The sequence below is a fragment of the Hippoglossus stenolepis genome, chromosome 6 (assembly GCF_022539355.2).
Source record: "Hippoglossus stenolepis isolate QCI-W04-F060 chromosome 6, HSTE1.2, whole genome shotgun sequence".
NCBI classification, from domain to species: Eukaryota; Metazoa; Chordata; class Actinopteri; order Pleuronectiformes; family Pleuronectidae; genus Hippoglossus; species Hippoglossus stenolepis.
Window position 1 is genome coordinate 16078257 of NC_061488.1, and position 222320 is coordinate 16300576.

At 41.7% G+C, this 222320-nt stretch overlaps 11 protein-coding genes across 23 annotated transcripts; 5 read left to right on the plus strand and 6 right to left on the minus strand.

The window, feature by feature from the left end:
* The first annotated feature begins 7845 nt into the window (after positions 1 to 7845).
* On the plus strand, positions 7846 to 86012 carry LOC118111423 (thymocyte selection-associated high mobility group box protein TOX). Of its 3 annotated transcripts, none has more exons than XM_035160001.2 (9): positions 7846 to 8514; positions 37010 to 37102; positions 45566 to 45625; positions 61539 to 61790; positions 77645 to 77875; positions 80698 to 80778; positions 82326 to 82724; positions 83266 to 83399; positions 84313 to 86012. In XM_035160001.2, exons 1-9 carry the CDS (start codon positions 8410 to 8412, stop codon positions 84350 to 84352), a joined length of 1395 nt encoding a protein of 464 aa, XP_035015892.1. In that variant the 5' UTR covers positions 7846 to 8409; the 3' UTR covers positions 84353 to 86012. The 3 variants fall into 3 exon arrangements, with proteins under 3 accessions (XP_035015892.1, XP_035015891.1, XP_035015893.1); XM_035160000.2 differs by having other exon boundaries at positions 7847 to 8514; positions 84310 to 86012; XM_035160002.2 differs by lacking the exon at positions 37010 to 37102 and having other exon boundaries at positions 7847 to 8514; positions 84310 to 86012.
* A 2364-nt stretch (positions 86013 to 88376) lies between these two features.
* Positions 88377 to 98227, minus strand: LOC118111467 (large neutral amino acids transporter small subunit 1). Of its 2 annotated transcripts, none has more exons than XM_035160098.2 (11): positions 97879 to 98227; positions 96921 to 97451; positions 96692 to 96817; positions 94773 to 94878; positions 94590 to 94634; positions 94071 to 94194; positions 93862 to 93965; positions 93451 to 93547; positions 92430 to 92579; positions 90794 to 90968; positions 88377 to 90565 (listed from the first exon to the last, which is right to left on the minus strand). In XM_035160098.2, the coding sequence occupies exons 1-11, from the start codon at positions 97952 to 97954 to the stop codon at positions 90489 to 90491; spliced, it is 1611 nt and encodes a 536-aa protein (XP_035015989.1). In that variant the 5' UTR covers positions 97955 to 98227; the 3' UTR covers positions 88377 to 90488. The 2 variants fall into 2 exon arrangements, with proteins under 2 accessions (XP_035015989.1, XP_035015988.1); XM_035160097.2 differs by having other exon boundaries at positions 96921 to 97454.
* A 7081-nt stretch (positions 98228 to 105308) lies between these two features.
* LOC118110386 (N-terminal EF-hand calcium-binding protein 1) lies at positions 105309 to 124609 on the minus strand. The gene is made up of 12 exons (XM_035158062.2): positions 124286 to 124609; positions 120549 to 120573; positions 114094 to 114202; positions 112706 to 112731; positions 112295 to 112392; positions 109252 to 109510; positions 109095 to 109174; positions 107924 to 107977; positions 107372 to 107484; positions 107122 to 107199; positions 106855 to 106946; positions 105309 to 106514 (listed from the first exon to the last, which is right to left on the minus strand). Exons 1-12 carry the CDS (start codon positions 124400 to 124402, stop codon positions 106486 to 106488), a joined length of 1080 nt encoding a protein of 359 aa, XP_035013953.1. The 5' UTR covers positions 124403 to 124609; the 3' UTR covers positions 105309 to 106485.
* Positions 124610 to 125344: 735 nt separating this feature from the next.
* Positions 125345 to 134782, plus strand: alas2 (aminolevulinate, delta-, synthase 2). 2 transcript variants are annotated; one of them, XM_035159736.2, is made up of 10 exons: positions 125345 to 125499; positions 127356 to 127676; positions 127802 to 127897; positions 128000 to 128222; positions 128853 to 129037; positions 129429 to 129608; positions 130443 to 130607; positions 132109 to 132377; positions 133668 to 133830; positions 134129 to 134782. In XM_035159736.2, exons 2-10 carry the CDS (start codon positions 127376 to 127378, stop codon positions 134290 to 134292), a joined length of 1746 nt encoding a protein of 581 aa, XP_035015627.2. In that variant the 5' UTR covers positions 125345 to 125499; positions 127356 to 127375; the 3' UTR covers positions 134293 to 134782. The 2 variants fall into 2 exon arrangements, with proteins under 2 accessions (XP_035015627.2, XP_035015626.2); XM_035159735.2 differs by having other exon boundaries at positions 125346 to 125499; positions 127356 to 127682.
* ttc34 (tetratricopeptide repeat domain 34) lies at positions 134723 to 142527 on the minus strand. Its single transcript, XM_035159734.2, has 8 exons — positions 142458 to 142527; positions 139006 to 140763; positions 138517 to 138739; positions 137782 to 137974; positions 137317 to 137483; positions 136681 to 136954; positions 136343 to 136557; positions 134723 to 135596 (listed from the first exon to the last, which is right to left on the minus strand). Exons 2-8 carry the CDS (start codon positions 140718 to 140720, stop codon positions 135054 to 135056), a joined length of 3330 nt encoding a protein of 1109 aa, XP_035015625.2. The 5' UTR covers positions 140721 to 140763; positions 142458 to 142527; the 3' UTR covers positions 134723 to 135053.
* A 735-nt stretch (positions 142528 to 143262) lies between these two features.
* On the minus strand, positions 143263 to 155814 carry si:ch211-112c15.8 (tumor necrosis factor receptor superfamily member 1A). 2 transcript variants are annotated; one of them, XM_035158919.2, is made up of 11 exons: positions 153499 to 155814; positions 153369 to 153399; positions 152584 to 152665; positions 152360 to 152485; positions 151847 to 151978; positions 151651 to 151699; positions 150690 to 150775; positions 150208 to 150351; positions 149001 to 149038; positions 148607 to 148718; positions 143263 to 144799 (listed from the first exon to the last, which is right to left on the minus strand). In XM_035158919.2, exons 1-11 carry the CDS (start codon positions 153570 to 153572, stop codon positions 144468 to 144470), a joined length of 1206 nt encoding a protein of 401 aa, XP_035014810.1. In that variant the 5' UTR covers positions 153573 to 155814; the 3' UTR covers positions 143263 to 144467. The 2 variants fall into 2 exon arrangements, with proteins under 2 accessions (XP_035014810.1, XP_035014808.1); XM_035158917.2 differs by having other exon boundaries at positions 150172 to 150351.
* A 26-nt stretch (positions 155815 to 155840) lies between these two features.
* znf362b (zinc finger protein 362b) lies at positions 155841 to 166466 on the plus strand. 2 transcript variants are annotated; one of them, XM_035158916.2, is made up of 9 exons: positions 155841 to 155984; positions 158201 to 158264; positions 158570 to 158714; positions 159326 to 159430; positions 159994 to 160312; positions 161161 to 161385; positions 162038 to 162116; positions 162272 to 162430; positions 163306 to 166466. In XM_035158916.2, the coding sequence occupies exons 2-9, from the start codon at positions 158202 to 158204 to the stop codon at positions 163420 to 163422; spliced, it is 1212 nt and encodes a 403-aa protein (XP_035014807.1). In that variant the 5' UTR covers positions 155841 to 155984; position 158201; the 3' UTR covers positions 163423 to 166466. The 2 variants fall into 2 exon arrangements, with proteins under 2 accessions (XP_035014807.1, XP_035014805.1); XM_035158914.2 differs by having other exon boundaries at positions 155842 to 155984; positions 158570 to 158825.
* A 98-nt stretch (positions 166467 to 166564) lies between these two features.
* Positions 166565 to 183321, minus strand: ccdc30 (coiled-coil domain containing 30). 4 transcript variants are annotated; one of them, XM_035158912.2, is made up of 27 exons: positions 183239 to 183321; positions 182275 to 182472; positions 180475 to 180657; positions 180135 to 180255; positions 179711 to 179901; positions 179386 to 179472; positions 179127 to 179204; positions 178508 to 178664; positions 177141 to 177256; positions 176925 to 177046; positions 176624 to 176816; positions 176436 to 176534; positions 175727 to 175855; positions 175422 to 175559; positions 174958 to 175136; positions 173457 to 173724; positions 173071 to 173193; positions 171951 to 172121; positions 171508 to 171717; positions 171051 to 171208; positions 170782 to 170947; positions 170292 to 170413; positions 169978 to 170119; positions 169717 to 169853; positions 169330 to 169447; positions 168597 to 168661; positions 166565 to 168410 (listed from the first exon to the last, which is right to left on the minus strand). In XM_035158912.2, the coding sequence occupies exons 2-27, from the start codon at positions 182287 to 182289 to the stop codon at positions 168203 to 168205; spliced, it is 3696 nt and encodes a 1231-aa protein (XP_035014803.1). In that variant the 5' UTR covers positions 182290 to 182472; positions 183239 to 183321; the 3' UTR covers positions 166565 to 168202. The 4 variants fall into 4 exon arrangements, with proteins under 4 accessions (XP_035014803.1, XP_047196237.1, XP_047196236.1 ...); XM_047340281.1 differs by lacking the exon at positions 183239 to 183321 and adding an exon at positions 183054 to 183207; XM_047340280.1 differs by lacking the exon at positions 183239 to 183321 and adding an exon at positions 182885 to 183046.
* A 1734-nt stretch (positions 183322 to 185055) lies between these two features.
* emp3b (epithelial membrane protein 3b) lies at positions 185056 to 187448 on the plus strand. Of its 2 annotated transcripts, none has more exons than XM_035158132.1 (5): positions 185056 to 185175; positions 186452 to 186540; positions 186650 to 186752; positions 186878 to 187018; positions 187209 to 187448. In XM_035158132.1, exons 2-5 carry the CDS (start codon positions 186463 to 186465, stop codon positions 187382 to 187384), a joined length of 498 nt encoding a protein of 165 aa, XP_035014023.1. In that variant the 5' UTR covers positions 185056 to 185175; positions 186452 to 186462; the 3' UTR covers positions 187385 to 187448. The 2 variants fall into 2 exon arrangements, with proteins under 2 accessions (XP_035014023.1, XP_035014024.1); XM_035158133.2 differs by having other exon boundaries at positions 185064 to 185175; positions 186449 to 186540.
* A 729-nt stretch (positions 187449 to 188177) lies between these two features.
* zmynd12 (zinc finger, MYND-type containing 12) lies at positions 188178 to 196269 on the plus strand. Its single transcript, XM_047340348.1, has 8 exons — positions 188178 to 188457; positions 190790 to 190919; positions 191808 to 191979; positions 192551 to 192720; positions 192878 to 193000; positions 193462 to 193555; positions 194186 to 194331; positions 195886 to 196269. The coding sequence occupies exons 1-8, from the start codon at positions 188330 to 188332 to the stop codon at positions 196078 to 196080; spliced, it is 1158 nt and encodes a 385-aa protein (XP_047196304.1). The 5' UTR covers positions 188178 to 188329; the 3' UTR covers positions 196081 to 196269.
* On the minus strand, positions 196267 to 214343 carry rimkla (ribosomal modification protein rimK-like family member A). 3 transcript variants are annotated; one of them, XM_035159148.2, is made up of 8 exons: positions 213531 to 213743; positions 212988 to 213054; positions 205307 to 205537; positions 203244 to 203330; positions 201770 to 201973; positions 200377 to 200893; positions 197938 to 198063; positions 196267 to 197738 (listed from the first exon to the last, which is right to left on the minus strand). In XM_035159148.2, exons 1-8 carry the CDS (start codon positions 213591 to 213593, stop codon positions 197726 to 197728), a joined length of 1308 nt encoding a protein of 435 aa, XP_035015039.1. In that variant the 5' UTR covers positions 213594 to 213743; the 3' UTR covers positions 196267 to 197725. The 3 variants fall into 3 exon arrangements, with proteins under 3 accessions (XP_035015039.1, XP_035015038.1, XP_035015040.1); XM_035159147.2 differs by lacking the exon at positions 212988 to 213054 and having other exon boundaries at positions 213531 to 214343; XM_035159149.2 differs by lacking the exons at positions 197938 to 198063; positions 212988 to 213054 and having other exon boundaries at positions 213531 to 214341.
* Positions 214344 to 222320: the final 7977 nt, after the last annotated feature.

Consider the following 222320-nt stretch of genomic DNA (forward strand, 5'->3'; position numbering starts at 1 on the left):
CTGTTTAATGCCAGGGGAGACAGAAGGTGTAACAAGAAACCAACACTGAGGGAAAATATAGATACTGGATTGGCTCCCTATCAAACATACATCAGGTCTCAGTGTGCTGCACCAGGAGAGAATGCATTGCTGCAGACCTTGGATTGTTTGATTCAACTTCATGTACAATCAGACTGATGCTCACTTGTGGGAAAATTGCAAAAATTTGTTGAGTATATTACGAGCCTGAGGTTGAGCAGTTAACTTTTCATAGGAATCTGACCATGAAACACGTTTTTCCCACGTATCTCGTAAATCACAGACGTTTCTCACCACATGAATCCGCTTGTACAGTGAGATTATTGCATGATTTGTCCCTTTTACAAAGCCCGAGTGGGAAGGCATTGGGAACGTAGCCTTGAGTTGTGAGTTCATTCAAACTAAATTCATTCTGTACTCGACTGCCTGCCGGACCAAAGATTTATATCAGTTTCTCTGATTCAAATTCCCCAAATAAATCTGAAATATTTATACTGGCCTTATTTTAGTTGTGGGTCTTTACTGGGTATTTGACAGTGTACTTACTTTTTCCCAGCACAGGGCATTGCTCATGATGTTAAATCTTTCACGCTAAAGGTTTATTTCACCCAAAAACAAAAGGCTTTGTATTGTGACATATTATCATCCAGGATATCCAGTTTGATAATTGACAACATCCCTTTATTGCCAAGTAGCTGATAGACTGTATAAAAAGATGGATGACGTGACTGCTCCCAAAAAGTGAAGCCAAAGCATCTTGATACCCACCTGGTGGCTGTCTGCGGTATAGGTCATGAATCCTGCTTCCTCCATGTTAGCAGATGGGATATGGACTAAACTAAAAAAGTCAAAATACACATAATTTTTTTTGGTAAAAGGTGGTTTCTGTAATTTTAGGTCACGCTGATGTTTGCTCAAGTGCTAATTTTCCCAGGTTGGTTTAACTAGTTATTTGACGATATGAAAACTAGGTGAAACATCATGATTGACAGCTGAGACTGACTCGAGATTGGTCAAGCGTGTAGGCGGGACCTCAATACTACGATATCCCCTGCTGTGCAGACTCCAAATTACGCCATTGCCACAAGATGACAATGTTCACATCCAAAACAATTTTGGCTTCATTTCTGGATAGCGGGAGGAAGTGTAGACACGTCCTCCATCTTCATATACAGTTGATGGTTTAATCACTGTCTCCAGATGTTTTATCTAACGTGTCACATAAATGATATTCTGCCATCACACTGACGCTTGGTGCTGATCCAACTGGAAGAAACAGAGATAGAGTGTGAAGAGTAGTTTTCTATACTTCATTAATTCAGGCTCACCCTGTCTGGAGACTTAGCTCACACACCTGGACCAGGAACACAGAAGTTTGACTTTTGCCTTCAAATTTCAGTGTGTTTCACTTTTAACACTGCAAGAGAAAAGAGCTTTAAGGATGATGACTCACCAGTGTGTTCGATGAACATTATGCTATCTTGGGTGAGTTGGCTGGGGTTGTGGAGCGCCGTCTGCGATGCCTGTTATAGTTGCTATGCTGTGAGTGGGCAATGCGGTTGATGGGAAACATTAAGTTTGAAACATTAAAACATTAAAAGCCTAGAGAACTAAATATATAACTTTGTTCCCAATAAAAGAAAACATTTGAGCGATATATTCCTTCATAGCCCAATATATTATGCTTTATCTGAGGTTAAATTTAACATTCCAGGATGATTAAGTTTAAAAAAACTTAATCGACAGATTTGAGGACATATAAACAATTTCAATGCCTCGAATAACTTTCATTGTGTTTGTCTTCTTACTTCAGAGCCTACAGGAGCGGGATAGAGGCCAATGCAGGAATCATCCTTCAACCCAGATAAAGATCAAGTATGCTTCATTTAATCAGAGGATGCAACATGAGAAGAGAAAGAATTGTTTCACCACCATGAATGATAGAGATTACAGAGAATCTGCATGTTATGATCTTGGTAGATACTGAAAATAAAAGGGCTAATTTTATATCAACTGATCTGCATAAGCAGAGTCAGGACTTTGGCATCGGTTTATTGCAAAGCTGTGAAGGTTAACAGCTCCTGAAAATAAATGTTGACTTTTGACCAAATAAATTCCCCAAAAATGTGCAGTCACTGGTAAATAAAATGTTTTTAATGGTTGTCATTGCTGTTCGGTCACATTAAAAAAAGATGCCTGCATTCAAATTAGCCTCATTTTTTTTCTTTCCTTGTTTTTTGTGCCTCACTCAGTAAAAACATCTATAATTTGAGCGACTCAAAAAGAATCCTAATTGCTCGTCTGAAAGGGACCGTGATTGGATGCTTGAATTTCTCTATGTAGGAATGACTCCAGCGCTTGAATGACAATTTTCACTGCAAATGATGCCATGTGCCTCGTTGATAAGAATAGGTCCTGTTTTCCTACATGCGCACAAAACATGCAGTCAGTCATACATGCGCGAGACAAACGTCATCCGAAATAAAACTGGTCAAAACAGAAGACGCGAGAAGTAAATGGCGCAGACATGTTTTGATCACACCTACAAAACACTAGCAATCAAACAACACACTCTTTCTCTGGTTTTTGTACAAACAATGTAAAAAACAAAACTTTAACTCACTTGACATTATCACCATGTGCAAATGTTGGCCTTTTTAATGATGTGAAAACACTGAGCGGAGCTCCTGCAGACTGCAATACATTCTTCCTCAAATGAGAGCTGAAATGCTATAGGCAATTAGAGGAGTCTCTTGAATTTCCTTGAAATGAAGTGCTAAATGAAACGTGGTCAGACTGACAAGTCTGCTCTCTTTCTCACTGAGCGTTCTCTGTCTTCCTGCAGCGCTTCGTGCAAAGGGGAAAAGGTAGACACATCTCTTTTACCAAAATCAAGAGTCAATGCATGTAAGCCCTGCGGTGATTTTCCTTAATTATGCTTCAGGGTGATTTGCTAGGTGGATGACACAATGAGGACATGATGTCAGTCACATAATAACCCAGCAGTCTAACTCCAGCTCCCATGTACAGAGATGTACTGAACTGTACTGTAGCGCGCTTCTGTTATGAAGTCAGCATTTTTCATGTATGGAATAAACCAAGAAAAAAAACCCACACATGGACATAATCTTTTAGTGGTTCAGATGTCAGAGGCTTAAAGTTGTGCGGCAGAGTATGGGAGTTGACCTCTGGGGAAACTAGGTCGTGACCTCCTTGTCTGCAGAGCTGCACCGAGGACATTATAGGATCACCACATCTCTACCAACAGGACTCTGGACGGAGGAACGGTTTGGCTTATGTTTCATACTGTATCACTGCAGCTTAAAATGACATTCACGACAGATGGAAAGTAACAACTCATTTCTCTTGTCCCGGAGTAAATTAATGATCCCAGAAACATTATCTTCCCTGCTGTTTGTGGTCTCAGGCCAGATTGTTGACACACTCAGGACACACTGCAGGTTCCCATGCCCTGCTCAAACAAGCAGGGTCAGTGCAACCTGGCACAGGGGTCAGAGGTCAGCAAGCTGGCCCAGAACACTGCTCTTGTGAGATTCAAAATGTGTTTCTTTATAACTTCCAGCTTTCACACCTCAACCTATGAATATGACGTATAATGAAATGATTTAACAAGCACATTAAAAAATAAGAAGTGGAGCTGGAGTCAACATATTGAAACATGCTGTATTTTTCAACATATGTTTAACAAGCACAAATGTGTTCACATTTGAGTAACACACTAATCATTGAGTGGGGGGGGGAAATATGTTTCGAAAACTTGTTGTTCCAGAGTAACATAGTTTAACATAACGGTATCATTTGCATGTACCTTATAACATTGCCCTTAGGCCCACAGTTTGCATGAACAGATCAAATTATGCTAAATGCCAGACAGTAAAGGTACAGCATGTCCTGTACTGCTGTGGGTGTGTTGTGTGCACATCACGGATAAAACTGGTTTGGCAGAATTTCATTAAAGAATTTTCCCTTATGTTTATCTGATGATTCACACTCTAGAATGTGTTTTTCTAAATCCTTATAGCTAAAAATGCTTCAGTTGTCTTTCTTATCTTTCTTAAGCAATTCAGATTACATTGTAAAAATAAACATATTAAATAAACCACATTTCAGAAGCTGGCAGCCGGAAACTAGTAAATATTGACAAAGTTTGACCCAACTTCATGACAGGTTTCTCAAATTAAAGAGGAATTTCTTTTCATCGTCTGTAACTCCTACAGTTTTACCCACAGAACGTTCTGCCAGTCAAAAAATAAATGTCCTGCTTTTTCTCAAGCCTGGTAAAGCAGCTGCATGATTAAGAAGTCTCAATGTTAGACAAAGTACCAAAGCTCAATGGGGTCACGTTCCAAATCTACATGTGGTTCAACAACCAGACAAAGCAAATTGCTTGAGTAATTATCCAACAACTTTACTTGAACTACTTAACTTTAACTTTATTTAATGTTCTTATTAATGCGTGTGTGTTTGTGTGTGTGTGTGAGAGAGAAAGAGAGGTTTTGTTCATGACATATGATCATTTTGACACATTTTTAACAATGCATGAAGCTAAATCGGGACAAATGATGCTCAAAAAGGTCATGATACTTTTAAAGGTTCAAAGTGCATCGAGAGGACTCTGATAATGTGAGACCGTGCTCATTGTCATCCTCTATAGGAAAGATACAACTGATCCATAGGAAGATTTTACACAAGTTTGGAGTAAACGTCACTAATGATGCAGATTTTTTTGTTTCTGACCTGACGTTATGAACTAATAGTTGTTTAAAGGTCGCTTTAGTGTTCTTGAGAATGCATTAATGTAGGTCATGGGAACATTAAACGTTCTACTATAGATGCTTTACAGTAGCTTCCACTTCCCCTGCTCCTACGGGCTCGACACAGTTCGCTCTGCGATGTGATATAAATCTCGCGTGGGCGTAAAACAATTAGTGTGTGCTTCTACAAAGTCGATGTTCTTTATTGTAATAGCTTTATAAGTCATCATTTAATGACATCACAAACTGCAGCCTCGGTTTTCTGCTGTAACTTTGGGGACGGGGTTGTTCAGCATTCACTTGTCTGTGTGTGTGTGTGTGTGTGTGTGTCTGTGTCTGTGTCTGTGTCTGTGTTTTTTGTAGCTTTCCAAGGTCACTGAAATATCATGTGCCAATTCTGTTTTGAGATAATTTTCAGTTTAAATTAGCAGAACCCTCAGCAGTTCTTTTGTCCTCCCACACTTTACACAAATCAGCCTTCGTTTCTGCAGAACAAACCGAAAGCCAAATTATCTTATCTACCTTTCATCTTCCAAATTTTTTCATCTGCATCACATTTTATTTGAGATTAAAGTAGGGCTGCATCTTTGTGCGGCACTAATTGCCATAGAGCTTCCGTAATTAAAGGACAATAAAGCCTTAGTAGTAATTAGTTTCTCTTGTTTGGTTGCTAGCCCATCAATTGTGCTTCAATAATACTGATCATTAGCATGCGCCTGGGCAGTGAGGGATGCTGGGAAAGGAGCCCTGCACACACAGCACTCCACATTCCATTCCCATGAAGCCATGGCACTGAGCCATGTGGTTAACTCTCTGTGAGCCGTGCCGGGGGAGAGTGGCAGGACGTGCCTACCGGTGTAGGGCCGCACTGTAAAGAGGCTGCACTGTAACATAATAGACCTGCTGAAACAACGACTGGCTATTGAAACTTGCGAAGGTTAGGAACATAAGAGCTGCAGCTGTGGGCAGATGCGGCTGTCACGGTTTGTGTAAAAACAATTGTGCCCTTCTCCGTGTTCTCCTTGCTCCTTTATTCACATTCAGGTTCATCTAATGAAAGCCTGTCTGCAAAAACTGTTGAGGAGTGATATAGAGAGTATATTATCACTGTTTTAATTGCAACGTATCTCCCCCAAACAACTGTTCAAATTAGCTTTCTTTAAACAGAACAGCGTCGGGAGGATAAAGAAGATTTCTGGGCAGGCAGGGTGCAAGGATGTGCTGTAAAATGTGGCAAAGTAATAACGCCAGGCAGCAGAAAATGTGCTCCATTCTGTACTTCGCCTTGACATGATTGAAAGACAATGGTCCCATGGATAGGCCATTTCAACATCAAATGTGCATGCACATCACAGGGCAAGGGTGTGCTATCCATCACATTCAGTGAGCTGTCAGAAGCAGCTCTCGCAGCCGCAGCTTCTCTCTGCACACATTTGCAACTGTATGGCAACACGGGATTAAACCCCCTTGTACATATTCCGCCCTGAACACTGCATAGACGCACTTTTACAGGTGCTCATTATAGTTCCTTGTTTGAGGGGTTATATCGCACATTTGATTTTAAACGTCCTTATATTTATGTCTTTTGATGAAAATAACAGTAAAACCTCAAATGCAAGCGCTACTGAAGAAAAAACAACTTCATGATCAATGACAATGACCTAAGTTTTCAGTAACTATCAAACACTGACCTTTACAATAAATGATATATGGGCTCTAGTCTTGTCAATAAACTGTCCTTACTGTTTTCGACAATAGACTAATATTGGGATTTGTATAATTAACTGACTAACTTTAAACAGCAGGTTCATGTGATAACATGAGAATGAAAAAATTAAATGCAGTAAAAAATAACATTGAGGAACCGCAGAGAGTCTCTGAGAAACGTGGATCTAATAATCCCAAAAGTAGTCGTAAAAACCAGAGAAAAAAAACAACTTTATGATCAATGAAAGTTCAGTTTTCCATTATTCTATAAAACACTGGACTTTATGATGAATTTAATATAACCTGTTTCCTTTTGTCTTTTATAGACATAACATTAAAATCAAAGGAGTGCAGAAGTAAAGTCACTGTTTTAGACTAGATTATAGTAGGAAGTTCGGGTAAAAACATGTAAATGAAAAAACAACATCCATCCTGGCACAATGAGCCTACCACTGACAACTAGACAAAAAGGCAACTTTAAGATGAATGCAAATATCTTCAGTTTTCAATAACTCTACATGGTTTAATTGTTTGGGCCCAGATTTGGCTCACAGTCACAGTGCCACACCGTCACACGGCCCACATACCACGTGGAATGATGGCACTTGGCCGGTCTGTTCCTGTTATCCAGATCTGGGCCACAAGTAAGCCATAGCCATACCGCATGTCAACCAAAGGTGCCAAGGGTGGTCTTTCTGTGTTATTTGGGCCATAGTCACCATTTACCACATGGGCCACTTTGGGTTCACATCCAGATTACACCCGGCCTGGAGCACCGCATGTTTGCCAAAAAAGGACCATGTTTTGTTTTGGGATATTCAGGCCACATTTGTTATTTCAAAGTGGGCCACTGTAGGCTCACAACCATTTTGTCAGGGCCATGAAAAGGCCAGAAGTTGTCACATCCGTATGCTCTCTGGGTAAATACATTGGATTTGTTTTATATATCAAATGTGTCTTTCTGTCTTTTATAGACGTAACAGTAAAAATCAAAGGAGTGCAGAAGAAACAGTTTCAGACCACAGATTAGAATGGGATGTGTGCGATTAGATGACATAAACATTTTACAGCAGTTTAATGCAGATTAAGAATAAAAATGCATGAAAAAAAACGAACATTGGTGAACTAGAGAGACCGTGTGCAACCTGCCTCCATCCTCCTTGGCACAATAAACCCAAATGGAAGCCTTTATGAAGCACTGATGGAGCAGAGTACGCTTTATAATGCACAGCCGTGCACACCACTACATTTCCAGCTAATCAGGAGCGCGCAGTTGCAGAAAGGAGAGCGGTTGCCAAGGCAGCCACCAATCTCCCCTCCCCCTTCTCCCTCCGTTCCTCTTTCCCGTTTATTATCGGCAGAGGTCGCATGGCAGAGGGAAGTCCAACCACTTCTGTACTGGAACCAATGCAAGAGTATGCGCCTCCATAACAAAGCCTGTATGGAGTCCTGAGAGCAGTGGGGGGAAAAGCAGAGGCTGCACACTCACGCGCTGCCGTCCAGCTGTAACATTCACAAAGATCTAATAAGAGAGGATCTAAGTTGGAGGTTTTTATTTGCTCTGGAACAAGAGGATAGTTTTTGCTTTTCTTGCCAACACGTGCGTATCCATGCAATTTCTACTCCTGCGTTGTGCGTAAGTGAGTGTTCCACATCCTGGTGCGGGGCTGTGCTGAGGAGTACTGCGCATCATTCACCAGAGTTGGTGCCGAAGTTCGGCCGCGAACGGATGTGAGGGAAGAGTGTACCGAGTAAAAAAAAAACTCCCCCACTTCTTTTCTTTTTCTTTTTTTTGCTCTCTCTCTTGTGTGTGTGTGTGTTTTTTTCTCCTGGCGTTGTGTTTGCTGAGACAATACTGAGTCAAAGACGCTGAAAGTGATTTCATGCCTTCAGTCTCGCACAACCTGAGATGGACGTGAGATTTTATCCTGCGCCCCCGGCAAACGTGGGTTCATGCTCCCTACCGACTGATCCAAGTTGCCTGAGCTCGTTGGACTATTACCACTCAAACAAGGTAAATAACCCGCCGCGTAGCCTCGTGCATCCAAACGCCTCATTTCTCACCTGTCTCTCTTTATGTTTGTGCCAATACACCATGTTTACGCACTGCCAACGCACGCTTTGTACGGATGCGTTTTTCCATCCGCGGGCGCTCACTTGCTTCAAAATGTCAAGTGTCAGCAAGTAAAGTGACACTGGGCTTGGATGAGATGCTGTTAATTTAAGTGTGGAACAGGGCAGAACAAAATTTACTCTATATATTACTTTACACTGAAACCTGCTATTTTCCTATTTGGCTGTTGGAAGAAAATGAATAGTCCCAACTTTCCCCCCCTCCCTTCCACCCAACGTGCTTATTATGTTATTTCCCCCGGAGAGATGGTGCAGTTGTGTTTTTGCACAAAGCTGGCATTAAATGTCCCACCCGACGTGGAATACCAGGAGCTGTATGGAATCCATACTGTCCCACTTCGCTGCTCTCATGCGCACATCAGCTCCCCCTTCGCAATGATTTCTTACGTAGCTTACGTGGTTTTCCGCCGGGAGTTCAACGATTAAATGGATGTGTGCCAGTAATGTACTGTTAATTACTTTGTAAGGAGAAACCACAGAGTCTGTGCTGCCACAAGTATCACTCTTTTCTCTCGGTCTCTGTGCGTTGACACCCCGCAGCTTTGGGCTTTTGACACTGCACTCAACACAATTGCAAGTGCGCAGGAATTTAAAACAACAATTATTTTGTTGGTTTTCCAAGAAAAAAAACAACAACAACCAATGCCTTAGTTATTCTGTTGCAGATATTAGAAGGATCGGGGATTATTAAATCTGTCGTTGTCAACCTGCCACAAGCCACAGAGACAACACAAAGTAAACTAAACCTACAAACATTCAACCTGTGGCAATACAAGGAAACCCATATCCAACGATTCAAATATCTGATTTCTATTAACAGCATCTCAACTATCTTCTAAACCCTAAGTTAGACTTTGCTGTTGTCACCTACCACGGCGACATCCACAGGCTCTGGATGTCGAGCTGCTGCTGTAGATGAACTTCTTTGCCTTGCTCTCTGGCCTTCCGGTACAGGACAGTGAAGGCACTAATACAAATCAATGTTGGGGATGTTTCTCTTTTCGCTGTGTGAGCAATGGAACATCTCTCTCACCGAATCGGAATTTTCCAGTAATTAACCGAGAAGATCATCTCCCACTTAAGGTCATAAAAACAGTGTCGTATATAGTTGTTGATCAAGGTTTGCCGGCAGAAAAACAACGTGCAGGCGGAAAATAAAATTACCAGGACACAGTGACTCCCATTCGATCACAGATGAAATGAGGTCCATATAAAACATTAACAGATAAGGCCGGTTTACACCTGTGTCACCAAATGGGCTCGTATAACTGTCTCCTCCGCACAGGCTTTCTATCTTGTAGGTCAGACGAATTAGGATCATCCTCCACGCGGATAATCCCAGGAATATGCTGATATCCACGCACCGCACGAATCCTGGAAACAAAGCCTCTAGATATTAAACGATAAAAGTGCTTTCACTAGAGAGAAAGTGACACCACGCTGCTGTCAGCCACACAACAGCGTGGCACCCCTCAAAATTACAAGTGTTCATTTTGAATTATTGAAAGGCCTCCGCTCCCTTTACCTCGGGTTCTTTCCACGAGGGGAGGTATAATTTGCCATCATCGCATGTGTAACACTAACTACCTACACTAGCAATGCAAATGAGTCCGGGACCTGGGGGCGATTCGGTGTCCTGTTAACACGCTGCTCGAGGTCAAGTTGCTCTCCTCAAACGCTCGTCAAGCTGACGGCGGCATTAAAGAGACATCTGATTTGTTATGTAGGTACTGTATCTACAGATCAGATCTGCCCGCAGCTAATCACCTCTGGCAGCACTGGTTGGCCAATTTCAAATTCAGCACAGGTCTCCTTCTTGAGATGAGTGGAGGCTAGAGGTTAATCATTTTTAGGGGCTCACTTTGCATATTCATGGGGTTGTACTTCAGTTTGGAGCAGGATTAGTTGGGGTCTAGTTTATCTTGAAAATATTCTTTCAGGGTAATATTATTGGTAAAATATTCTATTTTGGTTAAATGGTGGAAATTTGGCAATCATATTGAGATTTAGCATCATTACTGGCTGCTCCCGATCCACAATTATAATAAAAAGCAAATTGCAGCCTCAGACAACATTTCTCCTTTTATTGCTGTGAAATTGGTAGTGTTAATCTCAGTCACACACAGCCTTAATTGGATAAAATGAGCATGTGCTTGTATTTCAGCTTTACAGCCTGTTTATTTACAAACCTGTTCCGTGCGCCACCGACTAATTGTGGATGCTGCGAGCGGAAGCAAGCGTGGTTCGGGCAATTAGCAAGTTTTTGTGACTTCCAAGAAACACGCTGTCAGGCTCTCAGCCTTTGTCACACTTTTGCTCACTTGGAGCTGCGGCTCATTCCATTCATAATATTTGAATTTGCTTTCTTTGCACCTTCGTGTTGATGATTTACTGCGATTCACCAATTGACGCGAGTCGTTTCCATTACTTTGGCTGTGTTGTCCATGATCGGTCTGGGTCGATTGGTCCTTAAGCAGCGTGAACAGTTTGTGCTAAGACTATTTACTGCGATGTTCAGCATCGTTACACAAGATGGAGAAAAAAAAAGGTGAGGTACACAAAGAAAGAGATGCATAAAATGCGCAGAAGTACTTCAAGTGCAGACTGAGATGAATCAGAAAGATCCATAAATAACCCTGAAGATGTTCACTTCAATACTTTCAGTGCTCACTTTGTTTCACTGTGAGTGTGTCTCTTTTATTACTGTGGTGCTCTCCCACAGCTGAAGAGATATTACACAGTATAACAGCTTTGCTCTCTGATGGCAAAATGAAGCTGTGCCGTGTTTTAATGCTTTCGGCTGCATGATGCATGTGCTGCTGTACTTATACTGTACTTATTTGCACTTAATGTGTTGCAGAAAGCCCTGAAACCACGCGGACGCATCTTGTCTAATACAACATGCACAACTGTAATTGCACTGTGGCTGTTTGTCCGGCGCTTTCGGTTTGCTCTGTGAAATGGGAACACAGTGTCTGCTCCTTTATTTGAATACCTTAATCAAACAGTGCTGACTGCTGCTGCTGAGGTGAGTCGCTGCCTACAGTAGAGCACCAGGATGGAGGGCAGCGAGAGAGAGAGAGAGTGAGGAGAGAGAGAGAGAGAGAGAGAGAGAGAGAGAGAGAGAGAGAGAGAGCAGGCCCTGTGTTTATACACACAGGCCCCACCCAGCTCATATATCCTACCAACAACTGATATCTGCTTAGATAGGGCATGATTGAAGAGCTGGCTTTGTTAGTTGGTGGTCTCCTCTGCCTCAGATAAGCCGGGGGACAGATATGCTCCATTGGAAATGCCTTATCTCAATTTTATTTTTAATATAGTGCTGCCAGGTTGGGTCTCATTGCATTAACATATTTTAGTCATTCAGTCAGTTTCCATCAACTGATCATCCTCGAGTGAAATAAGCTCTTGAATAAACACAGACATACTTGCTGTTAGTTTTGGCTTAGTGTGTACGAGTGTTATTTTTAACTCCTCCAGCACTTAAACATGGCTGACAGCCGCTCCTTGTAATGCTGGCTGTGGTGCATGTTTATGTTGAGTGGTGTTGCTGCTATTAGCTAATGACACACTCTGTTTTATGTGACGGAGAGGCAGAGCAGGAGAGTTAAAGGATGAGTGAGAGTCAGATGGGTTGAAGGAATCAGTGGCCCAGTGTGGGGACATTGTGTGTGTGTGTGTGTGCATGCTAACTCGGGGCCATTCAAGCGTTTTGCTGACTATGGAATCACAATCACAATTGCTTTCATAGTCCTGTGCAGAGGAAGGCCATGCATACCACAGTAAGGGCCGGTGACACACAGCGAGCAGGGGCCAGGGCAAAAACAGTCTCTAAATCATGTTCTCCCTGCCCCGACACACAGGGGAGATTTTTAATGGGGATTCCGACCATTTGAAATCATTTCAGTAAAACTTAGATTGGCTGTGACATTGGATGAGTCAGATAGCCTGCGTATGGCACAGATATTTCTTGCCTTGTATATGATTTTTTTTTTACCTCATTGACTGTGTGAGACGTTTCCCAACCAACCACAAGGTGTCCACATCAGTTTTATTTGTGCGTTTGTTTTAAGGATTTTTTTAAGATTATTTTTTGATATCCGTAGACAGGTATGAATAAATATAAAATTGATGAAAGGAAATAGGACGCATAATTCTGTAAAAACACACTAACGAAAATCATTTAAACGGTCTGTGGTCTTTAAAGATATGATATGCAAGAATTCTTCATTAAAATATCAACAAAAAAAACTAGACCTATGTTATATATTTAGTTGTCTTGTGCACTTACATTATCAAAAATGGGGGTGCTCATGTGCTAATCATCGGCCCTGCTAGTGCTGAGCTACTTGCTTGTTGGTGGTACCAGTGCATTCCCCTCAGCGTCTGTTACCATAATTAAGACCAGCCGCCGCACTGTAGTGTGCTTACATTAGTCAGCCTAGTCCTTCCCATGGGGCAGTGCAGTGGCATTCTCCTTCTTACTGAAGAAGAAGAAGAAGAAGAAGAAGAAGAAGAAAAGAAGAAGAAGAAGAAGAAGAAGAAGAAGAAGAAGAAGAAGAAGAAGAAGAAGACGATGACCGAAAAAAAACCAGTGCACCCAAACACCTGGCAGAGTAGGCCCCCGGGTGTTTAGTTGAGTGTGTTTGTTAATGGTGGCAAACGCTCAGAAGGAGTGGCTCATGCAAATATTTACATATCTATGTATGTATGTATGTATGTATGTATGTATGTATGTATGTATGTATGTATGTATGTATGTATGTATGTATGTATGTATGTATGTATGTATGTATGTATGTATGTATGTATGTATCTATCTATCTATCTATCTATCTATCTATCTATCTATCTATCTATCTATCTATCTATCTATCTATCTATCTATCTATACATTTTTTGGTTTTGCAATGGAAATGAAAGAAACAAACACCACAGTGTGTTTGTGGAAGCTACAACACCCAATCTACCACAGATACAGTTAATCTAATCTCGAACAAGACCCAGCCAGGGTTTCTGGGCAGAATGTAAACATATGGTGACAAATAAGAGGAAGTGCATGAGTTCCTCTTCCTGAAGGTCATTTGTGGTCGGTGTAAGCTCTGAATTATTAGTCAATTAACAGGGTAGTTTCCTGTAGTTTGAAAATCATGGGGTGACTGACTGTGACTCGGGAGGCAGAGCGGCTCCTCCTGTCTGCACGCCCAAGTGTCCTTGGCCAAATTGCACCTGATGGTCAGGCCGGCACATTACATGATAGCTCACTGCCATGGGTGTGTGTGTGTGCTCGTTTTTGTTACCTTTTTAGGTCTTTTTTTTCAACCTAACGTTCCTGGTTCCTGTGTGTGTGTGTGTGTGTGTGTGAATGGGTGTGTGTTGGTGTGAATGGGTGAATGAGTTGCAAACTGTTAAGCATGTTGGATAGATAACTACTTAAATGCATCTATTTACTTAAAGATATCACATATGTATATTACATGTTGTAGAATGCAAAGTTTATTGATAAAGTAATCAATGTATAGTTCACTATTTAAAGGGGTGACAGCCTTGGTAAGTATGTGTAGCATACATTGACAGTATATTTATTTACTGTATGTGACACATGCATGTTGTATGTAGGCCTGCTCGGAGTCATATGCATGTATGTATGATATGAAGATATGTATTCCCTTAGAGTTTATGTTTATGAATGTACAGTATATATATATATATATATATATATATATATATACATATGTACTGTATGTATGTACTGTGCTGTATGTATGCATGGAAGAGGCTGGAAGCTGGACAAACATTCCCAGTTGTCTCAGCTTCCTGAGGTATGTCCTGTGCAAACACCATGGGCCATGGTATAAGCTCCTTGCCAGGGATTTAAGGCTCTTTCCCTCCCTTGTTTTCACTGAATATCCTTTACAAATATTATTGGCCTGGTGTCAGTGCCATGTTTGTACTGCGGTCTGAGGGGACAGTACCAATAATAAAATTGCAATTAACGGTCTCAAGCCTATAGACTAACACAAAGTTTGACAAACTGTGCCTCATCTGTGTACGTTTCATTCTTTTGGGAGGTAATATCTCAGGCAGAATGTTACGGTTTTTAATGTCGCCATTCCCCATCAGATCTGTGACTTCTGATCGGACCCCCTGTTTATTTAATTAATTCACTGACATGCATTGATTGGGACTGTGAGAGGTTTCCACTTAAAGAGGATGGAGTTAATGAATACATATGATCCCGAATTTGCTCCCTGTCCTCCTCCCTCCAGCTGTGACTGCCTCGCCTTGTCCCTTGTCTGTCAGGAGCATGTGTTTATTATGTGTGACATATTTAGCAGGCAGATATAATTGCCTGTGCAAGGCTGTAATCGTCTGCATCCAATTCAGTCAGCAAAGGCTGCGCAAGCCCACAGAGCCACCGAGGTAATCAAACCGTAGCTCATTCTTCCTCTTTGAGAGCTAATGATGAGCTTCATGATCGTTTACAAGGGGCAGAAAGAGAAGTGTGACAGAAAGTACGGTGGTTTTTTCTGTGGTTTTACTTCTTGCAATGCTATTATCTCGGGTTGAAGATGTGGGAATTACCTAAAACAGAGCAAAAAGGGAAAAGTTACGAGAAAGGAGTTACGGAAAAAGAAAAGAGCAGAGATAGATGTTCGGAAAAGAGGAGGTAGAGAGGTTAGAGGAGGCTTGTGGGTTGAGAAAAGGGAGGCAAAGCGAAAGAAAGAGGCCCTGTCTTTGTGTTGTCGACCTATTTAGTCGCAAGTTGGCCACGAGCCCTGCCGATGAGTGATGTCGCTTAGAAAAACAAACAGGGGAAAGAAAAGTAGGATTTTGGAAATTATGACATACAGTCAGTGGTGTTGTGCTGTTGAGGACTCAATCTCCCTCTTAACGAGGCTTCAGCGACCTCGTAGCAGCTCGATAGCGTTGTTAACATACAGGAAAGAGAAACTTGAGCAGATCTTTTTATAGAATTGTTAATAACACGGTAGAGAGTAGTGAAAAACCGTAGCCTAAAGCAGCACTTACTGGTACAACCCATGTGAACCGAGAAAGTGTGCATGCATATGTGTGCTTGTGTATGTGTTTGTATATATGTGTACGTGTGTGTTGCTGGCACCAGTGGTGGAAAAAGTATTCAGCTGCTTCACTTTAGTAAAAGTCTAATCACTAGAGTTTAAAAACTTTACTGAGAAACGCAACAAAATTTAAATTTTTAATTTAAATATCAAATAATGATATAATATTAATACTATACAGTATAATTAAGAATAGTGTAGTTTTAGTCTTTTTTTATTTCAATATTTAATAGGAAGTTATTCAATAACCTATAGTTTTGATTGAGATAATTTTTTTGTTGGAATGGGCAATGATACCATCAAGAGATATATTAAATATTTTTTAATTCTAACATCTTAAAATTGAATATAAATAATATAAAATTGAAATATTGGATTACTTCTTTTACTTTAGGTAAAGTATATTTTGATACGAATACTTTGATACTTTTGAATTTTGAATGCATGCTTATCACATGGTACAGAGTATTTTTACACTGTAGTGCAGGCACATTTACATAAGCGCACTGTATTTTTTAAAATATTTTAATTTAAAAATTAAAACACCTTTTAAATGAAAAATGTAATTGTAATGTAGCCGCATAGTCCCTATTAGTGTTATATTGCCATTTCATATATTATAGAGTTACATTATCTTCACTAATAAAACATGGGCAGCATTTTAAAGTTGATTTGGAGAGAAATTGATACAACTACTTAATATACTGTTTAGTTATTTGATTCTTAATAATCCACAATTTCACATTATCATCCTAATGTGAAAAGTAGCTAGCAACTATTACCATCAGATAAATTTAGTGGAGTAAAGGTGAAATATCTCCATTGTAACTGAAGTATAACAAACATGCAAATACCCAAAGTACAAGTACCTTAAAAGTGTACTTAAGTACTATACAAATGTCTCACAATGGGCTTGCTTCTGTCTCAGACTCCAATTCACCCAATCAAAGAGAGTTTCTACCGGCTGCACTTGTTGCTGCAGTTAAACAGTGACAGGTAGAGCCTCAGGTCAGTTACTCAGCAAAGGCATCGTGAATGTCATAACCAGGAACAAATGTTTGCAGTAGCACGGCAGGAAGAGGGAGTGAAACTGAGAGATGGTCATGTTTTATTAAGCCTGATAATGCAGCCTAATCTGTGGCTTGGGTTACACAGTGCTTTGTGGGTAATTAGAGATCATGTCGTATGCCTGGCCTTCTGAAAAATTGCACTCCGCCCTAATCCCCTCCTATCTGCCTTTCACCCGCCACCTCCCTTCTTCTTCTCTCCCTCACTCGCAAAAAAAAAAAAAAAGAAAAAAAACCTTCATGCTGCCAAATGAGCGAGCTTCCTGTCAGGGAAACGCACAACTAAACAAACATGGCAGCCATATTTCAGGTAGCCAGTAATCAAAAAGTTTGGACCTCGCTGTAAGATACTTGGAAATGTGCTTATGTGCTCTGAATTCAATAAGAGGAAGTCGACAGTGGAGCACTTTGTGGTTTGCTTTGTGGAGCTTGTTAGATGAATGACTAATGCCTCCTGGCAAGTGCCCCAGGTTTACTATTACCAAAACAATGGCACTCGATACAGAGCACCGTAGCCTTGGTTTTCACACACACAGGAGCTCAGGCTGCTGTTTTCTTTTGAACCCTAAATGCTGACTGCCCATTCATGCAACATCCCCCGAACACAGAGTCGCACACAAAGGAAATTCTCAACTGACACAGTGACTTGTTGAAAAAAACAACAGCGTCTTTCATCGCGCATTGTCCCCAATTTTTCCTTTGTTAAAAATCAAGAAATGTTTCCCTCTCCCTGTCTCTACATTGGGCTAAAGCAGTAGCCGAGTGTACACACGCGCGCTCTTATAATTACTGGCCTCGCTCGGATTATGAGAGCAACTCCATTAAACTGTCTACATATCAGGTGGGGAATAATGATGCAATCTGGTACAGTCAGCTGCCTCACACAGAAGCTGTGAAGGTGCAAAGACTGGATAAAAAGCAGGGTTAAACTATAACTCACCGAGTTTAATACATGTAGAGTTTCCCCTTGAATTCTTATCACGTCTGGTTTGAGCCAGAATTCCCCCCTTTACATAAAAGCAATGATAAAACCCACCATATAGAAACCTTATTATAAAACCTCCTCCTATATGATTTGTGCCGTATGGAAAAGTCATCTTCTCACTGACAAAACCACAAATAATAACCAACACTTCCATACATAGCCCCAGACTCTTAACTATCTATCTATCTATCTATCTATCTATCTATCTATCTATCTATCTATCTATCTATCTATCTATCTATCTATCTATCTATCTGTCTATCTGTCTATCTGTCTATCTATCTATATACCATCAAAAATGAGTCAAAATTAAAAAATTTGACATTTTAAGTAACATTGTGATTATTGGCAGAACCAGAAGGTTCAGTGGTTAGTTTCCTCATGCATGTTATGGTTTTTATGGTTTTGGGTAGGTTTCGGAACTCGTGGCAAAACCCCCCCCAAAAATTACTGAACTACATTAAGCAGGAAATAAATTGGTTCAATGGGGAATTTTGAGGAATCTTTTCTTGTTTCTGCCGATGTGATTGGCTGCTGTGGTTGTCAGTCAGTCCCTGTGAAATCTCCTCGTCACCAAACACAACGTGCTCCACGTTATCAAGCTCAACAGGGTTTTAAAACCTCTGCCACAGACCCAGCTGTTACACGTCGGATTGGTTCCCGCTCTCTCTCTCTCTCTCGCTCTGGATGTTGGATGAACAATGGCTTTACGGAAAAGTGTTGCTTTCATTTTTTTACACCTATATATCCTCATATCACTAAGACAGTAGAGCTCTTGTACACCTTGATTATCTAAAATGTTTCCAACAATGTTCAAAACCAGAAAGATCCCCAATTTTACTCAAGGTAACAGGACGTTTCAAAGAGGTCACCTTTTAATTGCATGGTATCCACTCTCTGCTATAACTTCCAGAGCAAACTACATATGACAAAGGAAAAGCACATAGATAGCCAGTTATTTTACAGTTTAACCTTAAACTTTACAATAAATAAATATAAATAAATAGAAAACACTAAACCAGCTTGAATGAACATATATTTATGTTGAATGTACTTAGAAATGCACATTTTTCTGCTCATATCGTCCAGTTTTTATCGACACATCCGATAAATCCATCGGGCTCTCCAAGACAGTATTATTATCATCACGTGAAGGTCAAAGTGTTGGTTTCCATGCAACAGAGTCGCTGTTTTAAATCAAACCTGGTGTTCGATATGATGCTTACTACAATGTGGGTTGCTGGTGTCAGGTTACCAGGAATTACACGGTTGTGTAATGATGTAAAAATATTTGATCAAGTTTGGTGTGTTAGTCATTTTCACTCATAGATGAGAATCTGCAAACTGTATCAACAAAGACTGGACATCTGTTTGGCCTTATAGGTGCTATGATCGCATGGAGCTGATAACAAATTAGAAACACGCAAGTATGGAACAAATATTTAACTGTGCAGGACAACACACACACACACACAAATACACACACACACACACATATCCCATATAGCTTCGAGGCATTTCATTTCCTCTCCTCCTATGACAACATCACAATATAATGGGACATGGTGTCACGTGACAGGAGCAAGTACATGGAGCGATCAAATCACTCTCTCTGTCTCTCTCTCTCGCTTGAAGGGCAGAACGGTCAGTCGTTACATAAACTACAGTTGGTTCAATTACAGAAAAATGTGCTTTGTGTCCTTGTCATGAGCAGAGTGATGAAGCAGATAAGAAATAAGTCAGTTGTCTGGGCTCATTCAGGGATTTTGATCGAATACCCTGCTTTCTGAGGCCACCCTGTCCATGGAAACCTCCTGAAACACACCGCTGTGACTTCTCTGTTGAAGTTTATCGGTTAGTTTAAAGAGAGTCTCGTCATGACACCACAGATTTACAATACATGCTTAGATTTAATTCTCATCAGGTGTATAGCCACCTCAATCCGGAGGAAGTGACTAACTGCAACTTAAGAGTCAAATTCGAAACTATGTCCTCAACCAGGAAACAAATGTTCTGTCCAGAGAAGTCTGGACTAACCCACACTTGACCTTCAGCCTCTCCCATCCTGTCTGGTATCCTTTGGTAGAAATGACCACAAACCAGCAGGGTTACACTAACAACCTTTGTATAATAAAGTTTACATTTATTAAAATTACTTTGAAGAGCTTTGAAGAACAAGCATAGTTTAGGGTTATTTCAGGGTTATTTTCCTTCTATTTCCGGTAGTTCATTCTTCAGCTATTTGAGTTTGTTGTGGCGGGCCCCAGCTCCAGGTATTGGCTGTGCGCTCCAGCACAGAACTATCACACAGTTTTCAGATGAGCCTGTAATTAAGTCATCTCGGTGCCTTGAGAGCGCGACTATAGAGCACTGAGCTGAGACCAATCTGCCACTAATTGTTGCGAGTTTTAATTTCTAATGGAATAAGGGCCAGAGGGACTGTGGCTTAATGAGATGCAGTGTGTGTGTGTGTGTGTGTGCTCTCTCTCTCTCTCTTTTTATCAGTTTACTGTAACTGCTGTGAGCAGCTAAACAAGAGTGAGCAAAGCAAGATGTTCCGTTTTGATTTTGTTACCTCATTTCCGTTTATTCTACAAAGCACTCAGGGTGTCTCTTTAATTCCAAACTGTAAATTTGCACATAATGAATGATAAACGTACCTTAAAATAAGTTACATAATCTATTGCACATTGACAGCAGAGGCAAAATTAGCCTTTTAGTGATACATATTCCCTTTCACATAAACCGAGGCGCGCCCTCTCTTAATAACTATGACGGTGGAGACCTCTCCAAAAGTGAGAAGTGCTTTTGCCCTTGGGAGTCAAGTTATTGCTCAGAGAGCGTGGTTGCAGACTGGAACTGGAAAGGTTGTTTACATAGCCTGGGGTGTGTTTGTGTCATGATGTAGATTCCAGGCATTTCAATATCCAAATAAATCAGTTTCGACTTTTCAGAACAAGTAAACCTCCAGAAGAAGAAAGGGACCAGCTGTGTTTAACATCTGTAAGGTGGTTTTTATCTCTGAAGCTCGGGGCAAATGTGTTTACAATTAAAACAGGGAACAGGAAGTTGAGGTCAAAGTTCACGGAGCATACAGTATGTGGTTTTATTACCTCCGCCAGGGAGGTTATGTTTCCGCCCCTGTCTGTTGGTCTGCTTGTTGCCCTGTTTGTTTGTTCGTCAGCAGGGTTAGACAAAAACTACTGAACGGATTTCCTTGGAACTTGGTGGATGGGACATGGGCCAAGAAAGACCCCATAAAATATTGGCAGGAATGTTTTTTCACTTACTTTAACATTGTGAGATTTAAAAAACATTTTTACCAATTTCTCAGAGAACAATTCATGGAAAAAACCAGCATATATTTGGGGTCAGATGCCTATGAGTGTGTGCAATTTGGTGCAAATCCAAATAAATATTTGAACAAGCAGATTTAAACATGGTTTGACATGGGGCAGGTTTTCTTCAACCTCTGGAAGGTAACAAATAGAGCTAGAAACCTGTAACTACCATCAATATGTCGCTGTAATGCCTTAGCTATGAAGCTTGTTTGAATTAAAAGGACTCTTGAGCCGTGATGAACGTATGTGCTCTACTAATCTACTACTGGTCACTCTACTTAGTTTTATCTTTTCTTTACTCCATACAATCAATTTAATCAATATTCCTATTGCATTTTGAGGATTCTTTCCCAAGACTTCACTCCAGTAGATCTGTAATTTTATAGACGGCCCACACAAGCAACAACCCTGTCATCATGACGACATTTGCTCCCCTGACGACACATGACTGCATGAATCTTTGGTGCCTTCACCGCAATTTTTCTACCTTATCGCTTTTGAGTGGAGTTTGCTTTTGCAACCGACTCAAGGCCTTTCCTCTTATTGTTTCAATATGTCAGAGCATTGTTTGAATGAGGTCACCCATTACCGATCTGGCCTGGGGCCAGGTCGACTTCAGCTGATTTAATTGAATCTACGACATGAGTCAAATTCAAACAAGCAGAGACTGCTTTGCCATGACAGCCTCATTACTCCACATTAAGAACTCATTTCACAATGCATTGTGACTTTGGGCTTGACAAATGGTGAAAAGGGATGAAATCAAATAAGTGAGTACATTTTGGACGACTACTCTGCCTCAAAATACTCTGGCACTGTTCATATATTACAGCCAAAAGAAGCCAAAAAATGTCTTTCTGCTGTTTTTTAATATAAGTTAATGTGAATGCCTTCTGGGTTAAAGTATTCCCATGTTTGCCGTCTGCAGTAATGGAATGACATTCAATGCCATTTTCCCTCTTTAATGGAATTTTTGTCAAAGCGTTATGAATTCAACCTGCCATGTCACTCAAGCCACAGACAGTGCTGAGAGTGGAGATAATATGCGAATGAAACCTTTCACTGCAGTTTTTACTGTTAGCTGCGAGCGGACCAAATAATGACGCCTTTATCACATCTACGGCACAACAAACAAAGAGGGGCTTTCTTGTCACATACCACAAGATGTGTTATCGGCCAGTATAATGACATACATTATGTATATCACACATGCACAACATTCATAGCATCCTTGCAGTGTCCTAGCTGCATTTCATCAGCTCAAACCACAACTAAATTTCTCAATTAAGCACGCATTCTTTGAGAGCCACTGGCAGCTTGGCCAGAGCTTGCGGGGGAGTGTTGGGCAGGTTCAACATATGCCAGGGCCTCGCTCCACGAGAGGGAAGGAAATGTTGAGTCTGCGAGGGCTGTGGAGTGGAGATATGACAGTGTTTGCTTAGGGCTAGGTATCGGGCACAAAAACAAACATGGCCGCCCTTAATGAGCCTGTTTGCCTGCCAAAGGTAAAGACAGCTGTTGTCTCTCGCCACAATGGAGCAGGCCTCGGTGCCACGGAGCAGAGGAGCGCCCCGCATCCCCATAGTAACGCTCACCTCGTGTGTACTTAAGAAAGACCTTATTAAGTCCTCTTTACAGATAACTAGTGAGTAAAAATGTAAATCGTGAGGAAATAGGGCAATTTCACAAGGTCCGACTGAGAAATGAAAAAGGTTTATTAAGTCTTGTCTGCGAAGGGCTAAAAGTGAAATTGCTTGTGGGAGTGTGAAATGGCTGCGCACTGAGGGTGGACATCTGACTTGCTCATAACATTAGCGAGTGAGAGTTGAGTAACTGTGCCTTCCTCTGTTTGATAAAGCAGAACACATGTTATTGGACTGTTTGAGAGGCTGTACTTACTTTGTGTTTTTTGCATCTGTCTTTTGGGACCGCAGAAAATCTCTCTGAAATCTCTCATGGTAAAAAAAGTGGTTTCTGAAAAGGACTCTAATGCACAGGGACGCAGGTAAAGTGAAGGGTACTGAAACCTCAAAAAGCACTTTTCTCCCGTATGAGAAAATTAATGCATTCTAGCTGTACCTGTCCAACCGAATCAGCGCTGACAGCTCACCACACTCCACGGCTAATTTTAGAGTTAAGATTATGAGTGAGATGACTGCACAAGCATTTTGTTAAGAGGAGAGTAGCCAGTAAGAAAACTATAAACATTAAAGGACCAATTGCATCAGGGTGGTTTCTGTTGAAACTAAGGCCTCCCAGCCCCCACCGCCTTCCTGGCATTGTTTACCGCACATTGTCAGCTACTGAATGTATGACTTCTTTTCTTTTTTCCATCATTATGCTGGTTTCTGACAATGTCACAGACACAGATACAAGTTGGGTTGACGCCTGCCCTGTTGTGAAATTTCCCTGACCACATGTTTGACACAAAGCGGTCTCGTATGGTGACTGTTGCTGTGACTGGTTGATTCTCGACACCACACAGAGCATCCGAGGCAGAAATCTACTTGCAACATTTGTGTTTTCTGCTCCGCAAGGCTGCATTAGGATGTAGAAAGTGTTTTTATATACTTTATCAAGTTTTGAACCTGCATGATTATAGAGTTGATCAATTATATCATACCAATACACTGTATATACAGTCCAGAAATACATGGAGGACCAGGATTACTTTAAAACTAAGGCACAGATTTTCACAAAACTCGGAGGAACCCATTACATTTTGGTGCAGATCCAGGAAGTTGTTCTTACTTTTCTTCAACTATTTCAGATTTCTCAGGAGTTTGAGAGTGTGTGAAATTTGGTGCAGTTAAATTCAAGGGGACTGTTGGGTCTCAGTGAATGTATGTGATCAGTAAAGTGCCATTCTAGCTTAATTTGGTAAAGAGATTCAAGATTTACTTTATTGTCATTCAGACAATACACAAGACAAATGCACAGTAGAACAAAACTACATTGCATCCAGCTCACCAATATAATTTGAGAATACTATGGGTTTCCTAAAGTAGTAAAAAAAGTTATTTATATATATCGGGAAAACAGAGTTTAAGAATTAATACATAACCAAATTAAAATGGATGATTAGATAAATAAGATGTAAAAAGACCTGGTATATATTTCACTTATTTGATGAAATTGCATAAATAAAACAGACACGGTGAATTGTAATGTAAAAAAGGTAAAAGATGAGCTTCATTTGATATCATGAAGCTGAGTTTAAACAGTAAAACCATTTGTACTTTTTTAAGTTTGTTGAACTACTTTGTTTTTTGCATCTATACATCCAGGTTTAACTCTGTCAGGTAACATGGAGGTTCTGCCGTAAAAGAAACACAAGTATAGCTAAACAACTGAACAAGCTGTCTAATTAATGAACCGATGTGACAAATGTGGATTTTCTCAGTTGTTTTTGTCGCTCTGTGCATGTTCAGGATCACGTTTGCTAGTTTCACTACCAATATCATCATCGTTTTGTCAGAGGCATTCGTCTTCACCGCGCGCCTCCTTTTGGATGTAATCTGTACGTACTGGCCCCTATTTGTTTGCAGCGCTGTGTTTCAATTAAACAGCAGGGCCGGTTCCTTCAAAGCTTTCGTTTGTCAAGTGACTCCCCAGAGATGGAGCGGAGGAAATGGCTGAACACATCGGACACATTCGTCTTCTCTGCTTAGTTACCTTGCAGGCGAAAGATGGTGATACCCATTTCCTCCGTCTAATGTGTTTGCTTTACACCCGATGCCAAGTGTCAACACGCAGCTTCTTGAAAGTCATTTTTCATTTGGAGCAAGCAGTCGGGTTGAATAAGCCACAACATTGCACTGTTCTTACACTTTCCCCTTCTTTTTATCAGCCGGCTGTTGTTGTTGTTGTTGTTTTCAAGGTGTCAAACGTCGAACACGTTTAAGGTTAAAAGTGCACCAGTCAGAGATTATTATTTAACAGCCTTGTGTGGTTGTTGATTGAGAATAAAAAGCCAGTTATCATAATAGGATATGGGACATAATGACAGAATTAAATGAGTGTGACAGACACACAATAGGCCTGTTCTGTCATCGCCTTAGCCCGGCTCGCTCATTAGAATTAATCTTGCCTGATTAAAAATGCAAATGGCTCAAAGTCACTGACAGAGTTTACATGTTTTTATAACATTTAACTGATTTAATTACATGGAAAATGAAATGGTGGGATGTGCGATGGATTTATTTCATTTTTGTTTTTGCCGTCATCCTCCTGCCAGTTGCCACAGAGAAATGCATATGCTCTCGTGCCAGGAAGAAAAAGGTAATGAGATTAGTGCTCTCATTCTCTCCGTTTCCCTCCATCTCTGCCGTTCAGGAGCTGATGGTTTGGTTCATCGAAGCAAGAAGAGTAGAGGAGCTGTTTTGTTGTTATCACTGGAAACATTTTATCTTGGTCAGAATGTACCTGCTCTATTGTGTGGGCTAAGAGCTTCACCAAATTTAAAGAGTTTCCTCCCACAACACATCATTACAAAAGACCACCACATTATTTAAAGCTGGGTGGAAAAACAGTATTCAGATTCTTCCTGGTGTTGTATTTCATATTCAAACAGCCATGTGGAGGAAGACGCCCCATCAGACGGATTTAATTGTCTAAGATGTAATGAAACGCTGTATAGCCGGCAGCAAGTTGTCACGACACACGCAACATGCTTTGACTTTTTTTCCGCTGCAATCGTGTCACAATACATGAGAAGACACCAAATTACACCTGTAACGGAAAACACTGTGTATTTGTGCGTCATTTTTAGTTAGCATGAAAAATACCTCTTGAATCAGTGACCCCTTGTTATACAGTCACACGGTATATTACACATAATGAGCTGCTTGAGTGAGACCAGCCAGTTCCTGTTTTCTGCCTTCATGTCAGTCTATATTCAGACTGTGTGCACCATATACTCGGAGCTTGTTAGAAGTGCATATTGCTTACTTTTGCTTACTTGTAACATGCACTGTGTTTTTGCACCTCTCAGCCGAGGTCGTAAAAACCTGCTATAGTGTGCGGTGGATATCCTGTAGGGGAGGAAATTGATTTTGCTAGGTTTTGTTTATTCTGGACGGACAGAAGACATGTTTTTCCCTGCATTTCTAACCGATTGTTTTATTGCTGTATTAACATGTTTTATGGCTGTTATGACTTTACAGCTTTTTTCAGAATTGTTTTTATTTGAGGCAGTATGTTTTTTTTTTCCTTCCTTCCAAAAGAAGGGAGTTGGAAGTGGCAGAACATTTTAAAATGTGATTCATCCCAACGGACCAGATGTTCTGTTTTGATCTTAATGTTTCCCACCCAACTCGTCTTACATCATCCCCAGCACAGCAGTTATTCAACGTATAATATAAAGATGTCAATGCCACGTTACAAAGAACTTTGAGATTGTGAGCTTTCTTCATTGAAAGACCACTTATTTTGCAGCCGGGGAAAAAAAAAGAAGACATACAGACCTAAAACTTTGTGTTGACAGTACAGGATCAATTCCGACTGTGTGTCCGCACATCAGCTCAATGTGTTGAAATGGAAAGTATGGTATCGATCTGTGTGCATTAGTGCTCTACAGTAACATAAGCAACGAGTGGCAGAACAAAAGAGGTACTGTGCATCACGCTGGAGGAGAGGTGCGGCACAAAGGGGACAGTTAACCTCATGCCGTCTATTGGCATTTCATTGTTTATCGTTTTAGGTCCAAACGTATATTTGTCTTTCATCAAAGAATTTTACCCACTAATATACATCTGGAACTGATTATGGACAGTTTGAGATGTATAGCCCTGATATAGTGCTTGGCCCACGCTGGGAGGGAGGTTATTAAAGTTTATTGTAGTAAAGTGCTACAAAAAAACATGATACGACATGGCATTAAAAAGCTGAGAGTCCCACTAAAGCCTGTTATAACTGACACGCAGTTACATCCTACAAATCAAGTTGCTCGTTTATATCTTCTCCAGCTGCCCTCACTCGCAATGAGATTGTCATACGAGGCTGGAAAGCATACATCCTGCACAGATATTTCTCAACTCCCAACTCGTACTTTCCTTCAAGGGACAAAAAACAATTACTCCATTGTGCCACACAGTACACTATATCACATTCTGCACATTTCAGCCGGAGAAAAGACGCAGTGTTTTGTTGGGACTTATGGCATCATGATAAATATGTCTGAGAAGAAGAGGGTCTGGGTTGGAGCCGGGGGTCACTCTCGGGGCACAAATTGAATAAGTGAATGGTGATTGGATTAGTGAATTGTAAACAAAGAGTTATTTCTGCAAATATCCTTATCCCATAGGTGCCTCGGAACAAAGGCCAATAAACAGAAAACAAGAAACCAAGAAACATTTGAAATACTTTTGCCCAGTATTTCCACTTTATAGAGATGAAATAATGTTTTGATTCCTGCACTATAAAGTATAAAAGACAAAATGTTAAGGAATACGCTCTACCTTGGATATGAAGACAAAGATCTGTGACCACATCTGAAAGAGAGACAGTTAGAGAGACAGTGTCGGGGCCTTTTCAGTAACTGCGCTGTTCAACCGTGCCCACACACTGATGACAGGAAACGTGGTGGTGACAAGGAAAACCCTGAGATGCCACACGGAGGGGTAAAAATAGGCCACGAGGCACGAGAGACATCAAAAGAGGGGGGGTGCAGGGAGAAGAATGAGAAAGATCGGAAAATTGGTGCACGGTGTCATCTCTTAGGGGCTTTCTTCTGCAGGCCTGAGATAAGAAACGTCACTGTTTTAATGTTGGCGAGTTGTTAAATCAATCTCATTTCCACTTCGCCTGAGAGAGAGAGAAACACACACAAAGAAATGAGTTTTTCCCCCTTGTTAAACAACAAAGGAACAATGAGCACACCACTCTTTAGATGTTACTCTCTGCACCTCCTACACCTTCACAGTTAGAAACGCTGCCCACTTTAACCCATTACAGCCTCACATGTGTTACAAATCTCACGTCTTAACAGTGTCTGGAATATTTCTTCAAAGTGTCGACTGGGGAGAAACCCACATTAGTTGTTTTAGTCGGGGTCATCACAGTTGTTTGACCCAGGTCCAAGACAGATTACAGGTTTAGATCATGATACTATTTGTGTCAAGCACTGTAGGCTCTGTTAAATGTGGCGGACTGCTATAGGGGTGGATATTGGACATGACTACGTTCGATCTATAAAAACAACATTACAACGACCACTATTAATGACCTGGAAACAAAACAGTCCTGTTAAACACATACAATGTTCAGCTGTGGGTCCCAGCCTGGGGGTCAGGACCCATGGGTGCAACAGTGAAAGATGATTATTGGCACAGGAAAGAAAAAAGAGCCTTGTTCAGTTGCGTATGGATTCTTTATTGGATTTTGCCTCTTAGCCAGGAACTAGTTTGATCATTTTATTAGTTGTTTGTGACTGATACAAAATTATTCAAGTATAGTAAGTATAAGGGAAGTCATCTCAACTTGTTTGTAAACTGACATTCAGGGTCTTTATATATTTATGTGGCTGTTTGTTGCTTATTTTCTGTTTAATTAGTTTGATTAACTTTTGCGCGAAGACATCTAAGTACGCACCTTTCCGGACTGAGTCGCCCATATTTAGTATCTTCTATCTTAAACCTGGTATATGTGTGAGAGATGGTAGTTGTAACAGAATGCTCCAAAACAGAACTTAATCTCAGGTCGAGCTGTTGAACCACCAGGGGTGATCCGTAAGGCCGAGTGAAGTGGCCCAACATTGAAACGTGTAATAAAATCCACTATCAATGGAAGACCTTTTATGTTGAGGTATGACTGAGGTTTAAATCCTGGCCCCTTTCTACCCTTACACACAAATTGTCCCATGTAATGTTCCCAAGCCAACATGTGTTTCCTTTAAAGGTTCAGTGTGTAGAATTTAGTGACATCTAGTGGTGAGGTTGCACGTTGCAGCTACCACTCACCTCACCCTCCCCTTCCAAACATGTGGTAGCCTTCAGTTGTCGTAAAAACTCAAAAGATGTTTAGTTTGTCCAGTTTGGGCTACTATAAAAAATATAGCGGCCTCCGATTTATATATAAAGTATGTAAATATTAAGGGGCAATTCTAGGGTAAAGAAAACAACAATTTGTACATTTTAGATGAAACACACTAGGGAAAACATCACTGGGATTATTTTATATTCAATTTCTGCCAATAGATCCCTTTCACCTAAATCTTACACACTGGACCTTTAATTGCTAGTCAAGCCAGCGTATCTCTAACCAGACGACCATGTCTCAGCTCAGTCATCACAGGAATATGTAATGGTCAAGCTGTAACGCCCAATCAGAGTCCACCCGTGGCCCTCGAATGAAAAAATGAAGTGTCCTCATGCCTGCCCCTTCTCTGCATATCTGCTCATTCATCTGGGCTGCTCATTAAAGGGTAATTACCTGTAATTAGTGAATCATGTCGCTTTAATGAAGATGTTGAAAGCTATTGGAGCCAGAAGGGCTGGCCTTAATTCTGAGTGATGTTCAAGATTAGCAGCAGACAGGAATTCAATAAAGGCGGAGGGATTAATGAAATATTAGCTCTTTTTTTTGTCAGTGCCATAGGTGGCTTGTATAGTGTTTATATTTCAGATTAATTTTCAATTCCAGCATCGTCAACACCTGGCTCTGGGGGGCAAGTACGTGTTACTGTATCAGAGTGGGCTAACAGGCCCAATGATGATGAAACTGTGTGTGTCTAACTACATCTGTGTGTGTCTGGTGCCTGTGTGAGTGAGTGTAGTGCCTGTTCTAATGTGTGTGTGTGTTCCCTGGCGGCGTGGTGAGTGTTTAATCTGGCCCGGTGGCGTGCCGTTGGCCCGGCTAATCACAGTGTGTCTGTAGGAGTGCGCTGAGCCAGGGGAGCACGCCGTCGCTAAAAGCGCCTGACAGACTCATTAGAGAGACCTGGCACTGAGCTAGCAAGGCACGCACACACTCACACACACCAGGCCTTGCGCACACACGCACACAGACAAAAATACACACACAGTGGGAAAGGCACTTAGGCTCAGCTGCACAGACATTGGGATAAATTCACACGCTGTTACACACTTTTTTTGGGAGCTGTTTTTACGCACACACACACACACACACTCATTCATATAATAAACCACAGATGAGAGTGTGCTTTCCCTCGCTCTCTTTCACACGCACATACAAACACAAACACGGCCAGTGCTCCACGTGTGAGAACAAGGCAGCAGGCGGTGACCCCTCGCAGTCGCAGCCCAAACACAGACAAGAGGAGAGAGAGCATCTGGGAAAAGAGGAGGGAGGGGCGAAATGGAGGATGGGAAAAAAGCACGAGGAGGTGAAGAGGAGGAGCAGAGAGGAGGGATGGGAAGGAATTGACACACCGATGCTTTTTCCAATTCAGATGTGTGTTTACACAGGAAAAAGACATTTCCATAGGCTAATTATCTGCAGGAGATAACCTGCACTAAAGGTGTGTGCATGTAGGCTGTATTTACATGTGCTGTACATGTGAGCGGGGTTGCCAAACTTACTTTGCTTTTTCCTCAAAGTGTGAAAATTAGAGTGAAAAAAATATGAATTTCACAGGATTAGGCAGAATGACATTTAGCAAAGTTCGACAGACTACTTTGACAAATTACTTAAGACTTGCTTGCCTTGCACTCGCAGCGAGGTTAATTGCAACTCAGCTGCAGCGGAGCCAAGTAGAAACATTAGGTTCGGCTGAATAACAGGTGAATGCAAAGCAGGTCAATACGTAGTCAAGTGTGGGCCTGCCAGCTGTTCACTCCCTCCGCTGTGACCGCACAATGGTGACACACACACACACAGACACACAAACAAACACATGCACACACACACACAGGTTAATGCTTTGCACACAACATACGACAGGAGCAGAGTAAACATGTAAACACAGCAATCTATTCTATTTTTATGTATTTCTCTTGTTTCAGTTCTGTTCAGTGAAGCAAATATTGCACCTAAACAGAATAATGTAAATAATCCCCACGAGCAGCAGCCACAACATTGAACTGGCAACTGGTTTTAATCGTGCGGCTGATAAAATGATGGATTTTAAATGTAGTGGTTTACAGTGCATTAACAAATGGTGAGACTGACTGAATGTGGCTGGGGAAGGAAAAGAGGAAAAGACTAAAACCAATCAATGAAATGATCCGAGTAACAAGTATCACCTCAAAGTCTGCAGCGCTAAATATTCCTTTTTGTCACAGACCTCCGGTACTGTTTAAAAACACTTAAACCAGTTCAGTCATTTATCGTCAGCACACCATCTGGAAAATGTAAATCCAGGGTTCACTCAGGTTGCGGATCTGTGCTATTCTCCAACAACTTATTCCAAAATCGATGTAGCCGCAAATTGTTCCACATTGTCCACCTGATATGTTCAAAAATGATACGAAGATAAAAATATTCCCTTGTCAACTTTCACGATAAATGTCACGTTGTTTTTCTTATGAATATTAACACAGATGTTTGCTAAAGGTTGTGGTTTTGAACTCGTCTCTATGAGCAGAGAAGGACAAACACTTGATAAACTGCTTAACATTTTATGAATCAGTCAGTTATCTGTGACAGCCCTTCACCGTGCTTGCACAATACATTCGCACGATATCGATATACATTGGTATTGATGAAAATTACATTGCGAGAATTATTGATATTGATGGTTTTATCGCTCAGCCGTACTATGGTGACCTCTTTTACAGTGAACACAGCACTTTGAGCCATAATATAAATGTATTGAATATTATGTATAATGTATAATATATATATATATGACCCTTTTAAATTGTGTAGTAATACTGAATGGGTTTGTTAACAGTTCGAATAATGTCAGCCTTAACACTGATAACGCTATAAAAAGATAAAGACAGAAAGAAAGGAAAAGTCCTTGACAAAAGAATATCTTGCTCTAAAGATATTTATTCTCCAGTCAATTCTACTAGGTCTCTCTCTCTCTCTCTCTCTCTCTCTCTCTCTCTCTCTGTCTCTCTCTCTCCATCTATCCTTCACTTTCATACAGTAACTCCTTGTCAGGTCTTTTAATCTAGCCTGGTGGCTGCGAGTGGAACAAGTTTTGCTGACAACCTTGTTCCACCGAAACGCCAAATCAAACTGTCTTTAATTTTCTCTACCATTGTAGCATGTAACAGGCCAAATCCCCCTCTCTCACTCTCTCTCTCTCTCTCTTTCTCTCTTCAGAGTACAATAGCTGTTTTGCTCTGTGCGATCCCCCATTCTCTCTCCCTCACTCTTCTCCAGCACAAGGCTATGACATTGAGGGAATGTGATGTGATGTATTGTAGTGAATAATGTATTCTACGAGGATTGTACAGAGCGCGTGGAGCAGATGGCAGCAGGTTGATCTGGATATGTGTGTGTGTGTGTGTGTTTAATGATGGCAGTGTGTGTATATGTGACATGTGTATGAGTGTGTGTCTGTGTGTGTGTGTGGGTGTGTGCTCACCCAGAATGGGGGAGGGGAAGGAGGAGAAGAAGAGAGGGAGAGTGGGGGTTTGTGTGTGCGTGTGTGTGTGTGTGTGTGTGTGTGTGTGTGTCTATGTGAGCTTCCTTTGTGAGATAAAACATGCAAATGGTGGATTATTTTAATGCAGTTTTCTAGAGCCCTGAGCCTTAATCCCTAAAGCAGTTGAAATAAAAATAGTATATGTTTTCTTTCAAACTCTTTCCCTCCCTTCCTGCGTTTTATTCCCTGATAAGAACTTACAACTACCAGCTGTCTAGGAATGGGATCCTTTGCACTTTAATTTCTCTCTGGTGTAGTTACAGCCTAAGACTGATGATTACATCCAGATAGCATGGAACAGACCAGAGCTAGTCTGGCCTTAACCGCTCCGTTACTCGATGGAAGGATCGTTCCTCACCAGAAATTCTTGTGATTGAATGGTGATAACAATGTCGATGCTATGAATAGAGCTGAGAGCTCGGTTTGTTACTTTGAGTGGCCTGCAGATATAAAATATGCGCATTTATAAACACGTGCGCATGCTCGAGTACACTGACATATAAAGCCAAAAGAGTGTCAGGGTTAAAGTGCTTGAATTACAATGAGGCATTATAGTACTGACAGTTATCCATAGTTCATCTGGGTCATCTCAAGTTTATAATATATATCTTATGATAAAGAAAAAGGCGAAAAAGGCATTAAAACTATCTGTAAGTTAGTATTAAAATGTCTGAAAAATACAAACACCTATTTCTTATGACAAGTTTTCTCATGTGAAATGATGATCCAAATACGATGATCCACATCTGATGCAGTTGTTAAGAATGTAGAGAGATAGTAGAGAGACAAAGGATGTGTGTTTAGCTTTCAGAGAGGATAAATAAAAGCATCATCATCTGTGGCTGAAGCACAATTAGTCGACTAAAGCACACAAACACGCAGATGCACACTTCTCCCCCAGTATGAAGTTGTCCCCTATAGATGAAGCTAGCAGATGGCGGAATCTATTTACATTCACTTAGGTGATGAGTTTATATAGTGAAGGTTATTCCGCAGTTCCCTGCACTTAGCCGAGACTTTGTTTAGAAGTATTTATAGGCGGCTGTGGCGTTTCGCTCACTCTTGTTTGTCTTGGGAGAAGAGATACAGGATGATCGCTTCATTACTTGCTCGGTTATGACACATTGATAGTTGGTTACTTGACCGTCGTACCTATCTCTTCCTGCCTATATATCCTTTTTCCTACCTGTTGGTTTCCCGTCTTGGGAGTTCGTAGTGTGATGCCCCGTGCTCTGCTCTCAGGCTCCCTCAGGCCTCCTGAAGGCTGATCAGCTATGTGGCAACAACAAGATATTCTAGGTGGCATGTTGGGCTTGCAAAGTGCAGACTCTGGTGGATGCCTGGCAATTGGCCTGCAAATATATAATGTTATGTTATGTTGGGTGAGACAACACCGACACAAGCGTCCTTTCACTGTAACCTCCCACGACGCAGAGGCAAAAACAGAAAACATGATTGCTTTTAAACATGTTTTTAATCAGTTAATCATTACAAAAGGGTTTCTGCACATTAGGATTTCCCTGAGCTATGGGACTGAATCTGAGCTATGTTGAAGAGAGGAAAGGGAAAACTTACTTCCTCGTCTCTCCCATATAAGGGACAGCCAGCATAATTGAGTAAATGTATTTAAGTATTTGAGCGAGCGGATTCGGCCTCTCTGGGACGGTTGATATTGTACTTAGGAAGAATATTTCCCGAGGCAATTCATTAGCGGTAAATAATTGAGAGGCTCAGATAGTGCGAAGGTGAAATGTCTGTTATTATTTCATGGAGTTTGTGTTCTTAGGGCGCTTCAGTTTAAGAATATTAAAAATGTACAAGGCTTCCCAGAAATTACTCACCCGAAAGATTCACAATGAGCACTAATGACTAACAATTCATCTTCCATTGTTTTGGAGCTCTGTGAGAGTGTTTTTCTGCACCATTATCAATTCTATTTCTGCTTTTGGTAATGTTATTGTATTTTGTAAAGGATGTTATTCTACCCTCATGGCTTTTACATTTGTACATACTTAAAAAGGCAATCAACTGCTTATGGCACCAGAAAATCAGCTATATGTCAGTGTGTTAGTGTGTGTGTTTGTTTGTGTGTGTGTGTGTGTGTGTGTGTCCTTGCCAAGGACTTTATCAGGAACACCTGGGCACCTGTCTATTCATGCAGTTATCCAATCAGTCAATCATGTGTTAATGTTCACATCAAACATCAGGATGAAATTTAAAACGTGATCTTAGTGACTTTGACCGTGGCGTGAGTGCTGTTGCCAGATGGGTTGCTTTACGTATTTTTTTGAAATTGCTGATCCCCTGGGATTTTTCACACACAACAGTTTACTAAGATTGGTGCAAAAAAAAACATCCAGTGAGAGGTATTTTTATGGGCGGAAACACCATCTACAAGTTCCTCAGGTAACCTCATGTTACAACTGTGGTGAGCAGAGGTGAGCACTGGCACACTAATACCAATTATTCATCATTTGAATGTTGCTGCCATGTCAAAAAGCAGAAGCGATCTCAAACAGTTTTCTGTAACCTGACACTGAGCTCAGTCACCAGATCTGAATCCATCTTTGGGATGTGGCAGAACAGGTCAGCATGAACGTGCAAATGCAAAGCGGGATGCTGTTTTGTCAACACGGAGCTGAATTGACTGTTTTAAGAGCAAAGGGAGGCTTTAAACCGTATTCGTTTGTTTTTTCTAATTACAGTGAGTGTACAGGGATTAAACTGAGCAACAGTCTTGGCATGTCTCACTGTCAAACAAATACATCTGCTTCATCGGTGTTGAGTGCACGCGCATATATGTTTATTTAACCTCAGATAAACTCATGCAAATGTCATTAGTTTGCATGAACTTGCATTTAGCTTGTTTCTTTTATCTGCTGAGAAGTTTTCTAAAGCCTTTTGTTCGAAACTCTCGAGCTGATGTCTGTGCATGCTGCAGCTTATCATTTCAAATTGTTACCTTAACATGTTGGTTTTCCGGTGATGCAACTGAAAGGCCATTGAGGTTTTATTTAACATCTTAAACACCCACACACCACCATGTGACAGCCAAGAAATGGGGGAGCATCTGAAGGTCTGATGGGTTATTCACAGTACTGCATGTACTATAATAGCATGATTTGTTTAGCACGTGGTCCGTGGTCTGGGCACAAGAACTGTTTGTCCTTACCAAGTCAACAATTGTGTATAGTTACATAGTGTTTGATATAATGCTGACACTTGGCTTGGGCCGTTTTTTTTCTTCACTGCAGGGACGACAATTTCACTTGGTCTCTCCGTTTGTCATCTCATTAGCATTTTTTTTGCAAAACAAGTTGGTCCAGTGTAAAATATTGAAGTGATGCGGTTAATGCGCACGTTCATGTTCCCCAGAGGATGAATCCTCACATTGTTGGCGATTCCCTGAGTTTTCATCTTGTGCTACCAGTAGCTTAAAAGTCTAAATTCTCCAATAATTTATTCGTTGAAAAAAAACCTCTTAAGCCAATGAGGAAATAATTCCACCATAGCATATTAGACGTTGCAAGTTTCCAGAGGAGCAAGCCATTTGATTTGGGGAGCAACATGTTGCCACCCTCTGATCAAATTACATTTTTGCATTCTCCTGTAACCCACCTTGTTACATTAGAAGAGTGCTATAAAAATAAAGTTCATCATTAATATAATTGGCAGACAGATTTTTCAGTTATAGAAAAAGCCTGATTTCCATTGTCTCCCTGGGCTCTAAACTTGTAGTCTTGTTTCTTTGAAGTTCATCATGTGATTACATTAGCTGATGATGTCAAATATACAATCCAAGTTGTATTGGATTACTCTCACTGTCACATGACCCACAGATCGTTGCACTGATCATGGCGAAAGAGCAAATCCACTCGTTGCTCCATGACATCCCTGTAGTCTCCAGATCCTTGGCTCAGTGCCAGCGTTCAAGCCCACCGTCTTGTAGGGGGTTTGTGTATACGCTTGTCAGTGTGTGTGAGAGCGCAGGGAGGTGGGCATGGGGAGGAGGCGTGTTCGGGGTGGAGGGGATGTCAGCTCATTAACCTCCATTCTTCCCCTAGCATGGCGCCGCGTAGAGTCACTGTGTAAGTCTCATGTCATTACTCCTCCCCCCTGCACGCGTGTGCTGGGGATGAGGGGAAGAGGGGAGCTATCGGATGAGGGGAGGAGGAGGGAAAGGTTCATGAGGGAGGTGGGGGGGCCCTTGACATGTTCTTTTACAAATGCCCTGCTTGTACCTCGCAAACTAAAGCCCCGCCATCTCGTTTCCTTCCCCACTTTTGTCTTCTCTGTCTCTTCTGTTTCTCTCCTCCCTGCTGTCTCTCTCTCTAACCACAGGCCCGGTACAGTGTGGGTGAACGAGCAGTTAGGCTCCACACTGCCCCCGCTCCAGGAATCAATCCATCTAGGAAAAGACTGCCCATTGCTGTGGTGAGATACAGTAGCCAAGGCCCTAATTTCTTAAACCTCCTACCTCTGTTCTAGGTATTTGATTTGGAAAGGTGTACCTCAAGGTACTAACCTGGGCCCAGTGGTGCTTTGGAGGCTCCAAATTGAGGATAGAGTTGAGAATAAATTGCTCATCATGGACACACATATTTACTTTAACTGCTTACACCTTGCAAGAAAACATTCAGGCACATACTGTCCATATTTCTCATATTTCATATTTGTGGACACATTAAAAAAAATATCATTCTACATATTCGTCCACACGGTGCAAATATTACATGCATTTACAGTCAAAACCAGACACACTTACTGGTAATTACAGATAATTTCAAGAATTCTTTATCGCAGCAATGTATGTGTGAAAACATATAGAGGTGTGAATTACGCCCTGTTGCTGTTATAGGCAGGTCACACTGTTTGGACATCCATGGTAACAGTTTATGTCTGAATCTGAAAGCACCTTTGACAAGAGACAATCTGTAAAGTTTTTATTTATTTTTATATACATTAATGACTGTAATAATATCTTACAGTGAGGAAACACAATGCATACAATACAATGCAGTTTCTGCAGTTTCTCAGAATCTAGATGTTAGATATTGTTGCAGTGCACTTCCCTGTTTAATAAACTGTAAAAGTGTGTTTCGTGTTAATGTCTGTGCATGCATTAGCACCTTGTATAACTCTATGTCCTGTGCATCCTGTTAAGATAAAATATATATAGCAGACACAAACCAACACATATCCAAAACCTTTTGTATTTCTCCCAACACAGAACACACCCATGGAAATATACTGATATGTGCTCGTAATGATTTATTTTAGTAGCTGCCAGTTTTCTCCCTTTGCTCTTTCATACTTTATTCTGTGTAGAGGCAAGAGAGCAGAAGATTGCAATAAGATAACCAATTATATGCTAGAGGAAACCAGACTTTTTTTTCCCTGCTGCAGTTATCTGATGCTGCGGTGAGCAGAGGCAAAGGTCTGGGGTAATGTGACATTCACTCTGCCCTTTATCTTCTCTCATTGCTGTTTACCCCCAGTCAGTTAAAAGTGGCGTATGTTCTCATCCTCTCCTGCTTCCAGAGAAACCTCACTGACATCGTCGCACGTAGAGATATGCATATACTGTACGCATACATGTTTGACACACACACACACGCACCCATTCTTACCCTAGACACTATGTGTCAGGTAGACTGGTGGGATAACTACTTTCGTCCCTGTAGCGCCCATATTGTTAAGAATAGCCCCGCTGCACCTGCTGGGGCTAGCTCCTAATTGCATGCGATGCCACTGTGCGTGATGCTAAGGAGGTGTTTCCCAGCAATGGTTAACAGACAGGCGGTTGAAAGCCACCATGGCAGGATGAGGGAGGTCGTGTGGGTGGCACATTGGTCTGACATACAGTCTTTTTTTCTGTTACACCTTTGCACGTGCACTCACACGTGGTGCACTACATGGTTTTAACCTCATTTGCACTCCGCTCTAGGTGGTGCTCAAATAGACTGATACTGATAACACACAATAAAACTTTGTGTTGACTTATTGTACCTGTGATTGACAGTGCACCTGTCACAGGCCTTACTGGCAGATTTTAAACAGAGGTTCATTTAGCTTTTGAACGTCAATATAATAAAAATCTTTGGTGTCTTGGGGAAGAAACAACCTACAAACTCAACACCAACATATTATCACATTTTAGGCTGTTTTGCAAACTTGTTCGCGAACAGTTGCTAATTTACACATCCAACAGATGCTGTATCGACAGCAGAAGAGACCTTTTGAAGTCATGTTTCTGGCCATTTGTAGAATGTTAAGTATAGTATCCCCCTATTTCACCCTGTTTAAGTCTCCACCAACTGCTGAGAGATATATTTGGCTCCTTAACTGCTAAACGCTCCACGATGTTCACCGCCAGCCGCTGTCTGTGTTCTGTCTGCTGTTTGCTTCTGAGAACAGAACTGCAAGGGGAAAGTTGAGACTGAGTGAATTAATGTGCCACAATATGTTTTTGAAACAACCACAGACTTGGCAACTTGGTAAATATGTGTCAGCTGCGAGCTGGTTACCAGTGCCATGTTACATGATTTCTGTGTTGTTCAAGCTCTAATTGTTAAAACCATTTTTCTGTTACTGCTATTTGCAGCCACAAAGACATTGTTACTTACTACTTGTTAACTTCAATTTCACACAGCAGCTATTTCATTATTTCTAATTCTGTTTGTCTTGACTTCTTTTTGTAGAGAAATTAAACAATCAATAGAAACCATTTATTTTTTAAACTGTTTTGATGGTGGATACTTTAACTAAATCAGACTGGAGAATAAAATATAAAGTTAAAAATAAAAACACTTTTTTTTTTCTTTTAAAGCCTTTGACTGTGCGTCACCCCCCACTCTTTATTTCTCCATCGTGCTGTGAATCTACTAACTAACAGTGAACCTGAGTTCACAGTGGAAACAGAACTTTATTTAGCACCACACTGCCTGGCCTCCACGCACGCATGCACACACACACACACACACACGCACGCACGCACGCACGCACGCACGCACGCACGCACGCACGCACGCACGCACGCACGCACAAACCCAGCTTTTCTCCTCAATCTCTCCTCCTTTCTCTCAACATCTCTGCTGTGACAGTTGGTTCAGTTTTGCGGTTGCTCCACTGCAACAGAAAGTGGATGAATGAGAGCTTCAGCCTGCCTTTTTTCATTTTTACACATCACACGGTGTAGGTGGAGCCGGAAGCAGTTGGAACCTGTATTGTGTCTCTTTGTGAAGAATCTTTAATTTTTGCAAGCTGTTGCTGACAGGGAAGGTCGCCATGTGTTTCTGCACAGCTCTTTTGTTTCACTACGAAATGCTTTAGACCAAATCACAACAAATGGAGCTGATGCTCATTAGATGTGAGCTGACAGATTTCACCATCACAGACTATATAACTATTTATTTAAAATCCTCAGCTGTACAGGTGATGCGGTTTGTCTTTAAACACTCCAGAAACGGCCCTTGAGGGAAATTTAACTCTCCCCTGATTATGTTTTCCAAGACCTCTGACTAAATACTTTCTAGGATGGCTTCAGGCCAGCGAATTCCCAACAGAATTCCATCAAAATCCCACTCAGCGATACAGGAAGGTGCTCCGTGTATCTTGTCGTTATCTGATCGTGCCTGACGTCTGTGTGGTCCACTGACTGGAGCGCAGTTCAAATAAACACAGACTGGGTTTTGCATATGAAAATGAAGCATGCAGTCGATATAGGTGAGGATACATAAGATGTAAGGGCGTTGGTGGATGTGACCCCAGTGCTGCTGCAGCTGAGTGTGCACATGCAGTGTGTGCCTATAGTGTGTAGTGTGTGTGTAGGATCAAACTCTCACACCCAGGAAGAGGCCCTGTTTCCCTTATCTAACGACAACAGAGCATGTGTCGCCATGGCCACAGGCTGTGCTTTTTATGGGCTTTGTGTGCGTGTGTGTATGTGTGTGTGTGCGCGCGTGTCATGTTCATTGTTTGCCCATGTTCATTGTTTGCTCGGGGCGTGGTGCAAACCCAGAATTGTTACTATAGTCTCTCTTCTCTCCCTCTTCCTCTCTCCTCCTCCCATACAACTCTGAATGTCTATCTACTCCGGCTTTCTTTCCTTCTGTCTGTCTTTCTCTCTTTGCTCTCTGTCACTCTCTTTGTCTTTCACTCCTCTGTCTGTCTGTCTGCTGTCTGTCTGTCTTTCCGTCGTATCCTCTCATCTATCTTCGAACCGGCTGTGACAAGTTAGGCAGCATCAAAATTCAGCGGCACATTGTCTCAGGTTCAGGTTTGTTGGGTCGTTCCTACGGCTTAATTGAACAGAGGACGAGGGAGAGAGTAAGAGAGAGATGTAAAAAGAGAAATAAAGAGAAGAGGGGGGAAGATGAGCAAGAAGGGTGCTCAAACAGGCATACATATTGCATGAGTCCCCCCACCCACCACCACCACCACCACACCCTTTTCTTCACAGAATGGCTGTGTACTGTTCTGGGCTTATTAATTCCGCTCGGTGAGAGAATTATTTTTAGAGACTTGTGCTGGCAAAGGCTTTTAAAGTCACAAGTATTACACGTTCTGTGTATAGATTCCCTTTTATACATTGACAACTTCTAAAAGTTTGTTGTAGTTGTTCCTCAGTGTGGTGATGTTTTCTTTATTTGTTTTGTTCGCCTCTTTGTTAAAGACTTATTACTATTACTATTACTATTATTATTACTTGTTACGATGGTGAACTTGAATGTTGATGATGAAATTTAAAATATATATTTTTTAATCTCAAACCCACCTTTTCATATATGAAATGATATGTCCCTTACTATACAGGCTATGATATGGCTTTAAAGCTCAGTGTCGGAGGATACTGTTAAAATGATGGCAATGGCCCTGTTTGTATAATATGTTATTAATATTATTATTATTATCTTATTCTATCATTATTTTAAGGCATTATCTTATAAGCATCTTTTTTTAGCTGATCAAGATGGATATTGCTCTACTTTATATATGTTTAGCATAATATATAACAATGCACCATATTTTATAAGACAATCCAATGCTTTGTATGTAAAATCTTATTTTGCAGTAAAGAAACCACAGCTGACAAATAAATATACTGAAGTAAAAAGTTCTATACATGGTACTAAAGAAAAATGTAGCTGTGCTTGAAGTAAAAGTAAACTTACTTTAGGAACAGGTACTTGAGCAACATTCCACCTCTGGTTCAAGGCAAACTTGTGATAAAACCTTCTATAAATAAAGATTTTTATAAGCTGTAGTTATTATATACATTACAATGCTTGTTGTTGATTGTTTCATTCAATCCCATCATCTATGTTATGTCAAATAATGCATAGATCATTGGTTTCTTAAATTTAAAGGTTACCTTATTTTTGTTTTTCATCAGATCATTTGTCTCTCTAATGACCGGACAGTTATGACATTACGCATACAAACAAGCAGTTTATCTCCACCCCACCCCCCTCACAAACAGATGTTGCCTCGCAGGCTTTACGAGGAGCTTATATGAATTGTCCATCAATCAAAGAAAAAGCTTCGGCGGAGTCTGTAATTTTGCCTCCGATCCTGCCATCAAGCGTCTCACCGGTGCACTCGGAGATGAAAAGATCCCAGCATTGTATTGCACCATTAGCACTGTGTAAATATTACATGTTTTCCCTGGATATGCTAGTTAGCATTACTTCCACCTTGTGGCTTCATTATTTTTGAAATGCTCTGCTTTGTCGATGATTGCGAGGCATGACCTAGTTCTGGGACTCACTCTCGCTCTGTCTCTCTCTCTTTCTCTCTCTGTCACTGTCTCTACTTCCTCACTTTTATTCCTTCATATACTCTCTCTCCGCCGCTTTTTCATTGTTTCTCCACCTCATTCTCTTCTCGCACTCAATCGGCTGATCTACGTCTTTGTCATTTATTCATTGTCTTTCTCTATTTACTACCTCAGCATCGCCTTCATCCTTTCAATCCCCCTCTTTTCCGTTACTCTCGTTCTTCTCCTCTCGTGTATGCATTCTTTTTTTTTCTCAATTTGTCTGTCTTCCACGACCTATAATTATTTTTCTGTATTCCCACTCCCCTCCCTCCGCCCCTCCTCTGTCTTCTCTCCTTCTTCTCCGCGTTTTTATTCTCCTCTCACAGCAGCCCGTGTGTCACGGAGGGAAACATCGCGAGCAGTGGTCCCTGCTGAACAATTACCATGCAAAGCAATCCAAATAGAGATGTTTGCCGAAAACAACATGTGTGTAATTACTGCTTAATGAGGCCCTTGTCTCAGGCAGAATGCCCAATTAGACTGCCGATGAGAAAGCGAAGCCAGGGCCCAGCGAAGAAAGAGAGGGAAGAGGGGGGAAAGAGGGGTAGGGAGGGAGATGGAGAGGTAGAGAGGGAGGTTGCAACATGGAGAGAGAGAGAGGTGGGGACGATGGGAACATGCATGGGAGAGGAGACGGAGGAGAGAGGAAGAGGCAAGGTGGAGATGAGAAGGAGAGCAGAAGACGAACGGTGGGAATGAGTGAGAAGAGGAGGAGGGAGAAAGTGAGGAGAAGGGGAACATCAGAGAAGGGAGAAAATGATTTCTGCAGTAAATGTGGAGTAATGGCTGAGCTGATAACATTGAGCTCAGGATAAATTGGCATTTTAAGTGGGAGAGTGAGGTAGCGCAAAAGGAGAGCTATCAAGAGACGAGCAGGGGGAAACCGCTTTACATTGCAATATATGGGCAGCCATGTTGAAGCACAAAATGGCTGACCTTTCTGGGCTGTCTTTGGCCTTTTTGGCGGTTATTATATCACAGATGTAATTGGTGAAAATAAGCATTGGCTGACCTCATTTCTCCCTTTAGAGCTGAACGAACGAACAACAAGCACTCAAGCAATAATCAAAATGAGCTGAATTATAAGATGTGGCAGTGTTTTGTGGTTATAAATGACATTATTCAGTGTTTGCACTCTCTTGTCACCCCAGAGGATCTCATCCTTAAGAAGCTCTCACAATGGCTTTACATCACACTGAAATCAAAGTGGATTTCAATGGGATGAATTTGCTCAGGCAGGAGAGGACGAGAGGCTCTCATGTGTGGAGCAAAGAGTTTATTGCAGATATGTCACCAAGGTCAACATCACTTTGGCCCCTCTCAGCGAGCTGCAGCCGCTTCTCGCTGCGGTTCAGTCAGGTGATAGATGCTGCCGTGCCTAATCAAGCACATCAGCATCTTTTCCCCCCGGCGTAGCTTTGAACAATTAGTCAGCATTCAGCTTCACTCGGAACAAACATGTATTTTTTACTGCTGGTGCGGGGCTCGGCCTAACTGTGAAAGGTGTGAACGAGGCTTAAATGCAGCGTACGTATTTGCAGCGCTGTTGTGTTTGATGTTAAATGTAAATGTAATCATTAGAATAACCAAGTGAATCCTCACAAGGGTTTCCATGATATGCATCGTTAACCAAGCGTTGCCCCAAGGCAGGCGCTCATTCCCCCGGCCTCTCTCCTGCGATAATGTACAGTAATTTCTCTTTCTCACCACTCACATGCTCATTTAGCTTCTTCGACTTTTTCCCCCGTCTACCAGTGTAGATATTAGATTTCACCCCCCCCGAGGAATTCTGCCCATTTCCGTCCATTAGTCCACCTTAAAGTTGTTGGGCATTGTTTTGAGCAGGTATATCTTGATGATCCATTTTGTGCTCACTCATATCCAGTGCAAGTTTTTCTTTCAATGCCGTCGGTTGCTTTCTCCTGCAGGCACAAAAGCAGATCACCCCGAATGAAAAGGGCCCCCTATATCTTCACATCTGAGGAATTTGACAAGGAATGCTGTCTAGTTTGATCATGTTGTGTCTGCTCGTCTGTTCCCTGGTTTTCGGTGCACTGGTATCACGAAGAATGACCTCAGTCAACAAACAAAAAGGAGGCTTAGGTTGACATGTTGAGTTTCTGTGTGTGTAAGAGAGAGAGAGAGAGAGAGAGAGAGAGAGAGAGAGAGAGTTCATGAGTGTTATTACCCAGGCCAGTCAAGGTTTGTTCCATTTGCTGCAACTATGGTGTGACGAAGCTTGATGCCTTTGGAAGCCAAGGGCATTTCATAATATAGCTTTTTTCTTAACATGGTCGCTTTTTATCAGTCACCTTGACACTGCACAGGTTTGGTTAGTGAGCTGTTCGTGGGCCAGAATCTCATTTTCTCCGGGGCTACACTTAAAACTGGATCTATGTTTTCTTTCCATTCTTTTTTTCTTAATTTGGACTCGACTCAGTGCTGAGCTCAGTGGAGAATTCCTCTGGGATTTATCTCACCAACACATTAGAAATTAGAGCTCGCACGTTGCATGTATAGTCCTCAACCGGTGACCCGGAGATGTTTCCCAGCTCCCTTGGGGGTCATGGTCATTTATTGTTACGTGATTCCTCACCCTGTGTCAAACTGTGTTTGGCACCTGCACTAAGTGACCTTTCAATGCCTGATTAGCTCAGACCTGAAGACACAGCAGACCCTTAACGTCTGGCACACACGTACACAACTACAGGGACAGGCACACACAGCCTTTACTACTGTATGCACTCACAGATTCATTCACACTTATTCTCCCCCCCTCCACACACACACACACACACACACAGAGGGAAAGAATGAGCAGAGCCCACAGGGAAGAGCCCAACTTTCGTCACTTTGCTCATGTAGCCTAATTACCAGCCCGCTGACGAACAGTAATTACCCACACTGCCATGCCACCACAAGGTTTAACCAAAGTGACAAAGTCATTAGTCTCACACTACAGGCCACCCGTAAAGAGCTTTTCTTCTTCACACCTTCCCCCCATAGTTTTTTTTTCTTTTCCCCAAACCTCATTTTGCATAAAACGTTTATATCTCCTGTCTTTCTTCTGTCCACAGTTTGATGGTGACAACATGTATATGAATGACAATAACCAAGAGTTTCGTTCACCAAACCAGGTAAGGCACTCTTTCTCCTGTCAACCCTACAGACCATATGAGTAAACTGTCATTATTATTACCATCAGTATTTCAGGTGTCTGCATTTAAGTGTGTAGCGTTGGAAATTAATAAATGTGCAAACTTGTTAGAAAAGGTTCTAATGAACTGAAGGTGTGAACTGAACTGGAATGTTTGACAACATTTAATTAATTTATTTTTCAACTATGAATCCAGCCACTGTATGATTATTTTAATCATAACATATGTTTGAAGACCTTCCACCAATATGTGGAAAAGTACACGATGAACTCACATAGCTGAAAATGTGCTTCTTCCTGATCTATCATGTTGCCCAGGTTCCACCACTCAGGGCTAGACAGGCAGGATTGATGGAAAACAGATTTGTATCCACGCCAGCAGCCTTGCTCTGGTGATGAAGTGCTGTCAGTCTGTCTGTCTGTCACTACACCACTTTGGTTAAGCCCAAATATCTCAACGGATGCCGTTCACATTCACGGTCCCCAGAGGATGGAGGCTACAGATCTTTGTGATCCCCTGGCTTTAGCTGTACGACCACTAGCAAGTTGAGAACCACCATCAGCTCAAACATTTGATTTCTCCTAAACACCAGCTCTCAACTGTACTACCAAATGTCAGCATGTTAACATGTCAAGTGACGGCGGGTAAACACCCAACATGCTAGACATCCCCAGGTTAGCATGCTGACCTTTGCCTTTAGCTGAGAGCACCACTGTGCCTAAGTAAAGCCTCACAAAGCTGTCGGCATTGCTGTCGACTCTTAGTCTTGTTTTTTAATGTATCACTGTCACAAATCCACAGATTAGAGTAAGTCACTATGTTAGAAACTGTTTATAAACAGCTGGCTTTTGCCACACAGCATCAATCCAGTTTTACAACCCACCAGGATAGAGCGTGTATGCCTGATGATTTTATGTCGGTTTCTCCAGGTGTAAGGAAATTGGCAGTTTGTCATATTTTGTTTTTTGTAGCTTTGTGTAAAGGCAAACTTTGGAAAATAACATTGCTATTGGACATGAGGCAAAATAGTCGAATAGTTTGCCAAAAATCTCAATAACTACAATAAAATCAGTGGTATGGGTAGCGTGATCCTGGCATCGATCTATAAAGCATTAATGAATGTGACCCTCTCTCACTATTTAGGGGGGAAAAATTCCTTAAATACTTTTAACCCTCAGATGCCCAAACCCCATTGGAAGGTTAGCCAGAAACTCTAAAACCAAAAAGTGAGGAAAATTCTTCTCCAGCAAGGATCCATGCATTTTTTAAATCATGTTATCATGTAGTATCTCTTAAATATCTGGAAAGTATGTCCAGCATATGAACCCCCCAACACTGGGATTTTTTTTAGCAGATTTTTTGAATTCTTGAAAGGTGTATGTTTGATGATGCACTGCACAAAATACATTTTTGAGTGCTCTCTTCATAGAGGCACAGGACTTAATATTGCAGTGAAAGATTAAACAACCATAAACTGCTTGGTGTTCAGTGGGTTAATCTCCACAAATCATGTGCTGTTTGATAAATAACTCTCTTACCAAAGCACATTAACATATCATGTATTTTTAACATCACAGGGATTAAGACGTGTCATGTCAACCCAGTGAGTTAGTTCTCTGGGGCACTGGTCTCAGACTGGAGCTGTGCGGTCCGACTCACACAGTGACTGAGTTTGACAATTGCTCTGCCGAGGGCTCCCAGCTGGTGCATTAACACATGGCCAGACATATGGCAGAATTTGGAGCTCCAGAAATTTGTCAATCCGGCAGCGAGGCCTTCATGTTCTGGCTAAACACGACAATGAGGTGTTAGTCAGGTGATAGATGCGTCAATTGGTGCCTCACCAAGTCCTGCAGCCAGACAGTCACAGGACAAGACTCGAAGGCTGAGGATGACGGGCACGCGCACACACGTATGCTCCCACACAAACAAAAATACAAACACACTCACACACACATGCTGTAATAGGAAGTGACACATTGTTTTTCTGATATAAAGTTGTTCATAAGCTATAAGCATGTGTGCCAGTAGACGTTCCTTGATTTCAGTTTGTTTCGCTGTCATTCAAACTATACATAAACCGAACCACATATTCTCTGTACATACTTTGACATAATGCCTTCTTTAGCCCTCTCTATGACCCTCAACATAACCAGTGTAACTACCTAACTCCACTCATAGCGAAAACAACAACCACACAGTTTTCTCGTTATTCTGAATAATCGACAGATGTTTTAACTATTTTTAATGGAGCAACCATCTGCAAAGATGTTTTTTCTTTTTTTATAATAGACATAAAACGACCCTTTAAAATAAACCTACTCATAACATTAACCCTGAACCACATATTAACTCTGAGCAGCCCTTTGAAGAAGTGCAGACCAGTCCAAATGTCCTCACTTTCCAAAAATGTGCCTACTCGCAGGGTGTAAAACTTAAATTGGCCCTTGCCAAAGATTGATGAACAAGAACATATGTGCACATAAATACACACACACTAATAAACCCATACACACACATGCAGACTCTCATAAACCGCAACCCCCCTACACACACACACATAGACTGTCATCCTATAGCCAAAAGGTTTTCTTTCTTTTGATGTAGGGATTGAGTGACTATAATGAGGGGTCGAGTGGGAGCTTTAGCAGCTTATTGTCTATTATAGCGCACATCACAGGCTACGAGGTCCATCCTTGTTGGCCACATTTCCCGGTGTGCCCTAATTAAGTCACTTTGCGTGCGCACATGGGCGTGTGCTAATTGGTGTAAGTGTGCATCGCTGTAGCGTCTCTGCTGCAGCGGTCATGTGTCAATCATCAACACCCACTCCAGGTCTGCAGTGTTGTGTCAACAAATACCTTCTTAGCGGATAAGGCAATTTGGGCTTTTCAAAATATGTCAGTTGCAGTTGATGCTCTGTCAGTGCTGTCAAATAGGAGCTTACACACCAGTTGTGAGAGGCCCTCTGAACACAGGGTTCACAATCCTTCCAATCCTTTAATACAGCAGATTTAATTTGGACTCTGGAAGTGGGACGATGTGCGACATCGTTCTTAAGTTGCGAGTTGCATAAAGTGTCTAACTCGCAGCTGTTTTACAAACACGTAAGACGTAAAGCACAAGAAGTCGAGCTGAGGCAATTAGGTTTCTCTTTAGTGCAATCAAATAAAATGAATCTGCTACTATTTTGATAATTGAAGATTTTTCCACATCATATTTTCAAGCAAAAGTTTTACATCTATCTAATAATTCCAGGAATCTATGTGTGTCTATTTTGGGAACCGTTTTGCCGGCTTCACACTTGACATGTGTGTTGTTAAGGGCCCAGGGAAGTGCAGTGACGAATTCAGACTCGCGATAAGTTCAATATTCATACATTTTGAAAGAATCCGACGATCAGTGACCTTGACGATCACAACAACAGCGTTTTCACCACAAGGGCTGTGATCACAACAGTGGCAATGACAACCGATTCTCCGGTTTGAGGTTCTCTGTACTGAGTTGAGCTTCACAGGAATGTTATTAGCAGGTGAACAGCACTTTGTGCAGCAGTGGTGGCTTCAGGGGTCAATTACTGCAGGTCTTTTTTTACAATTTCAGAAAGAAAGTTGCAACCATTATTACCCCAGGCCAAACAAACAGGCAGAATTAAAACGAGTTCTGCAGGTGTGATTGTAAAAGGGATATCTGTGGATTTATAGCTGTTTGTCAAACAAAACAAGAATTTAAAAAAAGGCTTCGGGCTCTAAGAACTTTTGTCATTTTATTTCCAGGATGACTAAATGATAAATAATCCTCAGATTGATAGATGTTGAAAACAATCATTAGTTACCCTCGAATGACAAAGCGAGTGGTGAACCCTGATGTTGAGATTTTGGCAGGTTTTCTTAGCATTAATGAATTCACAATGATAAACCTGCTGAAGTGGTTCACCTATAAATACCTTCAAAGCCACTACATGCAAAAGAACGTCTGCTTTTTCTTGTGCGACATGTAAAATTCATAGCTCTGCTTCTAGAGCACGAGAGTCAATCATTTCTTAATTGGTGTTTAATTGTATGCATTAGCTGTGCAGTGGTTTGTTGTGTATGGCATGCGTTTGAACTTACAGCGAATAAGACAAATTAGAGTTTTCAAGTATGGAATCATTTTCTACATCAATTTGAGATAGTGATTACTGTCTAATGAATATGACAAATACATGCTTACACTCTGCTCTGTGTAAATCTATCTCTCTCTCTCTTCTCTCTCTCCTATATATATAGATATATATCTCTATACATATATATAGATATATATATATATATATATATATTTATTTTTGTGTTCTTCATTTTTTACCCGAGCATCCCCCAGCTGTGTTTGTAAAAACAACATGCCAAAATGCAAGGCAGCAACATTTTTTTACTGATTCTCTTCTGATTATTCTGTGTGAATGGAACTGCAGTAAGAGTTTTATTCTTTGCTCCGAGAGAAGGGAGGAGGAGAAGAAGAAAGAAAAAGGATTCAGCCTTAATGCAAGTTTTTAGCACATTAATATGCCCACACAAGCCTTTATATGATGTGTGCTTGTTAAAAAAGGTGCATGCAGCCAGAACAGAGACTCCTTTGTTTGCATGTCTGGGGTCTTCTGCAGCGTACACACTGAGGTAGCAGTTTGACACTGCCAGGAGATTGCATTACACATAACATCTCTGAGCTTTTAAAAAGAGAAAACCGCTAATCAGAAACAGCTTTAAAGGGGCCGTTTACTGTATGCTTGGACACAATCTGTCCATTCAAACAAGATGTTTTCAAGGCTTTGAATACTGTATGGTTTCTGTACACGAAATGCGTACAGCCTGCACATATGGCACTCCCAGACGTTTTGATGATATTGATGTTTTCCATTTGGTTAATCTATTGAGGATTCAGCCTCTATACACAAGTGTGGGTGGGTTATTTTGTTGATCAGCGTTGTTTATCTGCCCACACGCAAACATACAGAACGGATAGTTTGTTGAATTGAAGATTATTAAAGATCGGTGTGATCCCGATAGACTGAAAAAGGTTTGCTCAGCAGCGCAAGAGTTTTGAATCACGTACATGGCCTTGTCCGGGATCCTTGAAATGCTGCCCAACTATCAGTTACAGAGACATTGTCCTTCTGTGTTGTAATTTGACTTAAAGAAACAACAGCTCTTTATAACTTAGGTTATGTCTACCAAAAATGTTAAAATCAAATTGCTATAGCAACTGTTGCTGCTGCTCCTGTGTGGCACTGATGGACAGGATGGACGTGTCAGTCACAACCATAGACCTAATATGAAGCGGGACAATATAGTAGCTTCCCAAAAGTGAAGCCAAAGTGTCTTGATCACCACCTGGCGGCTGGTTGCAGTATAGGTCATACATTCCACCTCCTCCATATTAGTGGATGGGACATGGATCAAAATAAAAAGTCCAAAAGTTTTTGGTAGTTCTTAACACACTCACATTTGATCAAGTGCTCATTCTCTCTGTAGCTTCATATCAGGATAGTGGGATGATGTAGATGCATCAGTGGTCAGGACTTAGGGAAAATAAACCATTGTCCCAAACGGAGAACACAATGATTTCAGACTGAAAATTAAAGTAGCTTTGCAGCCAAGTAATGCTGACTGTAGTGTTTATTTTTTACAGCACTGTCAGAGCTGCATGAGAGTGATCACAGCCAAACTAAAATGGCTGCCTCCAACCCCGCCCACACAAACTCTAATTTTGCATAGTGGACATTGAGTGTTCGTCCTTTACATTCGTATATCAGGCCTTAACTGTTTAAGTGGCTGTGCCGACTTGTACGTCCATGTGTATATTTTGTCTCTCTCCCGCTCGCCCCTGTAATCAGCCTTATGTGGCTGCATGAGCGTGTGTGTACATGAGTCTAGAGATGAAGGGAAACTAAACAGGAGGATTTAGAGAAATAACTGGTTGGAGATGGCGTTTCTAAGAGAAAACCAGCCAGTGGGAGGAGGAGGGAGAATTACTTTTGTGTGTTTTCTTCTTTTTCTTGTGTTGCACTCGTTGCATTGTGGCCATGTGAGGACCACTGGTCTTCAGAGAGGCAGCAAGTTTCAGCCTGTTTGTGCCTCTGTGTTTTCTGCTTCCAATTGTCTCGCGGAGCCCTGAGTCTGAGTCGATTTGGCCGGCTGCAAGAGAACAGTGGCTGATGGTCAGGATTAGAATAGAAACCTCACTTGTTGGATACAGTCTCTCTCTCTCTCTCTCTCTCTCTCTCTCTCTCTCTCTCTCTCTCTCTCTCTCTCTCTCTCTGTGTGTTTGCAGTTCCGTCTGTTTATTTTTGTGTATGTCTTAACTCTCTAACTCTCTAATTCTCTGTCTTTCTCTGTTATTTCACCCACGTTCATCCAACCAACGCCTTTCCTGGGAATGTATAAGGTTCTCACATACATCAGCTAAACTTCTTACACACAAACTCATTCATCCCCTCTCAGGCTCAGTTCACGTCAAACATTAATGGCTTATGCTTCAAACTAAACAACATGTTAAAAAGTATCAACCCGTACAAAAATAATGAAACACTGCACAGCAAATAACTGTGTTGTAAAAACAACTTTTTGTTTCGATATAAAAACATGAGTGACTTGGACTCCTTAAAATTTTTGAGTGACTATATCTTTACTTTTTGATTTACTTCTAGATACATTTGTTTTTTACTTTTAATAAATCAGTTTAAAGTCCGATCCCTTATACACCACATTATCAACTTATTGCAGCATCCATTTTTAGTTTTGGATCAGTGCTTGTCACAGACTAGAACATCTGTGGCTCTACCAAATGATCCAATCACAGTCGTGTAGAACCTGGAGTAGTATATTTCTCTGGCAGCCAAGATGGGTCAAACTCTTTTCCTCTGTAGTTGTCGGAGGTGGAGCTGTAATAGCAGAACAGCTGTTAGAGCTCGGTCCAGGACTAACTTCTCCATGAGATATAAAAGGATTCGGCTAACTAACATCAAACGCCTCACTAGTGCCTAGTTAAGACGTCTGAGATCTGACCACACATCTGAGGGCACGCCAATGATTTACACAATGGAAACACAGGTGTTACACACATATGACATAGGTGTGGCGCTGGTCGTTTTATATATTAAATGTGGCCTTCACACAAATTTACCCTGCCTGCACATAACGTACACTAAACCTAATTTAATGCAACATATGCCACAGATATCAGTACATGCAATATTGTGTGCACATCTACGCCACATCATGCATCTGTGTGATTTGATGGTTTGTGGTTAATATATGAAAATCATGATCATGACATATGTGTGTGCATCTAAGGAAGTTTCTTCCTGGCACGAGTCACAGTCAGTCTTTTCTTTAAGGCACAAGTAAGTCGATTTTCCTTTTTTTAACCAGAAAAGACATTGTTGAGTTGAGTATGAACCACAGCAGTTCATACTTCCCTGCTGTAAGCTGCAGAGCTGCTAGCATCCATGCCACATGTCGCCGTATTTCATGCGTTTAGAAAACATTTGGAATGACTTTCAAATGCTTTGGGTCAACGTCTGTCCATCTCTGGTGTTTGAGGGATTTATAAAACTTGCTGGAAAGCTTTTATTGCACTTAACAACTTGTCAACCTGTCTCTCCCCTGCACTGCTCCGTGTGTGTGGGTCGAGTCAAGTCAGATTTATTTATATAGCCCATTAAAAACAACAGGAGTTCAGCCAAAGTGCTTTAGAATCATGGCAAAGGAAAATAATGGATAAAAAGAATAAGTATAGTGCAGTGACAGAATCAAAATCAATGCAAGGGAGAAATGTGAAAATTTACAAAGTTACTAAGATACACAGGGAAAACACAGAAGAGGAGAGAACAATACAATGATTGCTTAGAAGTATATGCTTGCATTAAAGCAATACTCTACATTTTGGCACTTATTCACTTTCTTGCTGAGAGCTTGACGAGAAGATTGATACGACTGTTATGTTTGTAAATGTTGAGATAAAGCCGCTTGAAGCAATAGTCAAACTAAGCTATAACTTCGCACTCTAAGTTGATCTGACGTTAAACATAAAACTGTATATGATTTAATTGATTTAATGATAAAATATGACTTATTACAAACTAAATTATCATTCTGGGAAATAGAAATACTCTCGAGCCTCTTTCAGAGATGCACTGAACACAGGATATTGTCCTGAAATTATCTGAAGAGGCTGTATGTGATAATGCCAATGTTTTGATCCCGTGGCGTGAGATTACAGCGGGATGATATCTGTAAAATTTAGCGAGAGAGCGCGTGCCCGTTGATTGCGTTTCTAGCAAGCGACATGCAAAACGAATACAAATGTCTGAGAATGATTTGTCTTCCTGCCTGAAAATTGCTTTATTTGTTGATTTTTTGTTTCATAAGAAGATTGATATCACCCCTGACAGTTGACATGATGATGTTTTGTCAACTAACTATTGATAGAAATCCAGATGTTGTTTGGCTGGTATGCCCTCCCTCTCCCTCCCTCCCTCCCTCCCTCCCTCTCCCCCTCCTCCCCCTTGTCTCTCTGAGTCAGAGACACCTCAGTACACCCTGGCACCGCACACCCGATGTGGGCGATGCTGATGTGAAAAAGGCACCGTTACTTAATAGTGACTCACAGTGTACCATTATACCCCAACCACCACCACAACAGCAGCACTCTCCTCACTTTTGGAACAGACCCCCCCCCCTTATGCCTCAGCGAACGCGTTTCTCTTTCTATCCTTGCATCCCAGACCCTGGAAGAAAAAAAAAGTTCGGGGGGACATTTGAGACAAAGGATAAAAAATGAAAAATGAAAAATGAGGGTCTGAAAACGCCAACACACATCTCACTCCCTCTTTGAGGCTGCACAGAGCCGCTGGCAAGGTCGCGAGAATGAAGTAGAGATATATATTGCGCGGCATGTATTTAGATTTCAAGAGAGCGCACAATTTCAGTGTGAAATCTGGCTGGAAACAGGGATTTTTTTTTCTCCCAGTTCTCGACCAGCACTGGGGGCATTGGTATTTGAAAACAATGCTGGAGGAACATCAGAGGAACATCCGCTCAACATCCCCGCCCATGCTAGGAGGGATGGTAAGTTGGAGTTGTAACCAGGGATCATCATTTCTTTATGTGGGTCAGTCCATGTCAGCCAATAAGTCCAATTACCATCAGCCTCTGAAATAGAACAAGCGGTGACCTCTGTTCTGCTTTAATGGCACGGAAATGCATGTAAATCCTCACTCTGCCACAGAGCGAGGTTTTTTATAGATAAATATTATAAAGGATTTATCAAGAATAGTGAAACATTAATGATAGTAAACAGCAGGATGAAAAGTAAGAGAGGGAAATATTCAAAAGACAAGGAGCCATGGCGATGGACATGAATCTTTCTCTTGTTTGGAGAATACGGGCAGATTCATCTCTCTGTTGATGTGTGAAGCTTGTGAGGACATCAAACGACCCGTTGTCCCCACTCGTTTTTTGGCGTGCTCCCTCGGTCCCTCCTCAAATACATAGCCCGGAGAAAAGCAGCACTCCCCCTAAAAAACACTGCAACTTATTGGCAGCAAGAGTGCACTCAATGATTCATGCACTCTTTTAAAAGAACTTGAGACCTTAGCTCTATTTCAGTCCCGGCTTCTCTCTCTCTGTAAACACTGCACGATGGAGCGGAGGAATTAAGTCCGACCAAGTAGTTTTGATATTTCTATTGGTTTTCCTGCGTGTATGTTCACTCCCTCTTTCCCTCCCTCCGAGTGATCTTCCTCATCATGTGGAGACCAAGGTCATGGCTGATTGAAATATAATAGAAGTGTAGACATCTGGCCTAATACTGTGGGAAGTTAAATCTATTTTAATGGCCCCTGCCGCAGTGGATTCTCTCTGATGCACTCTTGCGCTTCACTGACAGTAAATCACAATGTTCTCTTATTACCCTGACTGGAATGAGGGCATAGAGAAAGAACAATGAGGGATCCACATCATTTGTTTTCACCCCTCCCTCACTTTTTCCTCTCCTCCCCTCTCCACTCTGTTTGCGACTCATAAAGCAAGGGGCTTAAAGAGAGTGACATCATGAAAATAAAAATAAAGGGGATTATGGGCGAGCTATTGTGCCATATGTGATTACTGGGGCTTCCATATTCCCTTGAGGGGGATGAGTGACTACGAGACAACATATTTTATTTATTTATACGATTCTCTCTAATGAATAAGAATAGGAAATGTGGCTGAGACCATAGTATTGCACCTCTTGTCAATAAAAAAAAAGCATGCCGCCTTTGGCCAGAGCATTAAAGCACTTTCTTTTATTCCTCTCAGTTTTGGTACAAAGACCAGACATATTTTTTCACCCTTCATCTTTGATCCATAACTGTGATTCTTTTTTTTAATTTTTTTTTTTACATGAACCTTTGTCCCCTCCCCCCCGCACCTTTTCAAAATCCTTCCTTTGCAGCCGTGTTTTTGGAGTTCAGCTGCGGCCCACCACAGGTCCACCCACATCTGCAATGGAGAGTCAGGTTCTTTTTTACCCGCCTAAATGAGATCCATTTTGATGTGACATTTGAGAGAATTACCAGTGCATGGGGGAGCAGCGAGGAGGTTAGCTCACTCATTCCCTATTGGTCCAAGCCCACCGCAGCCCACCTGTCCTTTAGTGACGGACGCTACCTATGACCCTGAGCTGCTATCAAACATAGTGAACCCCCCCTCCCTCTTCACTGCTGCCACCACCACCACACTTCACTTATCCCAGTTCTGTCTTGCTGTCAGTCAGCTCGCTGGATCTGCTTTTCCACTCTCCTATTGTACTACACTGTCTGCCTCTGTCTTCCTTTCTCGATACATCGCACGAATAGAGTACCTTGGCGTTTCAAAGCCAGGTCAGATGGCCTGTGTGGACTCAGATTGTCGCTGCAGTGGTCACCTGTGCAGCCTCACACGTGTCAGCAGCGTGCAACAACGCCCGCTCCTGATAAGTTTGATTTCCGTCCTTTCTCCGCTCTGCAAGGTTGATCTTTGAAGGTTAATTCTGAAATTCTCCCATAAGAGGTTTTAAAGATTTACCGTTGCCATCCGTCTATCTGGAATACGCCGAGTGGACACCAGGACCTTTATGTATGCATGGCCAGCTGTTGTTTGTCGGCAAAACCATGCTGCTCTGTCTTTTTTTTTTTACAAAGAAGCATATGGCTGGATGACTTTTCATAGGACACTGTATTCTCATTCAAAGTTATGGGTTTTTTGTGACGCAAAGGAGTTGTTTTTCTGATTATTTTTAATTCCGAAACAGCGTTTTGTATTCCCTGAATAACGTTTAAAATGAGCTGTGAGAAAAAAATGTCCATCAAAGACAGACAGTTCTTGTCTTTGGACAATTTGCCCCTCATCAGCCATGACAGGCTCTCTGGTGTGCTGTGCAACGTTTTCATTCTCCTCCCTTTGACGAACACATCATTGTTCCCAGATGAGCTGTCTCCCACTAAACACCTCATAGGCCACAAATGACTCCATCAACGAGCTAATGACTTCATCTCATCTCCCCATTCATTTGTGTCAAGAAAACTTATAGCCGAGCCGATTAATTTGTTTCCATTTGAGATAACTGCATTACTTAAGATAACTTGACAAGGTGGAGCTGTGTTTGGTCGCAGGGACTTTTCAGCTTACATGCTTAGGAGTCAAGGTGAATTTTCCGTTTGCTTCGCCGAGATAACAATTGCCACAGCGTGAACTCTGTCCTTTGTGAATTTAACATGGTCTGAGAATGTAGATGTGTAAATGCTGTGTCCGCAGACTAAGCAATAGTTCCTATAACCAGCAAGCAAGAGGACTAGAACCTGCATGACTGGGTATTTATGTCTCGTATGATATTCTGTGCATGTGCAATACATTTCTCTACACCTTGTTTTCCTGAATAAAAACACATTTCAATTAAAGTGATCAATCTTATTTATAGAATGAAACTGAAGTTTTTAAAGTTGTGTAGGTTAAGAGAAGAGTAGGTTATGAATATGTCTCTATTGGCACAGCAAGTTTGCTGCTGGGCTGATGGTTTGATCCCTGGATATACCGAAGCCGGGCTGTATCACAAAGGGCATTTGGTGTAAGAAAAAATGTATTTATGCCAAATCAAATATTGAGACAGTCACTCGCTGTGGAGAGACAACTTACAGGACTAAAGACAACAAAGGCAACAATGACAGCAACCTTTGGAACTTAATGCAAAGGGTGTGTACTGTGCAGGGATTCTTCGAACCATGTGTCCGGTGCAGCAACCATTTTCTCCTCTATTAGACAAGCAAAAGTGGATTTGGATGTGCACTAACTGCACTTACGCCGTGCACTTTAGACCATGCACTTAGATCATTAATAGACCCCTTCGAGTAGAACATCTGAAGTCATACACACTGTGTCGGCCTGGACCTTCCACATGGGAAAAACTCAACACTGCTCCCATGGAGTGAATCATCACACTCTTCTTTTTATTTTAACCAATGAGGGGCTACTTTGTGTATGATGCTCGTCAAAAAATGCCTCAGAGCAACATCTGACATCTATAAACTACGTTAAAGATTGTGAACAATATGGTGTTCTGATGTGGAATCACACACACATTACATCTGTACACCATTAGGAGAATGAGGCCTGTCTAATTCCACAGATACTCCCTTCCCTCCCAGCAGTGCCCAAGGTCAGGTTATAGATAAAGGGCCAAATAGCAGTGCATTGTAGTGTCTATACGCTTAGGGACTTTCATATCTAATTCATCTAATCCAGACAGAGAGGCACCAACTCCAACTCTTTTGTGTATTACACCAGTGGCTAGACTTAAGGACACAACGTGATTTAGGAAATGCATATCCAATAGGATGCGAACACCTACATGGAACATAGAGAGTGACAGCAATTCTAGCCATTCATGGATGTGCTGTTGGAATGGGTGACGCAAGTAGAGGATGATATATGGGGATGCTGTGGGAGACATCTTCAGACATTTATATTGTTCCACCTTCTGCCTCCTTGATGCATCAAGTCTACATTAAAATCTTCTGCATGAGGCATCAGCTGCTGCCTGAGTTCTCCTTTCACCAGTTTCTAGAAAGACTTCCATACCAATGTGCAAAAGAAGCATGGTGCCATAATGTTGATGTTAGAGAAGGTAAAGAAATGAAGAAATGAAGATAGAAGGTATGACGTATCGTCCTTGTCCAAGAAAATGATAGATTTACTTAAATTTCACCTCCAGAGGGGGTGGGAGTGTGTATAGGGTGGGGGTGGGGGGTGGTGGGGGGGTGAAGGTTACAGAAAGAGAAGGCTGAATCAACGTTTGGCGTTTTTCTTTCTGACCCCTCTCTCTTTTATCCACTCTCCTCCATGTCGGTGAAAGACAGTGTATTTATGAATTATTTATCCATGTTTTGAAAATATTAAACTTGTGATGTCCTTGTCCTGTGCATTATCTCCAAGGGCATCACGAGAAGCTGTAAAGGAAGGAAAAAAAGAGAGCGAGAGAGAGATTTACAAAAACGATGGAAGGCACGGCCGTAAAATAGCGTCCGACAGCATTTAAATCTTGGTACACGTGTTTGACAACAGTCATGTCTCATCTCGGGGAGAGGAAGTGTCCAATATACATCATGTGTGTTGTGTAGCAGGGTCAATGCCAAATTGTTTGCGTCCCACAAAAACCTCCTTTATTATCCAATATTAGTATTAACACATTCACAAAACTAGGTTTTTGGTTATTGTTTTAATTGAGAGACCCACAGTGGCCAAAATTCTATATTCTATGTTTAAGTACCAAAAACCACGATTGGAGCTTGAGTCTGAACAGTAAACATTTGTGCAATTGTGTCCCCACATGTAAATAACCAAATTTGATTCATCCAAGTGTGACCACGACCTTTCTCCAGTCGTAACAACCAAACCGTCGCCATAGCAGCGGAACAAGAGAAGGAGCTGTCAGATCACAAAAATGCTCATGAGAGAAACCAATCAATTTTGGCCATTATTACAGAAAATAAAAATCAAATCATCATTCCAGCTCTAATCTTAAAGGTTAGGACTCGCTGCTGTAAAGGGACAGTGCCACTTAGGCTAAGGCTAAGGCTCTTTATTTTTAATATAGACTTATTCATAAAGGACATGTGCTGTCGTTCATCAGGCACCTGCCACCTTCCAGTTCGTCTCTCCAGCCTTAGTTTTACCTATTTAACACATTAACACCCAAATAGACACCGTACATAATACAGCCAGGGAGAGATGCAAAATATATTTTTTTCTTATTTTATAAAATTAAACATGCAGTATATGCTTGTTAACAACAAATACAAAAAAACTGTAAATAATTGTTAGACAATATAAAAACAAATATTTGCAAAACCCGTACCATGGGAAAAGGAATTGTCAGTGATAATATATCTGAGCAAGCACCAAGCGAGGAGAGTGACTGTTATGGGAAAAGAAAATAGCACATCACATAAACATACTCCCTTTTATTATTATTATTTGCTCCCTAATGATAGTGCACATTATGAGACTTTTATCCTATCTTCAAGCAGCAGCTCTGCTAGTGGGGACTTTGTAGCGGTTCCTCGACGTTTCTCGCCATTTGTTTGCTAAAAGTATTTGTTTGCAAGATGAATTGCCGCGCTGGCAGGCGAGATGACAGCCTACACGAGGATGATATTGAATTGATTTCTGAAATGTTGCAGAACGGACTAGTTGATGTGTACCACGAGACATGAATAATAAAAATTCTATTAAAAAGCTCTTGAATGGCTGACACTGGAATATTATTTGTGATGATTAATTTTCTTCAGTCATTATAAAGGGGAGTTGGCATCAGATTGCCTCTGACAAAATTGCTTTTCATTCCCTGGTGAATACCCTCAGTATGCTTTTTGAGAGCACAAACCCATATTTCTCGGGGTAATATTATGTCAAGACAGTCACTGGAAAAGACGGCAGGCTCTGCTCATGTATCACCTTATTAGTGCCATAAAATCGGTGTTGTTTTACCTCGTGGGCCGGGACATTTGAACATATCGGATACATTTCATACGGAGGAATGTGAGAGACTTTTACTATTTCTAAAAAAAAAAAAGTGATTGGCATTACAATAATGAGATCATAAATACACTGGCAGTGGTGTTTTTCTCCGTGTTATTAATTAGATTAAGTGCATTTCATAGGTGTGCAGGCTGACGTTTTTTTTTTTGCTTTAAAGCTGTCGAGAGTTCTGAGGCAAATTATTCTGCACTGCAGCTGTTGTTGTCTAACTCTAATTAATTTGCCGTGTATGAATGAATTCTTTACACTTTTGTAAGCGCAGCAATTTGCATTTCTAATTATTTTTATTTTCAGCATAACAGCCCGAAATTGACTTCTGCAGCTCAGTGTCTGCTGCTGCTGCTGCTGCTGAGGAAATAAAATAAACAAAACGAAAGTCAGCAGGTGCATTTAAAAGCCAATTCTGAGGTGTTTTAATTACTGTGGAAAATCCTTTCTTTCACTGTTTCTCTCCTTTTACTGAAGCCGGTTTGCCATGAAAATGTTGAATAGCAGCACAAGTGTCTCATCAACCTTCTGCTTTATTTATGTTTCACGTAAATGTGGCACTATTTTGAAAAGCAGGTACATGTTGACATGTCGTGTTCATGTGCTTCCTCCCACGATCCACAGATATTCAAATTGTTCACTCGATGTTCAGACATATAAATGCACGAGTCTGTGACCTGATTCAGTTTTTTCCTTTTTTTTTTTTTGGTGTACATTAGGAACAAATGTTCCGCAAACCTGAAGTTGTTGCAAAAATGAGTAGAGTCAAAGGGTGAATCCCTGTTTAAATGTCTTTCTATTCTCCGCCTTTCCAGAGCTACTCCAGTCAGGGCAGAGGCAGCGGCGGAGGACCAGGCGACGAAGACTACGAGATTCCTCCCATCACACCCCCGAACCACGCAGACCCTTCTCTGCTGCACCTCATGGAGCACGATTCGGGTTACCCCTTCCACTCCCTGCCTCACAACGGCCTGCTCAACACCTACTCCTACCCTGAGCTGCCCGCCCTCATGATGTCCAACATGCTGGGTCAGGACACCCACCTCCTCTCAGGGCCTATGCACTCAGTGAGTACACCGTTTCTTGTCCGTCCCCCGATTTGCCGCTGCCCTTTCTGATCATGCAAGTCAAGCGCTGTGGTAGGCAATTAGTGTTCGCGGTCAGAGGGCTTTGGAAGGGAGCTAGCAAGTCAGCGCGGAGCACATTTCCTCTGTTCGTGTCATGGGAAGGATCATTCTTTCCGAAATGTTTCCACAAAATGATTAATCTCAGGATGCTTGCATTAGAGACTGATATAAATGCATGTATGCGGCAATGACACAAGTCTTCTAGATGAAACATTTATAAACACAGAGAGCTGCCGCCTCGTTATCACCCCAGACCTTCGCAGCAGAGCTCCTTTAATATCTGCTCGGCTGCACCACTCAAAGATTTCATTGCCTCAAAGTGAGCCAAGAAAGACGAGCAAGAAACTTAGTGCTGCACATTTTCCTTCGTTAGGATCGGCAAAGCAAAAAAGGAAACGGGGACGGGATGGGGGGGGTTCGAATAGAAAATCTGGACGGGGAGAGGGGATATCCCTTGTCAGCTACTTTTTCTTTTCAGAAGGATTCTGAGAACCCCCCCGCTCCCACCCCCCCCCTCCAGTGAAGGGACTTTTTTGTGTTAAACATGCTTCAAGACTGAACATGTAAACACCCCTGGCGAACACATTCAAATGCTTTAATCATTGGATCGAACCAGATGAATTATAGATGGGCTGTATGGTGAATTATTCAACGTTATATACTTTCATCTGACATAAATATTACTTCTTTTTTCTCTCTCTCTGCCCTCCATCATGAATATTTATGCTTTAATGTGAGCATCCGTGGCATTTATCCTCCGTTAATCAGGTCTTATGTGATTTTCAGAATCAAACTGCATAAGTTGCAGGCTCCATTTTTTTTTTTTTTCCGTGGGTGGTAGCTAAGGCCTCCATTAAAGCCAGTCTTCAGGATTAGGTCACAATCCACTGGCTATTGTGCTGAATATGCCTGGTGCAGGAGAAACATGGTGTTGACGGGAACATTTACAGTTGATCTGCTTTTCAGTGCTGATCGCTGCTTCGACAAAACCCATATATTCATTCGGATGAGTTGATTTCCGTCGCTGGCAACATATAAACCGTCTCTGGGTATATACGCTTGCAGTATGTATACGTTTATACACATGTTTAGGACTGTACGTAACAAGGCAGCCTTTTTTGGCCAATAACATTTCAGCAGGAAACCCAGAGGGAGTCGCTGCGTCTTAAACAGCTTTTGTTTCACCTTTGCAATTATTTATTTTCAAATAGCCCTTCAGGGTAATGTTCCATTTTCTTATTTCACACCCCCTTTTCTCATAAATGAACCGTCATCGCAATAAATCACCGTAAAAACAGAGACTTGCACACACTGTGAAAGGTCCGGAGATTTATGTAACACATTCATGTTTCCCACTTTCACATTTTAGTACTACTCTAGCAGAGCTCGGCTAATAATAGCTGCTATTAATATTTCCTGTTGCCTAGCAACCGCAGCAAGTAATAGCTTACTCTGGAAAAATAGATGACCGATAAGGAAGAAGGAGTGGGGTGGGGGGTGGATGGTGGGGCTGGTGTGTGGGGATTCAATTCATTTATTATCTCCTGGGACAAGAGGAGCTTATTTCTGAGGCTGAGGAATAGGAAAGTAGGCTGTATATTGAGAAATATTCCAAAGCAATTGAAGATGACGTTATTTTCAGTTTGGTTCCATTAGCGACGTTGCATTTGATGTTTCCCCAACAAAGTCAATTAACCTTAATTTCCTACTGATAAAAGTATGATAAGGAAGATTGAATTTATGTCTGTGAACCCTTAAAGAATAGTACGGGTGGAAACAGGCTCCCGGTGTAACTGGGGGTTGGAATCGAAGAGACGTGGCTTTTGCATTTGTTGTATTGTATTGACAGAAGCCTGACAGTAAAGCCCAGAAAATTGGAGGAGATGGCTGGAAAACCAAAACGCTAATCATTCAACGGTCTTCCTTCACCGTCGCTGAAGAAGCAAATAGAAACTCGACAGTGTTACCTTAAGGATACACTTCCCTTGAATAAAAGCTACCCTTCAGTGCACATATAAACCTCCTACAAGTACAAGCTCAGCTGGAGCAACAGATATGCGTCATCTCCAGGGATGTTGTTGCTGGTTTTTGTACAACATTTAGCCTAAGGCTAAAGCTCTGTAAACTTCTCCCTGCTTTGGGATTCTCTTTTTCAGCGCACATCGATCCTACAGCACACACAGTTAAATCATTACACGATTTGGAGCCGTGGATTGACCATCATCACCATGCTGCACAGGCGCATGGTTTTGAATCGGTTCATCCTTGTGGCGTATATATCTATACATTTAGAGTTGGCTATATACTAATGTTGAGATTTCTGACCTGTAGAATGGCTTATATTTCTGCAGGAGCCCCGTATCTCCTGCTAAATTCATTCTGTCGGACAATTTTCTCTATTCCATCTAATCATGACTCCACAGGCGGCAGAAAAATATTAGCTGGTAAATCAAAAGGATGTGAAGCAGGTGTTTCAAATTTCAGAGCTCGAACATTTGACGTGCGTTGAAGTTTAGTTTTTCTTTCCCCATTATTTTCAAATCCAGCCCTTTGTTCAGGTTCAGGAGTTGATCATTTGTGCTGCACTTGCACGTCGTCCGTAATAGCCTAAACTACCAGTTCTGAACCATTTCTCACACTTGAAATTGTACCACAACAAGCAGAGGAGCAGCATCAGCCCTTAATGACAGAGATGTCAATCAGAGAAGCTCTTACATTCTCTTAACTCCTCCCTGCGATGCCGACCTGCTCCGTCAGCTCCTTTGAATCGAGGCAGAAAGAGCCAGGTCTTGGATGACTGGATACTGTGAATTGCAACATGCTGTCATATGAATGCTCACCACTCGGGGAGAATCCCTGTCTCAACCTTAGCTGTCAGCGTTTCTGCCACCCAGGCACTCGGGGAAGGAGATGGCACCCGGGGGTCTCATGTTCAACAAGACCCCTGATCGCTTAGGTCTGGCTGAGGCTGCAGCCGAGGGACATGCCAGCTAGAATGATCTCTTTAGAAAAAGTGGAGGAGGGACACTCGCCAGCAGACGGTAATGAGGGGTCGTGGGGGATTTTGCAGAACGGCCCCAACATGGAGCCTTGAGGGGCGCCAGCACGTTTAAATATTGAAACAGAGCACTAGCCCCTGTCTCATTACTGGTGCAATGAGGTCGGTTAGGGAAGAGGAGAAACTGTGCCATCGAAAAAAGCAGCTGCCAGATAAACGGGTTCGTGGCACACATGCAGTCAGATTACTCTTGATGGGAATTTTGTTTGGTTTTGTTAAACATGTGGTGGTAGATTAATATTTTGGCAAGATGTAGGATGTGTGAATAACAAGCTGTAAATTAATTGCTCACATAGCATATAATGGCGTAATATAGCAAATTTGAAAGTGCTTTTGTGTCTGTGATCGCCTGGTGGAGATAGAGACAGTACACGCTCTCTTTATTGCTCTGGTTTGGTCTCAGCCATATCCTGTCTCTTTGGCTGCTACTCTTTTTTTTTTGTCTTTTTTTTTTTTATCAGATTGTTTGCTTAAATCGGCTGCAGTTGAAATACGGAGCAGAAAGAGCCTGAAAGCAGAGCTCGATGATCGTTTTATGTAAACAATCGCTTTCGCATTATACACATAATTGTTATACATATAATTAGATTTATAGGTCAAATAAAAAATATTGGCGATCGTGCTGCTTTGACTTTATAAAAAATCAAAGAAATACTGAGCGTGTCTGTGCAGTCGTGCATCAGTGCAGTGTGTTTGCACTGTGCAGCATGTTAAGCTATCGCTGTGTTTACTGCGTACATGTGTGTGCCTTTATTTCCAGGATCAGTCTTTGTCTGAGCCACTGATTGCCACAAGGTCATGTGAGCTTGACTTCATTTGACTTCATTTAATCTGTGAAAGGAAATTTAGTTTGCATCACTTGGCATTTAGGACATAGACAGTGAAGGGGAAAGGCCATAACTATTTTAAAGCTGCGGCATAAAAACTGTATTGACAGCTGGGGTTATTGACAGAACAGGGGTTGTTGGATGGAGGCCCAATCAAGACATTCAAAAGGTCAGAGTACAACTACCAACGCAAATCTTTGTTGTGAAACATGTGTAGAAAAAAATGGGAAATGTATCCACAATTGTAAATGCAGAAGCAGAAAGGTGACTATAAAGAAGGTTATACACAGTTCAGGCAGTGAAATCTACTCAGTAACCTGAGCTGTACATCACTGCCGAACTTGAAGAATCAGCTTTTCCATTCTCCAGGTTCCATCCACTGCCTGCTATCTAATGAGAACTGCCTTGGAATAAACTTTATCAAACAAAAAGTCACCTGAATTTACAGTTTGATCCGACTCCACATGCTCAATGCAGCTGGATTACTCATGTTCTTTTTTTTTTAAATTGAAACAGCAATCCTTTTTTTTTCTTCTGGTGAAGGTTTAAGACATATCTCATATGACCTGCTTGCTCTGCTGCCTTTCACAGGGATAGATATGACATCTTGGTGACATTCCCAGATAAATCACTTTTTTGTAACAGTAGAAATGTTTTCTGTTGTGGCTTTTCATTTCACAAAAAGACAGATGCCCCTCAGTGCCACGCTGCACAAGAGAGGCGAACAATGTGTCTTGTAGTTGTCAAGAGAAATGACAGCAGGATAATTGGAAGGGCACTCCCGTTTCATTTAAACTGAAACAAATGGGCTTCCAAAGAGAACTGTGCTTTAAAAAAAAAAAAATAAGCTAAGCTTTGCTTTGTGCAGCTTATTATACAGGGTTCGCAGAGAAGTAATGAAGAGCAGTATTAACGGATTGAGCATTAAAAACAAATGCACATTCATTGCAGTTCATGAATATTCATGGTACTAATTCAAATAACCTTAGGCGACTGTTACGACTAATGAATATTTAAAACAGCTTGGTCACAGAGATTTGAACACTGCATTACAGCTGACGTTCTGAGATCATCATGTACAAGGGTAAACAATTAGGAATGGCAAAAACAGATTTCTGTGGTGATCAAAATACATCTGGAAAACAATATCTCATGTTGTCATATTAGTTCCGGGCCATTGGCGCTTCAGAGGGGAACGTGATGACATGCAAGAGGACAGCGGGTTGAAGAGTTGGCAATAATCATAACACTCCTGAAACAATTAGTTGTTTAATACGTTTGTCCATTAATTGAATAGTGTTCTGCAACAATTTGGAAATAACCCATTTATGATGCAGAAATACAAAAACATTTAATATGACTGTAAACTTCAGGGTATTCAAGCGTTCAATGTTTAAAACAAGAGGAGAAGGTGTAACTTTAAGAAATAGGGATGAGAAACTATATTTTCTGACATGTTTTCATTCGTATAAAAAAAACAACAACCTTCCAATAAATTCAGTAATAAAACTAGTAATTTATTTACTTGTTGCGACCTCAACCCGTTTGAGCTGCACTGCTGTGGGGAGACGGCTGTGGGATTTATCCTCAGAGGGACCTGAGGGGTGACTAAACATGTTTACATTTTGCCACGCTGGTTTTGAAAACCCCTGGCACCGTCGCACGCTGCAAGCAGGAGAATCCCGTGCTGGCCACTTAAAAGGGGGCCTCGGCTGCCTCCTTTGAGGGATCAGCGTGGTGACTCGTCCTCCTCGCCGCCACCGCAACGCTAATTAGGCCCACCACAAAGCCAGCCTGTGGGGATAATGTCCCATTATTAGAGTCATTTGTTTCAATTAACCGCTCTGTGATTCTACAATAGCACTGTGCAGCCCAGCGCAAAGAAGCCATTACTCTCGCCCAAGGAACCGCTGAGGTTTGGGACGAGAGTGTTTGTAAGGAGGTGACGGATACCGGCTCCTGCCAGCGGTGGTGCTGCCAGGCTGCACGTTCTGCCTCGTCACCGCAGAGCTGTTTCAGCCGAGGGAGGGAAAGTCCTTATTCATATCTTCGCCGTAGATTAAATTTGTTGTGTGTTTTTTTTGGTTTCCATGCATTTCAATTAAAACTGAAGGTTAGCACAGGGGATTGCAGACTTGAGTGTGGACCACTGAGAAGAAAAAGGGCTGTTCTTTTCCCATTTTACATGCTGAGAGCATTGAGGTTGACCGAATTACTACTGTGCTGTGTACTTATGCTGCTCTTGTCATTTTTAGACTGCAATCAGGTCGCTTTCCGAGCTCCGTGCACCAGGCCTTCGCTTTTTTTCCTCTTCTCTGCAGCTCTTCAGTGCCTCAGTGGCTTAAGAAAGCATATTGCATATACACCCTGCTCCTCCCTTATGTGGGAAATATAATGAAATGACAATTAGTTCAGTGCCTTTTTCCGGCCACCAACATGGGACCCTTGACAATAACAGTTTGTCCTGTTTGTGTACTTGCACACTACCTGCTGTTGGTCACAGCTGGAGGCTGAAAGAACCTGCTGGTTGCAGGTTGCATAAGGCATGAGAGATTATGACTGTGATTCGGTGCGTGATGTAAGAGAAATAACGTCGAGAGGGAACGTTTGCATCGATGTATTTCATGTGCTTTCCTGAGCCATTCTTCAATTATGTCCATAAAAATTAAGTTATGTCTTTATACATCAGCTACAAGCTTCACTAAAAGCCATGTCCATGTTTTTGGACACTTAACAGCACTAATACAAAGACGCTTATGAACTCCAAACGCTCCCGAATACAGTATTTCAGAACACTTTTCGTTCCTTTCAACACCAGATAATGGAAACTTCGATTGATACCAAGAGGTTGCTGCCCTGTGATGCCTCTGTTGCCAGGCTCTCTCATTGGCTTTCTCCCCCCGCTGTGCAGATGTTTACAAAGAGACATCACCAGCTCGCATTAAAGCGTTCAAGTTGTCCCCTTGGGCTGTTGCTATGGAAATAACCCTGCTATGATCGCTCATTCATGTTTGATTAATTGTTTTTTTCCCTCTCTGTGCTGTTGCCTCTACAAAGACCTCATCATGGGAGCATTTCATCTTGAAAACAAACAATAGAAAGAGATGAATATGTCAAAAGGTTTGATTTTGACATTGACTTTCTGCTTTGTGGGCATTTTGTGGATGATCTGTGGTGGTAAAAGCCTTTAAAATAATATTTATACTTGTTTAAATGTTGATAAAGCTTTGCTTGTGAGGCGGTGCAATCATAAAAACTATTTTATTCGTAGGTTTCCCACACTTACCTGGACAGAAGATAAGCATTTTGCCTTTTTTCCCCCCTTTTCTAAAATTGCACCGTGTAGTGCTGAGCTACAGCAACCCACTGGGGCCAATTAGGATGCCAGCAGCGCCAGGAAGTGCAGAGCAGATGCTTTTGCCACTATTTATTAAAATCCAATCTACAGGGGCCCCTCCAACCGCTCGTTAAACTACAGTTAATCTAATTAGCTCTCACTCGCCACTGTTTTCACCACATTACCAAATACAAGGGCCTCGACTCTGCAATTTAGACTGATTAAGTAGGTCCAGCGCTGTTAGGCGAAGCTTGTAGGGAGGAGCTCCTCAGAGCTGTCACTCATCTCCCAGAGTCAGATAAATCATGCAGCTTAGTTCAACTACAGCTGTGGGCTGGAGTCGGAATTAAAACATCAGCGATGGGAATATTGCTCGAAAGTCAAATCCACAACCCTGCATGTCTGGAAAACACTAACAGAACACTCCACACCCCTAAAGACCTTGTATATTTGTAATGGCAACGTCCCAAAACTGGACACAAATTCCATAATGGGCTCTTTATGGATCGGGTCTATACGATTCCCGCTGACGGGCTTTCATGTCTTTCAGATCGCGACCATGAATCGGCACTTCCGGTTCATTTCTCTTTGGGCTGGGCTGTATTTTTATTTGATGAGCGCTGCTCTCTGGACGAGTGCCTGGTTCCACTCAGAGATCTGTGCGGCGGCTTTGACATGCAGTCTCGCTCATTGCTTACAGATGGGCAGTCTGACATGGAACCATAATAGCTTCCAGATGAGGAGGGCACAGTATATATTTGAACCCGTCAAGGCTTTCACTGCAAACTAAATGATGGGAATATACAGTACCAAGACGAGACGAACACAGGGTTGATTGTGAAATAATTGACAGGTTGTAGTTGACTATCTCCAAATGTATAATATTCAAACGGAGTCTAAGAAACTATTTTAACAAACATCGTGCTTTGGATTCCATTTATGGCAGCAACAAGCAGACGTACTGTAGCAGAGGTTGAAACATGTAGATCTCAAACAGCTTTGTTTACATTCTCGTCTTGCCTGCCAACAATTTTGTAAGGCAGCAATCCTGACAGCATTACGTACAGGTGCACTTTGAAACGCTAGCGGAAACCGATATCTAAATAATGACTAAATGCATGTTGTAAAAAAAAACTAAATGTGAGCCCACATAATCCCCTACCCCAATTATATATCTTAACAAATCCTGCTTCCTTTTTCTCAAGAACCTTCTCCAGCTTCGATTCTCCTCTGCTCCAAAGTCATCTGATCATACTCTCAAGCAAAACAGACTGACATCACGTCATATGTGGAAAAACTGGATTGTGCTAATAGCATTTTCTGTACAGCATGAATTTTTACAAGTTGTAGAAAACAAATAGATTAAGTTCACAAATTATACATATATACATATATAATTTTTTTTTTTTTTAAAACTACTTGACTTTCTAGCCACTCATGGAAGACTGTGTGCCTTCGTGTTCTGATATTTTTGTCGCACTGACACAACCTTCAGGAACCCACTTTTTTCCTTAAGGCTGCGAATTACAGCTAGTGGTGAAAATTGCAGAAAAATTATATATGGCATCTTGAAATTACATTATTCTCACTGCTGCTAGTCCAACCATGGCCATTTATCTATTTATAAACCCACAAAGGCTTACAGTCTCTAACAGCTGCACTAAGCTCTGCTTCTTTCCAGCATGCTGGTGTGGAGAGGGTTGTGCTGTTGGAGAGATCCGTACCACTGCCACCACATATGCATTTTTTAAAGATATATATTTATCTCTATATTAGTGGACTAACTATAGCAATATATAGTTATATGGAATCGTTTCAACAGTCGATCTTTTCATAAGGGTTATTTTCTAAAGTTGATGAATGAGATCCATTAGATTTGTTTAAAGCTGCTATAATCCACATTTGTATAATAATGGTTCACATGATTACTTGTTTGTGAAACTTCTAGAGACAAAGTCACTGAGTAATTATTAACGTCCTCCAACCACTATAATGTTTTTTTCTGCTCCCCAACCTTATACTGCTCAGTAACGTCACTTTCAACCACAGCAAGCAGCATAAAAGGTCATAAAAAGCCACCGTACACATCCGGCTCGGCACCAAACAGCAGACAGACGCAAGCTACCTGCTGTTCAGGTGGAAACAAACCTGACACCAGATAAAACATGACGTGCTTGATTTTATTAAGGTGATGATATGTCAGTCCTAATGTTAGATAATGTAGCAAATTCTGGAACGATGTTGTTGCATAACTGACACGTGGTTGTCTTGACTTTTCAACTCCTCACTACTTATGTGTCACAATGAAAGTAAAAGAAAAATTCCTGGATCTTGCCCTGATCTGGGTCCACACTAAAACGTTATGTGTTCTTCCCCAGACCAAATCTCATCCTTCCACCAAGTTTCATTGTAATCCCTCCTTTATTTGTTGTTTCTAACTAACATCTTGCTAACTAACAGACAATCAAACAAACACCGATGTAAACACAACTTCCTTGGGCGGAGCTACGAAATTGAATAGATTCGGCAATTTCCACGTATGACAGCAGGGGTCGCTGTTCAGCAAAAGCTTTGTGCAAAATCAGTCCCTTGTAAAACACTCGGCTGTTGACTGACAGATCACTGACAGGTGAAGAGTCGGACTACCTGTTATTTTTGCATCTGTAAAATGCGATGAATCATATTGTGGGACTGCTTGCTGAAAGTGGTGTGCAGGGCATGGACGCTTCTATTATCTTTTTCCATTGTGGGAATTTTTGAGGGCAAATATACATAAATTTCACACTCTGCGAAGTGATTTCAGACTCAGCCAGAAGAATTATTTCCAGCATGTGTCACCAGCTTTCTCCATGCCTCTTTAAAAGCCTATTTTAAAAAAGGAGAAAGTTTGTTCCCCAGACACTTTTTTAACAGTACAGTAGCTCGAAAAATAACAATAATAAATGTGCTCTCATTATACAAAAAAAAATCTCCCATTTAAATCTGCTTTCATTCGATTATTTCAGCGCCAGTCTTTTTGATTGATGTTGTTGAGCTGCTGCTTTAAAGCGCCTCCTCTGTATCACAGTCAGCTGCTGGGTAGTGCTTGTACTTTATCTCATTCTTCAGGCCCTTACACGTTCAGACAATATTTCTCAGAAGAAGAAAAAAAAAAAATTGCATGTGAAAATGGATTTGCCTTGTATTCTCCGCTGATGCTTACACACTGACGCAAACTGTACAACCCGCTGAAAGCCGGTGGCGTGTGTGTGTGTTTTCCCCATTTTACAGCTGTTTGGCGTTTGACTTGAAATCCGAGGAACGATGTACGCGTAATATAGACTTTGGAGGTGGGTGTCGCGCAGATTCGATGGAGGGGCGCGCTCGGTGCATCTGCATCCTGCTCTGGTGTAATGACCATCACTGTGAAAGAGAGAAGCGTTCATCTCGGAGTTCGGGAGTCCTGTTTGTTTTTTATGGCCTTTTGAAATCGATGCACCATGATGCACTCTCCACTTTCATGCTGTATGATGATGATGATGATGATGATGAGGCCCATATTCAGGAGGCTGTGATTGGACAAACACTTCTACACGGTGCCATACCATTACCTGGTTTTACTATCTAATTTTCGTGTCTCCTAAACTCTGTCGGCCTCGGCGTCTTCGCCCGTCCTTCTTCTTTTTGTTATCGAGCCTCTTCTCTCTACATCACTCCACCGCCCCTTCGTCTTTTATCTGCTCTCTTTACATCAACTCACTCCCTCTCTCTCTCTGTCTCTCTCTCATTCTCTCATATCTCCGCTCTTCTCTCACTCTCTCTCACTCAACCCCCCACCCCTCCACCCCCATCCCCAGTCTATTTCTCCCTTTCTCTGCTGTTTTGATAGTGACGCAGTTATCAGACTGTCAATTCTAATCTTGTCTTGCCAGTGCAGTGCTGTCCATTCAGAATTACAGCTACCCCCCTCCTCCCTCTCTCCCTTCATCCACCGCCCCTTCTTCTCTCTATCTTCCTCCCTCTCTCTCTCTTCCTCTCTCTCTCTCTCTCTCTGTCTGACAACAGAAATGCTGATGAGATGAGCAAGCTATGGCTGACGCTATAGTTTAGTCTTCTGCAGGTAAACTAGAAAACTGTGGACAAACCAAACAGACTCTGCTGCTCTGCACAGGACATGTTGGTCCTAGCTATCGACAGCTATATGCTGTTTTTTTAGAAATACGTATATTTTAAACTGTCCTCTTGTGAAAACAAAAAATACTGTTGTCCAGTGAAAAAATAAACATATTTCAAATCCACTGTGTATTTAATCTGGTTATCGATTAAATCATTTTTTTGTAACAGACCAAAAATCATTGGTTTCACTGAAAACTAGTGAAATAGAGACTTAGGTCTTGCACAGCCATTTCTGGGTTTTTTTTGTAATTTAAACTTTTTTTTGTAAATGACAAAATATTATGGTGATGTTTTGGTATCAGCACCGAAATAGTAATAATAATATTGTTTAGGGGGGGGACAGCTGCAGCCTCCCAAATCCAGGACAAGAGATAGATGTCTATAACACGAATGGCAAACATCCGAATCCACTGTCAGAGCATCGTGATCAAAGAGCTACTTTACAGAACTCACCCTTTTGCATTGACAGTCACTCCGGGAGAAATCCCTCCGAGAAGAGGAGCAGATACCAATCTCTCCACTGACACTATCAGAAAATAGGCCAGAATGCAGCTCAGCCACAAGACGTCGCACTATGAATAAGGGATGTGAGTTTTTTTCTCAACTGACAACAACAGCTGTCATAATCATTACTGTTCTCTTCACCTGCACGAGTGAACCGGGAGGAATGAGCTTGATGATATAGAGTGGAGACGAGGTGTGTTTGTTTAGCCACCGACAATAATTTGTAAAGCCAGAAAGTAAAAGCACTGTGATGAAAATGATGTCGATGAAAGGAAAAGGGAGAGAGACAAAAGCAACTACCTTTTTCCAATATTGGAGTAATTTCATAGAAACAGCCAACAGCTGATATTCCGTGTTAAAATCCCCCTTCTGCAAACACACAAAAGATAAATCTAGAAAATGTAACGATGCCTAAATAAAATATACTGTAGATAAGATTTCTTAAAACCAGGCACCTCTAAAGCTTTTAGCTTTAAAACCTTGATATAAGCAGTGAAGCTTCAGAGATGAAATCTAAGATGAAGGGTCTTTGAGTAATGTGAGAATTATTGCACTTGCTTTCTATAGATATATAGTTTTTGAAGTGAAGACTAGATTTATTTTGTTCTACTTCTTGAAATAAACAAAAAACGATGCATTTTTCTCTCGCTAGACGTTTGGGATGATACGAGTGTGACAGGTGGGCAGTTCATGTTCTACTCCAAAAATAGATCATTGATCTTACAAAGTGAAAGCAAAGCAACCAGCTACATTGAGCCAGTAAAAATGTTTTAATCACAAATGATTCTTGCATTTTATTAGTTCAAGAAAAAAGACAAAATCCTCCTAAATTACCACAAAGTCAGTAAAATATCAACTGTGCAGTGTCAAAGAGAAGTACTACACTACCCACAATCCTCAGTTTGAGTAAGAACATCTCTGATTGGTGGAGCTTGCTGTTACCCTGACAACCGTGACAATCAATCAATCAATCAAATCAGTCTTGTTTTATTTGTATAGCCCATATTCACAAATCGCAATTTGTCTCATTGGGCTTAACAAGGTGTGACATCCTCTGCCCTTCACCCTCAACAAGAGTAAGGGAAATCTTCAGGGAGAAAAACCGTAGAAACCTCAGAGAGAGCCACATGTGAGGGATCCCTCTCCCAGGACGGACACAAGTGCAATAGATGTAACTGAGAACATCAACAAAATAACAGTATTTACAACATTGATTAGAAGAAACAGTTTGTAACATAATGGAAGGTGAATGAATTGAGGAGTTATTGTCAGTAATGGTAGAGTATGGGATTAGGCATATTGTATAGCAAGCAGTATTGGTGAAAATAGTATAGTCCATGATCAGCTGCCACCAGGATCAGGATCCAACATCACAATCAGATGTTCCTGTTGCTCTAATCGGTAATGAACAGATCGTTCAGTGTTATAACACTAGGTTACTATACTGTACACTAAATGAAACACTTTATGTACAAATTGCAAAATAATGCAACAACAATTATAATGTTTTTTCAATTTTCTGAAATGTGTTACTATCCAAATCAAATGTTTTATGGGAAATGTTGGCAGTGAATATCTAAAATAGTTTGAGATAAAACAGACTGACAGACAATGAGAACAAAATAAAGGAGAATTAAACCAAAAATATAAATATTACTTTACTGTGTAGTGAGCAGAGTTCTGTTTTATTGTGCTCCCTTTTGAGATTTGTCGAGCCATCTGTATTATTTTCCATCTTTCAGTTTCATTGATATTTTATCTTCCTCTGACAGCCTCCCACTCTATAAGTTCACAAACATGACTCTCATACAATAAGAAGGGAAATAAAGAAAGAAATGAAAAATGTGCCCCTTGTTCTCCTGGTTGATGGCGTTGCTGCTGTGAGCTGCTGTGTGTCATTACTCTTCCCCCCTCTGTCCCGTGTACCAATACATGTGAATTTTCCAGGAGATTATTTAGCCTTCTTTCCTTTTTTTTTCTTATTTTGTCATTCCATTAGCTCTACCTTCAGTTTATTCTATTTTCACTTCAAAGGCTTGGGTGGAACAGATGTCGTTTCAAATGTCTGTCTTCTGCCTCATTGCCTAAAAGTGAGGGATGATTATTTTTTAATGAAAGCAGGCGCACTCACGCACACGCACACCCACAGCCACACACACACAAATAATGAATATTACCTGTAAGCTGTGAAATAGACAAGCAATACTTTCACATCAGCCTGAATGGGAACATCCATTCATTCTCGCACAGCACAAAAGCCATTTTGAAGTTTTTCTTGAGCTGCCAAATGTGCTCCTGGACCTTGAATTTTGATTAGTTAATTTCATGCTGTGTGGAATGCAGTGTGTTGTTTGGCAAATGCTTTGCTGAAACAATGCAATTTTCAAAGGCAGTCATTTCCTGTTTTTCCAATTGACAGTTAAAGGGGGGAAACATGGCTGTTGCTTAATCCCGTGATAAGTATGTGGTAGATGGATGTGAACGTCTTTAAATGTCCTCGAGTTGCTTTTTGATACTCGCACAGGGACAAATCTTTCTCATGGTTTGTTCTCCCCCCTGTCGAGCTCCAACACTGAAACCCAGGATCAGTGGATTATGAAAGAGAACATTCAAAGCTGTTTAAAATTTCTAAAATGCAACCTGATGAAATAGGAGTTCACTCTCGCTTCACTTAAAGCCCCAAAACAACATTTAGGTAACTCTCTGCAACCCCTCAACCATAAATAGGGGACATAAATATCCATCATTTCACATAATACCCGTGCATATCATCATATATCCACTGTGTCATTATCTCTTCTATTATATGGATGGAAATTGGATTGTTTTATAGCGACCAAGAAATCTGGTTAACTGATGTTTCACTGATACTAATGGCAACATCAAGCCGTCACTCCTTCCTCGCCATTCGCCCTCAGCAGCACCGCTTTGCTCTCTTTCCCCTTAGCGCTCTCTCTCTCTCTCTCTCTCTCTCTCTCTCTCTCTCTCTCTCTCTCTCTCTCTACACCCCCCCACCCCCTCCTCTCTTCCTCTCCCTCTCCCTCCCGCTTGATGTGTTCTCTCCTCGGCAAAGAAGGCAATTTCCATATAGAATCACAACCAGGATCAGGTGACCTGGATTTGACTCCCCGTCAGAGCCCTGCACAGAAAATGAAAATGTATTCATGTGTATTGGATCGAGAGCATCGCACAGATGTGAGCTGTTTTTTTTCTCTCTCCTGAAAATGTAGTGAGGTTGCAGTGTGCTGTTGTGGACAAACCAGCTGGGTACAACCTATGAAAAATATAGATCTAATCCCTATTTTATGGTTTGCTCAGAAATTGGATTTGGATTCTTTGTGATTTACATGAAGGAGACGAAATGAAGACTGAAAGAAGATTTGAAAATGAAAAAAACTAGTGCCAACGTGAAAGCAAGTGAATCTGCTATGAGTAAGATTTAAATTAGGCCAGGACCCTCTGCCTTTTAGTCCATGTTTGGCCAGTTTGTGCTGAACCACTCCTCCCTGCCGCCCAGCTGACGTCCTGTTAGTCTTCTTTCTCCCATGTCTGTAAATTGATCTGTTTTCTCTTCTCAGAAAAAGCAGCGGCTGCTCTTCGCAGAACTCTGCTGCTCTCACCCTCTCTCCAGCGCTCTTTCAATGTTCTATTTACCTATTTTATTGACATTGAGCATCACATGCACAGTAGTTAATGCGGAGGGTTTATATATATATATATATATTATTTTTTTATCCATTCCATGTATAGTGCCCATGAATACATTACATGCTTTAAATCATGTAGTGCAAAGTGTCAAGCTTCTTTCTAGCTTGAGCAAAATAATCACTTTCATCATCTGATTTATGACCATCAATTTCTTTTTCTCTTTTTTTCTCTCTCTCTTCTTCTCCATCTTTCTTTCTGCCTCCAGATAAACAGTGACAAGCGGTCCTCTGCAGATATGATGAAGCCCAAACCCAAACCTCAAAAGAAGAAGAAGAAGAAGGACCCCAACGAGCCACAGAAACCTGTGTCGGCCTACGCGCTCTTCTTCAGAGACACCCAGGCAGCCATCAAGGGCCAGAACCCCAACGCCACCTTTGGGGACGTCTCCAAGATTGTGGCCTCAATGTGGGACAGCCTAGGAGAGGAGCAGAAGCAGGTACGAGATACGCACGTCTGGAGGATCTGAAGCAGTATGAGGGAAACACAAGAGATTTGCAAACATGTAGAATTGATGGAATTATCCTTGTAGAACATCATATTAACATATCTGGTCTTGACTTGCCAAAAACAGGAAGTGACACAGTTTTGCACGAACGCTAATAGATACAGTTCTGTGCTGAGACTTCTAGGTTTTCTCTGCTTGTACAGATGTTGCCAACCACACAAAGGAACAGGCGGACATGCACAGACACACACAGTCACAGTTTGGTACAACCAGTAGATGGCATGTGTGCTGCAGCAGGCAGGCAGTCTTTCACTGGCATTATGTGCTGTGTAATTACCAGAACATTGCTGTGAGATACCGCTCACCTTAATGAGCTAGTTCTTCTCTTTCCAAAGATAATCCATCCGTTTATCCCCACTCCCCTGACTCTCATTAAAATGATTTTCTTTCTAAATTTAATTCGGAAGGAGGGAGAAGGCGGGTGGGTGGGGGGGAGTGTTCCGTGCAGCAGCAGCCGTAAAACAGTCTGAGAATAAAGTTGGACACATTACAGGCAAGACACGGTCAATAATGGGAAAATATTATAACACACCTGGGAAGATTTTCAGGAGCCATAGGACTGATATGTTATGCAGTGGGTAAATACACTCTGGCCCTTTTGCTGCAAAAGCAAACAGTCGTATGTGACTACACACAGACACGCAAACCCACAAACCCACGCCGTCTCTCTCCTTGTTGCCGACTGTCACAAAACATGAGCATCGTCTGAGTTGTTCTCAGCATCGCAGGGTCCATCAAAATTAATAACGGGAAAAAAATGCAGCAGGAAAAAAGTGAAAATAATCCTCAAAACAAAACTCCGACAAAGCTCCAGGCCCAGGTAGCGTCCACAACTCCTGCTTCCCTGCAGCCTCCGCTGCTCACGCCCCTGCACCATGCATCTTCATTGGCCTTCTGACAAGCAGGGATGTGTGAAGTTCTCATTTCCACTCTCTTTATTTATATCTCTCGCCTGCTATTTTGATCCTGTCTAGAATACAGAATTAGTGGACACCCCCACCCCCACCACACACACACACACACACACACACACACACACACACACACACACACACACACACACACACACACACACTAATGTCTCGTCCTTGGATTTCGCTGAAGGGCATCTCGACTATCCAGGAAGAGCAATCTATTGTTTTTGTTGCTATTTAACGTCATCTCAGTGGCAATAGTTTGGAAATACTAATGATGATGATGTCGGAGGGGGTCATGATGCTTTGCCTTATGGGTACTGAACACCAAGAGAAAAACATCGTTGTTCGCTTCTTCGTTATTAGCAATTCTCTCGGGCTGAGCAGGGTTTACCTTTAGGAAAATATATTGTATAAAGACAATCTCCCCCTCCCTACAGTGCATTTAAAACCATTAATGCATATTTTTTACATTCGCCAACAAGGTTATGCTAGTTAAAACTGACTGATACTTGTGATTGTGTGGGCAATTTGGTGCAGATCCCAAAAACAAATCTGGATCTAGCGAATTTAAAATTTAAATGCAGTTTGATAAAGGCCCTGTTGGATCTTGGCAGAGATATTTCCCTCTAGTTCAAACTGTTTCTTCTTGGCGTGGAGCTTCAGTGCTTTGTCATATACATCAAGCAGTATTGACCCTCATTGCTTTCTTGGCACTGACTGAAATGTGTCTGTGGCACCAAATATTAACAATTGTCACAGTATAAAACAAAAGCTAGCACCAGATATCGGATTAAACTCAAGTCTCATTCACTTTGCCTGTTCTTTGAAAAGATATTTGCTGATTTGAATTAACATTTTGCCACTTTGATATAATTTCATTTATGCAAAATCCTTGCATGGCTTGAGAAGTTTGGCTTCAAGGTAGAAAGATATTTCTCTGAGAAATTCATTGATGGATCCATACCAGTGCTCGTATGGACACTAGTATTGGAAAAAAAAAACTTTTACATACACCTATTTTTTCCTACTAACAAAGACACATTTTCCTTTTTGTTTTCCATAAAAGACATGATTATGCTTACAGCCCTCTGTCAATAGCCCTATTTTCCCACACTCCGATGCCATATCCTGCACAGACACACTCAAATGTATACACCTGCCGTATATACAAAAACAAAATACCTGCGTGCAAACACACACATGCAGTTATCCATATATGCACTCATAAACCCACATTCATTATGCAGATGGAATGAGTCCATTCAAACACGGCCGCAGCAGTTACTGTAGCTGAACGACAGCAGAAGTTCGTACATCACTGTAAAAATATGGGAAAGGCAGTTTCAAACAAAAGTCATGCACCGGCAGGGAGCGTTATCCTAATGTGCCAAATGACAACAAGCACCGTGGTGTATAACTAATGTCAGTGTGCTGATAGGAGTGTTATTGTGGAGCTAAAAGGAGGAGAGAGAGAGAGAGAGAGAGAAAGAAAGAAAGAGAGAGAGAGAGAGAAAAGTTCCAGTTCATTTCTCTAGGTGGATTGGAATGGAAATGATGTGTTGCTACAATAGAGGGAGACACACTGAGATGAGAGCGTATTAGTGCTGTGATGAGGAAATAGAGGTGTTCTGTACCATTGGCTCTGATGGAAAGGGTAACATTAAGGACATGTGTGCGTGCGTGCGTGTGTGTGTGTGTGTGTGTGCGTGTGTGTGTGTGTGTGTGTGTGAGAGATGTGTGTGTGTGTGTGTTGAGAGATGTGTGTCTGCACATTTATGAGCATGTCAACCTCTCGTCATCACCCCTTTGTTTTGATTTTCCTTTTTCTCTTCACAGGCGTACAAGAGGAAAACCGAGGCAGCTAAGAAGGAGTACCTGAAAGCCTTGGCCGCGTACCGAGCCAGTCTGGTTTCCAAGGTAACGCTTATGACACACAGGCTCTGGATAAGACTGATGAGGGACTGGATGGAAAATCCCTGCTAATGGGCTGGGTGGGGCTTCCATAGGACAAGGTGGTGGTGGTGGTGGTGGTGGTGGAGGCGGCATCCATTTTTGGAACAATAATACCTCATTTCCATAGGGTGCAGAAGTTGGGGGTTGGGGGAGTGTAATTGGTATGGTGATAGAGGGTTGGGGGAGGGGTCAGCCAATCAGAACGTACAAGCATATGGCCATAACTTCTCTGAGAGATGGAGGGTAGAAAAATGATTGCTCTCTCATGTGCTACACATGCTATCAGGCTTGAGTCCGTTTTATATGCAACTTCAGAAAAGACCGAATAGAAATAGACTAGAGCTCATCCATGCAGGCACCTGTGTCACGTAGTAGATCATCTCCTCCATCCACCGCGTCATCTACAACAGGAAGTATATTCAGATCAACACAAAACAATCATTAGCTCAGCCGCACGGTTTCCACACCTGACATCTTCCCGCTAATTCAGATCTACGACATCCTTTCTTGGCCGGTGAATGATGTCGTCTTGTATGCACCGTGCGGCCGAGTAGCCCGGAGAACACAGAAAGACAAGGAGGAGGCTGTGGATTGCATTGTTTAGTGCCGTCTTATATTAACAACACACAATGTAGTGTGGGGAAGATTCCTTTTGTCATTCCATTTGTTCTGCAGGCAAACAGCCTCATTTCTCTGCCTGGGGTCCTGTATATACGTGTGTGTGTGTGCGTGCGCGTGTGTGTGTGTGTGTGTGCGCGCGTCCCTCTCCCTTTCTCATCTATCTGTCAAGGTGTCTATTGATCATTACCTCGGCCCCTGCTCTATTCATACAAATGGGCTCCATTACCTTCTAATCAACACTGATGGCTGGAGATGAACAATGTGACAGCTCATCATAGAGGCCTGCGGAGGGTGGGGCAGGGTGGAGTTGGGAGGTTGGTGGTACTTTTCGTGGCTGCTGCACCTGCTCAGAGTTGTGGTAGCGTCCAGACGAACAAAAGTCAAGTTTTGGGTGGTTTCGGTGGTTTTCTCTTTTTTTTTCTTTTTAAGCGCTGCAGCCCTTTCCCAACATCCGGTCTATTTCCCCATCACTCAGCCTGTCTGTGTAGAGTGCTGCAGAATGAATAGTGAAATCTGGATCAAATTAATTATCCTTTAAATAGATACAGTCTGATGATAAGCATAGAAATGCTGGAAAAGCCTCGAAAACCCTCGTTTATTAGGAAGCAGTTCTGTGAAAGTCACGGCAGCTTCTTGGTCAATGTGGCTTTAGACCCAGGTCCCACAAATAACAGGTTTTACCACTAAGATACGTGACAAAGTTCCGAAGCTTAGTCTTAATTGTAATGGATGCTGCTATTACAACAATGAGAGGGGAGATGATGTGTTGTGATCAGAGCTTGATGAATGATGATAAATGAGTGTTGATGTTTTGGGGGGGTAACTGGTTGCAGATTAAATGTCATGTTATTGTCGAATTAATTAAAATTATGCATTTTTTTCATCCCCAGACATACAATGACCCCGAACCAAAAAGTGCCCAGCAGAGCAGCCAGCCCTCCCACCTGCTCCCCCCCAAGCAGCCCCTGTACAGCGTGCCCCCCCAGCCCTCCTCAGCCTACCTGGGGCCGCCGGGGTCCTTCCCCCTGTCCGACCTCCAGAGCTACGCCGGGCCGCCCCGACACACTCTGGCCCAGACCCTCAGCCAATCCCAGATGCTGCCGCCCAGCATGAGTGCCTCTCCCCCTTCTCCCTTCCAGATCAGCCCGCCTCTGCACCCCCATGCCCAGCTCTCCCTGCACCAGAGCTCCCTGCTCAACCAGCCAATCCGCATGCAGCAGTCGCAGCCAATCATCTCACACCAAATGGGGCTCCAGGCACCTCTGCATTCCCCTCCTCTCAGCCAACAGGTTGGTCTAACCATTATTAAAACACAGGTGTCTGATAAAGTTCATCATTCATTATCACACGTAATTACTTATTATCCATAGTTAATCTCTTCTTATATTTAACGATCAAACTTAAAATAATTCTTGATATTTTATAGAACTTTGAGTTTGCATATTATTCAGTGTTTTTCTTGCTTCCATTTTCCAATTGGTAAAATTATTAATTCACTCTCATTGTATCGTATGAATGGCCTTAATTTCTTTTTTAGTTTTATATTTTGAATTCCATAAATGTTCTGAATATAGATTGTGATTATCAGCCTCAAGCTTGTTACATCCAAGGTAGACTTACCACAAGCTATGAGAATGTGGAACTCTGTTAAATGCTCCTGTAGAAGCCACAAGTCTGTATGGAAAAATAAATTGTTTTATTCATGATATCAGAAGTACTACACTACCCACAATCCTTAGGTGCGATAGCGACGTCTCTGATTTGTCGGCTGGTTTTCGCAAAAAATCTACGTCAAAATAATTTCTTGTCTCTTTTCCTCTGGTCCGACAGGGATTCTCCCATATTCAGGCTGATTACCAGAACAGTGTCGGGGGCTCTCAGTCTCCAGGGGCCCCTAACCACGGCCAGAACCCCGACTGGGACAGCGAGTACTGCAACAGGGACTGCGGACCCAACCACTGCAGGTGAGCTCATCAGATCAGTCGCCTGTGCTCTGTTATGATAGCGGTGACAGACACGATGGCTAATACCAAGAGAAAGAATTAACCCGCGGAGAAAAATTTAATATTATCCAGAACATTTGGATGTTAAGAATAGAGAGCAGTTGTCTGACAGTTACTTATTTTCCGCATGAGTCGCCCGAAACCACTTCACTTTCACACTCACACACTCAGACAGCATTAATCATAAACTGCGATTTCCCTGCTACAGCAAAAGCATCCCCTTGAAATTGAAATGAGTAATGCGGCAGCAAAACAATGCCATTACCGAGCTTGGATAAAGTGTGACATCCAATTAAGTTCCTCTGTGTTTTGCTTAGCACACGTTGCCTTATTGAATCAAGCTATTCAAGCAGGTACAAGACGGATGTTGTTTTTTTGTCTCACACCTGAAACTCGGTGCTGCTACTCCGAGAGGCAGCGGATCTGAAAGTCAGTATCTCCCGTATTTAGAGCTGATTCATCTGTATGTCAAACTGGATCGCGCTCTTTGAAGTAGACGCAGTCTTTGCTTAAACCTTCTCCCTCAGTGGCACGTCGTTGTCGTTTTGGAGTTTTTGGAGGGTTCTGAGTATTGTTATTTCCGGTGCGTCAGGATAGATAACTGGAGAACAGACTGCGTATTTGACATTTCAAGTTCCGAGTGATCTGCAAATTATGACATTTTGTGTTTGTCTTCGTGTTTATTGACGTGCGTTGTTTGCTTTTAGCAGCTGTTTCTGTTTGTTTAAGAGCCAGGCCCTCGTTGTAAAAAAGGTTTTTCATGGTCTCACTGGGATTTCCTGGTGAAATAGAGGAGCCAGACACGTAGTCAGAATATCATTGTATCCACATACATCCGAACATACATTAATCCATGTTTTTTCTTCCTCAGCAGTGGCATGGGAGCCCGGGACAAGCCTCTCTACCTCACTTGAAGTTGAAAGACCTCCAAATGTCAGACTCCAGGGAGCTTACCAACATAACAACGTCATCGATGTATCTGCTTCTACACCATTTCATTTTTTTTCTGATGGATTTCGAAAATCCCAAAGACTGCTACAGAAACTTCACCTATTTGCCAAGCACTTAGATCGGCCAGAGGCCTGAGGCACTTCTCTTGCTTTAAAAAAAAAAAAAATTCTCCTCCTCCTTATCAGTGAACTTTCCGTTTTTTTGCGGGGCATTGAGCTTTAAGCTCATGCCAACATACTGGAAATGAAGACCAAAAAAAAATGATGTCTTCTCATCTCGTTTTGAATTTTTTAAAGATGCTTTCTTTCCTCTTCACTCCATTACTCTTGTGTTTGCCATGGACTGCCCTCATTGGGGAGATGAAATGCTCTAAGCATACTCCAAGTGTAGGGGTCTCGGGTAGAAAAGCTAATGCAGGAATCTAGGATATAGTCACCTCACCGGGGGGTGGATACATACAAGACTGACTGAAACAACCCTGACTGAATAGAAGCAAAGCAAAATTATTATGAAGATAGTCACAAACACATGAGACATTTGTAAATCATCCGTGCCCTCGTAAAGGACTCCCTTATTTCCTTTAATTGTCACAGAGTGATTGTAAATATCACCAAAATGGATCCCTCTAATGTGTGTATTTAACTGCAGTCCCTTGCTTTAATTTTTTTTTCTCAAACATTATCTTTTTGTTTGGTTAAGTGATTTCTCGTGCAGGCGGATTCAGTGAGGGAATACACACACTAAAACTCGTGTTGAAACTGTGTTCACCGGTCTGGTTTCTCTCCAAACCCTGAGAGAAACTCCGAGACTGAAAAAAACCCGCTCCATTTCCTCCTTATAGGTGACGGAGCTCTGATAGAGAGTGTCCCTCTCTTCACACGGCCTCAGGACGTTACAAAACTGTAGAGGTCAAAGGTCGAAAACCTCTCCTTTTAGCTCCTCCACCTCTTGGTCAATAAGGACCACCCCCTCCACCTGTAACCCCCACCCACCACCCCTTAGTCCTGACACCACTTGTACAGGTGAATTTAAAAAAAGTTGCTAAATGTGAAATGTTACTAAAGAAAAAAAAAACATAACAGTGGGTTTTAAAGTTTTTGACTAGTTTTATTAGGTGTTTTAGAATTGTGTTGAACTCATCTTTATCATTTTTTGTGAAGATAAAAAAATCTTAATCTATTTTGTTTTTTCACTGTAGCAGGATTTTGCGTTTTTTTTGGAGGAACGGTCATGAGGGTAGATATTATGATTTTTTGTGTATAAACCTGCCAAATGTACTTCTTTAATTTGTAAAGCCAGTGATAAGAGAACTCATTTTGTTTTTTGTTGAATATCATACTGTATGTTTTACAATATGGTCATTCTATTTAATTTGGTTGCAGGTTTCACATCTATTTATGAATGAAATGAAGTAACATTTTGGCTTAATTTCATCAGGGTGCATTATTATTATTATTATTATTATTATTATTATTATTACTCAAACAACATGATTATTAGAATAATAAATATTTTTTCAGAAATTGTTGTTGGCGCCATACCAGTGCACCAGCATTAGATTCATTTTGTGTCACAAATACTTCTTTTGTTTTCTTTTGTCTGTAATAAAATGTTTAAAGTGAAGAAGTGGACAGTTCCGTGTCGACTTATTTGGATCGTGAGTCTCTACACATTCATATGTCCTTTGATGGGTAGTACCTGATAGGTGCAGGAGACCATAAACATAACGTTGCGTCCCCCTCCCCTGCACGTGTCTCTGAGGTTAATGAGGAAAATTACCTTTGATGTTGCAGAAGTTAATGCGGCTGCTGTCACACGGCTCATTAGGTGAGGACTTGAAGCTTCCTAGTTTATCTTCACTCAACCAACTTCAACCTTTTCACAGGGTTTTTTTCTGACTTTTCCTGTTTTTCCTCTTTCATTTAATTGAATCCAGACATGATTAATATAGTAAACCAAGCAGCGTCTTTCTGTCCACTAGCTGTGTTTTTGATGATGAAACTCAGTAGGTGCAGTTGATGCGCACAGTCTTTCACTGAACTACCTTTTACTTACGCATTTCACAGTTGGATTAAAGGTAGAATAGAAATGGAATTTATCATCCCTCCCCTCCTCTCTCTCTCTCTCTCTCTCTCTCTCTCTCTCTCTCTCTCTCTCCCCCTCTCTCTATTTCTCACCCTCCATGAAAATGGTGATGACGCAGTGCCCCCTAGAGCTGATTCATAAAACCAAGCACATTGGGGGTTTTCACTTCCTCTGCACTGGAGGACAGAAAGAATCAGTTCATCGTGGTTCAGTGACTTCATTTAGACAGTCGCTCAAGTGTGATACTGATATTTTTTTAATGATGATAACATTAAAGGGGCCTTGCCTCAGCATCATTAACAACTGTGGTTCCCGCGGGCTACTGAGCTCAGGTGTGAATGTGTGAACAGGTCATTCTTGAAAATACATTAGGTTTAATAAATGTGTGTAATATAAAAATACAAATAAAACATTGATTCAAATAAAACCATATGAGAAGGAATCCAAACCAGAAGACAGAGAGATGCATGAATTAAAGTGCTTTACTGGACCGCTCCAGCGAGTCGACCTCTCCTGTTGATGATCCTCTATCGTCCCCTGCTGGTCATGTCTGGTAAGTCTCTTGCTCTAACATCAGAAACAATTAAATAGCCATGTGCATAATTTTTTTTTTCAGGACTATAAAACTATAATTAGAAGTGGGATAAGAAAACATGCAATTTATTGATTTGTATTATGCTTAATATTTTATGAATGCCATATCGAGGTTCATCAATTTGCATTAACAGAACAGTCTGATTATCTTACTGGTTTTATTATCGAGCTCCAAAATTGTAGATTACATTTTTTTTTTCTAAAGCCAATCAAATTTGCTTACCAAATTAATAACAACTTACCAAAGACAAAAAATTTGAAAATGAAATGACTATTTGTACTTTATTACGAGAACATGGTTGAAGTCAGGCAGAATCCTCGTGGGACAAGTGGATTTATTTCACCACACTTGCAAGACTCTTCTTGTTTTATGGAAAATGGCTCAATGCAAACAACACCAATTATGTACGCAGGTTGATGTGTTTTGCACTAAAGTTGAGTCAGTTTCACCTTAGCTTCCTATAAATAATTGACGCTCCATGTATCATTTATAGCTTTGCCCCTGGGTTGTTGCTCACAGCAGAACGATAGCTGTGTGTAATATATATTTAAATTTGCAAATAGAATCAAACCAACAGAAAACAAGATGTGATTTAACCATTCATGTGCACAACTTCAGAAATATAGTTTCAGAGTATGTTTTAGTGCTATGTGACTGACTCCTCCTTTAATAAATGAGCTTTAATACTTAGTTTTAATACTTGGTTTTAATACCTGAAACCACTGAAGCTGGATTTGACCTATATGACTATCATGAAATGAACCACTCCAGCCCCTGTTCAGGCACCTTCATTTTTTTAGAAGGTATAAAAACACTCCAAACGTCAGTTGTGCAATATTGGCTCCTTGCCTTGTCCAATCTACCCATCGCTAATATTGTCTCCTGGAGCTGTGACACTGGCTCCATCAGCAGCCATCAGACCCTCTCATTTCCTCTCCACACGGATATGAACTGTCCTGCCAGAGCAGGCATCAGCAGCATCATTGTCTGACAGCCAACAAACAAGACAAGACAAACGAGAAGGGACAGAGCGTTTCACACGGATCACCGCCCAGACACTTGATGGCTGAGGCGATAACGCCACTGGACAACATTTTTCAAGGAGATCCTGCTTGTGAAACATCTTCATTTGGATTCGAAGCCGTCTTGTGTTTTGGGGGACGCTTGTTCTATTGGGGACTGTTATCTGAGGAGAGCCTGTGGCCTTTTGTTAACTGGTGCGAGTATATTAGGCTGCAGCAGAGATGAATCAGATTTCACTGCACTTCTTTTGTTGCCCGTCGTCTTTACAAAACACAGACATGAGCTTGAACAAAAATATGTTTATTATTACATGTACCTGCCATGGTCACTGACATGCAACAGCTACAATAACTCACATCGGTACTTCCAAATTTAAAGATTACAAATATGCTATTAGAGTTTTTTCCCATCCATAACATTTCATTGTTTTAGGCAAACATCATTAAAGGCATTATCAAGTCATAACACCTTGTATACACATCCAGTATTCCGTGCATCACATAAATATATGTTGATTCCAACAGAAACTGTGCATATTCATAATCACAGTCATTGGGAATCATGTCCTGCCTGGTTTCATTTCATCGGATCTCTTTGATAAAGGGCACTTATCTTCCTTTAAGCACCGGGCTGTTTGTTGATATGCTCACAAATACCTGTCACAAAGATTTTTTAAATCCTTAAGATGCTGAATGTGAAAAAAAAACTAACCCTAACTTTTCTTTACATTGTTCTTTAAATCCCCCAGTACTGGGGGGATTCTGCATTTGGGATGTCCTTCCCTCTCTCTCTTTACATGTAAATAGATTTTCATGATGGTGTTTTTAAAATGTAATTGATTGAACTTGATGCCTTGGTCCACTTTCCATTAACAAACATAATGATGGTTGAAGAGAGCTTCTCAAATAATAAAGACATTTCATCTGCAGTTGTTTAAAGAGGATGTTACTAAGAGGATAAACATGTTGGACGTATTTAACTGGCAGCGTTTCCCTCGTTGTTTCTGTTTCAAAGTCACTTTCTGTTAATTTGTCCTCAACCAATCTGCATCCAGTTGATTTCACACTATCTTGCAAACCGTTGACCGTCAGCACTCAGTGAAATGCTCAGCAGAGGCTGACGGGCCGAATAAAACGTTGACATTTGAGGGGACTGTCGTTCTATTCTGCACAAAGCCCAGAAAGCTTTTTTTTCATCCTCCTTCATATTCCTCAGAGGCTTCATTTCCTCTGGGGTCATGAGCGGACTGGGAAAGTGCTTGTAATAACTTTGGAAAAAGATATTCACTTTAAAAGCAGGACTTTATAGGCAACTTCCCAATAAAAAAACTTAATTTTCAACATTCATTTTGGTCTTACATTGACAATAAGACAAAAATAAAAGGCAACATGAGCACCACCACGGCTGGCACAGATCAAGGATAAAAGATACAAAACACTACAATGAAGTTTCCTAAATACAGCTGCTAACATAACATCTATACAGATCCTCAGATATCCATCAAATATCATCACATGGAGCGCTGACACCGAAAATAAAACGGTACGAGAAACAGACCTGTTTCACAGCAACACATCTTAAGGAAACATTACATACACAGCTTTGTCTTTTTTTGTGCTTTAGTGCTGTGGACTCAGTTTACAAATCAATACAAAAAAATACAAATATAGAAATCAATATTTATTTTAAATGAATATTAGTAGCTTTTGTGTAACATCTAATCAGATTTGCTGTCGTTAATTAACCACTTCTTCTTTCAAACCTGACCTTGTTGATTTATACTCTGTACACTAATTGTTTCTCATACGAGGTCTTTTCAACTTTGACTCACAGCTTAATATTCCCTAAAACTCTAAAATATAATAAACAATGTGTGGTTCTCGTTGTTAGTGTTTAGTAAATGTAAAGAAAGTATAAAACAAATTCTCATTTGAACATGTAGTCTATGGCGAACTTGTTGTTTGAGGCCACTTTTAGAGTTTCTGGAGCACTCAATTTCAGTATGTGCCTGCGACAGTAACTCTCTAACAAACGTGCAACATAAAGGCATGTTCCAGCATTAACAGGAGATGTAACTGTGAAACAGATTTTGAACAAAAATCTGGTAAAATGTCTGAATTTCAAATCCCGACTACAAGATTAGACTTTGTTGACATTGTTGTTTTCAGAAACAAATGTCCACTTACTTTGTACACAAGAGCATACATAAATAAAAACTCTTTAACCAAGATGGCCAGGCTCCTCCTTAATATACCAACTACCTGGCTGGTTAAATAAAGGTTTAAAAATATAAACTGCTGTAGCTGAATCACGCATGAATGAGCGTAAACACTTTGAGAATGTTCAGACAAAAATGTGATTGCGTCGGCCCTTCATCTTGTTCGGTGTGTGTGGCGTCACTCCACCGCCTCGTGTTTCTCCCTCTCCTCGGGAACAGACATTAAGATCTTCTGACAGGACGTGGTGAAGATTTCTGAGGAGAAACAGCTCATCACATCAACAACATGTCTGTTTTCTTTGGCTCCATTACTGCACATGTTTTTGCAAAAGAAAAAAAAAAAATGTATAGACTTTATCAAACAAATACTTTGGTTTCATTCCCTCGCTTCCACTGTGTAAATAAGCAAAATGTATCAGTGCCCCCCACAGATATTTTCACATGAATCTCGTAACAAAGTGTAATGAACGCCGCGTCACTCACCCAGCATCTTCTTGACCACATGGGGTTTCTTCCACTTGAAGCCCAGTAGATACGCTGGGATACCTGTGAGAATGATGCCGCTGCCGACCAGGCACTCGAAGGGAGCCGCCCAGAACGACACGATGATCATGAAGACACAGCCCAGAACGAAAGTCACAGGGATGAACAGATACACCTGCACAGAGAAAGACAAGAGAACGGGTTTGTTGCAGTTCAAAAAAAGAGGACTATCCAAAAAATACTATTGTTGTTTGGCAAAGTGACGGAGAAATGAATTTCAGGTTCATACAAAACTGATCCTTTTAATTATATAAGAAATTGTCAAATTAGATATGTAACATGCCCTATATGTCAGATACTGCAGCATGTCAAAACATCTCATTATTACTTCATAATATTGTCTTTTCACTTGATGTGGAATATGAATTAATATGAATAAAATAACGTGCAGATTTGCCTTTTTGTTCATGTGTTTGTTATCACATCTTCAGTTGAAACCAGCTATGGAAGGTTAACTAAGTACACATATACTTGTACTTTTATTGAGTATTTTCATTTGTACTTCTACTCCTCTACAATTCAGAGAAAGAAAACTTATCTTTTCACTGCACTACATTTATTTGTATTTACTCATAACTTAGATTTGACTGTAGTTTCAGATTCGTTTTACAAATTTAACCAACATTTAAGTGGCATACACATTAATGCCTCAATAAACATTATCCAATAACATGATAAACATGATTCTGACAGGAGCCACTCTACAAAACAAGTACTTTTGCGACTTAAACTATATGTATACATAGTATACAGGTAGATAGAAAGGTAGGTAGGTAGGTAGGTAGGTAGGTAGGTAGGTAGGTAGGTGGGTAGGTAGGTTGGTGGGTAGGTAGGTAGGTGGGTAGGTAGGTAGGTGCGTAGGTGGGTTGGTGGGTAGGTGGGTGGGTAGGTAGGTAGGTGCGTGGGTAGGTGCGTGGGTAGGTAGGTAGGTGAGTAGGTAGGTAGGTGGGTAGGTAGGTAGGTGCGTAGGTAGGTGCGTAGGTAGGTAGGTAGGTAGGTAGGTAGATGGATAGAATACAGATGCTCAGCTTCTGTAGCCGAGCTTTGTAAGCTGATGAAGAGAAATGTGTTGTTGTTGTGACAGAAGATAAATTTAGATGTGAAAAAAACTAACAATTGTCTTGATTCATGAATGGTTTACACATGAAGAAGAAAGCTCCATTTGTTCCTTGTTAGAGGTTCATCTTATAAAACAAATAGGCTGAGAGCACTCAGGCTCAGAGCAGAGATGAAAGACTCCAGTCAACCAAAGTAATAATCCCATGATGAAACAGAAACAAAGAGCCATGTATCCGTGCAGACACCACTCCCATCCTGATATCACAGTGTGGTTCCATTTCCCACAATAATAAGCGTTGTGATACAATAGTTGTTTTATTAAAAGACAGATTTTATGAAACCGGGGGACGTGTTTCTATTTATGTTTGAGGCAGACAGAGAAAGTGGCTGAGGTTCAGGTCAAGATCTTAAATCACTGCTATACCTTTCGGTGAGTTTCAAATCTTTCACACTTCACTTTTCTCAGATAGATTGTGCAATGAAATATTTGCCACCTGATCAGACATGGGTGCTCTACCTTAATGGGCCTCCTGAGGTCGGGCTTGGTAAAGCGCAGCCAGATCAAACCTGCGATGGCCATACCAACACAGAGCCAGGTGAAGAAGCTGAAGAGGTTGATGACAGAGAAGATGTCCTGGGAGATGGCGTACATCATGGACAGCAAACACTGATATCAGGGAAAAGGAACAACAAGATGATGTCAGTCTTTCATACACGCATGCACAGTATTAAAAAGATATTTATCGCCGCCAAGGAAGTTACGTTTTCACCCCGGTCCGTTTGTTTGTTTTGTTTCTTTGTTTGTTAGCGAGATTACATAAAAACAACCCAACAGATTTCTAGGAAATTTTGTAGAGGGGTGGGACACGACCCAAAGAAGAAACAATCACATTTTGGTGCTGATCCAGAACAGAGAGCAGGTCCGGGATTTTTTTTTCACTTTCTTTAACACTGCAAATTGTTGTTCAACAATTTCATTGATTTCTCAGGATAATTCATGGTTCTTCATCAAAAAATCTGGTTTAGGGGAATGATATTTATGAGTGTGTGCAATTTGGTGCCGATCAAAATAACAATCCAGATATAGTGAATTCAAATGTGGTCTCATAAGGAAACTGTTGGGCCTTGGAGGAGGTCGGGTGCCATTCTAGTTCACAGGTGTCTTTGTGGGATATGTGTGACAAATGCTAAATGTAGCACATATCAAAATACACATTAGATGCATGTAAATATCAGAGAGTAAAAGGATTTTTTTCTATTAAAAATAACTTTACAAATACTTAATAACTCAATAATCAGCATTTAGACCGATCTATGATCAGTACTTGTTTTAGCTTATACGTATTTTCAACTGCCAGAAACATGTTGACGCTGGCTGCATTAATAAAGGTCATGTATGATTTAGTGCACCTTTATTAACCATGATTCTATTAGATGTCATCCTTGGTTCTTGGGGTAATCGGGCACTTCTGATGGTGCTGATTTGTAAAACACAAGAGTAACTGTTGAATCATCACTGTTAGTAGCAGGGGTCTTACTGTGAAGATGAGGGACGGCACTGGAGTGAAAAGGTCTGAGTGGACCAGTCCCAGAGCTGCGGGGAGTTGACCCTCTCGAGCGCCAGCATAGAACAAGCTAGAAGAGAGAAAGCTCTTTCATGTTTATTTTTTGATAAAACAGTCGCCCTATATTAACAGTTCCAGCCAATAACAGCCCCAGGTTTTGGAACACACCCCCTACCCACCCCTTACTCTCCTATCGTATGGCACTTCACATCCTCTCTAAAACGTTTGAGCGTTCACGCCCTAACGTCCAGTATCCCTTTCTCAAAACATCCTGACTCCGGTTTCATCACTGCACAGGAAAATTGTGCCCCTAACTGACCATGTTGTTTTTAAACAGACTTGCCTGACTTCACCTCCCACCCTGAGCTATGTGTAAACACGCACCGTGCTGAGGTGAAGAGGGATCCGTTGACGGCTCCAAAGCAGGACAGTCCCACAAAGACAGGAATCAGCCAGGACATCACGCCGAGATGGTACTCCCCGAAACTCTGCGAGACAGAACAGCCAGTAACACATAGGAAGGCAGCTTACATTTTGCAAAACATACAATAAACGGAGTCTCAGAACGTTTTTGACAGACGCATAATGCTTACCACGGCAACAGCCTCGGACTCGACCATAACTTCAGGAGAGATGGTGGTGAAGTAGGCCAGGTTGGTCAGAACATACACCACAGTCACTATGGGCATGGAGATGATGATAGCCAAAGGCAGGTTCCTACGGAGGGAAAGGTCAGAGGTCATTGGAGAAGAGCTCCTCTCAACATCTCGACCACTTATTTTCTTATAATGTGATCATTTAGCTAGTGTTCAGTTTCATGCATGTGAAGATGACCAAGGACAGTTTCAAATAGTTGTGTACAGTGATCAGTTTTGCATTAATATAATATAACATAATACTTTAAAGCATAAGCATCACCTAATGATGCAGTAAAAATCCAATCTAATGCATTATATGATATGGTGTTCCTGTTCCTTTGTCCAGCCTCTCTTTACTGTGTCTCCATGCAGTCCGCTGCAGTTAACAAGCACGGATGAGGTTCATCATGCTGTTGGCAAATATCTGTACAGTCTGTACAATCCTCAAAACAACCTTCATCAAATTTAAGTCACCTCTCTGGATTGATCATCTCCCCGGTTACGTAATTCAGGTAGTTCCTAGAAAAGAAAACAAGAGTTCCACACTGTTTTAGCAATTGGCGAAAAATTACTGGGTATTGCACTGCAAAAAGAACAAGCGAACCGTTTCTATTTCCAGACTGTTATTTCATCAAAAATTGGTCACAAATGCCTCACCAGCCTCCAAAAGCAAAGAGGCCGCTGTATAAGGCCAAGACAATGTTGTCGACCCCCATTTTGCTGCCTTCAAATGCCTTCTCTGGCATAAGGTACGGCACGTCACCTGCACACAGAAGAAATTAGAGGTTAAGGAATAATTGACCTTTCACGTCTTGCGGTTTCATACATTTTGAATCGATTCTCATTTAGGGCTCCTGGCGCTTTCTATTTCTTGTATCAAGGCCGGTATGATGCTGCTTGTCATTTGACAGGTTGGACATTTTCAACCAGCAGCGAGCCAGTACTGACACATTTGAGTTGTTGCCTGGTCGACATTTAAATATGACCAGAATATATTTTGAGTCCACCCATTTACTCAGAGCCGCTACAAAAACCAGTGCATCAGCAAAAGGAGTTGTATTAGAGCGTGTGTGTGTGTGTGTGTGTGTGTGTGTGTGTGTGTGTGTGTGTGTGTGTGTGTGTGTGTGTGTGTGTGTGTGTGTGTGTGTGTGTGCAGGCTCGTAGTCTTGCTTCTGGGTGACTCTCCCCTCTACCTGTCGCTTTCAGATGGTAATGACTTTCCTTTTCCACGAGGCCTGTTACACCCTCATTATTTTCTCACTCAGTCCTCTGAGAGACCACAGTGTGACAACAGCCGGCAAGCCTCGCCGCCCAGTCTCCATGGAAACGCAGCATAGAGCACAATGGTGGTGGGGCATGGCTTCGCAAAGGGAGGGCGGGAGAGCAGCAGATGTAGCACGGAGCGAGCGATGGTCACGAAGTGTTCTCGTCTGGTTTTACTTCAGATGGTGTGACTGTAGCTCATTTCCTCCTTCAGATTTGAAAATAATTTCAAGTATATTCCTTATTTTTTCAAGATGGAGTCACATGATTGTTTCCCGCCATGTTTAAGACAGTGATATTGAAGATTCAGTCAATAATGTGAGTCATTTCTGCAAGAATCTACATTTTCCACAATTTCCTTTTCATGACTAAATCTATTCAATCGTGTTCTGTGGGCTACTGTGCAGACGAGTCATGTATGAAACCAATTAGGCTCTGTAGTGTTCAGCAGATGCACAGTACACCTGTATAGACACACGTGGCTGCACTCCTGCTCAGACTCAGCAACATGGCTGCACACAGACGAGCCTTGTGCTCAGACTCAGCAACTGTGCAAACAGGCAGAAAGGAGGGCAGTCCGCTCGGTCTGGTTCATTAGTGTGAGACAACAATTTGTTGATCATCAGCAACAAAAGAAATAAACCCCAGATATAGTCACCCATGCAGACAGTTAGGGGTGAAATAATAAATTGTGTAACTATATAAAAACTACAAACTGTAAGAGCACATTTTATTTACACTTCTTTTACTATTGCACTTAATATCTAAACAGAAGAAAGTAGTTCTTGTTTGGAGACAGAAAGAATATCTATATTACTGCACAAAGTACTGTGTCTGTAACAGAACATTACAATTGCATCACATGGTAGAGTTTTACCGATCATTACAGTAGATTTTAATACAACTTGTAATTATCAGAGTAACAATATAGATAAATTATGATATTTGTACTATAGCTGCCACACAAAAGAATAGAACCATATATTTTCATTTATACTAAAGTTAATAGGAGTTAAGATTAAATATCAGTTTGTCTTACTTGTTTTTGTCTGTTGAGTTTATCATCAGCTTGTGATCAAGAATTCAGTGATAAAACTGGAAATTATACCAGATAAAGAAAGAGACGGGACTGGGAAACCCAGCTGGTTGATATCAAGTTGCATACAAACATTAGAGTGTTTAGATAATGTGAGTTTAGCACTGATTTTGGTGCCTTTAGGGTTTTCATGTGGCCACAGAACACACAGTTTTACACAGATCCCTCATATGGACTAAAGATTCAGTGCCTGTGTGTCTCCTTCTGTGCTACGTACCTGTGGAGATCTGAATGAAGCCAAAGAGGATGATGATGATCAGAGCCACCAACTTGGAGGCCGTGAACAAGTCCTGCACTTTGGTGGCTGCTCTGACACTGATGCAGTTTACGAATGTCAGGGACGCTGCAGGAGGTGAGAGATAAGAAGAAGATTTACAGGAATGATCACATTGAATGAAGATATGCATCTAAACTCTGTTACTTTCTGAACTGAGCCCAAAACTCACTGAGACACAGGCAGGCAATGAGCTTGGCAGCACTTTCGGGCACAGGGCAGTCTGGGTAGAGAGGTTTCAGAAGATACGTAGCGAACACCAGCGACACCACGTACTGCGACGACGGCCGAATGATGAGCATCTCCACCCAGAGCTTCAGGAAGGCCGCCAGCTCGCCGTACACCTCCAAGATGTAAGTGTAGTCCCCCCCTGACTTGGTGATGGTTGTGCCCAGCTCGGCGTAGCACAGGGCGCCCATGGTCGAGATCACTCCGCAGGCTGACCAGACGATGAGGGAGAGCCCGGCCGAGCCCGTCTCTTTCACCACCCCTGACGGGGCGACGAAGATGCCCGAGCCGATGATGGTGCCTATGATCATCCCCACGCCGTTGAAGAGGGTGATGCTGCGTTTGAGCTCGATCTTCTCCCCTTTGGCAGGGGCGACGTCGGTGGGGCTCGCGGCCGTTGGAGCAGGGACCAGGGAGGCAGATGGAGATGCTGGCCGCTCCTCGATGAGACCATCTGGGTCTGGGTCTGCATCGGCTGCTGGAGGAGAAGAGGAGCAGGCAAACGAGGAGAAATTAGCAAAGTGGGAAACTTTTCTGCGGTGTGAGAGTTTTTCTGTCCATGGGAATTCGAGAGCAGCAATTACTTGTGAATCTTTGGTATGCACATTGAAAGAACAGGTAAAGAACCGGTAAAGAACTGGTTTCTCCAGAACGTTACCTATCCCTAATGTTTACCTCCTTCTGTTCCAAAGTAGACGCACCCTGCTGTAGGGTAATTGGTTAAGAGTTAATATGCTCACCTATCCTTGACACACACATCTAACAACAGCATGATGAACGTCTCCATAGCAACATCAGATTGTGCTCTTGCATCAGGCAATGTTGCATCAGAGCGCATGGCGGATTAGTGCAGCCCCGCACCAGGTGGTGTCTACAGGAGTATAAGCATGCACTGTACTCACCACCTATCTTCTCCTGGCTCGCCGCCTTGGACACACGCTCACAACTGCTCCGTGATTTCAGCTCCGGCTCAGCCATCTTCCCTCTCAGTCTGGGTCCCCTTGTCTTGTCTTCTTTCTTCCTCCTGCCCCCCTTTTTCCTTCCTCCCTTTATGCCCCCTTTCCTCCTGCTGCCTGGATTTCCTCCTCTTCTTTCTCTCACACGATCCACCCCTCACTCTCTGTCTCTAACCCGCTCTGATTCGTCCACGCTCACGCACATGCATGCACGCTCCCCTCCTCATTTGCACACACTGCCTTTCGTCACTCAGGCTGGAATTCATCTGACCCTGATCCTCTCTCTCTGTCTCTTCCTCCTTCCCTCCCTCCCTCCCTCCCTCCCCCCTGTGTCTCCAGGATACAGCAGGGAGGGGCTGAACCTTTGTGATGCTGCTGCTGCCGGGGCCCACACCCACTCCAAATACATGATGGGATAACTCAGAGGGGGGAAGTAGGTTAGCAGCAGGCACCATTTGGAGAGGGCCTCCGTGTGATGCTATAATCCTTTTGTGTCCTGGCTAATCCAGTGCAATACAGTATGTTGTGTCTGTTTGTGTGCTGGGAGAGATGCTGCAGGGCTGGTGCGTCCTCTAGTGGTGATCAGGTGGAACCACAACAGCCTTTGTTCTCTCATCTCTAATGCAGAAAGGTGACACCTCTACCGCATTGACCCCATTCAGGGCAGAATGAAAGTGATGGGGCACGTGATACTTCTGTAACCACCTGACACCCACCACTTGCATGATATTAGCTGACGTCATCGTCGGGTAGGAGTTCAGGTCCTGACCTTCCCAGCTCAACAGTGCCGGTGTCCTCAGGCTGCTCCGTAATGACAGTGGCAAACTGTGATAGATAGAATAGAGAAAAATCTGTCAGAAATTGTTTTGCAGAACAAAGTACAAGTGAAGTAAACAAATGGGTATAAAGTAAATGTAACTAGAACATACCTCTGCCAAGGACCTAACACACTCATAGTTATCAGTCCCTTAAATCTGCCTGATTTTCTTCATCGAGATCCAGGAGTTATTCCCCTGGAAATGGATGCAAATGTTAAAAATCTCTCTACATGTTAAAACAAACACCAACGTGGGCTCTTCCCTGACCCATACCGCATCTTTCCACCAAGTTTGTAGTCTGTAGTTTTTGAGTAATGCTGCTAACAAACAAACACCAATGAAAGCACAAACTCCTTAGTGGGTTAGGGTTAGGGTAATAGTTAGGGAATAGCCTTTACTTATGGGTAAACGTTTGAACACCTCACAAAGGACAAGTGAAAGACATGTGTGGGAGTTTTGTAACAACATTGTTTGTCCCTATTGTCAGGTGGATTGGCTTAAATTAACAGGAGGGGACTTGGCTTGGTGCTAGTGGGCTGCACGTCACACTTCGACCACTAGATGGCGACCTAAACAAACTGGAGAAGTCAACACACACCATCTTGCTGTCGATGGAACCACAATGAAGTTTCACACTCTATATTTAGTGAGACAAGAAATTCGAGAATCTATTTTTGGGTGTGTTCCACTCTCGCTGATAGGAAACTTTACTATAGACAACAGAGTCCACCAAACAGTGTTACTAGTGTTTGTTGTGATTCTGTAGTGACAGACTGTGTCGACCTTTGACCCCTGTGGAATCATAAAGGTAATTAAAACCTGAGGAAAGAGTGAGTTTGTGTGCAACTAATTTTCTTGTTATTTAATAGTAGGGCTATATATATATAGATATATATATATATACTATGAGTACTGAGAGATGTAAAAACATGAACAGGGACTGTAAAGGTACTTTGCAGCATTTTCTTTTTTAAATAGCTACTTTGAGTAAAAGACCACAGAACTCCTCCAGACGTGTTTTCTTCTAGTGGCCATCAAACTGAACAACTAGTCCCCCTACTGGCGGGAGGACCACTGACAATCAGACACTGATTAGACACAATTAGACACAAATAATACTATTATTACTATTATATTTCATGTCCAGCATTACTATTGATAAGTAACTTTATTGTTTTTTTCATCACATTATGTTAAATTTCATGTGGAATATCCCATAGTTATCATTACTTAACATCCTTATCATTACTACATACTGCCACTAGTTGAGTGTTCGTTTACTGTCTTAAATAACTTTATTATCATTTCCTCCGTTATTTCTGTTCACTTTATATTTTTATTTTCACTTATAGTACACTTTTATATTCTTTAGACTAGATGCTCTATTGTTTCTTCTCTGTAACGCTTATTTGTAATGGTGGCGTAAACTGGTGCGATAATTATCTTTGGGATCGATAAAGTATGTTCTTATCTCCGCTGTATTTTACCGTAGCACCGTGTAAAAAGTGCATTCTGAGAATGAGCCCCGTTGTGTTTCGGCGTAGTGAAGCGTACTTGCATGTCTATCACCGCTGACAAAGTCGACCTGCGACCACCGAGCTCGGCTCAACACGAGCGTCTCGGCTCCAGAGCGGCGGAGCGCAGGCCGACGCTGGATCCCACCAGGGCACTCTCTGCCTCGGGTCCGGGGACTTTCCCCTGGGCGGGGAGAGGAGAAACCGGTTCTCTGCTGGTAGCCCAGAGTGCAAGTCTTCGGAATGCCCGGATGTAAACATGGTGACGCCGCGCCTTAGTACTCTGAGTTTTGTCACTTTCTTTCTATCATGGTGTTAGTGTATATTTTTTTTTACTTTGCAGTGTAACGCTAAGATTATGAAATGTGAGCGTTGATCAGTAAAACACGGCGTCGACCTCCAAATATCTTCTTTGTTGTTTCCGTTGTTTCTGCTGGTTCTTGAATTAAATGAATGCAGTGAAGGATCATGGGAAGTCTTAAAGGTATACTAACTAGCTAAATAAATGGCTACCACAGACCAGCCTCCTGTCGGTTCTACAGATCCTGTTTGTTCACACAGTACAGAGGCACGTTGTATTCACGGAAGTAAACTGGTATTATGTTTCACTTTCTGTGTTTGTTGTGAGATTAAATCATAACAAAAACAATCCAATCTTTGGGAAAACTCACCTCCGAGGAGCTAGAGAAAGGAAACCTTCTCTGCACTGAAGAAATATCTGAGTTGAGCCCGTGTGAGACTGTATCAGTAGAATTCACAATTTATATGTCACAGCTTCAGAAGTGACTCTCATCTCTCTTAGTGTCGTTCATCTGTTTTTCATTACTCAACACAACCTCGCTCCCTTTCTCATCTACTTTCTTTCTACTTGTGTCTCCATCCATCAGATTTTCTTTCCTTATCTCATGTCATTTTCTATTAGCTCTTGATTTGCTTTCATTTATTTTTAGCTTGACTATTTTTACTGCTTCTCATTGTTCCTTTGTTGCCTTTTTATCCCTGCGGCTTCCCTCTCACTTACAGTCATCTTCTATCTGTGATCTCATTTCTCAATCTCTGATTTCACCTTTTGATCCTGTCATCTTTTTCCCTTAACCCTTCGTCTCTGTTCCAGGAAGGGAGGCTGTTTTGCAGTCTGCGTTTCCCTGCTCAACCTCTTAATTACTCTCCTTGTTAAAGTTTGTTAGATTACGCAGGAAACATGTCCTCAGTTTAATCCGTTTTCCCAGCAAACGTTTCTCTCAGTGTTTTTTTTTTCATTCTTGCCATACATTTTCTTTTTATTTCTTATTGTCCTTCGATTCATCTTCCTTCGTTCTTCCATCCGTTGTTTTTCTGAAAATAGAATTCCCTTATTTCATTGCGGTGTTCCGCGTTATAAATGAGAAAAAGACAGTGATTAATGTTAATCACTGTTTATGATGTTGAGTGCAAAACATAGATCAGGATCACAGACTGTAAATATAGATGGACGACATGACAGCTCCCAAAAGTGAAGCCAGAGTCTCCTGATAACCACCTGGTAGTCGTCCATCTTCATTTCCAGTGTATGATGTGGACACAGAAACCACATGTTGTTATTTAGATGGAAATCATGGAGTTGCAGTAATATGATGCTATAACCTCTCCTCTGTGCAGGCCTCCAAAAATATTGAGGAACACGAGAGTCTGGAGATTTGCTCAACATCCAACTGGAAAAAAGAAATTCACATTTTGTTGTGTTTTGTTTTTCTTTAGCAATACAACAGAAGAAAGGTGCAAAATCAAAGAACATAGATACAAATAGAAATCTAGAAGGAACACGACAAAGCAGACCCACAATGTCTGTCGTCTGTTCAGGGAACATTTTGTGTTATTTTGAATTAAATCATGTGTGTATGTTTCTGTGTGTGGGCGGCAGAGTTGTGCAGTGGTTAAAGAGCTGTTGCCTCACAGCAAGAAGGCTCTTGATTCCAATCTCAGAATTTGGCCTCGGCCTGTCTGTGGCGTTTGTTTTCTCTGCGTACTCCAGCTCCAATTGAAGACTCTAAATTGACTTTAAATATTGATGTAAGCGTGATTGTTTGTCTCTGTGTGTCGGCCCTGCGATACACTGGTGACCTGTCCAGGGTGCACAATGCCTCTGGCACAATGTCAGCTGGGATGCACCCTGCACCCTTCAAGGGATATACAGCATAAATAATGGATGGATGGATGGATTTCTTTGTGGACCTCACTTTGTGTGCAGCGGCATTGTCATGCAGGGGGAAAAAAAAGCCCCACAAAAGTGCACAATTTTAATGCACAGGGATGTCCACACATTTTATGGTGAAGGTGTTATTACAGATTGTTAAAATATTCTGCTGCTGGTTTTTCCTGCTGAGCAACGATTTTCTGCAACCTTTTCATAAAACTATTTAATTTCATTATTCTCATTATTCCACATATTTTTACACGCCATTCAAATTGCATGCACTAGCACCTCACCCCACACACTCTTTCATTCCATAGGGTTTCCATCTCCCCATTTTTCCATTCCCTCACTTTCCTCTCCTCTCCTCTCCCTGACTTTTTCTGTCCTTCTTTTCATGGAGCCAATTTACCATCTCTCCACTCTTCAAAGAAACATCCACCTCCTGTTGCCACCACCCACCGATATTCCGCTCTGTTTCATATTTCTTTTCATCAGTCCTTTCATCACGGCCTCCTCCACCGAAATATCATGCATATCCCTCCGTTAATGCCCCTCTGCCTCTGCAGGATGATGACACTGCAAGATGTATTTTACCTCCTCCTGCTCTATGTCTTCACGACTTCCATAAACCTTTCAAGTTTTAATGTCATAATCTTTTACCTGTCCACTTTTTTCACTATTTCGGCTTCACATCCTCTTGAACCTCTCCATTACTCTGAGTATTTTCTATTTTCTCGTGAGACTATCCACATAATGATTCATCATATAATTACCGAACTGTGATCTGCTCTTATTTTCAGTAAATGAACAAAAATACCCAAGGGTTGTTATTTAGTGATCTAAAGCTTGTTAGGCAGGGAAGCATATTTCACTGCAGTTTTATTGTTTATTCTTTTTTCCATCCACTTGGTTAGAAAGTCATTTAGAGACCTAATAAAATAGCTGCATTAAACTTGAGCCAGCCGGTAAAATCAAATGATGTGCTGTTGTTCCACTGCACTGATGCACTGTTTTAATTCACATTTTCTTATCTGCATTAAAGCCCAGAATGCCTCACTGCTTATCGCCAGGAGCTCGTCAACCCGCATCACGTCTTGTTTTATTCCGATTTCACCATTAAAGTGAAAACGTCTCCACAAGCCTGACAGTTGTCGCTTATGAGCCGATGCACTCCTCCGCTCATGTTTGCGTCATCTGCTGCTCGAACCGAAGTGTGGCCAACGAAAGCAGGCAGCCGAGCCCATCGGATAAGACAGATCAAATGCCTCGCGATTCCGGAAATATATTTTGTGCCACGGGCCGTCAGTAATCCCTCCTTGATCAGCTGTCACTAAGCTGTCCTGGAAAAAATGCTAGAAGACATGTAACTCTACCCTTCGCTGCATTCTCTGAATCTGAATCCTCCACTCCTCTTCCTCCTTCCTCCACCGCCCATCCTCGGGTTTGCCTCCCTTCTATGTCGATGTGCTCTGACAGTTGACCCTGATTTTCCTCTGCCAGCATGTCCCTGTCTCTTCCCACACTATTTCTTCTCTTGCCTCCTTTTCCTCATTTCTTCTCCCTGCATGTGTCCTCTGTATTTCTTCGAACATTGTCTCCATCTACTCCTTCTTAATCACATACAAGCACAAACACATGCACATAAGCTCCTCATTGATCAGGCAGCAGTGACGTCACCAATGGACCATTTACAGCCAATTCATCTGCACCATCTTGACTGAATCGTCTTCTCTTGTTCCATTTTCCAGCATCTGCATAATCTGCTGTGAAAACAATCTACGCTCTGTTCAATTCAAACTAGAAAATGTCACAAGAAGACATAATGGCATCAACATATCGTGACCACTCCAGTGAGAGATTCTAACGTTTGTTTTATGTGGGACCCAATTTGATGTTTTAAATATAGACATTCACATTGGAACAAGTATCTGTCCCTAGAGAAATCATTCTGTCAACAGCAGCAGGGAAGGATTAGGGTGTAGGAATTTATTTCCATGAGAGGCTGCAGGTATTACAGGCCTCCTGCCTTTACCACCAACACTTCCTCCGGTTCTCATCATAGAGAACCCTCTCCGTTTAACTCTGAAGACACCTGAAAGGTTGGATTTCTGTGGTTAGCAGTTAGCAAGTTAACTTTAAATTGTTACTTTACCTCGACTTTTACTTAAATGTAGGTGTGAATGTGAGTGTGAATGGTTCTTTATCTCTGTATGTTGGCCCCGTGGTGCGCTGGCGACCGGATGTACCCGGATGAACAGTATAGACAATAGATGGTGAGTTTAAGATGCTGTGAAATCATATGCACCCTGATGTTTATACATTATGACCAAATATAGGTTGTGACTATGAGCTGTCAGCTGCTGCTGCAGTGGAAACTTTGACAATAAAGTTTCTGTGAAAGAGCTGTTTCATGTTGCGTGTCGGAGGAAGAAGCACCGACTGGCTTTGAAGAGGGGAAAAGCAGCTAATTGCCCCACATTCACCACAAGGTGGGTTTGAAATCGCTCCATTTTCTTTTTTCAAAAGACGTTTCCCAAAGGTTCCAGCAGCTGATATCATGAGCTTATATAAGGTACTTTATGTCTGTCAGTTCTATTCAGTTCTATTCAAGTAGAAGAAAATAATTTCTATAATTTGTCTTCTGCTGTTTCACAGTGGATTCTGATATTTAAATCTGGTATTTTGCAGCAGTATAAAAAGCTGGGACTCAAATAAGAAGTTATTATTTACTCCTGCTGCTGAAATTAACCTATAACCCTGTAAACATATACAAGATACTTAATTAACTTGTCGATATATGGGCCACTTCACTTTGCTTTAACCGTAATTTACACATTTCACAAGCATTTTACTCAAGGAGACAACATGTGCTGCATATTTTCATGTCATCAATGTGTCATGAACTTTATTTCATGCCAGAAAACAATCATAACATCCACATAACCACTGTATATTATTCATAAAAGAAATGAAACAAAGGATGAACACAACCATTCATCTCTTTATCAGGCTTCATAAACTATCATACTGTACATTTACCAGTGTTCTACAACAGTTACTTACATCTCATAGCTTTTATTATCTACTGTACACAATCTTTAACCAAATTACGTCTTATATTGCTACACATTAAACCGTTTCTGCTTCTTTTCTGTACTCAAAATATAAACCTCTATGTGTGTGTACTGTGTGCCGTTTAACTCTTCTGATTACACACTGCAAATGTAAAGCAATGGCTTTTTGAGTTTTATGTATAGAGAAACATTACAGGCAAACTGCGCAGTTATTTGGTTAATTATCGTCCACTATATTTTCTCGCTACAGTCCAGTGCAGCTCTTAGCTTAATAAAACGGTTGATTCTACATTTTCAATAGACAATCTACAATAAACATCTGTTTGTCACAATAAGGTCCATGTTTCTTCTTTTTTCTAAAGTGCAAAAGTGTCACACGGATGATAAAAGTTTAGATGCGGACCCTAATCATTTATTCACTTGGTTCCAACTAACGGACACTTGGAAGCAAAGCTTTGAAGAGGACAACAAAGCACAGAGCCACAGAGAGAATGAGGGAGGACGCAGGTGAACCCTGCCACTACATCTGTTTTTGTTTGTACTGAAGAATGAGTGACGGATAGTGACGGATGGACAGATCGGTTGTTCTTCACGTGTTTCTATTATTGTGTCATTGACGTTATATCTACTCTAAGATGCACATAGTAGAAATAAACTATCACAGAGGAATACGAAATCATGCAAATATTTTTGTTCTTTTTTAATTTCTTGTGTGTCTATTTAATCGGGAGCAAGAAATGTGCAAATACAGAGGGGGAAAAAACATTGGGAACAGACCCTGGTCACGAAATGAAAATATTGCAGTGCCTCTTCTTTCTAAACCAAGGTTTTTCGTTAGTTTCACTCATTTACCTCAGCGCATGGCTTTGCAAAAACAATCCTGGTCATGACACGAGGAAAAAGTAGATATCAAGGAACAAAAAGGGAAAAATTCAATTGCTTTAACGATGTTGAATAACAGCTGCTCCGCTCTGTCAGTTGTTGTTCATAATCCACCAAGAGGCTGTGAAATGAAACAAAATGTATATCATTTTTTTTATGTTCTTTACCAGAGACAAATCAATCAGAAAACGTTTATGTATTCCATGGGAATAATAATCCCAGATTACACAGGGGAAGGTGTTACACCGAATCAAATTTGCACAGAGGTAAAGGTAGGTATTGCATGGTATAAATATTATGTAAGTCGGATGTTGAGGTATATGCAATAAAATAAATTGACAGGGGCCATGGTATTCTATATTCTATTTACACAATTTTACTGAAATTAATGTGAGATTTTGTGTTTATGAAAGAGTTCAGTTAGAGATGATTGTTAAAAGGTTTGAAGGTCTGATCTCTACCTGGGAGGAGCATGGTGGAGACCATCTCCGGATCTTCCAGTGAGTCGATAATGCAGCGCTGGAAAGTCTTGCTGATGGACGACTGCAGGTAGCTGAGTGGAAACAGGGATGGAAAGCGTGAGACTGCTGTTTGCCTCCAAGCGAGGAAAATAATGAGGCAAAGAGAACCTGCGAGCGGCTCAGTGGGAACCGTTTGGTTCATGCACTGAAATTCTCAGAACGTGTTTTTCTTGGTTTAATACGCCACGAGACCCCGTGTGATCCTACCTCATCCAGGAGAGACGATCCTGCCAAAATTCATACATGATGAAGCATGATCTGTCTGGCAGGTTCTGGACTGAAACGCTGAAAATAAAAACACAGAGGGAGACAGAGACAGAGAGAGAGAGAGAGAGAGAGAGAGAGAGGGGGGAGGGAAGGAAGGGTCATGGTGCATGTTTGGGAAAATTGGCTGCTTGAAAATCACAGAGAGCTCCCGAGGACAAACAAAGGCACAGAGGCACATAAAGGGACGTACTGCAGGTTGTTTAGCTGGCTGTTGGTGGCGTCTGTGTAGATTTTGAGAGCCTGCTGAACCTGCTCCACGTCTCTCTCCTTCACAGACATTTGCCTCTGAACCAGAAGAATGTTCTAGAGCAGAGGGAGAGAAAAACAATTACTGGTTACATTGTCAAACTCGGTAGAGCGGGCACCTCTGCCAAGGCCCGACAGTCCCCTGAGATATCAGCTCCCTAAATGTGCCCGATCTCTCGCTATGTTAAAGAAAGTGAACAAATTATTGGACCTGATTCCGACGCCGCACCAAAATTCAATGGGTTCTTCCCTGACTCACACCACATCCTTCCACCAAATTTAGAGGAAATCAATTCAGTTGTTTTTGTGCAATCGTGCTCACAAACAAACAAAACTAACAAACAAAAGAAACAGGGGTGAAAACATAACCTCACCAGTGGAGGTTATAATGTCAGTTGCAGATATAAAATCGTACAAAATTCACATATAATGCATTAAAACACATAATTGACATATACTGTGTACACACTGACGAACGTTTATTTAGGTGACTCACCGATTTATACGTCCCTGCTAACGTGTCCTCTTTGAGAGGCTCAAGATGTGGACTCTGAAAATGGGGCATAAATATTTCAGTCAGACATGAGCAGAACAAGAAAATAGAAGTGAACTGAATCTGGCAGAGGCGCAGAATGGCCTCTGGTTACAGTCTGCCACAAGGCATTAGCTCTCACAAAGGAAGTGATCAGCCTCACTCAGACTGTGGTGTTCATTCCTCTCTACATGGCCACGATAAGAAACGGCAATTATTAGTGCATTAGCGGGTTTGTTGTTTATCCTCGCAGGGCTGATGTCTAACCTTTGGAAAAAGCCTCTTCTGTAATATCAGATGGACGTTTTAAAAGTTCCAACTGAATTAAATCTCGACAGCAGCACTTATGTGTTCTTCTTCAAACCTGGGGGCGAAATACTTCAAGATCCCAGACTGATGCATCAGTATCTGCATGTATATGTTAAGCATTACATTTAAAAACAATCATTGTTCGCTGAAACCTCTTCTTTGAGTGTAGAGCAATGCAGCTTTGTGTAAAGCATACGTTGTCCGAGACGTCAGATAAACAGGAAAACGCAAAGGTCACAATACAACTACAAAAGCCTCACAGCGGCAACATGTTACGTACTGTGGTCAAGTGAGTCATCGTTTGTTAAAACCCAGTAAACCAAGTCGTTGCGCAAAAGTTGATGCTTGTCTATTTGAGGTATTAAGGTATGGGTGCATGGAACGCCCAAAAAGGAGGAGGGCACCTGTACCGTATCACCACAAATAGACAAGCATCACATTTAACGCGGTGACTGTTTTCTCCTGGTTTTCACAAACGACGACTCATTCAAAAACAGAATGTATCTCCGTGTCCAGTGTTGCTCACTTCTGTTGTGGTTGTGTTTCCGTTGTGTGGCTTTATGTTTACATTCATGTTTTCTGGTAATCTGAGACGTCTTGGCCATCGTAAAATCATCTCTCTCTGACAACATGGTAGATCCTACAACAGAGCAAACACTGTACATCTGCACAAACAGAGTAGAGCTCCTACAGTCTGCTTGACATTTCCGCCTGTGACAGCTGAGCCTCTGTAGTTAAACCTGATCTTTGCAAAGAGCAATTCTGCCTCATGAGCAAAACGTTCTGGCTGCAATTTCCACTTAAAACAAATAGATTTTGTACAAACCTCACACTCCAGTTTGTCTATGAGTTCCTCCAGCTGGTTGATCTGGGAGCCCCAGTGGTTGTCCGGCTCCACACTGACCCCTGAAACCCAGAAACAAGATATGAGCACAACAACAAAAACAGGATGACTCCAGTATCTTGTCAAACGTGCAGTGTACCTGTGGTGAGCATGCCAGAGTAGGGGTCAGTAGGAGAGAGACACATGTTCTTTTGGATGCGGCGGCCGGGGCGCTTGGCCACCCTCTGGATGGGCAGGTCCTGGGGCGTCTTCAGTATCCTCTTCCCTGTGCAGCCTTGGTCATGGACAGCCTCCATCGCACAGTCCAGGGAGGACTGCAGGGACTGGAGCTGGGTGGTGGTCTCCCTCAGGAGGAAGCGCGTCACAAACTGACCCAGCACTGATGAACCCTGATACTCCTGCAGAGGATAAATGAAGGAAAATGACTGACCAAGATGTAGATGAAAGATTCTTCTATTTGGTCCTAGAAATCTTTCTGGCTTATTTTGGTCGGATTATTATTTTTAATTGCAGTGATTTGAGGAGAGGAGCTGAGTTGAAATAACAGTATTCCCACCTGCCCCATTAAAACAGTCCAAACATGCATGGTGATTGCATGTCTCAGTTAATGGATGCAAAACACACAAGGTGATAATGATGTATTCCGATAGCTGGAAAGTGCTTTTATAATATTTCAGGGGACCTTTCTCAGCTTCAGTGTAACAACTTGTGTGTTTTTTTTTGCTGGGTTACTCCACACAAAGACAACTCTGCCAGCTCAGTAGCTGTGGACAATGGAGCCTATCCTCACCAGCTTCCTGTGGTGCAAATAAATTGGGTTCGGGAGAAAATGAAAAGGAAACTTTTGAAAAATGACCATTGACCGTAAAGGACTCCTTGTTTCTAAGTGTTTTGTTTTCTCGGCAGCAGAGACCAGACACTGGTGCGAGGGATGTAGCTCAGTCCTTTTCTCAATTTCTCTCGCTTTTGTTTCAGAGATCGAGCAGCTGTGACAACACAGAGGATATTTTCTGTTTATATCAGGGCATCAAGCCACGGAGAAGATCCATTTTAGACATTACGAAGGCTTTGTAAACCAGCCTGTGGAAAACCTGCACCAATATTTTTGAATTTGACAATTCAGGCTGATATCAGGATGTCAAAATATGGCACCTCGGGGACGGAGGCACAACCTGAAAACGTTATGTATGAGGTGTTGGAAGGCATGGATCATACTATGGTAGCCCAGAGGATCAAAATACAAAATAAAGTTTCAGCAAACAGCAAAATTTCACAAAACAAAACAACATTTCGATTGAAAAAATTTGGGGGATTGTGATTGAAACAACTCCGATCATATGAAAGTCTTTAGTTAAATACAAGATTCATGTGTAGCCAACGGTAAAAACAGGAGTTGCACCACACCATGAAATTCGTACTTTGCTTGTCCTCCATTGAAACAAGATTGAACACAGAAATAAGAATTAAACATAGAAATGAAATACAAATAAAGGTCGATTTCAAACCAAAATAAATATCTAAAGCGTGTTGAGAGGAAAAAGCTAAGACGTCAGTCACCGTGGGCGCATCCTCATATTCCTCTAAAGATTTCAACCCCCTCTTCCATTCTTACAAAACGTTAAAAATGTGTGCGCCTGGGGCTTGGGTTCTGTCCAATCACAGACAAGACAAGTATTGTCCATATTTCCTTAATCTGAAATATACTGTTCTCGATGTGAAATGTTGTGTTCTGAGCCCTCAGGGCCACCGTATATATATATAGAGAAGGGGAAAGTACAAGAAAAAGAGAAAAGGGAGATAATGTCAGAGTAGATGGATGAACAGAGAAAAGAAGATAACAATGCAGAGAGGGAAAAGTATGTGTCTGACTGAATTATGGTCTGATTTAAAAAGAGGGATAGAAATTGAAAGAGGAGCAGCTGAGAAAGGAAAAGAGATATGAGTTCCTGGTGCAGTTTTGTGGAGGTGATTTGACGTCAGATCAGATCGATCTATTCTCTCCTCTCGCTTTAACTCCTCTCTCTCGCCGCCATCAGTAAAACCCACTCCGTGCACTGCAGTGAAAACAAGTCACTGCAGGGAAACAGGCTCATTATACGACTGCGTCCACATCCACATGTGTATCTGTTCACAGCCTGCGCCCCATGTTTGTTAGCTGGCTGAACGTGGAGGGTTATGTAAGCGCCGATAAAGACGGAGCTGAGCCATCGATTGTGTCTTAGTGGAAGTTCTCTGATGATCTGAACTCGGCGTTTTCCCCTTCAACAGCAGGACTGCTCTCTGCATGTCTTTACGCCCTGCAGCATCTCATAGTTTACAGTTCTGCTCAGCTAAGCAGAACAAATACTTCAAATCGCTCTGATTAGCATGTTGCACAATCTAAGGGTGAACATCTGATGAGAATTTGTGTCTCATTATCTGAAAATACAAGATTATTATTTTTTTAATTGACCAGTTGCTTTCTTTATTTAACTCTATAGCCTTTTCATAAATAAATGTTCCTTTTAATGAACATGTTTAAAACCATGGGTATAAGAACTTAAATAAATTTAAAAAATCATACTGGATAGTGTTTTTATGTGAAAAGCAGATCATTCCTCCACATCCTTTGTGCTGTATGTGATCTTGTGCAGATGAAAAACACACAAGCGTTAACAGCAGAGAAAACATGTAATATATTGCTAGAGGGAGTCTTGTTCCTATGTGAGGTGATTTATGCTTGAATGTGCACATTATGGTAATCATGTGTTCCCACATGTTACACAACGTACCAGGACATTTTCATGTTAATACTGAAATCATGTGACTCAGTGACGTGAAAGTTTATATCTCATGCTGAACACTCAATTAATCGATTAGTTGGACGATTTATCAGATTAATTGGGCAAATTAATCTGAATTTTATTTTAAAATGCTCAACATTTTCCTTTGTTCATGTCATCATCCATGTAACGTGCTAAATACCTCTGCATGTTTCGTCAGTGAAGACAGAGGCAGCTAGAGTCGGTCCTCTGAGAGGGTTTCAAACTGACAGATGATGCTAAAACAAACAAAGCCTGCTCGGAGGCCTGAAAGATACTGACTCTGAAAATTGTCGAAATGATTTTAAGTCTGCTCGTCATCACTTTTGAAATGTCTTGACATTCAAAAATTCAACACAGTGCCGAGAAGAAATCGCTCACCTCTTTAGTTTTGTCCATGGCCTTCAAAATGGCCACGTTCAGCTTTTCCAGAGCAGAGAGGACGTTGACATATTCTCCCAGATGTGGACTGAAGTACTCTGGAGGAGAAAAACGCGTTAAGCACCTTCAACATGGTTTATGTGTGATCAGCACACTGGTCGGTGGTTGTTTTCCCACAAGAGGGAAGTGAATCAATACTGACACTAATGGCATTAAATAGAATTAAAGCTGTTTGGCCGACGCCATAATTACATCTTAAATACTGAGTCACTGAGCTGCTTGGGCTTGGTCATCATCAGGCAGCTGAAGCCCAATGGAAGAGTTAAACCCATGAAACCTTGTACTGTGAAGTTTGGCGAGGGATATCGACAGAACGCTAAATAAGATGATGCATGAATGACGCATAATTACCTGAGAGTTTGTCTATGTCCAGGTTTCTGTGAAGAAGGATGGCAATGGAAAGAAGAGAGAGAGAGAGAGTCATTGTAGTTAAGAACATAAGATGATAGAAATACACACAGCTTCCTCCAAACAGGGTTGGGTGTTTTGTCTTTTTGAAGACTAAGAGGGACAGAGATTTTGAAATAAGAGCTCGGAGGCTCTGGTTACATCCTGCCCGAGGAAATATGGCAACCTGAGTCAGTAGCTTCCTTTAAATGAAAGCTTAAAACACACTTTTCTCATAACACATTCCCCGATTTTACATAATTCTACTTTTTATCATTGTAAAAAGAAGAACAAAAAATTGAGAATGATTCTGGTGATCATCTGACTTTTCATCTAGTGTCACTTTTGAGAAGAAAAAATCTTATTTGGTTTATTATTAATATTATTATTTTTATGACCAAACATTGGCCTTATCTGTACTAACTATCAGGCTAACACAATAAAATGAGGTGGTCTACATTAGCGCTGTAAACATTGTACCTTTTTAGCATCAGCGCGGTAACTTTGATATTGTGAGGATGACAACATTAGCACAGTAGGATGTAGTATACTGAGTTGACTAGAATGGACATTGTCACAGAAGGGCATCTGATTGGATATAAAATTTGTATACTAATACTTCAGTAATTTCAGAAAATAGGGTTTAGTTTGGTTTTAATATACAATTTTAATGATTTAATGCACTTCAAATGGACTTTTCTTGTTTCCCTTATTAACATGTATGTATATGTCTTTGAAGTTGAAAACGTGCAAATTAAGTTGAGCTATATATTAAAAGGCCAGAGATAAAGCTCCAATACCTAACTGGTGTTAGAGCTTCAGCCAAGGAGGTTATCAACGTTTTGTTTGTTTGTCTGTTTGCAGGATTATGTAAAAAATACTGGACAGATTACGACACAACTTTGTGGAAGGGATTAGGTCAGATAAGATCCACCTGATCTCAATGCATGTTCATACAATATAGTGATAAAGTGGCCAGAGGTATGTGATCTCATCGTGCCCTTCACTGTGATTGGTTGGAACGTCAGCGATGGCAACAGGACATCATGATATTTCACTGCACTGTTGTGTAGAGACACCCTGTATGCTTTGCTACCATATGTTCATTATCATTATAATTGTGAGCCGATGGCACAGGCAAATGTTGACATATTTGAAAATCTAATTTTTGCTCATCAGTGTATAAACACTGCTGCAAACTCCTTCATGTCAGAATTGAGGCTCTCTCTGGAATATTGACATAATCTCCACTGAAGTGAAGTGCTGTCGTCTCCGAGCCAGGCAGCAGGCGAGCAGGAGGAGCCGCAGATGGCTGCAGAGTTGGAAGACGTCCAAACTGAAGATGAGCTTACTCTGTCTGCTGCCTGTCGATGGAGTAGTACAGCTCCTGCATCTGCTCGTCCGTGAGGATACCATCAGTGAAGTAAGACTGGAACTCCTCCAAGGACAGCTTCCCGTCGTCTGAAAGGAGACACACCCGTTAAAATGATACCCCACCGAAGCCTAAGAGATTTTTGTCACCTTAATGAAGAGTTTATCAATTATTCAACACAATGGGATGATGCTCATTTGGATTCGTGATCCTATGCAGACAAAGGTACTGCTGCAAATAAAAGCATCAGTGCATCAATCAGCTTTGTCATGAAATCTTCTCTTTATTTGTGATTAGTTAATTATGATACACCCATTCATTATCTATACACCTTTTCAGGGTCGTGAGGGGAGCCAGCTGTCATTGGACGAGAGGCGGGGTACGCCCTGGACAGGTCGCCAGTGTATCACAGGGTCAACAGAGACAAACACCCGCCTATGGTCAATTTAAAGTCTCCAGTCAATCTAACACCAATCTGCATGTCTTTGGACTGTGGGAGGAAGCCGGAGAAAACCCACGCAGACGGGGAGAACATGCAAACCTTGCTGTGAGACGACAGTGCTAACCACTGCACCACCGTATGCAGACGGTTTGAGTTTCAACCAATTATATTTCCTTCATGGCAGCAATAGACGAAGGCTTCATTAAGGTGAGCATGGTCTGCCTTTGAGAAGCAGTGTCAGGGGCAGTGTGCTGCAGCGCTCGCAGTGTACTGATGAAATTGGGAACATGCAGGGACTGAAGGCTGAGCAGTCAGAGCTGAGCTCCCTTTAACACACCAACTTCGGATGATAATGAGATCTCATCAGCTTTGGTCTGTAAGCACTGAAACCTTTGGAGACTCGGCTCTCAGATCCCTGCCAATCCGATAGAAGCCTGAGCCAACAGTAAATCATCTGTGAGCTGGTAAGAACACACTGTGGACGGCTCCAGACATGATGCATTTTGCGGCAAATGCTTGTTTAAAGGTTCAGTGTATAGAATTTAGTGACATCTAGTGGTGAATTTGCATGTTGCAGCTGAATACCCCTCCCCTCACCCTCCCCGTCCAAACATGAGAACCTGTGGTAGCCTTCAGTTGTCATAACAACTCAACAGCTGTTTGTTTGTCTAGTTCGGACGACTGTAAAAAGCCTGGCGGACTCCGTAGAGAGGACCTGCACCCGATGGAAATATAAAGAACTTTTATATAAAGGGCCCATTCTAAGGTAAAGAAAACAACAATTCATGCAATTTAGACACATTGCACACTATAGTGAAAACATCACAAGGATTATTTTATATCAATTTCTTGTTCCCTTTCATCTAAATCGTATACACTGAACCTTTTAACGATGTCAAATTTCAAGAAGAGATTTCTTATAGTCTGCATGGGAAATTAATATGAAAGTGTTTTACATTTGTCGAGGTCTAGCTAAAATAAACCTCGGCTGGGATTATGAAGCTATTAGAGGAGGCAGAATCATAATTCGTCTCTCCAACTACCGTGTGAAATAAATTGTCTTTCCACATGGTGTAGGAGTAAACACAATCTGTTGCACCTCTGACTCATTCTGCAGCCTTCTCCATCAGAGCTGCCTTGTTGTAGATTCACACCAAATTAGACGCCCTGCAAACAAGTCACAGTGCACATACAGCTCAGATGGCTCATTATGCAAGTGTTCACTGTGTCTCAGAGAGCGAAGCCGCAGTGGTAGAAGGGTCGTCTCAGAAGCTGGAGGACAGTGGTCTGTCCGGCATGTGGAGGATTTGTTCGCAGATTTCATCATCGAAATAGAATGTGCAGAAATAAGCACTGGAGGAGAAACATCGTGTTTATGATAGAAACTCCAATATTATTCGATCAGTGCGACCTTGTCCTGAAAAAAACTAAAGCATTGGCCGGGTTCAATAACAATACGTTGCCTCGGAGCATGCCGGGAAGCTGAGCTCATACAAAAATGAAGTACATATTATTAAATGAAACAAGTATGCTTCAAAAAATTTAACTAAGTGTAAGTAGAAAAACTAATTTAATTAAGATTAGTATATATCTTAGAATAAATGTTAAATTTATAATAGGATTCAAGTAGACACATTGTTTGCATTTAAAATGAATTAGAGTGAACCCTTTACCTCAACTTAGCTAAACTTAATGAGAGAGACATTGGATCACTAATGTTGTTATGGGTTGTTATGGGGGCAGAGTGTCTGTTCTGTAATCTATTCATGGATCATTTAGTGGATTCGTGGATCAGCAATCATTTTGACAATCAAGTTACTGTTTCAGTCATTTCTCAAGCTAATTTCAGTAATTTTCTTTCATTGTAAAAAGCTGATTAAAATTGGTTGGCGGACATAATAACTATGTACACATCTTGTGTGCTACTATAATAGCAGATGACACATTTCTCTCCACACATGTAAAACCAGTACAGAGATTTAATACTGTACAGTTTTTATTAAATGCCAAGTACAGGTCTTTTTCTCATATATATGCAGAAATATGCAGAAATGGGATGTTACAACGTGATTTGTCAACTTTATTGCTGCTGTTAGACAAAATTGATGTTATTGTATTATGTGAGGAAAGAACTGGATAATGTCCTCAGCATTCAGCTCTCACACAGTCAGATTTAATTCGAGTAATATTCACGTTTTGCAGTAATTTATCCCCGAGATTCGTGACTAACAACTGCCTGTTCAACACCTCTGTGGGAAAATCTTGTTATTTGCTCAGACAGGGGTGATAAATCAGTGTCTCACGACAGACACGCGGCAGCTAATTGTCTCATTTCACACTGAGTAAAACCGCAGATCGAACTGTGACCTGAAATGAAAATGTCCCCCTGTACTGAAGCTCGTATCTTTCCAGGAACACATTTCCTTGAGGGAATCCAAAGCTAAAACTGCTAAAACAAAAACCAGCAACAATAACACATGAAGTCCTGCGGTGCAGCGCAGAGATAAAAGCACACTGAGGAGTAAACATTGAAACTAAATTATGAGTTATTAATCAGTGTTGTTCTGAACTTCCTGTACATGTTCCTTCAAATGTTTGGACTAGATTTTGCAAAACGTAATTGATGGAAAAACAAATAATAACTAAATAACTATATTATGATGATCAATTATTAATTTCTTGGGTTTCGGTTTCTCAAAGTTGAAGGTTTTATAGTCGCTTTGTCCTTTCTTACAGTTTCTTGATTTGTTTGATTTGAAAATAAAAGCAGACTTAAAACATACTCATGAGCTTTTTGAAATAAAGACAGAACATAAATTGGTTGTTTAAAAAATGTCTTTGGAACAAAATAATAGCTGAGGTCAACTTAAAATGATGAATTAAAATAACTTAATAAAATTCTTAATTTATTTTAGTGAAGTAAACTTTAATGAAGCAGACAGGCTCTCAATCAAAAAGTCACATGAACTAAATATAGGGCGACTGTACTGTGCATTAGAGTGTGGATACTTGAGCCTTTCAGGACCCGACCAATATTTTAAATGTTTGCATGTTTATATGTTGCAGTCCAGTCCAAACAAAACTGTTGTTTGGACTGGACTGCAACATTTAATCTGACAGATAAATAATCATTATTTAGAATTTTTTAATAAACTATAGTGGTTATCAATTCATAATTTCTCAGATTTTCAGCTTCTCCAGGGTGAGGTTTTGTTTCTTTGTCCTTTTTAACAGTATATTGAATATGTTTCAAAAATACAAGCAAATTAAAAAACATCCACGTGAGCTTCTCGAAATAGAGACCAAACACTGTAACGCTAATGAAGATTTTTTTTTTTGCTTTAACTGATAAATGAGATCTGAATCACGATGACTGATCAGCCATCCAGAGCTGCAGCTCTTTTGTTCGTCTCTGCATCCTGAGAGGATTACGCTGCGCTCCACAATCCTCTCTGCTACAGCGCTGAATACAGCATTAATTTAACAGACTGCAAGTGAACAAATTAGTGGAGGGGAAACCTCACAGTGATAGTTATTATCTACTATCTAGAGGTTAAATGCAAAAGCACATTATGCACTGATTTGCCACCTTTAGAAAGCATCCTCCCCGTGCTTTGTATCAGTTTGTTATCTTCACATTAACGACTCATCAATGCATGTTAATGACTCTTCTTCTTCCCAGGAGTCCTTGCAGATCATTGCAGATCGTGGATCATGGATCGGGATGGTGGTGGCAGCTGATCGTGGTTTACAATTACAACCAGATGCTTAAATATACAAAATGCCTACTCACATATACTACTACTGGGAGTACCTCATTACAATTGTCATTACTGCTCCCTTCATCCCCGGCAGACATTTTATTTTGTATAAATACTTCAAACATTGACACACCTCTCCATTTATGTTAGACGCTGTCTTTTCTTCTGAATGTTGTAAATGTTATTGTGTTGATGAGCTCTGATGCACATGACATCTATTGCACTTCTGTCCGTCCTAGGAGAGGGAGCCCTCACATGTGACTCTCTCTGAGGTTCTACATGTTTTTTAAGAGGGAGATTTTGGTAGTGTGGGGTTAAGGGCAGAGGGTGCAGCTTGTAAAGCCCTAGATGAGGCAAAATGTGATTGTGAATATGAGATATAAAAATAAAATTTGATAGGTTAATTTATTTGCAGCTTGTTTATTTTTTAAATACAAGAAGAACAAATCAACAATGATGAATTTAATGTTCACGTTATAAAACTAAAGGAGGGTTAGGGTTAGGGTTAGTCAGTGGCCGTGACAAATCATTTCTTCCCTTCACTGCTGGTGTTAAGAGGTCGGCTCAGATGATAATATTCTGTTTGTCCCCTGAGGGCAATTCTGTGACTAATCACAAACTGCACCGCCCCCCCCATCAAAGCTCATTTATCTCAAAAGACAAGTTGCTGACTTATCATGACTCTCAGTGGATTTTCCCTAATGTCATATCTAAGAAAAATGAGATACCATCGATCACACTTTTCTGTTTCATCTCGTCACATTGTGAATCCACGTGTGCATCTCTGAGCTCAATGTGCAGCAACATAAATGTATAAGAAATGAATCTCAGCACGAGGCTGCTGAAAAAAAGAAAAAAAAGCTTCTGATCTTTACTTCATATTCTTGCATGAAAACAATTTTTTATTAAAAACTCCTCATTACATTAGGTTGGTAGGCAGCCCTCATTACGTGGTAAGTCTGCAGCGCTCCAGGCGTATCATGGCAGCCCACTCACTGCTGATTGGAAGGAGGCCCTCTCCTCACGGGTGCACGACTCAGTGAGTTTGTGAAGAGGACGAGGAGCAAACAGAGCTCGGCTGCAAATTAAAGATAACTACACCGAACGTACGACTGAGTTCTCCTCATGTTCATTCTTTCTACAAAGAGGGAAAGATGAAAGCGGCGGGGTTGAAGAACACATGGAGCCCGAAGCTTCGCCAAAAAAATGCATTTAATATAAGCACAACATGTGTTCAAATGTCGCACCTTTGTCATTATGTTTTACTGCTAATCCACAAAAAGGATCACCTGAGACGAGACAGAAAAGTCCTTTACTTCTAACACACTTCCGTAACAACAGCCCAGAAGAAAACACATCCCTTCTCACAGTCTCTTCAATAATTCAACTGAAGGATTTTTTTGTATCTAAATATCTTGACACGAGCTGTGAGCCACCCCAAACAACCTCTGCACATTGCAGCACTCGTTCTTATGTAACAGATTCCCACTCCTCCATAAGAAATTGATCGCAGTCGAGTACATATAGTCTATACGTGCATTAATAGCCTCCCTCTTTTGCATTTTACACTCCATTAAATGGAGATGCGGCGCATGAATACAAAATTAAGAGCAAAAAACATTTCCCTGTTTGCCAGCGCTGCTTTTCATGCAGAGCTGAATGCTCCATGTTTTTTTCCCAGAAGACCTTGGGTGTCTTTTGAAGTAAAGAGGGGATTTGAATGTAGCACGGTAACACATTAATCAGACGTAATGGTGACATGTTTGCAGGGGGAATGCATTAAATTCACATCGGGTGCAAATGTGTTTTCAAGTGACACCTGAGGCCACATCTACTGAATAGCAACTTTATTTCTCCTGCTAAATTGTGTATGCATGTGTTGCAATATTCGCGTGATATTTCGTGGAGATGAGCACTGCATGGTGAGCAGAGTTCATCCTGCAAACTCCAGTCACATCACAATGCCCCCAAAATATGCAGCTGCCCCTGACCTTGGTTATTTGAGTCCTTTCTGTGTGGATCTCTCAGGGATGACAACAAAACAGAAAGATAAGATCCAGCCGGGTCACGTCAATCCCCTCAGAGCTGAAACAGACCGCCTGTCTGAGCACAGCCATCAAAGCTGTGCCTGGTTTCCCTCTGCATCTCATTTTTGTGTCTCGTTTTTTTGTGTGCAGTTGAGACTTAATTAGCCGCATTATGTCCAATTAGCTGTGCATTTTGTCTACTCACCATTTTTGTCTGCCCGGCGGAATATCTGCAATTAAAGAAGATCATGTTTAGATTTTTAGCTCTGGAGTATTTGCACTAAAGACAAAGTAAACTGGACAAATTAAAAACACAAACTCTATAGAAGATTTTGAGCAATTAAAATGAAATACAGTGTCTCCGTGCAGTAGCAAAAGCTTGCAAATGTGTAGTTATATAAAAGAGATAAAATAACATGAAACATATGCCAAATAAATTGTTGTTATTAGAGCAGTGGTGTGAGCTAACCAGTGAGTCTCCACAAACATTATATTTTCATACATTTCTCTTCATTTATCCACAGGACAACATTAAGAGGGGCTGCAGTTTCCACATTTCAATAACAAAGGAGGATTGACATGAGAAATCTCAGGAAATGAGACGCTGACATTTGAGTGCAGCAGGGAGAAGCTTTGGAACAAAAGTTTTCTTTCTCTCTGAGCACTGGAATCGATCGAGCCCCTTTAAGATATATTTTTACACGGTTTTGAGCAAAAACCTGCAAGAGCAGGAAGCGACAGTGCTTTTCTTGTTCTTTCATTTAAAGGTTCAGTGTGAAGAATTTATTGACTACTAGTGGTGAAGTTACATGTTGCAGCTGAACACCCCTCACCTCACCCTGCCCTTCCAAACATGAAACAGAACCTGTGGTAGCCTTCAGTTGTCAAAAAAACTCAAAAGGTGTTTAGTTTGTCCAGTTTGGGCTACTGTAAAAAAACATGGCGGCCTCCGTAGAGACGGCCCGCTCCCGATGTAAATATAAGGTATTTTAATATAAAGGGCCCATGCTTTGGGAAATAAAACAACAATTTGTACAATTTAGATGAAACACACAAGTGAAACCATGACTAGGATTATTTTATATTCAATTCCTGCCAATAGATCCCTTTCACCCAAATCTTACACACTGAACCTTTAAGCAGTGAACACTGGAATAAAAGCATTAATGAAATCTTCGACATCGACGCCATGTAACACCGAACCTGTGAGAAGTCACATCTGTTTGTGGAGCATGAGGTGTCGTGTGAGTGGCACCTCTTTCTTTCAGTTTTTTTTATTTCTGCTCCATCACCAATCACGTGTGGACAGATAGAGTCCAGTGGCAGGTTGATTAATGAGTGGAGCGGTGCACTCACATCCAGCTGTCACCTCTAAAGCAGATCTGTGTGTGAAGACCTGAACACACTCTGCTCATCATCCCTCATCCACTCAAGACATCTGAGACTCCCAGAAAATCCATTCCAGTCAGAATAGCTCTGAACAAATATATACACCACACAAAATATGGCATTGCATTTTTAAGTAACCTGTAAATGATGTATACGGTCTAATTCAGAGTAGACTTAAAGGAGCATTTGCAAATCAAGCATATATGCTTCAATACAATAGTTTTTCAATTCATCTCTTTGGGGTGTAAAAATCAATGAGACTCACTGTGAAAGTCGGAATTTATTTACGCTATTACTGTGATGTATATACAGTTTAAGGACAGATTTATTTGAAAAGGATGAATGGACTACACAACTCAAGCTTCATTGAATGGTTGTCACCAAGATATATCCGCTATTGAATTGGATAGTAGTTAAAAAATAGACTTTTAACTATAATTCTTAAATGCTAACAGTCAGTAGTAATTAAACTAGGACCAATAACATCTATAAAAAACCAAATGTGTGTTGTCAGTGACAAAAGTATGACGCAGCTAAAGTAACAGAAATCAGTACATAAATGAGTGTGTAAGTGAGGATAAGCCTATGATATAGGCTATACGTATATGATGGTAATTATGAATGTAAAATTAATTTTTAGTCAATTTAGCTGTAAGCTACAGGAAAACTTTTCAAATCGTTATTTAACAGATTTAACTTCAGCATCTTTTCAAAAACCTTTCTTTGGCATCTCTGTGTCTGCGATTCCTTGTTAACTCTTGGTTCCCAACAACCTCTGTTATGAGATAATAAATGATTGGTCCTGAAGTATTGATCAGGTCCTAAACACATGTTGTGCAGAGAGGTTAGCTGAGCTCTAAGTCATTTTGTTGTGAAAGGTCTAAAACAAATAAACATACAGTGTGGTCTGGATGTGATGAGCACGGATCACAGCTTCTGAACGCAGGGGATGGGATTGAACCTGGAGGCTGAACTGTCGCCGTAAATTCTCCTCTAAACTGTAGAAGGGCTGATGTGGGCATCCTGTCTAAAAGGCATCAGAGGGAAGTCAACAGGGAGCCGCTCCACAAAATGTGGGAAACAAAATGAGAGCAATAAACAACCCGCCCTGGAGAAAACCTGAGGAGCGGACATTTACTGGCCTTCACTCCTCCTTTGTGCTGCTAAGTGAGAGGTCGGGGGAAGTCCATGGAGGTGCTTTCATCCCACAGAGCTGATGAAGATCTTCTAAGAGCAATATTAGTTAAATGGCATGATGCTCGGGCCTCGGCTGTATAGGTCCTATCTCAGCCGGTCCCCGGGGCCAGTATTATGCCACACTGGGTCCTACTGATCACCATGAAACTACGGCACAGAGGAGTTACCCACACTGCGAGGACATCTCCAGCATCTACACAAAACAGCACTAAATGACAACACAGCTTCCCGTCAGCCTCTGAAGATCATTATCTCAGAATCGGCAGCAAAATGACTCTCAGGGACGTAATAAAGCTTTAACAGCCTTCACACGGCAGCTAAACCACTTAGAGACTTTATCTAATTCCATAAAGAGACAAACAGTGAGAACCAAAAAAGAAAAACACAGAAAATCTTCTTCAAGTCATAAGTGAGCAGTGATGATATTTGTCAGAAGAAAAGAAGCCTGGGTTTTGCAGGAAGAAATTGGAGCACATGAGGATTATTTATTTGTCAGGAAGAATACAAATATAGATAGAACAGATTATAGTGGAAAGGTGCTATAGTGAGATCACACAAGAATAAATGATTCTACATCTCATTCATGAGAAATGCAGCATTGGGGAGAGACCGGATGCTAACTGCAGCACTTTGGTTTAAATGCATTTAGCATCCGTTCTCTCCAGCCCAATGCTGCATTTTCTCATGAATGAGAGTCTGATGTTCCCTTTGCTGGCCAATAATCTGCCTGAAGGGGAAACAGAATTTGATTTGATTTGATTTTTTTGTAATATCATCATATACCTATATAGAGTTAAATACAATAATGCATGCACACACATTAGTAGCTATATGGAGGTGCTGTATGTCAATGCAGCTGAGTGTGTAATCCAACCCTCTGTAAACTGCACGTGCAATATCCTGATTCAATAATTCAAACTGTGAGATCTTTCTATTTTTTTATGTTTATGAAGGGGAGGCTGCTCATTAGTAATATACTGGACAGCACCTCATGTTTTATTCACGTTTCATCATCCAGGCTACACGACCAATGTCATGACCCTTATTATCATATGAGAGAAAAATACAAGTAAAATGCGTTAAAACATGGAGAGAATCAGAAGCGTGTGCGTGTGCGTGTCAGACGACGGGCACGTCTTTTGTTGTTCGCGCACGGACAGGCGCTCACCTTTCTTTCATAATAGGGCTACTGTACATCATGCGTCCAGGTCAACCATTCATGGAAAAAGAGCAGAATGAAGGACGCTCGTGGAGACACTCGTGCGTAAAAAATGAACCACATTTCTAAACCGTGCGGCGCATTGAAAATAAAACGACAACAGTGTGACGGCTGAAGCTGTAACAGTGCAGACTTACATCATGGAACATAGAGGTGCCTTGGTTTTGGTTGTGGTCCAGCTCCTGCTGCCTCCTCATGCGTTCGTGCTTTGCAGACTGGAGGCACATGGTGATCATCTCTGTGCACGCCAGCATTGTTGCTTCTTTCGATGAGATCCCTAAATTTCAGATCGTGTCCCCGGGTAGCGTTGTCCTTGTCAGGGTGGATGCAGGATGTTGCTGTTGAGGGTGTCGGTGCTGGGATCCAGTGAGGATGAGACAGAGCCCTGATGCTGATGCTGCTTCCTCCCCCCCTCTCTCTGCTGCTCGATGCCCAACAACGTCTGCACGTCGTCAACTGACAGCTCCGCCTCTACACGGGCAGCAGGAGCAGCAGCAGTGGAACGCGAGGAGCCTGAGGAATGCACCATCTGCTGGCGAGGACACCCACACACACACAGTGTAGGATAAACAGTCCATTAGAGGCTGGATGACAGAGGCAGTGTTTATTTTCCCGAAATGTCAATTAAATACTTATCTGACGATTCAATACTCCCATTATTTTTCCCATGAACTTATTAAAAACAATATGTATTGAATTTTCCAAAAATACCAAGCAGATTACAGGGGAAACACAGGGATAAAAAAAGTCAGTTCAAATTTCAAGTTAATTAATGTCAATCAAGGCAAATATGTAAAAGATAAAGTGGAAAGAAATTGGATGTATCAGGACCCATGTGCATGTACAAAAAAAAGCAGCAATAATCATAAAAGACAATCAAGTGCCTGGGTAAAAATTATCTCAAATTAAAATAAAACAACACAACGGTAGGCATCATACATGATACCTGCGTGTCACAGGAAGAGGCAGGACTGTTGAAAAACAAACATCAGTGTCTCTCTACAGCTACATTACTGTGCAGTTTTATGGAGTTGTTCTTGGAAAATGCAGCATTTCTGCATTTAACAACTCAGGCATCAAAATGAGACGTCGATCATTGAGTCATGAAAAATGGCGGAGCGAGTCAAAAAACTTTATTGGAAGCTTATCAGCATCTCTGCACCTCCCATAGAGACACATACACACGACTCTGTGGGTGGCCCCACACACTGTGAACCCATATGACACCTTTGAGGGGTGGGAGCCCAGCTGATCGCGTAATGCACTTGGACTAAGTGACCAATAACTGTTGACACTCTCCGACCATCTGCCTATTGCTGTTTGAAAGTTCGTCCTCAGTGCAGGTCAACAGGTGAGCTTCCTCGCAGTTTTCACTCCTCATCATAACTCATTTATTATTATCATTACTGTTGTTAATATCATGTTTATTGCCATTATTTCAAATGTAAGTAAAGGTTGTGGTGGCATTCATACAAATGTGAATCAGCTGTTGTTATTTATTCTTTATGGTATTTCTGTATTTGTTCATGTGGTGGAGAACATATCGTGCATTTTCTGCCTTTTGTAAATAATGAGCAAGGATTCAAAAGGTTTAAATAATAAATGTACGCGTATATAACAGTCCATAGATAATTTAAGGATGTGTAGTGTTTGCTTTCATAAGGGGCCTATTCCTAGTCACATGTTGACGATAAAAGCTGTAATAAAGTTTGACCTACTTGTTGTGTTTATAGCTTTGGTGTTTAGCGTCTAACGATAACATCTGACCACAAGAGAAATCCACAGATTCTAAGAATTGCCTTATCTGCTGACTGCAGCATAATGGGAGGGAAATGATACGGCCGGGCCTCTGCTTCTAAACTCAACTACACATGAAGGAGCTCATCAGCAAATTAAAGTCTGGATGAAGCACATGTCTTATTTTGGCGTCATTCATTCAGTCAGTGATTGTTATTTCAGACAGAATTCCTTTGTTTCCCCTCCGAATCTGGAGCAAAACAGGTTTTTTAAACAGCAGTTGCAACAATAGTAAAGCGGATTGCAGCAGATGCATCCCTGCTGTGTTTTATAGAGGAATATTTGATAGCTGTTCTGCAGTGATGGGCTTCAGTGGATGACGTCTGTCAGGGCCTGCAGGGTGAAGATAAGCAGCAGCAGCCCGCCGCACCCTGGAGGAGGCACCTGCTGCTCCCTGGAGTTAAACTGGACCACCTCCTACATTTACAGCCTTTTTTTTTAAACATTTGAACCATGAAAAGTATGATTGGATTTTAGTTTTATCAAACAATTTGTCAAGCTCAGTCATACTCCTGCAATTTTATATTTTGGTCCCCTGCGCTGAGATTGTTCTTCGGAGGAAAGTATTTCTTGAGGAAAAATAAACATTTAATACTGTTTCACATCCTGAATGCAAGGCAGGTTTATTTGTATGGTACGTTTCAAAAACGGAAAGGAAATTCAAAGAGCATTACATAAAATATGAAAGGCATTGTGACAATTTTTAAAAGCAACTTTAAGAGTCATTTAAAAATAAATAAAAAGAGTTCCATAGAGATTATAAAAGATCTTTAAAAAAGAGAAATAAAAAAGTACGAGTAATTATTTGATTTAATGAAAGGCACAGAAACTGGATGCTGCTTCTCCATGTTCAGTTTTGACTCTGGGGACAGAAATCAGACCTGTTCCAGACGACCTGAGGGGTCGACTTGGGTCATAACGTACCAGGAGATAAGAAATATATTTTGGCCCTGAAGAATTCAGTGCTTTATAAACAAACCTACAGCAGGATTTCGAAGGCAATTTTTGGACATACAGGGAGCCAGTGATCTCAGAGCTGCAGTGATATGAGCCACTTTCTTGATGTTTGTGAGGACTCGAGCGGCAACGTTTGGAAACAGCTGCGTCTTTTTGATCGAATTCGTAGAGATACTGTGAACACAAAAGAGATGAATGTATGTAAGTCCTTTAATCCTCAATATGTTCTTAACACTTCACCCACCCCTCCATCGGCATAGTGGTGAGAGGAGATAATGAGTGTTATTCATTTTTGGGTGAACTATCCCTTTGAGGTGGTAATAAGCTGACTATGTAATTGTGTTAGTGTGGCTGATAATGTTAAGGTCTGAATCAATGACTACACCAATTAAATATTCATACGTTTTACAAATATACTGCAGATGCTGAACAATGTTTAATGTCTTGACTCAGGGTTAAACAGCTGCAGTACCATGGCCGCCTTCCTCCACCACTGCCCCTTCTTGAAATCCGTTCCTAAGACGGCTTTGCGGAGGACAGGAGGCTCCCTGCTGTCTCTGGCTGATCAGTGCCCCATCATCGCTCGCCAGATCACCGTGAGCAGCTCCGCCTCCCTGTCAAAGAGCCACCATCTTCCCACGATGGACCAAAGGATGATGTCAACTCAGACGGCCACTCAGGTGGCTGTGGCCGTGTCGAAGGGCTGCCCTTTTGTGTCCTCTCAGATTGGGATGGTCGAAGCCAGTCCGGAAGTGCAGGAGGACGTCAAAGAAGGTCGGGGTACGTAGTGATGCTGCAGTGAACATACACAACACCACGAGTGACTGAAATTGAACTTTAAAAGAAGCAAAGATTAAAAATATCAACATTTGAAACTGACCTTCTCTGCTCCCTCACAGGTAGGATGACGTCTCTGTTGAAGGGATTTAAAGATGCAATGCTCCCAACATCGCTTCAAACCAACACCATCACCCACCTCCTTAAAGACAACATGGGTATGTTTTTACATTTAAAAAGGGCAAAAATGCAGCAATGTCTTGTGCAACATTTTTATTTGCCTAATCCGATGTTTAAAATCAAACTCATCAACCTTGCAGTTGGCCCCAGCTACGACTACGACCGCTTCTTCATTGAGAAGATAGGCGAGAAGAGGAAGGACCACACGTACAGGGTCTTCAAGACGGTGAACAGGAGCGCCGAGGTCTTCCCTTTCGCAAAGAATTACTCCATCTGTGGGCGGGAGGGCTCCCAGGTGTCCGTCTGGTGCAGCAACGACTACCTGGGAATGAGTCGGCACCCGCGGGTCCTCAGCTGCATCAGGTACAATGAGACAGGCGAAAGTGTTATGAGGGAAGTCCAGAGCGAGTCTCAAGTCAGTGGGGATGAGGTTAGGAAGTTAAATCCCAGGGCTTGCCAAAGAAAGTTAATTAGTAAGCTGCAAGTCATTTGTAAGTCTGACTCAGCATTTCCTTTCAAAGCTGTGTTAATAGTGTATTTATATATATAGTAGAGATCAGGCCTTTTAATGCACAGGGCTAATATTTTAGGACCTGCCTGTCATTGTCCAATTTTTCTTCCAAGATTATAGCAGGCCTTAATTGGAGACTTGAATGTTTCCTTCTGTCACGTCTCAGGTCTACTCAAGGTGTCAAATGTCACGTTAGTAAAGTTAGTTTTAATTCCCCTTATTTTGTATCTTACTGTAAGTAAGTCGAATCCAGCCATTGCACAGTTTGTATTTCAGTGGCAGATGTACATGTGGGGTTCGGTCTATTCTTACTATCTTTCTGAACACGAGATGTTTTTATTCGTAGGGTTCCAGGTGAAGCACCTTGAATGGTTATTTTGATGTTTTAGAGTGAAGTTGAAAGAACATTTCAGGACACCTTTCTTGGCCTGGATTTTGTGAGGCTGGTGTTTTATTTTTCATTTTGCTCTGGATCCTCGCAGTGACGCTCTGGACATACACGGCGCAGGAGCCGGTGGGACCAGGAACATCTCAGGCACCAGTAAATTCCACGTGTCTCTGGAGAAGGAGCTCTCCCAGCTGCACCAGAAGGACGCAGCTCTGGTCTTCTCCTCCTGCTTCGTGGCAAACGACTCCACCCTCTTCACCTTAGCTAAAATGCTGCCAGGTAAATATAGATGAGATAAGCTAGACTTTATTGGTCCAAAGCTTGGGGGGAAATTCACTTGTTACAGCAGCAGAAAATCTGAATGAGGTAGACAAGAAAACATAATAAGAAATAAAATAAAATATAAATAAAGGGAATATTAACATAATATACAATTTTCAGTGCAGAAGGAAATATTATTTGTACAGAAACACACTTTAAAGTAAAGTACTACTTCAGACGATGACAGCCAGGACAAGTCACTGTCACATTTCTAGATGAGCTGTAATTATATTTCGAGACTCACATTCTGGACCAAAAATATATACATCTCATGATTCATACATTATAGGTGTCTCCCAGGTTTGATGCTCTATCTCCATTGGTTTGTTGTGTTCTCTGTGACGTGCAGGCTGTGAGATCTACTCAGATGCAGGGAACCATGCATCGATGATTCAGGGCATCAGGAACAGCGGAGCGAAGCGCTTCATCTTCCGCCACAACGACAGCCGACACCTGGAGGAACTGCTGCAGCGCTCAGACCCCAAAACTCCCAAAATAGTGGCATTCGAGACAGTGCACTCGATGGACGGTGAGAACGATGATGTGTCAGGATTGTTTAGATTTAACATATATCGAACATTTAGTTCCGTTTATAGTGGATGAATCTATTGAATATATCTAAGTAGTTTTTTATGTGTATGAGAAGTGAACTGTGCGATCACTAAGGTCAAACTGACACCCTGCAAAAAAGAAAAGTTGACAATTTGTAGTACAACATGCAATATCAGTGTTATTTGACAAACGGTCATTTTTCACACAACCATTAATGAGAAGAAATGTCAACTAAAAAGTTGTTAATTATATTTTTAATGACTCATTGAAGGATTTATATGATGGTAATAGTATTAATAACAATCATAACTAATATTATAATAATTATTATTATTATTATTACTTTTATTGTTACAAATTCCAACACTGCCGTTGTACAGACAGACAGATGCCACTGCTGCAGGAAAACTGTAAATTATAGTTAGTTAAATTGGGCTGTTCTAAAACTTTGGGTTGGTCGTCTGTTTCTATGATCTACAGTTGTTCAGTTTGCAGTATCTGCTCCTCCATCACTGGCTCCCATGGGAGGAACTAATGTTACTCTCAGCTTTTTCTCTCCATCTGATATCACACCAGTGACAGCTTCATAACGTACAAGCAAAAGTGGACTGAGCGGATGGCTGTGACTATATCCAGGAGACTTTTAATAGAAAAAAGTAATGATTCATAGAGAAAAACATCCTCATCTTGCTATAATACACAAATATGTGTGTAGCCCTTACACCGTGGTGACATTTGCAGCCCAAATCTCCATCTGTTCACCTTCACTCGACACTTCTAATTATACCACTTCTTTCTCTGGGGCTCTCAGGTGCCATATGTCCTCTGGAGGAGCTGTGCGATGTTGCTCACCGCTATGGAGCTGTGACGTTTGTTGATGAAGTTCACGCCGTGGGCCTCTACGGACTCCACGGAGCTGGAGTGGGGGAGAGGGACAACGTCATGCACAAGATCGACATTGTGTCTGGGACCTTGGGTGAGTACATGATGAAGAAAACCCACCGTTTTGTTTTATTAAAGACATTAAAGGGCACACTCCCTCACCGATAACAATCACATCAGTCGTCCACCACCATGTCCTTTCACCACTACACCAAGAAGGGCAAGGCAAACGGCTTCGAACTGCCAGAGATTAATTGGCTCTCCTCTTGGCTAAGCTCCCATTCACAACCTCGCACAATGTCCTCATACTGCAGCATTAGCACTCAACAAGCATGATGCCGCTCTCGTGCTGGTTAGATAGAGGGCAGGAGAGCTCTCATCCAAAGAAGCAGAGGTTTTATCAGCTGGGTGCCAGCTCTGCTCCCTCTCTGGCCACACTGATAAAAAACCATCATCACAGAGTCCGTGCTGCGAGTCCCTTTATGACGACTGGAAGGTTTATCCCTGTCAACCACACGTCACGTTTCAACTAATCCTGTATGACCCCAAAAGACTTTAACAAGGCATGTGGGCAAGTGTTCACTCCTGGCAATAAATAAAGCAAGAGGCCCAAACGGCGATGACAAATTGACGGTGGCATATTATCAACACATAGAATTCAATGTTTGATTTGATATGTTCTGGCTATTTCATGATGTGAAAACAAGTTATTAATCATTCATCAAGTAATTTTTCTTTGGGACTTCAAAAAGTGACTGTAAGCAGCCGAATCATTTAAATACTCCAGAAAGAATCATGTGGTGTTGAAGTCCTTTTTTTTAATTACAGAAAATATTTTAGTTTACATGAGTATTTGAGCAAAGCATTGTATTGTCAATTTTGTATCTAATGTTCTTCTTTCTTTTCTTTATTATACCTATTTTTCATCATTGGTATTATATTTGTATTGGCCGTGGTGTTTTAATCAAGGGTTTGTTGGACAGCTAGTTTGGACGATCTGCATAACACACATGCATTTTTCATAGATGTTTGTTTATCATTTATACAACAAATGCAATTTTATTTTATTTTGGGTTGCCTTGTAAGAACTGGCTACAGGGACAATGTATGAAAATAAGCTTATACAGCTAACTCAACTCTGGCTCACTTACACCTGTCCCTATCAAATAAATAAACTAATTCTACACTCCTAAAAGTAGCATAACATCAATACAAAAGTTTAGTTTAGTCACAACTAAAAGTCCTGTGTTCAAAATTATATTAATGATATAGCCTACAGTGCATATGTATATTTAAGATAAAACTACTCATGCAGATTTGCCAATTGTCATGTTATTGTATTGGTTGACTACATGTATTATGTCATAACAAGTGATATGGCACAGTATGTATTATTGGGTAGTTTAATCTACAACAATACATTATATTTAAAAGTAAATTATTAAGTAACATTAGCTGTAAAATGTGTCCTCTCTGAAATCTAAGAAATTAATCCCAAAAAAAGAAACTATGACTAAAACATGTTGAGTGATTTGCTCTTCCTAACTTCTCATTGATTCTCTCCTGTCACCCCCTGTGGTCTGTTTGTATTCCAGGAAAAGCATTTGGCTGTGTGGGGGGCTACATCGCCAGCAGCGCCGCCCTAGTGGACACAGTGCGCTCCTTCGCAGCAGGCTTCATCTTCACCACTGCTCTGCCCCCGATGGTCCTGGCTGGAGCTCTGGAGTCTGTGAAGGTGCTGAAGAGCCCTGAGGGGCAGGGACTCCGCAGAGCCCATCAGAGGAACGTCAAACACATGAGGCAGCTGCTCCTGGATAACGGGCTGCCTGTGGTCAACTGCCCCAGCCACATCATCCCCATAAAGGTAGGAGGAACGTAACACTGCTGCTGCCTTCACTACTGTATCATCTCTCTCTGGGAACTACCCCCCCTGACCTGACAGAAGCCGTCTTTAAGGTTAAAGCAACATTTTAAGCTTTGGCAAGTTTTTCAAGTTCTCTCCAGGCAAAGCAAAAGTTTTTAACTAATCTGGTGACTGTCAAAGATAATTACTTCAAAATTGAAAACAAACATAACAATTAGTTATATCATTAATAATCAACTGGCAATGATAATATTATTCTCATATTCTGTATATATGCAAAACACCTCTACCCTCAAGATTATGATGTATAATACATCTATGGTAACATAACATTTTATATATACAAGTGGCTGCTTTGTTGTTTGGGCCTTTTCCACTTTTCACATGTTACAGTAGGAAAGGCGCAGGTGGAAATAACCAAACCACCAAGGCCCAACAGTTCCCTTATGAAATCACATCTAAATTCCCTTGATCCAGATTTTGGATCTGCACCAAAGTACACACACTCATAAATATCAGTTCCCTAAACATGTCCAATGTTTTCATCGAGATTCTCGGAGAAATCAACGAAAATGAGGAAAAACACCTTATAATGCAGTGCTAAAGAAAGTGACAAAAATCCTGGATCCGCACCTAAATTGAATAGGTTCGTCCATGACCCATATCACAGCCTTGATCAAGTTTCGTGGAAATCTGTCCAGTAGATTTTGCGTAATCTTGCTAACATCAAGGTGAAAACATAACCTCCTTGGTGGAGGTTATTAAACATGATTGACTTTCATTAAGCTGCTGCATTTTTAGTGTCCTGGTTTTGTTGCTGCTGACTCACTGTCACTAAAAATACAAAGCCACCATCAATGATATGAGTAAGACCTGCACTTTTCCTATGTGACAAATCAAAAAGGTTTGTGTGAAAAGGGTCTAACACATTTTTTCAGCACAGAACATATGGATTTGAAGTGCACCACTCGAACAGTTTTTAATTAGAACTCATCTTATACATTTTAGAAAAAAATATATACATCATTAAGTTAGTTAATTTGTGATACTACCAATTTATTTATTTAAATTTTGTATTGCTTCATTTTGATGGTTATGCGTAAATGTACTTCATTGTTTAAAATGCATCACTTTAATATCCAGTGATAACCAAATATCTGAGTCTAAAATTAAACTCATGTAGTATATATCCCAGTACTGACTTTTATTATCTATGTGTGTATCCTGATTGTGCAGATAAAAAGCATCTTCTTAAAGGTTAATGTCATGTATCATTGTTGTGTATCCTAGGTGGGCAACGCTGAGCTCAACACCAAGGTGTGCGACATCCTGCTGGAGAGACACAACATCTATGTCCAGGCCATTAACTACCCCACAGTGGCTCGGGGCGAGGAGCTGCTGCGCCTAGCTCCGTCTCCTCATCACGACCCCGCCATGATGGAGTACTTTGTGGGTGAGTGTGGGGATCCTGACTCATATAAGTTGTTGTAATGAATGTCAAATCAAGTGAACTGGGGACTGTATGATTTATGTTTATACTTAGTGCATCCACCCATTACCAAATACGGCAAATGCAATAAAAATGACAATATGCTCAAGTTGTTGTCTTATCATAATCTTAGTGTGTTGTAGGTGAAAGAGCCAGAGCTGTAGGTGAAAGAGCCAGAGCTGTAATTTGCACAACTGTGATATACATTTTGTTATTTGTTTCCCGATTCATATTAATGTGTGTGTGTGTGTTCCACTCACAGATTCCCTGGTGGAGGTTTGGCAGGAGGTGGGGCTCCGGCTCAACAGCCCGGCCACGGCTTCCTGCAACTTCTGTGACCGCCCGCTGCATTTTGACCTCATGAGCGAGTGGGAAAAATCCTACTTCGGAAACATGGAACCACAATACATTACTGTGTCTGTGTAACACCAGAGTACTTTCTCCACACATGTGACACCGTTTATATATAAATTTAAAGCTATATTCCAAATTATAAAGTCTGCTTCAGGTGCACTGAAAGGAGTAGTAATGGATGGAATGTATTTGTTTTAAATCGTTCTTTAACGTCAGCGGTACGAACTAAATTCCAGTATTTATTCCTGTTTTCCTGTTTTCATATACACTCAAATTATGCTTAAATATTATTAAAGAAAATTGTGCCTCCTGCGATTTTAGATAAACCCTGCACGTCAGGCACTTTCTTAAATCATTTATCAGAGTGTGATGGTTTGAGACAAAACCGGCTATCTATTTCATGTTGTGTGACTCTCTTGATGCCATAATATCATCACGACCGTCATGTATTGTTTCCATTTACACAAGCATTCAATTAGTGATGTTACAATGATCAAATGTATGAATTAACAAAGTTCAGTGGTTCATTTAATAAGGGATAATAAAAAAAATCTATAAAATCCATGATTCACAGTTTCCTATCTTATTCAATGTTCTGTCATGCTATGATTATAAAGATATTGAATAATACAACTGCATTTCATTCTTGGAGTACATTATATTAATTAAAACACTGTCGTTAAAGAACCAGCAAATGTCCTATAACACATAAGATTTCTCATCAGTTTGACGGTTTCTCCACAATACGACATCGGGTTCAGGCACTGACATGGCTTCATTTTATAAACTCAGCTGGAGCTGCTGTGTCCTGTCTGATTCCCTGACTATCAACGCTAGTTGACGTTGCAGGGGCTGGCCACTTCCCGTTTGACCTTTGCCCTCAGTCTGCGGAGCTCTGGGTTCTCACTGTCCATAGCAAGGCCACATTCAATCAATGTCCAGGCTTTGCTGAGTTGCTGCTCGCCATAGTGCTGCAGCGCCCCCCGCAGGAAGCACTCCGCCAGACGCAGCCTCCCCAGACCAGCCTCCACACAGTGGATGGCCTGGTCCCTGTGGAGCTCCAGGGCCTGAGTGAAATCCTTCAGGGCCGCTCCTTCTCTGGAACAGAGCACCAGGCAGCGCCCCCGCCGACACAGGTCCTCCGCCCAGACTTGGTCATCTGAGCGGCTGGAGTTGGACCCACCATGTTTTTGGATAACGATGTCAAGGTCAGCTATCGCTCGCTCATTCAAGCCCAGCTGAGCGAGGCAGGCGGCCCGCTGGCGAAAATACTGGAGTCTGTGGTTGCCCACTGCTTTCACAGCTACAGTCAGAAGAGTGAGGGCCTGATCCCACTGGCCACCTGATGACACACCACTGGCCTCCTGTGCTGCTGCCTGTTTTAATATTTATGCAGAAAAAATAATATGCTGTCAACAAATGCACAATAAATACACTAAAGCAAAAGGTGTTATAAAACTGTTATGCTGTACGGTGTTTCCATAAACTATGCATCATTTTCCATCTTCTCTGAACTTGCTGACCATATGAAATACGCATCATGTCAATGCTGTTTTGTGCAGTTTTATTTTAATAAAGTAAATAAGAACATGTAAACTTCAATGTAAAGTAAAATAAATCAGGAGGTTTTACAGACAGCTCAGCTCTGTCAGTGTGATGAGACTGAAAAACAACACCACCTATGAGACAGCATGAAATTCTTCATCATCACACATAATTGCTAACAGGAAAAAAATCACCTCATTTTCAAGGGGGTCCTTGATTAATTCTGTCTCTATACTATACTGGACAGTACATACAAAACTGTCCACAACCCAAAAAATCCTGAAGGCTTGTTTCATGTTACAGTCTTAGTGACTTGAATTGAACATATTATAATCCTAACTGCTTTATTTTTATTTAATATGTTTATCTATTTATTTGAAACAGTCATTTATCTTCCTCTCTGTCAATCTAAAAGAGGACATGTGGGTACATTTATCCTCTGTGATGAAATGTCTCTGAAGCTAAATGATAAAAACTAGTTTGCTGAATTTGATTCTCATAATTTCAGAACAAATCCTGTTGCCTTTGATTCTCATTCTTAAAACTGATCATCGAGGACTCCAGCGCTGAGGCCTACCTGTGCGATGTGCTTTCGCTGATTGAATGGGATCAGGGCCAGCAGGAAGTCCAGACCAGACGGGTCTTTCTCCGTCAGTTTGCTGAGCCTGCAAGCTGCGCTGCGGTAGCTCTGTTGCCAGGCCTCCACCACGCCCACCCTGCCCTGGGCCGCTGCGTCTCTTGGCTCCTGGCCGAACACCTGGCACAGATGAGCGCCTGCAGCCTTAACTTCACCTGAGGCAGATGGACCACATCAGCAGGAGTAAGGATTACTGTAAACAAGGAGTGCCAGCTTCGGTAGTTCTTTTTGTATATTCAACTCCCACCATTTCCGGTGACTTTAAGTTCCCATCTCACCTTTGGCTAAGAGCAAGTCCACGTAGAGGAGATGCCATCTGGGCTCTCTGCAGTCAGTCCTCATCAGAGCTCTGCTGACTATAAAAGCCTCTCTGAGCTTCTCCTCGTGGCAGGGGACGGCATTAGTTACCAGGATGTCTGACAGACTGGTCCGACAGAACTGATGCAGCCAGTCACAGACCAGCTTCTGTGCCTTGTCCTTGAGTGACAGGATGTCTTTGGTGACTATGTCAGTGTTTATCTGAAGTGCTGCCAGGATATCACGAGTGCATTCCTGTGGAAAAGGAAAAGGCCAAGAGCGGCACCAGACAATTTTGTGTAAAGCAACATCTGTCAGAAGAAAACAGAATCCTGCCACCTGAGATCCTGTAAACCCCATTTACTCAAACCCTCTGTAGTGTAAGCGTGTTTGCGTCTCTGCCAACGTAATTGATTCATTAACTTTTTTCCGGCCCACATTAATCATGATAGCTGCGATATTGGCAGTTTACACAACTAAACATTGGGACTACTGAAATTCAACTTTTCAAGTCATTACCTATTACTGTAAAGTTGACTGGGAAAGAAAAGAAAAGTAAGAGTAAAGTCTGCCAGGTACATGAAGCAGTATTTACAAAGTGTTTCAGCTGAAAATACCTTATGTTGATTTAGCATGAGATAGGTGAAGCCTCTTCCACAGAGGGCCTGGACGTGTTTCGGGTGCTCCTTCAGAATGGCACTGAAATCAAAGATGGCCGTCTTTCGTTGACCCAGCAGGGCATAGCACCTCGCTCTTTCCAGCAAGGAGTCTGCTGCCTCACCACCTTAAGAAGCAATAAATGTATTTTGGTATGTAAGATATTGTTATATCCATGAAAAAGCACATATCCAAATACAAAGAGGTTTCTACACAGGTTGTCTTGCTGGTTTAACAATGCACAGCCAATCTGTCTGCTTTGTTTTCACGAACCTCTGCTGAACTGAACCAAATCAAGACACAAAGCTTAACTCCCCTTTCCCCTGGTCTAGATTCAATTATTACCTCCTTCTAATTAATTAAGTCAACAATCGGATTCAGACCATTTAGAATAATACATATTTAATCAATCATATTGTAATCACCAGATGCCATGATGGCGATGGACAGATAAGCCACAGCCTCCCTGACAGCACCCTCCTCTCTCGCGTTGTCCAGGATGCGTTTTGCGGCGGAGTGGCAGTGTCCCTGTAGCAACGCACGGTCCTTCCGTTGTGCCACCGCCAACAGGGAGCGCAAGCAGCTCGTGTCACCGCACTGAATGAGCTTTTTCAGCAGCTGCGGTAGAAATGGACAGATATGAAAATTTTATCTCTTTCAAGGAAAAGCTGTTAAACTAAGGAATAAAGATATTAAGCTAGCTGATGTTATTGCATTCCTTCAGAGTAATGTACATAATTGACAATGTTGTTCAGTTCAGCTGATTGTTTGAGATTGAGACTAAACAGTTTAATATAACAATAAATATCAAAAGTTATAACAGCCCAGCGACTACATTTTCAAATTTTAGGAATTATTGAAGTACAATACGTGACAACACCAGCTATTCAAAACCTTTAAATCGCTTGGATACGTCAGAATTTAATTGATCCGGAAGGATTATTTCATGTATGTATTCATTAAATTAATTAGTGAAAAGAGTGAAACTGAATCAATTGATTTGAGGCTGACCATATGAGTGATACCACAGATGACTTTGACTAACTCTGATGTTTCTCCCGTGTGCTGGACCGCTCTGCACTTCATCATGTTTCTGTAGTTTATCAAGATGTGCAAAAATTCCCTGGGTTAGGATTAGGAGTCTGCCCTGCAATACAAACCTGATTGGTGTCATAAAGAAAGCCTCTGTGCAGTTGCAGCAGGGCGAGGCGAGCCAGAATGGGTGCTCGAGGACTGGTGGGCCCGACAGAGAGCAGTAGCCGGTAGGCTTCCTCCACCCGGCCAAGTTGGTACAAGGCATCAGCTGCCAGGATCTGAGGCCCATCAGCGCCTGGCTGGAGCTCCATCAGCAGTGCTGCCAGGGACTGGACTCCAGCAGGAGTCCTAACGCACAAAAGAGGGGGGGGGAAGGTGCTGCATGAAGCAAATGCAGTAGTTTAACTGAGATAGGATGTGAGCACACTGGGACAGACATTTTGAGATTTTGACTTGTCATAGTAGGGAAAGCACTGGTGTTACTAAGAAATCTGATATATCTCCATTATATTAAAGTTCCCAGTATGCCATGACAGTGTATTAGCAAGTGAGGCAGTTAATGAAATTGTGAGAATGCCAAAAGGCCTATAGTCAAAAACACAAACATCATATACCCTGATCTTTGGTTGTCTCTCTTTGAAGGGCACTTATCGTCCTGCTGAGGCTGCTGGGAGTCTTCAGTGGATCTGGACTTGGATTCGTGCTCTCCAGTCCCCTCCAGCATGACTCGGCCCTGCTCCACTAAAACAGTGAACAGCAGCCCCCGACAGTTCCATGGCACCAAGCAGCGAACGGTCAGTGCTGTTTCCTGAGGCTGAAGCCTGCTGGCCGTCGCATAGTCTAGAGCTGTGAGATAGTTTGAGCCACCCATCATGCGCAGGAGCCCCCTGCCACAGAGTGCCCGCACGCAGCTGGAAGGATGGGGGGCGTTGTGTTCAATCACAGCCTGGAAGTCTTCTAGCGCCCCCTTATGGTCATCGCAGAGCAGTCTTGCATACCCTCGAAGAACCTGCACTGTGTTTTGGTAGCTCTGCTGACCTTGGGCAGCTGCCAGCTGGCTACAGATAGAGAGGGCCTCTTTGTGTTCCCCTCTGAGGAGAAGACAGTCGGCCAGTCGTACCCGCAGCTCTCTGCCTCCCCCGTCAGGCTGTAAATGGCACAGGGTCCGTAACTGGGTGATGGCAGGGTCCAGGAGTTCAACTCCTTCGGTGGACCGCAGGTCTGGACGTACAAGGACCCTCTCTCTGTAACCACACAGGCCCTTCTCTGCCTGCTGACGGAGATGGTTGCGAGCAGCCATCCCTGTGCCGTGATCTGTGAAGAGCTTTTGGAAATAAGTTCGGGCAGTGGCCGGATGAATCTCAAATGCCTCCCCCAGATCCCCACATGCCTCCGCAGTCCGTCCACCTGCTGAGAAGCAGGCAGCTGCTCGACTGGTTAAGAGCCGAGCTCTCCTCTCCAGACTGTCCTGGACCGGCTTGTCTGCACTACTCGCTGACATTTTCTGGCAATAACCATGGTTCAGGAGAGCAGAGTACACTTCTGCACTGTCCCCAAACCTGCCTGTCAAAAACAAATATGCTGCTTGAAGTTCCTGCACCTCTCTATTAACAGGTGAGATAGCCAACAGAAACTCAATGATTACAGAAGAAGCCTCTGCACTGAGCTTATCATCCTGTTTTGACGTTACGGCCAACTCGCTGTCAAACAACAGAGAAGGATGCATTTGCAGTATTTGGATGGTAAAGGCCTTGACTATTTTTGATAGATGCTGAGCCTGTCTGGATTTCACCAGCATGACAATTTCAGATTTGTTTCTCTGGTAAGCTTTAAGGTAAAGCTTAATCCCCTTGATACTGTGAGGCTCTGCCAACAAGCAGGCCAGAGCACGAGTTATCTCCAACAGCATTTGAGTCGGCCCTTCTGGGTGAGGGTTTCTCTTCCCTTCGAGCAGAGCAGTGCAGCGAGCAAAGATTTCCTCGCAGCCTTGCTGGCCACTCTGAAGGAGAGACTCCATTTTGAAAATGGTGGCAGTCAGATTGTTGGGGCACAGTGTGGACAGAAATACCGCGGCCAAGCCTTTATTAAGACCCTCGGCAGGCAGGTTTTTTTCGCCTTGACCATCAAGCCAACTTTCCAGGGTAGAGATCACTCCAGCCAGACAGGGCTCCTCCAGTTTCCGCACATGGGACATGGTGGAGGCAGCGTGGGTCCTGAAGGCAGACATGTAGAGAGAGGTAGCCCTCCCCAGCTCTCCAGCTTCAAGGAACTTGTTTCCATCCGCACATAGCTCTGACCCGTTGACTCCGGGTCGAACAAGAGCCGTCATAATCAGGCAGCACGCTCCTCTCGATTTGCTTCTCTCTCTTCACCTGGTCACAGTGAAGACAACATTAGTATAACCATGATGTTTAAAGCAAGACATGAATTTCTCACAGCTGACATGTTTACTGTGTGTTACTGATGAAGCTTTGCATAAGATCGAACAGGAGACTATCTCTATGTCCCATTCACTCACAATTCTCTCTCACTCACCTGCATCTTCTAATCAGCTGACTGTTGGGTGTTTACAGTGATCCAATCAGATTTCTACCGTGATCTCAATCAGCCAATCATGTCGTTATGCCAAAAATTGAATCTGCTCTCCTCTCTTGCTGTCAGCTGTCTGTCCTCCTCCCTAATCATCTCTAGTCTGCACTGTTCACTCATCTCATTCAGATCGTCAACATCCTCTGGATCCCATCAACCGATACTCGTGTCTAGAGGAGGGGAGGGGGGGGTTCATATATTGTGCACAGCCTCCCCACCCCCTTTCAACTTTGATGACATCACGAGGGGGTTTAAGCGCCAAATGGACTCTCCTTCATATCACATCACTTTGTTCTCTTATGGTACACGGCAATATCTTTTGTTTCCTTTTCAACTGAAGGCTCTCCGGACTGAAATAATATTAACAATGGCTCTGTAAGTCGTGACAGTATGACAACACACACAATACCAGGACCCTGAAACTCAAGCAGCTTGATGAAGTTCAGCGATCATTGATTTTACTACACATGTGCTTTTCCCACCATGAAATGACATCAGGTCATGGGGAAAAAGTCCATGGTGATAAAAAAGCAAACTCCATCAGTGTTGACATACTGTAAGAAATCTAATCAAAAGCAATCTAAATGATATATTCACCTTTAAAAAAAAAAGGGAAATTGTTCATTTTTAAAATGGTATATATAGAGAAGCTTATATAGGTTTAAGGTTCATAATCCATCATGGTATACCAGCAGGGTGGTGTCTGATCAATCCCAAATGTATCCTGCTGCACAGTGACCCTAAACATATACAGCTAGAGTCCTCAGCCACAAGAAGGAAGAGGAGTCGTGCAACAGATGATGTGACCCCCACAGACCCTGATCTCAGCATCACGCAGACGGTGTGGGATAACATGAAGACACGGAAGACAGGGAGGGAATTAATCCATCAATCCATCAATCCATCCTGCCTGCTAATAACTAGGTTCAGATGTACCCAGCAGTACTGGTGCTATATATGCTCTATATGGAATATAGGTTTACAGTAAAAAAATATTGTATTTTATAGTGATGTATTTATTGTATTGCATGTACAAATTTAAGGAGATTATTAAAGGGGAAAAATATGCCACTACTCCTACACTGACCATACACTACTGCCTCTACTGTAAATGGCAAATAGAAATTGGTAGAAATTAAACAAATATTTTGTCTATAGCCCCTCCTGCCTGTGTGGAGGAGTTTTGACCCGTAGTTCACCTACCTGCTCATGTGGCCTTTGCAGATCCAACAAAACTTCAGACATATTCAGACATTTCAAACACTTCTCTGAGGGTCCCGACAACAGAAAACCTGCTGGGCCCCGCTTCGGTAATTCAATATAGCTGTCGGTCAAAGTTGCCATGACAACGCGGTGTGTGTGTCCGTCCGCTCACTCATCAAACACTGTCTTCCACAAATACTACAGAGGAGTTTTTTTTTGTTAGTTTGAGTCTGTTACATGTGTGAATACATTCAAAAAGAGAAATTATCCTCACATGAGGGAACTCCCTCCGGCTTCCGGCTTCTCTGGAGTCCGTGCGCGCGAGCTGTTGTTGTCGAGACAGCGCGGGTCCGGTTGTCAATGGCAACCACTAACCCTGGTCCTTAGTTACTATCACGAGGTTTAAACATTTCCGTTCTAACACCACATTCAAAGATCGATAACATCGCAATTTCCTTTGCATAGAGCTGAAGGCGGCTGGTGCCTCTATTCAAGCTGAGAAAGATGAAGGTCATCAACATAGCAGCAGAACTGCGTCCATTACTTTCCCCACAGAGGCATAATGTGCCAAATAAACTTTTCTAATCCATATAATCATTATTATTATGATTATGATTATGATTATTCATCTTATTAACTGCACAGAATATGAAAGAAAGGGAACTTCTGCAACAGTATTTGATTTAAATAATATTCAAATGTTTTCAGCTGCTGAATGAGTCAAACATTTAGATTACATTTAAGATTCCACGATTCTATTACATTCTATACATAATTCTATATACAGTACAATTATGTATATTATTATTATTATATTTATATTTACTATTATCATTAATAGTAGTAGTGGTAGAAGTAGTAATAGTAATAATACTAGTAGTAGTACTATATTACATTATTATTATTCTACAATGGTCGGTAACAAAACAATTTTTGGCAACTCAACAACACTTTGTAAACAGAATATAGCCAATTGTAGTAAGCCAAGTTGATTAATTCAATACATAATAGTAGATTTAAGTTTTTTGTATTGATATATTGTATAAATACGTATAAAACAGAAAATGAACAGACTTGGACGGACAGAAAAGTCTACCTGAATGCTGCATTCACGTACAGTTGAAAACGACTCTCGTCATCCTAGCTACTTAGCTGCATATCAACATGTTTTATGTTGATTGAAAATGGAAAAAATTACACAAATAAACATGCTCTCAGAATAGCAGTTGTTGATGTCTGTAAACATATTGCGACATGAAGATTCTTTGGGGATATGAACGATGTTGGACAGCTGTTCTGTGCTGAAGCAGAATTTGCAATTCACAAATTCCTGTAATCCCACTCCAGATTAAAAAACTTCTCACCCTGCCAACATCTTCCCCTCCCTCTTGCTTTCTTTCCTTGTCTTTCTTTGTTTGGGTTCTTTGCTCCATTCTGCAGCAGCTGCTGTTCAAAAACTCAGCCAACACTCCCATCTTGTGGTCGACAGATGTATTAATGACACTTGGCTCTCACAGTTACCATATTACCATACACTTGTTCCATAGGTGATTCCAAAGAGAATACAATTCGTAAAACAGCTTGGATTTGTTAAAAAATAAATATAAAATTAAAAAGAATATTTATAAAGTATACATAGACATAAGCCCAAAGACAAAAAAAAAACACAGATTCATATTAAAACATTCAGTAATAAACTGAATTATTGGAAATTCCAACTTCTTAAGCGTCGGTTCCTGAAGTGTCTAATAAAAACATCTCAAAGCGAGACATAACACGACAAAAGCACGTGTGCTGAGGAAAAACCCAGCCTTGTCACCTTTAATGTGCAGGAAACTGATAATCTGATGATCTACGGGTATTTCAGTCTTCTTCCCTTGTGAGGGCGTACAACAGGAATCAGTGGCCAAAGTTTCCTTCATGTCTAATGTCAAGAAGTTGACGTGAGAAGTGGGGAAGTGATCTGCAGACAAACGTCACATATATGCACACTGACACGTTCACAGTTTAAAAGCTCAAAGTGAACAGGAGTCCTTACTTTGACTGGTTGTACGCAAAAAAAAAAACAGATGAGCACCAATTTCCAAAAGTAAAATTGAAACTTGTATTTTCTTTTTCTTCATTTTCACCACACCCTGCTTATCTTGCATGTACACACACAATCAGAGTTTCACATATTTACATTTTAGCAGTGCACTCCAAAACCACAGCCCTCAACTGCTGACTTTAAAGAGGCACCACACGAGAAGCTGAAGGAAGCTGTGTTTGACACTATTGGTAGTTTTCAGGCCGAGAAACCATACTTTGGTTGAGGAGTCCACTGCAGCTTCTCCAGGTTTTCCTGCAGCAGCTGGGCGCAGCCGGATAAATCCATGTGGTGCAAGGCCGAGAAGACGTCACTCAGGCTCGCAGAGGAGCGCTGACTCCACAGCCTCAGCATCTGGTACTGCTTCTCCATGGAGCCCAAACCAGCTTCCAGCTCAACACGCTCCAGCTGCTGATCGGCCACCAAGAGTAGACGCAAGAACTCCTTCCACCTGCGCAAGGGCACCTCCTTGATGACGGCATAGAGGACGATGGCCGGCCAGTGCTCTGACTGCTCATCTTGTCTGACAGCTGGAAGGAGAGAATCACACACACGCACAAAAACTCAGCTGAGGGATAAGGTCAACTGAAAGACTTAACTGTCTGTCCAATGTGCTACTGCTTATTCACGAAAAGATCAAACTTGTTGTTGCTTAAAGGAATGTCTAAAGTTTCCCCTTTTTGTGATTTAACACATCCTGCACAATGTTATGTTCTTAGTTTTTCAAGATGAACTAAAGGCTATCAAGATCCAGAAACTATACGAAGACATGGGAGACGACGAGCCTTTTTCAAACATGAAACTATATATGAGTGACGTGTTCTTTTTTTAGATTGTGGTTTGACATATTATTGTTTTTGGCCCTTTTTGGGGGATTAATGACATTATGGAAGGTGTAGAAGAATACCAGTATGATCCCGTGTTGATTTTTAGTGGAGATTTATTAAAACAAGTAAATGAACACTGACTCACACAGGGGGAAAACCACTGCTGTACTGCTACCTGTACTGGAAAGATGCAAGATTTGTAACTGCCTATCTAATATGTGGTGCATGGAAAACCTTCCTCCCGCCTAAAAAAGACATGAAACACCGAGCTGCCATACAAGAGAATACAGCAAAATAATGATAAAGGACACAGTGAACAGGACCTTCACAAGTATTACGTTATACTAACAGTACTACAGCCACAAGGGGGTTTTCAGCACAACCACAAACACCTGATGTCACTAATGACAGGAAATCCAGTTGTACTGAAGTTCTTCCATAAAACTTGAGTGAAGGCAGTATTACTTTCTCTTTATATATAGATATATATACAGTTTGGGGGTTACAGACCCTAATGCTCCTACTATCACGGGGATCACGTTGCATTACACCTTCCAAATCCTACCTGTTCTTTCAGCCGAGGCCCATGACTAGTCGTTTGTTTATTCAAAGTGTGTTAATATTGAACGTATCTCATGTCCAAATAGCACCAGATGTGACGCTGCTCGTCCCTGGCTCATTTCCAATACACATGCCATGTGTGAAGCTGATAAGATGAACACTTTGTGAGAACATGATATACAAGGATCTCTTCAGTTAACAGTGACATCCACTCAGTATCTGATTTGTCGTTTCCCCTCATGACAAATTGTTGACTGAGCTGTTTTGCAGTTTCCACCTCCACTGTCTGGAGCACAGATGAAAAGGCTGCAGCGTTGAGTGTGAAAGAACCACAGCATTTGTTTTCGATGAAATTCTCCGCACCTTCAGAGTGAGAGCCTCCAGATTGTCTGCAGACTTTCTACACCTGGCCCCATTTGTTCAAGTTTGCAGAAAGTTGAGAAAATTTGATTTGAACACAGCAGGGGTTCCCCCCCGCTGGATTCACAGCGAGCAAGTGTCTGAGACATGGTCAGCTCTGTGCAAAGGATATTACGATGTTATCGATCTTTGAATTTAATTTTATCAGGCTCCAGCAGTAAGTCGTTAAAGACTCTGCAGCTTGTCCAAAATGCCGCAGCACGTGTCCTGACAAGAACCAAGAAAAGAGAGCACATTTCTCCAGTATTAGCTTCGCTACACTGGCTTCCGGTTAAATCTAGAATAGAATTTAAAATTCTCCTCCTCACCTTCAAGGCCCTTAACAATATGGCACCATTATATCTTAAAGAGCTGTTAGTACCTTATCAACCCACTAGAGCACTGCGCTCCCAGAATTCAGGCTTACTTGTCGTCCCTAAAGTCTCTAAAAGTAGAGTAGGAGCCAGAGCTTTCAGCTATCAAGCTCCTCTCCTGTGGAATCATCTCCCACTTTCAGTTCGGGAGGCAGACACCATCTGTACGTTTAAGAGTAGGCTTAAAACCTTCCTTTTTGATAAAGCTTATAGTTAGAGCTGGTCCAGGCTTGTCTTAGACCCGCTCTTAGTTATGCTGCTATAGGTCTAGAAGGTCGGGGGACACATGACACACGGAGCTTCTCTTTCCAGCTTCTCCTTCCTCTTCTCAATCGTTATCACATCAAAGTAATTCATATCCCATCAATACATGTTACTGACTTGACTTCTTCCCCGGAGTCCCTTTGCCTTATCGTCCGCAGATCCAGGGCCGCGGCTGTGGCCACATCATGGATTAGGATCTGTGGATCGTGTATCAGAGATCGTAATGGTGGATCCAGTATGGCGGATTCTGCATCGTGCTGGCTGATCGTGATAATAAAGGCAGATCCTTTATCGTGTTGGCATCAGATACTGGTGGTGGACCACGACCGAGGTGGCAGCTGATGATGGATCCTAATGGCGGCAGTGGACAATGACTGTGGACTATAGTGGCATCCGATCTTGATGGTGGATCATGATCTTGCTGGCTGCTGACCATAGACTATGATTGCAGCAGGACTGCTCGATACATAGTATTTCTCCTCAGACACTTGACCATTAATGACATTAATCCACCAATTCACTGACCTTCAGTTATACTTCAAAATGTTTACCCTTATCAATGCTGCTAAAAACCTTTATCTTGATGTTCTCATTTACACTTGACATCCATTGCACTTCTGTCCATCCTGGGAGAGGGATCCCTCACATGTGGCTCTCTCTGAGGTTTCTACGTTCTTTTTATCCTGTTAAAAGGGTTTTTTAGTAGTTTTTCCTCACTCTTGTTGAGGGTTAAGGGCAGAGGATGTCACACCATGTTAAAGCCCTATGAGACAAATTGTGATTTGTGAATATGGGCTATACAAATAAAATTTGATTGATTGATTGAATGTGATGTTAGAACGGAAACAGATAACAAATATCTCCCGGCAAAAAAGCCAACACATAGAAGACACCAACGAAGATATCAAGAGAGTTTATGATAGGAGCCGACACCGGTGTCTGTGAGTTGTCAAGAAAATCCCGATGATCTCCGCAGCGGAGTTAATGCGTCACTTCCTGCCTCCGCCTGCTGCACCCGGCTGCTCCACCTCTCGCCTGAATAATGAGGAGGATTTGATGCTGTTGTGAGCGCGTCTGTGCAGAGATCCTCCCGCTGCGTTGTGCATGTGTGAAAAGCAAACTCAGGGAAAAAAACGAGGTGTCCTTAAGCAAAGCACTAAATCCTGTACAGCTGATTCGAAGAGTACTCTTTAACGCGTCAGATATAAATGATGCTGCTGTATTGTTGAGGCGGGTATTTCTAGTTGTCTGAAGTTCTTGTCAGTTTCATTAACACCTGATCCTCCCTTATCGAAGGCATTTTAGAGCTTTTTTTCGTACTGTAACGACATAGAGGCAAATAACTAAGTTCCAACTGTAAATGTGAGTTTGTTGTGAGTCGCATTGTGAGCGACTCAAAAGACACTTTGAAATCAAATTCAAACAGCCACAGTGTCTGTATCTAGAATTGCGTTGCAAACCCAGTGTGATTGTTTCTTCTTTGGAAAATCAATGTGGACACAATTAGGATTCTATTTCAAACCAATTTCAATGCATTGGTTTTTTTTAAGTTGTGGATATTTTTTTCTGATTTCAATGAGGCAAAAATGTTCTTGAGATAACATGAGCCTGACTTCATGCCTCATTACAGAAACAGCTCTGGTGGTCGAGTGATGGTTTCAGATCAGAACTCCTCTCAGCTGCCTTTCATGCTCGCTTTCCCTCTCCATTATAATCTTTTGACTACATTAACATTGTAATAGTGGTAACACTGTCATGCAATTGATAATAAATAGTCTGCTTGGTTGACCACTCTGGCCATATGCCATATCTCACTTAATCTATGTCTGTCTTATATCATAACGCAACGCAGGCTTCTACCGGGAAACATTCTCAGCCACAATGTGGCTGAGAATCAAACACTGAAACTTACCTTCTTGCTCAACATTTGGCAGCAGAGGACAGATGTGGGCTGCAGGGTGTCGTGGCGAGGCTGGACAGTGGCTGAGATCCATCATGTGAGTTTCCTCAGAAATGTTAAATCTCTTGATAAGACAAAAGGGAAAAGGAAGATCAGTGTGTTTGTTGCAGCTAATTCTTTAAGATGTTAAACAGTGTTGAGTGAAAACTTCCAGCCTTTTTCAAACACCTGACAGGGATCTTGATTATTTAATACAGCTTGATTCACCCAACTGAATGTGATCAACAGGAAACTTTTGCTCTCTTGAACTTTACATGTTTTTTTCCAACAAGGCCGTCTGACTGCCCACTGCAGTGCTGCTGCTGGATCTTTATCTCAAAAGAAGTACATGAAACTAAACACAAACCAGTGTGGTGGAGCTGCTGCCTTGATCGCTGCCTTGTTCTGTGTGGGAAACAAAAAAAAGCAGATATAATCAGCGAGCTTCCTGCTTAAACACGTCAAGAAAGTACAAAAAAAAGGAAACGCAGTTACATTTCTGTCAAGATATTTGTTGATACCATAAAGACTGTCTCAAAGTTTATACTGAACGTCAAAGAAAAATACTCAGAGGTGAATATATACAGTATTTTTTATATTTTTCAGTACATCTAGTACTTTTATGAAGTTAGAGACTGTATGTAGCTACTCATGTTACTGTCGAAGGTGGAAGAAGTACTCTGTTCTGCTTTTGGAAATATACTTAAATAATAACTAAATTATTGCAACACTTAAAATATTTTATTGAAATTGATCTTATTTGTTCACTTTTGACAAAGGACTCTTTATATGCACTGTAAAATCGTAGTACTTACTGATTATATTTCAAATTTGAATTTGGTACTATATCGTGGACGAGAAGGCGGCAACCAGGAAATGCAAAAAAACTGATTTAAATTTGTATTTCAGTATCTAAAGAAATTCAATTTTTCTTCAGAGGACCGAGGGTTGTTCTATGTTTTCATTGAGATAAGGGAATCAAGTAATTGATCTTCTTCAGTGTAAGCCAGTATTCGTGCTATAGTGATGTTAACATGTGACATTCTGAAGTATTAAATAGACGTTTGTTAAATCTAGGTGATTGCCCAGAAATAATCAAATGAAAAGTAGAAATACCAAACTTTCAAAACGCTGCCAGTAAAAGTCTTGTATTGTAAATGTAACAGCAAAACCATACTTTGAGTATCCAAATTAAAAATTGGATACTCAAAGTATCCAATTTTTGAGTATCCAATTATAGTTCATTACTATATAATAGGTGCGATAACGCATAGGATTGTATGTGTAGTTTCAAATATTTTACAGACAACAGTGTATCTTAATATACTGTATAACACATGTCATATTTACAGGCTAATGTTTTGTTTAATCTCTTTAATGTAACTGAGTTGTCAAATAAATGCAACAGAGGAAAAACTACTGAAATAAAGTGGAGTGCAGGTGTAGGTTGCAATAAATAAAAGCAGTCAAGAAAAGTACGAGTACTTCAGAATTCTACTTAAGTCGAGCAATTGAGTCAATGTTTCCCCACTGGCTACCCTTGGATTTGGCGTCAGTGGCATGCGGCTCCACACCTATGTTGGTTCTGCAGCAGAGCACCATGTTTAGTTTTTCTGTTTTTTTCCTGATGAGGTGCAGCAGCAGCAGCAGCAGCCCACAGAGGACCACAGCTATCCCCACGGCAACCAAGTATGGCAGCCACGGCATAGGCTTAGCTACTGTGGGACAAAAAGAAAGAAACACAACTCGTAACACGACACAATCGGCATCATGTTCAAGAATTCTAGCACTGCAATGATGAGAATAATCATGAACCTACAGATAGTCACACAAAAGGAGGCTCAAATATACACCGACCGTTGTTACGTCATTTTGTTCTCAACAAATTATACAATGTACATCAGTAAAGATTTCCACCTTGAATAACTCGTTCATCAAGGCCTGATGTGTGATTTAGGCGTTCCCTTAATGTTTTTGAGCATTTGAATTAAAATAAACCCACAACCATCGTGAAAGTGTCACTTTTGTTTAAGAACAGTATATGTATTATACTAACAGGGAACTGGATCAGTCTGCGTTATGTTCCCAGGTGAAATTGTTGGTGTTGTTGTAGATGGAGGTGGAACTGGAGTTTCTGCACACCTGAAAAAAAGAAGCGTCCATAAATTTAAAAGGAAACGTTGACAATTTTTAAACGTCACATGGTTGTGAACATTGAAACACTTGGTGCTTGTTATAATAATTCTTCTAGTTCATACTAGAAAATGTCCTTTCTAATGTGATTTTTTTTTTTATGTGTGTAGAAATATATTGCAAAGGAGTTTGTTGTAGAAGCTAATAAGAGGGTTCAGTCGTCTGAGTTTAGGTTACCGTCTTTTTTTAATTCCTACTTTGTGTTTGCAGTGTCTCACTGTCGGACACCACTGAGTCACACAGAGTGAATTTTGGGACTTTATTAAATGCACCTTTGAAAAATAGTCATTTGATTTGTCTAACTTGGACGACCACAGCCCCACGTTGGCTGCAGTTAAACTTCTGAATACATTTCCTGCATGACTTTAAACCAAATTACAACGGGTTCTTTTAATAGCCAGTATGAACTGAAGGAGTGATTAGGTCACATAAAAAAAACTGTCTCAGTGTTCATATGGACATCTTGAACCTGTTCTTTACTGTGATTTGATTATCTATCCAATCCACAGTGTTCAGCACAGTTCAGTTAACGCAGGGCCTGTATCAGAGATTTCCTCGCCTTCATGACAAAGTCAACACGCGACCTGGCCTTCAATCATACCGCGACTGATATCATCTCGTCTTGTTTAGATCAAGACGAGATGAGTTTTTTCTATGTCCATAAACTTTGAGAAACAGATTCAATCTTTCTGAAATTTGATCCGAGCAGAAACATGCTGAACTGCAAAGTGCCAATATTAACACAGCCCTGAAAAAAAAAAGAGAAATTAAAAAGACAGGATAAAATAATTTTTACTCGTCTGTCATTTTGTAAGATCTCCCACCTTTGACAGGCCTGGCACATCTTCCTTTTGTCAGTATTTGTATCAGGTCCTGAATTAGAACATGAGAGAGAATGTGAGAAGTCACAGCTTCCTTTGTGGCAGAGTTTATATCATATTAAAATGACTCAGTATATGAATGAATATTGCAGCTGTAAATGCTCACCAACACTTTCACTCCCTTTTTGACTGCACTTACCTTTACAATATTGACAGTGGCACATTCTGCAATCTAGTCTGGTTGACTTAGTGCCTTGGTCGTAATATCCCTCTTTACATCCACACTTCACATCACTGGTTATGTTGCAGGGGCTTATTGTTACCTCAGAATCTGGGGAGAGAAAAACAAATCTAAACACAGTGTTTCTCAATCCACAGCGTTAACACACAGTCCTGAAAAGCTGCCTACAGAATTCCCTGCTGTAAAATAAAGCTTTCCATTCCATTTTCACACTGCTTCAAACATCACTGATTTTACTACTGCAAATCTACAAACTTAATTGCATTTGGGGTTATTATAATTTTCCAAACCTCATGAGAATGACATCAAAAGTTACCTGCAACATGTGTCTCATCATATTTTCACTTAAATAACCATAGATTAAAAAAAAAAAAGAAATCACCAATATGTGGGTGAAGTTATGAGAGTGCACAATATCTCACAAGCTACTCAGCATGTGTTTCTATCACTCCACCCGAGTGAGATACTTACGTCCACAGCTGCTACACCGGTGGCACTTTCTAATAGTGTTTTCAATCTCTGTGTATTCCATATTTCCACATAGTTTACATTTGTAATATCCAGGTCGATTGTCACAGCCACCGCTTTTAAAATACCCTGGTGGAGACCCGCAGAAAGGAAATATGTTAACGTCATCATTTTACTATAAATGTACAACACAAAATCAATGCATACAGCACCTCCTCATAGCTTACCAGCCGGGCAAATTGAATAACATGAATTCATGTTATCGTTACTCTGTCCACCGGAAAGGACGACAAGTATCAGAAGAAAATCCTGAAATACACAAGAAAAGAGGTTTGAGGATCTAAGGGACGATGTGGAAATGTCACTTTGACACAAAAGCTGCTTCACAAAAGGGCTGAAATTAACCGAGTCTAAATTTGGCTTTTTCAAAATGTTCATACACCTTAGATATCTAGCTGGTTTTCTGTTTCTTAAAGAAGTATATTTCTATTGAGTTCCCAGGTTATACTTATCACCTGCCTTAATCCACACCATATATGAACACTAGTATCAGAGTCAGAACACAGACAGAAAAGAGGGGGGAAAAGGCAACTTCACATTGTCAGCGAGCGACTGCACTTTGGACATTAATTGGCTGTCCAATAATAATAATAAGTATATATATACATCAGTAAAAGCATCTTTCCTCTTGCCTTTTAAATTATTATAATTTTTTTATTTTCATTACCAGTCACAACAACAGTGAGATTGCACATACAGTGTAAATCTGTCAAACATGTCCTCAACTCAGGTGGTTGTAGATTTACCCGCGCAGTCACACGTTTACTGACCTCCACTGCCCTCCTATAGTAATAATGGGACGTAGGTTACTGCATCACATTCTTAGCATCAGCAGTAATGTGACAGCGGTTCCTCTAATGAACACTGACGATGATCCAAAATCGACTTAGAGACAGGTAATGAAAGAACATACAGCAGATCCAAATAAAACAACTGAACTGGATAAACTTACCAAGACAAGGTCCATGTCCAAAGAGTGTAAACTGCAAGGAGGTTAAACAGACAACATTAGATGAGTGTGAGTAGACTTATCACCAGGAGAGGATGCGACGAAATCCACCGAAAGACGGAGGCATTCTTACGTTTGAGACTTCTGTGAATTCCAGCGAAGCTGAGTCAATTGCACCATATTTTGTGTGTCACAACCTTTCGGCATCAATTCTTTGGAGACTTCAAAGAACTGGTGCTCGTAACAGGAAACACACACGGAAACACACACACACACACACACACACACACACACACACACACACACACACACACACACACACACACACACACACACACACACACACACACACACACACACACACACACACACACACACACACACACTAAATCGTACCTAAACTTATGACTTACATGTCTTTACCTTAGAATTTATTGATTTACATTACGGGTACTTCTTTTTTGTCCCCATGAGGAAAATTGTATTGTATACTCTGCTTTTTGTTATTGTTACCAATCAGTCTTTTCTATATTGGTTTATGTATCACTTTGATCATGACATGCCTTTATAGTTTGAAATATATATGTAGTTGAATGAAAAACTGAATATACATGTCCACATAATAAGATCAGACTACGCCATATCAGGTTAATGTGGGAATACTGGTGTCCATGTAAACGTGTCCACTAAAATACTGTAGAGCATCATTCTCGCTGTCTTTGCATCTTCCTCCTCTGAAGCATGTGACGGTTGTATTTGCAAGTTTACAGAATATACAGTTTTTAATTTATTGATAATACTGAATTTATTATTATTTATTATTCCTTTATTGTAATTAAGTTTGTATGCCGTACCTTTAGTTAAATAGAGGTAAACCTGCAAAAGATACCAGAACTCCCAATGGTTTAGATATGACTTTTGGCTCGTCACTTATAGGTGCTTGTTCTCCTTCTGTGCTTTGACCTCCACATTTTAAAAGTTCTCATATAGAGCATTATAATGAGGATGAGATCGTAAAGTATAATTTGCAAATTACAGCATCACTTGGAGCAAGCTCAGCAAACATGATTTTCTTGGTGACAGTTTGTTTTTACATTTTGTTCAATTAACAGTCAGGGTTTTGTTTTTGTATTATATTATTTCTTTTTAAGGACTTTCTAAAGAGACAATCAGGTACTTACAACCCATCCAAAATAAAGGAGGAGTTTGAACCAAAACTAAAAGGACAGCCCAGATCACCCCTGTTCTTAAATCCCTACACTGTCAGCCAGTAAGCCACAGGATTGGATTTTAAAGAATTTTAAAGCTTATTTTGGAATCTGTGAGTGGAGCTGCTTCTAATAAATAACGGACATGATAGTGCAATATAACCCTGTGAGACCACTGAGGAGTAGTCTGCCAGTGATACCTATAGGGCAAAGTCCAAACAGGAAGAAGCAGCTTTTAGCACACTGAACCAGTTCAGTGTGAACCTTTAAAGGTTCAGTTTGTAGAATCTAGTGACATCTAGTGGTGAAGTTGCATGTTGCAGATGAATACCCCTCACCTCACCCTCCCCTTCCAAACGTGACAAAGAACCTGTGGCACCCTTCAGTTGTCATAAAAACTCAAAAAGAGTTTAGTTTGTTCAGTCTGGGCTACTGTAAAAAACATGGCGTCCTCCATAGAGAGGACCCGCTCCTGATGTAAATATTAAGTATTTAAATATAAAGGGCTCATTCTAGGGTAAAGAAAACAACAATTCATACAATCAAGTATCCAATTTCTGCCAATAGATCCCCCTTCACCTAAATATTACCCACTGGACCTTTAAAAACACTCATTAGAATGTAATGCTGCAATTATTATGTACGTGTGTTTCCTAAAAAAAAAAAGAAAAACTATATTTTTTCCCATGCATAATTTAACGAGATATCCCTTTAGTAAAAGAAAATGCAAAATCAAAAAAATATTCTTATTTTATATTATTTATTTATCCTTTTTTTTTTTATCTATCTAACTTCTTTTCATCTTTACACCAATTTCTTCTACTCTTTTTATTTTGCATGAAAATTCTTTTTTTTTTTTATTTCCATTTAGTTTTGAATGTCCCTGTACATCACCTTGCATCTCTGGTTATGAAAGGAGCTTTATAACTGAAGCTGCCTCTGCCTCATTCACTACAGGGATGTTATGAGGGCAGTAGTGGGCTTCATGTCTTCGTAAATGCTGGTATTTTTTTGAGTATTGTGGTTTGTGCTATTTCAGGCTCTGGAGTCGGATGTGCAGACTGACATCCACCCAACACGCGGCGGAGAGAAACCTGGTTAAATTCATCAGAAACGCACGGGAGCTCCATTAGACGTGAATAAACTAGGTCAATCGTGCAAAAAAAAAAAAGGAGAAAAAACCCAAAGCGACATTAGCAGAATATTTCCGCGTGTGTGTGTGTGTGTGTGCAGTGTGTGTGTGTGTGTGTTGTGTGTGTGTGTGTGCATCGAGCCTGGAAACACAGCAGCACCCAGAAGTGAACAAAGCGACCCGGAAGCGGTGGTGGGACTGGAGGCAGGCAGAGACAGAACATCAAGCTTTTATATTAAAGCTGCGCTCGCAACACAATATCTGCAGCCCGGACACAAGGTATTTGTGCATGTTCCTCTCGCCTCTTCGCCGCCGTGCATTTCTCACATTAGCCGAACGCTCGCCGGATGCGTGCGATCGTGCACAAAAAAACGCAGCCGCTGTCCTTTGATTCGCTCAAAAGTTGCAGGATGTGAAAAAAAAAAAAAAGAGCAGAGCACCTAAAAGTGAGATTTTGAAGACGATGGCACAGCGTCCGTGCGCCGAGGCGCGGCGGTGTGCGCCGTGTTCACCTCCACGCGTCGGTACGCTTGTGGTTTTTTTAGGAAAAATCGATGTCTGCATCTGGTCCGTCTCCGAGCCGCTCTCTGTGCAGGGCATGGTTGTTGTAGGAAGTGTCAGGGTTTTTTTCAGGAGCTTGGGGAGGCCGGGCTATTCAAACCTGCATTTCGCCGTAAACAATCCTTCGTGGCTTTGACGCGATAAACGCACCTTTTCGTGTCCGCCTCGGTCGCCTCTCCTCCCCGCCAGCCTCCCCGCCGACACTCGCTCCTTTAAAAAAAAAAAAATATTTTGTGAGGGGGGTCTGCAGAATATGGCGTCCCGCCTTATAAAAATAAGGCTGCCATTTTTGTTTCCCTTTTGTCTGGAAATGTTTTAAGCAAACTGTCTGAGGATGTCTGAGACGCACCGGGTGGGAGGCTCCGGCCGCGCGGTCCTCCATCAGTCCGCGTCCAGAGGTGCAGCCCAGACACAGACATGTCCGACCAGTCCACGGTGGAAACTTTCTGCTTTTTTTTTCTCTGCCCATTTCCAGCGACGTGCACTTATTCCCTCAAATTCAGCCCCAGACAAAAGGATCACAGACACCGAGGAGATGCAGCTCCGCCACACTTCTCTTTTATTTTAAACACAGGGAATATTTCTCGGTGACATTTTTTTTATTTTATTTTTTTTACATTAGTTTGACCTGTGTTTATTTAAAAGGTGACAGTTTACACTGAGGGCCCCCATTTACATACTGGGTTATTATTCTTACACTGTCAAAAATGAGCTGTGTTCTTTTTATCTAATGACAAACTGTTGTTAGATTTGAATTATTTGATTGACGTTTATTAGTTTGATCTGTGTTAATTTAAAGGTGACAGTTTACACTGAGCTCTTAATTGACTTATTGGCTTATTATTCTGACACTATGACGTTCATATCTAATGACAAACTATTAGTTTAATTAAATGTTTCGACATGTATTAGTTTGATCTGGTGACAGTTTACATTGAAACATGAGCAGGGACATTTTATCTTTTGACAAACTATTATTAGTTTTTAATTTATTCATTTTCAATTCCAATGTGGCTGCAGGTCCCAGATCAACTCTTGTCTATATCTCTAATGCATTCTGCTGTTAAAGAAATCTTTACCTCATGGTCCACTTACTGTATTTTTCTCTGATCTGAGTTTGCTCATGACACCTGAGCAAACCTCATCTGCTGTGTGAAACTTAAACCACAGTTTTTTAAAATCTTCTAATACCTGCCTCGGAGGAATAACATTGTCTTAAATATGAGTTTGACTAAATTTAAATGTATTATGTCAAAACTATTTGATTTATTTAAGTTTTAAAAGCCAAAGCTACAAGTTATGTACCGATATATGTGACCTCATACTTGCACACACAAAGTATTTTTTGTCGATGAAGCCAACCTAAAAAATAACCTTGGTATTTGTCCAAAAGAAAATTGAAAAGTGACAAATGTGTAATTATGCGAGTCCTTTTGAAATCATTAGTAACTTTTATGGAGCTGCCAGTTTCACCTTGTGAAACACAACAGTTATCAATGTGCAGACATTCTGATACGTGCAGACACGAAGAGTCCCTGAGCAAAGACTCCTCCCATTAGGAAAGTTAAATTGTTCCTCATGCTTTGAAATAGCCGGTGGAGGTGCCTGCGCAGCCAGACGACGGTGAATGTGGTAACGGCTAATGAGATGTAGACTGTATTTCACACTGGGGCTAAAGAGAAATGCTTTGTTTTTCTAGTAAACATGAACCCTTGTTTGTTGTGATGTCATGATATTCATATTTGTAGCTCCACTCTGTCACATTAACACACATTACTCTGTCTTTCTTTAAACACGTCGCAGTATGAAAAACAAGTGTTTGGCATCATAATCTCATCTCTGACCCAGACCGACATACTTGTACTGACACAACACCTCATTAAATATAACTTAACTTTTGAATGTGACTAAAGTAAAAGTTTTCTATGTTGCAGGATGGCAGAGCCACGATTTAACAACCCGTATTTCTGGCCGCCACCGCCATCCATGCCCGGCCAGGTAAGTCCACATGTAACATGTAGTCAATTGGGACGTTTCCAGCTTTCATTGCCATGTGTTTCCATGTGTGAATGTCTCTTCAGCCATTCGGCACACGTGCGTCACAGAAACTGACTCTGAGACAGAGAATCAGCCACAGCTCCTTCTCGTAGATGGAAAAAGGAAAAAACAAATGAAATGGCTTGTACTGTGTGCTGTTCAGTGTGTTTCTGTCCTGGGATGTGGGGTTCACCTTTTTGAGGGGCATGAATGACATTCACACACGGTGGCCTGTTGTCTGTTGAGCATGACGTTAACCCTTTCAGCTGGATAACCTGGTGCTCATCAACAAGATTAAGGAGCAGCTGATGGCCGAGAAGATCCGACCCTTGCACCTGCCGCCTACCTCCAGCCCTTCCCAGCAGACTCTGCTGTTGCCCACCTCGAACCAGGACGGGGGCAACCAGCACGGTATGTCATTGCAAAAGCAGCAGCAGTTGTTGGGCCACCACCCGCAGGGACAGGGCTCTGGACAGCCGGACATCGCTCTGCATGCTCGCCCCGCCTCCAGCTCAGGACAGGGTAGGCCTGGATTCTGAACCCCAGTACATTTTTAAATGTAGACCCAAATGTGTCACTAGCATGAAGTGTGAAAAGCTGTCAAGTATCAAAAGTTAGCACCATGTGCCGATTTTTAGACTTTTTTCTATTCTTTGATCAGAAATCTTCTGTTTTAAATGAGGAAACTGCTAATTTTAGTCTGTCTTTTATCCAGAGAGGCGACTGTATGGCTGTCCTTATCAACACAACATTTAACACCAATGCACTGGGTTGTTCGGCATACTTTATTAGATGAAAAAGAGGGGTTTTGTAAAACAACAAATGTATGTGTGAAGTGAATTAGGTTGGTTAACGAAAACGAAAACACAGCTGCCATATTGGCGCAGGTAGCAGAAAAATGTGAAATGGGCCCGAGTTGTTTGAGGGTCTCTGTGGATCGCATGGTGCAGTACGAGGTCTGTCTACTTCAAAACACAAGTGACTGATCACCCATTAAAATGCTATCACCTGACAACTTCCAGATGGATTAATGGACGACAAGTCAGGGGTGAAGGCTAAAGGATTGTGGGAAGACTGGCACATGAGACAGCTTGGCGAGCAAACTGGCCGCATCAACCATCGCTCAGGTCAGTCGGTCTCTGCACTCCATTATGCCCTGTTCGAGTAGGAATACTCAAAGTGATTCAGAGTGGGGTACACTAACACACACAAAGTGAATTTCAAACATTAAACATCAAGATCTTTAGTCAAATCAGTCCTGAGGCTTAAAGCAATAAACTGAGAGACTACGTATCGTGCAGGATGAATAGTTAGTGTTCAGACAACACTTGGAGAATAATACTGACAGAAACTGTTTTTTGATTTTCAGGCTTGTACGAGGAGTATGGGCCATTTAAAGGGAGAAAGAAATCCAAGATTTAGTGAATGAAGTTATTTTTTATCACAAATAATGAAAATATGAATCAGCACCACATTATCCTAAATATCAGGATCATAGTCATAGTCTCTCAAAAAAACGATCAGATTGTTAATCATTTGGATCCAGGAGTGGAACTTGCTGCTTATTTCCCGAAAACATTTTTTCTTCTTTATTATCCTAATGTTATGAGTTTTTGCCATTACACCACAATCAAATTCACAACCCATGTGTGTCGTGCAAATATAATAAACGTGGTTCCCACCTCCACAGCGCTGGCTCCCTCATCCCGACCTGACAGCCACATCATCTCCGAGGCCCTGACCCCCACGTCCCCAACCTCCAGCCTCCAGAACCGCCTCGGTGGTGCCCCCTCTGTGAACATCCTCTCTGGGCTGGCCAGTGGTCCGGGCATGGACCACATGAAGGTTGGCGGCCTTGCAGGACTGTTGGGCCCCCCACCCAAGGCACCCCGGGGACGGAAGAAGATCAAAGCTGAAAACCCATCGGGTCCTCTGCTGGTGGTGCCCTACCCCATTCTAGCTGACCAAGGCTGTGTCACAATTGCACCCAAAGAGGGCAAAATCTACAGGTGGGACACAGAGCAGCTCCGATTGTTTCAGGATTGACTGCATCGCAGAGGGAAAGACGTTTACTCTTAGTGCAAAGCCAAACGATGGATTTAACCGAGGTCTGCGAAGGATCAATATCTATTTCGCGGAGACAAGTTTGGTGTTAAGTAGATTTAATATAATTTAGTTGCGCTCGTCATCAGTGAGGCGTCATTAATTTTTCAGTAGGTCTCAAAAGCAGCGAGTCACATCATTATCTAAATCGTCAAAGTTCCAGCTGCCAAACTTAATCAATTCTCAGTTACTTTCCAGAGTAAAACTTATAGCAAAAACTGGAGGTTACATAGACCAGGTAATAACATCCGTCCTGAGTGCAATCATTTGCATATAGAGCAGGGGAAGTGAGAATCAGGAGATTCTTTCAGGACGCATTTTAACGTCAGGGTTGATCAGACGGACTTGGAGCTGACCACAGGACGGATGTTAACACCAGGACCAGAGCTACAGAAGATACCTTTAGACCTAACTAGATACTAAACAGTTCCCTACTTCATTAGAATGAAACTCCACTTTGGGTTTGGTCAGGACTTCTACCAGTTCTACTAGAGGTGAATAATATAATTGATTATGACTAAAGTTTGATAATATTTTTTCTTTATTTGTCTCAAAAATAACAAGTGCTTGTTGCATGGAAATAGCAATGGTTTAATACTTCAATGATTTTACATAGAATGGTTGTTTTAAGGTTTTAATTCAGACAATCACTTTATCAGTTTAATCACAAAGAAATAACTTCCTTAGTCAAATTGACTGAAGCAGCCTGGTCTGATCCCGTTTCTGCATTTCCCCCTTTGTCTGTGTCCCAAAGATGCAAAGTGTGCCCACTCACCTTCCTATCCAAGTCCGAGATGCAGATTCACTCCAAGTCTCACACGGAGGCCAAACCACACAAGTGTCCCCACTGCACCAAGACGTTCGCCAACGCCTCCTACCTGTCGCAGCACCTGCGCATCCACCTGGGGATCAAACCCTATCACTGCTCCTACTGCGAGAACTCCTTCCGTCAGCTGTCACACCTGCAGCAGCACACCAGGTCGGTCCAGCTGTGAACACTGAGGGGGGGGGGGGATTCAAGACTTTAACAGATGTTCGTTCAGTGGTTCACAAATGTGTACAGCATTTTGAAAAGTCATGTTGATGTGTCTTCCCTGATATGAACGCTGCCATCTTGTGCATTTGGAATCCGAACCTGGTATCGAGGTCCAACGGATGGATACACACGCTCGACCAATCATGAGTCAGTCTCAGCTGTCGATCACGATGTTTCACTCAATTTTATAGCAGAAAATAACTAAACCAAAACGTATCAGAAAACAAACATCAGTGTGACAAGAACTACCTAAAATGACAGAAACCCTCGTTGAAAAACTTTTATCTGAGGTGTTCTTCGGCTTTTTAGTTTGGTCCATGTCCCATACAACAACACAGAGAAGGCAGGGGTTTTGACATTGACTGCATGCAGCCACCGGGGGGCGATCGAGACATCGAGCCATGCCATCCATCTTTATAGACAGTCTATGGTTTGGACTAAAATATGCACTGATAAGTTTCTGGACGTGAACTCTGCCGTGAAATTGCTTCGGCCTTGTTTCGATGCACTTTTGCAGTTCAACCGTTGATATCGCTCTCATCTAAGTCGGTAAAATGTTGTTCTGACTTTGTTTTATCTGCGTCTCCTGCTGCAGAATCCACACCGGCGACAGGCCTTATAAATGTGCTCACCCCGGATGTGAAAAGGCTTTTACCCAGCTGTCTAACCTCCAGGTCTGTATATCATCCCACATCTTACTGTTGCTATTACCCAACTACCCAGTTCAAACTTTGCAGTAAACGTATAAACAAATCTAAATGAGTTCAAATTTAAATTCCTGCTCTCACATCTTTTCGTCTGTGTTTTTTTTTTTCTCTCCCCCTGACAGTCTCACCAGAGGCAGCACAATAAAGACAAGCCGTACAAATGTCCTAACTGCTACCGTGCCTACTCAGACTCCGCTTCATTGCAGATCCACTTGTCAGCGCACGCCATCAAAAACGCTAAGGCCTACTGCTGTAGCATGTGTGGCCGGGCATACACCTCAGTGAGTAAACCCTGACTTATCTGTTCAGTTATCTCCATGGCCTTTGATGACACTCTGGTCTGAAAGTAGTTTCCTGTTTGTGATTTTTTTAAACACACATGTTCTCACTTTTGTTCAAAGAGAAAAGCAGTGACGTTTTTTTTTAATATAACCCAGAGGGTCCACTTCTCATTTTGGCATTTAATAAGTACCAGTTACTTTTACTAGTAAACAAGGGTGGTAAGGATTCATGTTTAATCTCTTTTTATCAGCAGGTTTAAACAAATGAAACTTTTCAAAACCATAATAAATTAAATTCAAGACCTATGTCAAGCACGACAGTTAATATCAGAGTTCCAGAATTACTTACACTTCACCTTAATTCAAGATAAAGTGAAGTAGCCGCGTTACCTCTCAAACTACAAGCAGAGACAGCCGGTATCGTCTTTACCGTAATGAGATCAATCCGGTGTTTGTAAGTTCTTGTCTGTATATCTGTGTCTGTGAGAAAGAACTAAAACGTGCAGAAACGTTAAATCAACATAATTATTATTAGGACCTATCTAAAACCTAGCATGTAACATTTTAATGTGTTGAAGACTTTGTCAGGCTTCAGATTATTACATTTAAGACCCTACCTTTTTTAAACCCCGTCTTAAAGCCCATCAGGCTATAAATCCGACAATTGGCACATAAAAAGAATGTTTTTTAAAATCTCAAACCTCTGACTCTACACATGGTGGTGTTTCTAATGTGCTGCGTTTTATTTCTGTCATATTTTACACAGTTGATAAAACATGTTTGAGCTGATGGACGAGGAAAGAAAAAGGGTTCAAACGTCAAAATGTGATTTATGTCGTCTTGTGACCATTTGCTGTGTTTCCACGTCTTTGCAGGAGACCTACCTTATGAAGCACATGTCCAAACACACGGTGGTGGAGCACCTAGTGAGCCACCAGTCGCCCCAGCGGACCGATTCCCCAAACATCCCCATACGGATCTCCCTCATCTGAGCCCCCCCCCCCGACAGCCCGGCAGCAGGTCGGATTCGGAGTCTATGTTCGGCTGGAGCTTGTGAGGCCCTGCACCCACGGCCATCTACATAAGGCTTACATTGGCATTATGACAGCTGACATACATTCAGTACATTCAGACCTATACACTTTTTTTTCACGTTACAACGATCTTAATGTTGTAATCAGTCCTGCTAAGATCAGTGAAATCAACTTTTTCCCCTCGTCAATCTACACCAAGTGCCCCATTATGACAAAGCAAAAGTGGAAAATTTGTATTTGAGCTTACCTAAAGTTAACGGGTGTGTCGCTTCCAAGTTATGTACGTATAGCACAGTAACTATTTCCATCAAGGCCCAACTGTCCCCTCATGAAACCACGTTTAAATTCACTTTATCAGGATTTTGCACCAAATTCCACACGCTCATAAATATCAGTCCCCAAAAATATGCTCGATTTTTTTACTTCAAGATCCAAAATAAATCATGTATCTGCCCCAATTCTATTTATGTGGATCTGCACTCACCCATAAATATCAGCCCCCTAAATGTGCCTGGTGTTTTTTCATCAAGAACCATGAATTATTCATGGAGGAAAACAAAAATGTAAAAAAAAAACACCTTATGTCAGATAATAAATTCCTAGATCTGCCCCTTCTTGCAAATCCTTGGCTAAACTTGGATGAGTTGTTAGTGGACCATGTCCCGTCCTTCAATCAAGTTTGGTGGAAATCTGTTGAGTAGTTTTTTATGTACTGCTCATAAACAAACCAACACACAAGCAGGGCTGAGAACACAACCCTGTTAGTGGATCAATGGAATTTAAAAATAAGAAAGAGGAAGCACCTGAATTAAATATCAAGTGTGAAAATCGCACAAGTGCAAGCATTTCTAAAAACCCTGTCTTTACTGTGATGATGGGCTGCTGAGTGCAGATTGATGAGGGGATTAATGAAGAATTTAAAACTACATTAGCTCGAGGCTGTAACTTAAAACTGTGAAAACAGTGAAGAGGTCTGAAAACGTCCTGAACGCGCTGCGAGCGCTCAGCGCTAGATTCAGCGAGCGGACCGCCTCAATTCGTCCCGACACAGGCCGTCTGTCGTAAATGAGCACAGCGTTATTTTGTGAATGTAACAATACAGCTAGATGTTGTCCTGAGGATCGAGTGGCAAAGAATGTCTTGCGTCAGATCTAATAAGCACTTTCGTAAGCGTCATGTAAACTGCCGGATGCATTGGCCATCAGAAATGTTTTAGTTAGTTTGTTTTTTTTTCCTCTTCCATAAAATGGGTTTCTAAAACGTGCCAGATGATATTTGCCCTTATAAAGAATTGCGAAAGTAGAAAAAAGAAAATGTTTGCTGGGTGTATTCTGGAGACATCCAAAGATAATCTTAAAGCACTTTTAGGCCTCGTGGTTTTGGCTCAAATTGTTTCAATCTTGTTGGATGGAAAATGCCAAAGGGCATTACTTGTGGCAGCTAAGAGTACCGACTGTGTATAAATAACAGTGTTTCTGTTACTTTCTTTGCTTTGACTCACATTTTCGGTGCAAGTACACATTTACAGGGTCGTCTAAATTTGAAGAAAGGCAATCGGTAGATGACAATTTCAACGTTTCATGATTGTATTAACAAGGTGTACTGTTGATTTGGGGAGGGAAGGAAAAAATAGAGCAACACGGAAGGGAAGAAAGATGAATGTTTTTTTTATTTTATATCTCCAATATCTTTCACTCCATATTTGACATATTTCACTTTTACGGCACCTTTTATGATCATAACACATGATCAAACAAACACTGCTTTTACATTACGTTCTCCCTCACGTCCTCAGAACTCGTGCCGTACACAATTATCCTTGTTTCCAAGAGAAAGCAGTTCTCTTCATAGTTAAGCTGTCTGTTCAGTTAAGCTTTTATTTACTTAGTGTTAGAACTATTTTGTCGCAGAGGTTGAAAACATTGCACATGCATCGATGCCAGCTCTACTTTTGAATACACATCAAATTTTAAATCGAGTGGTCAATTTTTAAATGTCGCCGCTGGACCAAAATGTGAAGTTAATGAACTCTGACTCTCCCCGTTAAGACCTTTTCTTTAAGTCTTTAATAAGCTTTACCCATTTTTAAATAAACTGCAGTATGTCATATTCCATAGGCCTATATTTTGAGTTTGTGGAGTTGATGCTTCTCCTTTTGATTATGTTTGTTCTCCTTAGTATTCTTTTTATTGTACACAGTATTGTTTGTTGTATTTTTACTGTAACTTTAAACTCTGGATGGTACTAATAGGGTACCCTGTGTTCTTCAGGGCACTTCAGAAAAAAAAAAAAAAGGTGCTACAGCTAGTTGTTATGATTGAGATGGAACTGAGAATAATGTAAAATACATATACAGTATATAGTATGTTTTCAAAAGAATTAAAAAAACAACCTATTACTCAAGCCACTGGCCTGAAAAACAAGACATTTTACGCCAACAACAGACCCTGCCTCTTCAACTTTACTCTCTTTTGAGATAGTGGGAAAATGTACATGTTGCTGTACTGTAAAACATGTTACTCATTTATAGAACCTATTTTTAAGTTTTCATCAACACGCTCTGTTTGGGTTTTTGTAAGAGCTTATGTATGGACTTACTGTAATTATTTTAGTCTACCCGTATGTTATTAATATTCATGTTTTATATCAGTTATTTCCATGTAAGCCTTAACTGTTCTATCATCCCATTTCCATGACTCTGTATTGTGTTCTGCAGTATTCAATCGTGTAAACATTTTTTTTTAAATTTTCTTTCCTTCCGCATGGAGTTCCTGAGCTGTAAGCTGTATGATAACTGTTTAACCCATGTTCTCGATGAAAAGATATTGCGTAGATTTATTACACTTTTTCCTGTCTTGCATTGTGGTTTCATATACAGTTTCTAGAACGACTAAATATGCACAGCCAAGACTGAGAAGTTAAACTAAGGTTATCAATGTTTAAAAAAGGAAAAAAAAGCTTTGTATCTTTACCTTGTTTAATAAACAGACTGTTACAAATTCGTCAGTGATAACTCGGCTTCACTGAGACGTGATCCTGCCAACAATTCTATTTTTTAATCATAGTGAGCGAGGTGAAGGAAAAATAAAACCAAGTACTCTGTTTATTTATTTGCTTTTATTTATGAAAATAATTTTGATGAAAAAAAAAAAAACGTATTTACACAGCTACATCACAGCTTACATGTCTGTCGCGTAATAGGCTTTTGTTATTACATGTGTTCACGCAGGCAGCAGCAAGATAAAGTTGGACACTTCATCATTTCAGGCACATTGAAAACAAAATAGACTACAAAGCGTCCACTGTATAAAACCATTACTGACACACAGCATATTAAAAGTGGTAATTAAGGAAATTTAATTAATGCCATGTATAAAACTCACCCCTCTGCTTTGTGGCTAAAGTACAAGTACTGTCTGATTGAGCGCCCCCTGGAAGAAACAAACAGCTCTGAAGGCTCAAAATAGACCAAACTAACTTCTGGATTTCTGTGGCTTTTCCCACTTTTTTTTTTTTTTTTTTTAAAACCACAAACCAAGCTGCACGATGTCAATACTGGAGTGGATGCAGCTGACACGCTCCTCAGAAAGGAGGAGGACTGTTTACCACACAGTGTCATGTGAGACAAAGTGGGTCCACAACATTATCAATGTTTAAAGGTTTTTTTGACACAGTAAAACCATAAACATACAACACCACAGGCCTTTTTTCATAGAAAACACTGCCCAGATTAAACTTAACTGGGGGAAATATACGTACCGCTGAAATCGCACTGCTACATTTTCTCAAATGTAAAACACAAGTCAAACATCTTATAAAGTGCTCAGTTTAAACTCATTCAAATCCACAGGTGAAAAGTGTGTTTGACATTTACTGCACTAGTGTGGAGTACAGTGTTTTACCCTGTATATTTACGTAAAAAAAAAAAAAAGCAATATCCTTCCCATGAAACAAAACACAAGGCTTTCAAGAATCCAGATTTGCCATGATTTACTGCTGCAAACAACTGACCTGGGGCCTGTACTACAAAGCAGCAAGATCTATGGTTATCGAGCTAACGTCAGGTTTAAATCTGAGTTTTCAGTAAATAATCCCCCAAGTTCAAGAAAATGCATCAAAAACTCAACTTTCTTTATGGTTCTGACTATGTGGCCTATACTGTAAGTAACGACTGCACCTCTTCCACATGAACAAGCTCATAGCTGGATAAGAAAACCCAGAGTTAAATGAGACAGTTGATAACCAGCCTCATAGTACAGGTTATCCAGTCTGATGTCAGGTTAAGAGAAGCTGGATAACACAAACATATCCGGTGTATGTTGAACTCGCTTCGGACTACAGGCCTCAGCTCACAAACAATATTGTGTCAGCCTCCAAATTACATCTTGTTCCCTTTTAACATAATGTCACCCAACATTTGATTGACACTTACACTGGCTTATCTTTTTTCGATACAATACATTTTTCGTACCTGGATCAAAATGCAGCACTTGCAAGTCAAACAAGAATCTTCTTTGCAATACAAAAGTGATATCACCCTGAGCAGAACTCTTTATTACTCTATTTAAAAATTATTGATTATTATAATCCATTCAACATATTTTTTCACTCTTTTAAAATCAGATTTTTAAATTCGAGCGGAGGTGGCGAATACGAAGTGCTTTAAAACACGTTGAACTACAGCACACGTTCCTGCTGGTGGATTGCCGTTGCAAACACAGCCGCAGTCAGAACGCTTTCATACCTTGTCACCATTATTAGAGCTCTCCTCGGAGCCCTTGGCCTCCGGAGAAACCAGAGGGGAGGTGAGATTCAGGTAGCCCTGCTCCGACAGCTGGTTCGAGGAGACAGAAGCTCGAGTGCTGTCCATCACCGCGCGGTCGCCCACCTTCACACGGCAGATTTTGTCCAGGATGTCCAGTGGGTCACAAGAACCTGACATCAGACTGGTGACACGAATATGAGAAATTAAGGAAGAAAAGCCACAAACAAGCATAAACGTCTATGTGAATGCAACCAGTGTGTGATATGACAAGTGTATTTAAGTTGGGAATTCCTTCAAAATCTTTACAAATGGCTTAATACAGTATAGTCCGATATGAAGCTAAACCAAAAACGATAAACTGCTTTACCTTAGCGTAGATGCATGTAGGATGCTGTCACAGAGACTTTCAGAGGGGTGCACTTTCTTGGCATTCTGTTGAGCATTTTCACCATTATCAAAACACACAAACAAAAGACACGTCACCCATTTTATACTAAGCCACTAAGCCACAAAAAGAGCTGTAGCTGATCTGCCACAACCATTTTCACCTCAAAGAGACATATTATGCTCATATTCGGGTTGATGATTTAAATTTGGGTTATTACAGGAAAAGGTTTACATGCTCTGATGTTCAGAAAACGCATCACTTTCCCCTTAATGTCCATTGCTGCAGTTCCTCTTTTCAGCCTCTGTCTGAAACGCTTGGTTTTAGCTCTGATTGGCTAGTTGGTCCACTCTGTTGTAATTGGTCCACCGCTTCTCGCACACACAGAAAATGTTGCCCTCCGCTCTGGCTTTCCCGGGCTTTGTTAGGGGCCGTACCAGACTAGACGCTAGGTGTGTATCGGTATTGGTCAGACTACTGACGAAGCAGTTTTTCGTTGGGGGGGGCAGCTCCCTTTACTGCAGACTGTGGGTTTTTTTGAAGACCTTTTACACACACAAAAAAAACTTTATAACACACTAGAGGAAAGGTTAAAACTGAAAAAGCTAAATATCTCCTTTAAACTTGCTGTATGAGCAGTTTTATAATTGTAAAAAAAAAAAATACCTGTGAAGTGGCATGTCCCATTATCTCATAAACTGCTGTGTAGTCTTACCTCCAGGCTGTAGAATGACTGGGAATTCCTCAGGGCACGCTCTAGGGAACTAACTTGATTGGAGAGCTTCAGGGTCCGATCCTGTAGCTGTCTGTTTTCCACTTCTAAGACGTTGACCCTTGAAAAGATCAATACTCATTCATGAAAATTATTGAACTAGTGTGTCCTTAATGTCCTCACTGAAACCCCATGAATTCCTGATTTTTGCTTTTGATAGAAAACAGTCATTACATAAAACAACATTTGTATTTGTCATTTTGGCTTCATATATTATTTTAGCTCATGATTACTAATTTTGATAAACATCAACAGCAATATGACATATGCTGCTCAATTTCACCTTGCTGGTCCAGCAGGTCATGTGTTCAAAGTGTGAACATGCTGTACCTGTGTTGGATGGTCGAAGCGGTCCTCATGCCTTTGCTCCCCATTTCTTCTGCCTCACTTATCTTCCTCAGCAGTTCCCTCTTCTCCTCTAAAATTTTCTCATTTTCCTCCATCACTGTGTGGATCCTTTCCTTCTCCTGTGAGACACCACCAAGGAGACCAGAGGAGGAAATATAATAACAGAGAGACGTTAGAAAAAATTTTTCAAGCTCAAATATCATCGTGTGGGATTCAAACGTCATCCTGTAAGATGCGTGTGACCTTGTGCGAGAGGCTGGAGGCCAACACCAGGTCGTTCTCCAGTCTCTGGATGGTGCAGTCCCTCTGTGCAGTCGCCTTGAGAAAGATCAGTTTGGCCTGACGCAGCTTGGTCTTGTGATGACTCTGCTTTTCGTCGTACTTCCTGAGTTGAGGGAGCAAAGGAACTTAATCACAGGAAAGGCACTAACATCTCATGTCCTAATTATTAATTATGCTATGACTGCACTGAGCTGATCAAAAAGTATATAGTAAGTACAAGATTTAAGTTAATAATATTTCATTCAATGAAAACACTGGTGTTTTATGTGTCTCACCTGACGTGCATGTCAAATTGGAGGAGAACCTGCTGCAGCTCCCCCTGCAGCCTGTCACACTCCTGCTGATTGGCCGCCAGCTCCTCCTGCAGTCTGTGCCTGGACGTCTGGCTGTCTCTGGCCTGAAAGACACATATAAACACACACATGTTGATTTACAATTCTAACTGGAATAAGTCAAGTTTGGGGCAAAGGTAAAGCAACATTATTTGTGGGAACTTTAAACTGACCACAATTAAAAATCAAGTTAAAGGAGGTTGTTTTCATGGTCTTTTTTTGTCTGTCTCTCAGCAGGACTACTCAAAAACTACCAAAACCATTTCCATGAAAGTTTGTGCGGGGGTGGATAAAAAGGCTAAGCAAGGAAATGTTTGTCTTTACTTTACCTGTGAGATGAGGAATGCAAAGTTGAACCTTAAGTACTTGAAATGACACTCAAAGCTAAGTACAAGCTAAGAACCTGCCAAAAGTGCTGTACACTGTTCTTTACCTCCTCCCTGGCCTTGCTGAGCTCAGCCTCCAGGATGGCCAGACGGGTGTCCAGCTGCTGGGCACGGTGGCTGAGCTCCGTGTTGGTCCTGGTCAGAGAGGCCTCCTTCAGCCTGAGGGAGCGAACCTGCTGCTGCAGCTCCTCCTCACGCTGCTCCAACAGCTTCCTGAGGGTCAACAGAAAGAGTCGCAATGTTGATTATGGCACAATTGCCACAACTGGGACCAAGTGAAAGTGGGCAGTGTCAGCAGCACCAGCGTGTGTGTGACCTGGTGATGTGCTCCTCATGCTGCTTGGCTCTCAGGGCTGACAGGGTGTCAGACAGGTCCCTGCTGTCCCGCTCCAGGCGGCTGCTCTCGCCGGCCCGAGCTTCCTCCACACGCAGCTGGTGCTGGGCACTTTTAAGCTGCTGCTGCAGCTCCAACACCTGCCGTCACAACAAAGTCTCATGATTGACTCAGTGAAATGACATGAAATATGCAGGCCAAAGAAGGGAATAATATGAGTGGAGACATTTACAATATCACAACTTTTGCTCCCAAGAGACTGGAAACCACATCTATTAAGAGCTCAAAATGTAGGTTTCTCTGACAATGATTGAAGAGTTGATCCCCATGGATAAATTAAGGTTGATGGAGGGTAAAGTTGTATCTATTGGATGATAAAATATCCTCGATACAGTAACCCTGGGACCACAGGGCACTGATTACTCACTCCAGCACTGACCTTCTTGTCAGCAGAAATGAGCTGAGCTCTCTCAGCCTGCAGATCCTCCTGCAGACTGGTGGTGGCGCTGCGATTCGTGGAGTTGCGTGCCAGCTCCAGCTCAAGCTCCCTGATTTTCTGCTGCTGACGTTCACTCTGAGCCGACTGAGCGTGGAGAGTCTGCTCCACCTGCACCAGCTTGGTCTGCACCTGCTTCAGCTCTGCACAAAGCTAAAGGAAACACATGTGGCACAAGAGTATGAAAACAAAAATAGATGTCTAACACCACTGTCACAGCTGTTGTCACAGCTGTTCTAACAGCTGTGACAACACCTTCCTTCACTGTTAAGGCTGGTGTTATAGTTTCATGTTTGCTCATGGTAATTTACCTTCATCATGAGGTGACAGAGAAACTAAGAGTGATTAAGAGGTCAATTCCGAGTGTTTGGTAATCAAACACCAACCTTGAGTTTTTCCTGGTCCAGCAGGGTGTTGTGTCTCTTCAGGTCCATGTTCCTCTCTTTCTCATAGCGCAGCTCTCTCTCTGCTGAGGTGAACAGGCTCTGGGCCCTCTGCAGGTCCTGCTTCATCTGTTTGGCCTCCTCTGTCTTCTGGTTCAGCACCGAGTCCTGGGACTGAAGAAGAAAATAAGAGACAAGGTTCAGACAGGTTCATGCCGCGGGGGAGTTCAGATCCGTACACGTAGCCTGAAGTGTCTTCAGCTTCAGAAAAGATTTGTTTTATTTTAAATCCTGACAAATCACTACAGTTGGGAGGCCTTAAACTTTTCTGATAACCATCAGAATTTATTATGAACAGAAAATAGAGAAAATATTACAAGCTAAGCTAGAAATGTTTTAAACATTTATTTGCATTATATCCAATCACCAATTGTCAGTTGTATACTCCCTTAAGTATTGATGCATAATGTTGCTGTAGTGATTTTAAAACTAAGGCAACCAAAAGACAACTGAAAATCAAAATACTGAACAGGCCTTGCTTTAATTGGATTTTTAGATTGACTGTTGTAGACTGTTGGGTTTGATAAGAATGTGTATCTCTCTTGATTCAAGAGTGTGGTCTTTCAACTTAAGAGCAGGACTGATTGACTTCACGTTCAGATTTTGTAATACTTTTACTAAAAACCCTACATTTGCATGTAATTACTAACAGTACTTGGACAGATTTCCTGCGCTCCAGCTTCAGCTCTTCTCCTCACACTCACGCTGCTTCTGTGCACGTGTGAAACGTCTGCTCCACGAATTCTCCTCTGCTCTTGAAATTGGAAAACAAATTAAATTGCCCCGCCCTCCTGTGGGTGCCTTAGCTTTGCTTCTTTGAGAGTCCTGTACGAAAAAGAGCTGAGGCACAGGAAATCTGTCCAAGCTAAGAAATATCTGAGTGCACCAGCAGAGCAAATGTAAACACAAGCAGAGGCTATTGAGTAGGAGTGCAGGGTTTTGAGTGAGAGCATTACATATTCTGAGCATGGAATCAATAAGTCCTCCTCTAAAACTGAAGGTTGCTCTTGAACAAAGACAGAGGGGAAAAAAAATAACATAGTTATGTACGTGTCATACGTACTTTGATATGTGCCTGGGCTTCTTTGACCTGAGCCTGCAGGGCCAGTTGGTGCTGCAGGGCCAGCTGCCGCTCCTCTCCCAGCTTGTCCTGCGTATGATTCAGCTCCTGTTTCAGACATGAAAGCTACAAACACCACAACACATAAATGAATTCTATAGGATCGTTACTAGCAGGTCGACACTGATCTGCTACAGAAACATGACTTTTTCACTGAGGATCTGGTGCCTCACTCAAACACATCAATACCAGACAGCACCACTTTGAAACTGAGCAGCAATGCTGAAGAACATCCCCTCTACTCAGCCCTGTTGTTTCAATTGGTGAACATCTATCTAACTAAACAGTCAGACAAGATTCACACACACCCCAGCAAAAATGTCAGATACCTGATCCAAGCTTTCATCCTTGGTCCTCTGCACTGGACTTAGTCTAGATTCAGTATGAGCCGTGTGCAGTTCCAGCTTCTGGCTGCTACTAAGTGCTTCCTTTGTGGAGGCGAGCTGCTCTTGATACCACTTGAGCTGCTCATTGAGTCGCTCGGTCTTGAGCTCCAGTCTCTCTCTCTCCCCCACAGCTGCCAGCTTCTCCTGGACACTGGAGCTCAGCTTAGCCTGGAGCTCTGCACTCTGCCGCCGCTCAGAAACCATTTCATCCCTGGAAAATATGCAAACACATTCAACACAAGTACAAGCCGGTGTTCCAGTCCTACTTTATGACTAACCCAACTTAATCTCAATCTATTTAAAACGCACATGAAATCAGCAGTGGGTTTGTTGCTGCTGTTTACATTCCTCCAGATGAAGATTCAGAAAATGCCCGAGACATTAATGGGGTCATCAGCAGTCACATGACTAAACCTGGGTCCTATTTCCCTGCTTCTCCAACCTTCCATTTTCATTTATAAAAAACTGTAGAAAGATAAAGCTAGAGCAGCTCTACAGTTCTCAAATCACTTCCCCCATAGAAAATTAAAATTACAAACCTGCAGTTGTGTGCCTTTGCCAACCAGTACAGTCTCATTCTACATCCATTTGTCCAAACTTATTTGAGGTCACTGAGACCTTTGACCACTAAAATCGAATCAGTTAATCTTTGAATCGAAGTGACAACTGGTCAAAGATTTTGAGAAATTCCTTAAAGGCAAACTTGAGATATGATGTTCAAGAGGCAAAAACAAATTTTGTGATCCACTAAGACCTTGACCTCTGACCACTTAATTAATTAATCACTTGCTTATTACTCAACCCATGAGTCTATGTGAACATTTGTGCCACATTTGAAAGGATTATCTCGAGGTGTTCTTAAGATAGTTTTCACATGGGAAAAAGGGTGACATTGATCTTGACCTCCTTGATCAGTTCATCAGTGAGTCAAATGAATATTTGTTATATTTCCTCAAGATGTTCCTGAGATGTTACATTCGCAAGACCAAAAATGGGCTTTTTACGGTCACAGTGACCTTGCGCGTTAATTACCAAATTCTAATCAGATCATCTCTGACTCCAAGTGAATGCTTGTACCAATTTTGAAGAGAACCCCTCAAGGCGTTCCTAAGTTGTCATGTTCACAAGAATGGGACAGACAGAAAGACGGGCAGACAACCTGACAACATGATGCCTCTGGCCACTAGCTGTCGCCGGCGCTGAGGCATAAAAAGTGAGGTGAGCGTGCACAGAACCCAGAGAATACTAAACGACAATACCCATCCCTGACAAAGGAATTAATCGGAAAAATCTAAATAGTTTTATTTTTATGCCTTGACTGTTTATTTATTAATTCTTTTATTGAACTTTTATTTTTGTGAGTCACATAAAGGGACAGGTCTCAGAAATACTACTGCCTAAGCAGTTTTTGTGTACTGCGGATGAACTCTGGACTGACACAGACCTCAGGGTGTTGTGTGCCGTCTGGAGGCTGGTGAGTTCAGCAGTCAGTCGGTCAGCCTGCTCCTGCAGCTGCTCCACCTGAAGCCTGTTTTCCTTCAGGTCGTCCTGGTTCCTGTTATTGTCCTTACGGAGCTCCAGCTCGCTCTGGAGTCGACTGTGGGCGCGCTCCATCTGGGCCAACTGACAGGAACAGAGTCCAAGCCGGAAAAATGGAGAGAAACTTATTTTAGTAGAGTACATGTCAAAATGATGCAGTAGTATTTCTGAGACTTGTCCCTTTATGCTTATTGGCTTTACTGGTCATTTCTTTATCAGCAAATGCAATGCACATATTGTTGCTTACTAACATTATATTTAAACTGTCTATTTTGCAAAATAGACAGCCAAGTGGTGCATTTTCAATTCTTTATACTTTTTCATTTTTACTTCAACTTAAATATGTCCTGTGATGTGAATTGAACAAACCTTTTCTTCCAGAACAGCTTTTTCCCCTTTGACCTGTGTGAGGCTCTTGATGAGCGTTTTCCCTTGTTGACATTCCGTCTGAAGGCTGTTGACCTCCAGCCTCAGCTTCTTCAGCTCTCGCTCACCTATCTGCAAAGCCTTTGGCGTAGAGAATGAAGGAATCCCATACAGTTACTGTGTGGTTTATAATAACAACTGTGCATCAGGTCTAGACTTTCCAGACTGTATTTCTCATACTTGTGTTGGTGTTGTGTTGTTTCTTTTTCTGTCAAGTGATGCAGCAGATATGCGTTTACGTTTTTTACCCCTTTGTCTTTCTTGAGGGCAGCCTGAGCAGCACTGAGGTCCACCTCCAACTGTTTCCTCCAGTCCTTCTCCTCGGTCAGCCGTGCCTCAAGCAGAGCCAATCTCTCCTGGCTACTGTCCCTTAAGTGCTTCACACACGGCATGAAAGGAGAGTGCAGTGTTTACAGGTTGCATTGAGCCATGGAAGTTGAAGTATATTAACTCTTCTAATGTTTTTAATTTTTACATAAAATTTTCTTTGTATGGCAGAAACGGAGATAGAGCTATATAGTAAGATTTAAATTGAAGAGTATTAGTCATATTAAAATTAATTAAAATAATACATTTTATTTGTGTCTTTTATTCAGTAAGAAATGCAGCTCAAAGTGCTTTATAATGATTTTACATAAAAGATAAAGAAATACAAATAAAACAGTTATAGAAAATAAATGAAAAATAGACTAAAAGTTAGCATACTACCAACACTAATCACGAATAAAACTACAAATAAATAACCCGATTCATTTATGTGTAGATAGCTATTCCCTGTCTCAATCACATTTATTTTAATTTTGCTGATTTTCATGGAATTCTTTTAAAACCCACTTCATTCTAGATTTTAACTATTGGCATTAAAAGCATTCAGACTTCAGAGGGAGTTGAGTTCTTCTTGTTCTTTCTGGACACATTACTGTGACATAATCTCAAAGGAAACATTACAGATCTTACCAGCTGTAGGTAGGACTCAGTGGTTTTGACCTCTTCTCCGTTCCTCATCAGTTTTTCATGGGCGTCTTGCTTCTTCAACTCTGCCTCCAGGCTTCTGATCTGTACGACCAGTTCAGATTATTTCTCAATTAGAGGGAAATCTTTTGTTACATTGAGAAATTAAGCAAGAATTTAGTGTTGCTCATTACCCTCCTGTGCAGCCCCTCCAGTTCCCCCTCATGGCGACGACTCTCCTCCTTGCTGGCATTCTGGGCCTCCCCCAGCAGGGCCTCCAGCTCCTCGTTCCTCTCCTCCAGCTCTTCCTGTTGCTTGCGTAGCCTCTGGAGTTGCCGCTGCAGCTCTCTGACCTGCACGAGTCCATCTTCCATCGCCTCATGACACCTAACGGCAAATGGTGATGATACAAGTCAGAAATTAGCTGGTGGGATTACTCGGGTTGAGAACCTAATTTCAAATATTTTGAAGTAGTTGAGGATTTAATATATGAACCGTTTGTGAATGAGATCCTTTTCCTGAGCTGATGAGGCCGACAGATTGTTTTGTGGTTCGATGCTGACGCTCTTTCGATCCTCCTCAGCTACAAATTCTTGGTCTGCGTCATTTATTGTCAACTGAACAAACACAACAACAATCAAAACCAAGCCAGTGAAACAACTGTGTTTTTTTAATTTTTTACTATGGTAAATAAATTCAGTTAATATTAACCTGTCCCAGGAGATTTTTCTTCTCGGATTCTTTGGTGCGCACTCTCTCCCTCAGAGCTCTGTTCTCAGTATCTAGTCTGTCGTATTGCTCTTTCGCTTGCTGCAGCTTCATCAAATCTATGGAGAGAACAAAAAAACATATATTTATAGATATAAAATATAAATGTAAGTGTGTAACTTTTAAACATAAAAATGTATTTTTGTTTTTCTTGTTTTGCCTTTTTAAACCTCAAACACCTTTAGAACACAGAGGTTGTTAAAGGCAAGTGGTCAATTTGTCAAGAACGTTGGATGAGATAAAAAGCAGGAGATTGAAAGTTTAGTCATAACAGCAAAACCCCATGATGCATTTCAATTTACTGATAGGATGAGTCTTACATCTGTCTGGTTATGTGACATTGTTGTGTCTGTTATGACTTTTATGTTAATATTTGAAGGAGCCTCTTCAAAACGACAAAGACCTCGTTCAGACCTGGTATTAACATTTGTCCTGAGTGATCCGTTCAGAAGTAGACAGCGGCAAGTACAAGTCTGAACGGATGAATGTGACCAGAATCATTTTGTTGTGTGACCATAAATGCGTTTATTTGCGTCTCTTATTTGCTTGTTGCCCTGACCACAATATCAACACGACATTATGAGTGATACTTCTTTCAAATGGGTATGAACACATGTAGCAGATCTGAATGGGGCCTAAGATTCAGACAAAACATTACCAGAACGGGAGACAGGGGAAATATTTTTGAAGAAGAAGAATAATAGAATTGCCAATGGTGAGATACATGTGAAAGAAAATCAAGTTCCTACTCAGGTGGTGTCTTTTGCAGTAATTTACGTCACACCCACGTCTGTCTCACCACAGTGTTTCAGTTTGTCCACTTCCCTCCTCAGGTTTTCTACTTCTTGGACCATTCCCTGAAGCCCAGACCCTGAGATTATAAGCAAATCTTAAACTCTATGAAGCAGAAAATATGCTGTCTAGTAATCAGTGTCTTTTAAAACTTTACTTCTCCTGTGCTCTGAATTATTTCCTGCAGTTGGCTACATTAATACCCCAATTCCACAAACATACACTGATTTGAAAAATAATTATTAGTGTAAATCTGTAGTCTTACAACAGTATGTGGAAATCAAAACATTTTAAAAGGTTGGAGGCAAAAACATGAATACACTGGGGCTGCACATGTACTGTGACATTCATAGTAACTCCGTGCCATCATGTGTGTTTCTTATAACCACTAACATAGCAATAATGTGTAGACATAATTGTTAACTGTAAGTGTATTCAGTCTTAAGAAACATCAACACAAAGTTTAAAGTCTGCTCATGATTCTTTCATGGATAGATATCGTTAAGTCTGTAACATACCATTTGAGTCTAGGCTGTTGTTTTTGGCGACATCCAGCTCATTGGTGAGTCGACGGATATCTTGATGAGCCATCGCCAGCCTCCTGGACGCCTCCTCCAGGTCCCGCTCCAGCCGCTGGCGCTCATTCCTCTCCTGGGAAATCTCCTCGCTGTGGGCCTGATGTTTGAGAATCAGTTAGGGGTGGTGTGTAGTGGGAGGAGTACAGCGGGAAAGAATACTGGGAGCAAAAAACAAGGGGGCCCATGCTGTTGTGAGAGACATGCATTTTGAGGTGGAGATTCATCACCGCCGCAGGCCTGGAAAGGAGCGAGGGGCAGTGAGTGGACAGTCTCATCCAAGCAGTGGGACAAAAAGTACACATGCGACATGCAAGTACTGTTCTGCCTGTACACCATTTTTGAACACTCATCTGTTGTTAGAAAATTGTATTGGCAGGCACGTTACAGAGACAAGCGAGGTTGTCTGCATCATGGTGGCAGTGCAGCTTTCAAGGCACCTTTTTCAGTGTGGAATTTCAAAAAAGTAAAACCAGTTGTAGACAAGCCAGTGATGCCCTCGTTTGATCACAACACTGGTGTTAGTTACTGAGTTAGTATACGCTGGGAGGTGGAGACCTACAGGGGTAATATTGTGCTTGCTCTGACCAGACCTACGCAGCCCAAACAGCTTCTTCCACGGACTCTGGGATGGGCACTGCTAAGAGGAAAGACCAGTGTGGGTAGAATCACAACAGACAGTAAATAACTACCAAAATATCCTCATACTTTAACTGGAAAAAACTTAGTAGTTGTTTTTTTCTTCACAAAACTTAAATCAAACTGAGAATTTTGAGGAGTTATAGAGACTTGTAGCCAGGGCACAGTGAGAGTCAACTCACCTTTGTCATGTTATCTAGGCTCTTCTGTATATTCTCCCTCCGCTGCCGTAGCTCGTCGCCCATCATGTGGTGAATATGTTGCTGTCCCTAGAAAAAACAGAGACTCACTTTACCATGTTTATGAGGCCTCAGGATTTGCCTCAGATAGTTCACCATGAAGTATGAAAATATTCTAAGATTGAAGACAGTGATGGTGGAAATTGACTTTACCGCTTTACATACTATATCAATTATTTAAATATTTCAAAGTGGTTATATGTGATAGCCAGCCATGAATAACATATCATGAGGAACAGTCCCCTGCTGGTGTAGGACAGTCCTTTACCTGGTGGTGGCCCTCCGTTGAGTTTCCAGTGAGGTTCTGACTTTCCAGTCTCCTCTCAGCCGCCTCCAACCTTTCCAGCAGCGTGGCCCTCTCCACCAGCAGGTAAGCAACCTGCTCACTGGGGCTGCTCAAGCCTATCTCCACTAGGTCCTCCTGAGCCAGCATCTCTGCCAGCTCTTTGGCCTGACTCTCTGAAGTAAAAGTTTACACTGGTCAGTTGTTGGTGTGGCAGGTGGAAGAATAAACATTTCGGACCGGACAGAACAATAACAAATTAGCTGGAAACTCTATATGACAGATGCTGGAGCATTCGTGGCAAATACAAATAATTAGGTTAGATGTTTTAAGAACATCCTGCTAAGAAACTCTGGCGATCTCTACAACCCAAAGCAAAGAATGCCAACTACATCTGCACTGACTTCACCTTGTTGCTGTCTGGTCTGGTGAAGCTCGTGTCGCAAGTGTTCATTTTCTCTTTCGTAGTCTGCAGTCAGACACTCCCGCTCTTCCAGCAGACCACGAATATGTGCAACATAGCTCTCCACCTGACAAACAGGAAGAGAAAAAAACACAAGATATGTCATCTGTGACTTCAGTTCAAAGAACAATGAGAGTATTTTAAATGTAGCCCAGTCATTAACTATAGCAGTTATATTCCAATGAAACTGGATAGTTGGGAAACTTCAATCATACAAATTTTAGATCAAGGGGTCTGTAACACTTTTGCAGCGGTTGGTGAACTAAAAAACACTGAAGGGTCTCACCTCCTTCATCTCATTGGCCTGCTGGGTACGTAAGGTCTGCAGCTCCTGTGTGACTGACCGAAGCTTCGTCTCACCTCGGAGCAGCTGCTGCCACAGATGACGCTGCCGCTCCTCCGCACTGGCTGCCGGAGGCAAGCCATCCTCCTGAAGCCGCATGGAAATCTGGTCCAGCTCCGTCGGCAGCTGAGGACCCAGAGGAGGGGCTGAATGTTATGGGATCTGATATCGTGTTGATCAGTACACTGTTGAGCTCTTGAATTAAGTGGCAGCTTGTAAGGATAAATACCAACAAACTAAACTTGTAAATGTGTAGCCTTGGGCACACAGCTTGTTGTTATTCTGTAAAGCTTTGCTTATTATAGCACAGTGATTCTTCAGCTCATGCTTCACGTGGCGACAGGCTTACAAAATTCCATGGCTTGATAGTCTCAAATGTCTTCATCTTTTACATGCACTGTGGTGTTGTAGTCTTCTAGAGGCCGGTTTCTCCCACCACCAAGTCAGAGGTAATGTTTTCACCCCTCTCCATTTGTTTGTTTGTAATTAACATTACACAAAAGCAAAGTCATACATTTCCATGACTCCAGGATATGGTATGGGTCAGGGAAGAACCACTTAAACTATGGTGCAGATCCATATCAGGGGTGGGTCCAGGATTTCCTTCACTTTCTGTAACATTGCGAGATAAGTGTTTTTCAACATTTTCACAGTTTTCCCTGAAAATAATTCATAGATCTTGATGAAAGAAATCTGTTATATTTATGAGTATGTGAAATTTGGTGCAGCTTGAATGAAATTAAAAAGGGTCCGATCGGCCTTGGCAGAGGTATGCGCTCTACAGAGTGCCATTCTAGTTTAAATATGTCACGCTATTACACCTGCAACATAAGCAAAATATTTGTTTGTACATTTGTTTCTTACAAACTATCCTGCAAACTACAGCATTGACACAAGTGTTCAACATCAAGGCTGCCAGCCTCGCAGAAAACGGATCTTATCATGAGTGACACACAGGAGACGGACACAGCATCAGTGTGGCATGACAGCACTAAACACCTGTTACTGAATTCAATACTGTGCTGTGTAGCTGTGTAGGGCTGGTAACCTGAGCCGGCCCCACCATGGAGCATTTAGACCACTCCAGGAGCAATTACAGCTCCAACAACACGCCACATATTGTCTCAAGCTCAGGATCGGGTCACCTGTCGCTGGTTTACTTAAACATCACACAAACTGCTCCGGGCTCTTGCCATTGTCAAATAAATGGCAGAAACTAGGACTGGGCAACAAGATCAAAGATTATCGTAGTAAAATTTAATCAATAGCTATATGACAAAGATCCAATTTATATCAATAAAATGCTTATACATTGTGCAGGGACAGTAAGGAGGTATAACACAGGATTGATCTATGTTTTGATGTTTATCAAGCGTTTGTCATTCTCTGCCCAGGAAGAGGAGTTTAAAACCACACCCTTCACTCTGGGGCAAAAATCCAGTCATTAAATGTAAAAGGAATAAAAATGTGATCTTAAATCGCAATAGTTATTGATATCAACTGATATGAGAATCATGTTTGGTCACATCCCACCAGCCCTAGCAAAAATAAAAACTAAATAAGAGAACGAGAGGTCACTAATAATAATAATAATAATACAACAATGTCAAAATAATGTCGCTTTTTTGTGCAGATTGAAATAGTTTGCACAAGTTAAATAAAAAATGTCTGCTGTTGAAAACTAAAACAAAGCATGTTAACAGTGGCAGTGTTATCTTTAAATTAATTAAAGCTTAAAGTCACCTCTTCACGATCCATGGTCCTGTGTTAAGTGTATCAAAGCTGCATGTGAGTGATGGACTTCTTCCTCAGTGGTGGAAACAACTCAGCCTACATGGTATCGATACAGATTTGCAACGATGATCAGCACGTCCTCATACTCCATCACTCCCGTTGTTGTTGCACCTCGTCCATGACAACGTCCCTCGTCCACGTGTTCACCTGGAAAACATAACAAACTTTTAAAACAATGCTGTCAGGTCGTGTCAGGACTTGCAGGCGCGTGAATTGAGATTCGACTGAAACTTCCTTCCTTTCACACAAGCAAATGCACACACCCAGAATAGCAGATGAGCTACATTGCACATCACCTGAGGCTATGCAAAGCTTCATGCTGACCCGCTATCTGCAGCAATGTTATCATGGAGAGTTTAACAGGATGGACAGTAACAGCTCCATCTCCTGCGCAGGCGTCTTCCTGACTCTGGTGCATATAGTAAAGCAACACTGCAGACAACTGTTACTTCTGTTTAAGTGGGACGATCAAAGACCTTTAAATTCAAGCTGAGCCCTCTGCCCCAAAATGTCTGACGAGGAGGAGCAAATGTTTTTATGTCGGACAACAGCCACTTACTCGCATTCCTTTCTGACCACGCAGGCTCATTATAATTCACACAGATGCCCGTGGCTTAGAACCAGGGTCCCGTTAAACCACTTGGTGTTGCCACGCTGGTGAAGAACTGAGCCGATAACAGGGACGAGCCGCAGCGGGAGCTAGTTAGCAAAGTTCGAGGCAAAGTTACCGTGGGTCCACTCCACACTCAGCTAGCTGGCTAACGGTAGCCATGGCTCTCTCCAGTGGCCGCTCGGCTCGGTCTGGGGTCGGCCCCTGGGTTTTCCTTGTGGGGCCCGGAGACTCCAGCCTCACCGCTGGCTCCCTGGAGGTGATGGAGCTCAACACGACCTGAGCAGATAAAGTTTGACTCACCTTTCAAACGGCAACAGCGCCATGAAGAGCCGAGCGCAGGGGAAAGGTGTAATTTAGTCGTACCCGAGTTGAGTGAAGAGCCGTCCTTACCGTGCCTCTGATTGGCTTATCCTGATATTGTCTCCACTTGTAGCCAATCACCACACTTCGTGCCTAATCCTGGCCCAATGAGAGGCAGGGCAGAGGCGGGTCTTCGCCCATCTCGGGTAGGAGGAAAATAAAGCTCGAGTACAGGCGTGGTTGAGTGAACTGGCTTCTACTGCTACCTAGGCAACGGATCATACCATTCGGAGGAGACACAGGGGACAACGGATCATACCATTCAGAGGCGAGACAGGGGACAGCCGCATTCAGGGTTGCCAGATCCCCGGCGGCTTTCCCTCAGAATTTACACTGTATATGATTCCTTATGTGTTTCAGATAAATAACATTTGTTTAAATGAAAAATTGCTTTTATGATCCTCCATGAAACTGACTCCATGGCGTCAAATCCGCATCATTCAAGGGATATTAAACATCTAGTCCTATATTCTAAAAAAGTGACGTTTTTTAATCACACAGACCTGGCAACCCTACAGTCGGTCCTGGAAGTTGCAACCAATGAAATGCTGTTTTTTTTAATCAAGAAAAATATGTTCCAATAAACTTTGGTAACTGACAGGTTTACAGTTAATTATCAAGCTCCGTTTATGTAGGCCTGTACAAAGTTTATGGGAAATAAACATTTCTCAGAATTGGTTTTGTCCTTGGTAAACAGCTTGTAATTCAAGATATAGAACAGTGATTGTATGAATTGTTGTATTGTGGGGTGCACGTATAGAGGGCACGCAATAAATAAAAAAAGACTCCTGTGAAGCTAAATATTATTTGATAATTTCTATCTTAGAATGTTGCCATTATTCTATCTCATTCATATAATGATATATTTAAATTATAACATGAACTATAATATGAATGAATGGAGCAATATGCACGTTATTATACATGGTTTCAAATACAGGAATGATTTCGTACATTGCTGTTTGTTTTACCTTGATGGGAATGTAGAGCATTTATTAGATTTACCATATAGATTTAACATTAAGATTAAGATTTAACATTTAGGTTTAACATTTGATAATGAGTTTTAAAGTTAACATTTAGATCTAACAATTACGTTTAGCTTCAACATTTAAAATTTAGGTTCAACTTAAATATTTAGATTAAACATTGACGTCATCTTTAAATTCTACAATTTTTTACCTAAAAGCAAATGTGACAAAACTCACAAATATTGTAGAAAATTTGATTAAAAAAAATTAATAAATACACTTTGCAGCTCAATATTTTGAAATATGCTCTTAAATCAGTGCCCAGTGTAAAATCTGTGTATTAAAACTTGATAATTTGTTGTTTTCCTGTTGCCTCCACTAAACCTGAACTCATGAAACATGAATTCAGTCTACGTTTGCATGCTGTGTCCCACCCAGATGTTTTCATAGTGACCAGTGCACTCAGATTACTCATCATGTCCCAGTGTAGAAATGTGAGCTATGTTGCAGCTATGTGATAATTTTTCATAACTACCCACGAGAAGAGTAATGAATGTAATGAGCTACGGTTGGTGTGTGCTCATCATACCATAGAGCAGTTCCAGCAGACTGTTTACAGAGGAGGTCTTTTCATGTGGGTTTTTTACGTGCCTCTGCTGCCCATGGGTGGGTCTCTCATTTCAGTCTTTTTTGGATGGTGATGTTGTTCTGAGGGACTAAGAGGGAGCTCTGTTCTGTACAGAGGAAATGGGCGTTCTCCTTGGAAAGTTTGGATGGAGTGATTGAAAAAAAATAGAGGGGGTGTGGCACGGCCAGACGGGAGAGGACCACAGAGGGACACACATGTTGTAGAGTAGTGAAACGGCCCATAAGAGGTTTGATTCAGAGGAACAGACAATACCTCTGGTGAGTAGACATTTCCTTGACTTTTTATCGAATTTCTATATTAGTCTTGATAAATCGTGGTACGAGTAGATAACATTTAAGTTTTATCTGTCCTATGCAGATTAACACATGGTCAACAGCACAATGAAAAGTGCTGGGTGAGAAGCACAGGTCAGCTCAGCAATGCAATGAGAGCAATGTCATATGGGGAATATGAGTAAGATAAGAGAGAAAAGTCAAATTGGATAACATAAAAGAGCTCATTATAAAAAGATATATTTCTATATACATTAGAAGACGCAAGAACAAAACAAAAAGTGACAAGAGGAAACTGTATATGTATCAACAAAGGTAGTGACTCTTGGATCACATATCCTTATAAGATCCTCTAGAAAATAAATGGGCAAAAAATCCTGCCATCAGAACATCGTGTTTTTTCTTACCACTCATCTTGAAATGATTAAGATCTATTTTACCAACCGAGCAACAACACAACACAATGTTATCATATATTTGTGATGTGTGTATCTTAATTGATAGATATATTCTTTACACTCAAGTTATTCTTTCAGAACCACCCAGTTCTGTTTTTAAATAATTTTCACTGAACGATTGACTCATTTGGATGTGATGGATGAACTCCTCGGACATAATTTGACTGGGACTCCACATGCCCACCCAAATGGACCTCTCCTACAGATAGAGATCTTCATGGACTATTTCAAGCTGTTATTTATTTGCCTCTCTATATCTTCTCTTTTTCACAGTATGACTCCGTTTTGGGAGACTAACTTGTTTGTTGTGCCTTATTTCTGGGTGTGTGCGGCGTAAGATTGAGAATCAGAGGCTTTTCCGTCAGACTTTAATTTCCTCTGTAAGTTTACAAGTGGAAGCAGCACTAATGAAATCCAAATGCAAGATGAATTACAGCTTCAAACACGACCATTCAGAGGAGTTTAATAGGGTAAATATTTTGGCATCGATGGGGCCCGCCCAGTTTCTCTGCAGGTTTGCTTTAACGCTGGCGACGCACAAGCACAGTCACAGAGAAGTTTTAAAATTAACTCGCTGCGCTCTGTTTTGGAAGTAGGGGTCTTATGCAACACAGAGTATACTTTGTTCAGCATGACTCAAATTTTCCATTAAGTGTTTCAAGGCATAACAGGAAAGTGCCCCAACAGTTATTTCCCCCCCTGGAAGTTGTAAATGTGTAAAACCAGTCACACACTATTTCAGTGGTGGATGCTGGATGTAGTCTGAACCCATGTTTAACCTGTTTTTGTTTGTTTTTAAGCAGCACATTTGAACATGGCTTACCTGCTAATGTTTGTGACCCTGCTGCATCTCATCACCCTGGCCATGCTGTTCATTGCAACCATGGAGAAGGTAATAAATCACATTTCGGGCATGATGTTTGTCCACTTATTATTATTATTATGTCATAAGTGGGACATATGCAGCAGTGTGTGTCATGTCTGCTCTCTCTCTGTTTAAGTCCTGGTGGGTGTGGGACGGCCTGGAGAACTCAGATCTGTGGTACAACTGTAGGTTCGACAACTCCACGGGAACCTGGCTTTGTGCATCCTCCAAAGAATCCGGTAAACGGCAGTTTCATTATTTCAGGCCTCCATGAACGTCGCTTTACATGAACAGTTCTCTCAGAAAAGGTCAAATTTGAGAGCTATGACGGCTTTTCTCTGAAGATATGGTGATGTTTTCTCAGAGTGGCTCCAGTCAGTGCAGGTCCTCATGGTTCTGTCAGTGGTCTTCTCTTCCATCTCCTTCTTGGTGTTCCTGGGTCAGCTCTTCACCATGTCTAAGGGCGGACTCTTCTATTTCACCGGGCTGTGTCAAGTCTTTGCAGGTAACGGTGGAATGAAACAATGTGCTGCTGATATGTGTCTACACGATGAGAACATTTGGAAAGGCAGATGCCCGCTCTGTGTTGTGTTGTTCTGCTCACATGTTCCCATTGATATGACAGCAATTCATAAGCACATGGAATAAAGAGCAGGGCTGCAAACATTGCTAACGTTTCTCCATCCTCCTCCCAGGTCTGACAGCCTTCTCTGCAGCTCTTATCTACACACTACATAACAAGGAAATCCTCTCCAGCTCCAAAGAGCTGACCTCTGGCCACTTTGGCTACTGCTTCATCCTGGCCTGGGTGTGTATCCCTTTGTTGCTGGGGAGCGGCGTCATATACATTCACCTGCGTAAGAAAGAGTGATACAAGAAAAGAACAAAGAAAACCATGCCAACAGCAGTATTAGAAAAATAAAGTATTGACCTGACTTCTCAATTTTGTCACAATTTCACAAATGTCTATGTTATGTGATTATGTTTATGGATTGTAGATACTTGTATATTGGAAAGATTACCAGGAAATATTTGTCTATCTCTGAAGCTAACACAAAAATCCTCAATTCAAATCCAATAATGCTGTCCTTCTGTTTTATCATTTGTTTATATTGTTCACCGTTGTCATATATCGACCAAGGAAGCAACATAATGTATTTTTCATTTAGTATTGTAGACCTTGAGGTATTTCAAATTCTTTAAAATGTGTATTTAGTAGCTACTCCTAACTAAAATCCTATAATAATTCTTTGTTAATAGATATATTTTAAGCACAACATTTAAATTTGTTTTTACATTTGATATTAAATAAACAAATTGTTCATATCAGGAATATATTAATAATACAAAATAAAAGATATAGAGTTAGATGTGTAATAATAACCATGTATTTTTAATGAAAAAATAATAAAATATTGTAAAATAAAATGACTATTATTTATCATTAAGCATATGGAATATATGCATATATGTAAAACTATAAATGGTATATATGTGTAATAATTGTTGACTTGACAAAAATAATAGATTAAATAGACAGACAGACGAATAGATAGATAGATAGATAGATAGATAGATAGATAGAGAGATAGATAGATAGTAATGCTTATTTATTGACACACAAACGCACACACACGCACACACACATATATCACAGACTCAAAGAGAGGGAAACCACTGAGGTTGTTGCCATAGCAACTGTAAACGTAGTTCCTCTCCTTTGGTGTTAGCCATAGCCTGTGGTGTTAGCTCATGTGCTAATTTAAAGCTGGAGAACTAACATTAGACTTTTTTTAACTGGACTCTTTTTGTACCGATGGACGAACAACCGCGGGTTTCTCAGATACTTCCTCTGGCTTTACCCAGAGGAGAAGACAAGCTGTGTGAACTTTGTCAGGAGAGAGCTCACCTGCAATGCGACAAGTGCCGGTTCACGTTTTACTGGTAAGTCCCATGTTTGTTAGCATGACATGTTGTCAGCATGTGTGTTTCCACGTGGGATCACAGTTTCCACATGTCACGGTTCGGTCTCTCGTTGGTTTATGGGTCGACTTGCTGAAACAGTGTCCGCGGCTCGGACGCTAGGTGGCAGTGTCGCCCGTGTGTCCGGAGCGGAACACGTCGCCATGACTCGAGCTCATGTGACCGCTCAGTCAGCAGGGGGAGAGAGGAACAGCTGGAAATGAAATTACCACACTGATTATTTTCCTTCTTGTGACTCGCAGGGGATTTTTTTTTTTTTCTTACTTGCGTCTCCTCGATCATTTGAATGGGTCAACATCGGCTTATTTTCCTTTTTTTTTTATACACGCAACATAACATCACGGTTGGCGCAGGGTCCCTCCTCCGCAGACTCAATTACAGATCATAAGATGGTGCTCGGTGAAATCCTCGCTGGCACCGGGTGGGAGCGGAGAGGAGCGGAGAGGAGCATGTGGTGACATCCCTCCCTGCAGGGATTTATGGAAAGGGATGAGCCACTACACCCAGTCTCTTAAAGGGAGCTTACAGCCTCTTACTGGGCCGGCTCTCCTCTAAACCCTCAAATGAACTAATGCAAACACATGCATTGAATTAGATTAGATTAGAGATTTTAGCCTCTATCATTCAACTACACCTCAAAACCAGGGATGGATGGGGCAAAAATGGCTGTTTTCGTTATGATTGGCGCAAATCTAAGAGGTTATAGATGAGGTCAGATAAGAGGAAAGGTTGCTTTTGTTCTTTGTCTGACCCACATAGTGTTTTTGTCTCGGGAACACATTAAAAACAAGACTGTAAATCTATCAGAAGCCTGATTCAAGCCATGACCTATTATACTAACATGCTGCCTGAATAATATCCCCAGCTATGTTTTGCTTTGTGTGGACAGATTGACTAGACACATTCAAACAAAACCCAGCAGAGACAAGATAGTGCAGTAGCTCTGCATCCTGAGACGACCCCTTCAGACAAGGTTGTGTGTGTGTGTGTGTGTGTGTGTGTCCACTGTCTGCGTACACACACACACACAGACGCACACAAGCTGTGTGTCAGTGCCTCTGTTGATGCAACGTGGCCGGATCATCGCTCGCTCGCTGCTTCTGTCCGAGGTCCAAAAGCACAGAAACACTGGATTGAGCACACATGCTCGACAGTAGGGGGAAGAAAAGCAGAGAAAACCAAGACAGTTTCCATCAGAGTGTGCAAGAGAGGAGCGCCAGATGAACTAAATTACAGACCAGTTATGTAATGGCGTACAATATACTGTGGCTTTTGTGCACTCAGGAGATGTGTCCTGTGTGGGACAGAAACTCTGCGCTGGGAAGTTTGGGTTTACAAAGCAGAGTTTGTGAGGATTCAAATTCAACAGCAAAAGAATTTATATGAGCAATAAAAGTTTCTGTGTAAACGTAAATTCCCTCCTCTCCATCTGCAGAATCGCAGACCTCTACCCATGGTCCCATTCTCTGTCTTCATGCTTCGTCAAACAATTCAAAAGTTCAACTTTCCCTGCTGAGCAGATGATACGGCTGTGTACTCTCCCCGAAACCATACTGGTCCAAACTATTCAGACTTACTTCCTCTCCTGCAGTTAAATGAAAACAGGACTGAAAGTGTCCAGTTCGTTCCTCCTGCTCTAAATAGCAAATTGATTAACAACAGTACAAGTAACCTGACCCTTTTTAAACCCTACGTTTGACAGGCAGGTCAATGCAGATACAAAACTTAGCTTTTTCTAGCTTTGGGCTACTACAGAAATCTATGGGATAGCCACTATATAAATCTAAATGTAAATGTTGAGTGATTTATGCCATCATTTCCTCCTGCTTAGACATACCCTGTACACTGGGATTATAGTCAGATTAGTCCTTGTTGGTCCAGAATGCTGCTCCTGATGGTTACTGGGAAGTCAGACCATGCGTTAGCACTATTGTGGCCTCAATTCATTGCCCCCCCCCATCCTGTATCTGATCTTTTAACCCCATCTTTCACCTCCAGGAGTCTTAAGTCTTCTGACTCGGATGCACTTCTGTGTTTTCTGTTCGTTATGCCTTTGACTGTGTTGATTGGTGCTGTGGTTGTGGTCTTTTATTTTGACTCTATTGCCTGAGGATTGATTGATTGATATTCCGTATTACTCTATTAAAGAGTTTGAGTTGCAGCTTCACTTGATAAACGGTGGGATTTCTGGTTCATGGTGTCTGAAGAAGGAGAAGGAGAAAGTATATAAATGAGGAACATTAAATTAATTAAGTTGTGGTCCTAAAAAAAACCCTTTTAAAAACGTCCTCAGTAATGCAGAGCACCAGCAGGCCGACTGGATGGGGATCCACCAGAGAATCTGTCAGCTGCTTGTTCCCATTCGGAACCCAACGATCTTCAGTCTCCAGCGGGCCGGACAAATTGAGACGCAGCTCAAAAAGGTGAGGATGTACATATTACATAATGGCATTTTACCTTTTTATTAAGGGCAATACAAAGAAAAACATGAATTCTGAAAAGGATATCACCACGATACCCTTTAAATGTTCTTCTCAGAAGTCTATGACTCATCATCTCTTTTCAAAAGGCCCAGTGTTTAGCTTCCAGATTTTTCGGTTTATTTTTGGAAATTTGTTTGATTGCTAATGGTCTGGAGAGAAAAGAGGGAAAGGAAACAAGGGCAGTGAAAGTGAGGTATTACATTCAACAAGGGTCCTCTGGCCAGGAATTGAACTTTGGACGCTGCAGCCACGTACCATGAACCATCCGGTTTGAAAATCAAACTGGAAGTCCACAGTATAATTGGAGGCTTAATGGTCAAAAAATATATTCACACATATTCTGAAAAATATATTATGTAGACAGTGCTCTCTTTCAGGTAACAGCAATGGGGAAAAACACATTAAAACCCCAGAGGTGGAAATATTCAATGGACACATTTAGAATATATGGAGTTAGAGGGACATCTGGGCTGATGTTTTTGAGGATGAGGAGGAGAAGGAAAAAGAGAGATTTCATCCCAACAGCACTGCACACTGCTGTTCAGCCTGCTGAGTATTTCTCCACTTTTATTTTAAACTGGAAGTTGGGATTTTCTGTGAATGACATAAATGCAGCATGCAGCACAAAAACATGTTTTAGTTTTTCCATTGGACAAATTCCACAGAGGAAAATGTTTTTTTTTAAAAGCTGAATGGTAGAAGTCAACCGTCTTACCAGGATTCATCACACTAATAAACTCCTGTGAACTGTTACATAATATTGTTGGAAGTCTGACGAATAATGTAAAAATAATCTGAAGTGTATCTTGGTTGTGGTTGTTTTCTCAGGCAGAGCTGATTGAGATTTGCAGGTTGGTGGCTCGGAGGAAGTTATCTGAGAGAAAACACCAGGAGGCTGTGCCCGCCGCCCAGTTCTGCCTGCGCTGCTCCATCGACGTCCTCGGCCCCAGCACTGTCCAGCTGGTCCCTTCCCACCTGCTGCTGGCAGAGGCCAACATGGGTGAGGAGGGAGCACAACATGTTTAATCACTAGCGAGGACCACGCCCCAAACAACTGGAATTTATGTGATGGATGTAGAGGAAAGATGACTTGCACTGAAGACTTGGCGGGGGGGACAATAAGAGTGGAGGTTCTGTCTGAGGCCTCATTTCAACTGAGCTAATCACAGGCCCCCAGACGGGACCTAGAATGAGATGTGAGCGGTATGACTCAATATTGAAGGAATTAAAGAATGAGGGAGAAGAGGATGAAGGGATGAAGGTTGGGAATAGGTAAAAAGGTGAATGGATAAAGGGAAGGGAAAGGGTGGGTCGAGAAGACTGAGACAAACAGAGCGTGAAAGGTTGAGCAGGTAAATGTAGGCTTGTCAGGTGATTGGAGGTGTGGTTGAACCGTGACCCAGATCCCAAACCTAAGGTAACTAGTCAACTTAGTGTGTGTGTGTGTGTGTGTGTGTGTGTGTGTGTGTGTGTGTGTGTGTGTGTGTGTGTGTGTGTGTGTGTGTGTGTGTGTGTGTGTGTGTGTGTGTGTGTGTGTGTGTGTGTGTGTGTGCATGTGTGTGCATCTCCAGGTTTGGGTAATCTGTCCCTGGTGGCGGAGCTCCTGTCCCAGGCAGAGTGGCTGGTGTTGAAGAGTCCAGATTGTGGTCACGCAGTCCGGCAGCAGCTGCACAGGAGCCTGGGCCACCTCCACACGGCCACTGGAGACCTGCAGGCTGCTCTACTTAACTTTGCAAACGATGTATGTGTCTTGAGTAGCACACTTACCATCAGTTTTAAATATAAGTGTATGGGACAAATTGTTAATCTCTCATGATGTACAATAATGTAAAATGTGCACTCACCCTAACACAGGAAATCCCCGGTGGCCTGTGAGTTAATGTCTCGGATGTTTTCAGGTATACTTTGCCAGTGAGGAGTATGGTCTGGATAGCACCGTCACCTCTGATGGCTACTTTCTCATGGCCGACGTGTTTGCCAAACAGGGGAAGATTTCCATTACTCGCTCCCTGTACTCTACGGTAAATTAAAGCAGTTATGGTGTGATTGCCAATGTGACCTCATATAGTTTGTACCTCCACCAAAGGAGATTGTTTTCATCCACTTTTGTTCAATAGTTTGCAGGATGACGCAAAAACTACACAACTGATTTCAATGAAAGTTTCTGGAGGGGTGGGGCAAGAGCCAAGGAAGAACCAATAAAATTTTGGTGTGGATCCAGATCAGGGCCAGATCCAGGAACTTATTTCTATTTCTTCAACATTTCTGTTGATTTCTTAGAAAATACTTAATATCTTAATGAAAAATAAATCGGAGATGTTTAGGGGACTCACAATTTGGTGCAGATCCAAATAAGAATATGGACCTAGTGAGTTTAAATGTGGGTTTAGAGGGCACTGTTGGGCCTTGGAGGAGGTATGCGCTCTACTGAGGGACATTCCTATGTTTGATCTAATAGTTTCTTCTTTTGCTCATTTTATAGGTGGCACATATTTGGCACCGCCATCTGTCCAAACTCCTCAAGTCCCACATCCAAAGTGTCCAAAACCCTGACGTGATGTTGGAGCCCTCTTATGGTGCGTCTCGTGATGCCAAATAAGGAGAAATATATAGATCCGATATAAAATATACATAAATATTTAAAACCATGCATTTATTTATTTATTTTATTGACTGTACTATTCGATATCAATGCAGAAACAGAAAACGACATCCCCCAATCAATTACCTGCTCCACCTACTAAACAGCCAAGAGCTCCATTGGTGGATCATTGAAAAAATAAAAAAAAAATAAGGTCAGCGTTGCTATATTTAGCTGAGCTGTCTTGCTGTGCAATCCGAAAGCTAAACCTCAGATTTACCCTAGCATGCTAAGAGCTGACTGGAGACCACAGCTGAAACATCTCTGGCTGCGCAGCATCCGCAACGCTACCCTGTATCGCAGCTGCTGCCCTACATATGATGCTAAGCCTGTTAACCACACTGTTTTCCCAGGTTTCCTGAGATGTTAGCTGGGGTGACTGTAGGGGCAGATTACACAAAATGTACAGAGGAAATAGCCAGATCTAAATTGTATTGACCTACATAAACCTCATTCAACCACTCCTTTGAAAGCTGTGAGATAAATAAACGCATTAATAATGTCAATGGTGACGTACCGATAAAGCTCATTTCCATCTTTGTTGGGGCCCCTCACGTATGATCAGACCAAGGTCGACAAGCTGAGGTGGACGAGATGTTGAGAACGATGTTGGAGTTTGAACAGGACGACACCAGGAAGGACCCGGCCCAGGTCGCCCTGGTGGCCCACTGCCTCGCCATGCTGTGGTTTCTGAAGGGAGACAACCTGAAGGTGAGTCACCTGACGAGGTTTTCCCCCACTTCCTCCTCATGCAACCTCTTTGGAACGCCATCTCAAAATGAGCTTAGCTGTAATTGGTTAAGCCGTAAAGGTGAGGTGGGATTTAATGGGTGTTGACGTCTTGATACTCAGACTTCCAGCTTGGTTTCTGCTCTGTCTCTAATGCCACCGGAGGCTATTGCACCTTTTTCAGTGTGGGATGAATGAGCAGACGTCTAAAAAGACTGAGGCAGGTACAGTGTGGTGAATGTATCCGAAGCACTGACTGTACAGGAAGCTCTGTAACAGGGGTGATCACCACATACACCTTTAGATCTTATGTTCCCTTGTGAAAAGACACAAAACCAGAAAATACACATAACCAAATACAACTCTACACTCTGTGTATGTGTTTAAATGTTTCACAGTCCTGTTTTTATCTAGTGGTTTTTCTGGGGGAATTTTTTTTTTTTGAGGCTGGACGAAATATAACTCTGACTCCACAAACAGCTACCACAGTGCTCCAAACTTACTGGGAAAAAGCTGAACATAATAAGTCTTGTATTAATAAAGTGGTAACTTTTCTCTGAGGCCAAAATATTCCGCCATGTGGGCCTTTGTGCCAAGCAGAGCCAAAATAACCTCCTGCTGTTATATATTCTCTTGGAATGGCAAAAACGGCAGCGGTAGGACTAAGGACTCGTAAAGCTTAGACGACACCTAAATTAACAAACCACTTCAGCTGACTGAAGTATCTTTCATCTCCTCGGGGAAATTCAGTTTTGTGCTTGCCTTCATAGAGAAGAGTCAGTTCACAAAGTCTCAAGTTGACTGTTCACTCTGACTCATTATAAAGTTAAAAAGAGAAAAAAAACCAGCTCGGCGTGGATTTGTAATGAGCACTATTCTTCTTTTACGTACTGGTGCATGATGGTATTTTGGTTTAAGTTGAGCCCTTTCCTTGTCCACGTCATGGCTCCATTGTGGGATGCAGCACTGTGCATCACTGTAAAGAACGTACAATTGCATCAGGATGTCTATTATTGAAGGAATCCTGCTTTTAATTCCTTTACTTTTTCCACGGTGCTTCAGGGTCCTGGGGGAAGCATTAAATAACAGTCTGTGGTTTAGTGTATCAGCCCTGTGTTCACCACTGGGTGAGCTGTGGGTGGAGAAAGAGGGAGAGAGAGACACACAAACACTTGAGTAACACATATACACCACTGTTTAAAAAGCCAAAAGAAACTGCAGGAATTCCAAGCATGCTGCAGCAAATCCCGAAGAATTCCACATTGAGCTGTGGCCCGTCTCCATCTCTGACCATGCAACATTATCAGACAATGCATTTGTGTCCTTATTTTCTCTCAGTCACACAAGATGAGGTCAGAGTAATAGCCCGGCAGATCAGCTCGTCGGAAGGAAAAAAGCGAGATAGATTAATCTGACCGGGTTGCAGTTCAGTTTTCAATAATATTATTATATAAGTCAGCTTTACTCCCCCCCCCCCGAGACTCTGACTGCTGCTGCAGCTGCTGTATTTTGTTTCCGTTTGTGTTTGTGTGCCAGGCACTGGGATTTGGCAGCGTGGCCCTGCAGGCCAGCCAGCTGATACCAAACCATGACCTGACAGAGGCCGTCCAGGGCCTGCTGCAGCTGGTGCAGAGTTTGCAGACAGAACCGCATCCAGGTTCCGGCTTGTCAGCGCAGCCTTCACCCGAAGATGTGCTCCGAGATCAGGACAGTCCTTCATTTCAGCCATGAGGCACCAAACCAAGTAATTGGTAACACATACAAAGTTAATCAGTACAGTGATGTCATTCAGGGTTTATCTGTATGTACTTAATTAAAAATATTAGGGATCATAGGGTATCTCTAATGAAATGAAACCAATTTTTGATATGGAAACGCTTGATAAAAAGTAATAAAAGGAGAAAGAGGCATGATTTATCAGTTTTGAATAATGACTCATCTTTATTTTAATCTAAAAAAAGAGGGATATATATTTACAGCATTTTGCACATCTGTCAATGACATTATTTTGGGATCCATTTTGTAACACTGTCAGAATTATACAGAGAATAATGGTGAGGGCATTCACTGAGACCTTTTTTAATGCAATGCTTTTGCTCATCGTAGCAGCTCAGGACCTCTTCATCAGTTCACCATTTGCAGATTAAAGATTTCTAATATCTACATGTCATCAACAGAGAGCTGCATGATTTCAGTGAAGCATAAACATTGGATTTTCCTCCTGCAAAGAAAAGCATGTTGTAAACCTTCAAGCAAACCTCAGGTTTTCAAAACACATTGACATAAAAATGTACCTGATGATTGCCATGAAATTCAACATATTTTATACAATTCTCAAACATGTACTCTTTATATCAAAACAAAGAATTTTAAAATCATCTCACTACAAGTGTTATTAGTACTGAATTATACAACAAAATTCTTATTTTTGGCATTCAGATTCATTTTCATGTGTTGTGAGGCAACAAAACACGGAAACACTTGGATCTCCTCATATTCCCTTTTTAATTTTTTTAGCCAAATATACATTAGCAGCAGTTTGGAGTTAAATAGCAACCTTGTGCTCTGGTGTGTTGTCATACACAGTGACTAGTCCAGATGTCCCTACATATTCATTCCAGGCTGGCCAAGCACCACACAGGCAAATACAGTCTTAGTAACTTTAGGATTAACACACATTTCTCGTTTCCCTGTGTCGCTACCATGTGGTGCCCCCGTTTCTTTCAACAGCTTCCATGCCTTGGATCCACTTCATCACGGCCACTGAGGTATAGAAAGAAACCCCCATGAACCGGGAGCCTGACTCAACAATGGTCCTCCAATCAATGTTCCCAACGGAAACCAGACAATGAAAAGGCATTTTGAAAGTGGTTCGGGCACATTTAAATGAACCGTCAGTGGGTAGATGTGTTCTGCCTACATGTGGATGATGTATAAAATACATATTTAAATGTGTGAGAGAGAAATGAGCATTTTGTCCGTTCTTATGGCTGGCTTTTCTCAAAGAGGATATGAGATCTTTGATTTACACTTATGTACACAAAGTGGAATGGATACACAAAGACAGACACTTAAAAAAAAGGGGGACGACAACAACTGAAGAGAAACTCGGATGTTGGGATGAGACTTAGTGATCAAGCTCACCGGCCCCTGCACGCCACAGAGTTGACATCAGCAGATTTCACAGTTTCTTTGTCAGATACTTTGATATATTGATAGAGGACAACATCACAGTAGTGTAAAATGATGTTATTCTATCAGCGGAGCCACTGTGATCTCTTGACAGCAGACTTAACTAAAAGCTGCTTTTTCCTGTTGTCTGGTAGGTTTCGATTTAGCCCCCCTCAAGCAGGTCTCCTTTTTAGATTCCAGACAGTTAGTAGATTGGGCTACAAAGAAGAGAGATAAAATCAAGCTTCACAGCGGTTTCACTTTATTGAGACAATATTAGTGCACACAAACCACTTTTTTTTTCTTTAAAAATACCATAAATTAGGAAGAAAACAAGGAACAATATAAAACAAGCAGGGGAAAAAGTGCATGTTAACCATGGTATACACCACATTGTCTTATACTGTAGTTTACAACCTTTTCTTCATTGCCGTTTGTGTGTCTTTTTGTCTGCCTGTAGGTGTGTTTTGTTTCTGATATGTGTCGAGCTTGGATGGATCTGTCGTGCCTTTGGGGTTCAGGGGTGAGATCCGGGCTGCTTCCCTGAGTTGTGTTGAAAAGAAAGGGGGTACAAGCTGAAAACGTGGACGTTACTATGTGGCACAGTTTACAGTTGGTTTGCATTTGTGCTTTTGATCAGATCTGGAAATTATTCTCAGTGAACGGCAGTTACCCCGGAGAACCCTGCCTCGGTGTCGATATGTCAGAGGACGCATAGGAGGTAAATCAAGAGGAACAGAAAACCATAAGCAGTAAACTCTTGGCCACTGAAATCCCTGTTTTTATTGTTTTGTTTTTTTTCCCTAAGGAAAGAGAAAGTAACATTCTATTCAAAGAGACAGCAAAAATATATATATTCCATTTTTTATTTCTACCATGCCAAAAAAATATGTCATGCCAACATATTTTATGGTTTATGATTTATATTTTTTTCTATAAAAAAAAGAAAAGAAAAGACAAAACAAAAACAAGGTAAAAACAATAAAAAGTAAAATCTACAAATCATGACTGAGAAATCACATCTAACCAAATTCAGAAATCGTAGCACCAACTTTTAATTTGATCCTCTCAGTGTTCCAGGTCTGTACAAATACGTTTGTCCACAAAAGCTTATGAAATGTTCTATGTTGGCAACTATTCCAGCCATTCCAGTTTCATCGGCTGACTTCTAGCATGCACTGAAGTTAATTCACTACCTAAGTATTTACAAAAAGCTACAAAGCAATAAAAAAATAATACACAACTACCTTTGTAGTTCTTAGACGTAAAGAGAGGGAACAGCTGGTAAATCAGGGGCCATTTGAAAACCACAAGGATCCTGGCTGATATGTACTGTATGTTTGAATATCAGTCGTTCTATGGCAGTGAACAGTCACTGTTTTTGAGGTATATTTTGCTTGCAGGTGTCGAAGCAGGTTTCAAAACTCTGTCTCCTGTTTCCTAAAAATTTGTCGTCTGAGTGAGAACATAAAAATGCATCGGTTTGTCATAAAGTGCTAGACATTGAATGGATTTTAAAAGGCAGCCACAGACTGCTGCTGCAGGTAAGGCTAATCAAACAAGCTATAGAAAAAAAGAATGGCGCTTGATCACTCCAGGTTTTGACTCTACAAACAGAACTGCTATTCGGTAGTTTAACTACCTTGCACAGATTAGGGCAGTTTCATATTAGCAGTAGCCTGCTTCATTCACAGTGAACCGAGAACTAATGAATGGACACCATGTCAGCCCCCAATAGGACTATGGGTCTGTAAACTGCGTAAATAATATTCTTATTTATGCTTAAAAGGTAATTAATGCGGACACATCATCAGCCTCTTATCCACTGTCAATGCAGCAGCTCCGCCTACATTTCAATACCAGTCATTTTAAACTGGGATTTAATGGATTTTAACATTAGATTTATTTATGTGACCTTAATGTTAAGGCAGAGAGAGTTTCACTGTATTTCAAATAAACATGACAATGAATTGATTGGATTCTTAACCTGGTAAAAAGTGTGTATACATTCTGGTTGAGCTGGATTCACGACATAGGACATGTTTGACATATATGATGTAGTGAAGGGTGGATTCATCTGTCTCATTCAGATTATTATGAATTATGAATAGCAGTCACTTTCACATGAATTCCCTACTTCTCCAGTAGCTGCAGGATGGTTACCATCCAGTTACGTTGACTTGACAGGAGCACAACGTTGCTACATTGGAACTGACGGTATAATGTGCCGACCACAAGGAGCTAACCACTTAGAAAAAAATAAAAAAAAACACTTCATTTTGCCTCCAATCCACCAAACCTGACCACAGTCACAGCACGAAAAGCATTTTTTATGTCAACATAAATTCTCCTTCAAATGATGTTACTGAATTGTGAGGATTAAAAACACGGCACGTGTATGCCTTTATTATGGGAATCCCACACCCACCCAAAAACCTTCACCCTCGCTATTCTTCAAAGCAAAAACTAGAAGAGGCATTTAGCAGTTATCTTGAGTACTATATCTCACCACCATGCTGCAGTGTAAGCTAGGTTTGTTTTGTGGGGGTTGCAGTTTGGGAGAAGAGGTGCACAGACAGGAGAGTCAGGGGAGCAGCCTCAGATCTTTGCTTTTGTTGAAGGGAGTTTGCAGGAGAAGGCTCATGTTTTGGTTTGTTTGTGTTTCTCTTGTTGTGTCTGAATGTGTGTTCTGTTTTATTGTGTTCTAGGTTTGCAGTTAACATCCCATGTTTTGATACTTTTTTTGGGCCGATATGTGTTAAGGAATGTCGGTTGCCATGCATACAGGCGTGTGTATGCGTGTTTTTGATGTGTATTTGTGGTGTTGGTGTGTGCATGAAGCCGCTTGAATCTCACTCAGTCAATAACTTGATCTCATTGGCGAGGAGGGTGTTGAAGTTGTAGGCTGGATCAGGGAGGCCGGGAAGATCAGCCAAATTGGGGCCTGTGGACTGGCGCGGCGAGGACTGGGAGGGCTCAGCCAGCTCCGGGTCGCTCTCGCTGGAAGTAGAGCCCACGCTCATGTTGCAGACGGCCTCAGGCAGCGAGCCGCCGCCAGCGGCCACAGGGCACACCTCAGGCTCACTGCTGGTCTCACTGGTGCTTGACACAACGGACAGCAAGGACATCTTACGGGTGAGCCGGCTGGGGAGCATCGACAGGGCAAAGTCAGCGACGATGCCAGCCACGTCCATTCCGCAGGCCTGGTCGAAGGCGATGAAGCCCACGTTGGCGTTGGCCTCGCAGACCACAAACGAGCCGTCGTTCATTTGCAGCAGGTCAATGCCACACACATCCATGCCCAGGATGTTGGACACCTCTATGGCTAGCTGCTTTCCCTCCTCGCTCAGTGGGCACATCATACCGACACCACCTAACAATGGAGAGAGAGAAAGACTGGTTACCAACCACGGTTTCATTCACTTCACATTGTGTGTGATTTTTTTCGTCCAGATTGTCTGGAAAAATTATGTAGAAAATATTTGAAAATATTTATCAGAATTACATGAAAATTAAATGCCACATTAATCCACTCAGAGTCAGTGTAAGTGCCAACATGACCTGTTACATAAAAGCAGAATAATCTGATGACTGATGTCCTAAATATGTCACAGCACATTACAGCCTCAACTAGACTAAAACTGCTTGTGCTCTGACAAAAACAATCAGTCACATCAGCGGGGACTGCTGTGTTACTGCATGTGTCCGGGGGTAAATCAGGATAAACCGCTCTGGAATGGTTCCTCAAAAAAATGACTTTTGGAGCAGATGGAGTATTAGACTTTAAATAAACACGGAAAGGTGCCATGATGACTGTTAACTAATGTCCTCATACACGGGATTACAGTCCACTGACCCCTTGTATGTGGCATACATAGAGGGGCTGTAAAAAAAAACATGTGGTTTGGGTTTTTTAGTACTGAATAAATACCCATCTTCTGACTTTGTGGAAGGAAACTGCTTAAAAAAACAACCCTGTCTCTAGATCTTAAGAATAACTAGAGTAGTTTTAGTTCTCCAAAAACAGTGAACCTATTCAACCACCCCAATAGAAACACAACTTTAGAATTTAAGACTCAGTTGAAGACAGATCCAAATAATCAGGGCATTTAAAAGCAACCACAATAAAACAAACATTAGAACTGTTACCAGTGCAGCAGCCATGAAGTGCAGTAATGTAAAATTTGTGTGATAGTGTTCAATAGTTTAGTAATTTACTGTCGTCACTGCCTCTCAAGCGTCTGCCTACCCAGGGAGCAGTTGCTCTGCATTCGACCATCAGTGGAGCAGCGTAGCATGGAGCCGATGACACGGCCGCCCACCAGGACCACCCTCACGTCGCGGCCGTGCGACTCCTTGACGTACTCCTGAAACAGGTAGGGGGTGTCATGGCGGATCAAGTGGCACAGGTCGGTGAGGTGGTGTTTGTCCCGTGCCAGGAACACCGCCTTCCCTGGGAGAAGGAAGGAGACATGGGATGAAGGAAAGAAGGAAAGAAGGGAAGAAGGGAAGAAGAGCCAGTTTTCCGGCCGTCAGCTCTTTACATCAACATGAATACAAGGTGCTTGCAGGGTCTGCACATTTGTGTAATATTACTTAAGGCTGGATTACTTCCTTAAAGTCTTTCCTGACAAGTAGCTGGTTTTGCTGACCAAGTCTCATGCCAGTTCCCATTTCTCATGTTATAGACAAGACACAAGTGGCAACAACTTTGGCAGGCACAAAATTGCTTCTCACCGAGGGTAGAAGACGCCTGTTTTAATTAGCACCGCTCGGCGCTGTCTCCTGGCTGTCAAGCCCTATGACCCCTGTTCCAGCAGCTCGGAAAATCATGTGATTGTTGTGTGTACGTGCAAATGATGTGTGCCTCGCAAATCTGAATGAGATGACGAGGCAATCCCTTAGTAACATCTTGTATACAGTGGACGGCGGGGGGAACACGTACCACTTTGCAAATTGAAACCAAGAAAAACAGGGACTCGTGCTTTTGTGAATCAGGGAGACACGGGATCATTACTAGTTTCTGCTGATGAACTATGCACCCAAAAGCCATACACCATGTCGAGGAGCACCACATTTCACATAAACAACCACTGTGCTCAGACCTTTTAATACCAAAGATTCTGAAATAAGCCATTTATATTTTCTCACAAGCCTTTTTGTGTGCTCTAAAAAAGGAAGGCAAGCTGGACTTTAGCCAAAGTCAACGGTCAACCGCAGAGGGAAAGAAAGCAACCCTTGAGAACTCCAGAGAAAAGCGGCGTGTTGGTGGCTGACCAACGGCTGCTTTCCCTAACAATGTGTTGTGATGGCGGCCTGAGCCAGCCATGGTCCATTGTTATTGATTCACACAATGGCCGAGTCAGTCAAGTGTCGATAACTATGAATAGCAAAAGGGCTAATAGGTCAGCAGACACTGGGGCTGATCTCTAGGAAGCACAATTTTAATGGCGAGACTGAAACTTCCCACACAAGACCCCTGGGAATTGAGGCAAAATGAGAAAACTGGGGTCAGTTTGTAAACACGAAACAAAAAATGATTAACCCAGCAGCAATTCCATGAGCATTACGAGCTGCATTTCACTGCAACACCACAGTTCTAATCATTTAACACTCTGTCAATGAATTCCACGTAAGGGTGGACTGGGCTGCCATTAGTTGTCTGTAGGGTACAGGTTGTTTGAGTAGGGGGTGTAGTAAAGAAATGGACTTGCTGGTCTTACCTCTGTGGCCCCGTGCATTCTTCACCACCACCGGATAGCCCAGCGGCTCAGCTTCGTCAATCATCTTACGGAAGTTGTCATGCCCTCCTGGGAAATGCCCATGCACACACACAAAGAAGAAAAACACACGCATGCAAAGACGAAAATGATATTAAAATCTGTATCGCACGATGTGGGGAGGATCTGGAGAACACTGCTATGGCAACAAGAATGACTCGAAACAGCAAGGCTGCAGCAGTGCTGTCCTTCACTTTTACTTGCAGCATTATTCATGAGATTGGAGCTGAGCATTGTCACTGGAAAACACATTAATGTGGAGCAGTTGACCATATCTGACACTGAGTCATAACAGCAGCTTGTAGCAACAGATGTGCTTAAGCATTCTCAGCTTTGGCTGGCGGGGCGATTGAAAGAATGAAAAACTGCTGTCCTCTTCTTTTCTCCACCCCCTATCTCTCTCTCTCTCTCAGTTTGCCTGTCTGGTGTTATCTGGTATTCACTCAAGGGAACAGATGTGGACGTCTTTCCCCTTGCACTGATTCACATGTGTTTTTCAGTGGGAGGGGGCTAGTGGAGGACAAGGAGAGGGCGGGGACCAAATGTGGGTCCCAGCGCGTCACAAGCTGCTAAGGCGGTAAACCAGCGGAGGGAGGCAATGGCATTTTGTATTTTGAAAAATCGTGAGGCATTGGGGTGGGGCTTTGGAAGGGGGGTGTTACATAAGCCTTACAGCTGCTCTGCATGCAGCGCCTGGCCTACTGTGCAGAGCGCCGAATGGAATGTAGGCCAAACACCCCTCTCCTCATTCTCTCTTTCATTCTTTCTTTCTCCCTGTCTGCATCCTTCTCTTTCTGCTTTCCCAAACACCACCGAGCTGGGGATTTTTAGAAAACAGAGAGAAATGTGTGATGGTGTTTGTCAGCTTTTGTTTTGCTCTAACAAAATAACAAACTGCAACAAATGAAAACAGTAGTCTGGCTTGTGCCGTGGGGGGTGTATCCCTACATATCCTGCCTTTGTAAACAGTTGGTAAAAAAAACAACAGTTGTGTTGTAAAACTTGTGAATTGGTGAACATTGGTGAACATTTGTGACGATGTGGTCATGTGTCTAAATGGACTCTCTCTCTGTTGTTTTAGTTATTGCAGTGGATTAGAGATAGACTCACTGATGTCTTATTAATCTGTGTTATACAGGCACATGTGGACCGGAGCCTATGATAGAACTAATGTGATTGAATTGTCAACATACTTGACAGGGGAGTGCTGGTGTTAAACGTGAATATTCATTTGACTGTAGATGACATGTGTTCCCTCACTTTTTGTTTGGTCATGTTTATAGACAATATTCATATGGATTTTGTTTAGTCATGTTTATAGACAATATTCATATGGATTTTGTTTAGTCATGTTTATAGACAATATTCATATGGATTTTGTTTAGTCATGTTTATAGACAATATTCATATGGATTTTGTTTAGTCATGTTTATAGACAATATTCATGTGGATTTTGTTTCAGGCAAACTACTGCTCGTGTTTTACTTAATCTCACTAGAATTATACATCACTGATTTATGAGCTGGAGATAAATGTTTTACTAAACTTTAACTTTTAATGGGCTGTTTGAGGGTTAAGCTTTAGGGTTAGGGTAAGAATTAGGTTTCGGTTTCGGTTCGGGTAAGGGTTAGGCATATAGTTTGGATGGTTAAGGTTAGGGTAAGGGGATAGGGATAGGGAATGCACTATGTCAATCACTTGCCTCACTAATAGAAGTGCAAACGTGTGTGTGTGTGTGTGTGTGACAATGCAAAGCGGACGTTAAGTCCAGTACATGCAAGTGTTGGTCAGCAGGCAAGGATCGCCCAATTCTAGTCCTGTACTTGCTGTCCACACACTGGGAAGTAGCTGCATGAATCAAGTCGGTTACATTCCACATTCATCGTCTAACTCGCTGATTATAATCATGGAGCAGCACAGCCTCAGATATCTTAGCAACAGCAACACAGTGCCACCAAAACACATCAAAATAGTGGCAAGAAAATAAGCACAAGTGGCTGATTTACCGTAGGAGAAGGTGTCAGGAAGAGGCACCCCGTGGCCGGCCAGCTCCTGAAAGGTCCAGAACTTGTTGACACAGTTGAGTATAGCCTGGGGCCGGTTGATCAGCCGACAGCCCATCTTCTCCAGGTGGCGCAGCACAGTGATGTCGCTGTCTGACTGCACCCAGGGCGTGGGCACCCGCACCACCACCACCTGTGGATAAGACGTCACCAGTTCCTGCTCCACTCGCAGACCTGCAGGGTGAGGGGGGAATGGAAGGTAAAAAGAGATTGATCACCATAAGGCAAAAACCCTTCATTTGTTAGCAATTAATTACTTCCTCGCAAGTGGGCAAACTTAAAGAAAAGTTCACTCAATACAACTGTGAGCCACTAAACATAGAATTTTTCATTATATCCCTAAAGTCACATTTAGAGAGGCTGGAAACATTGTGAAAGTGGTTGGTGAGATTTTGAATCATCATCTACTGGTGGAAAAGTTTACTCGTCTGGTCGGGACTGTTTGTGGACATTGCTGCAGTCGTCACCACACAGCCCTGACTGAGAGTTGGCTGGGTTACAGCACTGGGCAGAGGCAGCAGGCTCCAAGGCCTGTGGTGCTAAGCCTTGAATTTGGAACGTGTCTTGCCTGCTGATACGATTATCTACATGCAACGCACACCCATATACAGTAGTCCCCTGCAGTGATGCCAGCTCCTCTGCATTTTGGGCCAACACGCTCTTCCTTGCCTGACTCAGAATGACCTATCGTTGCTGATATACTGACACGATACACTACTTTGTCTAAATGTAGGCCAGTGGGATGAAGAGAGATGTCTGAAGCCCCCAAGGTTGCACAATTTGAATTTAAAAACACATGAACACACCAGGGAAAGAAGCATGAAACACTATATAGCCCAGTATACAACAAATAGTTGTTTTGTTTTAGGTCTTATTTAGATAATTCTCGCTACAATCTAGTCCACTATTCCTTAGATTTAATAGCAATATTTTTTCATTCTGCCACAATGAAAAATCATTGAATGCTATTCAATGTTACCTGAAATACATGGTGCTTTGTTTTATTCAAAGTCAAAAGGTCATGTGACACACCTGCTCACCACTAGCATTAAAGTGTCTTCGGTGATCTGATCACAAGTGGACGGCTCTAAAAACAGGTGTGAATGCACCGGCGATGAATTGAGGGCGTATTAAGATCCAAATGTACCCGAATGCATCCTGGCCCACAAACAGCCTGAGATCACTTTCCCATTCAAAAGACTTTAACCCCATGTGTCAAAACTGTGTGTCAAACATCTTTGGTGATAAGGTTTGCTGAGTGCTTTTATCTGCTCTGCTTTGGCAGACTAGGTACAAGAGGGGCCTTACTGCCTCCAGCTCGCCAAAATAACGACATGGTTACTCTTTGATAACACAAATGATGTATATTTGCATAGAGAGCGGGGAAGAGATAGCGGATCATGACTGGTCACTCACTTTTGTTTGTTGTTTTGTTACATTTAGGCCTGACATCCATACTTATCCGGAATTTCCAGCCTTTGAATCTGACACTTTTAAAAACACAGCAGACCCCGAACGGCATCATCTCTGAATACTGGTGGTGGGTACAACACGTTTGAGAAAATTACAAGTTTTGCCGACTTGTTGTCTTAGCGAACAGCTGTTGCGCAGTTAAATCTGAATTTTCTAACACCACAAATGCCTCTACAGCAGGCAAGCTTTTATTTGAGCAATCGACAACTCCCATGAGCACGCCCATGCAGATTGTATGTGAATTGTCATGTGATATGCATTTTCAGATGAGTTAATATAGATGGAGATTATCTCTGATATGGAGCTTAAGTGCTCACCTGGACATCGATCAGATGTGCGGTCCACTTGTGCTCGGATCACCCACATGAATACAGGTGTAAATAGACGCGTAGATTTCAATGTCTCAGACTTACACCACTCTTGTTATGCAAATGTCACTATGTAAATACAATACACTAGCGGAGCGCATCTGAATAGGTTACTGATCAGCCATCAATGCAGCTCAGCCTGCATAGACCATGGAAAACAAAAGAGACTTGACAAAGAGAGGATTGTGCTAAGATGGAGAGAATTAGGTTTGTTTGGTATAAGATAACTTTTCAACAAGACTAAAACTTGTAATCACTCACTGGCTATCTCCAGTTTCTACCAGCAGCTCTCTGGATCTACAGAACAGAACAACATTTTGAGATATCAGAATATTGGCTTGATATTGGCCAAAACACAGATGGCAAATTCAGTAGCAATAGTTGAGGATTTGGCAGTTGGCTGGTGTCTGGTGTTACTTTGTCACCCTGGATGAGTAGAGGAAACAGAGACACTTTGGGATTTTTGAGCAGGCGATGCGACTGAACAGCTCATCTCGACAGGCTGGGTGACAGAACCGAAGGGTGGGTATGCACATACACTTAATGTAAGGCAAAGAGACATGGTACAGCACTTCACCTCCATCATGACCTGAATATCAGCCATCTTAGAAACTGCAGATTTACAGCAGTGGCAGTGCCACTGGCTGAGACCATCAGAGGTCACAAGAAGCTCGGTGGCTGCTGCATACATGATAACAAAAGATAGCCTGCATAGGGTGCATCTTAGTGCACACACAATGGGTCGGATCAACACTTGATTTTTAGGGTCATTCTGTGCTCGGAAGGTAGAAGGGGGAACAAGAGACTGGCACCAGGCAGAAAAGGTCAGAGATGTCTTGTTGCTGCAACACGGAAGATGGGAGGGAGGGGGGACAGAAGCCATGAAAAGCCTGCCACTTCTCCTTCTTTCCCTCTTCCTCCTCACAATCTCAGTATAGAAGCAGGAAGATTCACTGTCTCTCTCTCTCTCTCTCTCTCTCTAGCCCTATTCAACACTCTCACACTGCTCTGATTGTGCAGTCACTGAGAACACTGCGAGTGGTGTTACAGTGGGAAGTGTCAGGGGATGTGGTCTCATGGTTTTTGACAGACAGTATTCGCTGTTCACGGTGCTCGTCGCATCTCCAGGGGAACCAAACAGAGACCAATGAGGCAGCCAGATGAATCAGTCCTATTCATCTGTGCAAGTGTTCGTGTGCACTGCACTGTCCGTCATGTGACCGCCGCAAAAACACTCACAAACCCTGCTGACCGTTTTGGTGTATAACAAAGGAAACATGCGTTTGTCCAAATCTGTTGTGGGTGTGACCCATATTTAAATATAAATCAAATTCTTCTTCTTACCTCAACGACAGGCCGTCATCTTTTCATGCTTCAATTCACTGTATATATCCGGGCCATTTTCAATCTGCCTGACAAAGCTAACAAGCATAACAAGCATTCTGTGCATACCGCTGCGACGTCAAAGCAGGCAACGCCGACAAACGCTGTGCCAATGTTTGGCTGGTCGGTTTTGCCGGCCCCACATGCAGTCTCAGTCTGGGTATCCTCTCTAAATTAGCCTGATGGGGGGGGAGCAGGTTTCTCGTAGTTAGGTTTTTGGCTAACAATGTCTTCAATGGTCTATTTGCATATATGTGTCATCAATACACACATCAGACAAAAACATATACTGTAGACCTACTGTGAGGCCAGGCCAAAAACCCTTTGTTCACAGAGCACAGAGACCATGTTGACCCGCATGTCCCCTGTGACTTCGCCTGCGCGCGGGGTAGCTGCTGGCTACATTGGCACTGACAGTACTTGAACTAACAGAGGCAGACGGGATGTATCACGAGACCACAAGAGTATTTGGCAAAGGTTGAATGGCCTGTGAAGAAACAACACGTGTCAAACTATCTCAGACAAAATTGTTCAAATTCATTCCTGTAATTCTGAGTTATCTTTCATCAGTGTGGTTTAGGGTTGGGAAGTACTTCAGCATTACTGTGTACAAGGTCCAGAGGAAATCTAGCAAAGTCATATGATGACAGCAAATTCTCGTATGTAGATTAATTAAACTATGATAGTATGAAGCATGATTTTTTTTTTTCAGTCTGCATTTAACCTGTTAACAAGCATGTACATTAATTTAGTGATGAATCAATATCAACACAAATTACTCCAATGTATGTGGAAAAAATGTCACATATATGCAAACAATTAAATAAATTACAATTAATACTTATGAGTAATGCTTGACATGATCAATTTGCTTGTAGGGAACAGAGGAATGTGTTCTTGGGTACACTGGCAGAGTGACACTATACACTTTTTCCAAACCTTGCCCGGTTGCTATTTTTGATATGATGTTCGGAAGGAAATATGTTGTATCCGACGGCCCCAGTGCACAAAACAATACACCGCTGCTATTGCAACAGATGTTTTTAGGGGTGTGCCAGTCAATGTCGCCGTCATTTGAAATAGCTCCCTGCCTAGTTGACACAACTGTTTGTTTCCTTGTGTGGAATATACAGGACAAAATTGTTGATGGTCAATATATAATTTGTGCAAGCTCATTTCCTAACTAGAGGAAAAATAAAGTACTGTGAGCCTACTTGGCAAAAACAACAAAATGTAAAATACCCATGTTCCAGACAGCATGTGACAACCTGAAAATGAGATACTGCTGGTTAATTAACAAATTAACAAATTGTTTCTGCTAGTGCTGACTTGTGATAGCAAGACACATCAGCAAAAAGTACTGTGCACTCATAACTTGTTTTTTTTAAATGATATTTTGCAACAAAGACCCGGAAGTATTGGGATAAGCAGCAACATGGATGGACCCATGTTGTAACAGCAATCAAATTCCATCAAATGCCCTTATGTGGGATTTGAGCCTTTTTTTACCTGTAACAGTTAATAACTCAACAGCTACAGACAAAAGCTTATAGATGTGTATTGAGTGAAGAGCTCTGCCACACTGCTGATCATCATATAGTCAAATTTCTCAAACAATAGGGAGTCTGTGCCTCATAAATAACTAAAGGACTGGCATTAAAGCTACAGGGACAACACACCAATGCCACGTATCATGGTGCTGATACACACTCACATGTCTGGCGGTAAATCAAGATGAGCCCACATCAATGTTCCATCTTTCCCTCACTGACATAGACGCGTTGCATTTATCATCTTTGGGGTGAAAGTGTGCCCACTGGCACGCACTGGGTTCACAAAGGATTGTGACATCATTTCAAATCCGGTCTCTGTTTTAACATCTTACAGAACGAGTCATGGGATGTGAAATGCCTCCGGCTAGCTGGGTTTGGCTGTCTTATGTGAGGGGCCATCATTGGTCATTAAAACATGATGCTGTGTGCGTGCACATGTACGTTTTCATCTCTTCTCCTGAGGACAGACTGAACCCATTAACTTTCGTGTTAATGTGGACCTCATCCTGACTTGAGTACACACAAATAAGCCAAAAGAACGACAAACCTTTGAAATAGTGAGCTGTAAAGATGCTATCAGTTTCAGAATTGTGATTGCATCCTGATCTACCTTAAAACAATGTGTGCAAGAACATACTTCAGGGTGTTAACTTGTTACATTTAAGACTTGTTAAGACCTTTTGTGAATCGATTCAACTGCAAAATCTCTAATACAATGTCAGGTCCATACTTGCAAAAAAGTATGAATGAGGGCCAGAATGTCTTGCAGAGTAGATTCATTTATTTCAGTGAACACAGGAGAAATGTGTGTATACAGAAAAGGACTGGGCTACATTAATCTGAGTTTGGCTCCCTTGACCACAATCTCCTCCTAAATGTTCTTGGGCTCAGATAATTTTTCCTTCATTGCTTTTATATGACCAATGTTTAGCCTCCGAGTGTCGAGTCCAGAGGACCTCGGCTTGTTGGTGTAGATCCAAACGATGGACTCTGGAGGTAGGTTACCTGAGTTGCAGGATTTAACAGTGTGAGTGCAGAGTGGGTCACACTGGGGCTGGACTTCAGTGATGATCCCTATGTGAACAAAATTGGGTGATGGCAGGTGTTTGCTCGTGGCTTTTTACTCTGTGACCTCTCCTAAAACTCTCATGCCTTTGTACTGTGTATTATTGGAATTGTATACTTTTTTATGAAAAGCGGATGTTGTTTTGGTTTAGGATGTTAATTTACCATCTGCAACAAGTTGAAATCTTATCTGTGAACCAGGTCTGTATCAGTCCCCTTCATTTCCATTCCTCAAATTATTTTAACTTTGAAATGCTATGAATTCATTCTATGACAACATGTTTGCTGTTACATCCTGAGATGTAAATATAAAACTTTTACACATTTAAGTAGAGTGAAAGAACGACCAAGGCACGGGTCAACAGTGGTGAGTAACTCTAACCCTTAAAGAGGGGCTCACTGACAGCATCACTGATCACATGGTGGTGAAATACCACTTATGTTTCCAGTTAAGAAAAAAGATTGCAAACACATTTACTGATTTTGGACTCTTTCACTGCATGTGTCTGTACACTTCCTGATTTTTAGACTCAGTTCCATAACATCGTTGGCAAATCATCAGCAACTTTATTCAAATAAAACTAATGTGGTGGACCTGACAATTCCTGTTTGGAATTTGGATGGGAACTTATCTTCCAACTGCATAGTTTCTAAGTTAGTAAATTGTGGGTAACGCATATTTAGATGAGCGCTGAGTGGACAAGGCCAGCGTGCACCGCGTGACCCCAGCCACATAGCATCCTCCACAGCTTTCTGTGTAGCGAGCCTGCAGCGTGGCCAGCCTGCCCACTGACTGTTAATCTGTGATGTCAGGCCAAGGGCTCAGAGGATATTTACTGTATGTGCGACTTGGGGCCAGCGTGGATTACAGGTCCTGCTAACTGCCTTGCTCTAGTTGTGTGTAGCTTGCTAAACCACAGGTCTAGACAGCTGTCTTCCTTCCAATCTGTGCTGGCAACTGTACTCTCCTTTTTAAGACACCCCTTGATGCACACATTTTATTTTATCAAGAGATTAGTCTATACTTTAAATCATATTATCTAGCTGAGATACTTAGCGGCTTAAATGCCACGTCTTCATACTGGTGTTTGAAACCCCATGTTGAGAGTAAGGCTTTCCCATGACTGAGCACCAAGAAACAGCATATAGTCTGTAAAAAAACATGTTGCCCCGTCATCCCTCTCTTCATCCCATCTCTTAAGCCTCTGCTATAATGCCAGCCTGCACTGATGTTAATTGGGACTTACACACCTCTCATCTGGTGACACAGCCCCACTTCACACAGCCCTGATGAATTCCATGTGTGTGTGTGTGTTCCTTCAGTGTTCCTTCTGCCACCATCGCTTCATCGAGGGGCCTCCAGAGCCTGTACTGTGCAATGCTGTCATATTGAAGCCAGCTGAACACCGACATTGTGTTCGTAACGAGGCCGTGCAAAAATGTCAACACGGGATTGACTGGACATGTGTCGTCACACCTCAAAGTGGGTAGCAGGGATTACACAGAAACCCTGACGCAGCTGTTTATTAGAGCTGTTTGAGTTCAGCTTTGATTCTCCATCCATTTGAGTAATAATAACAAACAGGCCCAAGTTATGGCTCCACAGATGCAATGTGTGTGCTTATAGTTTCACTTTTTTGTGAACCACAATACTTTAGGTGCCTTGGTAAACAATAGACTTGATGCTAAAAATCTGATGGTCGAATAAATCTGATCACCAAACCCTCGTTTTGTAATTCAAACTCGACAAATCTCTTTCTCGGATTAATAAATAGTGTTTACATGCGTGTGTCTTTTTTCCTCTGGGACTCTGGACTACTTCGTGAGGAAATGCGCCTGGTTGCCAGATCTCCACATGAAAAAAAAAAACCCACATGAACATTAGGAGTGAATACACAGCTTTAACTTTGGAGTGATGCAATTTGCAATACAATGACCCCAATTGGGTTTTACGATGCTATTTAATGACTACGATCTCATTAGCTGGCTTCTGTGGCATTAGCAGCGTTTCCCGTTGCTTTGGCCAAAAACCTTATCACCCGTGTGTTGGGATCGCAAACGTGCTAAGCTAAATTAAATCAGGAATGATCGCTCTCCCCGATCTGGAGGCGCGCTGGCTGGAAAGTGGGTTAGGCGGTCACGGCACACTTTGCTCCTTAGCTAGCAGGCAGACCAGGCTAGCCCTCCCCTCGCTCCAGTGCAGTCCCCCAAACAATACCCGTCTGCCATCGGCTGTGTGTGCGGACCGCGTTGAGCCCCGTCGATCTCAAATAACCCCCCCGTTACATTGCATCACTAACACACAAGCTGGGGGGGGATACTCACCCAATTGACCCTCGGTGATTGTGAGCACGATTTGATCCATGAGGAGGGAGCGGAATTCCACATCCTCGTCGGCGCAGCGCTCCTTCAGTGCCCGGAGGATCTGGACTTGGGGGTACTCCTGGCTGATGCGCCGGTCGGTCACGAACCAAACCCGGGAACACATTTCTTTTAATATTTGAGTGCGTGGATTCAAAAGGTAACCCCCAGAAAAAAAGGAGACACGCACGGTTGTAGTCGTGGAGGGTGGGGGGGGGGGGCAGGTGTGTGGTGGCAGCGCGGGATCCGGGGGTCGGGCGGGCGGCAGCGGAATAGCACAGGGATGCTCACACAATGGAGCGGCTAGCGGCACGAGCGGGCGGTGGTGTGGCTACAAACAGGAGCTTCGGCCCGAACCGGCTAGGACGACTTATATTCTGTATCACCTTTGTTCGCCTTCATTTGCAGCCATTTAGTCCTCCCGGGGGCGCAGTTACACGGACCCAGCCCGCACGAATTCAGCAGACAGGCCGGAAAAAAATCTCTCTTGCCTGTGCAAATCGAGATGCGGCTCCTGGCTCGATTCGCCCGCCGGGGCAGACAAAGCTCGGGCTGTGCCGCCGTTCGTGTCTCCTGTTGTCGGCTCAAAAATTACCAGTGAAATTCCCCGCGGTCGCAGCGGTGGTTCAACCCGCGAGCTGCTCGGTTTATCGCAGTGGACTCCCGCTAACACACGACCACCGTCCTCCGGTTCGTTTGGCTGCTATCCACGAGGTATTGGTGCTGAAAAGTGCACACGCTCCGTTTACAACTCCGCTGCTCCGCGTGCCCGTTGCGCGGCGAGGCGGGGCCTGCTCCCACAATAAAATGTTCGGAGGCGCGCGAGCCAATGGCGTCGCGCAAAAGCCGCCGTCGTCCACACAGCGACGTGGAAGGCGTGGGCGAGCCGCGGCCCCGCTGGCCAATGGGGAGCGTGGAAACCGGGGAGAACGGGGGCGGGGCCTGGCGGAGGAGGGCGCGCGGAGGGGTGCGTGAACGTCGGTGCACGGCGGCGGCATAGTCTGCAGTGCGCACGAGACCGCGCACTTTCCGAACCGGTTCAGACCAGACGGTGCGGGCAGGTTTAGTGAAAACCGACAGTGCTGTCTCCATGCTGGGGAGGCAGGAAATGGAGGAAAGAGCCGGGATCACACACCAGACATGTCCCTGCCTCTTTATATCATTATATGCACAATATATGCCTCTTTATATCTTTATATGCACAATATATGCCCCTTTATATCTTTATAAATACAATTTATGCCTCTTTATATCGTTATAAATACAATGTATGCCTCTTTATATCTTTATATCTTAATATGCACAATATATGCCCCTTTATATCTTTATAAATACAATTTATGCCTCTTTATATCTGCATATTTACAATATATGCCTCTTTATATCTTTATATGCACAATTTATGCCTCTTTATATCTTTATAAATAAAATGTATGCCTCTTTATATCTTTATAAATAAAATGTATGCCTCTTTATATCTTGATATGCACAATATATGCCTCTTTAGATCTGTATATGCACAATATATGCCTCTTTATATCTTTATATACACAGTCTATGCCTCTTTATATCTTTATATACACAATATATGGCTCTATATATCTTAATATATACAGCCTATGCCTTGTTATATCTTTATATACAGTCTATTCATATCTTTATATACACAATATATGGCTCTATATATCTTAATATATACAGCCTATGCCTTGTTATATCTTTATATACACAGTCTATGCCTTGTTATATCTTTATAAACACAGTCTATGCCTCTTTATGGATCGTCTTTACCTCTTTATATCATTATATACACAGTCTATGCCTCTTTATAGATAGTCTATGCCTCTTTATATCATTATATACACAGTCTATGACTCTTAATATCTTTGTATACACAGTCTATGCTCCTCTCTTCTGTTCTCAGTCCCAACAGCTCGTGGTAAGACTCTTTCCTCCAGTGGCAGGAAAACACTTCCATGTGATAATGAGGCGAAATTATGGGAATGACCCACTTCCCTCGGTCTCTTCCCTCCCAGTTCCTGTCAATAAGAGAGCGTGCGATCAGCCTCGCAAGCAAGGATGACTAAGTCAAATCTGATTCAGACATTTAACACATTAAGATGCTGAGGCGTCATAATCTCCCTCTGTAAATCCACTCAGAAGAAAAGCTGCTGAAAAACTCCTGAACTTCCCTGATAATCATCACGTTAATAAAGTTTTGTCAGTATCACAGTCATCCAGTGGTAGTTTATGTAAATCCAGTGGTGCATTGTAAACAGGGTTGTCTAACAGCTGATTCGGCACAGTTCTGTGGTGCTTACTTAAATGACCATAGGCTAAAATCACACAACTGACAGCATTGTATTCCACAAAGCATTATGGGAACTGTTTCAAAGCCTGGAGTACAGGTATTCCACACATAGAAATAAGACAGAAAATTATTGGGCTGACACAAAACATTAATACATCATAGTTTTTATGATTATAACACTGAATAACTTAATAACTTAAGGCAGACGTTAAGTGTTCTAAAAAGTTTTCAGAAGCCTTTTAAAACACACCACAGATTGTATTTATTGAATATTACAAAGAAAAGGAAAAGTTGCACAACTTACCCAGCTTTGATCTCTGTCTTTATATTGCAAATAAAAAAAACTGTCTCATATGTTTATAGTATTTCTATTTTTATTATTACTACATTTTCCCACTGCGCTGCTACTTCTTCGTGTTGCTGTGTGGATTGTGAATTTCCTGAGGGTCGATAAAGGTACATCTTATCTTATCTCATCTCTCAGATAAAGCACATCTGTTGGAAATATCTTCTTGAATCTCTCATCTCAATGTTTCTTATATTTCTGGAACACAAACAGTCTCCTCCAGCCTTTTAAACAGAAAGCAGGGGCCCAGTAAGACATCAACGTCCAGTCCTGTATTGTTCCTTGGGGATCTCTGCAGGTTCGCCATGTGAAATCCAACACCAACTTGCCCTGCCTGGCTTCACCATACCAGAGTACGAAAGTAACCCTGATGACCTAGAATGATTTGTTATATAACTTCTTCAAAACTTCCTATCGGTAACTCCTGATGTATTTAGATATTATTGGATTAATAATTAGTGACCTGGACCCAGACAAACAGGAGAAAAATGATGCGTGGGTGAATTAACCAATTAAAGAGAAGACTTCTGTAACTTTTTATGCGACATGTGAATATCTTACCTAAGATGTAGGATTGGCGAGATGTTGTTTTTCTTTGTGGCCTGTGTTTTTCTTCTTTGTACCAGGGCCCTCTTACTTGCCTCACCTTCACATGTATTTGTACTTTGTGTTTCTCTTTATTCACACGCACTCCTCTCCACCCTGTTGTATTTTGATAATTAAAACATGTGGCATTAAATACACTGAGGCAAAGCAGAGACACAGTTGATCTTGACTGAATATGTTTCCTAAACAAACTTCCAAACTGTGTGCCACAGGTCTTTAATTTAATTACTATTGTGCAATCTTGGATAATGAGTTTATAGTTGCAGTCATTTTAGGTTACTGACAAATAAGTGAAGTTAGTCTGTATATTATGTTCTTCCATGTGTTACATTTCGAAAATATGGTGAAAAAGGATAAACACAGTCTTAAAAAAAAAAAAGCAAAGATAGTCTGCAGTTACATGTTAATCTCTGTGTTAATAAGAATGTCCAACAATACAATGTCTTCAATGCACCATTGTTTCGTTCTAAATCCCTGTTTTGCTTGATTCTGTTGAGGCTGAACGTAAATCACTTAACTTTTCATCAGTATGAATAATACCAAACGTCAACGCAAAGGCAAATCCTAACAGCAACTTCTCCACTTAACCTTTTTAAGACCAAATACCGTTCAAGAATGACCTTCTTTTACATTTACACACCTGTTTGACCTGTCACTGACCCAATTCCTCCCGAGGTTCAAATACTAGCAGGAAAGCTAAAGCCAATTTCTCCCACTGAATTATGGAAGTCGGCCTACAGACAATAGGCTACATGTGAATGAAACTACGAAAATTATGTCTTGTTCCTTTTTCTAAGAAGATTTTGCTTCAATCTTTAAGTGGTTGTTAAGCTCAGTTCAACTTAAAGCACTTTATATGTCTGTCTTTGAGGAAGTTACATCTTTATGGTTAAAAGGAATGTAGGCCTATATGCAAATTCCAAGACAAAATGTTTATTGCACTTTGTTTCATGTTTGTCCAGAATACGCATTGTATTTTTGCCAGTTTGTGTTTGATTTTGTATTGTTACAAAAGCAACCTTGTGTAATAAAAATGTTAATTAAGCTGATTTAGTCAGAGCCCATATTTGTATGTCTCTAATTATCCGGACTCCAGAAGGGGAGGAGGGTTGATGTCTGGACCTCTTGCAATTTTAGTTGACGACCCCTGCTTTAAATCAACAGTGCCATGACATATCATCATATTTAGGCAAATAATCGAAATAAAACTTTTCCTACATGTTTGTACTGCAGTTGTCTTCATTATAGATGATTATAATTATTACTAATATTGTTATTAGCGTTTTTTTTCCTAGAAAATTAGGGCGTTACACTTACAGACGTTTGTCATGTTTTTCATTAATGTGGTCATGAATATCTGACCTAATTATAAATACTGGTGAGCAATAGCTTGGTTACTAATTATTACAACTACCATTACTACAAATTAAAAATAATAATATTTTTTTTATTTTTCTATCCAGACCCCCTCCCACCTTTGCGCAGCTCCTTATTCTGACTTTCTTCGGGGTTTCTTCATCCCATCCGCTTGGCGCACTGCAACGTCGCCGAGACGCACAACAGGCTCAAACCGGGCCGAGCCAGTTGCGCTGAGCCAATCATCACCGAGCAGAGGCGTCGAAAACACACGCATTCCTCCCGATAATCGTCGCGCTAGTCCCCCTCAGAGCGCGGGGACGAGTTCTACTGCAACACTTCCTTCTCCCTCCGTGCCGGGGGGGCACATGAGCACGGACCACTTTAGAGTTCGCTCTCACTCTGAACATTCAGTGCACGTCTGAACCAAATCCTGCTACAGCTTCTACTGTAAAACCCAACAAGCAACTCGAGCAGGGGGTCACCAACTGGCGGACTCCGGTCCAAATCAGGACCGCGAGAGGTTTTCCATCCGGACCGCGACTCTCTATTAAAAAAAAAAAAAGTGTAAATACATCGGCGGCCTTGTTTGACTTTTAAGAGACTTTTAATCAGGCATAATGACGCCAGCCCAGTGGAGCCGCTTGGGTCCTATGTGTTGTTATCGTATATACTGTGCAGCCGGGTTGCTAGGTAGAGAGAAGCACGCAGACGGAGATGAAGGCGAAGTATGGCGTTATCAGAAGTTAGGGAAAGTTGACGTTTAAAACCGAGTTTTCCGAGCAGAGTGGACAGACAAGTACGTGTATGTTCTTCCTGCGGTGAGCTCAGCAAGACCGGTGCGTCTAATTTGCTCCGAGTCTGTTGCGGTTGTCAAAAGCGGCAATTTAAAAACGCCATTATTAAACCAAACACAGACACTTTGAAGACTCGTGCCCGCAGCAGTCCGAGGTAAGGACCCGCAGAATAAACGAGCTCAGAGCCCAGTGTGAGCGATCTACGCGGGTCCTCTCTCGTCCCCTCTCCGCACAACAGCGGACATACGAGTGTTCGCTGAGAATACAGTGGATTTTGGGACAACATAAAAAAGCCCTTTACAGATGGGAGCATCGTTAAAAAATGTGTTGTGCTGTGTCCGAAACACTTCTGGATGGAAAAGAAAGACGTGAACTGACAGAAAAAAATCCCACAAATCCCCCCTCTCAGCCACAACAGCCACAAGAAGCACAGACATATTAGGAGAGGATGTTCAGTCACAGATGAATCAACTGATATTAGTGACAATGCTCAACTTTTGGGATATGTCAGATTTTACCACGCAGAGAGGAACGATTTCTGTGAGGACATTTTAGGCATCACAGCACTTACAACACACACCAGGGGGGAATACATATACTTAGCTATAAAATAAATGTTAACACAGAGAGGTATCAGTATGAAAGATGTTGTGTCCATCACCACCGATGGAGCCCCCTCCATGATATCACGGCATTGTCCACCAGTCTGTTCTGCTCTTTCAGAAGAGTATGAAGAGGTTATGAATACTGTGATGAAACTTATCAACTTTCTCAGGGCATCGTCATCACATAAACATCGCCTCCTTCGAGAATTCCTGACGGAAGTTGATGCAATTTCAAATGACCTACTGCTGCACTGCAATGTGAGATGGTTGAGCAAAGGCAGAGTTCTAGCACACGTTTGGGCCTTTCGAAATGAAATAAAAATGTTCCTGGAACAACAGAAGAATCATAAGGCCACACAGTTTGCTCATTTTTTTGGAAGCTGAAAGAAAAAAATATGTTATGGCCTTCTTAGTTGACATAACCTCACAACTTAATGACCTCAACTTAAAACTGCAGGGCAAGAACAACTGTGTGTGATTTGGTAGCAGCTGTCCAGTCTTTCCAGCGGAAGTTGGAGATTTTCAAAGTGGATCTCCGAGAGAACTTTACACATTTTCCAGCAATGAAGCAAATTCAGGGTGAGAGAGATATTTCTTCTCATGTTGAGTTCATACAAAAACTGACCTCTCACTGACCCAATTCCTCCCAAGGTTAAAAATACTAGCAGAGAAAGCTAAAGCCAATTTCTCCCACTGAATTATGGAAGTCGGCCTACAGACAATAGGCTACATGTGAATGAAACTATGAAAATTATTTCTTGTTTCTTTTTCTAAGAAGTTTTTGCTTCAATCTTTAAGTGGTTGTTAAGCTCAGTTCAACTTAAAGCACTTTATATGTTTGTCTTTGAGGAAGTTACATCTTTATGGTTAAAAGGAATGTAGGCCTATATGCAAATTCCAAGACAAAATGTTTATTGCACTTTGTTTCATGTTTGTCCAGAATACGCATTGTATTTTTGCCAGTTTGTGTTTGATTTTGTATTGTTACAAAAGCAACCTTGTCCAATACAAATGTTAATTAAGCTGATTTAGTCAGAGCCCATATTTGTATGTCTCTAATTATCCGGAACCCAGAAGGGGAGGAGGGTTGATGTCTGGACCTCTTGCAATTTGAGTTGAAGACCCCTGCACTAGAGTATACTTGAACCAGGCGTGGTTTCCCCACAATACTGCTCAGGTAATAGTCTATTGTTTTTGTGATGAAGGTGAGGACAACACAAAAAAACTGTCTTCGTGTGTTTAATGTATGTTTTGGACTAACAGCAGTTCAAATTGTAGCCACGAGGTGCACAAGCATTTTCATTGTTGTTGGCACTGAGGACAAGCCTCCACACCAGGGAGGCATTTCTGTAAGGATGACACACATGAGAAGTTAGTTCGTGACTTAAACACCCACAGGGCTTCATCACTTGTTATTCGCAGTTTCCAGTTTTTGAACAGGCTTGATTTAATTAAGGCTGAACAAAGGTAAGTGTACTTTTAAGCTTTCTGTAGTGTTTTTATTTTTAAACTAGGGGGACACATTGTCTTAGGCTAGAGATCCCCCTGGTGGTGGATATCCAGAATACAACAATTGAGTAAATTCCAAGATTCCGGATTCAAGGTTACTTTTCAGAGCCTTAATCTAAACTTTAAAAATGAACGAGACCTTTGCTAATAAATAATTATGATTTTCCATGTATTTGTTTAGAAATTATGACCACAGATTTTTCTTTTTTTGGTGGAGGGGGGGCGGGGGGGTCTCAACATCACACTCTCTCTCTTTCAGCCAAAGCATGCGATTCATAAACAAAATTAAATTCAGCATGGTTGCTCTGCTGTTTTGATCCTCTGTCATCTATTATTTTATATTTCGATTTTAACAACAATTGCAAGTACCTGCTTCATCCAGACGAGTGCAGCACTGAGTTGTTTCTGAGCCCCATACTCATAAAGTGGAGATGGAGACACGTGACCAAGCTTACATACTTTGTTCCAAATCTGATTTAATATTGTTTAAATATTGGAGGGAATAATACTGTGCTTGAAATATTTTTGTGGTTTGAAAAATGCTCATTTTAAGAATTAAAAAATATGTGGATATGTAACTATTAAAAAGCTTACCTGTAGAATTTGTCCTACAATTTCAACTCCTTTCGTATTGGTCCATGAACAACAGTATCAAAACATGTGGTGTCAAATAATTGTACTTAAATTCAGATTTAAGCTGAAATCTTCTACAGAAGAATGTTCATCTTTGCACATACATCATCTCAGTGAAGTTAGCTACACACATGTGTTGAGTCAATGGTGACAGTGTGCTTTGAGAAATGTAGAGCGTGTGGTCAGTGAATCCATCTCATCCTCTTCTTTTCATTTGCCTTCATCAAAACAATCATAAGCAGTGTAGCACAGCAAGGCAATTGCATTCAATAGGCATTTCAAAATGCTTTATATAGAGACATATATATATATACAACTTCAAAATATGATGTCGTTGTGTTTTCCTTTCACTCCGTGAACCATTTCACTTGTTGGACACATGCGCTGGGCACACAGCTAACTCCTCAGCAAAGAGTTATGGTAGATTAGGGGGGCTTTTACATTAGCTGGGCGTGCATAGAAGCCAACTGTGTCTGCAGAGATTTAAACCTGGCTTGTGCCACCGCCATGTATTTCCTCTCCTGAGTTTATCTACCGAGCTACTTCCAGACAACTCACATAGTTAACATCAGCCTTACATAGATGTAGAAG

Bases quoted from the DNA above. Each gene is read 5' to 3' on its own strand.
- rimkla (XM_035159147.2), bottom strand. From the start codon at position 213,693: ATGTGTTCCCGGGTTTGGTTCGTGACCGACCGGCGCATCAGCCAGGAG. The intron at 205,538-213,530 runs GTGAGTATCCCC...CTCACCCTGCAG, and splicing joins AATCACCGAGGGTCAATTGG to GTCTGCGAGTGGAGCAGGAA. The intron at 201,974-203,243 runs GTAAGACCAGCA...TCCTTCTCCCAG, and splicing joins GAATGCACGGGGCCACAGAG to GGAAGGCGGTGTTCCTGGCA.
- si:ch211-112c15.8 (XM_035158917.2), bottom strand. From the start codon at position 153,572: ATGCCGAAAGGTTGTGACACACAAAATATGGTGCAATTGACTCAGCTT. The intron at 150,776-151,650 runs GTGGGAGATCTT...TCTTTTTTTCAG, and splicing joins ATGTGCCAGGCCTGTCAAAG to GTGTGCAGAAACTCCAGTTC. The intron at 150,352-150,689 runs GTTAGTATAATA...TTTGTCCCACAG, and splicing joins GCAGACTGATCCAGTTCCCT to TAGCTAAGCCTATGCCGTGG.
- LOC118110386 (XM_035158062.2), bottom strand. From the start codon at position 124,402: ATGCTGGCGTGCACAGAGATGATCACCATGTGCCTCCAGTCTGCAAAG. The intron at 120,574-124,285 runs GTAAGTCTGCAC...CTTTAATTGCAG, and splicing joins GCACCTCTATGTTCCATGAT to ATATTCCGCCGGGCAGACAA. The intron at 107,200-107,371 runs GTACGTCCCTTT...TTTTATTTTCAG, and splicing joins AGCCAGCTAAACAACCTGCA to CGTTTCAGTCCAGAACCTGC.
- znf362b (XM_035158914.2), top strand. From the start codon at position 158,202: ATGGCAGAGCCACGATTTAACAACCCGTATTTCTGGCCGCCACCGCCA. The intron at 158,826-159,325 runs GTAGGCCTGGAT...GACAACTTCCAG, and splicing joins CGCCTCCAGCTCAGGACAGG to ATGGATTAATGGACGACAAG. The intron at 162,431-163,305 runs GTGAGTAAACCC...ACGTCTTTGCAG, and splicing joins GTGGCCGGGCATACACCTCA to GAGACCTACCTTATGAAGCA.
- zmynd12 (XM_047340348.1), top strand. From the start codon at position 188,330: ATGGACGAACAACCGCGGGTTTCTCAGATACTTCCTCTGGCTTTACCC. The intron at 192,721-192,877 runs GTATGTGTCTTG...GGATGTTTTCAG, and splicing joins TACTTAACTTTGCAAACGAT to GTATACTTTGCCAGTGAGGA. The intron at 193,556-194,185 runs GTGCGTCTCGTG...ACGTATGATCAG, and splicing joins GATGTTGGAGCCCTCTTATG to ACCAAGGTCGACAAGCTGAG.
- LOC118111467 (XM_035160097.2), bottom strand. From the start codon at position 97,954: ATGGCTGAGCCGGAGCTGAAATCACGGAGCAGTTGTGAGCGTGTGTCC. The intron at 97,455-97,878 runs GTGAGTACAGTG...CTTCTCCTCCAG, and splicing joins GAGCCAGGAGAAGATAGGTG to CAGCCGATGCAGACCCAGAC. The intron at 90,566-90,793 runs GTGAGTGACGCG...GTTTCTCCTCAG, and splicing joins TGTGGTCAAGAAGATGCTGG to AAATCTTCACCACGTCCTGT.
- ccdc30 (XM_035158912.2), bottom strand. The intron at 175,856-176,435 runs GTAAGATCTGTA...CCGTGTGTGAAG, and splicing joins CTGAGTCCTACCTACAGCTG to CACTTAAGGGACAGTAGCCA. The intron at 168,662-169,329 runs GTAAGACTACAC...AATGCTCAACAG, and splicing joins AGTCATTCTACAGCCTGGAG to AATGCCAAGAAAGTGCACCC.
- ttc34 (XM_035159734.2), bottom strand. From the start codon at position 140,720: ATGACGGCTCTTGTTCGACCCGGAGTCAACGGGTCAGAGCTATGTGCG. The intron at 137,975-138,516 runs GTTTGTATTGCA...TTTCTACCGCAG, and splicing joins TTCTTTATGACACCAATCAG to CTGCTGAAAAAGCTCATTCA. The intron at 135,597-136,342 runs GTAGGCCTCAGC...ATATTAAAACAG, and splicing joins AGCGAAAGCACATCGCACAG to GCAGCAGCACAGGAGGCCAG.
- emp3b (XM_035158132.1), top strand. From the start codon at position 186,463: ATGGCTTACCTGCTAATGTTTGTGACCCTGCTGCATCTCATCACCCTG. The intron at 186,753-186,877 runs GTAAACGGCAGT...ATGTTTTCTCAG, and splicing joins TGCATCCTCCAAAGAATCCG to AGTGGCTCCAGTCAGTGCAG. The intron at 187,019-187,208 runs GTAACGGTGGAA...TCCTCCTCCCAG, and splicing joins GCTGTGTCAAGTCTTTGCAG to GTCTGACAGCCTTCTCTGCA.
- LOC118111423 (XM_035160000.2), top strand. From the start codon at position 8,410: ATGGACGTGAGATTTTATCCTGCGCCCCCGGCAAACGTGGGTTCATGC. The intron at 8,515-37,009 runs GTAAATAACCCG...CTCTAACCACAG, and splicing joins ACTATTACCACTCAAACAAG to GCCCGGTACAGTGTGGGTGA. The intron at 61,791-77,644 runs GTGAGTACACCG...TTCTGCCTCCAG, and splicing joins TCTCAGGGCCTATGCACTCA to ATAAACAGTGACAAGCGGTC.
- alas2 (XM_035159735.2), top strand. From the start codon at position 127,376: ATGGCCGCCTTCCTCCACCACTGCCCCTTCTTGAAATCCGTTCCTAAG. The intron at 129,609-130,442 runs GTGAGAACGATG...TGGGGCTCTCAG, and splicing joins GACAGTGCACTCGATGGACG to GTGCCATATGTCCTCTGGAG. The intron at 133,831-134,128 runs GTGAGTGTGGGG...TTCCACTCACAG, and splicing joins CATGATGGAGTACTTTGTGG to ATTCCCTGGTGGAGGTTTGG.